This window comes from Larimichthys crocea, chromosome XIII (assembly GCF_000972845.2).
Source record: "Larimichthys crocea isolate SSNF chromosome XIII, L_crocea_2.0, whole genome shotgun sequence".
Lineage (NCBI taxonomy): Eukaryota > Metazoa > Chordata > Actinopteri > Sciaenidae > Larimichthys > Larimichthys crocea.
In genome coordinates this window covers 47,563,069-47,835,511 of record NC_040023.1, presented here as the reverse complement: position 1 = coordinate 47,835,511, position 272,443 = coordinate 47,563,069, and the positions used below count along the sequence as shown (strand labels likewise).

At 41.1% G+C, this 272,443-nt stretch overlaps 9 protein-coding genes across 37 annotated transcripts; 5 read left to right on the top strand and 4 right to left on the bottom strand.

The window, feature by feature from the left end:
- The first annotated feature begins 29,665 nt into the window (after positions 1–29,665).
- col1a2 (collagen, type I, alpha 2) lies at positions 29,666–47,680 on the top strand. Of its 2 annotated transcripts, XM_019262659.2 has the most exons (51): positions 29,666–29,878; positions 31,623–31,624; positions 32,643–32,654; positions 33,020–33,055; positions 33,422–33,505; positions 34,176–34,232; positions 34,432–34,476; positions 34,574–34,627; positions 34,788–34,841; positions 34,957–35,010; positions 35,124–35,177; positions 35,623–35,676; positions 35,901–35,945; positions 36,052–36,150; positions 36,396–36,449; positions 36,793–36,891; positions 37,278–37,322; positions 37,644–37,742; positions 37,888–37,941; positions 38,059–38,166; positions 38,270–38,323; positions 38,497–38,595; positions 38,863–38,916; positions 39,064–39,162; positions 39,272–39,325; positions 39,450–39,503; positions 39,639–39,692; positions 39,947–40,000; positions 40,088–40,132; positions 40,352–40,450; positions 40,579–40,686; positions 40,805–40,858; positions 40,962–41,015; positions 41,697–41,750; positions 41,915–41,968; positions 42,094–42,201; positions 42,427–42,480; positions 42,947–43,000; positions 43,122–43,283; positions 43,433–43,540; positions 43,726–43,833; positions 44,049–44,102; positions 44,202–44,309; positions 44,449–44,502; positions 44,633–44,740; positions 44,919–44,972; positions 45,302–45,409; positions 45,558–45,801; positions 45,928–46,112; positions 46,225–46,467; positions 46,618–47,680. In XM_019262659.2, exons 1-51 carry the CDS (start codon positions 29,809–29,811, stop codon positions 46,762–46,764), a joined length of 4,068 nt encoding a protein of 1,355 aa, XP_019118204.1. In that variant the 5' UTR covers positions 29,666–29,808; the 3' UTR covers positions 46,765–47,680. The 2 variants fall into 2 exon arrangements, with proteins under 2 accessions (XP_019118204.1, XP_027142672.1); XM_027286871.1 differs by lacking the exon at positions 32,643–32,654 and having other exon boundaries at positions 46,618–46,764.
- A 6,799-nt stretch (positions 47,681–54,479) lies between these two features.
- casd1 (CAS1 domain containing 1) lies at positions 54,480–66,897 on the top strand. Of its 2 annotated transcripts, XR_003463475.1 has the most exons (19): positions 54,480–54,720; positions 55,785–55,881; positions 56,161–56,281; positions 56,853–56,897; positions 57,002–57,064; positions 57,193–57,237; positions 57,340–57,463; positions 57,783–57,997; positions 58,134–58,553; positions 59,793–59,882; positions 59,979–60,098; positions 60,300–60,456; positions 60,580–60,659; positions 61,086–61,187; positions 61,329–61,469; positions 61,928–62,005; positions 62,590–62,682; positions 63,048–63,384; positions 66,672–66,897. XR_003463475.1 is itself a non-coding variant. In XM_019262651.2 (18 exons), exons 1-18 carry the CDS (start codon positions 54,588–54,590, stop codon positions 63,315–63,317), a joined length of 2,394 nt encoding a protein of 797 aa, XP_019118196.1. In that variant the 5' UTR covers positions 54,480–54,587; the 3' UTR covers positions 63,318–64,935. The 2 variants fall into 2 exon arrangements, 1 of the variants encoding a protein (XP_019118196.1); XM_019262651.2 differs by lacking the exon at positions 66,672–66,897 and having other exon boundaries at positions 63,048–64,935.
- On the bottom strand, positions 64,934–76,244 carry sgce (sarcoglycan, epsilon). Of its 4 annotated transcripts, XM_019262652.2 has the most exons (13): positions 76,067–76,244; positions 74,710–74,817; positions 71,484–71,606; positions 71,050–71,207; positions 70,442–70,514; positions 69,543–69,741; positions 68,862–69,024; positions 68,503–68,717; positions 67,996–68,022; positions 67,343–67,531; positions 66,910–66,953; positions 66,396–66,433; positions 64,934–66,248 (listed from the first exon to the last, which is right to left on the bottom strand). In XM_019262652.2, the coding sequence occupies exons 1-13, from the start codon at positions 76,113–76,115 to the stop codon at positions 66,198–66,200; spliced, it is 1,437 nt and encodes a 478-aa protein (XP_019118197.2). In that variant the 5' UTR covers positions 76,116–76,244; the 3' UTR covers positions 64,934–66,197. The 4 variants fall into 4 exon arrangements, with proteins under 4 accessions (XP_019118197.2, XP_019118199.2, XP_019118198.2 ...); XM_019262654.2 differs by lacking the exon at positions 66,396–66,433; XM_019262653.2 differs by lacking the exon at positions 67,996–68,022.
- Positions 71,613–122,706, top strand: ppp1r9a (protein phosphatase 1, regulatory subunit 9A). Of its 4 annotated transcripts, none has more exons than XM_010735819.3 (20): positions 71,613–74,396; positions 80,581–82,102; positions 94,911–95,043; positions 95,853–95,973; positions 99,913–100,017; positions 103,615–103,750; positions 107,705–107,857; positions 110,906–110,959; positions 111,713–111,942; positions 113,161–113,257; positions 114,068–114,203; positions 115,567–115,655; positions 116,384–116,546; positions 116,679–116,712; positions 117,051–117,098; positions 117,229–117,277; positions 118,806–118,925; positions 119,373–119,396; positions 119,666–119,848; positions 120,048–122,706. In XM_010735819.3, exons 2-20 carry the CDS (start codon positions 80,723–80,725, stop codon positions 120,228–120,230), a joined length of 3,438 nt encoding a protein of 1,145 aa, XP_010734121.3. In that variant the 5' UTR covers positions 71,613–74,396; positions 80,581–80,722; the 3' UTR covers positions 120,231–122,706. The 4 variants fall into 4 exon arrangements, with proteins under 4 accessions (XP_010734121.3, XP_019118195.2, XP_019118192.2 ...); XM_019262647.2 differs by lacking the exon at positions 71,613–74,396 and adding an exon at positions 78,654–79,205; XM_019262648.2 differs by lacking the exons at positions 71,613–74,396; positions 119,373–119,396 and adding an exon at positions 78,655–79,205.
- Positions 122,707–123,173: 467 nt separating this feature from the next.
- Positions 123,174–128,253, top strand: asb4 (ankyrin repeat and SOCS box containing 4). The gene is made up of 6 exons (XM_010735817.3): positions 123,174–123,587; positions 124,451–124,750; positions 124,841–125,083; positions 125,170–125,417; positions 125,523–125,636; positions 125,713–128,253. The coding sequence occupies exons 1-6, from the start codon at positions 123,278–123,280 to the stop codon at positions 125,899–125,901; spliced, it is 1,404 nt and encodes a 467-aa protein (XP_010734119.2). The 5' UTR covers positions 123,174–123,277; the 3' UTR covers positions 125,902–128,253.
- A 459-nt stretch (positions 128,254–128,712) lies between these two features.
- Positions 128,713–137,031, bottom strand: pdk4 (pyruvate dehydrogenase kinase, isozyme 4). Of its 2 annotated transcripts, XM_010735778.3 has the most exons (11): positions 136,638–137,027; positions 135,641–135,782; positions 133,942–134,013; positions 133,195–133,379; positions 132,801–132,890; positions 132,369–132,446; positions 131,725–131,801; positions 131,534–131,632; positions 131,237–131,350; positions 130,782–130,895; positions 128,713–130,415 (listed from the first exon to the last, which is right to left on the bottom strand). In XM_010735778.3, exons 1-11 carry the CDS (start codon positions 136,753–136,755, stop codon positions 130,272–130,274), a joined length of 1,233 nt encoding a protein of 410 aa, XP_010734080.2. In that variant the 5' UTR covers positions 136,756–137,027; the 3' UTR covers positions 128,713–130,271. The 2 variants fall into 2 exon arrangements, 1 of the variants encoding a protein (XP_010734080.2); XR_003463619.1 differs by lacking the exons at positions 128,713–130,415; positions 130,782–130,895; positions 131,237–131,350; positions 131,534–131,632; positions 131,725–131,801 and having other exon boundaries at positions 132,428–132,446; positions 133,169–133,379; positions 136,638–137,031.
- A 3,286-nt stretch (positions 137,032–140,317) lies between these two features.
- dync1i1a (dynein cytoplasmic 1 intermediate chain 1a) lies at positions 140,318–190,133 on the top strand. 20 transcript variants are annotated; one of them, XM_019262665.2, is made up of 19 exons: positions 140,318–140,617; positions 142,022–142,144; positions 142,410–142,524; positions 143,463–143,601; positions 143,934–143,939; positions 144,812–144,853; positions 146,456–146,515; positions 146,761–146,876; positions 162,343–162,438; positions 163,870–164,041; positions 165,426–165,525; positions 165,731–165,856; positions 177,437–177,583; positions 178,856–178,969; positions 179,203–179,336; positions 179,696–179,840; positions 183,960–184,100; positions 187,147–187,272; positions 189,355–190,133. In XM_019262665.2, the coding sequence occupies exons 2-19, from the start codon at positions 142,037–142,039 to the stop codon at positions 189,463–189,465; spliced, it is 1,998 nt and encodes a 665-aa protein (XP_019118210.1). In that variant the 5' UTR covers positions 140,318–140,617; positions 142,022–142,036; the 3' UTR covers positions 189,466–190,133. The 20 variants fall into 20 exon arrangements, with proteins under 20 accessions (XP_019118210.1, XP_019118208.1, XP_019118207.1 ...); XM_019262663.2 differs by having other exon boundaries at positions 142,022–142,156; positions 162,346–162,438; XM_019262662.1 differs by having other exon boundaries at positions 142,022–142,156.
- Positions 190,134–190,225: 92 nt separating this feature from the next.
- On the bottom strand, positions 190,226–237,637 carry slc25a13 (solute carrier family 25 member 13). Its single transcript, XM_019275391.2, has 18 exons — positions 236,917–237,637; positions 234,562–234,615; positions 234,265–234,407; positions 228,788–228,903; positions 225,511–225,650; positions 220,472–220,618; positions 218,302–218,440; positions 213,131–213,224; positions 211,963–212,047; positions 209,427–209,511; positions 207,389–207,547; positions 205,570–205,622; positions 205,108–205,188; positions 200,227–200,367; positions 197,054–197,192; positions 192,966–193,124; positions 192,270–192,360; positions 190,226–191,239 (listed from the first exon to the last, which is right to left on the bottom strand). The coding sequence occupies exons 1-18, from the start codon at positions 236,926–236,928 to the stop codon at positions 191,059–191,061; spliced, it is 2,019 nt and encodes a 672-aa protein (XP_019130936.1). The 5' UTR covers positions 236,929–237,637; the 3' UTR covers positions 190,226–191,058.
- Positions 237,638–251,696: 14,059 nt separating this feature from the next.
- sem1 (SEM1 26S proteasome subunit) lies at positions 251,697–255,093 on the bottom strand. Its single transcript, XM_010735776.3, has 3 exons — positions 254,936–255,093; positions 254,372–254,465; positions 251,697–251,895 (listed from the first exon to the last, which is right to left on the bottom strand). The coding sequence occupies exons 1-3, from the start codon at positions 255,009–255,011 to the stop codon at positions 251,853–251,855; spliced, it is 213 nt and encodes a 70-aa protein (XP_010734078.1). The 5' UTR covers positions 255,012–255,093; the 3' UTR covers positions 251,697–251,852.
- Between the last annotated feature and the right edge of the window lie 17,350 nt (positions 255,094–272,443).

Sequence of the window (272,443 nt, the reverse complement as noted above, 5' to 3'; positions counted from 1 at the left end):
TGTGACTACACTGACTTGCCCACCTTCAAATCACTGACAAAAACACACATTTTTAAAATTGCTTTTAATGTTTAGCTCAGTCTAATGTGTTTTTAGTGTACTACTTTATATTGTTTTGCTGATTTGATGTTCTTTTCATGTACAGTGTCTGAGTATCTAGAAGCACTTTTTTATTTTTTATTTTAATAAAAATGTATTATCCTGTACCACAACATGAAACCATCAATGGAGAAATGAGTACCATGATCAGCAGACGAGCAGAAAAGTCAGGTTTAGGCAGTCTTGATGTGGTAGTTTGGTCCACACCGTGAATGAAATAACAGTGTTTATCCCTAATTAAAAATCAATTATTCAGAATATATAGGAAAATGCGCAGAGTGTAAACACAACATGACAAAAAGCTTTAACTATATTCTGGAAAATCATTTTAACACGCGTCCTGCTTCCAAGAATTCGAACATGCACATGAACATGCATTTAAGTGAGTGTTGAATCAAACCATCGTGGTAGATATTTTCTGTTGTTTGTGTTTTTCTTTGAACAAAATAATTGCTCTCTACAGGCCAGAAGAGTACATATAAAAGGATCTTGGAAATCACATGGGTAAATACAGGGTATTATGTGATCAAATGCAGACTTGTTGTCAAAGAAATGATGTCCCATCCCTGAATTGGCTAAATTAAATCTGAGCACCACCAAGGTATCCTTGAGCAAGGCTCTTAATCCCTGGCTGCTCTGGTAGAGATGACAGTGGCCGATACTTCCAGGTGTGAATGTGGGCAATAGAGTGAGTGCAGAGCAGACTGTATTTACACTCCCCATTTACAAGAAAATGTGAAGGAAGACTATACTACAGATACAGTACAGTGGCACCCCCCAGTGGACAATAAGACAGTGCTTTCCACAGCTGTTTTTTGTAAAACAATGCCTTGAAATATATTTTAATCTTATGTTTCCTGCAAGAAATATGTATATATGTATATAAAATGACGTGAAATCCTTCCATGTTGCATTGATGGAGTGTTCAGTAGACACAGCAGAGAAGATCAAGGAGCAACGTGTTCAGAGTGTCTTGTTTATTGAGCATTTAACCAGAAGAGGATGCTGCTCTCTCACTCATGAAGAGAAAGAAGAAAAACTAGCAGTAGTCCAAGGCTGCCGTTAGCAGAGGAGATTTAAGGGGTGGTCAGAGAGTCTTCGTCTGGCAGCAACATGAAGTAGCAGACTAAAAGAAAAAGATTAAACACAGTTTGAACATTCACCGTTAACAAATATCCAGTGTTTTGATGCAATACATTACAATAAAAAAGTGAAGACACAAATCTTGGATGATTTATATAAATGTTGTCTCTTGTTTTTATCTTTATTGGTTTCTTTTTTTCTTTTTTCTCAGAGAAGCAGTTAATTTTTCCTCTTCTGTCTGTCTCTTTTTAAAAAATTTTTTTTTTTTTTGTCTGCACATGGTTGGGGCTGTCCATAGAAAGGATTGTGGGAGGTGCTTCCAAAGCTTCACGTTTCTCACATTGTTGCCAGAGGCGTTCGAGGTGAAATGCTGGTGTGATTCTCAAAAAATATGTTTAAATGTAGTAATGAGCAGGTAGAAAGAACTACAGTTTAGAAGGCTGTATCCCACTGGAGCTTTGAGGAGAGACAGCAGTCTAGACACTGGAGACTGTGATGAGCTGTAATGGTTGATTAACAGCGTGTATGTGGAGTATGTGCATTTACTGCCATGGCTGCACAGTGCCACATTTCCACCTGGTAGAACAGGAAGTGGAATAAAAAGGTTCACATCTCTGTGGGTTGCACTCTGTTTGTGTTTATTCTGCATGCTTGAGCTGCAAATAATTAATTGTGTATGCTCATCAAGATAGCAGCATATTCAGAATCCTATTATCCACTGTGCACTTGTTTAATCGTTCCACATTAAGTCTGGATTTGTCTAATTTATTTCATGAAATCATTTTCAGTTTTGGCTTCAGACACTGATCATTATAATACCTAATTTATTAAAACAAATAAAAAAAAAATGCAACATTTGAGTATTGAAAGCCAAACATAAACTACTTCATCTGTAAACAGATGTTACATACATACTTAATATATATATATTTGTGCATCTTGCCTTAAAACTGAAATTGATTCTCTACCTTTTTTCTCTATTTTAAGGACCACATTCCTGCCGATAAATCTGGAAATTGTTTGACTTTATGAGTCAAAGTGGAGAGCCCAAGTTAACCATAAGTTTTGGTCTGTATGTGACTGTATGCGGAGGAGGAGCAGCCTCAGTCTGGCCTTCAGGTCCTCTGATGGAGCCACCTTCGTAGACCCAGCCCTTGAACCAGGGCACAACTATGGACCAGGAAATGATTAATTACTTGCTGGAGCCAATCCCAGCTGGCAGCACTGTACATTCCTAGCAAAAATGTCAAGTTGATACTGTAGAATATTACTTATTATTTCACTATAAGGCCTCAGTAGTCATTAAACATAAAGGCATCCTGGTAGTTGAGTGGTTAAGACACATACCCCAACATCTGCAATGTCCCATTTTATTACAGCCAGGGACCCCTGTCGCAGGTCATCCCCCTCACTCTTCCCATGTTTCCTGTGTCCTGTCTCACTCTATCTACCAATTAAGGCCAAAATGTATGGTGGTAACGGGTTGCAAAACAAAATCTGGATCCGGAACAGTGGACTTCAATTTACAGACTTTATTACAACTGTAGTATATTATAGTAAAATACAAAAGAAAACCCATCCAGACATAGCCAGCAAAGATACAATAGATGAAAGTTTCAATGTTTATTCCCAGTCAAGTAACTATCAGAAATCACAGTCACATAATGATATTCTATAGTTGTACTGTACAAAACAATAAACTGCAGATTGTTTGCATGACTCTTTTTCCAATTCAACTGCAGAAGCTCAGTCTTAACTTTCTGCATGCATTTTATGAGTGGAGGCTGATGGGACCCAACAGTGTGTCTGTCTGAGAAGTCTTGAGTAAATGAGAGAGCACAGCTCGGTGAAAATGGCCTGTGACCGAGGTGCAGCAGCTGAACCATCACTGCGCCCTTCATGCACTGCTGTGTGGTCACCAAGCTGGCATTTAGACTGCATAGAGCACAGGAAGCAAGTAGACTGTGCTGACCCTCCCTTTATCCCTGCAGGAACCCACATTATGTGAAGGAAGGAAGGAGAGAAAGAAAGAAAGGAAGAAAGAAAGAAAGAAAGAAAGAAAGAAAGAAAGAAAGAAAGAAAGAAAGAAAGAAAGAAAGAAAGGTATCATCCGAGAAAGAAGAACAAATAAAGAAGCAGACTATGGTCAAAGAAGTAAAAAAATCACTGAGAAATGTGGAGGGAATGAGGAAGAGACAGAGAGGCTGAGAGAGAAGAAGGAAAGAGAGACAGGGAGGGGAATAAGAACAGGACAGACAACGTGGCAGGAGGTTTCGTCCGATGTAGACCTTGGATGAGATGATAGCACTTTGGGTTCATCTGAGGATGAGTGCTAGAGGAAAGCTCTGTGTAACCAGTCATAAGTCTGCTGTAACTAAACAGTAATTAACTTTCAAAACCCTTTAACTGCTGTTTGCATTTAAGCTAATGGGGCTTTTTGCATCGTGCATTTCAGTTTTCACTATTTGATGCCACACCTCGCTGCATTAAACACAGTTTAGTATACGGCATTTTCCCATAAATTAATCCATAAATTAATATAGTCTATATTTAATAGCAGTACTGCAATGTAATGCATTATTATTATATAGTATTATAGAGGTGGATTGCTTGGTTATTGTGTTTCCAAAGCACAATTCTCTCCTCTTTTTTGTATTTTCTCCTTGCAGACAGACTTTATCACAATGATCAAGTCTTTCTATTAAAGTGAAACTTTCTGTTTACCCCTAAGAGACAGCTTGGCTGTTGAATAAGTTAGATCTCTATAAGGTCACTGAAGAAGATTGTTGAATGTTTCATATCTGTGCAAAACCGTGAAAGAACTGTTGAAGCAGTTTGACCTTTCTTAGTCTTGTTGTGTCGTGTTTGAGCTCTTATTATCCCTGTGAATAGGGATTAAAACCTACAACCATGCATGCTTTGGGCTGAAGTTGGGATGGGTTGATAGCTGATGTAAAGGGCCTTTGAGGTTTCACCCTAAATCCTATGTGAAGATGTCTTATACTGAGGAAATATACAACAGAGCAGACGACAGATAATTATGGGTTTTACCTCTTCTTGGCCCACCTTTCAATTTTACACTTTATTGCCGTTGAAATTGGGGGATTCTCTCAACGTGCAATCACAGGCCACGTGCCTGTAAAGACCAGGTATGGCTGGCACGCCCACACACTTCTGTACATCGAACCAGAGGTGGGATTTACAGGTGTGTGTACAACTGCTTTCCCTTCTATGCAACGAAAGTTCTACCTATGTAACCGCTTCATATGCACTGTCCAGAAAGCTCTTATTACTGTTAGAATATTAATCATACCTAAGTAGAAATATCATATCATCTGTCGTCCCTGTTATTTTAGCATATGGTCACTAAAGTTGTTCTAACCGCTACATGTTAATAGCTTAAAGTTCAGATAGTGAAAGCTGAAGCAAAGAGATACCAGTGTTACAGCACATACCTATTTAGATGGAAGTTTGGATAACCTGTATGCAAGTCTGCATCTTACCTTATGTATGTATAATATGGTATTAATATGACTTATTTTCTTGTATACTGTATAATGTCCATCTAAAGGACTTTGTGACTTATGTCTGTGAAAATGGCTACACAAATAAAATTGACTTACATCCCTGCTAACCAACATAATGCAGAAATCCATTGGTTACACATGTATGCTTAAAGTGGATAGCGTTAATATGAGTTCTGTATTTGTATACTGCTCAAATCTGCCGACATATTTAAAGGAATAGTTCTACATTTTAGGAAATATGCCTTTATGCTTTCTTGCAGAGTTAGATGAGAGGATCAGTACAACAATCATGTTCGGTACGGTAAACCTGGAGCTACAGCCAGCAGCCGATGAGCTTAGCTTAGCTTGGTGCAAAGCCTAGAGCCTTATCCACCTTCCATCACCTGTAAAACTTGTGTTAAATCTCATTATATATCAATTTTTTGTTGTTGTTGTCATTACTATGAAGTTGTCAGGTGACCACAGGAGAAATCTGGTGGTTGATACTGTCTCCTGGATGATTTAACTGATACATATGGACGAGAGATGTATCAATCTTCTCATTTAGCTCTTGGTTAGAAAGTAATGTCAAACTATTCCTTGCTTACAGACAATTTATGAGTGCAATAACAATCAGAAAATAACATTAAACCTATTGAGATTCAGGAAATCCCTCCACCAATCACAAGGAAGCATCATCCTCCCTGAAACGTCGCAGGAATAGAAAAGAGGGTAGGAAAGCAAGGAGTGTGAGCAAGGGTGGGACAGGGAGGGGTGGGGAAGGGTGGGAATGTGGCAGGGCAGCAAAGGGAGGATGTAATGAGGGAGGAGGATGAGGAGTGTCTGCAAGCGCAGGTTTCTCCCTTTCCACTATTTTTTTGCTCCCATCAGTGAAAGTCATGCAACCCATAAGAAAAGCGATCCGCCTACTTTATCGCTTTCCCTCATTTTGGAGGTGTGTTTACCTCCCTGAGGGTGTCATTCAGTGGATCCACCCACCAACACCCTTAACAGCACCTGGGCAGGGTCCTTGTCCCACCTCCCCCTCTGACCACCAGGGGAGGAGAGAAAGACGGTGAAGATCGTCCTCAAACAGCAACCCTTTGGCTATGGAGATTCCACATAAGCTTCATTCCTTCCCTCTGTTGGGTTTTTGTTCCAGTGTTACTGACAGGCACTGCAGGCTGAGACAATCCAGCAGTGGGAGTCTGAGCTCAGGGAAAGAGAGAAAGGGAAGAGAGGAAAAAGGCATGGGGGAGGGGAGAGTTTTGGCCCTTTTAAGATGCCTGTGGAAAATGAATCATGGGGGCCTGCACAGGGGGAGATCCAAAAGAGAAACACATCTGGTTAGGAAAAAAAGAGAAAAGAATAGGATTGAGAAAAGAGCAGAAAATACATTTCCTAGTGTAATTAAAAGCAGTATAGTGTTTGTTTGAAATGTGTCTTGACTGTGAGAAAGTCAAGTCACAAGTAACTTCACGAGATGACATTATGACTATAATGAAAAAGATAGAGAGATAAAGACAAAGAGAGCAGCACATATATGTGTGTGTGTGTGAAGTGCAATCTTTGAGTTTAATGCCATGTTATTCTAAGATGGAGACATCCCTCCCTAAACACTGACTGTTCTCCACAATAGGCGGGCAGACGCAGTGAAATGCAATCCAACGCTGCCAGCTCTCGATTCACTTTGGCCACTAGGGCTTGTCATTAAGTTTTTTTTTTTTTTCCCTGTTCTCTTTTAGAAATTGGTTTGAGCCACGAGCTTAGACTGTCTCAGGAGCCTGACCCAGCCACGTCATCTACAAGTCTGTGCGAAGGGAAATGATCACTGTGCATCACATCATTTAAAAAAAAAAGTCATTATATCAAAGGTTTGGAGGAAAGAATCTGCATTCCATCGTACTGTGAGACTGTTTTAACCCCTTAGCATGAAGGTTTCTCTTAGAGTTTGCCCTTATGTAGCTTTGAGGTTGTTAAAATATTCTAATTCCTCATTGTTGCATCTATATTATGTATTGGCTTGTTCTTCTTCAATGTAGCTATATGATATTTACACTTGAAATAAAACCAAAGATTGATTTTTTTATGGCTGCAGCTCTCCGTCAAATGGAAATATTGTACATTCTTATGCATCGTTTTGCACACATTTCTCAAAGCCTCAGTTTCACTTCTTTGGTATCTTTGGAAACTTTTGAATCTGTTGTAAAAATGTTGTACGTTTGAACGTAGCATCTTTTTAAATAACTGGTTAACCTGCAAGCTCAGTGTTTGTTTTGCTTGAGAAAGGTAGGACAAAAATAATAATAATTTGCTGGTCAAATCCAATAAAATGCACAGAAAACACCTTGATTTTTTTTTTTTCAGTGCAATTATTGCCACAGAGGGAGTGGTCAACAGACGTGGAAGAGGAAAGACAGAAGGAAGAGAAGAAAAAGAAGGAGAGAAAAAAGGGAGAGAGAATTCCAGCCATGCTGGAAAAAGACCAGATCAGAGAGGCTGGAGGCTGCAGATTTAGAGCTCAGACTACATGCTGGAAAACTCTTCTCATTTCTTTCTCAGCATTTTTGACTTCCACTAAAATATTGCAGCACTTTAAAACTTTATCAAGGTCTCTGTAAACTCTGAAAAAAAAAGTGTCCCACTCATACTTTGGCATCCCCTCCCTCACCTCCTACAGTTTGTTGCATCACTTGCATGATCATATGCATCAAAAAGTTGAAATGAAGACAAAATGAGGTTTCAAATAACCCAGAATGTGTCAGATATTGAAGATTTTAAGCCATTCAAGCCATTTTAAATATCTGGGGCAGGAAAAGGCGGGAACAAAAGGTCTAAGAAAACAGGGAGAGATTCCTCTGATGGCATGAATAGATCATCTCTCTCTCTCGTATACACACACTAATAAGTATTCAAAGACACAAAACACACACACGTGTGTATACTAAAAAACAGCGTGTGAAGGAGTGTGTGAAAGAAAGAGTGTACTTGTGTTTGTGTTAAAGACCCCTGGGAGCAGTTAGAGGAAACACCCCTGATTCCTGCTCAGTGTGGTCATCCTGTCTAACACAGGCTAAGAAAATACAGCAACATGACCCCCTCACCACCAGACATGCTCACCTGAGTGTGTGTATTATTGTGTGTGTTTTCATATGTTAATAGATAACATGTAGAGAGACGTGTAGAGTCCGGTTCTCTGTGTTTAAAGGGTTGCATTTTAATCCATTATCTGTAACTGCTTATTCTCATCAGGGTCCCAGCTCCCAACCGAGAGACATGGTACACCCTGGACAAAAATTGAAATTGCCAGATTATTACAGGGCACATCGAGACAAACAACCATTCAGTCACCAATAAACCTATTAAGTGCATGTCCTTGGACTGGGGGAACCCATGCAGACACAGACAGAAAATGCAAAACCACTGACAAGACTGTTTAACATATCATATATATAATAAATTAATACAGAAAGAAGTTTCATCCTTGTCACGGATGTGTCTTGGGTCGGACATTGCTGTACTGATGACATATTTCCATACTACTCATGATACAACATGAGCGTCACCAAGAAATATCCACAGTTCAACGGTTCACATGCAAAAAACAAGGTCATAAGAGAAATTCAGTTGTCGAAAGCATAAGATTACATGTGCTATACTCATATATCTTTATTTCATATACCTTCACAGATCATATACTGTAGGTCAAGTGGTGGAAGAGGTCAGCCATTAATTGCAGCATGGCTGAATGGATAATCAAGGAAGACTTAGACTATAAACTTGTTTTTGTCTTATGTCTATATTTGTATGTACGTCGAGAGCAAAGTGTAAACCAGAGTCAAGTTCCTTGTGTGTGTACACACACCTGGCCAATAAAAGTGATTCTGATTCGGATATTGCAGCAAGATTGTGATTTCCTTTCTCATCCCTAACTACAAATTGATCTTGTAAATTTGAGGTATTGCAATGTGTTTATAATGCTCCAGATGAAGTTCAATAATTCAAAATGAAGAAATAAATAATACTAATGTGTTCACAGTGCCATCTACATTGGTGTCTTTGAATTTTAGAAACATTAATTTAACAAAAACAAGAAAAGGCATATGTATATTGATCACCTTAACGTGATTGGTTAACATGACTTGTCTCTTTTTGTGCTTCTGGCCCTGAGAGAGGACAAGGGTTTACATTTCACATAGCAAATAGCAAGTCCCAGCACATCTGTACTCTCAACTTGGTCAGGACTGAGAGGCTAAGTAGCCAAGTCTCAGACATCAACAAGAGGGAAGAAGAAATTATTATTGGACAGGTGATAGTTGGATTTAAGGAAAATATGGGCAATTTACAAAAATAAAAAAATAAAGTTTTAGTCGAAAGATTTTTATCTAGGTTGCTCGCTACATCTTAAAATGGGAAAACATTCCAGTTAGACTCTGAACACTGATGTGTTAGAGAAATTATCAGAGTTTTGCTTTTATGAAAGGAAACATACATGTGTTTAGGATCAAAGCCTACCAGTTACAGTGTTATTTTTTCCTTATTTAGATCAAGATTTAGTGCCATCCTTTTTGAAATGCAGTTTTTTTTAAAGTAGGCCAGCTTCAAAGTAATTTCCTCTGCCTTTTAATCCAATAGGAAGATGAGATGGAAATAGAGCCTTGGGCTATTTCTGATTACAGACAGGTACAAACCTTTTGATAAATAACAGCAGTTTGATTTCAAAGGCAAAACTATCTTCCTCTTTTTTCCTTCTGACAGTCATTATTTCTCAGAAGAGAGTTTCACATTAAAATGCTGCAAAGGAACTTGCTGTGAGGAAAATCACTTCTCTGCAAAGGCAAGAAACCGAGAAATTACCAATCTGTGAGTGTCAAAATAAAAGTTCAGAATAAACGTGAACTCATTATGACTAATAATGACGTAAGCCTCTGAGGTCGTGCTAAAGTATCAACCCAATTAAGTTTTCAGTTTGGGTTCATGGGATGCTTTTTTTAATGATCTAAACATGACATATAATGACAAATATCTTACATTTGCATAAAAATATGATTTTAACATCCAAGCAATGTTTTATAAATACCAGTCTTGTAAAGGGCTTTAGTTTAACTCTATCACACGACCAACAGAAGATATGAATATCACTGTATTGCTGAGGTTCAGGACTATCAAAATATCTTTACTACTTATGACCCATGAACATGATGATTGTTGTGTTTGAATGTGATAGACATGAATTAAGATAAAGTAAGAGAGGGAGTATAACAAGACATCTCTCGTCTCGCACACACACACACATACACACCAGTCAGGGCCTGTCCTCCCCCCCCAGGCGGTTCGCCTCTGCTCTCTCCTCCTCTCAGAGCCTGGGTTACTCAGGTCACATCAGCACATCAGTGTTAAAACTAGCATGTGACATACTGTCATATTAATGAACACCTGTTTAAAATAGCGGACTGAGATAAGGATTAGTTAGAGGTTAGTAGGATAAGTAAATGACAGGGAGATATAGATTTTAGTGGATTCACAAGCAAGTCCAGCTGTATGTTGGTATGTTGCTGTAGTGTGACAAGTTCAACCACTGGGCAAAGAACATGTTGCATTGTCAGGTTTTTTTTCATATATTACACATTTTATACAAGTTTCCTATTTTAATTCTTGGGCCTTGATTATTCTGCCTTCTCCGACACTGTGCATACTTCCTTTCCTCCTTTTTAAACTTAATTTCCAGCCTGTAAGACCTTTTTTATCTTCATGAAACCCCTGAACAACATTTTGTTCCATCCAAAAAGACTCTCCTAAATCCCATCAGTTATTTCTTAGCCAGCTAACCATTTTTTTATCTGCCTTCCTGCATGCTGCAAGCGTATGTGCTTGGGGGCGGTGGGTGCATTACACCCCATCTAAACAGAAATCCAGCACTGAGAATTGACAACAACTGTTAATATTTCAGAAGAGGAGAAATTAAAAAAAGAAATTGTAGGAAAACCAGACATGTTCTCTTCCTCCCCTCCTCCATCCAAATCCAGCAGTGGACACGTGGAAGGATTTTATGGTCATCATGAAGTTTTGGGTTCAGCAGGAAAAAAATAGAAAGGCAGAAAGCAGGACTAGAGAGGAGGAAAAGAAGCGTTGTTTTTTTTTTTTTTATTCAAACTCCACCCCACCATTATGACTGGCTGCAGGAGATCATCTGGTCAGCAAAGTGAACTGGGTAAAGAGTGGAAGTTTGGACACGCCCTGAAGCTATGAAGTGTGTGTGGCATGTGTGTGTTTATTTTACGGAGGAAAAGAAAGACTGACGAAGATGAAAGAAAAGAGTAAGGCAGACAGAAAGGCCATCTTAGTTTAAAAATGGAAGTTACAAATGATGAAGTGAATACATTTTCCATCCAGCCTTTTTTAAATGTCACAATACAAAAGAGGAAAAATATAGATAGACTTAGAGAAGACAACGTGTGTATGTATATGTGTGTGTGTGTGTGTGAGAGAGAGAGAGAGAGAGAGAGAGAGAGTGACAAGCTGATACTTGTCCCTCTGCCCCCTGTAAACCTGGAATGGCTGGTTAATACGAGTCGGGACCACCACAGTGTTTTAAAACGTGGTCTCATCCATTAGTCTTTACTGACGTTTTAAAAGCAGCAGTCAGCTGTTGGACCTCCTTCTTCACATATTTAGTCCCTGCAAAGTGCAAAAAGTGCAAAGTAATTAAACACATTAGCATTGGCTGTAGCTGCTCACCAACTGGAGACTGAGAGGCAAAGGTGTCTGTGCAGAAATAGTTCATTATTGTAAGTCATGGCCACCTCCAGGCTCCACACTCACATAAATTAAACACTCTGACAAAATCTATGCTAGTTTGGTCAGCTGTGTAGTGAACATAAGTTTTTCTGTGCTAACTCCAAAGCAGAATTCATGTGTCATTTTCCTGTTCTTAGGATGTTATCTCTTAAGAGAGACACGATACGAAAGCAATACTTTCCTGCTTGACAAGGTAAACTCTGGAGTGAGTCAGCTGATAGTGAAGGGGACACTTCTGTTCTTAACGTAATGATAGAAAACCAATTGGGCTTAAAGGGCTAGAGTATCTGAACAACAGCAACAAATTAAAGTCTGTGTCATGTTTTTTTTACAAAGTGTTTATGAGACAACAAATCAACATCCATTTACATGTTTAAGGAAAAGTTTGACATTAAAATGAGAGAAAGAGTCTTGACTTTCAAAGAAGATTGGTTTAAATGTCTTCTGTGAAATCTTCCTCCACCAGTTCAGGGTTTTTTTGTTGGCAGAACATGATTACATACTCTGTGGTCCCCATGTTAATATGTGTACAGATGTATGTATGTTGGGGCAAATGTAGAGAATGGTTGGTGGATCATTTCAACATATTTTGGTCACACTGGCAGCCGGTAATATGAGCAATATATAACATCTTTGGTGATGAAGTTGACTGCTCTTTCTCTGCGATCAATTTGTGCAACATTGCAGCTCATTTATTGGTGCAAGACAAACATCTTTTAAAGAAACGATCAGGCAACAAACCCTGCAACATTAAAATAGTTAGTGATCAAGCCGCCAACAAAGACTGACTGGATGTTCAAAGTAGAGAGAATTACTTTATTTGCTAAATCTACAATCTTGCAATATTGGGAAAAATGGATTGTGTTTGTGACCTCACAGGATAATTCCTCAGCCATTACTGTATGAAATGACTATGTATAACGTCTGTGTCTGACCACATAGGTGACCAACCATTGGGTTTAAACTGTTTTGTTGTATGTTTATGTTTTCTTAAATCAAATCAAGTACAGGCTTTCTTACAGAGTGTTCGATTTGATATCGCGCTCATGGTCACATGACACTTTTGCAGAAAGCCAGTTAACTTAGCTTAGCATAGCTTAGCATAAATACTGACACAATTTAAAAGCAAATTAACATGTTATGTGTTGTTGGTTTAATCCTGTTTTACTTTTTAATCCCCAGCTTCTGATCAAACAAATGACAAACAACGTGTTAATTAGTGAGCTGTTCAGACAGAGCCTTAGAGCAAATTGCATTACCTAAAATGTTAAACTATTTCAGCCTGCTTCCATCACTTTCTCTTTTTTCTCTTTTAATTAAACTGATGATTTCTACTCTCAACATCTGAACATTTCAGAAACAAAAAGGTTGGGAAGGGCAGAATAAGAGCAAAACACTTTTGGCAAATGATATCGCTCTTAGCTCCAAACAACACTGACAGATCAAGTGGGAAGATAGGTTCAGATCCTCCTGTTACTCATTCTCTCTCTCTCTCTCTCTCTGTTTGTCTTTGTGGACACAAAGAGAAAGAAAAAAAGACACCACACAGCAAGATCAATCAGGTAACAGAGAGGAGATAAGAAATGTGATGAGTGCAAAATAAGAAAAAAATGAATTTAGGAAGAGGTGAGCTTTAAATGAAAAGAAGAAGAAGAAAGAAGAAACAGTGAACTAGAGGGAGGAAAGCAGCGGCAGTAGATCTTAACCAGATGCAGAACTTTCACAGTGGACGTCAGCCAACAGGCATGTACTCATGCTTTAGCTATGTCATGGACTGCTCTACCCTTAACCCCCCCCCCTCTCTCTCTTTCTCTCTCGCTCGCTCACCTACCCCTCTTCTCTCAACCTAAACCCAGTGTTACCCCCCCCCTCTCTCTTTATCTCCCCTCCTTTCGTTCATGTCTGCCGCCTCTGACTCATTCACATATTGCATAAACAGACATCTGCCAAAAGGACGGACGTGGATGTTGTGTATGTGTATTGTTGTGATAAATACTAGTCGTGAAATTTTGTCTAGTCTTGGTAATAAGTAGGGTGGCAAATTTTAAAGGCCATGGCTTTGAAATGCAACAACTGGTTTCATGAAAACGCAGCTACTGTCTACCATTTTTTTTGTCTAAGTAAGTTTGAGCAGACGTACCATCTAGCATTTGCTACAGTATGATGGTGATTTTCCATTGAGTCCTCACGAAATGAGAGAGAGACAGAGAGAGAGAAAGACATGCAGAGAAATAGAGAGAGAGAGAGTGGGAGGGACTAGACAAAAGAAACTCAGGGAAAAAAAAATAAAACCATCTGTAATTCGCAAATGGAATTTCTTCCATCATCAGCCAAACCTCCAAATGTAACCAGCAGAGGAGGTTAACACACACAAACACACACACACTCACTAAGTCTGGTGGATCTAGTGGCCTATATACACTGTAGATCAACACATAACCCCTCCTATAGTTAAATCAGGAAGTCTTCTCAAAGCCAAAATACATGAGCTAATTATGGAGATGGTTGTATTTGATGTGCATCGGGAGCTTGGAGAAAGTCAGTCCTCCCTCACGATCTGAGATTTCTCCTTATTCACAAAGTCAAAACTGAAAAATGTTTCATTTAAACTTTATTTGACCATAACATCTATTTTTTATCTTGACCTAACCAGCCTCATTTGACGACTTTTCCAACCAGAAAGGTAGCTGATGGTATTATATTGCCAAAACAAGACAATGAGGGGTCCATCTCACCCAAGTTGTGTTGACATCATCGGGCAAGTCCAAGCGGCCAAACTGGCGGGGGGTGCCAACTTTACTAATGACTATAATGTGGGAAAGACGGCCCCTACCACTTTAAGACTTATGTGCCCGCCACATGGCTCCTTAAGGATGTAATGTGTTCCAGGTGGAGCGGAGGCTTTTTTTTTTTTTTTTTTTTTTACCATGTTTGAGACATACACACAAACATGAATTGACTCTCTCATGCACATGCATGTATACATAAACACAAACAAATAGTCTGAGCTTGAATAAATGATCTCACAAATCATTTCTGCACAATTAAAAGACTGTCAAGATGAGTTTGGTGGGCTGCAGAACCAGACAACCCTGATTTATACATACCAAACATGAGCATCAGCTTCACACGCCTCACGCCTACACACAAACACACGCACATATACTAGTGTCCATATACATATCCTATGCTCTAGGAGCTGTTTTCTTTCTCACACTGCAAACCATACAAGTATTTTCCACAGCTACGCAAAGGACATATACAGGAAACATAAAGCATCTCAAGCCGAGCTTCAAGTTCCTGTGGAGCAGTCTGTAACTGTCGGAGTATACACATAAACTCTGAGCAATTTGCTAATTAGTAAGATAAATGTGATCCTATGGAAGTCCTGCTGTTCCTGGTGCCTTCATTTCATAAAGACTTACCTGACACAGGTCTATTGTTGTCACAGAGGGAAATTAAAAATGAGCCTAATTAACTTCTTCTTTAGAGTATATATAAACCCAGTAAAGCAGGTAATTAAAGGCTTCATGTTTAATACTGTGCTGTGATGTCTGTGGTTTCCTCATGTTTACATTATCAATACAGTGCACACTTCCTTTTCGTATCAACCTGTGTGCATTTAAATGCTGTACTGCGCCAGAGAGTGACGTGTAACTGTCCTCACCTGCACAAAACCACAAGCCGCCAAAAGTGCCTGGTTGTCTGTGGGGACTGTAATAAACATACTTGGTCAGCCACTAACTTCCGAACAGAGTACCTGTGCTTGCAGTCGCTCAGCAGGAACTCACCTGGGGTTTTCCTGAAGCGAGCCACATTTTCAAGAATTAGTGTACTCCACTTTGCTAAATTAAGTCTCCAATGCTCTTTGTTATTTAAAGCAACACCATGTAACTTTCCTACCATAAAATAACAATTCAAATGGTTTTGATGCTACACTAACTTGTACTCAGATGAATGGTGATCTCCAGTGCTTTACGCCACTATAGTCGCACACTATCAACTATTTAATGATGTCCTCCAGAGTTTCCTGATGAACATAAGCTTTTCTTGCTGTTAAAGTAAGTTAGCCAGCAGGCTAGTTAGCTCAGTCAGTGATGCCCAATGTAACAGGCCCAGCGGAGGCCGAGCATGGTAGAGGCGAATTAACTGAAGAGGAGGATGTTGATGCAGGAAGTTAAGAAGAGAAAAAAGAGATTTACCAGGCAAGGAGCTGTCGGTCGAGAGTAAATTTGTGAGACCTAAAAAGGCTGAAAGACAGACGCCAAGCTGGGCTTCTTTCTGGCTGCTATGTCTTGTCTCAAGTGAAGTGGTGCCAAATCGCAAAAAAATATCAAATCTTACAATTCTTCCTGGTGTGCTTCCAAAGACAGAAGTATGGGAATACATACACTTATATCACTGCTATTATATTAGATGGACATGCTGGATGTTTGTAGTTTAATGTGAACTACATGGTTCAATAATTGTATCTTTAGATGCTACTCCTTCAGCAGTAAGCAATACAATAAGTAATATTTTGTCAGTATTTTTTCTCCTCACTGTGTGTATTTGCACAGGTTAACCTTTGTCAATACTTTCACATACATTAAAAGTGAGGGTTATTTGTGTAACGTGTTTTTGGTGGGAAGGAAGGTGAAACTTCATGCTGGCCTCCTCCCATGTAACTGAAGAGACATATTACTCCCAAATAAATGCACACGTGCAAATTTGGCTTTTTTTGTGCTTTGAAACAAAGCAGTGGGAATTCATATCAAATATAAACAGCAGGGCTTCAATCTGTGCATCTGTATCTCTTAACAGTATCACAGGAGACAGAAAACTGTTCCTTGCACCAACTTAAGTTCCTCCTTTTTTCTCCTTTTGTTTGGCTCTACACAGTGTTTTCTCTGGACAGCAAACCCTAACATTTGGACTGTGATCCAAAACCATGGATCCAGACAAGCTGTGCTACAGGCAGTGAAGAAAAGAGAACGAAAGGAAGGCTTAGGGGAGAGAGAAAGGAGGCGGAGGAGGAGGAGGAGGAGGAGGAGAAGTGATGATGTGGAGCTTGTGAAACTAGAATATAGTCAGAGTGAAGAGGATTTTTAGAAAAGGAGAGAGAGAGGGGAAAAAGGGATGAGTATGCCATTGTGTGTGTGTAAATGTGTCTGTGTTCAAGTGAGTAATAGAAAACCAGAGACATTCTTTTACTTTTTAAAATGTTTTTGGACACAAGACAGAAGAAGGAAATAATTAATTTCATTAGTTTTGTTGTCAAACACATTTGATATGAATTGAAAAGCAGCAGTTATTTGCCTTAATTGTAGCTCATTTCAGACTGAGTTCACATTAATCACATTATTCATAATTAAATTATGAACTATAATGCTTGGCTAACACAGTTTAATTTAATCGCCGTAATTACGAGTCTGTTAATTAAATTAAATATGAATAAAGCCAACTCTTGTATGATATGTACTTTCTCTGATGGCACCTATTTTTATCTTCCATTTTATTATCTCCATGAAAACTTTGTAATATACCTCTTTATCATCATCCTCTCCATCCCAGCTCCTCCTTGCAGGACAGTATGGGGGTCTAGATGTTGAGGCTCCTCCTGCTGTGTGACCAAGTGTAAGTCCCATTAAAGGTCTCAATGAAACTAATTGCTTCCTTCAATTTCAAACTCAAACTCAACCAGTCAAGGCGGACAGCCATCCACCGTGAGCTGGGTTCTGCTCAAGGTTTCTGCCTCTTGAGTTTTTCTTTGCCATTGTCACCAAGTACTTGCTCATGGTGGGAATTGTTGGGTCTGTGTAAATAATATTATAAAGTGTATGTCTGGACCTGCTCTATATGAAAAGTGTCATGAGATAACTTCTGTTATGATCTAGCACTATATAAATAACATTTAAATACATCCAGGGTAAATATTAAACCAAATATAGTAACTCAAATAGTAAATTTCTATGCTTGCTCAGTATCTACATACCCACATACATACGTACAGTGATGGCAGCTATGGTTTTCAAAATGTCATAGAGAAAGTAAATTAATGTTTTACTATTTCTCAGAATAATGTTATTACCCACCATGTCCCTTAGTTGAAAGCTTAACTTGCTGGAATGTTACTGACGTCTTGTTGTCCAGACTATACTGCACTGATCATACTAATTTAGATCTGATTCATAACTTACTATGACAAGAAAATATTGCCTTTTCACATGCACATACTCTTTGTGGCTCTAGCTTTTGCAGATTTCTAGGTTTATTTTAAAGATTTAATGACATTGTAAAAAAAAAAATTGAACAAGCTTCATTTAAAAATATCAAAGGTTGCTGAACAATGTCATTCATTGAGCTTGAAATTCACCTTTTTTTATTTTAATGGCCTTTTCAAAATAGTTTCTCAGCAAAATCCAAAGACTGTTATCTTAGCTCACCCCAGCTGGGGTTCTGGATTTAACGGCGGCTGGTTTTCCTGCTGCCGATAGGAGATGTCTTCCACCCATAGCTTTAGCTTTCTACTGCAGCGGGCCTCCTCCCTCTGGCCTAGCGGGTGGAAAAAGTGACACAGCAGCAGACGAAAATGCAAGAGGTAACGCTTCTCCCAGACAAAGTGATCAAATGGAGACAAAAGATCTCAGAACTGGACTTACTCTTCTCGGATTTGTTCAGAATGTATAAGATACTGGTGATTTAAAAAAGCAGAAGACACGTGAGAAAGTGACTTAGTTCATTGCTTAACACAAAAGTTTAGAGAGACCATTAACTACAGAGTGTGTAACAACAACATATGGAACATGTTCAACTGTGGAGTGGAGTCAGTAGATGGTATTCCCAACCCCCCACACATGCTCAGACAGTCTGTGCTGCAACAATGAGTTTGCAGTTAAGACTGTGGCTAAATAACCTAGTCTTTCCATGTCCACTAATACAGTATAGTGTAGGAAGTTGGGAATATCAACAAAGATTTATGATGGCAAAAATTAATTGTACGTCAACCTTCTGACGAATAGTAAGTTAAACTTCCTGTAAAAATAAATACCTGCAAAATATATATAGATAAGTGATAAAATATCAGAAGAAAAAATACACATAACATATTATTTCTTCACCACGTACCAAAGTGATGAGTTAAACATCTAAAATCAGACAACATAGTTTCAGCAGTAACAGTAGTTGTCTCTCTGCCCCGGGCCACATTATTTTAGCACAAGCTTGGGGAAGTTTAAAGGTTGATTGCCCTCAGCAAGCATCCACCAGGTGTTTTATGTGGCAGGTGGAGGTTTGATTGGTAGCAGGTGGCAGACAGTTCAAGCACCCATTTAAGCCCATAACCCAGTAAAGGCAGGGCATGATCCATTTCAGTGGTTGACTGAACTAACAAATCCCTGCAGAGAGCGAATGCTTCCTGGAGAAGGACATTACAATGCACTGAGCTGGTCCCAGTTCAGTTCTACTAAACTCTAAATGGATATGTGGGTTGGAACCATAAATGCAGTGTTATTGAACATTTTCAACCAACTAATTCTCAACCACACACCAAACTTTGTGATATATTTTTATTTTATTTTTGTCATGTGACAAGACAGAAACATGAAACAAAGGCATTTGTAAATATACAGAGAATGTGTACTTCAATAAAAACCTTATAATTCATTGAAACCATCAATACAATGTCAGTCACTAAGTCACCCACCTCCCATATATCTTTGTAGGGCTACTGAGAAAAGAGAAAGGAAATCATGTGTGTAAATAGGCTGGTAGATTCACACAGTTTGCACATATCAATTCAAAAGCTCACAGTATGTCGGTGTAGTGTTTACAGCTTCTTTCCTATAGTACTCTAAAGTGACCAAAGAAGTTTTTCCTTGCCACTATCGGCTAGTGTTTGCTCATGGTGGGAAATGTTGAGTCTCTGTAATTAATATTAGAGTATGGACTAGACCTGCTCTATATGGAAAGTGTCATAAGATAACTTTTGTTATGATTTGGGACAATACACACTGAGCTGAGCTGAGCTGAGTTGAGTTGAGTTGAGTTGAGTTGAGTTGAGTTGAGTTGAGTTGAACTGAACTGAACTGAACTGAACTGAACTGAACTGAACTGAATTGAATTGAATTGTGTCCAGTGTTGCAATGGAAGAACAGTGGTTAATTTATGAATTATTCCACCTTCAACAAATGAAAGAAGAGCACATGTGGTTTATAGTTTAATGTGAGTACCTTCTTAAAAACAACACTATTTCATACTCTGAAAACACAAGCCATGGTTGACTTTGTTGGCGATGTAACTGTTGCGAATGGTCTGTCCCACGCCAAATTCTTCAGTCAGTACCTAGTTGGACATTTCCATTCCAAGTGAAGGGGATCACATGATAAAGATGAAATCTAAACTCAAGACGTTTAGTCATTCAGTTTCATGACTTTTGGAACATCGGAGGTTTGTACAGCAACATGGAATAGGTAAAAACTTGTTTCCTGCATCAGAAACTTTGCCTGGTTTTACAAGGCCCAACTATTTAGAAAACCTTTTTCTTCTTTCCCATCTGTGAAATCATTCAAGTGGAGGAGGAGGAGGTCTGGAGGAGTCATTTTACTTCCTTGTTGTCACACTGCAGCCGTAAAGCCAGAGAGGCCAGGCGCTGCAGTTTTTTCCTCACAAAAAATCCCAGATTCTGTGAGCAAGCCTGAATTCAAGAGGATTATTAAATGTACACCATCCAAAATAAAACTGAATCCTTTCAGTGAAGTGATTACACAGGGATAAAAAAATAGGTACAGACTTTCAACGTTGATGTTTTATTTGAGACAATAATACCTGCACTATGTGTTGGATGGTTTGGCTTCCACTGAAATTAGGTGGACTATGAAACGTCTGTGAATTCCTTGGCATTGATGTGAGAATACTTTGAATGTTCAATGTTTTGTAACAGCTGATGGAGGAAAGAAAAGTTCACACTTGGCAGGCCTGGTGGATCAGACAAAATAATAAAATATGGTGACAGAAGTTTGGTGAAAAAAGTAGGTTTCTTCAAATGCGTTTGTTAACAAGACATGGACGGGTTGAGATCAGGCATGAAAGGGGGTGGCACATGTGGGCCTTCAAGTGATGCATGGAAGGGTTTTTTTCCCCCTCAACTTTGACCTCACCTCTATAACTCTTGTTTCACTGCAGGGACCCTACCATCTTTGTGTCTTGAAGAAAACAGATACTGGGATAGAAAGAGGGGAAATAACAAGAAAGAAAGATGATTGAAGCTTTTTCTCTGACAAAAAGTATCTGAAGAGACAGAGTTGAAGTCATGGAAGCAATATTATTGTGGTATGTGGACCTGAGACTAAAGGGAAACAACAGTTTCCACACTGGAAAAAAAGAACCGTAAGAATCCTCCCTCCTAAGAGCTCGACCATTCCATCATACCAAAATAAAACTCCAGAGCAATTTCAACGGGGCGGAGTTATTGAGGGGAAGTGACGGGAGGAGTGAGAGAAGCTCCAATCTCAGATTTCCATTTGTGTTAATATTAATGCCACAGTTTGTCCTGTTCACACATTTCAAAGGGTGCTGTTGTCTTTTCTTTGAGGTTATAAGGCTGTCTCCATAACAACTCTCACTATCTTAAAGACTCAAAATGGATACAAAGTGTTAGCTCTGTGGCGTATCATTATTAGAGATTATATTTACATCTGAATACTCGCTTTGTTTCTCTTTCAAAATCTCTGTTGTTTACCACAGAGGTTGGTTATACATGGAGCGCATTGTCTCTCTTTTCTCTGGTGTGTCATCCGGGGCTCTGAGTGCATTTTCCCAGATGTGTAATGATATACTGCTGTGTTGAACTTGCCCCTAACCAACCAGAGAGAGAGAGAGGGAGAGAGAGAAAGAGAGAGAGGGACAGAGAGAGAGAGAGACTCCAGACAGCTGAACTCACTTAAATGTGTTCCTCATGTGTGCTGTAATATGGAAAAGATTTCAGCGCTCGCCCCTCCACTCACCATAACTGAGCTCAGTTTAACCCTTCAACAGCCAAAGCACTGTTAGTGACTTCACTAAACAGGATTAGGGGCTGCTTTGTGAAGTTTGCTGGTCCTGTGTGCTCCATCCTAGCTGTGATAACTGTCCCTTAAACATTTGCTTACACAGACACTACAGTCAGATTGCAAACTTCAATTCAGCCGTTAAAAAACAACAACGTGTAATTGTAACTGTAAAAATCTGAATTTCTAAGCACAATGCCATCTCAGACGACCATTTAGTATCATTTTCTTGTAGAGTTTTCTAAGTAAAACTCACAACACCTATTCTTTATGACTGCTGCAGAGAAAGCAAAAGTTTAATGACATACAAACATGAAGGTATTTGTTGTTAACAAAGTATAGATGATGGTCTTCTATGCTTATCAGGATGAGTGTGATTGTAATAAATTAAGCAATCTTACTGAAAATTCATTGTATTCATTGTTGGCCTGCATACATGTAGTTTTAACAAGACTGACTACAGCCACGCTAGCAGCTCTATGATTGGCACAGCACTGACAGAGCTAAATGTTAATATCAGCATTTAACCTTCTCACAATGACAATGCAAACATTCCAATGTATAGCAGGTACAGTATTCATGCTGACATTTGTTAATAAGCACTGAACATATAGTAATCTACGGCTATGGCTGATGGGATCGCCATTAGTTTCGGTCATAGAGTATTGGACAAATTGAACTTTTGACCTGATTATGGCTGGGAGTCCAAAGCTGTTAATTCATCCCCACAGGCACAGAATGTTTTGTACCAAATTTCATGGCAATCCATGGTCCTGCCAACAGGCTGGTAGCACTAGTGGAACAGTCAGAAGAGTCATTAGGATTCATCCTCTGGGCACCAAGAATTATGCACTTAAATAAATCCATCCAGTAAATGTTGAGATATTTTAGCCTGGAACAAAGGACTGACCGACAGACTGACATGGCCCTGCGTGGCAAGTGTGGCTAACAAGTGACTCTGAGTGATGTTAATTGTACACTACTGAAGCCGTTCCAACCATGTCAGAAAAGTTAAGTTTTAACCCTAAAAACACTTTGACTTTTAGCAGCCTATAAAGTAGAAGGAAATAAACACATTGAAATATGGATATGAATATGATGTGAATATGCTGTAAAAGTGATTTTCTTTGCTTTATTTAAAAGGAAAATAATTTATTGGTTTAGTGACATTTAGTTGCAGATTTACACTTAAGCAGGAAAGTTTTAGAAATGTTTCAGTTCTTAAGTAATGTACTATAAAGTCACCAATGAAGAGATACTGACAAATAAAACTGTACGTTTGTGGTTTGTTCCTCACATGTTTCTCCATAACTACATATGATTGTGTGTAACTTGTTGAAAAGTGACTTAATGTTGAACCAGTGTGACCAGAGAAATACAGATTTTAAAACTATGAAATGCTTTGAAAATGAACATAAACTCATCACGCAAACATAAACATGGTGGGTGCATTAAACATGCACTGAACAAATCCGCAAATGTAACTGTGAATGTTATCTAAAATGGATGACATTCTGAGAGTAACTGTCAGATTAAATTTATGATTTTGTAAAATTTTCCTCACCGTGAGAACAATTACTTTTATCTCTGGAGATTACGGCCAACAGAACCTCGACTGAACTCAGTCAAAAGATGAACTCTTTTGCATATGTATGCAGCCTTTTAAAAGAAAAGAAAAAATGTTAAAAGAAAAAAGAAATACATATATGGACAGTCTTTTGCTCTACACTATATGAGCTGGACGTTTTTTTTCCTCTCTCAAACCACGGCCCAGCTCTATCTAGCAATTAACTGCCTGCCGTGGACTCTGGTGACATTGTGTGGGGATATTTCTGTCACGTTTATTATGCGTTTGCTGACCAGACTGTGAGTCATGTGGACACACAGGCAAATCTAACCATGTGTTAGCTCCAGCCAAGGGAGGTTCCCTACTTTGATTTTCTCCATTTTGCCTTCTACTTTTTTGCTATTCTCACGTTCTTTCTTGTCACTTTAGCTCTTTCATTGACAGAAAGGCTTTTTGGGGAATTGTCTTTGTTTAAGGTTTGATACATCATCTGAAGTACAAGTCATTCTAACTAGAGAAAACCCTGTTTTTCACTTTATTGTTAAGTGGAAGAACTATCCCCTCTGACTCAACTTCTCCGCCATGCTCGCTTGTGTTTCTTGACACATATTTATACTCTCCCTCACCCCTACCCCTCATTCCCTCCCTGCACCCATCCCCAAACCTACATTAGACCAACTCTTCAATAATCCCGCCCTTCTGCAGCTAGAGTTCAGAAAATATATTCCAGCGGAAAACAGCCTGCAGATGTGGTGACCTGAGGGAAAGAAAAGAGACGTGGAGGAAAAGAGACAGAGGCGAAGAGCTGGTGGTGAAGGCAGAGGGGGGAGACACTGAAATGATATGAGAAACAAGGGGTAGGAGGGAAAGCAGGGAAGGCAAGAGAAGGAAGGGGATGACTGAGAATAGGCGTCACATATACATAGACACATCACAAACTTGGCCCGGGTGTTGTATAATTTGAAGCACTTAAAGTAAATGAGTGCTCCTTAAAAAGCATGGCCTGTCTTTTACTAGCTCCCTCCCCCCCAGTCCCTTCCTTCCTGGGTGCTACAGAGTCAGTCAGCAGCAGAGTGAATAATGCCAGTGGCCTCAGCATGCTGATATGCGCTCAGGCCTGTCGAGCCAACAGGGGAGCTGAATTCTTAGACTCAGCCAACCTTTTTGATCGTGCTTCACGCAAGTGCCAGCAGCTTCCAGATTCTCCTCTCCTATAAAGTGCAAAGAAGAAAGTTGCTGCAGAAGTTTAATTATTGCCTGACTATTTTACTTTTTGTTACCTGTTGCTGTCCTGATTGACGGGCTGAAGAAGCAGACATTCACTGCTTATCACCTGGATAAAACAGTCATGACAAACTCATGTTGTGCATCCAGATGTTACTCACACCCAGAGAACATTATATTAAATTTTAAAAGACTTCCCAAAGTTTACAAAGATGCTGAAAATGTTGAGCTAGAGTTGGGTATCTACAATATTTCTGTTTCTCATTGATTTGGGTTTAAATGAGGCAATGAAACTTGAAAGAACTGACCCAATCCAAATGACCAATTTTTCTGCTGCAGCCTGTTGCCAAGACTGCAATTCTCCAAACAGCCACTTGAGGAACCAGTCAATCTCCATAAGCCCCCATGTTAAAATGTCCAACTTCACAGCAGAAATAAACATGTTTACAGCCTGGTACAAAAAACAGTTTTGGTCTCTGTAGCTAATTTCCATTCATGACAACTGTACTGCATCTGAATTTCAATTTATCACCCGTTCAAAACAGTTTAAAGTTATGCATAATTGCGGTGCATGCTCCATTTGGCTTGTTTGGCCAACCAGGCATCATTCAGCTCCACCCATGACCCACATCTTTGCCTATTTTTTGATTAGTCGGGAGGCAGCAGAGATGGGACTGCCATGATGGTGGCGGCCAGAGTCCCAACGCTTTGAACTTCACCATGGCTCATCACCTAATGGTGATCTTTATACTGTCTATGTATGTTACCTACATTACCAGGTCAGTTTGCTGAATTTATGACTTTGCCACACACACAGAATTTGGGAAAATGAAAGAAAATTAAATTCAATCTGCTTTTTCTTTTTTTTAAATCTACCTTGTGACCACAAAGGCCACTCCACACTATACATTTGTCATTTCGTTGTAACAAATCAATGCAGAATATTATATAGTACATATAACAGCCTAGAGTTAGACAGTAAAATTATTAGAATAGTTTGACATTTATTCGCTTTATTCAGAGAGTTCAGACTTTAGAAAAATCTATGCCGCTCTCATGTCTGTTCCATAAATATAAGCTTAGCTTAGTTTGGAGCAAAGACTGGAAACAGCTGGCCTAGTTAATCAAACAAGATGATGTGTTACTTTACTGAGCTCATTTTGCTCCCAATCTTTGTGCTAAGCTAACCAGCTGTTATGTCATTTCATAGTCAAGATAGTCAGAGTCAGAAAACGCTGCTGTGCAATTTGGTGCCAGAATGTAAAAAATCTGCAATGACTGCCGATTCCTATTGTACCACCCCAAACACCACAGAGCATAAAAATGATGCTTCATTATTTATCAAAAACATTTTCATCATAGACACGTTGAGTTTCATAGTTTCTAGATTTTTTATTTTTTTTTCCCCGGGAGTATTCCCGTGTGGAAAGTTCGCTGCAAGTCTTCAGAGAGGAGAAAAAGAGAGAAACTGCCTGGAATATAGGCTGTAATTTGAAAACCTCAACCGCCCCTGCATGTCTGCTGATGTGTGTATGTGTGTGTGAGTGCATGCAGTGCCCTGTTTAATTAGTGCTTCTGTGTGTGTGTGTGTGTGTGTGTGTGTGTGTGTGTGTGTGTGAGTGTCGCAGAGGGCAGTGCGTCTGAACCCTTTTTATCCGTCGCTCTCTGCTTCCTCCAACCGTCAACTACTTTTTGAACTTTTCTCATCTCGCTCTTGTCTATCTTTGCTTCAGTCGATCAAAGGATTATAGGTGTGTGTGGGTGTATGTATGTGTGTATGTGTGTGTGTTGTCTCCTCCTCTTTAATCACTAACTCTCTCTTTCTCTCTGCTACATCACTAAATATCCTCCACAGACAGCTGCCGGTGTCTGAGTGTGTGGGCCACATACTCATAGCAGTCACTTTATTATACAGCATATGTTGGAAATCCAGAGGAACACAAACATCATCACTCAGAATCAGGGTGTCCATGAACATCGCATGATTTATAACAAATAATATAAAGTTAAAGAAAATTTCATACTGTTAACCTTCTCCGACCATTTTTATATTCAGAGTTGTGGTATGATTTGTGTATGTTTCATGATTTGTGACCTTGGGGCCTTCTGTTGACAAATATTATGAATATTGATGCAAGATATAGTTAAAATTTCACTATGACACATTTCATTTTCTAGATTATATGACATCTGTATGCTGTACATTCATATGTTTTATTATGTTTCTTGCGTCATCTTTTCTGTGCTTCATCACCACAATATGACACGATAACATCAGGTATAATCTTGTATTTTGTTAACAAGGATGCAACAGTTATACATTTCCATCCAAGCATACAGCAGATTATTAAATCTCTCTTCCTAATCTCGCTGGTTGTGTGTGCTTTTTTCCTTACCAGCTGGCTGACAGGTGGACAGCCACCCCTGACATTAGAGGATCCGCTCCACCCATAATCCTCAGCGCTTTCTTCTGCATCAGTAGGGAAATATGAGACTCTGTGATTGAGGCCAGTGAGGAAACAACTTAAACAACCAATCGGAGCGCAGCACATCTGGAGGAATCTGTCTGCAGGCCCAGCTGGCAGTACTATGGGAGACAGCAGAGAAGAGGAGCGAGATGTTAGATTCAAAATGGCTGCAGGATTCAGCTCAAGGGATGAATAAATATAATCTGGTTATGTTTCACATTGTTTGCCTATTTCTTGTTTTGAATTATGGACAAATAACTTTAAAGGCAAGGATTTCTTTGGTCACTACATTTGACTTTAAGAATTGAACTGTGATCTGATCGGACACGTTGCCACATCCATTTACAATTGTTTCCTTTAGTGTAATATGTCTGACTTAAAGGACTTAAAGTTTTAGGACTTAAATCCATCAACATTCACACTGCAGTAAGTTATAGCAGCAGCAATATTCACTGCTGACCTTAAATTGAGAAGCAGATCTACGTCTGGAGTTAACTTAAACTAGCTGTCAGCTCGCCCGTCAAACTTCTTGACCCACAGCACACGCTCACATTCTTGAGGAAAGAAAAGGCCTGGTGGACTGAAAATGTTAATTCATTTGTAGATAGTTACTGGAAAATAAAAATTTTAAAAAACGCTGGGGCTTTATTTTAAACTCGAGTTAAATTGGTGTCATCATTTTATTTAAAATAAACAGTTTCAATGATTTGCATCTGTTGCCCTGTTCATGTCCCTTTACTTTTAGAGTTGAATTGTATATTTTTTCCACTTTATTCTTTATAATCTTTCAAGAATCATGTTTTTGAATGTCTACGACGAGCAATCATTCACTTGGATATAATATAATTTACTGTTTCATGTGGAATGTGGTTGAAATCAAGAGAAAAAAGTCTGATGATGTGGAGCTTTGCAGCCATCTTTGATTTCCTACGCCGCCTGTCTGGTCTCTCCAGCTACTTCAAGGCTTCAGCTCTTCAACAAACATGAGAATGTAACCCTGCAAGTGAGTGGGAGCTCTGCCATCTTTAAAACACATTTCATCTCACTCGCCCCTCCTCTTTTCTTTTCTTTTTCCTTTTTTTTTTCTTCCTCTGTCTTTCTATCTTTCTGGTTTGACTCAGAGAAGAGTTGAGGTGAAGTTGTCGGGAGTGTCCAACAATTACTGTTTTTTTTTCTGGCACAGAGGGGGAGGAAAGGGAACAGGACTGTCCGTGGGCAAGAAGGCAAAGGAGAGTTGTGCAGTTATTTGAGATAAATCAGTAAGCTGTAATAGAACAAGGATGTAACCTCCTGTATTGTCTCTACATTCTTTTAGAGTGTCTTAAATAGTTAGTACTGCTACATGTTCTTGTACTGGGTTGCAAAGCAGATCTTTAGAAGACATGATCTCCATCACATATAAAAGTCCAGCAAAGTGTCCATCTACACTCACAAAATGGAGATCCTTTTCCTTTCCGCTTCTTTACATATTTAGAGTTTATTGAGGTAAACCTATGTTCATAAAAAAACACAAAACAGAGAAGGTAACAAGCATGTCACCAACATTTTTCTTATTAGATACAGGGTGCAGCAAATCTCCTTTATGAAGTACAGAATAAGATTGTGGATTCACACATCACAGGATAAATTTGACCAAAGCTTGAACTTATTCCATGATCAGCAACGTTCTCCCTTGTGAAGGAGAGGTTCACAGTATTTGAAGTTTGCCCTAAAGCAATAGTCAGGTTCCCATAAGGAATCATCTCTCCTGCCACCAATGACTTTCACTAGTTTTAATGGTCAATAGATGCTGTCTGTCTGTTTCAACACTGCATTAGCCTGAACTTGGGGATATGTTTAAACTGTGTTCTTTGCTTGCTGGAATGGACAGTGGGTGTGTAATGCAGACAGTATGAGGGCCACGCTGAGTGTTATTGGAGTGGTATAGAGTAGATGACATGTCTGGTCATGTGGGCAGGTAAGAGCTGCTCAGAGAGAGAGAGAGAGAGAGAGAGAGAAAGAGAGAGAGGCTGAAACTAGATCTCCCCTTCACACCTGTCTTTTGTCAGTCTAAAGCTGAAGTGAAGTGAAGTAGTTGCATGTGAATCACCACATTCCACTGATTTTGCTGAAAAGAGTGCTTTTGATTGTAATAAAGAGAGTCCAACGAGTTTGGAAGTGTTTCAGAAAGCTTGAGTTGTAGAAACAGAAATATGATTTTATTTGAACACAGTGATTTGATTAGGAAATGCTTGGTGCATGTGGATATATTAAAAATCTGACACAAAATGTGTGTGGCTGCATGGGGGATACAGTTGGTAGACACAGACTATACAAAACAACAAAGTTCCGAAGCAGTAGAAGAATAAGGCTGAGAAGTTTCCGTGCGTAAAAACGGAACAAGACTAGGAGTTAACTCCAGTTAAATTCCAACAGTTCAACACCGATTCAATCCTACACTTCCTCTAAAAGCTAATTTTCCATTAAATCCAAAAAAATGGAAAAGACTGCCAAATGATGCCCAACAATGCCCACAAAAACGGGCACATTTTACGCACAAACCTAAGCTGCGCGCAAGGTTGAATGCTCCGGCGCCTGTATCTCAGTACTGACACTCCGGATTCACTGCAACCCGTAAAAGAGAGAAAAAACGTAGGCCTTCTTCTCCCTTTTAAACCTCGACGCTGTCCACGTCCTCAAAAAGAATGGATCTAATTAAAACGTTGCACTCGTCATCATCGCCAAAGCTTTGCCAAACGGTTTCTGGTGGAGAGGAGGCTGGGAGATGGAGCACCACATGACTGAGTCTGAGCTGGAGAGGGATGGGAGTCAGATAGGGTTTCTCTTCTCTCATTGGCCAGTGGGCTGACTTTTGACACGCAGACCAGGGACCCTCCTGCCGTATAAATAGGCCTGATAGAACTTTATTATTCTAGCATCACGGCAGCAGGTTTCTGCTAAGTTTGGAGTTACTCTTGTCACCACAACTGTATGCCTGCCTGAAGGTGGTTTAAAAACAAGGGCTCAGCAGCACAAGGAGTCTGCATGTCTGTTTAGACATGCTCAGCTTTGTGGATACCCGGATTCTGTTGCTGCTTGCAGTAACTTCATACCTAGCATCATGTCAATGTAAGTTTGAATATCTGCTCTTTTTTCTGTGATGGATATTTTTTTTTCGGGTCCCAACTGCTTGAGGATCTTGCGCTTGGCTTTTGTTTGGGACTTACATCAAGGTCAACCTGAAGACAGCGTAAAGCACTGCTGAATAAAACTCAACGGATTGAGCTCATGCAGAGGATTCTTCACTTTTTCTTTCGAAGGATACAAATTATAATGATTTGATTAGTTTCCGAGAGGGAGAAGTTGCACTCCTGACAAAAAGAAAAAAGAAAAAAAAAAAGTTTTCTCGCTTTGAAAGAGACTTCTAAATTAGTCGCCTTAATGTCTTTTCAAAACTTTTAATGCATGTGAAGTTATTAAAATAGACTAAAAGTGAATTTTCCTTTAGACAGAGGATGAAAAACGTAGTGGGGCGTTGTACATATTGTTCCATCCAGATGTCCAGGGGATGAAGTTTTATCATAGGAAACTGCAATGTCTCCCCCTGGTGGCCATGGATGCAAACATCTTCTTGGCACTAATTAGATTTCCTCCACTATGAAGAGGGCTAAATCTATTTAACAGAGCTCAAGTACAAGTGAGATTAAATGTGTACATATTTCAGTAGTTTTGTTAAACTAGCCTTGTTCATAACTTTCTGTACAGTTTCAGTTGCCTGATTCATCATGATCTATGTCACAAACAGATTTAAAGATTCAATTACAAGATATGCATTGAGGTCCAAGCTTCGTGGCAACTTTTTTCAGCATTATAGTCGTTTAAATGGAGAGCTAAATAGTCTTACGTCACTTTGGATGTCCAACTGCGCCACCCTGTGGTCTAGATTTGACATGAGGTCTTGGGGTTCATGGGGAGGTCCCAGCTGTGCCCCAGCCTAGCCACGACCAGCTGGTCTAGATTCAGAAAGGACATCTGATGTCCACCTGCAACAAAGTGTGGATGAGAGATAGAAAGATCAGCCATGAACGAAGAATAAAGTTGTCACATCATCCAAATCTAAACTGTTTTAACAATTTTGGGTAGTAAAATTAAATCTAATTTTGTTAACATTTCACCATTTTTAAGACCAAAAATAAGAAACAGAATCTTTTAAAAATATTGCAGGAGATGACAGATTTACATTTCCAAACAGAAATGCTGGAGTTCCTATCTTGTTTGCAGTAGCAGGCCAACTATTCCTGTCCTAAGGGTATGAACTACCTGTTCAGGCCTGTTAGCAGCCGGGGCCTTATCATATGGAATGCTATTGAACACTGATTCGTTAGACAGTTTGCAGACATTTACCAGGCAGAGATAGCCCACAGCCACATGTTTAGACATAAGCTTAGACTTATACTACAGCAAGCGGATAGTTAGTGAATAAACAATTCAGGAAGGATAATTCAATTAGGCTTGACAGATACAAGTCATCAGTGTACTAATGTTCTGACAGTCCCCAACTCTGATACTTTGTTTGTGCCCTAGATGATGTTTGGGCCCCATTTTGTCTTTCACACTCAGCCACAGTTTTCTTTGACTATTATTAGATTTTAACATGGTTAATGTTCACTGTAATTCCCCACTTGATTCAGTTTTACCTCGTCCTATGTGTGCATTTTTTTTTTCAGTGACCTACAGACAGAAGTGGATACAATTAGAAATTTTTGACTGTTTTGTTCTAAAGTTGCTCATCATGTTCTAACGGAGTATTCCCTCTTCTCTCCCCACCCTCTTCTTCTCCATCTTCCTCCTCCTCATCTCTCCAACCCCACAGCGGTTAGTACACATGCATGAAATTATAAAAGCTACATTTCTTAAAGATAGCTTTACCTTTTCCCTTTGCCTTTTTTCCCCCCTTCCAAACGCTGTGAAATATTCCATGAAGGGAGACCTCTCAGTCGGTCTCCACCATTTGAGCAATCTCAGTGATGGCAGAGCATTTAGGAATTTCTACCTCTGAACTAAGTTATTTCTTGCAGTTTTCTCCCTTCCTGTCCCATGAATAGGTGAGGGTCCTATTGGCTAAAGTGTGTGTCAGTGAAAGCTAAAACCACATCTCTGAGGCACCCATGGGGCCTGGTACAAAGGATCCTTTCTCAGGACAGCGAGAAAGGGGCAGAGGGAGGTTTGCCCCTAACAGCTGGCTTTGGGTCAGTTTGGTGTCTTCCTCTGCTCCTTGATTTAGGAAAAAATTTACAAAGGCTGATCTCAGACCAGTTAAATGGTTGAGATCTCCAACATGAAAAAGAAGATGAAAATGACTTAATTATCAATCACTGTAATACTAAGGCCCCTATACTGCAAAGACAGTAACCAAACAAAACCTGATGACGATTCTGCTCATAACTGAGATTGCCATGAAATTACACACCTGTTGGCATGGTGTTTGCAGCATCAGCAGCCACATTTTAATGTTTTAAAAGGTGCATATGCACTGTCTGGTTCTGGTAACTATATTTGTTCCGTGGACTAACATGCTCTTACTGCTAAGAGATTGTTGAGTCTGTTTTGGGACGCTTCTCTGTGCACATGTTGATCATTTAAATCACATGCACATTGCTCTGCTGTTATTTTATTCCTTTATCTGCATGAGCATGTTTTATCTATACTTGTGACAGTGTCACGTAATATGTTGCATGCTCAGCTGGTATTTACAATAGCCACTCACCATTGTGCTTATGCAAAAGATTAGGAAGCTGATTGTTCGATATTGCCTACACGCTTTATGACTTGAGAAACCCTGAAAAGACTGGATGAATAAATTTTACATTTATTTATCTTCTTTTCTATTTAGGTGAGAGTCAAGGTGAGCACATAATGTTGTTCTTATGTGTCATTTAGCACCTACAGTGTGGCATATCAGACAGATACAGCATCATTTAGATAGGAAAAGGTCAGAGGGCATCTTTATGATGTCTATTTACTGAAATGTGTTTTTACCTCTCTTGTCCTCTCATTGCAAGGTCAAGGTGTTTACATGCACATTTTATTACACCAGATCATTTGAATTCAATTCAAATCTGGGTTTTAATTTGCTTTTCGTCACACTTAGCCTAGTTTAGATTAGTGGCAGTGGCATGCCTTGCTAGAGGAATAATTTGGAGCTGTCATGTTGCAAAACGAGCCATTTGTTCTGTGTTTTGGTCTAACTGAGTGATTTTTCTGCTGCAGGGTCCCAGAGGAGACAAAGGACCTCGAGGTGACAGGGTAAGCTGATGTGAAACTCTGCTGCCTTTGATGAAACAAATGTTACCAAAGATGTAATTTAGGCATTTTAAAGCTATATTTTGGATGCATCTTTGGCATTGTGTTTGTCGACGTCACTTGACCTTCTAACCTCAATTAGGCCACACCCCTTTGTTTACATCACCCATAGGCCTAGTGTTTACAGACAGTAGTAAGGTGAATGGATGTTAAGTACTAATATTGACATCTTATAGCAATGCAGTTTGCTATTTTATCTGTGTTTTAATGTTTATGTTAATTTATGGACTAGAATCCGAAACCAACAAGAAATCAGCAGCTGTTTATTCAGTAACAGTATTTACTCACTATATCATCTGTGTTTTACAGGGTCCTCAAGGACCTAATGGAAAGGATGGCAAACCCGGACTCCCTGGCCCCCCTGGCCCCCCTGGTCCCCCTGGACTCGGAGGAGTGAGTCACTGTTTATATTCGCAGAATAAAGCTTCCTGGCTTCACAATGTTTATCTCAAAAGTGGTCCATAATTAAGCACTAGTTATTATTTGACTTCCAGTATTGGATGCAAACAGTTCAGAAAATGCATTAAAACATGTTTGATTTATGAATTTGACCCACATACCCATACCCATTTGGGGTTGCAGGCCATGTTTGTATGCATGATCCTAATGGCCTTTTCTGCTGTGTCACACTTAAAAAAAATGTTTTGATTTGTATGAGCCCACCAAATTGAATTCTTGTCAATGGTGTCGAAACGCCAAGAATTTTTTTTATCTTATTAATGATGTCTTAACCCCATGAACTTTGACCTTTTGTCTTTGACACTGTGGCCAGCACATGGATGATTTGTTTTGATTGGTATTAGTTAAATTTCAAACCCTAAAAAATATAAAATAATATCACATTTGCAAATCAGTCTATAGGTACAAACAAGTCCATAATTTATATTACAAAAATGTTTTTTTCATGGCTGATTACTGTGTTATGCCAATAATATAGGTTTAAACTGTGAACACTGCCGATTATCTGAACTGGATCAGTGCTCTGTTTGTCCAATAGTCTTGTTATATTGTTAAAAGTTTGTCATCATGATTAATTAACCTCTATTTTTGTTCTGTTTAATAGAACTTTGCTGCTCAGTACGATGGTTCAAAAGCTCCTGATCCCGGCCCTGGACCCATGGTGAGGGCTGCTTTCTTTCTGTCACACGCACAACCAGACATACATATAAATACACTATAAAGTCATTGCACAGCTAAGCTGTCAGTTGCTACACATACATTACTACAACATATGGTAGGATAGTTATATCTTGCACATTTGAATTATAATTCCATTCCTGATACAGTTGCATTCACACTAATTTATTTCTCTTTTTCAGGGTATGATGGGAGCTAGAGGCCCCCCTGGACCTCCTGGACCTCCTGTAAGTTCCCACACTTGACCAAAAACTCAACCTGAAACTGCATTTTGTTGTTGCTTTGTAGTCCACATGAAAACTAATAGCTTTTATCATTCAACAGGGATCTCAGGGACACACCGGACACCCTGGTGAGCCCGGAGAGCCTGGACAGCCTGTAAGATTATCCTCCAGAATATTTACAATTATTCAAATTATCATGTGATAATACAACTGCTTTGGAGTCATTTCCTTGTTAGACTCACTAATGAAGTGCCATCATCTTAAAAGCATTTATGACCTTTGAGATTTTAAATGTTTTGGTGTTCTTTCCTAAGGGCCCCGTTGGTGCTCGTGGCCCCCCTGGACCCGCTGGCAAAGCTGGAGAGGACGTACGTATACATTTGTTTTCTACTGCTTTTGTCTAAACGTTTTGTAAAGACTCTGTTTTGTTTTCTTGTAATATACTAATATACTTATACTAATGTCAATTTTGCTGACTCCCAGGGTAACAATGGCAGACCTGGTAAGCCCGGAGATAGAGGTGCCCCCGGCCCTCAGGTAAGAGATGTTCTACAATGCAAGGAGCATGAAACATTAATGGATACAAGCAGCCATCTGGACTGTAAATATGGATTTTGTCTTAGTAATATTTTCTTTGTACTGAATTGCAGGGTGCTCGTGGATTCCCCGGAACCCCTGGACTTCCAGGAATGAAGGGACACAGAGTGAGTGTTGATCTTTTGACCTGAACTTTTCCTGCGTGGTACTTACCTGAATCCCACTCTCTATGCCAGCAAAGCTCCAAAACAGAAAAAAATGAAGGAAGATCCACCTTTGCTGTGTAAAAATAAATGATTTGACACATCAGAACTAGCACAACTGGGATTAATGACTTTTTCTGTCTCCTGGGGTGCAAACTAGAAACTCACTTTAAGGCGATTAGGTATTGGAAAGTATCTTCCATATAAACTAGGATCCTAAACCGCCTGTGAAACCACCTTTAAAGATAGAAAAACTAGCTTGGAGGTCAAACAAGCATTAATCTTGTTTATCCAGTTTATCTAACAAGGATCCCTATCTCCTAACTTTACCCCACATCTCTTCTTTTTTTCATTTAAGAACCAATAGTATGCAATTACATTTTTCATCACTTTCTTTCTATGTTTTCAGGGTTACACTGGTCTGGATGGACGCAAGGGAGAGCCCGGTGCCGCTGGCCCCAAGGTAAGAAGGGCACCTTCCTCATGACCGCAGCAACAAATGTTCCTACTGAGTCCTTTATTCCATGTAGGAGCCCAAATAATTTTAGTCCTGATGTCATGTTGATGTCAGCTTACTGATATGATGGCTATACAGTTGATTTTGGCTCTTAGATTTTACATTTCTCTATTTAAACTTGAGTCACTTTACTTCGTATACCTAATCACCTTCTCCTGTCTCTCCTATAGGGTGAGCCTGGTGCCCACGGAGCTGCTGGAACCCCTGGTCTGGCTGTAAGTTCTAATTAAAGTTTCATTTGCCATAATTTATCATATGCAATTACACAATTGCAGTTGGACACTTTTTCTCATAATTTCTTTTTGTATATCTTCCTGTCAGGGAGCTCGTGGTCTGGCTGGTGAGAGAGGACGTGCTGGCCCTGCTGGCCCTGCTGGTGCTCGTGGTGCTGACGGCAATGTTGGACCTGCTGGCCCTGCTGTGAGTACTGGCCCTTTAAACCACTTATATTGCACTCTAGAGACAGGAATCATAATAATACCTATCCAGAATGCACTTTGTGATTTTGTATGTGTAAGTAATCCATTAAAAAATAATAAAATAATAATGTGTAATATAATACCCAGTATTATGTTATTAAATTGTACCCACAAATATTTTTAAACTTGACCTAAATATAAATTTACATTGGATGTATCCTGATTTCATGCTGTTCTTCTACCCAGGGTCCTCTTGGTGCTGCTGGTCCTCCAGGTTTCCCCGGTGGTCCCGGACCCAAGGTAAGCGCAATGTCACTTTGTGTGGCATTCCCAGAGAGAATAATGTTCATAGTCACACAATTCTCATTAACATATAGTACAAGCAATTTCTTGTATACTATCTCCAGGGGAATAGTTCATACACGAAACAGCTTCAGTAACTGTAGACTATTTTTTATATACTGAAAAAAACATTTCAAACACATTTAACTGAATACACTTGAATACATAACAAGTCCTTCTTTATGCAATACGAGTATTTTGTTTAACTTGCAGAGTAATATTACCAGCCTGCAGGTATTAATGTAGTGCTTTTTGATTTCATTCCATTATTTGATTGTGGATATATTTTTGCCTTTGACAGGGAGAGCTTGGTGCCGCTGGTGCTGTTGGCCCAAGTGGACCTCAGGGAGCAAGAGGAGAGCCCGGTCCCAATGGTGCTGTTGGCCCCGTTGGTCCCCCTGTAAGTACACAAAGATGTTTCTGGTGGTTTAGACTTCCAGGTCACCTTTACCTCACTTTTGACCTGTCCTGGAAATATCATAACCAAAAACATGCTTTATATTTGGTTTTAAGTCTTAATGGTTGTATTGTTAGAAAAGAGATCAATCAATCAATTCCACAACTCTGTTAAATAAGAATGTTGACATTTATATTAAATTAAAAATAATTAATTCAATGATTTGCATGTCTTTGGAAGCAATTGCATTGCTATCCATGGACTTATGCACTAAAAATAAATAATCCTTTACAGAGAAGAATTGCATTATTATTGTATATTCCATTTTTATTTTACTAAGTTTATTTGACAGGAAACCTAATCATAATTTTCTTTTTCTTTCCTTTTAGGGTAACCCTGGTAACAATGGCCTGAATGGAGCTAAGGGAGCTTCTGTAAGTATTTAAGCTGTAGTATTAGAGCATTCATAGGTCAAAGGTCAGTGGGGGTCACACAGAGGTTATAGCAATTAGACATATGCCATGCTGTCCACACAACGCCTAAAATATAGAACATGGTGTAATTTTACTGATAGCAGGATGCAGTTTTACTTAGATTCTTTATTGCAATTGATCAGCATATAGTCTCTTCTATCAAGTGTACTATACAGTATATATATATTTTAGAACACCTGGACATGGGGAAGAGATCAAATAAAGTTAATGTTTCAAGTTAGACTTAAGTGATGCTCACCGGCCTGTCATGGTCCTATTTAGGGTACCCCCGGTGTTGCTGGAGCTCCTGGCTTCCCCGGACCAAGAGGTGGACCTGGACCCCAGGGACCCCAGGGTGCTGCTGGACAAAGAGGCCTTGCTGTAAGTACACAACGAGCACATACACACAGACATACACAAACACACACATCCACTTGGAAGCATACAGATATACATACATATACCCTCATGCAGATGCAGATGGAGCTTTTCATTAATTGCATCTGTGTATCTGTATCTGTTTTAGGGAGATCCTGGTGTTCAGGGTGTCAAGGGAGATGCCGGTCCCAAAGGAGAGCCTGTAAGTTCAAGATCTGATCATATTCTTTAGTTCGAAATTTGACAAAATTGAATCTAAAGACTTCGGTGTGCACGTTTTTTGGCCATTTGCCTTCAACTTCTTTGTTACCTTCCTCAGGGTAACTCTGGAGCTCAAGGACCCCCCGGACCTCAGGGTGAGGAGGGCAAGAGAGGACCCACTGGTGAGCTCGGTGCTACTGGAGTCGCTGGCAACCGTGGAGCTAGAGTGAGTACCAGACCACTGTCTCTAAAGTGCTTGTGGTGCACCCAAAACAGATCCAGCAGTTATGTTACTTACTCTCCTGCTAATGTCTGTTTGTCCCCTTTAGGGTGCTCCTGGCGGTCGTGGTCTGCCTGGCGCTGAGGGAAGAACTGGCCCAGTTGTAAGTTGTCTATCAGGAATTCTCACTCCACCCAAATGCACTTTAAAAGCACACATCTATATTTAATTATCCGGATAACAAGTTTTCTTCTACTTTAAAATAGAGGCAACATTTAGTCATAAGATGAAACTTCCTCCTCATTTCTCTTCAACCTCTTTTTTTCCCTCTCGTAGGGTATGCCCGGTGCCCGTGGATCCACTGGTGCAGCTGGACCTCGTGGACCCCCTGGAGATGCTGGTCGTGCTGGTGAGCCTGGCGCTGCTGGTCTCAGGGTGAGTCTTTTGCTAAGTTCTAGTTTTGAACAGTACAAGAGGGATCTAAATTCTCTGAATCTACTAGATCACAGAAACACCTCAAGGGGAGAACAGGCCTGTGGCTTGTATTCGAATGGATGAGTTAGAATAGATTGGAGCAATAGTGCTGTAATGGTTTTTGTTAAGGCTGCTGATATTGTAGACAAGAACTTGATGAAAGGAGCAGCTCTAACATTAATGATAATACATAGATCTTAATGCCTGACTTGTGTTTATTTTCCACAGGGTCTCCCAGGAAGCCCCGGAAGCTCTGGACCCACAGGAAAGGAGGGACCTGCTGTGAGTAAATCAGAATTTTGCTAATTTTAAGGACATAGACAATCCCATTGGTCTCTGTACTGTTATTTTTTATTTATTTACTGATTATATTCGCTCAAATAAAAGCAGTAACTCACTTCCTGCTATACTTCCTTTTTCCTTCTCCAGGGTCCTGCTGGACAAGATGGCCGCACTGGACCTCCCGGCCCAACTGGACCCAGAGGCCAGCCCGGAAACATTGGTTTCCCCGGACCCAAGGGACCATCTGTAAGTAGAAATAAAGCAAAGACTGGAAAATGGGCATTTGGAATTTTTTTTTTTTCTGTTTTTCTAGTCTATCATAACCTGTGGTTAACCTACTTTTTACCTCCTTCAGGGTGAGCCTGGCAAGCCCGGAGAGAAGGGAGCCACTGGCCCCGCTGGACTGAGAGTAAGTTAAAAAAAATACCCACTAAGTGTGTACTACATATTCCAGTGTAGCTCACTAATAAAACATTTTAAACATTTAAACCATATGTCAGAATATGTTATCATGTTCCTATCATTGTGTTTAGGGAGCCCCTGGACCTGATGGCAACAATGGAGCAACCGGACCCGGTGGAGTTGTTGTAAGTATCCTTAAATACAGCATTCATATCACATCCCATTAATGGTAAATGCCCCTTTTTCTGAAAAATGTAGACAACATTTATTATATGATTTTGTTACTTTAACCATCAGTGTGCCTTTCTTTCTCCCTACAGGGTAATGCTGGTGAGAAGGGAGAACAGGGACCTGCTGGAGCTCCTGGTTTCCAGGTATGGATCTATCATTTGACTCTCTAGAGACAATTTAGAGCAAATTTACAGAGGGTAACTTCACCTTCCAGGTTTGCTTTCAGTAATTCAGAAATTCAGCGCATTGTTTTACTGTCAATGGCAATGTTGTGATTTCTTGTTGATTAACACCAAGAAACATTGATATTACCTTTATCTTAGGTGTCCTTTTATATAGTAGTGTCTGTATAAATGGCCGTGTTGATTGTTACATTGGTCGCTTTGTAATCTTGTAGGGACTGCCTGGCCCCGCTGGACCTGCTGGAGAGGCTGGCAAGCCCGGAGACAGAGTAAGTAATGGACCATGTTATACTGTCAAACCATAGAAATTGTAGAATAAGTAGCATATGTTTAACTCACTATTTGTGTCACCATAGGGTATCCCAGGAGACCAGGGACTTGCTGGAGCTGCTGGTGGCAAGGTAGGTTCACCTGTTTATGCCTTTGTTCAGGGTCTATATGCATCAACAGATTTTTCAGTTCTACTAAGACGCCAAAACATTCAAATTGTTAGAATTCTGCCAAACATAAACTTTCACATTGTGGCAGGGTTACCCTTCCATGTATATAATAAAAAATACATATACACACACTAAACCAGAGCAGCCAAAAACACTGACGCTCGCTGTGTGTTACCCCAGGGAGAGCGTGGAAACCCTGGTGCTGCTGGAGCTAGTGGACCTCAGGGACCAATGGGATCCCGTGGACCCGCTGGAGCCCCTGGATCTGATGGTGGCAAGGTAAGATGATGAAAATCCTTCAGAATTAGAATATTTCATTGTCACACTAATATATGAGATCATGCATTTATGGAAGCATGTGTGTTTTAGGCAAAAAATATACCATAGTTTGTCATGTCTCTTTCCAGGGAGAGCCCGGTTCTGCTGGAGCTGCTGGTGCCGCTGGACACCAGGGACCTGGTGGTATGCCCGGTGAGCGTGGAGCTGCTGGTCCCCCTGGAGGCAAGGGAGAGAAGGTAAGCTCCAAAATAAATCAGGATTTTTGTCCCTCAAAATAAATAATTTGTCAGTGGGAATACATTGCTACTCTATCATGCATCATCATCCACCCCTTCCCCTCTCTGTCTCTTATAGGGAGAGCCTGGACACAGAGGACCTGACGGTAATTCTGGCAGAGATGGTGCCCGTGTAAGTTAAACTTCCTGAATTCATCTTAGAATACTTGATATGAAAATCATATACTCAGTTTCAGAACCTTGGTCATAATGTTGTCTCCTCTTCTTATTTCTAGGGTATGCCCGGACCTGCTGGACCTCCTGGACCCACTGGAGCCAATGGTGATAAGGTAAGTAGGATATTATTTAGCACAGAACAAATACACAAAGCAAAATGACACAAACCGTTAGAAAAAAAGGTGTTTAGGATGTACACTGTAACACAGATTCATTCTGCTTTTTTTTTTTTTTTTTTTTTTTTTACAAGCTTACAAAAATGGCCGCCTCCTACATGATTCAAAATGGCTGACACACTTTCGTACCAATGACCTACAATAAAAAAACGTCAAAGACATGTTGAGATCAAATCACAGGCAGAAACTTTCTTGGCGGACCAATCGACTCCATATCTTTGGATATTTTATTTGTGTGTAGGAGAAGACTACAGCCCACAGTAGCATTGTATCTGAAGCAAGAACCTCAACACTGCCCCCTGATGGCTGTGTTATAAAATTACAACAATGACTCCACTGTAACATAATCTAGGATGGAATTGGAATAATTCTAAATATTGTTTTTTGGGTTTTTTGTTTGTTTGTTTTTTGCATATTCAGATGCAAAATAATGACACTGCATTTCATGTAGCATGATGAATGCCAAGAAAAAATAATGGATTATGTTTTGTAGTGTAGCATTCACATCAACTGATCTGGTCTTGTTGACCAAAAATTGAGACTTTAACCAACCACTTGAATTTATGGATGGATGGAACAATGCACAACTAATGAAGCACTCAATGTTCTCTTCTCCAGGGTGAGAGCGGTGCCTTCGGACCTGCTGGACCCTCTGGACCTCGTGGAGCCCCTGTAAGTAGCTGTGGCTGACTTCCTTCATTATAATAAATATCACCCATTTAACCATATTCACCCTGTAAATCAACCACTAACATAAATATCAGATAAAGTCTTTAAGACATAGTGTTTGTGCACAGTATAAACAGTCTTTCTGACTGACTACTTGTTGTCCACAGGGTGAGCGTGGAGAGGTTGGACCTGCTGGAGCTGCCGGATTCGCTGGACCCCCTGTAAGCCAGCAGTCAATCACCTTGCAATACAACATACACAAAGCCTGTCCAAGTAGCAGGATATGATTATCATACATACACAAACTCAGATTTTGACCCATCCTTTTTACTTTTCCTCCCTGCAGGGCGCTGACGGTCAGACCGGAGCAAGAGGAGAGCGTGGACCTTCTGGTGGAAAGGGAGAAGTTGGCTCCGCTGGCCCTGCTGGACCCGCTGGACAGTCTGGACCTGCTGTTAGTACCATTTACACACACAGTTGCATTACTACTTGGCAAATCAAATCTGACCAGGATAGATTAGATATACCAGGAGCAGCAGAAGGTTACTCAGATATCAGACAAATATCAGGTTGTTCTAGCTTTGCATTCAGATTATATTAAACCTCTCTGGGCTAAAATGACAAGATGAGATATGAACAAATATATAATGGTGTGTGAATTCCTTGTCTGTTCGTCTAGGGCCCTACCGGTGCTGCTGGACCTACTGGTGCCCGTGGAGAAACTGGCCCCGCTGTGAGTATTAATATATGAAAAATAATTCCACCAAATTCCACTTATTGCATCCATAATCATGTAAGGACAATAAAAACACCACAGTATACATGAACACATATTTATTCAGTATTGCATAAACATTTACCTGCCACACTCACACACCTACTCACTTCAAAGCCCTCCACATCAAGTAAAAGCTAATAGATGATGTAGTGACTGGAAACTAAAATAAAAATTCGAATCGAATTAGCCAATTTCTTTGACTCTATTATTGAGAATAAATCAGATTTAGCTAAATATACCATACAATTGTAGCAGTACCACTTACTACAAACTCATCTTTTCAATTTTTCACCTGTGCTTCTTGGCCAAAAAATACCCTCATCCTGTCTCCGATGTCCAGTGATGCAGACATAGACGTACACAGACAACACTACACATTCCTGATGGTCACTGCAAACTCACTGTGTGTTTTCAATGTCAGGGTTTGACTGGTTTCCCTGGTGCTGCTGGCAGAGTTGGTGCTGCTGGTCCCGCTGTGAGTATTGATTTGCAATCAATAGTAAACACACCCACATACAAACCCATACTGAATATGCTGAATTACATACGTCACTTACACATACACCGTTATTCACATACTCTTCCTCTTTTCTTAGGGTATTGTTGGACCTCCTGGTGCTGTTGGTCCCGCTGGTAAGGATGGTCCTCGTGGACTCCGTGGTGATTCTGGTCCCGCTGGTCCTTCTGGAGAGCAGGGCATGGTTGGACCACCTGGTCCAGCTGGAGAGAAGGGACCCAGTGGAGAGTCTGGACCCCCTGTAAGTTTTCAGTCAAAATTATGACACTATAGAACACTGAAATTTTAAAAATAAAAGTAGTTACACCTGAGCTTTTATCGGTATTACTGTCATACAGGTCCAAAGATCTCCATCCTCAATGCATTGATCTGTGGTTTGTCTCTGTTTAGGGTGCTCCTGGTGTCCCTGGTTCCGGTGGACCTCTTGGTCTTCAGGGATTCGTTGGTCTGCCTGGTGCTAGAGGAGATCGTGGTTCACCTGGTGGTGCTGGTGCTCTGGTAAGTACAAATTTATACTGAGTACTAGTACTTCCCAAAGATTCACTCAGAACTGTTTTCCAATTTATTTAAACCTATAAAAGCCTTCACCACCCACATGATGCCCAAACATGTCCCAAACATGCATTGTATCACATTCTCTGTATGAAGCCTGACCCATAAATTTTCTCTGCATCCTATGACAGGGAGAGGCTGGTAGAGTTGGACCTGCTGGTTCCCCTGGAGCCCGTGGTCCTCCTGGAAACATTGGCCTGCCTGGTATGACTGGACCTCAGGGAGAGGCTGGACGTGAGGTAAATATTGAGCATCCCAATTACACGCACTGCAATAATCTGTTATCCGTTATAAGTGCAGAGAGAGTATCAAAATATCCTGAGTAGAAGTATTGTTGCTGAACTGTAACTATAAGTTTAATCTGGTTGACTCAGTAGAGTAAATGTACAAAAACAATTCACAATTCCATAGCCTGATATCTGGATGTAACAGAACATTGTATTTAAATCTATAGGGTAACCCTGGTAACGATGGACCTCCTGGCCGTCCTGGTATTCCTGGATTCAAGGTAATGCCCTTTCATACACATTAAATCATGTTTGCATACAGAATACACACACATAAACTGTGCTCTGACCCGCATCTGCCATTTTTCACCATTTTTCAGGGAGACCGTGGTGAGCCTGGATCACCTGGTGCCATGGGACTTGCTGGTCTCCCCGGACCTGCTGGACCCACTGGAGCTGTTGGCAGAGCTGGAGGCCGTGGAGAGGCTGTAAGTACAGCTACTACTGCATTTTTTTATTATTATTATTGTCCTCACTGAATTATCATTTCCAAGTAGCAACCATCTGCAGGGTACAATCATCAGCTTGCTTCACTCACCCTTTATTCTTGCCTTTCCTTGTCTCTAGGGCCCAGGAGGTCCCGCTGGACCTGTTGGCGCCGCTGGAGCTAGAGGTGCCCCTGTAAGTATAATAAATCCATATACTCATAGAAACAGCACATAGTACACCAGTGTGCCACATCCATATAAACTGTGTCCTATTCTAACGCGATGTTTCTGGCCGTGTGTTCATTTGTGTGTGCATGTTATAGGGACCCGCTGGACCCCGTGGTGAGAAGGGAGTTGCTGGAGAAAGAGGAGAGAGAGGCATGAAGGGTCTGCGTGGACATGCTGGTCTCCAGGGAATGCCCGGACCTTCTGTGAGTAATAGCCCACAGTCATATTGCACACAAAATATGTAAACGTACAGCTACATGCACTGATATTTACCTGATACATATAGATTCCAATACATTGCAGAGCTGGCATTTGTAAGTACACCATAATGTAAACATTACATCCAGAGAAATATCCATGATGCACTTTGTCTCCCCACAGGGACCTTCTGGTGATACTGGAGTTGCTGGACCTCACGGACCTGCTGGACCCAGAGTGAGTTGAATCCTAATAATCCACAATACACCAGTAGTTTCCTTGTTCCAACAGTATTTAAAGGGGCGCTATGTCCCAAATTCTTACACACAAGCTAGTAGTTAGTAGAAATTGAGATACGATGGCAGAGAAGGTATCTAGGACTGTTCCGACGAAGCACATTCGGAGTTCTTGTAACATTTCTAAAGGTGACAGAACATTTTTAACTTTCTTTTTCTGATCCCGAAAGCACCTAACGCAGGAGATACTGTAATTTATAGTCATATGTGATGCAGGATTTCCAATAAAAGACAATGTGTAACTGTGTCATTTGATGATCTCCTCTTCAGGGACCTGCTGGACCCCACGGACCCGCTGGTAAGGACGGCAGAGCTGGCGGCCATGGTGGTATGGGTGCTCCTGGTGCTCGTGGACCTCCTGGATACGTTGGACCTTCTGTAAGAACATATTTTATCTTCATCTGCTCTAATACAGAATTTGTCATTTTTTTTACAGTTTAGCTAAAGTTTACATCAAAGGATCCTATGCAAAGGATCCAGCTGCAACTATAATATATGGATAATTTCACTCTCTTATTCATATTAGGGTCCCCCTGGATCTCCTGGTCTGCCCGGACCTCCCGGCCCCGCTGGTGGTGGATATGATGTGTCCGGATACGATGAGTACAGAGCTGATCAGCCTGCTCTGAGAGCCAAGGACTACGAGGTCGATGCCACCATCAAGTCCCTCAACACTCAGATCGAGAACCTGCTCACCCCTGAGGGATCCAGGAAGAACCCTGCCCGCACCTGCCGTGACATCAGACTCAGCCACCCCGAGTGGACCAGTGGTAAGCTCAAATTAATATGATAAAAACAATGGGGCAAATATACCCCTACATTTAGTATGGTTTAGATGTCTTTTGGAGCCCATATATAGTAGAGCAAAAGAACAACCGTTTGACCTTTTTTTGTAGGATTCTACTGGATTGACCCCAACCAGGGTTGCACCAATGACGCCATCAAGGTCTTCTGCGACTTCACCACCCGCGAGACCTGCATCTATGCCCACCCTGAGAGCATTGCACAGAAGAACTGGTTCAGAAGCACCGAGGCCAAGAAGCACGTCTGGTTCGGAGAGACCATCAATGGCGGTACTGAGGTGAGCATCTACAGAGAGGAGATATATTTTACTCTATGAGCACATAATGACAAATGTACACAGATGTTATATTTTCTATATTTTAAACATTGTCTGTCCTCCTTTCCTTCAGTTTACCTACAACGATGAGACCATCAGCCCCCAGAGCATGGCCACCCAGCTCGCCTTCATGCGCCTGCTGTCCAACCAGGCTAGCCAGAACATCACCTACCACTGCAAGAACAGCGTTGCCTACATGGATGGTGAGAGCGGAAGCCTGAAGAAGGCTGTGGTGCTCCAGGGCTCCAACGATGTGGAGCTGAGAGCCGAGGGCAACAGCCGCTTCACCTTCTCCGTGCTGGAGGATGGCTGCACTGTGAGTAGCTTCTTCAGTTTCTTTCTTTGGTTGTTCCTGTTGCCTTCATTGCTTGAGTTTCATTCTTTCTCACAATACAAAGAGGTGATTTGTGTTTTTTTTTGCCACGATTCTAAAATGAGGTTTCCTTTTCTTTCATCACACCTGCAGAGACACACTGGTGAGTGGAGCAAGACAGTGATTGAGTACAGAACAAATAAACCATCTCGCCTGCCCATCCTCGACATTGCACCTTTGGACATTGGTGGAGCTGAACAGGAGTTTGGTTTGGACATTGGCCCAGTCTGTTTCAAATAAATAGACTCATGATAAATTAACACCAAAAAAGAGAGAAAGAACGAAAAAACAAAATCTCTGCCCTTCTTTCTGTGTTGTTTTTTTTATACTGAATGCTGATTTCTCTCTGCGCATCCACTTGCTTAAGATGGGCAACTATCTGAGAGGACTGAACGGACTGAACGGAGCGTTTGTGCAATGCAAATTAATACAGCAACCCAAAGGGACGCGGGAAAACACCTTGTTGTGGGACATCATGTCATCCTTTTGTAAAAAATAAAAGAAGTGTAATAAAAACGCTGAAAGTATGCATCACTTTGTGGTCTTTGTATATCTTCCAAAGAGGAGGTTTAAAACCACAATTTCCATGAAAAAAAGGTTTAAACTACCTCATGCCTGTACCTAAAGAAAATACTATTGACAAAACCTGGGTCCACAACAGAGATGTTAAGACTTCTAATGCTTCAAGCTTTGTCTCGTATCGGAAGGTGCTCATTTACTTGAAGCAGAGATCTATGGTGCTATTATGCAGCTGTGGAGCAAACCACTTTTTTACTGTATTACTTTGTATTGACCTTTGAGGAGTCTTGAATTCGTCCCCTGATGCTCCCCCACTTTAAGCAGGTGGAATGTTTCTAAACCTGATGTCTGGTTTTTGTTTTGTTTCATTTCGTTTTGTTCTTTTTTTGTTTTGTCTAGAAGGTTTTTTTTTTTTGTTTTGGTTTTTTGTTCAGGCTTTTTTTACTCTTCAAACCCCACACAGAGTGTTCATACTGACAGCACATATTTCACCCAATTCTGAATGGTTTTTAGGCGGCCTCTCTCTCTCTCAAAAAATGACACCACAAAGTCTATTGTACCTATTTTGTATATGTGAGATGTTTAAATAAATTGTGAAAAGTTCTGAAATAAAGCATGTCCAATGTTCCAAAACACACTACTCAGTGACTTAAGTGCTTTCATGTTTTGATGACACCATTGAAGGTGTGTCACTGTATTTTGGTTCCAGTTTGGTTGATGATTTACATATCATCACTGACTTAAACATCTTCCTGTTATGGAAGCACAGCCATATCTTTATTTACCATCCCCCCTTTTCTTGCTTTTCAACGGTACATCCAATTTTAATGTACAGTAACTTTCTGTTGACACTGTCCATGCCAATGTGTGATTACTAACGTGCATTGTTTCTTGTAAATATGCATCCTCTGATGTTGCTTTTCCTTGCATAATACAGCTTTTGCATCCAAATAAATTTCTGTGATTTGGATCAAGACTTGGATTGCAGTGATGCATGCACACCAATATGAATTAGATTCAATATGGCAACATGGCATTACTGAAGAAACCACTTGTTTTGTCACTTTGTCAGAGGCTGAGAATCAGTGCGAGTTCAGTGTGTTGAGGAAACTGGGATATGCAACTTTCTGAAAATTGTGATTTAATTATATCTCCAGAAGCCGCTGGAGTTAGAGGCATCAAAGGTCACTTGCGTCACTATCTATAACCACTAGAGGGCACTATGGTACGTTTTATTAGCATCCCTAATTTAGCCTGAGAGGCAGTCAAATGGACACTGTGGATTTTTGACCACTGAGCAGCAAAGACCTGGATGCCTTGGATGCATCTAAAGGTCTACATTATCTTATATATAAAACCAACTATATTCAACCTTCAGATTGGACCTTCAATGCTACAGACATCAGGATACAAACACACATAGTATTTTCTGTTGATGGTGGTGGAGTACATTTACTCAAGTACTGTACTACAAGTTCAATTTTGAAATATTTTTGCTTTTCATTTCATGCTCCTTCTTCTAACTTCACCACATTTCAGATGACAATATTTTACCCTTTTTTCTGTTCGCACTATATTTGTCTAGGAACTAGACTTACTAGTTGCTTTGCCAGTTGCATGCATAATTGTAACCTGAAATGCACAATATTATGGCTGGACTAACATGTTCGTTGGCCCTTGGAGCAAGAATTTTCTGTTGGGATCTTTTCCTCCTTCATTCTATGCCCCAAACCTAGTGATTAACCAGTCCCCTTTTGCTTTTACTACTGTTACCAGGGTTGCTGTACTGTATCAAACGCATCTTTATTCAGGGATAGGCACCATGTGAGTACAGTACAGGCTAACTAAACTAACAAAAGTTTAGACCTAAAATTTGACTTTATCACAGGACCACAAGGATATGGTACAATGCAGGACCCACTTAAGTTGATAGTGTACGTCAGGGGACTAAATCTGCAATTAATGAAACCGCATACAACATACAAGTAGCACAGTGAAGGTTTTCACGTGATACCAGGTTGGGATCTGCAGGCTTGCGGGTGTCCTGTAGCAGAAACTGTAGCAGATGTCCTCTTTGTAACCTAGCCTTGCCCAAAGGTATAGAAGTAAAGAAGCATAATAGGTAGTTTTACTGTACTTTAAGCACATTTTGTAAAAAAAAAAATAGTAAAACATTTGAATGTAGGATATTTAATTGTAACAGGATATTTTTACACTACAGCTTCTTTTTACTTCTTTTTAGGATCAGAGTACAGCTTTTACTTTTCTGACTCAATACAAACTTATTTTAAATAGGTGCACTTCAAAATAATAGCTGTGAGAAAAGGAGGCCTTTATTTGTCCCTTGCAGTACAAGTAAAGTGGCTAGTATGTAAAGAATGTGACAGCAGAGTGCAGTGAAGTGAGAGACTACACTGACTGCAACAGAAAACAAAGTGCAAGCATCTCAGTGGACAAACATAGTTCAATAGATTACACGTAGGTTATATGACTTTTAGCGGCCTCTATCTGTGGCCAGTGGGAACTGCATGTACTGTACAACATTCATTCCCAATAAGGGTTAATTAAATTAATATTAATAATAATAACAATAATAACGATAACAACAACAACAACAACAATAATAATAATAATAATAATAATAAATAAGTTAAATAACTACTGCAATTTACAAATCCGAAGTGGAGTTTCACATTACCTAAAAAACAGGAAACAGCTTTGGGATTCAATAATTCTTCAGCAAAAGCAACAATTTTCTTTTGAATGTTTTTTTTGGTTTAAAATTTTTTAATTACATTCTACAACATAGTCTTTAACAAAACTTTGACCAGTGGTATTTTCCCTGCAGTCTCTTTTAGAAAATGCTTACTGTAAGATTGAATGGAAAGCCACATCTAAAAGACTAATAACAATACATTCTTTCTTTGATGGACATTCATTCCAGCTGCCTGAAGACTTATCAATAGTTTTGTATTCTCAAACATCAACACAATGAAGAGAGAGTGGTGCAAGATTAGCCACTCCCTGTTTCTAGGCATCTGTGCATGTTTGTGGTCGTATGAGCATTGAATGAGCAAGCACCCACCATTTCTATCTGGCTATGATGGAGAGAAGTCACAGAAAGTTTACATGTCAGGTATACTGAGTGTCAGATGAATCATTTAGTTAAAGATTAGCCTGATCTGCCCACTCAGTTAGCGTACATTATGTTTGTGACATACACTGACTCTTCATTTTACATGGACAGAAGTCTCATGTGAAAGTCCTGCGTTTGATCCACCCATCCACTCCAATGACCTCCCTGTGTGAATTTTCTCACCTCATATAACATTTGCACATTAAATCACATGCTTCCTCTGCACAGTGTAAAAGTCAGTAGAGAATAATTGGTGTGAAATGACACATGGAAAGCAAAAAAAAAAAGGTGTGTTATTCAGACACTATTTTGTCAGCATTATCATGCCAAGAACCTACAAGAGAAGAACAAACTGGGGCTTAATATTCCTTGAAGAGATGGAGAGAGAAAGCATTAATATTATCTATATAACAAGGGTGAAAATGCATCTGATCTGTGGCAAAAGAACAATAATAACAGGTACATAAACAGAAAGGAGGTAAAGGAAATAAAAAAGGATGCTGAATAGTGTTTTTTGTGGCTTTAGTGGCTGACTTTGGGCAACATGGAGGGTACACAAGTCGCCAGTTTATCACAGGGCACATTCACACCATTCACACTCACCAATTAAGATTATGTCTTCGGACTATGGGAGGAAGCCAGAGTACCCCGAGAGCTCCACAACACCACAGAGAAGCCTTTCTGTGTAGATTTGAACCAGGAACCTTCTTACTGCTAGGCCACAGTGCAAAGAACTGCCCAGGTTGTTAAAGGGCTATCTTTAAAAGGAAAATGCATTATTAAATTAGGCAAAAAAATAAATAAATAAAGTTGGGCTTTTAGAAACGAGGTAAGTGATTTTTCTGCTCATGTTGGGGTATTTTTGTTTCACTGATTTTTATTGTTATTTTTGCATATACAAACAAAACAAAGAAGAATCTTCATGTTTAAATCTAATCTATTTTTCCCACTTCTTCTTTCAATCTTAAAGAAAAAAGTCACTTTTTCCATCATGAATATTTCCTGTACTAACTACTGACTCTGTCTGGGTGGGTCCATATCAAGCCATTTTAATCTGCTCATGTTTAAGTTTAAAAGTCAAATGGTCAACTTACCTCAAGATCAATTTGCCCCTAAGTTGGGACAAGCTTAGGGCACTATTTTCTGAATTTCTGAAGTCATATTTGACGACATACATTCTTAATGAATGAACTGATAGGAGACGTCCTGAAATAAGGGTATATGGTTTAATTGTCTTTAAGGTTTAATTCTTTTTTTCTTTTGCTAAAGGACAGCATAAATACAAATTACCCCATTGTGCCCTACCAGTACCCCACACGGGTGCCGCCAGGAATTTTGGGCCCCATGACAAAGAAATCAAATTGCGCCCCCTCTGTGCAACTGTTGTCCCCACATCTCTAGGACCTAACTTTCCCATTTCCCATCTCTAGGACCTAACTGCCCGGTAGATGATGCAGCCAGAGACGCGCCACCGCTAGACTGCACAGGTGCTTGTTGTCATGGAGGAGCAAAGATGGCGGTCCTGGCTTATAGCCTGGGCATGTGACAATAGGAGCACATGTGAACAGTGTCAAAAGAGACATCCAACATGTCTACACAACGACAATTTCAAAGAACATCAAAGGTCAGCACCCCCTAGAAGAGACTATAACTTAAGGGACAAAGTGGAAACCAAAGAAATAGCTGCAAAAGCAACCACCAAACGAGTCATGCAAAGGGGCCCAGGCACACACACCTCCTCAACTGTACCAGTTTTAATCTCACCCACTGAACAGCCAGATCAGGAAGTTCTTGTCTACGCACTCCTAGACACACAGAGTGACACAACATTCGCTCTGGACCAAGTGGCTCAAGACCTTGACACAAACAAAGAGAAGATCAGCCTGCAGTTATCTACAATGTCCGCAAGGTCAACAATAATACCCTGCCAGAAACTAACAAATCTACAAGTGAGAGGATACAACCTGGAGAAAAGAATTCCATTGCCACCACTGTTCACACCTGAGTTCATTCCAACTTCCAAAACTGCTCTGAAATGGCCTCATCTGGTACAACTGGCAAATAAGATCCCTCCACCTTTGGACTGCGAGGTTGGTCTTCTGATCGGCTATGATTGCCAACAAGCCCTTCTCCCAAAAGAGATTCTGCCTGGAGAAGAGAATCAGCCATACGCAGCCATACGCACAGCACCGATCTTGGCTGGAGCCTTATCGGCTGCTCAAATCCAGTGAGCAACTATGGTGATGCAAAAGGAATCAGTCACAGAATCCTAGTACGAGAAGTGACACCTGCTGTGCCGGCATCTGCTGACTGTGCCTTAAGGGGAACGCCTGCAATACAGCTGAAAGAGTCTAGCTGGTTGAAAGGACCCAGCTTCCTTTGGCAGCAAAATCTGTCATGTGAAGATGAAATGGTGGGAGAAGTCGAGGCAACCAACCCTGAGCTTCGCAAAGCCTATTCCCATGTGGTCAAGACAAAGAAAATGATTCCGATGGCACATCGTTTCACCAAATTTTCTGACTGGTGTCCAGGGTCATGAAAGCAGTGGTCATGCTTAAAAGATTTGCCAGAGAATTTAAGAGACTTGCCAGAGTCATGAAGCTCACCGAAGTACAGATGGCATGAAAGCTGAAGCTTCTCATCACTGAAAAAACACTTACCAGACTAGTTCATCTTGAAAGGCCTATTCACAAGGTTGTCACCTTACTTGAAGATAAGTTAAGTAGCACACATAAAGTCACAGACATTTAAACCTGAAACATTTTGTTGTATTCTCAGTGTTGTTTAAAGAGAAAATCCCACATTCAAGGTTTAATGAGTGATTTTGGTGGGAGTTTAAGTGCCATATAAAATTTAAGTTCATTATGCATAAATAAGTCATAAGTTAAACGATAATTTTAAGTTAAATAAATAATCTGATGCAAATGTAAAATTGAGGTGTTTAAAACGTCATGGGACAGATAAAAATGTTATTAGTCATTGTAATCAGTGAGTATTTTATGGCTGGAACTTATGTTTCCCAGGTGTGTTATCACGACAGAGATTTGTGGAGACTGTATACAACAGATGTTACGCATGTCATCAGGCTCTGTTATCTTCGTTCATTTGTTATGCTAAAGTCTGAAGTTAAAAGAAGACAACAAAAGATTCTAAAAGGGCTTTAACAGGACTTTAACCTCTTTTCAGCTTCAAGACTTTTAACTGGTTCAAAAACTTACACTGGCTGCCAGTGAAATTTAGAATCAATTTGAAGATTTTATTATTTGTTTACAAAGCCCTAAATGGTTTAGCTCCGCAATATATTTCTAATCTCTTGGTTCCATACTCTGCCCCCAGATCTCTCAGGTCATCATCACATCGGCTCCTCTCAGTCCCCCATTTGTGCCTAAAAACTTTAACAATATACCCTATACAATATCCTATTTTAAACAATATATACACAATATATACACATGTATAAAAAACAGTTAAATAGAGCCAGTAACAGTAAAATAAAAACAGTAACAGTGGGATATGCATGATGTGAATCTAAACTTTATGAAGAATTTAGTCTTTGAAATAAATAAACAGTTAAATAGAACTAGTAACAGTAGACTGAAAAACAAGAAGCATTGAACTGTGCACTATGTATATCAGAACTTTTTAGAGAAAAGTCCTGCCCAACTATTGACAATTTCAAATCCAGTTTAAAATCCTACTTTTATGATCTTGCTTTTAGCTTAGTCTGAGGCTGCACTATTAATGATTTTGTCTACTTTGTTATTCATTTTATCTTGTTTTGTTGTTTCTTATAACATTATTGTTTTTATCCTTGCCATCTAAAGCACTTTGGGTCAACTTCTGTTGTTTTTTTAAATGTGCTATATAAATAAAATTGACTTGACTTTTTCACGGCAAGCGGCCAGCGAGGTATTTGTTGAAGTTTGTATTTCTTTGTTTTATATACGCACCTCATTTGCATTTAATTTTACATGCTGTTTGTTCATGTGAATACAGTTTATCACGGCGTGAGCAAGACGTGCAGGGATGAGAAGCAAGTTATGTCTGCAGCAAAAACCTGTGTCTGCCCTGTTTCTATTTATTGTATATACTTTTTCTTAAATTAAAATTTGCCTTTACTTTTTATATTGATATTGGGCTGCTCCAGGACCAGGGGAAACCAATTTTCGTTTCATCCCATGTTTACATGTGTTGTAATGACAAATAAAACTCCTCGAATCCTTGAATCCTTGAAGAGAGCTACATTATCTATCTTATTATTATCTGCACCTCCTTCGACACAGCGGTGACGATGGAGGAGGAGAAGCAGGAGGGGGCGGTGGCGCAGGGAGCAGACCGGGCAGATGGCGCAGCCGAAGACGCGCCGCCGCTAGACTGCACAGGTGCTTGTTGTCATGGAGGAGCAAAGATGGCGGTCCTGGCCTATAGCCTGGGCAAACGGGAAATAAATCAACATTTCACCATAAAAAATGCCAAATTGATATCAACAGCGGTCGTCGTTTTGCTCCTCTTGTTCCACACGGCTTCGCGGTATTATGGAGGTGAGTGGTCTCCCGTTTTTTTTTAATTTCACAAACTACTCTCGCTGCGAGCCCCCAAACACGAGCTAATGCTAACGTAGCTGTTCGTGTGTGTGTGTGTGTGTGAGCACTCCTCTGCATGCTTTCAAAGGGTGAGACGTGCAGTTTGCAAACACCACACAGCTGGGTGCGTGTGTTGCTGGACTAAATTCACAAATGTTAACTCAGCTGCACTTTAACTTAAATCGGCTTAGCTTAGCTGAATGAAGCTAACGCTGCATTGAGCTGTGTTTACATGCTCCTGTCAGGACACGCTTGATTACTGCCTGTGTGTGTGTGTGTGTGTGTGTGTGTGTGTGAGAGATGTAACTAACAATCGACAGAAGAGGTTTTTAGTGCTGTGTGCCTTTTAAATCATCATCGCTACCTATTATAAACAGATAAACGAGTGTTAGAAATGTGGCTACTGTAATAAACTGCAGCTTTAGCGCTTTAGCGCATCTGTTTCTGCGCACACCTGAGCATTTTTTTTTGTCCTACAAAACCAAAAGACTTGACAATGACAGCGATGGCACACATCCCAGAGTTGGGACTATAAAGAAATATTAGCATGGCATACATCCACCTCGCAGCTGGGTCGCATAGAGTTTAGACTTTATCCATGAAAGGTGGGGATAGGAACCAGAGACCTCTGTGTACACACACTGAGAGCAGCTGCTTTGGCTGGCGATGACACTACATGCCCACGTCTCTCGCCAGACCCTTCATGTTAGTCCATTTCTATGCAATGATTCAGTTGCAGATGGCTCCTTTCAATTTGCACACAAATGAATAGCAGGAGAGATTTATGGCTGAGCTAAATTGCTGATGGCTTCATTTTGTACCACCATGGCCCCAAGCAGAGCCCTGTATTGTATACTAGTCTTTTGACAGCGCTGAATGGAAATCCAGGGTACTATTGAGACAGCAGGTTTCAGTCACAGTCACAGAAAAGCTGTGAGTGAAAGCCCGAGCAGAGTTTTTTTTGTTGTTGTTTGTTTTGTTTGTGTGGTCTTACTGGTAGTTTCTGTGTGTCTTGCCTCCAGGCGGAGACTCATGTGAGTGGCTGCTGTCCAGAGGACGTTACTTGGGGGAGAACGTATGGCAGCCGTATGGCTGCATGATGCACAAATACAAAAGCATGTGAGTCACCTTAACTATGCAAGGTTACAATGTGTACAGTGTGTTTGAGACAAAGATTCAAGTGTGTACTGTAGCTGTGATAGATGATAGGTGTGTCTTTGTGTAAGGGTGGTCATTTGTGAGCCAAATAACTAGTTGAGGAGATCACAGGGTCAGTAGATGTGTAATAAAATCTGCATTTGATTAGGTTATAAAATGAACCGCACCCTGCACATGGACATTTTCTCACTGCAGTTCTTGTATGTACCGTTTTCTTCAGTCTTTTTTTCTATCTTACAGTGAAGCCAAAACATGCCTTGCTGAAAAGCGGGTGGCCTTTGTTGGTGATTCACGAATCAGACAGTTGTTTTACTCCTTCATCAAAATCATTGACCCCGAGCGAAGAGAAAATGGGAACAAGGTAATTATGAGAAACGGCACAAAAACAAAAGTGCCGAAATCGTCATGCATTCCTCATCCTCTGCTAACGTCTTCAACAGTCTATAAATGAAAAGTATCTGATGGAAATGCATAGACTTGTCTTTTGGGTTTTGGAATCAGTGTTATCTCATCATATATATAGTCAGCCACTGGTCCATTCAAGATTCCATCAAAAGATATGTTTGGAAGAGGCAGAGCAGCTATGCTTCAGGCATGATTGATTTTGAGGCAGGGCTGCTTGTGTCTTCCTGGAAGAAGTTTTCTTTACTCAAACATTTCCCCCTGTTGAAATTGGCCAATTGAGGATTTTGCCTCAAACATTTCTCTTGCTCCTTGGCATTTCAAAACTCAACTATTGCAACAAACAATTAAGTTAATATCAAGTGGTTTTGCACACAAATTCCTGAAGAAAAAATGCAGCAGTGGAATGCATGGCAATTATGCAGAAGTCGTGACTATTTTTGGTAGGATCTCAAGCAGGGAAAAGAGAGGAGCACTATCCGTCTAACAGGCTTTCTCTCTGTCTGTCCCCATGTCTGTAACGTCTGAAGCACGAGGACATTTCCTTTGAAGATGAGAGTTCCTCTGTTAATGTGGTAAGCTATTTCTGGATGTGTTTTTTTATCTTCTGTTCGCAGTCTAGAAAAACATACTCTGATTTCGGGAATAAAAATAAAAATCTACATCCTCTTTGTGTTAGGACTTCCTGTGGTATCCAGAGGCAAATAATTCAATGAAGGAGCGCTTGATATCATGGACCCGGGTGAGTATAGATATTAAATTCTGTTGTTGACCAGAGGGGAGTGTTAATCCAAGGAAGTTTCGTAAAGCTTGAATAAGCACATGGCTTGGGCTTGGATTGGTAATTGTAACTTCTCTCATGTGTTATAGGAAGCCTCAGCAAAGCCAGATGTTGTCATCCTCGGAGTTGCCACAGTAAGCTTGTAACTGAAATTTGCACGTTTCATGATAGACAAAAACAAGGTGGTGGCTGAGTTGTGTCAGTCTAAATCTCATCCAGTAATCCGTTCACCACAGTGGTCCATCAAGTTGCACAGTGGCAGCAGCGAGACTCTGCAGCAGTACAGAGTCAACCTGACAGCCATGGCTGTGTACCTGGACAGGCTGGCTGACCATGGAGAGGTTTACTGGGTTCTTCAAGGTAAGCATCACTACCTGTTCCCTTCCCTACAGGGCTTCAGCCATCATGGGATTACAGTTAGAACGACTCAATGGTTCCCACGTTCAATTAATGTTCATCACCAAGCACCACAGATTGATTTTATGTATGTTTTTGGTCACTCAAGATTATAGCACTTTTATATATTATGTTTTTCACAACAAAACGGTCAAATGAAAACAAAAAATGTAAATGATGTGTGTTTTTTACGGGTTATTTGGTGCTACAGTTTTAATGCTAAAGCCCAATTTTGTATGTAGGTAACATCTTTTCCTGTTCATTTCACACCTTTGTCCTCTAGACCCGGTAAATGAGGATGTGTTGAGTGACAACAGGAGAATGATCACCAACCAGCAGCTTGAGCTGTACAATGAAGCAGCAGTGGATGTGCTCAACAGCAGCAAGCGTAACAGCAGGGCCCGGGTCAAGCTGTTGGCCGCTTCGCGCCAGGCTGCAATAGAAACTATCACCCAGTCAGGCGATGGCTTGCACCTGCCCGAGAGCACTATGAATGTGGTACGCAGGTTTACGGTTGATTAAAGATGTTTTGTTGGCGTTAGATCGTTCTGTTCGGTGGTTAAAGTTCAGTTTTTGTTGCCTTTTATCTTGGAGTGTTACTCTTATTCACCACCCTGTGTGATCTTCCTGTCAGGGAGCCATGGTCCTCATGAACTCTGTGTGCAATAAGCTGCTGAGGCCCATTGACGGTTCCTGCTGCCAAACATTACCACCCCCAAACCTCCTCCAGAAACTGTCAGCGTGTTTCTTCCTGGGCTCGGCCCTGATCTTCCTGGTCCTCCACGTCCTTGGCAACAACCGTCACCGCCGACCCGTGCCCCCAGACGTAGAGAACCTAGAGGAGAAGAAGCCAGCGACTGCAGCTGTCCCTCTCGGTCCAAAGGCACCTTTCCAGGCTCTCTGCAGGATGGGCATCATCATGGGTTATTTTTATCTTTGTGACAGAGCAGATGTATTCATGAAAGAGCAGAAGTTCTACACACACTCCACTTTCTTCATCCCTCTCATCTATATATTTGTCCTGGGAGTGTTCTACAGTGAAAACAGCAAGGAGGTGAGCTGGCACTGTTATTTACAATATGTTTTATTATGTTAGTATACTTACAGCTTGAAAGTCCATAGTTATTTCAACACAAAATCAAGTCCAGTACATCCAAAGTTGGTGTTAAAAAGACTTTTTTGTATACCTACCGAGAGATGGGAATTGATAAGATTTTAATTGATACCAATGCTCATCAGTCTTTATTGATTCCTGTCCAGTTTATTTTGTGTGGTTGTATGTGGGGAAAAAAAATTAGGCCTACACAAGTTTACAGCTTCAACACAACTGTTTTATTATCTCGAAGCGTGAACACAGAGAATGTCCGCCGAATAAAAAGTTAAGCTGGCTGTAGCATGGGAACTAGCTGAAGCACTTTTCATTTTCATTTCTCTGCCTCCGTGGAACTAATGTAGGATATTTACATTTGGAAGGACGTGCCACTGCTTGATTATGATTGTGAAGCAGTGGCACTTGTGCGTAGCGTGTCGAGTACATAGCATTCCTGGAATTTGAGCCCATGTTACACACCCTTACCGGAAGACGTTACAACAAACACTGTACTCCTTTTTCTTCGTGAAATAAAGTTAGCTTTCTTTGCCGCTTCTTTCTCACGGGTATAACTGTGTGCACAGATGCAAGAGATTGATATCATAGTTATGCAATGCGCATATGCAACCATCAGAACAGTAAGGTAAAGCATCAATAAAAGGTCAGCTCTGAGGCACATGATTCCAATGGGTTGGACAATTTGGTGTTCTGGTTATCGATTTCCATTCCTACTTACTGAACAAATTAATTGATGTGTGAAGTTTGAAATGATTTTGTGGGCGGTCCTAAAGGGTGGCTCGATGACACGCTGAGGCCACCCTGAGCATACCCCTGCACCCCCAGCAGAGAAATAGAGATGAATTCATCTCGCTCAGTGTGTTTCAAAGTTAGTCATGTCATTTTCTGAACTCATCTGACACGTTTCAGTCGCTTCAAAATTGCTGCTTACTGCTCCCATGAGTGGACGTGGCTTTAGAGCTTTCAGTGGACACACCCTCACAGTCCTGGAGCTGAGTTGCTCATATTTACCTGATTTTGACACCTTATTTCATAAGGTCGATATTTTTACTCATTCAAATTTGGCTGGGTGATTAATGACACTTTCTTCTTTGGTCTGACAAACTCAATAACAACAACAATGTACCAAGTTTTAAATTAAAGTTTGTTACAATTCAAGATTTTTAAACCTCCTTTTCCTCACAGACCAAATTACTAAACCGAGAACAAACAGATGAGTGGAAAGGCTGGATGCAGTTGGTCATCCTCATCTATCACATATCCGGAGCCAGTGCTGTGAGTCCTAAATATGTCTTATACACATCCATTTGGGATTAACATGCTGTGAGACGGTGTACACCGATATTAATTTTTTTTTTTTTTGTCCTTCAGTTCATTCCAGTGTACATGCATGTGCGGGTACTGGTGGCAGCGTACCTTTTTCAGACCGGCTATGGGCATTTTTCATTTTTCTGGCTCAAAGGAGACTTTGGACTGTATAGAGTGTGCCAGGTGAGAGTATGAGTCAGTTATGCTTTAACTAAAATTTTGTAATGACTCTTTATTATGACTACAGTTACCAATATAACTAAGGCTTTTGTACTTGAGCATAAATACCATCAGATTATTGATGGATTGGATTGGACTTTTCTAGTGTGTTATCATTGTGATGCTATAATTTGATAATGTGTTTTTATTTTCTTTCCACACCAGGTACTTTTCCGTCTAAACTTCCTGGTCTTGGTGCTGTGTGTGGTAATGGACAGGCCTTACCAGTTCTATTACTTTGTCCCGTTGGTCACCTTCTGGTTTGTCATCATCTACGGCACGCTGGCCATGTGGCCTCAGATCCTTCAGAAAAAGGCTAACAGTAGGTTTTTCATTTGTTTAATTCACTTGTGTCAAACTTGTGTGGAAAAAGTCCGAACCTCATAGCAGCTGGGTTGCATTCAGAAAAACTCTTTCACTAATGGCTGTCTCCTTCTCTGAACAGGTAGTGGCATGTGGCACCTTGGGGTCTTGGCAAAGTTACTGGGCCTCCTGATGTTCATCTGCTTCTTTGCCTTTTCACAGGTGGGTGAATTCAAAACATTTTAATCCCACCAGTCACTTTTGGAGTTTGTCAAATTTTAGATTGAAAATTGGATTCGATTTATATTACAGTTTTTATATTGATTCCATATGAACAAAAATGGGCACGTCAGTAGCTATGTATAGTATATTTGCACAGTACAGTACATTTGAACAAAAATGTAACTTTGTACTTTTGAATACAAGAATGTGCTGTGTTTTTGTTTGTTTTTTTTTTTTTACCCAAAATGAATGAATATGTATTAAAGTTGTGAATGTGTAGTCAATCAAAGCAAAACTATTTGTCCCTATTTTGAGAACTGTGACACTGTCGTCATCATCATTGTTCATATCATGCTCAAATGTATGTGTCGTCCTCTTATGAAGCCCTCCTTATGTAATAATTATATTTTGGCATTGTGACTTCAGGGTTTCTTTGAGAGCATCTTCTCTGTGTGGCCAATCTCCAAGCTCTTTGAGTTGAACGGAAGCATCCATGAGTGGTGGTTCAGATGGAAACTGGACCGATTTGTAAGTCAAATGTGTTTCCTTCCTTTGCACCCCACTTTAGTAGTCAGTGTAATAGACGGCAGAGTAGATCAGACGCTTGTTTCATTACACAAATTTTCTAAACTTTGTGAAATAATTTGATGTGGTTATGTCCTTTTGCAGGCGGTGATACACGGTATGCTATTCGCCTTCATCTATCTGGTGCTTCAGAAGCGTCAGGGGCTCTCGGAGGGTAAAGGAGAGGCTCTCTTCTCTGCCAAGATTTCCAACCTGCTCCTCTTCCTCTCTGTCGTCTCCTTCATAGTAAGACTCTTCACATTGGCCTTCTCGGACATGTTTTGCTCATATCAATCAATCAAGCATTGTTTGACAACCGCAGTTTAGGAGACAGTGGTTACACAGGGGAGGGGTGGGTATTTACTGTGCACGCCACACCTTGTAGCTGCATTGGCAGCCACAATCTTCTAATCTTAATGCTTCTGTGTATGTCTTGAGAAAGCTCTTGTTTGTATTGGAAAATGTCTGCGGAGTGTAACGTGAACTCAGCAAAGCGACAGTTTATTCCTCTCACATGTCTACCAGGTGATAAATGTACATTCTGTAAAAACTAAGGCAGCTCTCTGTTCTTTATAGACTCCCCCAAAGCAGTTGGGGATTACAGTAGCTATTTGATCAAGGTCTAGTCGAACCAAGTCAACCACCTCCTCGTCTTTGTTGCTGCTCAGGATTAAAACCTGTTACCTAACTTCCCCTCCTTCTAGACTTACTCAATATGGGCCAGCAGCTGCAAAACCAAAACAGAGTGCAACGAGATGCATCCTTACATCTCTGTGGTCCAGGTACATTTTTCAAAATATCCTCTTTATTTTTTATTTCTTTTCTTCTGCTTTCATTCTCATGGTGTATTTCAGCAGACGTGTCTTCTCAGAATCAGGTTAATCCCTCTGCTTTGGCTTTTGTGATTAATTGCACAACTGTAATTCCTTTTCTGATTTGGCCTGAAATGTCATTATCCTAGTTACATGACACTTTTAACTGTTTTAGTCCTATTCTCTGTGTGTGAGTTTAAAATGTACATTATTTTTGTTGTTGAGCCTCGCCAAAAGGTAACTTTCTGTTACTAAGCGACCGACAGTAAAGTTTACTTATCTTAATTAGCCGGGAAATTGAGTGTTATAACATGGGAGTGGTTTTCCTTCGTGGCTAGAGATAGTGCTGGTTTCATGTCGAACAAATTCCCACTGAGAAACAGTTGGAAGTAGTTGAATAAATAAGATCTCTAACAACATGGTAAGCCATTTCCTTCCATCCCTAAATTGACTGACTGACTTTATGTCACGCAAAGTCGTTTTGACGTCTTCGCCTGAGAATCTCTGTGTTTGCTTTTCAAAAGAAATGTCTTCATTCTTCTGTTTGTCCACAGATATTGGCCTTCATTCTCATCAGGAACATTCCTGGCTACGCCCGCTCTATATATAGCTCATTCTTTGCATGGTTCGGAAAGATCTCTTTGGAGGTAAGATAAACCTGACCTGCAGTAGAGTTACACTATTATAATAAGAACTTTAGTTTGCTCATCTTTAGTTATATAGCCCTCCAATAAAAATCTGCAATCAAAATGTGCTTTGAAAAGGGCACCATAAAACAGGAGAAAGGAGTAGTCGTTAAAACGTGACGTGAGGTAACTAATAAAACGTGGAAGCAGCACTGATAAAATACCAGGAATAAGAATATGACTACAAATAATGATCAAATGCTGCTGATAACCCATATCTGCTCTGTGTGTGATGTTCTACAGCTCTCTAGAGGCAACCAAGTTAACAGGGAATTGCCACACATTATCTTATGTCATAATGATCATGCATCGTTTGTCTCCCCCAGCTGTTCATATGCCAGTACCACATCTGGCTGGCGGCTGACACTAAAGGAATTTTGGTCCTGATCCCAGGAAACCCTTCACTTAACATCATGATCAGCACCTTCATCTTTGTCTGCGTGGCTCACGAGATTTCCCTCATCACCAATGACCTGGCCCAGGTGGTCATCCCCAAAGACAGCGTGGCCCTGCTGAAGAGACTGGGGGCCATGGGGCTCTTCAGTCTGGTTGTCTTGCTGCTAGCCAGAGGCAGCCAGCCCACACCCGGCGCCTGAAGGACGCCTCTCGATCGGGGAAGGGGTCAAAGCAGACTCGCCAAGCCCCTGCTGAATTTGTAATGAGGTAATGGATCCAAACCAGGAGCAGGGCCGTTGTTTTAGCCTGCTGTTGGTCACAGGAGACGACCTCAGTTGTGTTGAGTGCCAACACCAGGAGGCGTGGGATACAGTGTCTCTCTGCGGGACATGTGTGAGCAGAGTCTGTACTTTTTTGACTGCTGTGAAAGTCGCACACTGAAGAAAAGAAAAACGCCCAAAAAAGGGGTTGGGTCTGGGGTTGCTCCTTTAAGGGCAAAGTGCAAATTTCAAGAAAGACGGGGAAAAACTAAACGCTCAAAACGTTTACATCGTGTGGATTTGTTAGAAGAACAGAGAAGAAATGTGGAGATGTGGAATCTTATTTTAAACAAAAAAAAAAAAAAGAGGTCCTCTCATTTCACCTCATGCTTGCTGTGTGAATTTTTGCAGCGTCGCTTCTACTTAGCCAAACACACTAATAAGAAGTTTATTTTGTCACGTACGGTACTTCGTGTTATTGCTTCACTTTGGAAGGGTTCACCAGGCACACACACACTCCGTCCACATGGCAGTAGCAGCTGAAGATGTTTTCACTCAGGTGGATCCATAACCTTCATATTCAGATATCTACAGCAAATGTTCAATCGTGCTGCATTTTATTATCAACATTACTTTGTACAGTATTTCTGGTGACTTTAAAAATAGTGTCGGATATCTAAATATGCAAAATATGGACCAACAATGACTTGGGTGCTGAAAAAAAAACCAAACAAAAAAAACGGTCAAGATTCAAGTAAAAATTTGGAGCGCAGTTGTTAAAACGTTGGACTATCCCTCGACATATTTTTGCAAATGTTTTTGTATGTAATTTTAGAAATGTTTGCCTTGTGCTCAAAGGTACCGTGGTCACCTGCTGTAGCTCTAAAAATTCTGTGTGATATGTACAGTATTTAATGATTTAAATTAAGCCTATATTTTATGTTTTTGTTTTTTTGGCTTTGTTTTGTATGTGACGCTCATGACTGCTGTTTGTGAAGGAAGTATTACAGACATAGTTTTGTACCCATCCCAGCATCTCATTGATAATAACCTGCCTCAGAGACACATTGCAGAGGTTGAGCCTTTACAGTCTGACACCCATCTGTCCTCTTAACTCACTTCATAGTGTGTGTAAATTAATAGAGTGTGAGACTTTATTTTATACAGCAATGCTTCAGCAGTGTTTTTACTCCTTTATCCTTCCATTGCCGTTAAAAAAAAACATGCCTCATAGCTCTGGTGGAAAATGCACTGGCTTGCACATATTATTGTAGAATAGGACTAACAGCTAAATACACATCCTCCCTTTGCCGTAACAGGCAGTGAACCTTTTGGTTAGCGAATGACTGAGTGAATTGTGAAGTGATTTCTCAAGACTGAATGCCTTTGAACATACAGCTTTTTCTCAGTGGCTTATACATACTGTACATCTTCCCCGATGTAGCCTGGGATCACAATCTTCCATCTGCCACTTTGCATCAGAGCCACATCAACATTCAAGTACAACTACTAGGTAATGCACTGACTGACCTGAGAAGACATATTACTGTTGCTTAAAAAAAAAAAAAAAAAAAAAATTGTATATTTTGTCAGTTGACAAATGAGTGATGTGTCTTTGCCTATATATCCTCAAACATTTAAGAGAGATTAGCACTTTTTAATCTGCATTTTTTTCCATCTTTGCAGTGAAATGCAATGTTAAACATAAGTTTAACATGGTACCAGCGCAGATACTTTCTGTACTTTAGCACATTTTTATTGGGCAAATGTTTTGTCATTTTGCAGATATAAAAAAAAAAAAGTATAATGTAATACTGTAATGCATTCATTTTGAGTTGCATATTTCATCTACAGTGGGGTAGTAAAAGATTGCGGTGTCAATCGTTTCTACACGTTTATGTAGCTGCTTTTTAAAAAAAAAACGTGGGTCCACGAAGAATTCATTTTTCTTCACGGTGGAACAATTTGTCTACGTCTTTCGAGGCTTCTCTCGTCATTTTTCTGATGATGTGGAGTTCGGGTTGTGTTCTCAAACTGAACAAGAGCCAAGTAAATTTGTAATTTCTATAGCCAGTCATCACCTCATTGTATAGATGAGATATCCATGTTACAATTTCAATTAATGGATGAAGTTTATTGCTCCGTTTTCTCGTCTATTACTGATCAACAGCTATAAATTTGGTAATTGTTTCAGGCCTTAATAGATCTTTTCGGTCGTGTAAAAGCAACAACTATTTATACCCCTGTGCAGGGCCTCTTTGAAATATGTTACATGTACAAAAAAAAAAAAAAAAAAAAAAAAAAAATTGTGATGTCTTAAAATGTGAAATGTATCCATTTTATTTATAAATGCCTTTATTCTGTTGTACATTGTTAATAATACCTTCATAAAATGTGCTGGTTTGGCTTCTTTTTTGGACAAAAACATACCTTCCATGTAATTCAGACATTATTAGAGGTACTTACAGTCAATGCAAATTACTTGGAAAGAATTTATCATGTGACACTGTTACATACATGACACGACAACTTGCAATGACAAGCGTTTCCTTGTAAAATTCCCTTTTCCTCTAAGAGGTCTGTTGTGAAAAGCAAGTAAAAACACATTTACACAAATATTTCAAAATACTGTAATGTATCTTTATAATTAGCTAAGCTCTTTTGTTCTCTTCCACACTCTCACTCCTTAAGGTGTTAAGTGCATATGGACAATAAATCTTTTTAAAGACACTTCTGGGGCATGCAGATTGGCACAAATTTTTAGAAAACAAACAAACAAAAAAGATAGATATGAGGTCAGCTCCGAACACTGGAGTCTGGTCACAAGTTCAGTGCTTCGGCCACCTTTCTCTCCTCAGGAATACCATTTACCTGGAATAAATACAGAAAGAACATAAAACTTTATTGCCAAGTATTGGCATTGACATTTTGATACGCTATTAGCCCTTTTAAGCAGAAGAGATGAGCTGAAATAACCTCAGCATTAACATGAACTCATTCACAGACTGCAGCACCTACCTCCAGCCTTCGAAATGTCGACATGACATAATTCTCTCCTTTGTTAGCAGTGAACAGAGAGAGCAGCGGGTTAGTGTGAGGGAACTGTTATGCAGCTGCACATCATGCACACAGGAGGGCGCTCACACGCCAACAGCAGAAACGTAGGCGTTGAGGCGCCACTAGACGGGAAGTGAAGCTCTCATGCCCCATTTGCTTGTGGAGCCGTATCGAAATGATTTGCTCTCAATAATTTGTGTCCAATTGAATAACATCTGGATGCTTGTGTTTTTACAGTGACGCAGAAGGGCGATCGTGCAAGGACAAACCGAGGTTGTGAGCAGCAGAGAAAAAGAATTGTGACTCCAAAGCAGAAAGGTGTAAGAACATCCCCCACAAGTCAAATCTGAGCTGTCGCTCTGATGCCTACTCCTGTAACTAAACCTTTATTTATTTATTAAATAAAATGGTCACATCACATATTGCACATGCAGATGGAGTAAGCCAGACTACAAAGTTAAAAGAAATAACTAACCTGATGGCCGTTGCTGTGGTATCGTAATCTGGTTTTGCAGGTTCCTGGAATTATAAACAATGACATTATGTAAACACACATTCACATCTTTAGTCTTTAGTATCATGTGAAAGCACGTTATATTAGCAAATTATTCTGACGTTCAAGCCCATTAGGAAAAACGATCATGGGATAGCTTGAACCTCTTAAGCTGTAGACGTATTTTCCAAAAGGCCTGACTCGCTCGCTGCAGCTTTAACTGTAAGCACGGCATTTTAGAAGCACTGAAAACAAGATTAAACAATAATGGTATTGTAACGGCTTATGTTTCCCCATAACCATGCCTATAAGCCATACATCTGCGTGCCTGCTAATGAGCATGTGTGCATTTCATGTGTGTGCGCACACACGTGCCGTGTTTACCGCCTTCGCAGAGACCAAATACTCGACTCACGTCTGTGTCTGCATGAGGGGCATGCTGGTGGTCTCGTAGTTGTCCGGGTGGATGGGTGGCACCACCTCGCCGCTGACTGGGTTGAAGACCGGCAGGGTGGAGAGGGGCCACGAGATCTCCCGGTTCTTAGACATGCTCCGCAGCTCCTTGCTGGACTTCTGGATGGAGCTGTGGTGAACCAGCTGGATGCTGGAGAGACGAGAGGCAGTGGCGTTAACGCGATGAGCTCGTGGTGTTTGTCGTGGTTGGCGGTGTTAATTTGACTCATCCCGTGTGCGATGCTCTACTTACAGAAACACATTTAAAAATATTCGAATATGCAGTCGCTTTGTGCTATCTGCTATGGTGAGCTCTGCACTCGATTCATGCAATGCTTACAAAAATATAACATCCACCTTTACCTATTGCTGTGATTTTTGTCTGATTTCTGTACTTTTTTTAATACAGCATTAATTATCTACATCTGGCCATTGAGTTTTTGAGCAGCCCATTGGATGAATGGATGTAAACACACAGATGAGTATATGAATGATTATGAGAAAGCCACCAATGACAAACATAGATGACAAAACTGCGAAGCAAAGAGAGAGAAGGGGGAGGGGACAGAAACAGACCCAAAATAAAGAAAAACACAGGAGAGGTAAAACACTTACTCTGGTGTTTGCATGTTTCTTTTTTCCCTAGAAACAAAACAAAATGGATGAATTAAATACTAATATTAATAGTTAAAACAGACATCTAGACACAAGTGAATGGATTGTATGGTAAAGACAGAGTGGAAATGGCGATGGAACACTGAGTGAACGAGGGGGCACATCTCTCCCAGCCTGTAAATGATAGAGAATGATGAATGGCTATCAATGTCACGGCTATGATTCCAAACATCCAAGATGCACGTGACGAAATTAACAAAAAGCTGTGACAGATATTCATGGAGGACTGTAATGTAAATGGGCCGTACAACTGGATGGCAATGACAAGCTGCAATTCCAGTCCAGATTATTTCTAAAATATCCTGCACTGTCCATCCATCACATCTATTGTTTCTCCCCATTTTGGTTCTCCTATACTTAAGTAACACTTCCTGCGCTTTCCTCAAATGTTTGTTGGGGTGTCCGGTGCAATATTTTATGTAAAAATATAAGACCAAGCACACTTACACCCCTTCCCGTCTGCAGCACATAGTGTAGCCGAGGATGAAGAAGAGGACTAGTGCCACAGCGGAGGGAACGGCCAGTGTGATAAGGAAGTCTGAAAAGTAGTCCCGAGTCTTCAGAGACTCGGAGGGGGGTTTGTATTCCCCAAATTCAGGCAGGATCCCGGTGCCGGGGTTGGGGCGGGTAATGTATACCGGGACCACTTTGTTGATGTCGACCTAAAGAAATAAGTAGGAGTTAATTCAGCATATGTGAACAATACGTGGGTTGCATAAACTTAAAAAGATGATTCAGTTGCTTAGTTCCTCTCTCGCCCCAGCGCTCTATTCAATTCAAGGTAATCCGTACAAGACAATCCTCACCAGAGAGATCTTGCACCAATCGATGTGAAACTGAGCTCTGAACTTCTTGTCACAGCTGATCACAGGCTCCATCTCCTGACTGCAGCGCAGCTGGTTATGTGGGCTCTCCACCTCCCGCAGGCACGACGAGAAGGGAACGTCAGCGCCAACCATCACGTACACTCTGGAGAGGAGGAGGAGACGGTGAAATACAAAGCATTAGAGAAGTGAAGGGAAGAGAAAAGAAGAGAAGAGAAGAGAAGAGAAGAGAAGAGAAGAGAAGAGAAGATGGAGCCTCGTTTATTCTGTGCCCTGTTACATCCAAAGCTTTTCTCCTCCACTGAGTTTTCTCGTCGATGCTTTCATCTTCCAAAACGTCAGCATGAATCTTTGATGCACAACTTATGGCAGTTCATGTGGGCTATTCCCCCGTGAAACAGACAAACTGACAGTGTTTGTCAGTGCTGACAGCCAAGTGTACTCCTAATTCGCAGCGATGCCGAGGTCCCAATTATGTCAGCATAATGTGAGTGGGCTGAAAATATATGCAGTTCGTTTGATTGAGACAGAGAGGTGAAGAGGTCACTCGTGGAGGAAATACAAAAATCAATGTCAAGTTCTATAAGAAGAAAATAAAACCATATTTTAGCTGGAACTGGATCATTTTCGCTTCAACAGTTGTGAAACTTTCAACATGCTCACCCTTCCTTGAGGTTGTTGATGGGCAGGGGCACGCGGCCGCCACGGTCCAGCGCCGAGGTGATGTTGATGGCGTTGAGACGCTCAGGCTGCCATACGTTCTTCACCGCTCCTAGGAAGTCCCCAAGCACCTCGCTGGCCAGCATCTCCTCCACATTCATGTTTCTGATGTAAAATTCTGCCTGGTAGGGCAGAGGGAACTCTGTTCACAAAGGGATGAAGGAGAGAGTGTGAATGGCAGTAAGACTACGGGAAAGAGGGAGGACAGCTACAGTGTTGCTGCGCTGACTAAGACATCATTAATATTTCATTCTTGCTGCATAGATGACGCTGATTTCACCAGTCTGTCCAGCAGACTGCTGGTTACGTGTTATGACTTGGCCTCCTTATGGGGCCAGATGGCGGATGACATCACAGCCAGGGAGCGAGTGATGTCATGATAGCGCCGCAAACATCTGCTGAGCGTTCAAACAGCTCGGCTCTTATTGTACTGCATGTACCGTGACTGGTCGACAAGCCACTGAGCAAGCATACAGATGCACAGATGTGAGGCGTGGTCACAAAGAGGAAAAGGAACGTCTGCCTTCTATAGATACACCGGAATAATTTATAACCGTGACACATGACTGTGTGTCTACAGCCGCCACAATCTATCATAGCCGATAGCAGCAGATATGGTTTGCTAGAGTTTGGAAATTGTCTAGAATTAAATTTCTTTACATTAAATCAAACAAGAAGAAATGCAATGTACCAGGTAAAGTAGTGAGTCAGTAGTGACAATGTGTTGTTCTTATTTAGAAATCACTGATTTTCAAATAATGAATGTACACTCCGGATTTAATCAGGGACGCCGCGCAGTCTGATCTCTGTTTGCTCTAAGCTCACATACTGGCACCTCTTACCTTCTGTGCCCATGATGTTTATGACCAAGTTGTGCCGTGCCGTCTCGAAAGTGCGTCTGTTATAGGCTGTAATCTGCAACACACAGGGGTGAAAGTTTAAGCCCAGATCAGTGCAGCTTATATGGCTGCAGCCCTCTTGGACAAGGCTGAGCTAAATACACTACGCTACAGGCAGGCTCTGTACCCAAGTGAGACGCCGTATAGAGGCACATGTGCGCCGCCGGGAACGTTAAGCCTTTTGGGAAAAGAATTTCTACAGTAGCTTATGGGGGGACAAAGAAAGCATAAAAAAACATAATGGAATTTAAATCTGAGGACTCAGAGCGTAACATTACTAAATGCAGACAGATCTGCTGTGCTCAGTTAAATCAATTCAAATCTGTAACTACTCGATTATCTTTATGTGTGCCTTGGCAAAGACCACCAAGTATCTGATACTGTCCTCTCTTTAAGTGACTGGAAATGTCTGCTGCTTTTAATTTCATGCTTTATTTTAAAACACTTTTGCCACGACAGCAGAATTTCCCCCACCCTCGACATATTAAACAGAAGTACGAATGCCTTCATGTTCTCTCTCTCTGCGCTTTGAAAGTCGTCCAACCACCCACCTCTATGACGGTGGCCTTGCCAACATGCTCTGCAGTGGGGGAGCCATAGAGCACTCCGTCGCTGTGAGGAGTCCTCTGGATGTAGCGCAGCCAGCCCGGCCTGTCGGGGTAGCCCATCAGGTTGGTGTTGAAAGTGATTGGGTCATTGCTGGCATCACCTGTTGGCAGAGCTGCTTAATGAGAGGTGACCCATTGATCCGTTACGGGTCAGCATCAATTCAATAATGTACACTTAGAGCCATTAGCTGAATTGTGGACGTGTTGCCAGCAGCGGCTAAGCATTTTCTACTTGTGAAATATGATGAATGGACGACGCACTGCTCCATTTATACGGCGACTCTTTCCAACAGGCAAATGTTTGAGGGATTAGATAATGAAATATTTCAACCCTATGAAACAAAGTGCAGAAAATGTGAACGTGATGGTGTTATTACCTGATTTGGGGTAGGGAGGAAACTCTCCTTTGAAGTACTCTCTCTCCAGAACGTGGACGAACAGCACCCCGGCGGACGGGTAGACGTTGCGGTCTGCGTGCGATCTTGACAAGATGGTCACCACTGAAGGACAGATTTCAAACAAAAGGGAAATAAGCTCCTGAAAACAAAACATTTGCTTTTTTTTCATTCATTAATGACCTGCTAGAAGCACTAATTTAAAAAAAGGAGGGAAGGCGTTAATAGAGGTGAAAACGTTATGGCTGACTAGTACCTGCTCACCTACTTTACACTTTGAAAATCAATACTGCTCGCAGTGATAAATGTGTCTGCGTCTCTTGCCTGGCTCCTGCATTCTCATGGAGGTAAATGCAATCGCTTCAGGCAAGGATGTAGTGCAGGAAGAGCCAAGTGTTGACGGTGAAATTATTATCTGCCCGAAAGACTGTGATGATTCTGTATATAGGAAGAGCAAAGCTAAACCACAACAATGGCTTATAGGGGCGAGCAACTGAGGTGCTGTGAGTAAAAGCAGCAGTCATGAGAGTCATTCAGACTGTACAGAGACTGCTTTCATGTCCTCCTCCCACTCTGTCTCCATTATGCTCTCTGTTTAGCCCCACTCCATTTCAAACACAAACATTTTGTCTTTATTTGTGAAGGGCATCGCGAGGAAAATGGCAACCCATTAACAGTCACACAATGTAAGACTGGAGGTGATTTGCCCAGCTCTCTCCGCATCTTTTCTCCTTCGCCATTTCCTCTTCTCGTGCTCGTTTGTCGTCTTCCAACAACGTCTCTGCTATGTTTTCTTCGTCTCACTTTTTCCTCCCTCAGTGGGTGGGCACTCCATTTTTAATCACCATGGGAGACTGTGAGCGTACGAGGAAGAAAAAAAGAAAGGAGGAGGGTGGAGAGAAAACTGGAGATCTGTGCTATGAAGTGCCAGAGAAGGAGAGTTTGAACGGTTCCCGCCTGCAGACACATAACTCCGGACACATTAAGCAGCCACAAGAGGACACGGGAAAGCTGTGCACCTTCCCCGCAAAAACTGTACGCCTTTTTCTACCACTGATTTTCTTCATTGTTTATCTCAATCGTAACCCACTGTAACATGAAGTGGGATCTGCAAAGAGAGTCTCGGCTGAAGACGGCAACAGAGCAGGATTTTAATCCGTGCCCATGAAAGAGGAAGTCAGTATGTGATCTTTGGTTGTTAAGCGTTATCTATTACCAGCGGGCACAAAGGGTTTATTGCGAGATTAGGTGACACAGTAAGCTGCAGATTATGAAGGAAGTCCAGTCCACATCTACAAGGCCAAACTGTAATCTAAGTATAAAGTTATAGAACGGCCCTGTGTGTGTGTCTGCGTGTGTGTGTGTGTGTGTGTGTGTTAAACTGGGCTACATCTGTGGACACAAACAGAGACGCAGAACCGGCCATATGTCCGATGTCCCCAAGGGCTCAGTCGCAGCTAGATACAATCAATAACATTTACTGGTCACTAAATGTGGGGTTGCTTATAGAACGGTTGGAAGGTTATATCCACCTCATCTCTTTCAAAGGACAGATTAAAGGAAACCACCTGAGCGCGACTAATGCATGCGATAGCTCTTCTTGCTGCTACTGCTGCACCCATGACAGTAAGATCTAGGTTATTCAGAGACCTAGTATAAAACCTCATTCAGTCTCAGTGCCGCCCTCGCTGATGACTTGAGTCGATCTGCAAATCCCACTATGAATGCACGCGCTCGGATTCTATTACCCCGACCCGTTGGGCCTCATCAATTCTTCACCACACAAAAAAAGACCACGGTCACACACTCAAGGTCAAGCACCGGCTATTCTTTTCTGCTTAGAGAGACCGACCGGACGTGGTGTAAACATTTGCCACAGATGAGACAGGCAGGACATAGAAGCGAGCCCAGATGGCCTGGTCTGAGGAATTGCAAATTACCTGTGGGATTTGAAATAGCCTCTCGAGATTCAAGCTTTGATTCATCAACGAACATTTAGGTCTAACGCACACACACTCCTGGCAGCCTGTCCGGCTCATGGACTAACATTGGACCGTGTTTCACCCTCTCTCCTCCCAGTCTCTTCCATCGAAGAACAGCCAGAGTAACTAAAGATCATTGGCTAAGCTACAGTAAGGCTCTGCTAATAGCATTAGGTCTGCTTATTTGTGGTAGGCTAACTTCATGCCAGGCCTTCTCGAGATGATGGACTGCAGCAGTCCTACTGTACGTAATACATCACCAATTAAAGGTTAATGCTAAACTGTCCGCTGAAGACCAAACATGTCTGCGGCGCCTGCTGCAGGACAAATGTTATGATGAACGAGTCCATGCTAACACACACAACAAACTACATTTCCCTGGTGATTGTGCTCACAAACACACACTAGCACAGCAAGCAGGTATTCTGTACACGCTGCACATAATCAGAATAAACCTCCACACATGCATATAAATGGTGGATCACTAACAGGCCTTGGGGGGGTTATGGAAATGGCTAACCAGATTTTCTGCTTCTCTGGGCTGACCTTGGACTGGCTGAAGTCTCAGGGGTGATGCCTGCGTTAAACTACCCTCGTCCCCCCTCTGATGGCTCCAGCCTACTGAGGCCTTTCACACAGAGACAAGGAAGGGATGTCCTCTAGTTCTGTTGAATCAGCTTCATATGTGCATGTCGCTCGGATCAGGAGGAACGCATGTGCTTCTTTGGTGTTTAGAGGGGAAGCACAGACAACAAGGATTGCTACTGTTTTTGATCGCAGCTTTGGTATTCTGCCTGTGAAGCATTTGAGCCTCGTTGGTCTTTGCACAGACCTGGAAGTGAAAGTAGTCGGTGTCACAACGGACAAGAATGCACAGGAAACAGGCAGTTCACTTTTTTTGCGCTCTATAAAGGTAAGTGAATCACTGATTTGTCTAGAACGATTATCAAGGAGTTGTGTGTTATTCGGCGTTGAAACGGTGCAAGTATTGTGTTAAAATAGAGCTCTAGAGATTTAGAATCAACTCTACTTCTAGCCAGACTTAGTCAAAATCTTAATTCAGTCAACTGTTACAGCAAAAGTAAGCAGGCAGCCGACGACTGAAAACAATAATGCCAGTATTAATGGGGAACTAGTTGAGCGTGTCACTGTGTTATGACTGTGGAAGGGGGAGGGGGACAGCGGGTCAACACATGAAGTGCACCACTGCACACACACCCACTCACCATCTTTGTACACGGCTGTTCTGTGCTTCAGTCCCATGGATCTCTCCATGTGGACATTTCCTTCATGTAAAGCGGTGTCTTTGGCATCAAAGGCATGCACAATGTAAACTATTGGATCAATGAATAAAAGCATGAATGGAAGTTTTGTCGTACAAAAGCTATCTGAACTACATGCTTGGCTTGTTGGCCAGTTTATTAGGTACACCTGACTAAACAAACACAACGACATAATATCAGAGTGCAGTAAATGCTTCTTCATGAAGGTTATAAAGTTCATTTTTCTCTGATTTAGAGATGTAGATTTATACTTATCCAAGCTCAGAACATTATATTTATGACATTTTGATAGACCAAACAAATGATTAACCAAGAAAATAATCAACGGATTAAAGGTCCGGTATGTAGGATTTTGCAGCATCTTGCAGTGAAGTTGCAAAGTGCAACCAACTGAATACCACTCGCCTCTTTCACTCTCCTCTTTCAAGTATAAACTATGGTGGCACTAAAACATGTAAAAAAAAAAAAAAAGTGTTTTGTTTGCCGTTTTTGGGCTACTGTATGTACATATCGACTGTAAACATGACGGTTTTCAGATATTTATACACTACTTATGAATATTATATACAATTTCTACCTTATTCTGCCAGTAAATAACCCTAAATTTTTACAAACTTTACCTTTAACCGATAATCAGAAGTAATTATTAGTTGTATTCCTAGATTATTATTTTTTAAAGTGACAGTAGGCTGATTTTATATCATTTGGACAAAAACTGAACATTATAACCTTCATTAACAATTCATTAATTAGTCTATTTATGTGTAAAACATCATTTTAGCTATAAGCACCTAATAAGATGGCATATATTTGGCCTTTAATTGTGAGCACCAGTGATAAAACAGCTGTAAGAAATAGGATGCTCGGTTTTATTTCACATTATAAAAACCCCACATGTAATAAATCATAACTTGAGATGCTTAAATAGCATTAGCTACTTAATTGGGCATTCATATGACACCTGCTGTACATACATAAACACAGGCCTGCACCAGGGGACTGTTTTCCCAAAGGTAATTAAAGCTCAATGAATGACAAGAAACTAGCAGGACAAAACATAACCTCGCTGCAGTTGTGAGTACAAAACACGCTTCATAGGTTGCATGTTTAAGCCGTACAGCGGTGTAGCTGTCTATTGTTAGCCGCTTTTCCATGCCTCCTCCTCGGCCTCTTGGAAAAAATGAGCCGAGCAGCTAACTAGCCTGCATGCTACCTAGCACGGACACCGCATCAAAAAGAAAAACAAAACAAAAAAAGCGCAGAAAAAATGCGGATATTTACAAATGTAATCGATACATACCCGTACCGAGCCATACCGCGACGGCTGCAGCGGACATGGTGCATATCATCCTCGTAAATCTTACATGAAAAAGGATGTTTTATCTAACATAATCGCCGCTGGCTTTGACAGCCATAATAATAAGCACACTGCAGCATTCCTTCCTCCGCCTCCTCCTCCTCCTCCTCCTTCACTGGAAACAGCACGACTCCTCATCATGCCTCTCATTGGCTGAACATCTGGATGGAAAAAGATGGTAGTCACGTAAAAAAAAAAAAAGTGCCAAAACACGATGTTGGGAAGTTTAATGCATGTTAAACACAGGGAGTGGCTGCTGTATGCTGCTTTCTTATGGAGCTGTCTCCTTGTTATTTAGGACATCATGTGGATCGTGTCACTATTAAAGCATCCTTCAGTTGTTTTCCTAACTATTTAATATCTAATTAATCTGATATCTTCCATATCTTAGGATCTGTGAAGACAGATACACCCTCATACCCACATGCATGCATAAACACACACACACCATCACCTCATCAGGGCTTGACCTCCTAAGCTCAGCTGTAAGAGGCATGTTTGAGATGTCCAATCTGTCCAGAACCCCTGCAGAGACAGTCCTAGCAGACAGATGGTCATGTTTTGGCCCCTTGGCTCCAAGTCAGTGTTGCTTAAGGGCTGTAGGACCCTTAATTCACCCCTCATGCCCCCTTGGTGTCAGCCACCGTTAAGAGAGCACTTTGATCTCACAGAAAAGCATCCCTTATTCTGGCTTAACGCGCTGACAGTTGCTCACTGCATGGTTCTTGTTTGATAAATTTGAAACTAGTCTTCTTCTGTGGTGTTAAGACAAGACGCCATCCATCCTCTGTGCTCTGCAGTGTGAGGCTGTTTCCTTCTCTCTCAAGAATATTTATAGGTTGCTTAGCAACATCTTCGCATAGCCGGTGTTTAGACCAAGTATGAATGTATCACAACAATCACTATAGGTCTATGCATGCGCTGCAATGCACAGTGATGTAGACTGGGAAAACACAGCATTTCTCACCTGGCAGGAGGCTCAGATATCGGCCAAATGAGTCTAATTTAATATTGATTTGGATTTATTTGTGTCGAGTTCTGTTCCAGCAAAGTCAGCAGTAAGTTTCAGTTCACACTGTAATTGTCCTGAATTTGCTTGTTTTGAGGCGAGATGCAACAATCACACTCTGCTCAGCAGTTAGTAATCAAAGAACAAACTGTAGCTGTGTTTTTTGTAGCACAGCCGACCCAATAGACCTTAAAAAATAAGTGTATATGAAATATAATACAGGTAATATGTAAAAATGATACAACAGTAGCCTAAAAAAAGAATGTGCAAAGCACCTTAGCTTGTAAAATGTTTACATAATAATGTAAATCACATATTTTGGCAGATTGTTTGACTGCACACATTTCTAAATACATTATAGGACCGGAGATTTGTTCAAATTTATGCAGTATATGCACGTTTAATCTGCCAAATTCCACTTGAATAAATTATAATTCAGCTTTGATTTAAACTTTCATCTATAACTTTGTGCCTTACGAAATATGCGTTGAAAACAACACTTCTGTGTATTGTAACACACCAAAATCAAGGATATAACTCAGTGCTGTTTGTTTAAATATTCACAAATCTGCACATTAACAAAGCTTCCTTTCTTGTGCTTTATCACATGAATCCAGTCCGGTGTTTTAGTCGCTTTCTGTTGACTCCTGCGTGATCCAGCTAACTACAACTTTAACACTCTGATCTTCTTGAATACAAGACTGTGAGAATATTAAAGCCCACAGATTAATTGGTGCAAAATTAAGAAGAAGCCATAGCATTTATCAGATATGCATTTAGCATACGGTTTTCTGTGTTCAGCAGCCAACTTTGATATTCAGAGGTTTTATTTGGTCATATTTGGCTAAATTACTGTAAATCTGGTTAAAATATACAGACTAAACAATGCACATTAATGCACCTGCTGATGCAATGGACTGATAAGATGAAGGAAGAAGCAAATGTTGCAATTAATTATCCTGATAGTATATAGAGTGATTTTTAACAGAGAAATCACACTCTTTTTTTTAATCCAAATCTCTTTATTGAGTTTTTGCAGTCAATACAAAAAGAAATACAATAGTTTCACATGATCGACCAAGGTGACTGTTTGAGTGAAATACAAAAAAAAGAAAGAAAAGATTAGACAAAAAGAAAACCCCTACCCGAATCCCCCTGTCCCTCCCAACAACCCATATCAGAAGTAGTCACAATAGGTGGTTAAGTTACACAACATATCACATCAACACACAAAAAACATATAGTACAGTAGGATTTAAGAAAGAAAAAAGAAAGGAGGATAGAATAGATAGATGGAGAAAAAAAGGGGGGGTACTCTCTCTTCCAAATTGTTAAGAGGCACCCTCAGCATCATCAGGAGTGACATTGAGACTGTTAGAGAAATCACACTTAAACCTCACCTTTCTGTCTCTACCCTCATATAAACTCATTTAAGTCCTCTGGTGGTCCTTACACAACATGTCCCAAAAAAAGCCTAATGTGAACACCCCATCACATAGCTTGAGTGATCCTTGACCCCTAAACTACCCCACCCAAAGCCCCACTGCTGAACAATAAGCAGCCAGTGAAGTTACAGTTGCTGTGTGCTGGTATTTATGCCAGACTGCAGCTCACTGAAACCCCCTCCGCGCAGCAGATTATCGGACCAAACCATTGCCGCAGTTCAGGTTTTAGCACCTGTCACATGAGGCTTTTACATGTGCAAAAACACCGGCTATCATTCCAGCTAAGTGTGTTTCCTTCACCATATCGTGCAGACGTATATCGGACGCTGGCTGATCCTGTGAATACAGCCACAGTGCAGCTCTCAGTGAGATGAGCTGCCAAACTGCACCGACACCCCTATAGTGCGACTGGCAGCATCATCCACTGCCTGCAATGGCGTTGTAGCGTCTCCAGTGTGTCCAAGCTGTTTCTGTAGTGGCGAATCTGTCCCGGACTACACGAGCGTGGGATAGAAATGTATTTTTTCGAAAGGTTTTGTAACGAGAGCATCCATATATCGTGCGTGTTTGGCCCTCTGGATTACATCTTATTCATATCACGCGTCAAAACCAAGCCGGAGCCATGAATGTAAGTCTGACTCTTTTGTTTTTGTAACATTGGAGCAACATCGCCGTGGTTTGTGGTCAACTTACTGTTTTTTGATGATCATAGAGAAAGGTCGGTGGGTTATATTTTGAAAGCCCGTGTGAATGTGCACATTGTGAATTTGTGAATAAGTGAATGTTTTAACAGTGTCAGAAGGGGAGAAACCTGAGCTGTCATGTTGTGTGCGGTGTGGCTGATGTGCGGCTCTGCCTGTTTGTCTGATCCCACTGACACAATGTTGAAGCCTCAATTTCATCTTTCATCTTTCACCTCCTAACTTTATTTTCCTCCAAAAGCGACACGGGGGGTGTTCCTCAAGTTTAAACCAGTGGATTTTTGTTTTGTTTTATTTTTATGTTTTGCACAAGGATTATGGTCGACCAGCAAGAGTCCAGCATGGTGAATAATAAATATTGAACCAGGACATGTAGGTTCTAGCCGCTGCTGCTGATGCATCCAGACCATCCAGGTTGTGTGTTTCAGCACAACTTAGATTAATGGATCCTCTGTGTCCTAGATGAATGTTTTGTATTGTTTTTTTTTTTTTTTTTATCTCAGCCTTATTGTGTCATTTTATCTTTCCAAACAGGATTAAACATTAATGGCTGTAGGTATGGAATATTTAACTCCTAGTCTGTTACACTGCTCTAACCCACTGTTATTTGTAAAGATGGGGGCAAAGGCATAATTTCAACATTCAAACTGCAACCCTTTCAGTCATGAAACGCTTTCTATTTTTGGCCCTCGGATGGTATCAACACATTTTTGGTGCATTCAACAGCATCCTCTCTGTGCAGTAAAGGTTATAACTACCATGCAATGCTTTGTTTGTGGGCTAACATACAGTATAGTGATGGTGTAGAGAGATCTGGGATATGGCAGTGTACAAGGGTCACGGCTTACTATAGGAAACAGATGGAGTGGGAGAGAGAAGAAGAAAATAAGAAGCAAAACAGCAATATTTTCTACAGCATAGCAGCAGTTCAAACATGAAGAGATATTTTACACTGATGTCTACAGTATTGATTTGAGAAGGTAAAACAGTGCAGCAATGCTGAAAAGACAATATTGTCAGAGTGCTTTTAGAGTCAAATAGGCTTTTAGAACTAGTTCTCTTGTACAAAGAGCATTAAAGTCATACATCAGCATCTGTAATTCATATGGCCCTTGTGTTTCTGAATAGAGATACTGATGGAAGATGAAAATAATCTCTTTTAAAGCTTTGTAATCATGGGTTTTTATGAGAAAGTGCCACTTTCAGTTTATGTGATGTTATTGTCTCTCTCTTGAACTCATGTAATCACACAGTGTTACAAAATGTTTCTATCTTTACAACGTCTCTTTTTTACATCTGCAGGTGTGAATGGGTCTAAAGGAACTATAAGATCAGCTGGATCAGATTATTCAGCGCTGCAGTAGGTCAAACAATACTCCTCACTTTCACTTTCTAATGAGGCCACGGCGATGCTGACATCCCCTCTGAATCCAAAGACATCATCATGCTGAAGACGGAGGCTTCGGGGGAGAGGACCAGCCTCCGGAGTGCCTCCCCCCACCGTAATGCCTACCGGGCTGAGTTTCAAGCCCTCAAGAAGGCCTTTGACCAGCCTCGGATCGATGGAGACTCTAAACCCAAAGACCTCGAACGGGTGAAACAACCGAGGGGCCGCCAATATGGCAGCCATGTCAGCCGCATTAAGGACATGTTCATGCAGATGGGCTCAGAAAATTCCACAGCTAAGGCCAAGGGTTGTGATGACTCCTCACCTCAAAAGCTGGTCAAGCCCACCAACTTCATCAACAAGGCTGATGGATCAGTGATAAAACTTCAGCATTCCTCATCAACTGACAGGGTTGGAGGTGCTGGAGCAAAGTTCTCTGAAACCAGGAAACTGTTTGAGCAACAGTCACGTGACCAGTCCCAATCACCAGTTTTTCCATACGGACGTGATAAAAGAGGTTCCCATGAGCACCTTGATGACTGGCGAGGTGCAAGGTCTAATCGAGGCAGCACAGACTCCTTGGACTCGCTTTGCTCCAGAACAGAGGCGTCCTCGCCAACTGTTAGTCAACTCAGTGCTGTTTTTGAAAATGCAGACCACCATAACCAAGGTGCACCCTACAGAGGAGTCAGCAGAAGGGTCCTCTACTCACCAGATGGATTCCAACGTCATGGTGGTGACATCAGTGAGGATGATTCACGACAATCTCCAGTTCATGGAAGCTATCGAAACAAGATAGGGGGAAAGGTTCCCACATCCTCGTCTTCTGAGGACCTTCTGAGCCCCAGTCCTGGGACAGAGACTTCAGAGTTGAAATCAGCCACCCAAGAGGAAGAAGTCAAAGTCAAAGTAGACAAGGTTGAGACAACGGGCGGAGATCGCCCTCGTCTCTCTGAGGTCACCACCACTGGAAGCCAGGTCAATGGTTCCTGTGAAGAAGAGGAGAAACCTTCAGAAACAAGAAAACATATTGAGGATCTAGGGGTGTCCAAAGCCTCAAAACCTACAGATGACAAAACTTTGGAAGATGTAACCCCTGAGCCATTGCTGATCCCAACTACACCAGCTGGGGAAAGCCAAGAGGATGGGGATGGTTCAAGAGAAGACAAGTCCTCTGAATCTCCCAAGGACCAGGTGGTAGAACATGATGAGGATTACACTGGGAATGAGCGGGTGATTTTTAACGCAGATGGTGATGCCTGTTACCAGGGTTGGGGGGAAAGCTGCACAGATCCTGAGGATGACCTCTACGGAGACGATGAAGATATTGTCTACGACCCAGGCTCTGACCTGACAGAGATTCCTGGTCTGGCAGAAGAAAACAAAGAGGACATCCCTCCAAAGAGGAAGATTCGCTTCAGCACTTCTCCCATTACAGTAAGTTGGGTTGCCGAACAAAACTGTTGTGGAAGCCTTAATTGTGTAAACACCCTGTACACAATCCAACGTAAAAGCCCTTGTGTAACTCTTATCAAAAGTAGGTTAGACCAACAGATAGCTTGTATTCAGAGCTTCCCGTTTATGGGCTTGTATTTATAGTTATGGCTTAACTACTCATTGTGGTTATCTTTGGTGTTTTCACATCTGTTTTTATGAGGTCATATGATCATAATTAAAAGGTCTCACTTTAGCTAACATTACCCTTATAAGACTGTTTATAGTCTTCTTTCATTTCACATTTTCCTCCTTTAGTTTGGCTATAGGTTAGATAAAATATCATATGTATAACAATAGCTGTTGATCCCTGATAGCGGGGCTTGTAGCTACTTTGTGATGCAGAGTTTGAGGGTCAAAGCATTGCCCTCTGGGAAATTGACGTGTTCATGAACAGAACATCTGTGCATGTGTTAGTCATGCTGGTTCTGCACCCACACTATTTTCACACAAGGTGCTGTGTTTGTTTTTCTCGAGCTGTCCCATAGCCATCTTTTAAATGAGGAAGCCTTTTATTGAGCTTTCAGGGGCAGAGTCTACACAAGTCTGTCAAATATACTCTATATACAGACTATAGTGCACCTAGAAAGTGTGTGTGTGAGAGAGAGAGAGAAAGTAGTATGTAACCTTATTGTGTCCGTTATTCTCAATGCTATCAGTAGACTTATGGCTCGAGATTACATACATTTTATCTTCCATCCCAAAGGGATTTCAGAGGCTGCTGAGGTGGTAATTTCCACAATAATGTTTGCTTATGATAAAAGTTCATTGTTTCTGATGGAAATGTAGAAAAGTACACAAAGCTTTATGGTCATTACTTGTTTTTTTTAATAATTAATGTTAAATGTTTTACCATTGTATATATGTTGCGTCATCAGTTGGACACAATACAGTGTTGTTGATGGATTTGGAAGATTACGGAAAATATTTTTCAGTCTTTATCCTCAACCATTTAGAACCAATAAGCTTAACTTGTGTAGTAGTAAACAACATGTTTTATGTTTTAGGGTTGCCCTTTACATTTTTATCCTTTTCATTTCAGTCAGTGAAATCTATTTTTCATTTATTTTAATTTTAAGATTTCAGCCTGTTGGCACACATGCTTGTGTTTGTGGTGTGTCTATATAACATCTGATTGAGAGAAAGAGAGCTTTACGTAAGATGAAAGATTTAGAGCCAACACAAACATTCCACAGGTTGAAGATCAATCCTATTAACATGCTGTAACGGACCAGAACAATTAGCCCAGTTATTCTTAGGAGAAAACGTGATGTTGGATCACTAATTACCCTGCACTGTCTCTGGAATGTGTGTCCTTTTGCTTCTTTTGTCTTTTCATCCCTCTCAGGACTCACTACACGTGCATGAAAACACAACTTACATTATCCAGTTTAAACATAGCAGATATAAATGTTCAAGTATATTTTTGATCATGTATTTAGCAAATACCATTTTATATTTCAGTTGATATCTACAAAATCTGTTTTTGATCATTAAAAAAAGGCTTTTCTTTAGATCAGTTTAACAAATTTTACATAGTAGCATGAAAATGAGCACTGCAAAGCTTGTCCCATTTAGGTCAAACGGGAGGCAAATATGCTCGTCTGTTGTTGTCTGTCATTTCAGGGCTCCTCTCTTTATGAAAAGGGCCAACGCTCGTTCATCATATGGAATATTCAATGACCCCCCGCCCCCTTTGCACAGATGCACAAGCTCAATTAGACATGCACCCCTCCCACTTCTCCATCATACACGCCCCTCCTCTCGGCACACGAGGAACAAGCAGGGTTCTGTCTTTTGTTCATCTATATAGTGAAAGAGACAAAGCTATTTTCTCAGCCCTCAGCCCCACACGAGTCCAGCTTGACCCCTGTGGGAGGAGAAAAAACTGCTGTCTTATAATCTAATGCTTAATGCTCTCTCCCTTTCATGTAACATTTCTTAGTCTTGCCCTGTAAAGCGGATAAATCATTTCAACATCCCAGCTTTGAAAGCTTAATTAATTTTGAAATCATCATGGCAGCCACAGGGAGTAGATGACACACAACCAGCTTTTGGCAACATTTTTTAAACATGCACCCTGACTTCTGTTTGAGAAAATGAAACATTTTGGTTCCAGATGCTATACTATAAAAAACGCTATAATTGTGTTGACTTTACTGGTGTTGAGTTTGTCTAGTTTTTAGCCATGCTAGTGGAATGAATCTGTGGATGGCAGTGTTTGTTGATCTGACAGTCAAGCACTTTCATCCAGAGTGAAATATCTCACTATTGGACAGGCTCATTGTACAATCACATTTGTACATTCGTAGTCCCCAGAAGATGAATCTTACTGACTAGTGAGCACCTGACTTTTCATCTTGCGCCACCTTGACATTGACATTTTTGACTTTTAGTGAAATGTCTTGACAACCTTGGATGGAGGGGATTAATTATAATCACTTTGGCTGACCTGACCTTTCCTCTTATTCACATATTGAGAAAAAATATCTCAACAAGTATTGTATAGATTGCCATTAAATACACGGTTTAGATATTCATGCCCTCTTCAGGATAAACTGTAATAACTGTATAACTTTTAATCAAGCACACTCATCAGGTAAAAATTTGGTTTGTGGCCAAATACCTGCTAAACTAATAACAGTCCCATTAGCCTTTATTCTTTGTGTTTATTGCTAATTAGCAAATATTAGTATGCCAACACAGTAACTGAAATGGTGAATATAGTAAATGTTATTTGCCAAATATTAGCATTTTTTTTATTTTATTTTGAGCATGTTAGCATGCTGATGTATCATGAAGCTCAAAGTACAGCTTTACAGAGTCTCTACTGTGGCTTTAAACTTAGTGTCACTAATACACACAAGTTTTTTTTTTATTTTTTTTTATTAATGATTACTTCCACATCCTTTCACTTAGCTGTAACATCCTGACTGACCCAGTGAGAAGTGACTGCTTTGAGCTACCCGAGGCAAAGACAGCCTGCCTTCCCGGAGGCACTGACCTACAGAAGAGAATCAAATCTCATATTCATTCAGGCAACTGGTTTTATCATTGACATTAGTAACTCCAGTTTGGTTGCTTGGTCGAGGCATATAAATTGATGTAGTACAGCTGATATGACACTGAGAATACTATTTTTGGTCTTCAGTTCCCCTTTTTATGGGTTTCACATCAGCCTTGATCGCAAACAAATCCCACCTCACACTTGTTGCAGTATTTCCACGTGGTTTGTTTTCTTTCTCTTTTTGTTGAACCGCACCCCAGGAGTTTGACAGAAGAAGCCTTCTCGCTCTTCACGCAGTCTGCTGTGTCAGTCTCCTCTTGTTCTCCTCTCTGCCTCTCTACGTGAATGGCGTTTATATCAGCTTTTTAATGATACTTTTTGTGCCTGTAAAGCAACCGCATTTTCATCAGTCGAGACACCATGATATCTTAATGGAGTTAAGCAGATGTGATGAGTAGAGTACCGGTTAAATGGCCGCTGAAGTGGCTCCGTAATCAGCCCCTCGACTCTGCATGATGTCTGTTGCTGGATCAAAGAGACTGGCGTGTTGTCCATTAGAGTGTGCTGCAGTGGAATACTGAGCAGCATGGATCTGTGCTCCGAGTCATGATCAATATGATAGATGTGTGTCACTCTTCGCTGTCACAGTGGTTTTGTAGCTGCAAGATTTTCTACATTTTTTTTAAAGGGATGGTTGTGCTCATTTGAGTATTGTATTTTACTTATTTTAAAGTATGAGATTAGTATGAATATGAAGTCACTTATGTGACTTATGTGCCCCAGACCAGGGATGGGGTCAGTGCAGTGCCAAGAGGTGCCACAGGCACCAAGAATCTGTCTGGCCATCATGAGTGTCCCGAAGGTGATAGGTAATTGGCTTATTAGTATCATGGATAGGTTACTGAACAGGCCAACTTGGTGCAGATCCCAGGCCCCTGGGCCAGAGCCTTGGTGCTGTGCTGTAGGCTATTTGGAGTTACCATCCATTTCCTGTAACCGCTTAGCTTTATTAGGGTCATGGGGGGCTGGAGCCTATCCCAGCTGGCATTGGGCGAGAGTCAGGGTACACCCTGGACAAGTTGCCAGCTCATCACAGGGTTTGAGTTACCATCAGCAACTATTTATTCACATTATTTCAAAATAAACATTTTTACGTTTTTTGTTTTTTTTTTGAGAATGAATTTACTACGCTGTATAAACAATCTGTTAAATCTAAGTCTGTATTATTGCTAAGAACCATGGCTTTAAATCTGGGTTTGACTGTTCCTGCCTCAGACTGATACCTTCAAGCTTGCAGATTAGATACCACAACAAACACACACATTTGTCTTGTACCTCTGCCATATAAAGCGTTTGCAGTGCATCAAACCGTTTCAGAGACTCATCTTGTACTTTAGCTGAGCATAAAAGAACATAAAGAGAAAGTCGATGACGCTTAGAAACAGAAAATGCCATGTAGCACCCTCTCAGTGCCAGTCCACAGGCTTGCCAGGCACACAGTTATTTCCTTTGAATATTTGAGAGCTTTTTTTGACTGCCTGTAATACAGTACAACAGAGCTTTTTGTCAGGGAGTAACTTCTGCCCTCTCCTCCCTCAGATCCTACAATTTTGTTACATACAGGCATCAGCAGTAAACATCTGTATGATTCTAATGTCCTTCTTATCTGTAGCAAAACCTAATACTGTCCTGTGCTCCACAAGCTCAAATGAGATGGCCTTCAGCCAGGAACTTTGCTTTCTGACCATGTTTTCAGATGGAAAAGGATTGCTCTACTTTAGGGCTGCCTGTCTTTCTGGCTGATGGTGCTGTATATGTGTAACAGCATTGCTCAAAATTTAGAACCAATACTAACATGGACTTTGGTAGTAGTATTTAGGACTGTGCAGCATTGCTACAGCTTAGCCTCCTTCAATATAGTCTAATGATGCCCTCTCAGCTATTTTGCAGACAAGTTCTTTCTGTTCCAATCATTTTCAGTGATTGAGTCGAGGTCTACTGTACAAAAACACGGAGCACAGGAAACTGCTGCTAAATGGTAGTTTGCTATATTATTTGTGCAATAGAGCTTTCTATATATCTCTTCTATTCTTTACCATCCAGTTTAACTCTCCTATTCTCTCAATTCCCTCTGCAAGCTGAGCGAAGCTGGCTGTCAGCTTCCTAATTATGCAGTCTGTAGCTGGGCATAATGGGAGAGAACAGGGTTTTGATGGGAAAGAGTTCCAACACTTGTTACAGCAGCTACGACAGCTGACATTTTGGTTAGACCAGCAAAAACATCGGCTGAGCTCAGGCATAACGACAGTCCGTTTTTTTGGTTAAGCCTCTTTCGGGGAGGCTAAATTAATAATCTTGGCCAACAGTTAGACTCCTTTACAACTCATCCTAAAAGGATAGAAACTTGCGTGATTGCTCTATACATATTCATGCAGATATGTGAGCTAAAATGTTGGTATAAACAATCCGGCAGTGTTAAACTTCAGTTAAAAGTATCATATCAAATAGTGTTTTTGTGTAGTAGTCAAGGTAGGAAAGGAAAAGCACATCCTCATGACTCCAAGGATTCTTGCTTCCTGTCTTATCTCTGACAGGTACAACTTCAAACCCGGGTGTTGGGCACTAGATGTGTGTATTTTGTGCGTGCGTGTAGCTTAGTCACTCCATTATTAATGCAGTGGTGTTTTTGTTTGCTTGTTTCTGTGCCACCCGATCCTCCCTGGGGGATGCATTTTTAATGATCCAGGAAATGTGAGACTTGCGCCCTGCGTTTTTTTTATTTTTTTTATGAGGCTGGTCAGTTGCCACGCAGTAGACTGTGTTATGAATCATCATCCAATCCCCACTTAATCAATCTGGTCCCCTGCTAATGATGTCATCAGTGCAATGCCAGCTTTTTTATTGCGGTAAAAAAAAAAAAAACTGCTCAGAGCAAAGTGTCTCACTGACACAATGTTCTCAGTGTTTGCTAAGTCAGTGCCGAGGAAGATTCAGACTACTGCACTGTCACCATGTCCTTGTTTATAGTGAGTCAGGAATATGATTAAGGTGAACTGTCTGAATTTAAACTGCTTTTACTTTCACGGATTCTGGAGATCAGTACCCCTAAGCAGAATTGTTCCCGATCACACAGTGTAGCTATTATGCTGTATAGAAATATGAATACTGAGTGTGGTCCCAAACTCTACCAAGTCATTGTTGCAGCATAATTACATAGCATAGCAAGTGGGCATTAGAGCATCAGTACTGTAACAAGCAACATGCTGTTTTTGTGTTACTTTTGATCCCAGCCTCCCACTCACTGTATATAACCAAGACAAGAAATAAAGCAGAGCATTGTCTGCGGCCATTCAGTTGCAGTTGTTTACTATGCTCTGCCCTCTGTTTAAAGCTGCCCCCTTTCTCTCACTCCCTCACTCTCTGTGTCTCTCGTCCTATAGTTGTCCAGTGGCTTTGTTTGTTGGTGGGAGTCATGGCACCCATTGGTATTGTATGGACTGAAGTTCATTCTTGAGGGCGGGAAAAAACCCCCAACAAAAACAAGCAGACAGAAAAAATTTGCAATGAAACTGAAACTGAACTGAACAACTGAAAACACAACTCTATAATTAAATCTTAAATACAACTGCAAAGGGGTGGAAAATGTCCAGTAAATTTCTAAAAACCATCCATGGGAAGTTAAGTCAGGGAATTTTACAAATATTCCAAATTAGAGACTTTCCATGGATATTAATTGGAATTTATGGGAATTAACTTCATGATAAGTCAGCTTCATAAATGGTCAATGAAATTATGCTAGTTATAGCTGCTACCTATCTACTGTATGAATACATTCTCATGTGCTATTTACAAGTTACCATCCATCAGATATATTTACCCCATAATATCATCAAAGCTTACTTCACTTCACAAGACTATTGAAGCCACACATTTGAGCTTGTGGACTACATAATATTGTTCAATAAAATAATTAAAACTTGATAAAGTTCTACTTTCAGATACATTTGTTGAAATGTCTGCTTATGACAAAACAACAACAACAATTTAGTAAATTCCCAGTTTATTCCCAAATATTCCCCATAATTCCCATGGAAAGTTTCCAACTTTTCAAAAAATTCGAAGGAATTTTGGTAAAGAGTACATCTCAGGAGTGTAATTCTATCAACAATCTCTATTTGTATGCAGAAGCTCCATGTAAAGTTAAAAAAAAAGAAATGCTGACTTGGCATTCCCCGACGTGTCAAAAGTCAGTGTCGCTTCCTCTCACGATGAGGGGTCACAAAGGTTGGTTTTGAATTGACGTTCCTGCACGTTATCCTTACATAGAGCTGAACACTTCTGTTTGTTTCTCTCTTTTCTCACTCTCACTTCATCTCATCTCCCTCTCTCTCTATATCTGTCAGTCTCAGTCTGCTCTTGCACAACATGAATTTATTTCGATCATCAGCAACTGTCTCGTCCCCTTAACATCCAGACATTTTCAGCTCTCCACCACGGTGTTTTGTGAGTGAGTGGGTGGGTGGCCACAGGTAGAAGTAATGGAATGTAAATGTGCTGAGCTGTCGCAGCAAAGCAGACTGTGCGTGTCTATGTGTGTGCGCCAGGCTGTAGTTAATCCACTGCAGGGTTTACTGGGCTCCTGCCACAGCAGTAGGAACATTTCTCTTGGGCTTTCCAGCCTGTTATTGCCCTGGGCAGCGTCCACTGTCTGGAAGGCACAAGGGCGGGCGACGACACTGGCATCCACACACTGAAAGCCCGGTTTAATACCATCAGAGGCGGTTGGCCAGGCATGGGCGCCATGCCGTGACGTCTTGGGCAGGGACTCAAACAACCCTGGAGCAAATTACCCCTTAGACTTGCCCACTCCTTTGCTTTTCTTCTTTTTTTTCATTTTCTTTTCTTTATTTCTCTTTTACTGCCAGTTTCACTCCTCAATAGCCTCAGTGTCTGCTGCTGCTGTAACCCATGAATCATGAGTCACTCTATTTCACTCTGTCCGTGGATATTGCCTTCCATCCTCTGTAAACTCGACTCTTCCTCTTCATTCCTTACATTTTCTCATCATCTTAAAACTACCTGCATCTCTACTTGTGTCCCCTTGTTGCCCTCTTTTTTGGTCCCAGTTCACCATCCCATCTCCCCTTCCACTCCTCACTATTCAAATGTTATCTCCTACCCCCATTTTCTCTTCTCTCTTTCTCTCTCTCCCCCCCTGTGGATTGGTGGATCCTTTGTTATCCACGTCCCTCTGTCCCAGAGGGGAACCATCTGGGACAGAGGGACTATCCAGACAGACATTATGTGGCTCAGAGGTTGTCATCTAGCAACAGTGAGATGAATCTTGATTCAGGACCCCAGCTTGGCATGTGCATGTATCCATGCTTGTGCAGACATGTACCCACAATGAAATTTTAACTGGCTGCACACACATGCAAACAAAGCCTGCCCACATACTGGTATCTTCTAAATACCTGATGTGAATTTCGGCATTACATGCTCAAGCACCCATATACAAATACAAGGAGAGTGAGTGGCTCTCATGCTGTTTGAGAGGGCTCAGCTTTAATCAAGTCAGTGGCTGAGGGCGTCTGCAAGCATCTGCAGAGTCACAGCTGCTGCAGCAGCATCCATGAACAACAGTGAAACCGCATTTCATTTCAACAGTCAAACAAAACTCCGTCCTCCTGCGAGTCCCAGAGTTCAGATAACAAGAATGCCAATCTGTGGATGGCCAAGCAGAACTGCTGTCCACACTGAAGTGCCAGTAACTACGTTGTAAGGGGTCTGATTACTGACAAAACACAACAGTGTGTGTGTGTGTGTGTGTGTGTGTTTGGTGTCTGGGATATCGATTAGTGTGTTGTTTGGATGAAAGATGAGGACAAGCGGAGAAGGAGGAGAGATATTGGTTGATACAGGGAGGAATGACGAAATGAGTGCAAGGAGAGGCAGTCATTATCCGAGTTTACAATGTATATACTGTATGAGTGTGTGGGTGGATCAGAAGTATTATTACACTGAATGAGTTGCTGTAAGATGAGCGTATTTACCAGTTCCCAGCTTAAGAGGGTGTTATGAACCCTACATCGTATAGAAGTTTTTTGCATTCAAATCAGGTAGAAAGATTTATTCAGTAAACAACATTACCGCATTAGAGTTAATAAAAAACTAAAACTTACATCCTATTTTATGATTTTAAATATATGCAGTCAGCCTCCTGAAAATAAAGCACTTTTATATTGATCCTAAAAATCTGACTTTCTGTTGGCACAAGCTTTTTTTTTTTCATCCAAAGTGGTGAGTTAAGCTTGGAAGAAAGTGCAGGCAGTGTGGAGGAATATATTTACATGTAAATGGTTGTGTGTTGTGTTTAATCCACCAAAGGACTATTCCAATTTAATTCCAGAGGGGTGCCACATGGGGAGACGGACCATTATACTCAACCACAGTTAGCTGTGCCTTGTGCCTTCTGCCTCTTCAATAAAAATGGAATTACAGTTAGTTTAAATGACCTGCCTCAGCGCACACCAAATGCACTTGAAAGTGGGAATTTGTAGCTGTTTGTAATCTTGACGTGAAGAGGGTATAGATTTCACACAGTTATTAAAGCAGATAAGGGTGAAATGCTCCGACATTGCCTGTTTCCAAGGGATCAGTTGATTGGATTACGTGGGTCAGCATATTAATATGCATCATACTAGGTTTGATGGAGCTGTCAAGATTTATTTTATCTCTTGAGTCATTCTCTACATACAGACAATGTTTGGTTATCATGTTTGGACCATGTTTGTTTACCTCAAACAATCTCAGAGCAACCTGACTTTAAATGACTAAGAGTCATATCTTTTGTATTTGGTCATAAACTTGGACAAACTGGGACTTCTATGTGATAATGGTATTAGAGGAATGGTCAGAACCAGCAATGGCTGTACCAAATTTCATGTTTCAATAACATAACAACAAAAATGGAAAAGGCAGTGGATGTCAGCAATAGTCAGTGTTAGCAATCAATTGCAAAGTTGTACAGATGAACCAGAACCAAAAATGTCGACCGCCTTCCCCAGAGCCATGCGGCCAGCCGTCTGCCGTGAAGGGCAGACACTTATATATACACAGAGGTAATAGGTAATGATGTTGTTTGAATATAGCAATTATATATTATATGTGTGCTTAGCTGCAGCACGGTCTGCTCCACAGCTGTCAGACTTTTGGTTGCCAGCTGCAGGCCCGGGCCTGTACTCTGCCATTTTTCAGCTCCCTATAGCAAAAACAAGCAGCAGGCAGCAGTGTCCTACCATACAGCCAAGGTTAAACACAAGTGCACACATCACTGTAACATCTCACAATCTCACTATGCCTGTTTTTTTTTTCTTATCTCTGTTCTGTTACTTCAACTTGAAACTTTTTTTCTTGGCAGAACAAAATCTAATTATTGTCAGAGAAGATGATGTGTCCGATCTGAGGAGAGAAATGTGAAGATTTTGTTAGAGATATAGCACTGGTTCACATTTCAGTAAGCTTTTCTATCTCTTTGTTTTGAGGAAGGGTCATTTGTGTGCTTAATATTTACCAAATTGGAACATGGCCTTTCCTTGCTGGGAAATCAGGCGGTGTTTGGACAATTTGGAGATACACCAGTAGTTTCCGTTTAGAGCCAGATAACCGTCAGGTTTCTTTATCTTGTAGGTAAATGCTTTCCATCCAATAGTGCAGTGTGTCTCTCTGTTTCTCTTTAACTCTCTTTCTGCCTACCTATTCTTATTTCCCCTGTGCAAACTCTTTCATTTATCTTGTCACTCGCTCTCTCGGTCACCGTTGTCCATCCTTTTGCCTCCGTTTTTTTGGAATTACCCCTCACCCTGCCCTTTTCTTATCTGTCTCAATCACTGCGCCTCCTGCGCCTATTCTTCATCCTCATAACCTCCCTCCCTCTCTTCGACTGGCCACATGCTAATGTGTTTGTAGACACAGAGACAGAGAGAGGCCATTAGAGAGTGTACTGACTGCCAATGGTAGCATCGTGTCCAGGACATCCAGGACGGTGCAAGTGCTGGTTTTAGCATTCGTCAGCAGTGTGTCTTTGTGCATTGGTATTTATTATGTGTGTGGACGGAGAGGTGTTTGTGTGCCTATATGTTTGCTTCTGTATCTTTTTTTTAATGCTATGCATGACATTATGTACATGTATGTGGATGAATGATGTGTGTGTGTGGGTGCAAGCATTAATAATGCAGGGCTGTTGATCACACTGAATGATTGATGACAGCGAGGTCATGGATAGAGCTCACGCAGGCTCACACAGAGGAAAGAATAAAAATCCGCCCTGGCAGCATCACGCTACATCAATGTGCGCCAAGCTGTGTGTACAACCAGCACTGTGTCCCTTCAGCGGAGAGCCATTCATTTATTTATTTACTGTTGTTTGTCACATCTTTATCATGTGGTAAGATATCAGTCAAATCCACGCTACATCCGCTACAGTGTGAAAAATGTGTAACTAAAAGCACAAATCTTGACTTGACATTTTTCATGCATTTTTTCATGTGTTGTACTCGTTTGCCCCTTTTTTTGTGTTTGTCCTGAAAGAGCTGAGATCTTGTTCCATTTCTGCACACATTCACGTCAAGTGGCAAACATAAATCTGCCGTTAGGCTTTAATCAATATATGTGATGGGACATGATGCCTCATTGATTTCTCCTGAGAATACATTTCCTCCTACACCCAGTTCAAAGAGGTCAGGGCACAATGATAGGAAGTGACCGACTTGCTCAGTGAAACGCTGCGTGGTGAAATGAGATTTGCACCATCAGTTTATTTCCTTTTATCTCTGATTCATGTGATCACAGATGAGTAGCATCCAGCATAGTAAATAACTTTGATACTGACGTCACTGTGCTAAATGTGTGACATCCTTCCTCCGAACTCCTTGTTTTTGGGACACGGCACCATGTGGTTGAAACTGCTAGTTCTCAGATTTTAATAATAGCAGCTGGGAGCTGTAATTGTCTGCCTGACTGTGAGACACACAGACACTTCATATCGTCATACCGAATGTTCACGTATACACGTAAACACTTCCCTTATTCAGCAGCCAGCAGCCAGCATTCTGCAGAACGCCGCACTACTGACGTGACAACAGCATGCAAGTTCGAGCCTGGTCATGCACTGCTTCCTCACCTCCTCCCCTTCCTTCTTCAGTGCAGGGAGCAGTGGGAGTGCTTGGCCGGGATAAGATGTGAAGTGATGGCTGACTCTTGCTGGGGAGGAGAGATTCCTATGAGGATGATACTGCTTAGAGGAGGAGAAAGGCCTCCCTATCTCTCATCACCACAATATGTTATTCTACAATAGTTTCCTGTTGGGTAATGGCCTGATTTGTGGTTGTAGTTGTGGCTTTGTTATTTACCACAGTGTTGTTAGCTTTGTTGTGTGGATAATGCATCGGTTGGGAACACAAAAGCTCTTATTTACCTCCATCCATATTCATGACCTTCAAACAGTATTACTCCACCTACAGAGCAACCAGTGTTATCAAAGAATAAAGGTGTCTTGTCATATTTGAACGGGTTGATCAGTGTAGCCTTGTAAACTTTAAAGCCTCTTTTATTTAAATGATCATGTACAATATCTTTTTATAAGAAAACATCCAGAATCATTCTGCTGAGGTGTTTATATCTCTATAACCAGAACCAACTGCTAAATTTGATATCTTCCGTTAACTGCTTGTGCTCCCTCTCCAGGTGTTCAACACCTACTCCAACGAGGACTACGACCGCCGTAATGAAGAGGTGGATCCTGTGGCCTCCTCCGCAGAGTACGAGCTGGAGAAGAGGGTGGAGAAACTGGAACTGTTCCCGGTGGAGCTGGAGAAAGGTGGGAAACAACATTTAAGGAGTCATAAGGAGGAGGTGGATCCTGTCAGTTATATATGATACCCAGTAGACAGAATCACCCACATATGAGATGTCATCATTTTTTTTAATGAAAGGTGTGATATTTCTGTTTTCCGTCTTTCTATTCAGAGTCTTCATTTTGTTATTTCAGTATTTCTTTGTCCCTGTTCCCCTATTAGGACTTAAGGTTTTCAATTTCCTGCCCAACCATCAACAGTAAGGCTAAAAAAGCATATTTTAATGCTTTCACCACCTTATTTCAATGCAGCAGTTCACTACAAATCTGCTTAGATCAAATTAAAAGACATTGTAGTATTTTTTTTTTTCCTAATCCCCCAGCATGAGCTACAAAGAGATGATATTTCATCTCCGTCACTTTTCCTGTTGAGGTTTTCCTGTGTTGAAATCCACTATTGTCAAGGGCCTAAAATAGAATGACCTCACATTGTAGGGTTTCACCATCCACTCCCTGTTATGTAACCCCGTCCAGTCGTGAATAATTAATGCAGGATGGAGATGGACGGTCACTACACTGAAAGGGAATTTCCTATCTAGCACATTTCCTTGTTTACGTGGAGGCCACCTTGCCTACATTAAATATCTTTCCTCTCCTTCATTAATAAATCAGTTGTTTTCCCGTTTGAGTGTATTCATCCATTCATTTTTCCATGTATCCCTCAGCCCACCTGACAGTTTACTAGGAGCCATTTTGCTTTCCAAGATTAATGGAAGGTTAGGAAATGGAGGCCACAAACACACACCTTATCTATGTGGTCTCTATGTTTCCAGATGACGACGGCCTGGGGATCAGTATCATTGGGATGGGTGTTGGCGCAGACGCAGGCCTGGAGAAACTAGGCATCTTTGTCAAGACCGTAATCGAGGGCGGAGCTGCCGAGAGAGACGGCAGGTGAGAGCTGCTTTTCATATTGGATATCCTACAGAGTCTGGAGACACATTAAAGCAGATGAGAGCGCCTGAAAGCTCAGCATGTGCAGCACCAAAGACGCACCTATTACTTATTGTACAAAAACACAGACAGCAATTAATCAGCTATTTTGTTTCTGTTTACCCACCTCCAACTTCACTCCCTGTTACGTACACACAAACACACACACACACACATACACATACACAGAGTCACACTCTGTCCCTGTCTGATTTAGCAGCAGGGGTACGGATTAGATGCACTGGGAGAAGCGCAGTCTGGGACATGAAGTCTCGGTCAGGACTATACAGTCTGTGAGTGTGTGTGTGTGAGAGAGAGAGAGACAGAGACAATGCACTAGAGTGTAATGTGTCTCAGTTTGCAAAAGTTAGTCTGTAGAAAATGAGAGACTTTTTTATAGTCTTCCAGATTCACAGTGTCTCTACCTTTGTCCCTGGATGATGCGTATGTGCAGTGTGTGTTGTTGCAAGGGAGAAACTGTGTTTGCGTTGTGTGTCGTTGTGCATTACCAAGTGTGAACAGTGCAGAGTAAGCACTCAGCCAGGAGTAGAGGAGGAGATGACATCTTCCCAGCAGGCGAACTGTGGTTACTCTGCCTCCAAACCACCAGCTTTTACCTATTAGTGCGTCTCTGTGGTTCAGGTTCCCCATAAACAGATTAAAAACCAGATAGGCACTTCCATTCGACGCTGTATGAGAGCAGTAAGTACTGTAAGCTCCTCACACACACTGTGTGCACTGGGGTTGTTTGTGGTAGCTGTGTTTCCTCTGGGTATTAATTTTTTCCTTTTATGTAGCAGCCAGGGCTGGCATTTTCAGGAACACATGAGAGTGAGATTAGTTGGAAACAGAGAAACAGGGGAGGGGAGTCGCCGTTAAAGGAAAGAAACAGCTTGTTCACAAGTGACAAAAGTTGATCCTGTTCTAAGATGACAGTCGCTTTGACTCCAAAAAGTCAAATTGAGTTGGAGAAAGAAATATGAAAGGTTGAAATTAATGAATGCATGACACCTAACCATGTCATTTTGATGGCTACACTGAAAATAATAATAATAATGAAATAATAATATTAATAATAACTCAACTATGTCTAAAACTGGAAAAAAAAAATGCACTGACTTTTAGGCTTTGATCCATTCATTCACCACAAACTCCTCCATACATCTATTTTGTCATGTTTGACTTCCTAGATGACTTGTCATACATACAACATACAAAATAAAATGTTTGTCTTGGTTTTCTCCTCGTGTAACGATAGATGTGTTTCAAACTTGGTGAGATAAGAATATTTTGAAGTGGCTTCCAGTATGTTTGCAGAGTAATGGACACAGGAGTCCACAAATAAAGGGTTTTCATTTAGGCTTAGTGTGTATAAGCTGATTTAGGCACAACACCTCTGGTTTCTTTGTTTTACTGTTTTTTCTTTCTTCACCCAATATAAACATAACTATTAAAATATGGTTAGATATTAGGCAGATATTATTAGAATAAACTTTTGCATATGAGCATAATCTGTTCTTTAAACCTAGTCATCCAGTGATACTACAAGTTAAAAACAGTTGGACTGAAGTGTATTCACAACACTAACAAATTTCCAAAGTGTGTGAAATACTGCAGTTGGGGTGGGGTGGGGTGACTGCACAGCCTTGTTGTTGCTCTGGTGTTTCTCTCAGTGATTTTCACTTTTCAGACTTACTAAGAAAGCACTACATTTATAGTTCAGTCAGTTTCAACTTTGATCCTATTTGCCGCTGACAGAGCAGAGGAGAAATACTTCTCCTTAACATCCTTTGAACTGTTATTGAACGCATATTTCAGTATAATGCAGAACAACATTATACTGCATGATTAGTGCCTCTGCCACTGTAGATGATGGAAATAGAATAATCTTTTTTATGTGAACTTGCCTGTGACTGCATGATGGATTTCACAATAAACCACATTCACAGTGTGAGATAAATTAACTGAAGACTTGAGATATCAATAATAGATACTGGGTAACTTGTGCACATTCATTCAACCTCTAAGCACTCACACAGACACAGACACACACAGACACACTAGGCAGAGTATAATTTTCTTCCACCGGGCTTTCTCTCTCTTGCTGAGTCGGATGTAATGGTCTGACGCACACACTCACAGGCAGACAGAAAGATGGCCTTGGCTGTTGCTCACTGTATTGTCTGGTGCAGATGACCCTAGGTTTGTGTGTGTGTGTGTGTGTATGTCCTGAGGTGAGATGATGGTGTTTTAGTTTATTTGTATTAATCTCCCTTTGTTGTCAGTTTTTCTTTCCCGCTGCCTTTGCTCAGCAGCTGTATGTCAAGCAGCCTTCGGTCGCACAAAGCCAAATTGAGATGTTAGATGCCACGAAGGTCAGAAAGGCGTCTGAGCTGCTGAGTGACAGACAAGCAGCTTGCTCTCTGTTCACCTCTCAGACTCTATACTTCCATGTGACAGCTCTGGTTGATGTGTTGGTTGTCACGGTCATATTAAATCCTGCTTTGCAGCTGCTTTATGTTGTGACAGGCTGAGACTGGAGCTGAAAGGACGTTGGATACTGCAGTTGCAGATGCAGCCTTCAGAGATCATTGCTTGATTTTAATCTTGACTTTTTGTTCAAAACTTTAAATGCAGTCTACAGTGGTTTTTCAGTTTTAGAATTAGACGTGTCTCTCAGGATATCTCAGCCTCTCCTGCACTGACTTTGACCACTTGATGTCAAGTTAATGGAAGCCTAATTCTTAACCACCTGGGTGCTCTTTTAATAGTAAATGTAACCTAAAAAAGCCTGATGTTTTAATTATATTTTACACTTCAATTGAAGTTCCATCATGCAAATCAAGAAAAATTGAGTTAACAGGCTTGCAGCATTCATAAACATTTGCATCAAATACTGTGGAGTCAGCTTGCAGTTTGAATGTATTCCATTATATTTAGAAATTGCGCTTAAGGCAGACATAGTTTGTTTAAAGGTTCAGGATAAATGGAAGCTGTAGTGGTGCATGTTAAGTAGAACTGGACAAGACTCTTATGAAACAGTGACTCATTATCCTCTCAATTCTCCCGAGGACCATTGCTCTCCAAACTCTAGAGTAGTTGGGCTGGTTTGGAGCTTTTTTTTATCATAAAAATGTGATAATTGGACACGATTAAAGTGTAATTGAATTTTCTGTGTTCATAGATATCGAGGTCCCACATTTCTGCAGGCTCGTTGCACATTGCTATTACTTGGACACTTGGACCGAGTAGAAGCAGGAGCTTTGCAGCAGAGTTCAAAGTTGTTTGTTGTAAAGAAAATGATGCCTTCAAGCAGTGAAGTATTAGAACAATACGCTGTTTTGATGAAAACTAATAAGACCTAGTTTTTTGTTTTATTCATATGTCAAAGAAAATTAAAAATTAAAAACACAGAATCCTTCCTAGTCTGGTTTTTATGCAGATTTTCAAGCAGATTTAAATTAGATATGTAGCAATGGTGTCTCTTTTAAGTCATGATGTGATGAATAGTAGATCATCAGTTTTCAGAGTTACAGGTCAGGTCAAGAACTTAGCTGACCTCTCATCGTGTCCTGGGCAGATCGGAAATGCCGGCTGTGTTGTGGCCCTGGGAATGGCCTCTCTGGCCTCCGTGTCCTCGTTAGCCCTCCCAGTTTGTTTTGAGCCTCATCTCTTCTGTCTCATTGTAAAGCAATGGTCTGGGGTTATTGCAGTGGAAATTTGTGACCTCAAGAAAGTCCTGGTACTGTTTGGAAAATAATGTGAATATGCATGAAAGGTTAGTTTGTTTGTCCCTAGTTTTGCTACAGAAATCTTAAAACTGAAGCAGAGACAGTAATACATGTACAAAGGGCTGTTGGACAAAGTGTTAAATGATGCTTTCACTTGTTTGTGCATCAGGATCAAGGTGAATGACCAGATCGTGGAGGTGGACGGGACCAGTCTGGTTGGTGTCACCCAGAGCTTTGCTGCCTCTGTGCTCAGGAACACATCAGGAGTTGTCAGGTAAGAGAAAGTTTGAATCTCCTTTACTATTAAAAGAATAAAATTGAATTCAAGAATATAATGAGAACAGAGCGAATTACATGGACACAAGTAAAAGTATGGTACTCCCACCATCAGACGAAGCTTAAACATTCATAAGAAGTTAAGATTTGGTGTTTGATTAAATGTAGCTTCTTATGTTGCATACATTAGATCTAAATGTTTTCGCCCACTGATGAAGATTACCGAAAGATTATGGAAACCAAAGTGTGTCAAGCTTCTATCAGCCCCAAGAACCAGACTACCACAGTACAGTACCAGACATAAGTACTAACAAACAAACAAAGCCTCTAAAATGTCCTTTAAGTTCAGCCATGATCAGTGACGTCTGCGCAGAAGAAAACGAGGGCAGTCTTCACATCTCACTACCACTGCATGCTATAACTCCGAATGCTGTTCGTCCTGCTGTCATGGTGTAAAAAAAACAAAAAAAAAACACAGGCGCTTAAACTGCCATGCCCGAAGAGATTTTGTTTGGCCGGTGTCATTACCATATCTGAAATGGGTGACAACGGCGGAACACAGTATGTGACAATAGTCTTGTGTTTTTGACAGTCAAGCAGTTTTTGGCAGGGGTCTGCACAGAATGTGGAGCTGGCAGCACACACACACACACACACACACACACACACACACACACACACACACACACACACACACACACACACACACACAGCATGGCAGGAAGGCTATGATTTGGAAACCTAGTGCTATCCTTGGCACTGCTGTGAGCCTGTCATCTTGTCTTTCCATTTTCTTGATATGGTTTACTGTAGTGTTTCTCTCTGCTATTGCGCACTGACAGTCCTACTACTCACTTTTTTCGTCTTCCTCCATCTCATGTGCTGCTTTCACGCCTCTTTACACCCTTGTATCCTTCGATTTATGCTTCTATTTGTCTTAATTCATTGTTCCTTCCAATCTAGAGACACACCACACACAGTGAGACAGCTGTTATAATGCTGTTAAATAATCCAAGGCCTCAGTGTGGTTTTCAACTTCCATCCTATTCTGGTCGACTCATTCTCTGTGGGACTCAGCCGTGGAAAGATAGATGTGTGTGTGAGACGAGTATAGTGCCTGGGGAAAAGCTGGTGGCTGAACTAAGACATGTACAACAGTATCAGAACAGACTGTTGGCTGGACAGATGCTGTTTGCTGAACTAATATTGACAATGGGGGTTTTCCACATACCAGGATGTGGCACTTACAGGTGAGGCAGCCTTGAAAAGGCTCCATCTATCACCTGTACATCTATGCAGCAAACATACAAAGATTAGTATAAGCAGTGCAGGAAACTTGATAGTCTAAACTGTCTAATAAAGATCTAAAATTACACTGAAATACATATCAGGTATGGTTATGATATGATAGAGTACTGTGACAATCTTATGGCAAGTTGTAATAGAATCACCAGACCTATTTTCACTCTGCTCTCCCTCTGCTCTCTCACTATTTTCAGTCTTCCTCCCATCATGTCTCACCCACACACTCCTCCTCCTCGGTAAATCCTTTCCTCTCTCCGTCTGATCACCAGAGATTTTATGGCCAACTGTCCTAGATTTGCCATTTTAGCTATATTTAACCCCGACTTCCAGCAGCAAATTATCCAGGTTTTCGTCAGAAGCATCTCTGTCCCCCTGACAATATAAAACACAGTGTAGTAAAGGCTATAACAAATACAACTCGTAACCTCGTCTCACTTTTGGAAGATGGTTGTTGATTTGTACCTTTATTGGCTATAAAGGTACAAATCATGTGAGTTGCACTCCATTTATTGTCCTCTTTTAAAATGATAAGGTTGCTGATATTCTCTATATGATTTATTGTCAATAAATCCCATGAAAGTTGACAAAAACAACAAAGAATTGATCCCTCTGATGAAGAATTTGCTCCTTTGCTCTTTGCCATAGGTTTTCTTTGTGTTGTTCCAAAAATGATTAAAACACACCATTGACATACGGTGAAATATTCCTTTATTATGAAGGGCACCATAGTTTATTTAGTGTCATCCGTATGTGGCATCATGCTCCTGTAAATACTCATTAGGGCACGTAATGTGTATTAGTCCGCAGCTGAAATAGTCCCCAGCAACTCTTCCTTGCATTTCATTAAATAAAAAGATGGCTTGTTACACAGAACAATCTGGAAAGTCATCACCGTCAATCTGTGCTGACATCCTCAAACACTTGTCAACCCCCTAATGGAGGAGACAAGTGAGTGTCCTGGCGCACTTCTCCTCCAGCATCGCTTTGAGCTTTCTTTTTCACTCGTCATGCAAAAATGAGAAATGTTGTCCCTTCAAGGTCCTGTACAGTACTGTCTGTTTATCTTTAAGAGCCATGTCAGTCTAAATTGGAGTAAATTAGATCAGAAGTGAATGTTTTCTGAGGCAGCGCTGTGTGTGGTAGCCCGAGAACAGTAGGAGACAGACTCCCCATGCGTGTGGAGAAAGGTTGTTTCCAGGTCAGCTGCTCCTCAGACCTCCCTGTTTTCCAAAGGCTTCTTACAGTACAGTACTTAGCTGAGCCGGAGCCTTCTCTCTTTTTTTTTTTTTTTTTTTTTACTTTCTATCTCTGTTGTGCCCTTCATGTTCCTTCACGTGTAGATCAAATACGCCTCTCTGCTGGAGCGTAAGGCCTTTTCCACATCGCCTTTAGAAATATATGAAAGAGCTCTCTGGAACTGAATTCACTTGATTAGGCCCTCTCTCGAATCCACTCTCTCTCTCTTTCTCTCTCTCTCTTTCTGTCTGTCTCCCTGTCTCACTCTTAGCACACTTACTTGCACACATACAGTAGATGCGCGCACACACACACAGTTATGGAGCCCCTGCTGGGTTGGAGATTGCCTGAAATAGGTCTGAATAAACTGGCGATGATGTTATACACTTTCTTTTAAGTAGCAGTATTATTATATATTATTCTTAGCAGTGAAGTTACCATGAAAGACCTCTTATGATTTATGATAATGTAAATTGTTATTTTTTCATACCCTAACGTGAAGACACAGCAGCACAGAGCAGGTTATATTTGGGAGCAAAATGATTTTTTATTTCCTTGTGCTCTTTCTCCTTGCCTACATTTAAATGTGAAATGTATTGTCAGTAGGTCCCATGTGTGACACTACAGCAGTCAGTAGTCAGAAGCTGTAGTCAGGCACAGCCTGTGGCTTTCTCCATTTAGCTCCATGCCAGGCTAATAACAGGCTGCATGGTTGAGTTGACTGCCTTTTCACATTATTATGTGTATCCCGTCTCCAAGCCCGGCCCTGATACGTCAGCAGATATCGCTGTCATTGCTATGTGGCTGTGGGCCCTGGCTGCTGTGGTCGTTTCGCTGCACAAGTACACACATGTTACTAAAGGGAAAGGCAAGAAACTTTAGCTTTATAATGCACAAACAAATAACTGTCACGTCAGGTTTGATGTCTGTGTCACATGTATTTAAAGATGTGTCTCTTTTCTTTCAAATTATATGACAGGGTAAAGTGAAAAGTTGCCATCAGGCGTAGACAATTAGATTGGTAGACTGTTCATAACAGGGTGTGTCGTTGCAGGTTTGTGATTGGCCGAGAGCGTCCGGGCCAGCAGAGTGAGGTGGCCACGCTCATCCAACAAACCCTGGAGCAAGAGAGGAGACAGAGAGAGCTGCTGGAGCAGCAGTACGCCCAGTATGACGCTGATGATGATGAGGTAATGACCAGACACGACCCTGACCACCATACAGTGAAAGTATTATGTTTCCAGCGTCTGGATAAGAAAAGCATCACCTTATATTGATAAATCTCATTATATCTGCATTTATCTGATCTACTATCAGTGTACACACTTCATACACATGACACTGTATCAGAGAAATGAGGCTTCTAGCTGTCACATAAATGTAAATCAGCTCCCTTCTCATGACAGTTGACTTGAAGTTTTAGCTTATTAACTCCATAAAACTGACTGACAGTAGGCTTTGATGCTGGCACACAAAACACACTCACTGACTCACAGACACACACACAGTAAGAGGATGCCATGTGAGCCTCAGTCCTAGAAAGCATCACTCAGCGCTTCCCCCAATGATTCTGCTGCTTACTCACAGCACATTTAATCCACCAGACACTGAGCTCATGGCCCTGCAACTCATGCTATTCGCAGGCGCGTGCGTGTGACCTGGAGACACACTTGCATGTACAGTATATACACATGAAATCACCCACTGTAGTAATCTAAATCAATACAAACTGTACCCCCACTTGCACACATAGGACCAGATGCACTCATGCAGAGATTTTACATGCCAATACACACACACATACACACACTCAGGCATCCTCATCAGTTTTTCATTTTCTGGTGGATGGTGGATTGAGAGGCCTTCAAGCATAAGAAACTCCTCACCAGGGTATAGAAGCTGATCTCAGCACTCCCGTAATCACAGCCCCACACACATGTAACACTGTCAGCTCTTATTAAAGTTCCTGTAGTGAATTGAAACTCAATTTCAGACGAGAAACCTCCCTCCTTCTGCTTTCTTCCCTGCTGTCTGTCATCATTTCATATTTTATATAATGAAAGTCTAAATAAAATTAGAGAAACAACTTGAGATCTTTTACATTTACTTTTATATTGAATGAACACACTGTGCAATAGATCCAACACACACGGAAACATAAGAAGAGTGATCGTGTTCAAATTGTTAATCCATACATAGATCACAAACCGCTGTAAAAACACACTTCAAATCTGCCACATTCAAGCACCAAACCATCCATAACTACCTACGTAACTGCCGATAGGGTAAACAGTTACAAAACCATTAAAAAAGATCTATGGGGCAGTAAAAGGAGCTCATCAATATTAATATCTCTATAAATATTAGAACGACTTCTCACTGGGTGGGCGGGAGGGAGGTTATTTCTCACTCTGAGTACTGCCAGGGTACACGTGACAGACAGCTCTTTATCAGAGCTGGAGCTCCTGTCCCAAGAGGAAGGGACGCTCCATTAGTTAGCAATAGCCATCTCTCACACACACACACACACACACACACACACACACACACACACACACACACACACACACACACCTGTCCATTAGGACGTTTGATTATATGTAATCTAACACATGCGTGCCCATCTGTCAGTTGTTAAATGTGAACACATGCATGGGAAAAACATGCTGGCACAAACATGCTACAAAATATGTCTAAGTCTAAATATATTGATTAGTTTTATGTGATTTTAAAGTAAATTAGCTTTTTAATTTGTGCAAAATGTGATGATAATTTTCTTTTTCGTGATATTTTATAGCATAGCAAATAAATGCGTAAATTAAGATTAATGGAAATAATCTGTAGTTGCAGATTAGATTAAGATTCAGTTTAATTTTTGTAAATGAGAATATGCAGAATAGAAGACAGATGGTTCCACTAAAATCAACAAAAAGCAACACAGATTTTTCAGTACGATACTGACACATGTATTCTCTTATGTCAGCGTTTATTGACTTTAATTTAAAAATACAACAACGAGTATTCAAATGAAAACATATGCACATATAACAATGACTACACGTGCACACACACTAAGTTAAAGCTGCGCACAGCGGTCAGTCTCTTCCTCAACGGTCATTATGCCAACATCACACTCGACAACAAGATTTCTCCTCAAATCGTCCCCTCCTCTCCTTCATGCATGTGGTCGAAGGTGATGCATTTATCATATGCAAATTGGTGTTTGACTGCCCTCCCATGTGTTCAGTGGTTAACTCCACCTTCAGCAAATGGGGCCGCAATGTAGGATGCTGGTAGCATGGCAACAAGCAAGCCTATTATGGAAATGTAACTCTGTGTCGGTCATGCATGCAAACAAATCAGGCCTGAGTGCCGTTGTCTGGGAGGGAGATAGATGAAGGGAAGTGCAGGGAAATAGATGAAGAGAAGATATAGGCCAAGATGATGAGAGAGGAGATGAGAGTGTGTGTGTGTGTGTGTGTGTGTGTGTGCGTGTGTGTGCATGTGTACTACATGTGTATGACAGATCAGGACTGAAAGACAAGTAGACCAGTCATGATAGACAGAAAGACAAAGTCATTGCACTAGTGACAAAAATCATATAATTTTGAATATTTTGAATTAGCATTGAATAAATGTTGGCTTATGAATATTAACATGTAGATGGTAAAATTTATGGCTGGAAAACAATCAAGTTGGACCAACTGTCAGGAAGAGAGAACAATAGAGAGGACATGGTAGTTGTGTGATGTTTTCAGAGTAGCTCCGCTGGAAATATCCGGTTCTGTTGGTCATCAGCCAAAGAATGAATCAGCCGATCCATTTAGAGCCGGCGCCTAATGGCCAATGCCAACATTCATTATACAGTATTTTGAGAATCAGAAAAGCAAAACTGCCTGGAATACATGCAGCACGAAGGATTGTATTAATGTCAAGTGACAAAGTGTTCATCTCAATCCTGTTAAATGTTTAAAGCTATAATAATGACTTGTTTCTAGTGACTTTTATTAGTCAAGGATTGCTAATATGTAGAATAAGCTCCATTAGACACAATTAAAGGCTCGAAGCTTGCTAGATTTGACCTCTAACCCCCTTACACTTGGGGCAAGATGGTGACTAATGTTTAAAAATAATAAAAAGGGACTTTCTTTCTAGAAATGACACTCATGGCTGACCAGGCTGTCAAAGCAATTTATTTATTTTATTTTTTTTACAAAGTTTTAGCCACCTAGGTTGGTTAACCTAAATTTTATATAACTGGTGGCATTAAAATAGCATTACTTACGCAAAGGAGAATATAGGGGGGAAAAAAAGGATGGCATGAGGAAAATGTACAGGACTATGTGACGGTGCATGACAAGCAGTGTGCAGCAGGTGGTGCAGACGGAGAGATTGGAGATATACAGATGAGAGAAGATAGATGACACACGGATGTTGTAGTTGGACGGCTGAAAGCAGGCTATCATTTCTGGTTGGCAACTAATAATTTTGCCGGCTCAAATGACAGCGGCTGTTTATCAGCTGTTACTTAATGCAGTTAATTAAGCCAACATTAGCAAACTTAATTGGCTATCTTTTGCTTGCGATGCTGTGATATGCAATTGATGCTTTGTGCATAATATTGTGACGAATGATGGAAGGGAAGGTTTGTTTGTTTCCTTACATTTGAGTCACAGTAAACATCTGATAACCCCAAAAATACTGTGCAATCTTTGAAAAACCTAGAAGGTTTTGTAATATTATCATCATTATCATTTTGTTTTTTGTTTGTTTTGTATTTCCAGAATCAAAGACTCTTAAAACCATCTGGATGAGTAAATATTCCTTCTGTTGATGTTACTCCACTTATTCCTAATCCAAACAAAGATGGTAGCCTGGAAACCATATCTACATATCAAATTTGTACAACATGAAGCAAAAGAAGAAAAAAAATGTATTACCAGTTATACTGGTATATAATGATGTTTCTTTCATGCAAAATAATGTTAATATTTTGCTTGTGTTTTATAAAAAGGATGGATTAGGGGGAAAAAAATAGTTGCGGATGAAGGGTGAAGGAGAAAGTAGACCTCGCTCATATTTGTACAGTATGCTGTTTGTACGAATTGTGGACCACATGACTGACTTTGCATTTCCTCTTACAGCAGACAGGAGAGTACGCCACAGACGAGGAGGAGGCGGAGACAACAGTGGCAGGCGGAGAGAAGAGCATCGAGGTGTTTGACTTGCCGGAGACGGAGGACATCTTGTCTCCCTCAGAGTTAGACGCCAATAAACTCTACCAGAAGTTCAGAGAGGTAAACGCCGTTCACTGTCGTTAAATTCTTCTCTTTAATATCCCCATGTGAAGTGATGGGAGTTTGATCTGTCAGCGTTTTGAAGAATAAAAGTAAAACAGTAAATATATACCCACTAGAAAAAAGAGTAATTCAATCAAAACAACAAAAGATACCAACACAATGGAGTCTCACTATCTAAGATCTGCTTATGATCCCTTTTTCCTGATCTGGATGATTAGAGGCATGAAGACAAACATCTGTGCTTATTCCATTTCTAATTACTCATGTTGAAACAAGATTGGAAGAAAGAGCTAAGACTTAAAACCTGTGTTTGAATCAACATGTATCCTGATCTTGGCACCTCCAGCCTTTAAGAACTGTTGAACTTCTGCTACCACCACTAAAAATGAACTCACCTTAAGAACTACAGCTTTAAAATGGAAAATGAAATCACTGGCTGTTAACTCGTTTATGCTTTTTAGGCTGCTGAGAAGCTGATAGTATCGATTGAACACTCCAGCTCTGTTTTTGGCACCATAAGACTCGAGTCTTTTGTGGACTGGCACACTGGCTGTATGACATATTTAATAAATGGCTTCAGCTGCACTGCAGGCACCATTGGGGATATTGGGTGAAACTATAATGTAATCCCTGGTCACAGGATGTATACATTTGTTCCATTTTCTCTGGATCTTGACCTCTCTCTCACATAGTGTAGCTTTTACCTTTTTCGTTTAACAGGCTCTCCGTTGCCATTTCTTCCTCATCTGTCTTTTCTGCCTTTTACACACCCAGAGAAAGAAGAAGCCAGGCAGCTGGGAAATAAGCCTTTTAATAAAACGACAGGAAGAAGATGTGATAGGAAAAATGTTCTTGTAGTTTGACAGCGAACACGTATCTCTTAAACCGTTTTATCTTCTTAATGGCCTTTTAAAAAAATATTATTCCTCCCCTGCTGTTCAAGTCCATTTACTTTTTTGATGATGTTTTGAATTTTTCTTTTTGAGCCAAGTGTAATTATGAAGGCTTTAGTCAACACAGTACACTTTTCTAAATGCACCCGACACACTTCCCATTAGAAACTGTTGAATGCTCCAGAAAACATGAATTTAGTGTGTTTTGTGTTTTCTGTGAGGAATTTCAAACTTTTTAATTAATTTTATGAGCTAAACAGAAGATATGTTTTGGGCTTTTTAAGCTTTATCGGACAGAGACAGCTGAAGAGTGACAGGAAAGTGGGGAGATAGAGAGGGGGGATTAACATGCAGCAAAGGGCCACAGGTCAGATTCGAATCCTGGGCTGCTGCGGCAAGGACTGAAGGACATGACCAAATATGACCTGCTGAGCTATGAGGAAATGTGTTATAATGTTATTATAATGTTGTAGCCAGAAGAAACATGGAGTTCAATTACAGTAAAAGCATCATAAAGCTTCAGTGAAGTGTTGGACCAAGCAGATACATACTGTGTTACTTTGCCATACTGCCATACTACAGTGATGAAAATTCTCTTCTTCAAGTCTTAAAAGCATGCCCACATGCCCACTTTGACTGAAACTGTTTTTTCTTGCTGGACTCACTCCTCCTGTTCACACTGTTTATTAAAGATGTCCTTGTATGCTGCATCTAATGAGAGTAACAAAATAGTCCTTGTTATGTGCAACATTACTTCACAAAGTTTATGTGACTCAGCAGTCTGGAAAATACTGTACCCATTTTATAAAATTACAGTCTTTTTTTGGTTGTTTAATTTGAATGATTATGAGTTTATCTTTGTTTCTAAAGCTTGGTAAAACAGTCAGGATGGTTTAATTTATTTAATTGTTTGGTATTACTTGTAATTTATGTTGCTGCTCTGGTTTCTGGTCTCTTTTTCTAAGACTGTCCTAACCCTCACCCCTAATGTTAGAAGCTACCAACTTGATTTGTCTCACTCACAAGTTTATTATAAGTTTGTAATTTATTTTTGCAAAGGTAAAGACTGATTTGATCCCCTCTTTTATTGGAGAGCATCAGAACAGGAGAAATAATAACAACACTGTTCATATTGTATACAGTGAACCCTCGTTTATCGCAGGGGATACGTTCTAAAAATAACCCGCAATAAACGAAATCCGCGAAGTGAGTTTTACAATTATTATACGTGTTTTAAGGCCATAAAACCCCTAACCACACACTTTTATACACCTTTTTACACACATTTTGTACAGTACTCCCTTAAACAGGACGCAGAACTCATGTGCGGTTCTCCCTTAGCCAATCAGGACGCAGAACACAATGCGCGTTCATACTGTACAGTACACTGTAAAAAAAAAAAAGCATGCAAAATGACACTGAAAAAAATCCGCGAAACAGCGAGTCCGCGAAAAGTGAACCGCGATATAGCGAGGGATCACTGTATATTGTTTTAGGACAGACTTGGAAAAACTGTGAACTTTTCCTTTAATCTGAAGAAAAGAAATATGTTCGTTGTTACACTTGAAATTCCCCCGCTCAGAATGTCACTCCTTCCTTTTTTCTCTATTTCTGCCTCACTTACCAGAGCCCTCATTTGCTCCCATTTCCACATCTCTTGTTCCATATCCAGTCCTTTCTCTCCATCTCCATTTTTATGTCTGCTCTGTCATTATCTCTCACCCTGTCTGCCTCTTAATGATTCCTCATCTCAACTTCCATCCATAACTCTTTTGTCGCTCTCTCTCCATTTCCAAATCTATCCATCTGACATGTTACACTTCAGAAAATATACAAGCCTTTAACTCATAAGATCTTAAAAGTTTTAAGCAGTTTTAGACATTACATTGGAGAAAGTGAACTTTTTGTTCATTTAATGCTATGTTCGAATATTTTTTTATCTATATATCTATCTCTTGCCTTACTTTGCCTCTCCTCCGAGAGCGTGTCAGGGCTGGAGCTGGGATGCTGTCAGGGGAGGACAGGGTTGGCTGCCTCTGTCCGTCACACTGTATCGACAGCGGAGAGAGCCTGCGCAGCCATGCATTTGATTATCTGACCGCCCTCTCTTTTCTCTCCTGTCTTCTCTCTCCTCTCCTCCTGCTTCCTACAGCTCCAGATCAAACACACCGTGACTGAGGCCGAGATCCAGAAGCTCAAAAACAAGGTAAGAGATTAAAACTGTCAGCGCGCGGAACTGGTTGCGGGTGCAAATGACTGAAGTTTGCTGGAGTTCAAACAATTTGTAAGTGGATGTAGGACTAGTGTCAGGACAACGGGGGGGCAGCTGTTCATGTTCTGTGGGAAAGCTTTACGAATAGATTTTGTTCTTAAAGACAAGCACCTACAAATCAGAGATATATTTCAAAACAATCAAGCTTCTTGCAAGATGCTGCAAAAGTTTCCTTTGCAGTTGCACATATATAAAAAGTCTGTAATATTTCTGTATGTCCTGCAAAATGTTCTCATCCTCAGTCACAAATGTCTGTAAACCAAATAAGAAAGTGAGAGCACAAACGGACTTTCTATTTATTTCTTTTTCTGATATCTAAAAGCTCTGTGTATGTGCATATGTGTGCATGCTTACCTATATACACATCTGAAGTGTATAATTTATACACTCAGTCAAATGCTAACTGCCTCATTTGTTTAATTCCTGTGTTTTGTGTGCTGTGATATAATGAAGTGGTTTCTAAAAAGCTTATTTTAAAATCTTTTGGTCTAAAACAGTTGAAAATTTTTTGGGATGTTTGCGAGGAAGCTGCAGACAGCAGAAATACGACTTCTAATGCTTTGGTGTGAGGGGACGAACTATGTTATCTGCTTTTTTAAAATTTGGATTCATACTCAGTAATGGTAAATGTATTATCTTATTAAAAAGTTCAGTGTTGTATCTAAAGTTGTTTTTGTCGTCTTCCAGTTGGCGTCGGTGGAGAGGGAGAAGCAGCGCTGGGAGAAGGAGAAGAGTCAGTTGAAGGCCAGCATCGAGGAGAACAAGGAGAGGATGCTGAAGCTGGAGAGCTACTGGATCGAAGCGCAGACCCTCTGCCACACAGTCAACGAGCACCTGAAGGAGGCCCAGGCACAGTACCAAACTCTGGAGAAGAAGTACAACAAAGCCAAGAAACTCATCAAAGACTTCCAGCAGAAGTGAGTGAACCTGGGTTAAACTGTTTGTCCTCATCTGTGATCGGGAAATGAGGATTTTATGTGATTATGCAGGGATGGATCAGTTTTTTCCAGAGCTTTCTATCACATCTCAAGTTTGGATGTAGTTTGTTTGTGGAGATCAGTTGTTTTTCCAGTGATAACAGGTCTCTGATCTGATGTGAACAGCCTCCTTCATCTCCACTTTAACTACTTTGCCCTGAACCGATGGTTGTTCCGGTTCAGACCAGACCAGGATGTTTCTTTTGTTGTCATTGTTTAACTGTTTACTGAGAGAGGCTTTGACAACTTGAAATTACACATACTACATTATATGTGGCACCCCAGTAGAGCAGCAGGTTTGATCCTTTGCTGCATGTTATTCTGTCTCTCTCCACCTTTCTTGTCTATCTTCAGCCTTTCTATCGAATAAAGGGAAAAAAAAACTCATTTATAAGTCTAGTATGACTCATACAATTGAACCACTTCTTAAATTAAGTCATTCCATCAATCCTGCCACTAAATGTGCGCCTTAATAAATAATCTTAGATAAATTCCATCATTATTCTTTTTTACAGCCTCACTTGCTTCAATGAGCAGAAAAGAGAATTACTTCTGCATTTCCATCTCTGAGGCAGAGCGGCTCTTTTTAAAGCCTTATCCCAACTCACCAGTCAGAGCTGAGTCTCCATGCTAATGCAGCACAGCCCTTCTGCTTTTCAGTGCCTTGATCTCTTTGGTCAGTCCCATCACAGCCTCTCCTGCACAGCTCCAGCCTGACTGCCTCTAATTGGCTCTGGGCCCTGCAGGCCAAATGGATTCTAGCTGATGAAACAAACTCTCCATGCTGTTCTGTGGCCTGAGCTGTAGAAGAGAGACAATGGGCTAAGCAGGCATGAGGAAAGTACTGAATTTAGTACATTTAAATTTAGGGATGTATATTTACGTGTTTTGTTTTTAGGTCTAGATATATGTGTGTGTGGGGAAGTGTGTGTTCACTATGAGTCAGGATGAAATGTGTCACAGCCTTATTGCCACAGCTGAGCGAGGGGCAGGCACCGTCACACATGGTGAAACATGCGCGCACACACACACACGCACACACACACACACACACACACACACACACACACACACACACAGCAAGTGTATCTTGTTTTCCTGTGTTAACACACACCTACTCAGCACATTACACTCTTCCCCTCCCCCTCGTCTCTCCAGAGAGGTGGAGTTCATCCAGAAGGAGGATGCGGAGAGGAGGCGGCTGGAGGAGGCTGAAAAAACTCACCTGGCTGAGATCCAGGGACTGCAAGTCAGGGTAAACCAGATCTTTTTAAGTTCACTGTGTCTGTCTCTCACCTCCATTCCCCTGTGCTTGCCTCTCTGTGATTTAGTTGCTCTGTCTGTGTCTGGTAAGATTCAGCATAGTGGCCTCTAAAGAAAACAGCAAGCTCTGATGTAAAAAAAACAAAAAAGCACTGTGTTCTTCTATGCTTGTTCAGAGCGTACCCCACCTCTTGCCCAATGTCAAACATGATCATTAATCTTAAATATCTGTTCCACAGAGAAAGATTCCTCCTCTTTGGACAGTAATGGCACTTTTACACTTTGACACTCTGTGTCCAGCAGCCTGTGGTCGGCTCTATTGTGAAACCCTGTATTGATTTTCTGCTTTCCTAGTCTTAAAACATGACAGTTGTGGTGTTTTCTACTCAAGTCTCAGTTGAATGGGTAATCAACCCGCCTGTCCCCTACTATTATTCTGCACGCTGAGCAGTCATTCTCCCGCTGCGCTGCGTTGCAAAGGGTGAATGGTGAAGTGTGGCATGAGAAAGAGCGGTGGAAAAATGGTATAATCGGGTATTTAAGTCAACCGCAAGACAGGAGGGTTGTGCTTTAACTGAACTGACATATTGGATCAAATGTCAAGTACTCTACGTCCAAATACTTCAGTTTTTCATGTGCGCTTGGCCGACTTCTATAATTTAAGTATTTCCAAAATGGAATTGAAAGATGAACTATGCGCTCCTCATCATGTAGCCCATTTATTTCAGTTCTTTAAAGCAGCTGTTTTGACAGGTAATTGCCTACCGCTGATTAACATCGATCGGTTCCTGTCCCTCTACAGATTGCAACATTGGAGTCCGAGCTAATGCAGCTGATGAAGCAGAACGGCATCCAGGTCAACAACAACAACAGCAACAGTGCCGAGAGGCTGAGCGCTCAGCAGCACAGCCCTAAAAGGGCTGCAGCTCAAGCCAGAGGTGTGTGTTTGTGAGGGGGACTGGTCTCTGTCAGGATCATTGTTATGATTATTTAAATGAATAGTTCTGCATTCACCTTCTTGCTGAGAGTTAGATGTGAAGTTTGATAGTTGAAGCCAGCAGCTGGCAGACTTAGCTCAGCTTAAAAGGTGAAAACAGAGGTACAGAGGCTTAAAGTTTAAAAACAAGTTGTAGTTATATCGCTGATATCCTGGAGTTCTTACACTTTATAATATATAACATGAGTAATGTCCAGTCTTTGTCCTAACAGTGTGATGGCTCTAGCTTCATATTGAACAGACAGACATGAGAGTACTATTGATTTGTCCTTCTAATGCTCAACAAGAAAGCAAATAAGTGTATTTTCTAAAATGTCATTCATTTAATGAATACTGTGAGAGTTCAAATGAGAGAATCTCGTCATATTTATGTCTGATATATGGTCTCAAATAAACTTTCCTATTAATAATAAGCTTCCTATTACATTTCTTGTTTAAATAAAGTATCTAAAGTACCAAGTTTTTCTTTTTGTCCTTAAGTTGACCCATGATGCAACTTACAAACACCCCTGCAGTTTATTGACCCTCCCTTCCCTGTAAAGGACATCAAAAAGATTTTAATAAAAGTTAAACTCTCATAAGCCATATGCACTTATACACACACACACACGCAATGAGGCTTACACACACATCCTCCTCTCCTCCATTGTCTTAAGCCTCACACACACTCTCCCTCTGACTGGAACCTCACTTTGGACCTCTGCAAACAAAAAAAACAAACATATAATCCCCTTTTCAGCACATCTGTCTGGCTTTGTTCTCCCCGAGTATTTTTAAGCCTCCGCTGGCTTTATTTCAGTGGCTGCATCTGTCAGAACGGAGTGTGCACAGCGAAGGGCCATATCTGATACTGTGCAGACGGGATAACAGAGTGATTGGCTCTGCACTCATCCGAATAACGCAGCACATTATGTAATATAAAAAAAAAAAAAAAAAAAAGAGGGGCTGAGGGAGACGGCTGGATATAGAGGAGTGAGAGAGATAATGTGGGAGGAGAGGACAAAATCTTTTTCATTTTTTTGTCTCATCTGACAGCGTCTCTTGTGCACTCAGAAAAATCATAATTGCCTGTCTAATTAACCTATTAGTTACTTTCGGAAGATTGAGTTGATATAATTTTAATAGACTTATTTAATGGGCGTGTCAACACTGGGGTCAGGCTAACTTAATAAGATAAGAAACGAAAGAAACATCACAATTAGTGAACAAATACTTTTTATGAATAATTATAAAGGACATTTATTTAGCTTGTGAAGCTAAATAATTGTGTGTGTGTGTGTGTGTGTGTGTGTGTGTGACTCTAGACTTTAGGGAGGGCTCTCCCCATTCACCCAGCAAAAAGAAGAGCTACAGAGAAGTCGCCCGAGACAGCATCAGCTCCACCGAGGGAGAGGTTTGTTTTCAAAAGACATGCACACACCCCTGCATATTTATCTTTTTTTCATCGACCAACATGTGTCTCCTATTTCACAACATCTGTTAGAGTATCGACCATATGCGACGTGGACAGATGTGATTTTCTAATAAAACAAGCTCCGTCACTCTCATTAGACTCCTCTCATGTTTAATATGTCTTTAATTTCACTGCAGGGTGTTTGATTAGTGTGTGTACGTGCCTGCCTGTTCGTGTGTCTTTAACCCCTGTCCATCCCACTTTATTCCTTTAATGGATTAATTGCTGTGCGCTTCTCTGCGACACTAATTGAGACTGTCACAACTTATTGTCTCACCCAGTGTGATAATAACAGCCACAGTCTTTTTCTGGATGAAAGGCTCTCGTCTGGCTAATGCTGTCACTTAACTCGGCTAGAACAGGAATGAGTTCAGATTGGATAAACAACTTGAGAAAGTGTTTCATCAGAATTGGAACACAGAAACCAGGCAGAGTGAGGCTTCCAGAGGAAAGAGATGGCAAGGAATTAGAAATGGTGAAAGTGTGTCAAGTGACTTCTTTCAGATTAGTCTGCAGCACTGGCTCTTCAAATTAGTTTTTCTTTGATTGCACTTATTCCCTTTTTCCATGACCACTTCTGAGCCTTTGCTTTCCTGTCTTTCAAATTGTCCTTCTTGCTTCTCCTCTATTCTCTTCTTCTCTTTTTGTATCTTCACATTTGTCTTCAGGTCTCAGAGGGACACGGCAGTCCAGCACACAGTCGTTCTGGTTCAATTCGTAGCGTGGCCTCCTGTGATGCAGGAGCCGCGGCGCTCAGGACCCCTGGCAGTGCAGAAAGCTCTCCCAGACGAACACCGCACCCCCCGTCCACCACAGGAGCCCTCCAGGACGGTTAGTACACCTACACCCCCTCTACATCCACCACTAAATTTCTCTCACTATTTTTTTCTGTTTTGTTTTGTAAGCTCATGAGTTGAAGTAGGAGTAATCTGAGTGGGGCGTTTTTTGATCACTTTCCATCAGGTCTTGAGGAACACAGACAAGCTCTGGACCCTGGGTAAGTCGACAAAGAGTGGAATGACATCTTTTCAATCTCAGTTGTAGACATACCAACATTACAATGTAACGCAGATGGTGGAATGTGGGAGGAAAAAGCTGATTAATGCAGGTTTTTGAAATTATTTGGGAAGAAATTTGCCCTTCAACCTTAGTGTTTTCTTCACATATTTGTTTGTAAAGATATATCATGGTTGGGAATGTAATATTTTGAACTATAAACAATAAAGATGACACATTTACATTCACAATGTATTTAGAAGAACAATACTGAATAATTGTCCCTCTTTGTAAAGAGATTGTGGAGAATTGTCTCACTCGACCTTTTGTTCTGTTCAGGTCCTCCCTCAGGAAAACCAAAGACCCCAGAGCCTCACCTGGAAACAGGTAAATGATCACTGCATCAGCATTTTCTTTTTTTTTTCAATGAGTTTGTGTCAAGAAACTGTTTATGATGGTGTGCTACAGTACTCGTCACCACTGACCTCTGTTTAATTTCAACCCCCTTCTCTCTCAGCTCCACAGAGCCGTCAGCAGAGGACAGTCCAGAGAAACTCAAAGCCAAGGTACATGACACTTGGTGACTGTGCTTCAGGCAAATAATGATTCACTTCACAGTGAGGACATTAAAGGACACTTTGTTTTGCCCTCTATAATTTAATTAACCAGCCTTTTGCCAGACCTACAGTATGTACTTGCACTTCCATTCAGTAAGTCTAATGACAGGTTTTCTTATGTTATTATATATTGTGTTATTTCTGTTGAACAGACGTACCTTACATGGCCCCACTTCTTCTCCTATTCATATTACTTGGTATTGTATTTTTCTGTGTTTTGTTCAATTATACCTCAATCCACTGAAATGAAAATGAGTTGGTACTCTTAAGAGGTAAACAGGGTTTGGTAACAAAGAGAGTTATTGTATTGTAATCATATAAATGCACAATTGCACAAGAAAATCAATGGGTAGGCATACATAATCTTAAATATTTCTTATAATCTTAATTATGTCTTTAGCAACACTGTAAAAAATGTCCATTTTAGCAATCATATGATCTCTCTTTAAGTATTAAATTCCAAATTTGTGGTAAGATCTGTTCCCAAGCATGCAAATCGGTTTGTTTCACAGCGCATCTTGAATCAGATAAATGTCATATTAAAACAATAAGATTAAAGATGTTAACATGGGCATTTGTTGCAGTGTAGGAACTTGCATAAAAAAAACTGCTTCTAATCCTCTCTAATATCATATTGGACTTAACAGAGATTATTTTTGATTCTGCACCACTCCATTTTTCTCTCTCTAAGGACATGCTCTCAGCTTAAGATGAGTGCACATCACTAGATAAATCACTGTAAGCACATTAATAGTTATGTGGAGCTTTAAAGTAAGGATTCAGCCCAGAAAGCTGAACATCTGAAACTGCAAGATAAGTCTAGTTTTTACCTCCGACAGCACTGAGATTCAAAGGACTCCCTCCAGCTACAGTATATATCTACATGTAAAACAAAGCTCTGCACTTTTAACTAAAACTCTTATATAAAATGTCATCTTAACACTCAATGAACATCTTGTACTCAGAAGAGCAATGGAAATACTGAGAAAACAAGGTAACATGCTCTGTTAAAAGATGATGTTTTGACTTTGATCTGATACTTCTCAGCAGCAGCTTGTCTCTGGATGTTTGAGCACAGTCTTGAACCTTAATACAGTAATTCCATAAAAACACACTCACAAGGAAACACACAGAGAGAGTTTTTTGGAGTTGGTTAGCATCCAGCTAAAATTTCTAACCACTAATGACTTTCACAGTTCGTGCTATAATCTGTGTGTGATATGCACTATCCTGCCTTCTTCCAATCAATCAAACATAAAGACATGTAGTCTAATGTCTGTCAAATATTAAGAAGAAGCACATAAATCTTTCTGGTACATGTTCCGAGGAAATGTCATAGTTTTTTGATTAATGCACTCCTCAAAGCCTCTCCCTTCAATAAATAAAAATAGGGAAGCTATCTAATCAACTAAATTCAGCATTCAGAGAGAGTTGGCTCTCACCACAAGTCTTATGAGTTGTGTTGTTGATGTCTCAGGGACCCGCTTTGAACGATGATCTGAGTGCCAGCAGCAGCAGCTCAGTGGAGATCAGCGGGCTGCTGAGTGAAGCCAAGATGTCGGGACGCTCGCAGACCCTGGTGCTCTCCTCTGATGAGGTACACATGCAAACATGTCTTTCTTGTAATGGAAGTTTACTTATGGTAGGTGCTGCAAGATGAAATGCAGTATCACAAAGCTTAAACAAATACATGAGATTGATTTAATTAAAGGTACAACCCCCCCTTAATACAAGCTTTTTTTGACATCTTTGTCAAGATGTAGGCATCTGTCAGGTCATTTGTATAAGTATAGATTTAAATACAAACAATAACTGAAACACAAAAATAACCTTTTTATTCTATTTTCCATTTGTGTCATAGCTCTCATTTATTATGGATATTATTATGGATATCTCTGCAGCTTCTCTCACATTTTTTTTGGCAGAAAACAACAAGCTAAAAAATCACGCTGCTTGAGGCTCCTGCAAAGGAAGCCATGTTGTTTTCTTCTCTGTTAACAAGGCAGTCATCTTCTTTTTTTGTTTTCAATGCTGACACATTCAGAGTCTGGATATGATAGATGATGAGGTGAGACTGAGGCTGCAAACCTCCAGAAGCCTGTGCTTTGCTGAATGCATGTCTTTGTGTCTGTTGAGCCATTTTGTCTATGTTTCATCCCCATTCATCCTTCATTGTGATTTATTTTTTCTATGCATGTCTCACAGAGTTGTCACTATAACTCATAAAGTGTTCAGTAAGCATCAGCAATCATTCAGTGTTCTGTAGAAGATACACCTTTGGTGCATGGTTATTTATATATATGTAATAAAAAATAATCTGCTGTTGTGTATATCCAGATCCTAGATGAGGGACAGTTTTCAAAGCCATATCAGTGGCAGAACCGCAGCATCACAGAGTGGACCCCCCAGCAAGTGGCCCGCTGGCTTATGGGCCTCAACTTAGAACACCATATCCCAGAATTCACTGCCCAAAACATAGATGGAGAACAGCTGCTACAGCTCGAGAGCCCTGAGCTCAAAGTGAGTTAAAACTTCAGGTTTTTCCAACAAGTCAGTGACTGAGGTGTATTTGTTTAAACAGTTCCTTTCAAAATGTTTATGTTGTGTGTTTAATTAAAAGAAACAAATATATTTTAGCATATATAAATAAATATATTTCAGCATATATAAACACAACCAACATTTCAAAGTCTCAAATATCGATATCTGTTTGTTTCAGGCTCTTGGAGTTACTTCTTCACAGGAGCGCGCTCTGATCAAGAAAAAGATCAAAGACCTTAAAGTCCTGATGGAGAAAGCCAAGAGGAACCGAGAGAAAGTAGAGAAACAGCGTGAGAAGCTACGGAAGAGAGAGTTGGAGCAGCAGCAGAAAGAGGCGCGCAAAGAAAGCGCGGCAGAGTGAAGAGAATTGTTAGATCACCTCCCGCTTTACTGTAGCACCACACCAAGTAGCATCTTGAGGAACAGATCGTCAGTAGTCCCTACAAACGAACCCTGGGGGACGCCTACTCAGTGGTTCAGTAGTTCTCAGTGGTGGAGCTATACACCCAACTGTCTTGGAGATTGTTGAGTGACTTTTTCACCAAGCAAATTAAACCAAAACGAGCAGTTGGATAACAGGATGCTGCCCAGTTCATTTGCCTCCTTTTAACACCCACCCTGTGTTTTTAGCCATTTAAGAATTTGCTCAAGTCTATTTATTTTGCTGTTTATTGCTGTAAATCTGGTTTATTTATTCATATCCAGAGTAAGTCTGTGAAAAGTGCACCTCATCCCATATCATCTCCAGAGCCGTCTGTGTTATCCATCACAGCACCTTTTTCGAAATGACGACCATGTACATGTACAGTGATGAATACAAATATGTCTGACGTGCCATTTTGATAGACTTGTGTATAATCTGTTCAGATACATAGATCAGTGAAATCGTTCTATTGCTTTTTGACGGAGCACGTACAGGTCAGGCCTGTGTGGTGGAATATATGAGGCAGTATTCATCTCCCACCACCGGGTGTCCTCATGCTGCTTACTTTGACTACTGAAGAAGGCAACACTGGAAATGAAGTGGGAGAAACAAACTTTCTCAGTATCTGCAAGAACACTGGAAGTGCAAACACTGTAAATTGAACCTCTGTACTGGCTTGTCTAATGCTCCTTAGAGTATACATGTACCATAGTAAATCATTCTGAATGACGACAAGGACATACTGTACTCACTGGACTGGTTCGAATGGAGACTTCAGGTACGATATAATCACAAAATTTGTAACTTACCAAACCTGTACCACAAAAACAAAAAAGAAAGTTCCCCGCTTATATGCATAATGTTGCTTTGACTCCGCTTGTAACCTGCTTTGACCTCTTTTTATATTCTCTCTCAATAACAAAGTAATACCCCGCCGCTGCCTTTAGAAATTCTAGAGTAGTAGAATTTTTCTGAACAATACCCGCTTCTGTGTGAGTGTGGAAACACATACAGTAGACTAAACACATTTCTAATCGTTTTCTTTTTTGTTCCATAAAGACTACAAGTCAAGGTTCACCATGCAAATGACTTTAGGAATGCTGCCATATAAAAGGACAGATGCAGTGAGAAGTCCAGAAATTGTCTTAAAGATTATCGTTACACTGGAAATTGCGATAAATGCAATGTAATTTTAATTTTCTTACGAAACTGGTTCAGTAAGACTTAAAAACATTTTTGATTTACTTGTTAGATTTAAAACAAATATATACCTTTAAAAATTATTTTGACATATGTATTTTATGCAATCCTTCAGGATTATAAAGCTCACCAAGAGACATGTTCCCTGTGTTACTTCTTTATCATTCCCGAGAATCATTCCGTAGGTTTACATTAAATATAGAGACGCCAGTGTCACCGTGATAGAAATGAAGGCAGCTTTGGTTATGATTCCCTTTCGTCTTAAGGGCCGGCCCTGCCTGGTGCACTGTTAAGAACCAGGAGAATAATAGGACTTACAGATACCTCCAAGCAATGCCACAGTAATACAGGTATCACTGATCTGTTAAATGTTATTATTTATTTATTTCTGTATTTAATGAAGCAACTGACTACTGTTTATGATAACTTATACAAAATAAGAGTATTATTAACACCTAATAATGATTTATCCAGAATTGTATGATTTCTTCCTATTGCCAAAACATAATTAAAACTGTTCATTAAAAGTGATTTAGATTGAAATGGTTGTTAAATGAAGGATTTGAAGAAAACGCAGTAATACTCTCCATTGTGCTTGTGGTTTTCCTCTACTACAACCATAGTGCTGCTCCAGTGCTACTCCAATAAACTGCTCATGATGTGTTCTTATGAAATATTTTGTAACACTTGAACCTTTCTGTGAATACCCCCACCTGCCTCCCCCTGTCAAGTCAGTCAGCCGACTGCACTCTTTTGACTCTTTTGTATGTATAGTAAAACACTGAGAGCAATACGCTGTTAAGAATCCTAAAGAAGCCTTGTTTTCTATTGTGTCAGTGTGTGTGCACAGTTTGTCTGAGGGCTGAGGAGGCTAAAAAGGTCAGACCTGAGGTCAGATCTTTTTTTTTTTTCTATGTGCTTGACTGAGCTTGCCTGGCATGATGAAACCAACGTATGGATGATGAGACCCTGGTGCTCCTGGCAGGCCAAAAACACAAATGTTTAAGTCATGTCTGGAAGGGTTTGTCTTTCGTGTACATAAAGAGCAAAAGATAATCACCACAAACTGCTAGCCATGCTTTCACTCTTTTAAAAAGCTGTGCTTATTCTCCTCCTCCTCCTCCCCCTTTTTGTCATTACCTTGCTCTCTTTTTTCGCATTCTGAAAAGTTTGAAAGGGCAGCTACCTGTCACACTGAATAAAATGTGCAGTCACTGTCCATCGTTTGCTTTTGTTTCTTCTTTTTTCACCACTTGTCTGATTTCCTCTACATAGTTTTAGTGGTCATTTGTGAACCAGAGACAGATATCTGTGTCCCATGTGTGTTAAACTTATGACTGTTTTTGACTGTTCATTCTCTCGGTGGAAATTCTCATAGTAAGAATAATAGTTAACTAATAATAGTTTACTCTTAATCTTAATATGACTGAATCAAATCAATATAAATTTGATTTAATAGAAGTATAGAATAGAAGAGAGTAAACAACTTTGCTATTCCCATACTATGTCCACAAGGCCTGTTTTTACCATGTGACCATCCACTGCATAATACCTTTCTTTCAGTGGACACCAGAGCAGACTGGCTGGCCTAGAGTCAGCCACAGTCCGCTCCCCCTTTCCTTTCTATTTATATCCAGCCTAATGTCACTCCACGGCTACTTTTTCACCCTCTGACAACTCTACTGTCACGTGTTGCTCCTCTTCTTCTACTTCATTTCCGTCTTCCTTCCTCATACACCTCCTATATCTGATGGCTGGGCTTATGGAGGCCTTCCACTGTGGGTATGGTTGACACCTTTATTACTGCCATTTGTTCATTTATCTATAATCTCCTCCATGCTGTTTGGAGAATATTAGTGTCTGAGCTGCCTGGTTTGGCAGTGCCATACAGAGACCGGGGCCTTTATTTTAGGGAGGTCATGGAGTTGAGCCCCGGACAACTGGCTGTCAAACAGCTGAAGCAGCAATTCCTGGAGGCCTTGCAGGCCAACAATGCTCAAGAGGTCCTGCAGATTCTGCACACCGGGAAACTAGACATTGACACCGTGCTGGAGGTGGAAGACCCCAGCATGGTACTGGCCTCATACAAACAAGGTAAAGAGGAAGAGATTAACATTTTATCAGCAGCAATAAACTGAACGGTGTCATACTGTATGTTTGTCATACTGTATACTGTAAGCGTTTATGCCATAAAGGTTGAGTTATATAATATAATAAATATAAATATAATAAATATAATGTAAACACCTCCTGAAGAATTTAGGGATTAGCTCTGTAGTTTATCCACTAGATGGTGCTAGATCCTCATGAATCCTGACAGACAGAAAGACAGACAACTTTATTAATCCCTGAAGGAAAATTCGGTTGTCATAGCAGTCCAGTATATTACTTAGTGTGTAATCTATATCATATATATATATTTATATATATATATATTATATATATATATATATATATATATATATATATATTATAATATATATATATATATATATATATATATAATGATGATGAATATGATGCAATCAGAGTTAAAGTTTATAAAAAGAAAACATCCTTACTGGGATTGACTACTTTTATTTCTAACTGGGTTCCAACCATTTTCAAACCAGTAAGTAAAGATGAAACGGTACAAACAGAAATCTGTCACATGAGAGAAAAAGAAATAGCATTTCCATGCAATGTTTTTTTCCCATCCATTCAAAGATGCTCTTCATGGTTACTTCTATGAATCATCACTGACTAAATATCTATTAAACAAGCTTAGTAATGGCATTAGATTCTGATTCTGATCTACTTCTTTTTGGCATTTTGATTCATTTTGTAAAAACACTGTAAAAAGAGGAGTTGAATGAAAACACTAAAGTATGGTTTACATTTTGTACCATCTTGTTGTGTTAACTGTGAAAGAAAATGTTTGCATGGCCTTTAAACTCCTTTGGTCATTTTTGCTATAGGTTATTGGCTCCCAGGATACAAACTGGAGAGGTCTTGGGCGATGGGTATCCATGTATGCGTGATGTACAATGCTCTGGAAACAGCACTGGTGCTCCTTCAGGAAGGTGCAGCCGTCAACCGGATGCCCAATGGGAAGACGCCGCTGCATGTGGCCTGCACGGTCTCCAACAGCGACTGTGTTGCCTTGCTTTTGGCTCACAGAGCAAAGGTCAACAGCCTGTCACTGAGCGGACACACACCACTGCACCACTGTATCAGCGGGGAGTCTGTGGACTGTGCCAAGCAGCTCATCCTTAAAGGTCAGGGGGGGAGAAGGGTGCATGGATATATGGATTAAAGGCAAATACAGACAAAATAACAAAATAAACATCGTTTTTTTCCTCATGAAGGGGCAAACGTCAATATGCCCAGCCACAGCAATGATGGGGAAACACCTTTACACACTGTAGCCAGATTGGGTGTGCCAGAGCTGTTGGCTCTCTACTTGGCCCATGGAGCGACCGTGGATGCAGTCAACTCTCTCCAGGAGACTCCCCTGATGACTGCAGCATTCTGGGCTTTTGACGCTAAAGAGCAAATCTTCAGCCAAAACCATCGTTTTGTCTGTCGCCTCTTGTTGGACCATCAGGCAGGTGAGTTTTTAGACCAATGACTTTCTTTTTTTGTGGCTGTCATTGTTCCCATTATGTCTACTTTGTGTCTACTTCCCCTCCTCCAGACCCGAACCGCCAAGAACTAGACTATAAAACAGCTCTTCACAAGGCAGCCTGGAACTGCGATCATGTCTTGATGCAAATGCTTCTCGAGGCCGGAGCAGATACACGAGCCATGGACATCAATGGCTGTGCCCCCATTCAATATCTCCTCAAAGTGACTGAGGTCAGGCCCATGGCCATACCTGAACTCTGCTATCAGCTGCTGCTCAACTATAACGCAGCACGGATCTACCCACCCCAATTCCACAAGGTGCAGAGATGTCGACTTTTACCCATCAACTACAGGATCTATGGCAAAGTCTATGTCAATAGCTAAAAGTCTTTGCGTTGTATAATGTAATGTTGTTTTGTGCAGGTGTTGCAGTCCTGTTACGATTACCCGAGAGCAGTAGAAGTCCTGGTCAACTCTTATGAACGATTAAAGCCCACAAAGAAGTGGAGAACTTCCATTCCTGATGACTGCTACGAGGTAGTAAGATGATTTACACCACCTTCCAAAAAATTAATGTAAAGTACAATGTTTCTGTTTCTCTTTGCTTCCTCAGCGACATAAAGACTTCTACGACTCCATGTTTGCTGTTTGCAGCAACACACCTCGCAGCCTGCTCCACCTGACCAGATGTACCATCAGATCCAGCCTGGGTGGGTTTTGTCAGAGAGGTGTAGCACAGCTGCCTCTGCCATCTCCCATGAAGAAATATATATTACTGGAACCTGAGGGGATACTGTACTGATGAAGAGCTGCTTCTAACAGGTTTTGTGTTTGACAGTACAGAAGAAACGACATGCAAGTTGTCTTTGGTCACTATAAAACTGATTTACAGATGAAGGTGAGGTGGGACATGACTAAGGAAGCCATCCAACTAATTGCATAGTATGAATCTATTGACTCTTCAACCATAAAAATGCAGAGGATTGAGGGACAAGTGAGAAAATGGCCCTTTGCTGAGAATTTATTGAGGATCTTGGTCTCCTGGGCCATATGAAACTACCATCCTCCACCCACAACCTCTCTTTCTGTAATCCTTGTGTTATTTATATCTTTCACCTTCTACTGAAGCCCCTTTTATATCTGTGAAAATGACATTACTTTCAACCAACTGCCTGATACTTGAGAGGATCCAAATCTACCTGGCAACCAGCCTTAATGTAACTCTCAAGCGCATGCTCTTGTGATACTTTCCTCTACTCTATTTGCAGAACAAACCCTTGGCAAAGCCCTCCATAACAAGTGCTTATTTTTCCAGTGGAGTACACAATCAGTGGTGGAGGAAGTATTCAGATCTAATACTAATACTATAAACACACTGCAAAAATACTCTATATAAGAGTAGTAAAGTTAAGTAAAAGTCCTGTATGAACAATGTTACTTAATAAAGGTATGTACAGTATAATAAACATAATAAGTACAAATCAAATTAGTCAGAAGTACCTCAAATTTGCCGGTACAATACTTGAGTAAATGTATTATTCCACCACTGTAAACAACACAGCACAAGGAAGCACAAATAATATTTGAAAGTTTTTCTCTCAACCCCTCAAAGCAGAGGTCCCTCTGCAACTTAATATCAGAACCAGATGTTACATTTAAACCGTTTCCACCCTGACTTCTACTTACAAAAATATTTCCAGCAGTAAACACAGTAGACTGTCACCCAAAGGAAGACCACTAAACCACTATGAGAAGTCTCAAGGGGAGCACTGGTTCTCTATGGTGGTCCCAACCCCCCCAATAGAAGTTTCACAGGGGGCCTTCTTGATTTTAATGGGTGTAATATATAACGTCTTAAAAAATATGTACAGTAGGACTTTGTCTCAGCATATCATTCATTTGTTTATTTGTGAAGATAACTAGTTTAAATACTTGCATATGAACAAATCTCACAAGTGAAGACCTGAACACAAGCTATATTCACAAAGCCTTCACTACTGAATTTGTCATAAAATAAGCCCATCAAGTATGTATGATTGTTACAAATGAAAAGAAAATATTGACAGAGCATTGTATAAAAAGTTCCTAATACTGAATGTAATATAAAATATGGCTTAGTCAGGGGTAGTCACTTTACACAATGATCGAAAAGAGGTCTCTAAAGGAAAAAGGTAGGGAACCAGTAATGTAGAAGACATATATGGAATGTGACACCAGCACAAGAGCATGCTGTAATGGTGCGAGCATCTCGGGCTATTTTATCCCGGCATTAAGTCTAACTTAACATGTAGAGATAATGCCAGCGTACTATAGAGGGAAGCACTCGGAGACTGTTGGCTACCACCCCCAGAGAGAGGGAGAGGTGCTGCGGAGCTATTAGCGTCTTTGTTGAAGAGAACTGGCAGCTTCAGGAAACATGAAGAAAAAAAAAGCTGAATTAGGACGGGAGAAAGGAAACAGCATAGATACAGACAGCAAACATGAACGTTAAAGCACAATGTATGACGAAGACGTTTTTTCCGGCAAACATTTCAAATTCTTTTTTAAAATTTTAAATTTACAGTCTTTGTACGATATTTTCAAGTGCATGCATTAAGACATTATTCATTTGGGGTGACTGTGATGCCCACCGCTCCAGTGAATCTGGCATCTGTCAATTTGAGTGTGTGACCCTGTGCATGTGCATGTGCATGTGCGTGTTCCAACAGATGCCAGCCTGGATGGGTTAAATGCGGAGAAGTAATTTCACGTTCAACGTGATTAATAAAGTTTCTAAAATTAAAATTTGAAAGAACTCATGCTGCAGCTTTTAATCCAAACATGTCCTCAGTCAAATTAATAAATCTACATTGTCAGTAGTCATCATGACTTTGCTATCTGCTTTTTATGTGTGTGTAGCTGTACTGTATGTACTAAACATACATGAACTAATCTATTCCAGATGCTGCATCACAGCACATTTGTATATGTATGAATGCTAGGAGATGATCGGATTCAATGCTGGAAGATTTTTAAAACTGTTTGCTGTACCTTTAAACGGTTTATTTCACATTTTAATGAAATAAAATATCCACATGAAATCTCTGTTGTGGCTCTGTAGATCTGCATGTGTATCAAACATCTTCTGTAGAGGGAACACTGTCCGCTGTAGAGATTCTGACATCTTACTTTGACTTGTTGTTCTCTCATCTTTGAGAATGAGCTTGCATAGCGCTGTATTCTCACTGCTGCCACGTCATTAACGCTTCACCAAACTGGGAAAACAGAACTGAGAGACAAACAGAAAAGTACCACAACTAGAACAGAGCGTGACATGTGGGCACACTAATGAAGGGGCAAAACAGAGCAGGACAGCCTGTTCTCAGCCCCGATTGGCAGCAAGCCATGAAAAGCCACTGGACTGTATCTGCGACGGTGACAGACAAACAGAGCAAAGTTTCCTAAAACAAGCTGTGGAGTGAGAGGAGAGGGTGAGGGGGTCAATGAGGGAACTAATAATCAGAACTTGCAGATCTTTGCGGTCTTAACTTCTGTGAAGAAATGTTAGGAAATGAATTTCTCACAAAATACCAGTCAACACTCTTGAGGGTTACCATAACAAATGACATACTGTGACGTTACATAAGATTTTTATTTTCTACATTCACTGGTCCTTTTAGGGGTGAACCACAACTTCAGTGCAGTGATATTTACACAGTGTAAAATGTTCACAAATCATTTTTTTTTAAAGTCTAAAATGCATGAATTCATATTTCAATCAACAAGTCCTCATGGCCATTTTAAACTCTCCAAACCTGGCGAAGGCTAAACTGAGTATTACAGCATATGAAAGTAAGCCTGGTACATTATGAGAATATGCAATATGTAATATTGTCAAGATACAGATGAGGGAATATCTTGCACTGTCTGAGCACCAGTCTGTGGTTTGCATTGGTGTCTGCTACACTTAACTCGGTGTGTGGACCCTCCTCACATGCTACACTAATCCGAGCATGATGGCTTACAGGAAGTCAGAAAGCTAAAGAAAAAGGCACACAGCCCTTCACATCCTCTGAACTTAAAATTCCAAAACACTTCGAGTGAAATGATCAAACTCTTAACAACACTGAACGCTAACACGTGTGTATTTTACATTGTCCTGTGATTAACTTCACACAAGTTTTAAGAGAAAATGATTGTGAAGGTTGAGCTTAACTTGGGAGGTATTGCATTTAAAATACTTTTTTACTTTTTCTAATACTAATATTACAAGCCCACATATGAAAATCAAATATGCTGTAATACTATGTTTTAACAATTCCACTTCTCTGGAATACAATAATACAACTTTTAAAAAATAATTTCAGCTTACATGTGTTGAAGGCTAAAAGGTACAAGGTAGATAGACAAGCAGAATCCTCCAGTAAAACAGATCGTGTTTTGTTGGCTTCCCGACTTAAAAAGGCTAAAATGACTTAAAAAAATAATTTAATTCTACACCTCGCCTCACCAAGCAAATTCTTCATCTAGTGTTTGAAAAACGGTAGTTGTGTAAGGACTGAAAGAAATGCAGAAGTTGTGTGCATGAAATTAGGAAACTTTACTGAACATGTTCCCATTCTCTTAAGAGTTTTTCAAGGCATGTATGCTAGACTCACCTAATACAAAACACAATGTTTCCCAGTAATTGAATTAACCAAAGAGCAGCAGTCTTTAAATTGTGGGATTACATACTTTGAAAGAAAAAAACTGACATGAACACAAACAGCTAGCATGTATTTTTCAGTGTAACCATGTTATTATAACTTAAGTGAAATGTGAATGTAATGAACGGGGCAAATGGAGATCAATACTTGTTTCATTACTATTAGCAGCCTGAAATCGTTGTATAATGAATTTAAATGTGGTGAGCATTTGTTGGCTTAAACTGCCTGGAGGCTGGCAGTATTGGTTCAGCTGTCTTTATCTGATTCTTGATGCCAACAATGCAATGTGAGTGTTTTTTTTCCATCTAGGTTTCTCTCTCTTGTGAGAAAGAAATCCACATGAGTCCAGGTCCAGCAACATGCTGAAAACACTTAGTCCCTTCTCGGACTTACAGCATAAGTTGATCCATTTCTTCCAACATGAAGACTCTTTTTTTCTATTCAAGCTATTTCAGAGAGTCCTTCACTTCCTTCCATTGGACCACCATCACTGAGTCCTCTCATACTTGCCCAGTTTCTTTGGATCCTTGCTGGGCATGCACCAGTCGTCGGCCTCTGTGCTTGCCCGGTAATGCCGTAAGGCTGACTTGTTGAAAACAGGAAGTCTCTCCACTGACTCTGAGGACAAGGCCTGCAATAAACAACAGAAAGGAACTTACTAGTCAGTATCCTTATCACACAACCATACAGCATATGCATGACTGAGAATCAGATCCAGGTCATTTCTCACTGCCAATGAGAAAACCTCTGCACTTCATTAAAACTTTTCTGTCTCTACTCTGTAAGTAGAGACAGAAAAGACCTCTCTGTTTTCATAACACGGAACATGTGGCAAGTTATAACTTACAACATGACAGAGATCAGTTGTTTGTTTTACATAATAACTTTGTACCTCTGCCACCACTCAGTCAAACCAGTGCCTGTGGTTGACAGTACACGTGTATGTGAACTCTACACTGACTTTTTCGTCCGTGTATGGCGGCTAGGCTGTTCTCACCTTCAAGTAAATGACAGCTGAGGTGCCGTAGCCCTCCATGGAGTAGAGCTGCAGGTCTCCCTGGAAGTACTTGGCATAGAGACGAGAGATGGGAAGGCCGTAGCCAAAACCAGCCTGAAAAACAGGAATAACAGAGTTACAAATTATTCTTTTTGGGCCAGATGCTAAAACATTACAAGAATAATAGATACTGTAGAGGGTTTGCTTTCTAGCAGCTCTTCATGTGTTTCTCATGTGGTTGCAGTTTAATCCAGTGAAATGTTGCTGACTGCATTCCTCTTTGTAATAAGCTAATTTGCAACCATGCTCAGTTGTGCAAGTCTCTGTTTAGCGCGGGGAGTTACAGTTTAGTTTTTCTTTAACTAAAATGTAAAGAGCTTGTAGTCTTTTACCACACTGTGTACTGGCTGAGACACTCATCAACACCAAAGAGAGCGCCAAAGGTTCAGTCTCACCAGAGGTGCATTGCGAGAGTTGTCTACGTGGACCGGGCTTGGAGCCGTGGAGTACATGTAGCTGAAGAGACGCTCGATCTTCCTCAGAGGAACTCCACCTCCTCTGTCAGACATCTAAAAATAAAGGGAAGGCATGTTAGATATTCAAGGGTCCTCTCATTGTTCTGGCTGCAGGCTCATGTTCAGTGAGCTCATCACAACAGCACAGCGCAATATTTTCTCCATGACGCTCTGTGCACAGTATGACCTTAAGTACAAACGTGGTGGCCTATCTTAACTCTCTGTGTCCTCGTTTACCTTGATAGTGAGGTCCTCGCTTCCCAGTGAGACTCGCACTTTGATCGGAGGCAGCGTTGGACTCATCTCATGGGTCTCTACTGTAGCTCTCATGGCATTCTGACAAAGAACATACACAGTGGATTAAGTACGTGGTGGAGATTAACATACGTCTGTTTTTTTGTTTTTTTTGGTTTTGTTGGGTACTGTACCTTGAAAAGCTCAAACAGCATATGGTAGAGGTGTGATGGCACATAAACAATGTGGAGGGGCTGGTCAGGGTTTTTGGCTGTAAAAAAAAAGACTTGATATTAATTACAAGGAAAAACACACAACCCTGTTACCCTGACTGAAAGTACACCAGCTGAAAATGTTGACCTCTGGGACAAAACTGCACATTAGCCTGAGACAAGACAAATGTTTTCAACATCAGCTGAAAAGATGTTGTATCTGCCAAGAACATGCTGGCCACGTATGTACAATTCACATATAAAGTCATAGCACATGTTCTGAGTGATATACTGCAAAAGGAATTAGGTATATGGATTTGATTAAAGAACATATTGTAGTAATAACCACCACATTTTCCTACTAAACTACATCTTTAGGCTGTGTAATCATACTAACCACCGTTTTTAGTGCTACTCAACCCTATACATATGACCAATATGCATGAATAGCTTTTTTCTGGTCTATTCTAGCTACATTACATGGTTCAAATTGGTGTCTACTGTAAAAAAAATACCCAGATGAAACAAGAACAGTGCAGTATAGGCGGGAGTAACTTCAAAAATGAGGACAAACTGATTAAAAATATCAGCAAATAAAAACACTGTGGTTGTTCCGCATGACTTACAATTGACTTGTGTGATCTCCATATCAGGGGAGGTCAGGTAATACTGCTCACAGAGCATTTTTGAAGTCTCATAGGCATCTGCAAAGCGAAACAAAAAAGAAACAACATCCGTTGTTGTTACATTTCACCGTGAGAAATTCAAACCACAAAGGAAGACGACTCATGCTGAAATAGAGAACAACACTAGAAGTTAGTTTTTGTATTTTAGTTAAACAGTTCAACACAAAAGGTGGGTGTATTACAGCAATGAACATCATGATAACATGTCTCCACTTCCCACTCACTGTTTACTCTAAAAATATGAGATAGTGAAAGGTCAAACGTTCATGTCTGTCTGTAAAGACAGATAACACATCCTGTGTGCGTGAGTGTGTGTGCGTGTGTGTGTGTTTATAGATGGCAATATTGAAGCTGAGGAAGATCATTCATTACCTTTTACTACCTCTGCAACATCACAGCTGGGGTCAATGCTGCCAATGTGTTTGGGATGGGCTGGGTTCACACTGCCTTTGAAGATTAATGCTATAGGGCACAGTGCAACAAATGTGTGTGAGTCAGAAATCTACACATACAGTTCACCATAGGGGTTGTACATTTTGAATATTTTATCATAAAAAAAAATTAAAATTAAATATATATACATTTATGGTGTTCTTTATAGTTGGAAACACATTTTGCCACACACATACACACTCATGTCCTCAATGCTTTTAAAGTCTACCTCTCAAGCATCAACAGCACTGTAAGCTTAATTTAATGAAACAAGCTTCGAGTGTGAGGAACTGTGTTGGTTAACTCACAGTCAATCACAGAGTGCTATACTGACTGTGCTGGTTCATGAGCATTCTTGTGGAGATGCGGCTCATGTAGAAGCGGTCCAGGAAGTACTGAACGTTCTGGTTGGTCACGGGGTCCACGCCAAAGGCCTCTTTGTACTCCACCACACCCTGAGCCATGGTTGGCACCACGTTGTTGTGCCGATTACGGACGTTCTCCACAGCCTGTATAAATCTGTGGGGAAAGACAAGATGGACATGAAGTTACCCAGGTTCCCACATGTTCTTAATCAAAATCAAGGAGACTTTTTTTGAGGCCCCAACACAGCAAAGATATCCATCTAGAGACAGATATAAATCCGAGCTGACAGTAACTTCCTTTATTTTCCCACCTCTGATTAATGTAGTCTAAGTGATGATCGTCCTCCTCTTACTAGAGCTACTTCAAACAGGTACTGTTTGCAGAGCTAATGTGCCCACTGGTGCCTGCAGCAGTGCTTATTATAACAGTACTTATTCAATCATCATTCAAAAAAGCCTTCAAAGCCATAACACGAGGTCTAGAGGTGGGACTTTATAAAAGGTCTACACCCAAGTAGCAAATGTGCTAAATAAACAAAATGAATTACTCTAAATCTATAGAATTATTGTTGATGCTAAACTGCCTGAACGCCTTCTCTTTGTGGTGGCACACTGAACGCCTGTTTCCACAACAGGTTTTCAGGTGTCTGTACTACTGAGTGTGATCACATTACACAGAGACAAGGTCCTTACAAACAGTACTGTACAGGACTCACCTGATCAGCACCTCCTTGTTATCTGGATCTTTTTCTAAAAATTCTACAAGCTCCAACAAACTCTGTGAGTACCTGGTAGACACAAAAGGGTAGATTTGAAATTAAAACAAAGAAACACAATCAACTTATGTTAGCTTAATTTATCTGAGTGACAAAGAAGCTCAACATAATGAAAAATCTCAAGATTACATTAATGTGGAACCGTGTCTTGGGCATTTAGATAATAGTGGCTTGTTTTATCGCACACTTCCTCTCTAGAGCAGCGTGTGAAGAAGAAGTGCTGAGCTCATTGTGTCACACTGTCTGAGAGATCTCACACTATAGAAAAACTGGGTGAAAGGTGAACAGCAGCGTGATTTCTATGTGCTCCGTTTGTCCCTCAAATGACCTTCAAGCACTCCCACCGTGCAAACAGACTATCTTAATATAGATCATTATGCAGCGTGCATTTGCACAAGCTTGCCAGGAAATATCAAGGCGTCACTTCTCTCCCCTCTGGTCAAAAACATTAACGAGTTATAGATCAACTATTTTGCTGGCAATCAAGAGCAGAGTTCTGCAGTAGTGGGAAGAGAAAGCAACAGTGCAGGAGGTGCATGGCCAAATATAGACACTACTGGAGCTCTTGTGAAAAGAGTGGGGGTGGGGTAGTGACCTTGTTAGTATGTTTTAACGTGACCTATACACAAACAACATTTAATATTTATTGTAATGTAGTGATGAGATGGCCCAGAGACAGTAGCTTTAGTAAAGCCTGACTCATGAGTATTTTACCGATTCACCCAATTTCTATATTAAATAATAAACGGAATATTTAACTTAAATATTAACATTGCCATTAATTTAACATGTTAAATCATAACAGCTGATTTGAATTGTAGTTCACGCTACTAAATAAACACAGCAGTAACATATTACCACGTGCATGTTTTTCCGCATCATATACTGGAGGAAAAATCTTTTCTCACATCAGTGCACATTGGATTACACCAATATATCTGTGACAGGCCAATATTGTCCGACTGATCCGTCTGCCGAAATCTAATCTTCAGCACTTATTCTTTGTCATATAAAAACTGGTAAAAGACAGGAGAATGTGTTTGAATGCAACGTTCACCAGCGTCGTCAACATCAACTATGTCATAAATCAGATGCAATAATCAAAAAAAAAAAAAAAAAAAAAAAAAAAAGAGACTGTGACACTGGTGTGAAGTAGCTTTCTTCCATAATTCAAAATCTGTGCTGCAGCTTTATGGTACAATGTGAAACGTGCGCATATGCATAATGTATTGGGTATTACATAAGAATAACATGTCAAGATGACAGCAGGGACTGTAAGGTCGGCCAGGACACCGGCCTATCTAATTCAAACAAAGATCATAAAGCAAGCCCCAGATCAATGAGTTCACAGAGGATAGCTGGGTGAGACCTGAGCGCACAGCTGACTAGCTGAATTAACTGAAACTCAAGGCAGTAAGTTGCATTCAGAATGGATCCATTTTATATTTGAGGCTAAATATCAAAAGGTTTGGAACACAAGAGGAGTGTGCTTTGAGAGATAATAAGGAGAGGGCGTAAATGACCCAGACACTCCTGTTTAACAACGATTCCTTGCTGAAATGAGAACCAGTCTCTGGAACCAGAACCAGTTTTGGTACAACCAATCATAAAGACATGTAGTACAGTATCGGGATCGTACCAGCTGGTGAGTAGCTTAAGGGATGGAGTGCCGAGAAGCTTGTCAGGGAGGAAATCTATTTCTTTCATGATGTTGGCCAGTCTGACAGGAAGCTCCTGCCTCAGGAACACAAAAGAGGTCTTCTCACATGCATTGGCCGAGCCTGCAGTCACATGAGGGAAAGAGATAGGAGGGGGAACAAAAAGGCTGAGCAAGCATTCAACTTTGACCTTGTCTGTCAAAATGTCTTTTTAAAAAGAAACCTTTCCTAAACATTAACATTTGGAGTGAATCTGTCCAGGATTTTTGAGGACAGGGTCTTGCAGTTTATTGCATTTTTTTTTTACATCAGATGTTTTATTTGAATGTTGTTTTTTTGATTGTGTGCCATTTTATTTAGCTTTTGTTATGACACTGTTGTCTATAAAGTTACAATCATTTTGTTTTCAGACACATTCCTCTTTTCATTCCTATTTACACACATCAGGTTAATTGTGGTTTAATGTCCACTGTGATATGTTTGGAAGAGATTGATGTATAAAGTTTTCAAGTTATCAAGAATAAATCACATTGTCACAATCATTTCATGAGAACAGGCAAAAATATTCCAAGTTTATGGGCAGCAGTGTATTAGAACTTGTTGATGTTTTTGAGAGCTACTTTTATTTTTATTTTTTGCTGATGTAGCAGAAACATGGGAAGTTGCATATATCAGCTTTTGTTGTGTTTCTCCTGTTGGACACTGTAGTATCCAGTTGTGTGCAGATCTATCTCTCTCTCTCTATATATATATATATATCACAATAAAACACCAGAAGCTGCAACAACATCTGGATCTGGATCTGCATTATTACTGCAGCTGTCCGGAAAATGACCGTGTACACACACTGCAAAGTCAGCTGTCACCACACACAAAGAGCAAAATGTGCGTTATGCAACAGCCACGAGAGGGTGGGAAAGACTCAAGTAAACGTGCAATGTTTCAAGAAAATCAACACCTCTCTGCAGAGACACTTACCAAAGTCAATGAACTGCTTCATGGACAGGGGAGAGGGGGAAAACTTAGAAAACCTCTCCACTTGTTTGGGTATCCCAGCAACGGAGCCATTTTTCAGTAAAAACTGAGCGAACTTCATTTTTCCTAAGTGTCACTGCAGCAGTCTCCTTTCTCTCCAGTTTAGGGCTAACGTTAGCGGGGCTAACACAAGCCAAGGCTCGGCGTCATGCAGGAAAGAAATAATAAAAAAAAAGGATGCTGGTTACGAGTACCCCATCACTGTTTTTCACGAGCAGTTTCCTTCCATCCCGGACAAGTTGTTGAATGCCCTTCAAGTGCAACTTCCAGCCCCAGAGCCCGAGCGACGTGTTGGGTTGTTGTTGTTGTTGGGAGGCGTGACTGACGTAGAAACCAACCAATGAGAGACGAGACTCTGCTGGAACTCTGTGTGCCTGCAGAGAAATGTGGAAACTTCATCAAGAACATCAAAATATTCAGCTCATTTAGGACGTTATTGCTTTTGTTTAGATCTTTTTTTTGATAACTTTAATACTAAAGAAACATTTAAAGGTTTTTCTCATTTTAAATTATGGACATAATTGGCACATTTTCACAGATTTTCATGAATTTTCAGCTCTTAAAGGTCCAATGTGTAAGATGTCCAAGAATAAGATGGAGGAGTTTCAGGCTGAAGACCAATTTCCAGCCCATGATGGTGGAAATTCAATAAATGAAGCAACAGTTCAGCTCTTACTATCACATAGTTTTTATTTTTGGGGTTCAACAAATTGAAATAATAATAAGTCACTTAAGCTCTCAACATCTGACTCACCTGTATTGCAGGTATCAGGTGTGTCAGACAGTAGGCAGTAGGCTGGATTTGTTGGGAATGAGACCTCATGGGGGCTGTCATTTTCTTGATCGTTTTCATTTTTCTGCATGGGTATCATATTGTTGTTTGGTGATCCTTTACTACACCCACTTCTGAGCAAACAAGGCATAGAGGTTGATCATGTACTGACAGCAAGATTGAAATGTAGCAATCACGCCACTAGATGCAACTAAATCCTGCACACTGGACCTTTAATCGACTCGTTTATACTTTTAGATTGAAGCTCAATGTGCAAACTTTCAAATGCTCCACATCTAAAAATCATTGAAACTTTATAAATATTCAGCTTTCTTTGAAGGTTATGGATGGAAGGCAATTACAAATTAAATTTTCAAATCCACTCAATGAATGAGTGGCACAAGTCTACCTTTATCTACTCATTCACATAGAAACTCCATCCAAACTTTAAAATGTTAACAGCACTTTCTCACATTGATTACTTTTTTTCTGTATCATTGATCATTTTTATACAATAGCACTTTCAGAAATGTTCAGGACTTCTGAGGAAATTTATTTTTTTGAGCTTGAGTAGAAAGGAGCTCTTTAATATTTTCTAGAAAAAAAATCTCTTTGACTTTCATTCTCATTAGTGAAGCCATGCAGTTTATGCAGCTCTGGGTAATTCTGATGGCATTTCTCACTGTTTTCTGAATTTTTACAAACTAAACAATTAAATCATTAATGGAGCAAATAATCAGCAAAGTAATCCGTAGTCCTACAAAACGTAAAAAATCACACCTTTACATTAATACATGAGTAATCTGATATAATAATATAATTCAATAACAGTCACAGGGGACATTTTTCTGCATTTAGTGCTTTTGATGCCCTAATTTTTCTGTACTATGTTTTACTTAACATAACGTAACATTTCAATGCATGACTTTTACTTGTAACAAAGTATATTTACAATGTTAAAGAAAAGAAAATGTTTCAAAGCAGTGTCAGGACTGTGTGGTGTGGGGAATTCAGCACACATAACAAACTGTGAGGGAGTGAGACACTAATGCTCATAGAAGATATGTTAGATGCAAGGAATGAAAGATAGATGTTAATACTGGAAAGGAGTCCTTGATTGATGTACATTGGTTTCAAATAATATTCCTACTAATATGTGACTAGAAGACGCAAAGTGACCATTATCTAGTCTTATGTAAAATAAACATTCATGCGACTGAAATGGGTGGAGATGGGAGATAGAGAGTGACGGATATCTAAATCAGATTAGTAAAGGTTATATAACTATGGGTTCTTTCATTATGAATAGGTGCAGTAAAAACGTTATCCGTGTATGTTGGACAAGTTGAGGCAGGAGAAATTCCACTAAGTAGAAAATAGCTCCTAGTCACATAGTAAAATAATTTAACAAAAACAAAAGTGCTATGGGCCTGATGGGAAAGGGAGATAACATCAAAAATATGTATTGGCTGGACAGGAGGTGAAGCAGCAAGAGACTGAGTATATGAAAAGGAGTTTTGTCTTGCCTTTATTGACCTATAACTCTGTGTGTAATGGTTACTAGAAAGGGTAGATTTGGAAATATTTCAAGTTAAATCAAGAAATAAGAGTGCAGATTTGCTGAGTTTTATAGTGAATGTACATATACAGAGTATGTGCAGGTATGTACCAATGACCTAATAATAGATAGGGTTATAAAAGAAGATAAAGTAAGGGCAAAGGACATCATTTAGAATAAAATAGAAAATGGCAGCAACACTTGGATCAGGAGATGGCGGTAATGCAACAGCATGGATGCACACTGCTGTTAAAAGTGTCAAAGTGGCCTTAGGCAAAGGCAAAGGCAATAACAGGGAAAGGAAAAAACTCATCTGACTCAGTATCAACACCGTCGAGTATTAAAAAATTATCAGCCAGAGTACACCAAGAAATATGGTACGAAAACCTTTTCAAAAACTCAAGGTTAGTGCATCAGGGGAAAGAGATAGTATTCATGTGAGTGCCAGCACATTTTGTAATTGAAGGGAACGAAAAAGCGCATAAGACTGCAAAAGAGGTAGTTAGAAAAGATGATGTGGAAATGAATATTAAACTGTCAAAATCAGAGGAGAAAAGCAGAGTGTGGAGGGAAATAAATAAACAGTGGCGACGATGTTGGGAGAATAAGTCAAAAGGTCGACATTTACATAAAGTACAAAGTGAAGTAGGAGAGGTAAGATGGAGGAATAGAGGTAACAGAGAGGAAGAAGTAATCATGAGCAGATTAAGCAATCTGAATAGCACACTTCTAGCACATGTAACTAGTTAATGTAATCACTGAGGGGAGAAGGAAACAGAGCGTGTGCTCATTTCATCAGGAGGTATGATGACAGAGAGTGGAGAAGGGCATGAGGTTGGGATGAAGATGAAGAAGTCCAGATTGTGGAGAAGATGGCTTTATTGATTTTTGATTACAACTGGATTAATTAAAAGAATAATAGTCATAATGCTCTTGGAAATATGTAGTGAAGACCAGAAGGTGGCAGTAAATACAAAAATAGGATGCTAACTGAAGAAGAAGAAGAAGTAAAACAACATGGTCCTTTACTACAGCATCCCCTACCGACGATTTATCCCAAATACATCGATTATTTAACATGTTTTAAATGCTTAAACGATAGTTTTGAAGACATTGAACCGGCTGTTTTGAGAGATTACTCAGTTGACCATATGTGCTTCAAGTATTAATTAAAACTCACTCGGAGTTAAAGCGTTTTTAATTGTCTAAAAAATAATAACACACATATTAATACACATAACGTCCACAAGGTGGCGGCGTTGCAGCAGCCATCAGGCGATGACGCTGCGCGTAAGAGGAGGAGGAGGAGGTGGGATTGCCTCTCCTCCTTCAGCATCATCCAACTCCTCCTAGGGATGTATCGGCGTGCGGTGCACCTGTTTTCCGTATTATTTAGGTCAGCGACCGCTGAAATGCTCTACTTTAACCTGTGTCATCAGTAGCCACACGGAAAAAAAAAAGGTTTAAAAACGACCTGTTCGGTGAGAGCCTCGCTTCACAGAGGATGTGCTGATCTCCTTCTCGCGGGGTGCAGCAGTGAGACAGCATCTTTGCCGGCCGGGTGACACATCATTATCAGTGCGAGTGGACGAGGTATGAGTATAACAATAACAGTACATCATACGGTTGTTTTGCGGTAAAATAATCCCCCTTTTTTTTTTGTTGGTTATTTGTTCACCATAAATTCACCATAGTGTTTGTGGCCAAGGCCTTAAACGCATTGACGTAAGTAGAAATGCTGTCAAATGTGTGATTAGCTTGCTGCTAATGTATTTATGCCCTGGTAACACCAGTTAATTAGTATGCACTATATTTATCTATGTGACTTGTGTTTTCTGTGATGGTAATACTGTGCATGTGTTTTTCCTTTTTATTTCTGCATACATACCTTTTTATTATTATTTATTTGCCCATTTATTGCTCCAAATAGCTTTGGCAGACCTTAAGTTTCCTCTATTCAATTGCAATGTGTGAGGGGTGTGACACTGGCCTAATACCCAGGAAATCACTGGTCAGGGTGCAGACGACTATAAATAGATAGCCCACTTTCTGTAATAACTCAGAGCATTGTCATTGAACCTGATGAAATATTACTGAGGCTAAATTTTACTTACTTTTCATGGGCTGGTGAAGTTAAGTTTTATTTGCAAATATCATACAGTTACAATCATAGTTAAATAAATTCCTGCCTTAAAATAGTGAGAGAAAAAAAATTATTGTAATAAACATAGAAAATGTAATAAATAACAATTGCTGTTATGGAAGTAATGTTATTAATTGAAAAAAGTAGTAGTAGTAAAAAGTAATCTTAATAGTCATGGAAATAAATAAGTAATAATACTAAAAAGTAAGATAATTATTCTTAAGGGTGTAGTCTTAGGCAGTGTCCTCATTTAGGGCCTGAGCCTAGAAGCTCTTCCTGTATCTGAAACCTTCTTTGTGCTCACAGCAGGGAGGAAAGGTAGTTTTCCAGATGGTTGGTGTCCTTAATGATTCCCCTACCCTTATTTCTGCAGCATCTGTTAAAGATGTCTTCTAGGCAGGGTAGAGCACCACCTATTGTACATCCAGCCAAAAGAACCACTGTTTGATGCTGTTTCTGTACCACATTACCCTTGCCTTTCTCGACCAGGTCAGACCCTTTTGTGTTGTGGACACCAAGGTACTTGAAGCTGTCCAACTCTCTCCACCGAGGGGCCCGTTGATGATGGAAGGGGTAGTTTGTCCTCTACCTCTTCCCATAGCCTATATACACTGGACTAGTTCTGCAGGAACAATCCCTCTTGGCTCAGTATGGCCCAGTATTGACAAATGTTTTGCCAATATTAAGTCCTTGTAACTGCCACACCCAGTGGGTTTTTAAAAGAATCACTGAAGGCTCACCAGATTAATCTATACTCCTCTATACTACAGTATATCATGTAACAATGAAACCAGAGCTTTTGAGACACTGCCTTACATAGCTCATTCCTGTTCAATCCTCTTCCCTCCTTGAAGCCCTGTTAGGACACAATGTCGGACAAAAGTGACCTAAAAGCAGAGCTGGAGCGCAAGAAGCAGCGCCTGGCCCAAATCAGGGAGGAAAAGAAGAGAAAGGAGGAGGAGAGGAAGAAGAAAGAGGTAAGGAAAAAAGTGAGTACATTCGCACAACTCGCACTCATACTGTATCACACTCTAGTGTGTATTGTCTGTGTGTTCGATTGCTCTTTGTCAGGCCGTGACACATAAAAGGCTGAGGTTGTGTGTGTCCATACGTGCATACAAACATCTATGTGTGTGCAGAAGGTTGGTGGTGGAATTTTTGATTCAAAATGTGCATGGACGTGCATGTTTTAACTTTAGCTCGCGTTGGGTACGCTGACATTTCTCTATGTATCCTGAGCAGTCAGAGAGCCAGCAGAAGAGAGAGATGACCCCGGAGGATTCAGACTTAGACCGTAAACGGAGGGAGACTGAAGCCCTACTACAGAGCATTGGCATCTCACCGGAGCCTCCTCTAGGTACGTAATACTTTTATACCTTGAATAAAATGAATCCCCAAATGTTCTTTTACTGCTATATTGTGATTGTGCTGCAAAAGGTTTGGTAAGTTGTTAAAACACCAACATTAAAACACACCTAGAAGGTTCTATAATAACACCAAACTTGATGAATCACAGCCCGAAAACATCTGAGAAAGTCTTTAACCGATAAGTCCAATCCTGCCTAACTCATAATAGATAATAGATCAGATAGATATAGTAGTTGACTCTGCATGATATAGTAGTTTTGTTTGGTTTTTATTTTTGTTTTTTTTTCTTACAAAAATAGTGACACATTATTTCATTAAGTTTCATCAGATAACATTGTCTTCTTATCCTAAGTTGATTCCATTATTTGTTATGCACGTTGTGGTTGAACTGTGCTAAACATTTTTGTAATTATTTTGATGTGTCAATTCCCTTTTATCATCTTCTTCTGTTCCTCTGTGTACCTTGAGTGAGTGTAGCATATCTTGACAGGGTATTTGAACATAAATACTCTTTCTAGTTGGAAATAATTGATTAGAAATAATCAAATTATTTCTAATTAGGCCACATGAATTTAGAAAAGTGTGGTGCTCAAATATCTTTGCTTGTGCACAAATGTGATGGATTCCTGTAGGTTGAATCACCAGCTTGTCTGTCACTTCCAGCAAGATTTTGGAAGCACTGTTCTCTAGTGGTCTAAAAATGTAACAACAACCTCAACACCCCAAAATTGGGTCACTGCTATGTCTGTTATTAGCCCAAGTTATTTATAATGCATCCACAAATGAAGCTGAGTACAAATAAATAACAAATACAAAATCTACAATGCATTTGATGCCCTGCCTTCCCTCTCCTTTCTTTTAATCATTTATTTTATTTGTCCATCACTCATTTTACTACTTGCTTTTCATCCCAATTCTTTTGAGCAGTCCATTCTTTGCAGCCTTTAATGTTAGATTCATGTTATTTTCATTATTTAGTCCCGACCCCTGTGTCCCCCTCCAAATCAGTGAGCACGCCCAGTGAGACGGGGAGCCAGGATTCAGCTGATGGTGGAGCAGCAAGCAGGTGGGTCACAGTCACACACTTCATACAAAAGTTCAGTGTCAGAAGGCTTTCTTGATTCATGAGTCTTATCCACTTCTCTCTTTTTTTTCACTGTTTCTCGGCTTGGGTAAAGAAATTTCCTGTTTTTTTAAAACTCAATAGAAATAAATCAATAAATGTTCACATTTTCAACTAGAAGGTTTTGCTCACTTGTACCAAGCATGCCTCTTTGAGAGGTTACCAGTAGTGTGTGTATGCCCAAGTCTTAAACTGGTCTGAAAATGTAGAGTTGCTTTGGGCTGTGGATACTTTTGACATATATTCTGTCTCTTTTCTTGTCAATGGCACAACAGGTTTAGGTAAGGATGAGTGTCACTAATGGTGAGGTCGTGGTGCCTTATTAGGTTTTAAATGTGGTATCTGTCACTTGTCATGGCAACTGGTGTTTTGATGACCACTGTATAACTTGTTGCTTCTCATAACTAGTCCTTAGAAGCTATGTTTTATCTCAAGGTAAGTTTGTTAGCTTGAGAATACTGAGAGATATAGATGTCCAGATATAATCTATTATTTGAAAAACCTTCAGAAAGAAACCTAAGCCAGTTAATGGAATATGTTTTGAGTATGACACCTAATAGGCATCAACTTTAAATGTGATGTAAAGGCAAGCACAGGTGACAAAATCATAGCTTTTCCCCTTTTCACTGTCATTGCTCTGTAGAGCTTACTAGCTCATGTGTCATATATGCACCTGTCACTGCAGCATTTATTTATAAGCTCATATAACCATAACTCACCAGACCAGTGGAGCAATTATTTACCTATAAGTTGTGCACACACATAGCTGCTCTGGTGAATTAAACCTGCATTTGAGAAGAGAGTGGTCATCAAGCGCTTTCCATTTGCTTTTTAATGGCGGCTGACAGTAGAGGTCAATGTGTGAGTGATGCCCTCAGGGGTCATTAGTGATGTGTTGTTCTGGTGTGGCCAGGGGTGGAATTGGGGATGAAAAATGTGTGAGGGAACTCGATAAGGTTCCTAGCAGAAATAAACTCTCCTATACTGTATAAGACTCTTTGTTTCTTTTTAGCTTTTACCAATTGGATTTTACAAATTGGTGAGTTAGTGCCTGGGATGAAAGATTTTGTTCCCCCCCAAATCCACCCTGGATGATGGCATGCCATTTTGAGCTTTTCCATTTGTGGCTGTGTATGTGTGTGTCCCCTCATAGGTCAGGTTTCTCTAAAAACAAGTCCCAAGCACAGAGCTCAAGGTAAGCATTTTCACGTCAAACCCAGGACCCCCTCCCCTTCCCTCCCCTCTTTTCTTTAGTTGAGTTTACCCCCCATGTGAACGCAGAGAGGCACCCACAGTGTTGTCAGTGGTCTTAGTTTTGTGTTCTCATCATGATTTACAATATCAAAACTGTGCAGTGCCCCTCTGAACTGCGTTCTTCTGCTCTCCTCTGGTGACTTTCTGTCTGAAGCCCTACTGTCTCCCTAAATAACAGCTCGAAAGATTTCCGCTCGCATGAGTTGAGCCACAGAAGTCATTTCAGCCCTCACAGAGTTGACAATCTGCTGCTTAAAGTGTCATCGCTGTTACCGTAAAAACAGCCGGTCTGTCAGGCTAAAGAAATGCCTTGCCACTCTCACCTGGTGCTGTGTTGCACAAGCTGAAGGTCTAATGGGCGTGCTCAGTGGCCCTAAAAGGTATCATCAAGTGTAGTGATGTTGGAAGCATTATCCTTTCACAGCTGGAAGATTTCAACCAAGTTGCCATAAAAGTCCCCAGGTTTCAGTCGCTGTTTGACTTCCCTGCAAGCAAGCTATTCTTAACCCCTCAGTATAAAGCAAGGTATATCTGCTCAAGAACTATGCAAATGCCCTGAATGAGCTCAGCAAGTTTCCTCATCGGTTTGTCAAACTCATTGATCATGCATGGCAAGTACCTTGTCATGTATGTTGAGCAAGCTAAGAAATGCATTTTAATTTGATTTTCATATGTTAAATGTTATCGTGTGAATATGTACATGCTGTAGTTGTGAGGTGGTACGGAGTCCCAGAGTGCCCATAGAGTGAAAACAAAGCCATTTTTTTACTGAGTGCTCAAAACGCTATCGCAAATTGTATCTTGTGCCCACAAATTACTCAGATAGTGGGAATTAATTGTATTTCGTGCACACACAACAGCGTTCCGAAAGCTTGATGTATTAACATGTACATGTATGTGTGTGTGTGTATATATATATATATATATATCTATATATAATTATATATATATATATATATTATATTACTCTCTCTCTATCTATGGCCACTTTGGGGCTCTTTAAGGTGGAAATCACCATGCTGGATACATTGTTTATGGCTTTTTTTAATATCATTTGGCACAAATTTGTAGAAGAAACATCAAGACACAGAATGTGACACAAAAAAGATTAATAAAAAAAAAAAGAAGTTTTCGTGCATTTAACAGTAAATTTGTCATCTTGTTTTACCGCTGTTCACACACACACATTTTCGTCTGTAAATGTAGCTGCATTTTCAACTTGAGGATTGGCAGCAGACCAAGAAATCTATTACAAGAGATGAGCAGACATCTTTGAATAAGCAGAGTACATTTAAGTAAATGAAATATAATGTCTCCCTAATGTATAGCCATCCCACGCCAACTGAACATTTTGACGTTAACAGTGCCTGCATGAAATTTGATGGGAGTTCCCGTGTTAAGCTGTTCTCTAGATACGTGGTCTGTGGGAGTGTGTGTGTGTGTGTGTGTGTGTATACGGTGTATGTGTGTTTGTTGTAATGTGTCTGTTTGTAAACATGTATGTCCTCTCTCGCCCTCCCTCCCCCCCTGTTGGTGACATTAGGACGCTGCAGTGGGACACAGACCCCTCTGTGCTGCAGCTGCAGGCTGATTCTGAGCTCGGGTACATCTTCCTTCTCCACTCTTGGTCACTTTCTGACACAAGAAATGATACAGCAATACACCTAATTTGGGATTGCATGGCACTCATTAAAAGTCTAATTTAATAGTCCATTTAAAGGGTCAGTCACTCTATTGACCCGAATATTAAGCTACAGACACGAGTCTTTAAAGGAAATAGACATATGTTGAACTGTATGTAGGACAATATAACTATGCTAATAGGAATGTCTTGTCTCTGTTACCTAGGCGCAGGATGCTGAGGCTGGGGGCTTCTAAGATCACACAGGTAGACTTCCTTCCCAAAGAGGTGGTCTCTTACAGCAAGGAGACACAGACACCAATCACCGCCCACCTGTCTGAAGGTGAGTATTTCTGTCTGTGTGTGTGCATGAGTGGCCGCTCTTGGTATTCCATATCATCCATAGTCTTAGTTTCAAGCGGTTTTTAGGGTCCACAGGGCTCCAGAGGTCACAGGAAGCAACAAAAGGTTTCATGTTGCAACGATTGTCGTCGTTGTGTGGTTGAATTTGATACTCCTTCTGTTAGCCAGTTCACAGCCCGTAAACCTGGAGTGATTTAAAAACTGACAGATGAAAGTTAGCCGAGATGATTCCTCATGGATGTTAGAGCATGGCTGTGTGTGTGTGTGTGTTGTACTCACACAAGGATGTACATTTGTGTATGGTTGCTTACATATTCTTTAATAACAATCAAATTTTCAACTTTCAATTGCATATTTTGGTTACCAAACAGTGGAGAATCTCTCAATAGGAAGAGTCATTATCCATCGTGTTTTGGCGTGGGAAGAAATGGTACATGTGTTTGCATGTGAGGTTATGTATGCATACATGTGTCTCTGCAAGTGGGCATGCACATGTGTACTGAGCTGCAGTTACTAAACACATCCATATGGTGAAAGTTGAGGTTAGTGCTGCGCTGGATTTAGCATAACGTCGGTGGTTGTAAATTTAAGGCATATACATTTGAGTGTTTTTATTTTTACTGGTTAAAAAAAGACAATGGAGACTTGGATGGATGACAGTTAGTAGTTCCACTAAATTGAACTTCAAGCCTTTGTTCTGATTGCAAATGCAGATATGTCATTTGGAAATGACATTTTCACGTGTAAGAATATATATGTGTGTGTATATATATATATATATATATGTGTGTGTGTGTGTGTGTGTGTGTGTGTGTGTGTGTGTGTGTATAACCACACACACATACACGCTCCCTATCATCTTCTCTATCTTCCGTCTTTTCGTTGCCAAGACAGCTGGCAGCCATGTGACTGTGAAGGGGTTGTACTTCCTGCTTCCTGTCATTATAATAGATGGTCTGGTGTGGATTCCACTGCCCCCCCTCCACCAGCAACCACCACGCACATACACACACACACGTCTGTCCTGATCAGCATCCAAATCGGCCCGCCTAAACTCCCCCCATTTCCTTGACAGAACCAGGAATAGATCATTTATTCAACAAGTGCACAGGCACTGACTCACACATGTGTGCTGGGGGAGACATACACATGCATGTACACACACACACACACACACACACACACACACACACACACATTCACGCCAGATTCAGAATCATTTTTTTCTGCTCGTACATATAAGGACTGATGTAGTCGGTGTACCTACATGGAGCACCAAAACAACACACGCACGCAAACAAAGACACAATGCAGTTGCTGTAAACTATACAGGCTAATTAGTTTAAGAGATACAAACTAACAATTAAACATCCACACAAATAAACATGAAGTAGTAACTATATACAGGTCAAGTAGTCTGTGTATACATACAAACAAATACACACTGGCTGGTTATCGCCTGTAGCGATTCTATATGTCGGTCCATTTAAGTTTGTTTGTGTTCAGCTCCCAACAGCATTTTCTGGAGGTCCCTGTGGAGGTGTTTGTGTGTGTGTGTGTGTGTGTGTGTGTGTGTGTGTGTGTGTGTGTGTGTGTGTGTGTGTGTGTGTGTGAGAGAGAGAGAGAGAGAGAGAGAACATCTGGGAGCCAGAGCAGTGCTGTGTGGTGGTCTACAGGGAGGTGACCCTGGCCTTAGGAGACCCTTCCTTTGCAGACTACCACAAAGCTTGTGTGTCTGGAGAAAGAGGCTGATGGTAGCACCTGCCTGCACTTCTGGCTGTGTGTTTGTTCAGGCCAGTTCCTTTTGTTGATTACCGAACATAACATGCACACATACACATAAACACATATCTCATTTTTTTTTTTTAGGTTGCAGCTACAGGTTGTGCGCATAATTATTTAGGCCACGGACAGCCCAATCAGGTTTCTAGTGAAATATGGACTCTTTGTTGTGTTTCCAAAGGCTCTACTTAAACGTCTGTATGAGGTTTGACTTGACATGGTTTGCCTCCTCTTTTCTTTCTGTCTTCTGTCAACCACTTTCCCTCTTAACCTTCAGGGTCAGACCTAGACCAAACTGTTATCTCTGTGTTATCTTTAGACATATTATATATATAAAGAAATAAGACAGTGTGGGATTTAGTGGAGGAGAAACGCAGCTGGCCGCTCTGGGGGAATGAACAGAAGAATAAATCTGTTGTCTTAATGATGGTGGTGTGTCTCAGGGCTGTTTTAAAGCTCTGTGGAGTGACCTCTAGTTGTTTGAAATTCTGTATCTGTTTTTAAACCTCTGTGTATGTGTGTGTTAAATAGGGTTATTGTGTTTAAGGATAATTTCAACAGTGGTTTAGTATCTATTATTAAAATTTTCTTTTGCGTCACATGTGGCCAGCTGATGCTTTTTATAATCCAGACATGATCTCTATGACTAGATTCTTTGTTATCTCTTAATGTAACACAATAAAACTGTAGTATTAACATCAAGTGTGTCTGTGTGTGTGAAAGTATAATGATAAGTGTAGTCTCATCGTAATTACTTTAAATCATTGGCGGATGACTCAGGGATTCTCATGGCTTTTTCTCCTCATGAACGTCTGACCTTACCAGTTCCCATATCTGCCCTCATGCCCAGGGGTGGCTGGCTGCATGTGTGTGACGCAAGTATGCTGCGTAGGAGTGTGTGTGTGTGGGTGTGTTGGAGACAGCTTTATCAAATTGTATTGAGTGGAGTTTGTGTTTTAAGGCTCCCATGGATTTGTGTGTGTGTGACTCTCATTTAAACCAGTTAATGATATGGCTTTTCATTTCCGTACCCAATTGCCTTCCTCCAACCGTGATGTGTAGCTGGTCTATGTATCCTGCTTCTCCCATTGGCTTCTCACTGATCTGTCTGTCCTGAGTGTCCATTGTGTCAGGCAATCGGATTAGCCCCAGTCACGGTTGGCTCCAGCTATTTACTGCCATCCTAATGGCTATGAATGGACACGCTTGTCGTGAGGGATGGATGCTTTTGTCTAACGACATAGCAGGGAAATAAAGTAAGGTCTAATGTGGTGTGTGATAGTAACCTAACCTACCGAGGTCAAACAAAGTGTGTGTTGGATAGTTGCTGTTTCATGCCTTTATCTTGTGCCTAACAATGTTGAGAAAGAAAAGTGGCTTGTACTTGACGACGTGCTTTTCACCCAAAACAGAATCTAATATAAATAAAACACTGACTGTTTTGTTGGTTGGAACTCTCGGCCTTATTCTGCAAAGAAAGATGCTTTTCAGATCGCCTGTGGCTTAATTATGGCTACACATTCTCACATTTGAAGCACAATATTTTTATATTACCAATGGATCAGATGACCGTGTGTGTGAAAGAGTCACTCATGGTGATGAAACTACAGAGTTAGGATTAGTTATTATCTATTTGTTATTATCACTGAACTCTGCAGCTCCTCTCAGCTCTATGAAGCATTTTAGTGACTTTCAGCTCATTTTTTTGGTGCAAAGTCCAAAACATGATAAACTTTGATAAACTGTACACTAGGGATGCAACGGTTATATTTTGATGGTACAATTATAGTCAAAGGAAAAATCACAGTTTCAAAATTATGATGCATTCATTTGTCTCACAAAACTATGGCTGTATAAAATTTACAAGTATATTTTGTTCATTTGTTTTGCAGTTTTAGTAAAAATGGGAGAAGAACATCTCTTATGAATGCGTTATGCCTTTGGGATTTCCTTTACAGTTACAAAAATGTGGAGAATTAAATTGCATTCAATAAAGAAATCAACCAATTTGCTGCATACATATTGTACACTACCTGACCTGCACCAAATGATTGACAAAGTTAGCAGCCAGCTGATAAACATTGTCTCGCATTTAGCAGCTACATAGTATTTCCCTATGCAGTTGGAGACCAAAACAAAGCTAAAAGGTAGTTTGAAGCAACATTCGCTAAAACAACTTCGTAAGGTGTTTTTTTGCTTTTTGTGTTGCCCCCAAGTGACCAAAACAAATCAATGTATCCACGTTTAAAAAGCTGTATGGATTAAATATTAAAGCAATTATTTATTATAGACATTAAAAATCAAATATGATTCCGTTAAGGAGCTGCAAACTTTACACAATCAAAAAGCCAGTTCTCAGTAGTAAAAACCCTTTTTGTTTTTATTTAGCATTTTTTAAAGTTGGGTTGGGCCTAAGTTTTTCTGGCTTGGCCTAAAGTTTACTAATGACAGTCATAAATGTGTTACAGGAAAATATTTCCCTTTGCTGAATGCAAACTGTGCTATATTCTGTCCTCACATTCTAAAATGTAATTACTGCTCAACCCTGTCTCGTGACTACTATTTATCCACAGCAGTTAAAATATTCCACCTCCGTTTTCCTCAGGTCTGACAATATTTTGTAGAGCCAAGTTTTAAACACTCTACACATGGGAGGAGTGGATGTGATTTCACATCGTTCCAGTAAAATGTGGGCAACTGTTCTATCTCACTCTTTGTTTCTCCCGCCATCCCTCCTCTGGACTGGCCAATCCCAACTGCATGAATGTCAGTACCACTCTTTTGACCCACTCTTTTACTTTACTGATCCCAATCTGAAGATAACTATCTGTGTGTGTGTGTGTGTGTGTGTGTGTGTGTGTGTGTGTGTGCTTACTTGAGTTGTTGGCAAGAGCATGAAAGGTCAATTGGGTGTGCAGGTTGGCATGGGTGGAGTGTGAGGTTGACCCAGTTTGTAGTAAATTGGTTTTGCTCAATGGAGCCTTAAAAGATCCATAATAGGCCCCAGTGGAAAGATAGCCAAAGAAATCAGGAGCAAATGGAGGGAACGGAGAAAGAGAGAATGTAAAATGCGAAAGAGAAATCTTTGGACATTAGTGAAAAAACAGAGTAATGGAGGAAAAATAACAAGAGTAGTACAAATGGAGGAGAAGCAGTGGAGGCCACCGGGGAATGCTGCAGCAGTTACGATATTACAGCAGGAATTGTTTGCAGTGAACCACAAGTAGGCCTTTAGAAATAGTATAAATATAAATAGTGTGTGTGTGTGTGTGTGTGTGTGTGTGTGTGTGTGTGTGTGTGTGTGTGTGTGTGTGATTTGATGTTGCAACTTTGGAAAACCCAAGTTTTAGGGTTAAAAGTTCACAGGGTTAAGAGTGTGTGTGTTAATGTTTGTGCATCTGTATGCAAAATTATGTGTGTGTGCATGCCCCCTCCCCCCCCATGTATTTTCTGGCCCATTAGTTTTCAGGGTCTGTACAGCTTGAGTGTATAGTTGGTCAGTAATTTACTCCTTAAGTATATTTACTGCAATAAGAGTCTTTCTTTTGACGTGTGGTAGACTGGTAATGGCCTCTAATTACAAGAGAAAACCCATTTCCAAACACTAATCTGAAGACACACTCAATATTTTTGTGAATGTACTCACACACATGCACATAAGCATACAGATTCATAAATGTAAACCCACGTGCGCAAACTAACATACGTGCACACCCACCAGCGGAAATGTACACAGAAGCGCACATGTGCACACGGCCACACATGCACATAATGTCACCTGAGCTCCTCATAATTCCATAATGGAGCAATTAAGAAGCCAAACTGCAAATTGATGAAATGATCTAGACTATTGGCAGCACACTGGTCCAATTAGAGTGTTTACTTTTGTATATTTTTCCACAAACTAAATATATTAAATATGGTGCAACAGGTCCTGAACTGGTAGGTATTTATGAACAGTCATACAAAAAATGTCCTGCAGGATTTAATCCAATATGCTGGATTTCATATTGGCAAAAAAAAGTATTGGAATCTGCATCTGAAACTAATTACCACACGAGTTTCATCAGTGCAGTTCATTCAGTTTAAAGTGAGACGTTATTGAAGTTTTTGTATCACATATGTGATGAGTTTGTCTGAAGTGCTGCATAACAGAGGAACACGGTTCACTGGACTGAGATCCATTTATTTTTTAAATCTGATTTTGCACGGATATATACAGAATATCAATACTGGAAATTTTCATATTAACATTGTGATATTGATTTCAACTATATTGCCAGTTCTAGTTACACTAAACAGACCCTGAAATCTTTTTATTACATTCTTTGGAACCTGATCAAACTTGTAGATTTGTTGCAAAATTGCAGTTCACACTGGTGCGTTGTTGCCATCTTAACAGTCAAAATATAATAACGACACTGAAGAAAGTATGTTTTACAGGCTTTTAGATATGTAGCACAGTAACATTAGAGCTGACTATGGAACCTAAATACTTTTTGTTTTTGTCTGTAGTACCAACTGAAAGTTCAAATGACTGGTCAGATTCATAGTTTTGTTTAATGTTTCTTTAACCCGACATTTACTGTTTTTAAATAATATAATGTTATAATAATTTCAAATAATTTTTTCCAAAATTTAGACTATTTTATTTGAGCAAAATGTGTGATACAGATTCTCGCATTTAAGCAGCATTTAACATTCTAGATGTTTGTGGCTTCTTTCATTATTTATTGGTAACTCAGGTATTGCATTAACACTAGTTGCAAAAATATTCAAAAGATATCCAGCACTAAGTCACATATGTGGACTTCAGCCTTAATAATCAGAGCATATTTTGTAAGCTATCAAAAAATGTGTATTGGCAGAGTGCTCAAGTCAATAATGCAGTAAATATAGTAACCACAGATTAAAGGTTACATAAACAGCTTAGTGACACTTTTCTTTCTGATTGTGATCATGTGAAGTAGCTGTAGTTTCTCCTATAGGACATCATCAGGAGGGACAATCCAGCCAAGCACCGATGCATTAAAAAAAAAAAAACGTGAATGTAACACACTCCCAGCCTATACGAAGCTGACATGACTGAGGGGTTTGTGGGCAGTCTTCAAGGTCCTGAAGGGAGGAATGTGGTTGCATGAGTGTGTGTCTTGCATGGTTAGGTACTTATATGTTTCTGTATGTGTCTGCATATGTGCGTATAGATGTGTATGCAGCCACATATGGAAGTGCTTGTCTCATACATTGTTGTTGTTCCAGCCAGGCGGCTACAACAGACTGAACAGACCAGAGGATGTGTGTGTGTGTGTGTGTGTGTGTGTGTGTGTGTGTGTGTGTGTGTGTGTGTGCGTGTGTGCGTGTGTGCGCATGTGTGTGCATTTTCTAAAGGCAAAATTCAAGGCAAATAAAGAATAACCACACTGAGTGTACCCAGAGGAGTCTGAACAAAATGTACTCAGTTGTTTAACTGTGAATTTTTTGTACCTAAAGTGTATTTTAAAATAGTCTTTTTACGTTGGGTGACTTCTGGACATTGCCTTGAGGTAGTGGCTTCAAGCGTGCGTGTCCCATTCGTGCGTGTTCACACATAAACTCTTACTTCAGATCAGACTTGCGTTTTGCCATTATGATCTCCCCTGTCTTTTCCCTGCAGACACACATAATCGGCCAATGCTTCTCACTTTCTCTCTTCATAAAGCAACTCTGAGTTTGGCTTTCATCATCATCGCCCTCGAAAGGGCGCAGCCTTCACTCCTGTTTCACTCCCAAAATTGATGCATGGTCCCGAGCGGTTTCTGTCAAAATGGCCACACCAGTTAAAACCCCGAAAAAAAACTCTTGATATTAGAGAAAAATAATGTCTTTCACAGTGCGTAAGGTATTCCAAGTGAGTCACAGATGATTGCAATTTTCCCCTATGACCACCGTATAATAAGGTACATGAGCCCCTTCTTCATCTCCCTCCGGCTTTCTCTCTCTCTTTGGCAAAATGGCCATCATCCAAAATAATATTTGCCATCTGATGAGTGCTTGAGATGAGTACAGTTTCATGTGTCCCGTATTTCTCTTTTCAACTGTTTTCTTTTTTTTCCCTTCACATTTTGTTCACATTTTCTTGAACTTGACTTTTTGACATGTGCCCCACCCTTCCCCCTCCTTGTTACATTTTTTTTTTTTATACGTGTGTAAAACAACAGTGGGTCTTGAACGTTTGCTTGGGTGGTCTCCCTTGTACTCTGAGATCGCTTCGACTCTCCAGGGATTTTCATTTGAGAGGGTAGCGGTTCACTGCCACAGCTAGCCTGCAGCTCATAGCCCTGCTTCACTTTAGCAGTTTGTTGTATTTTTAACCCTTTGTTTGTCATGTTTGTGCCTTCGAACTGTTGTATACAGTCAGTTTAAAGATTTTCAACACAGTCAATTAAACATACAAAAACTCCAAACATTATTTGTCAGGGTAGGTTAAAACTGCATTTGTAGTTTTGTTTTCAATTGTTCTTCAGTCAACCGTGGTAATCAAATTCGGCAGGCTTTAGAATCAGCTTAGTTATTTTCGTGTTGCAACCAATTCAAACCTTAAATTTCCAGATCATTATCACAGTTTATAGCTTGTCAGTTGATTGAAGTGAAATTTGAGAACCGTGCTGGTTTTTCTGTTTGGCTGCAGTGTAGCATGCTTTTCTTCATAACTCCAGCAGGGAGCACTCTTGGCACACATACTCGAGGGCCTCCTCAAAGGCTCGCCAACCAAAAGTGTCAGAGATTTTTATTAGAAATGGGAATGAGATGAAATTAAATTATGGTATTATAAAATAACGGTTTTACGATTAATCCCAGACATGTGTTGGCATTTAAAGTCTTAATTAGTTTGACAAAATCCCACTAGCTTGAAGGGCAGTGCTTTCCCTGACTCACATGCTGTAGGTATTGAGCCAAATATGGGTTTGTATATTTATTTGACAATGTAACTGAGGTGCAGTGAATCATTTTGTCTATTTTAGTGCAATGCAGAAGGATTCAACCCCAAGCATCAACCTTTAGCAGGCCTATAAAAACTGTTTGTCCCATCTGTCCATCCGTCCCTCATTAAAACAAAATGAAACACCAGCGTCATCCAAGTGGCAACACAATGTCCAATCACCATCTGAGCCCCACACAGACACACACACACACACACACAGGTTTCTGAGTGACACAAATCCCAGCTCAGATGACGTGTTGAAAAGTGAGTCGATGCCACAGCGGTGATTTTATGTAAGACTTTTTCTTTCTGTTGGTCTGTCCTGCGCACTCTCTCTCTCTCTCTCTGACTGGGTTTTTGACAGTTTGGAAAGTTTGAAGTCATGGATTTTAATCAGGGCCTTGCGGCCAGGCTCAGAGCATGGCGTGGCGTGGCATGATGGCTCAGTTTAAAGACGTGGGTCTGGGTCGGGGCCAAGCCTGGGTGGCACTGCTAGAAAGAGAGAGACAGAGGAGGGGGTTGAAAGAAAGAAAGAGATGGGGTGAAAATCTACTTAGACTGCACCCACAGCACACAGCAGAGTTGGCCACAGACCCCCAAAGGCCTGAATGGGCTGCATTAATGAAAGCTGATTATGTGTGGGCATGCACGTGTGCATACGGTGTATACTTGGGGAACATAGACTTGAACGCACACACACACACACACACACACACACATGCACGTTCTGATGTTTGATCAGTGTGGGGAAGTGTGGTGAAGAGATGAATTAATCTAAGTCATCTTGCGGGTTTTAGCCTCACCAGTTTTACATCAAATCCTGCTGCTAATGTGTGTGTATGTGTAAAATACTCTTAACCCAATGTGCTAATGTTGACTTGATGAATCATGATGAATTTTAATTATTATTTTCTGTTGAAACAACAACAACAACAACAACAAAAGAATTCAGAATAAAATGGACAAACTGAAGTTAAAGAGTCCAGAGGATGATCATTACTCTGGGGGGAAAAGTATTTTACAAGCAACTGCTCAACATTTGACTTTGTAGGAATACAATTTACTTGAAAGAAGTTGCAACAGCGATCTCCCACTTTTGCACTTTTCCCTACAGTTTCTATCCTGTCGGTCTTGACCATCTCCAGATCACTGAGATTCTTCTGCAGGATTGGACCGCCCTCTCACCTCCCAGCAAAAGATCTGTTCGACTTTACTGCGTGGCTGGCTCTAACCTATCAATTTGCTGTCCAACCTGACTAACAGAGGTCCCTAAAATGTTAGCTGTGTTTTTCTGTTTGCAGAAAGAGATGGTTAGAGAGGATTTCGTGTCCGGCTCAGTATTAAAAAAACCTAGTGATCTGCCTTAGTTACTCTGCGAGTGGGTAAAAGGCTCGCAAAGAGCACGACTGGTGTAACTGTCAAAAGCGTGAAAAAATAAGGGTGAGCAGTGTTTATTTTACTACACTTATGTGAGCCATGAACTTGTTCCATATGGCTGAAACGGTGATGTTTCTCCTCTAAAGCAAGCAAAGAGAAAGACTGAAGTTGTTTAGCTAAATGGTGTGAGAACCTGTTAGTATGAGCCAAAGAACTGTATTCTTACTTTGCGTATTTCAAGTATCTTGTTTTCTTGATTTGTGCAACATCATCCTATAGGTGCATATCTTTTTTTTTTTTTTAAATGTTCCTGGTTGGTTCCATGAATAACATCTTGTGTGGCAAGACACATTTAATGTAGACCTGTCATATCACATTTAATTTATCTTCGAATTGCGTCATTTTATTTGCGACCTCTCTCGTCATTTCAGTGGTATAAAATCATTGTGGTTATATAAATCCTTTCTTGATACTCTGGATAACAAGGATTATATTACTGGAGATGGGACGAATAAAAGTAAGAAGAATTCCCCTGATGCCTCAGGTCATTTGTAATATATGCAGAGGTGAAGTGGATGCAGTGTGGGTATGTGTGTGTCGAGTCTTCCTCCAACAATACGAGTTGTTCTCAGTGAAGTTAATGCATATGAGTGTGTGTGAGTGTATGTCGTGCCAGGGCCACATTAGAGGGGCCTTTCAAGTCATGTCAGCCTCCTCCTACTCCTCTACATAGTGCTTGTGTTGTGGTCTGCTCAACAGCCAACCTCTCAGAACCCCTGCGAACTCTGGTTGTGTGTCTTGTGTGCGCCATTACGAATGTGTGTGTATATAATGTTGTAGGGTTATTCCCAATGCGTGGGATCCCCCAAAATCCTGCTGGATTTGTCTTGTGTTTCCGCCGCCTCTTCTCTCTCATATCAGTATCTCTCTTTCTTTTGTGATTAATACAAAAGAGATCCATAAAAATTATGAGTACTGTCAACTTCGATTGTGTGTGACTCAGTTTAGTAGTCACCTCCATACTGTTATGATAAGTCTGTAGTCCTGCCCCCACAGTGTAGTCGATGACAAACTTGGGGCCCGGTCTCATCCTCCCCTCTACACACACACACACACACACACACACACATACCCACAGTTCTCTTTGATAACTATGCCAATCGCTTCAAGCATGCGCTAACACATTTCAGCACACTAGCACTTACTGTGGATTGGGTTCAGAATAAAAGGTTAGCTCACACTTTGATCCTACCCAAACAGAACACATGCTTGCACATTATTGCCATGACACACCATGCCATTGTGCTTTATGTGCAAGCCAAAGGGGGAGCAGAAGACAGTGTGTACATCTTTTATGTGCTGTCAGTATCTTTTAAAACTCTTCTCTCCACATGCCCGATAGTAGCTGCCTACTGTGAAATAATACAAGATGTTTAGGCTAATGAAAGTCTCAGCGGTGTATCAGCCTTCATTAGGACGATGTTTTCTTGATTCCACAAACAGATCAGCCCATTACTCTCACCTGAACTATTTCACTCTTCTGTAAGTCCATAAAAGGAATAATGATGCTCATACTGGTTAACAAGAGCCTCATACACAGACAACATGTTAATAAAGTGTTAAGTAGCCTCAATACAGTTGTTAGTTGGAGTGTAATTACTAGCTAACTAGCTGACTAAGAGGGTAATGAGTAATCTTTGGAGGAGAGAAAAATCCTGTCCAAGTATAAGAACATATAAGATATATATATGTAACAATTTTTTAAATATTTTGAACAACAACCAACAAAAGAGAATAGTAATTTATTCTATATGATATTTGCGATGCAAAAAAGACATAAGGCCAAAGAAGGTTTTAGGTTTTTTATAGATGATGGACAGAAAATCAACATCTATTTAAAAATTGCTTCATTGTTTAAATAACTTTTTTTAAAAAAAAGATTAACTTGATTTAGCTTCTGTAGTGTGAATATTTTCTGTTTTCCTTCTATGATAGTAAGAGGAATATTTTTGACTGTTCTGCACGTTGGTTGCGCAAAACAAAAAGAACAATTTAAAGATGTCAGCATTGAGTCAACGAAATTATTAAAAATATCTGTTGATTTGCAGCAACATAGTTAACGCACGAAACAGAAAAACCTCAATTAATCACTTTGTTATCATAGAGTGCATGCTAATGACGAGTATAAATATGATACCTTCCCCAAATTTAAAATCTGTAAATCTCGTGGAGGAGAATGTTATGGAATCATTTTAAGTTGTTGTTAAGTAAGATGCAAACTGAGCAGTGCTGTCAACTGAACGTAACACTGTTTTAATGCAGAAACATTATGGACGATATCGTAGTATTTGCACTGGTATGGATCAATGCATCCTAGATATATACGATAAAACTGAATTATTGTCCCAGACCTAACTGACACCATGTTGGTCAGCATAATACTTATGAAGAGTCCGTCCGAGCATACAGTATGAAGGTTATGTTGGTTTCCATTCTTGTTTGCGTGTAAAGTGTTTGAGTGTCTTCCAAACAATTTCACAGATTAAGACGTGTGTACAGGCCTCTCTTTGTGCGTTTGTGTGTGTGTGCGTGTGCATATGCATTTACAAACACCCTTACACATTTGTGTGTACTTGTGTTTGTATCTCTGTGTGTCTGCATACCTGCTGGGCTCTACTGAATTGACTGGGCCCGGTCAGCATGAGTAAGCAGCCAGGGGAAGATTGAGGCAGCCAGATGCGGCGACCCCAGGCTACCGAGGATATCATTACCCCGGGTGTGTAGACGGCCAAAATGGGAGCCCCCAAGCGGAGTTTCATCAAGGTGGACCCCTGTCTGAGGCGAGTGGGTGGATACCAGTTAACCCGTTGTCCTGCAGTGAGAAGCGGTATTAAGCGGCAGGTGGAAGGAGAAAGCATCCCGTGACTAGAATGAGGTGGAAACAAGAAAGTGCGCGGATACTTACAGGGTAGCAGTCAGGCACTCAAACTGTGGAAGATTGTCTCTTTTGATTTCCCTTCCCTGCTTCCTTTGCAACTCAACAGGAAACCCTGTAGCGCCCCTGTGTGTGTTTGCATGTACATTTTACATAAAGTTGTATATTATCATGTCAAATCTGTACTTTCCAGTGTCATTCACCGCAGTATAGCTTTTGCTCTACTTTGAATGCACGCAGAAATGTATCTCTGAAAATTTCCATTCAAAGGAAATATCCGGGATATTTTTGGTGCACGACTTTGACAGAACAACTTGATGCATGGCTGCTGGCAACAACATCAGCAGTATCTTCATGCGGGAATTGGACCGATTCCCCTCAGTGAGGTAACCCATAGGCCATGAATCACGCTGCCTTGCTCCAGAGTCCTGTGGTCCCGGGGGTTGACAGTTTGACCGCTCCTCAATGTGGTCTCTCTCCTCCACTCATGCTCCTCCCATCCCCATCGCCACACATTCCAACCACCGGACCGGTCACATAAGGTCAAGAAAATAAAATAGAGTAGAATAGAACAAGATAGAGTAGAAGTATCTTTTCCAGTACTGGTTAACACGACCCTCTCCCCCCCCATTTGCTGATTCACGTCCTGTAGCATTTGCAGATTAATGGCCGCAGTTTGTAGAGGGGATGAGCGACTGATGGATAACAAAAAAAAAAACAACTTCAGAAAGAAATAAAGCACAAAGGGAGAGACAAAAGGGCCTGAAAGAAGGGTATTCCTGTGCGTTTCTGTTTGCAGCTTGTCTGTTTTGGCAACTCAGACATGGAGCTAGTCTGGCAGTCTGCCTGTCTGGTCCTCTCTGGTCTCTCCTCCATACTGGTGGGTCACTGGTGTTTGGATCACTACAGCTGGCTGTTAACCACCGACTTGGACTGAGCCTCACTCACCGCCATGTGTTTGATTCAGCTGAGTCATTTATTATATACACACAGTGAATTAAAGCCATATATCAGAAACTTTAACTTGTAAAAAAAAAAAAAAACACAAAGACGGGGTGAGAGAAAGATGCACCAGAAAACCAGAAATGATTGTAATAACAATAATAAAATCACTCAAGTGTTGCACCAGTTATAATCGCATTTGTACCTTTTTTAAACAGCAGCAGTGAGTTCATCAAAAGCTTAGGCGAGTCCAAGTGATAAATGGACAGTTCATCCGGTGCAAGAGCAGCCCTTGAGCAAGTGGTTTTAAAAGTGCCCCAGGCCATACTCCAGCTGAGTAAAACACACCCCGACGTGTGTGTGTGTGTGTGAGTGAGAGAGAGACATGACACGTCTAAGGGTGTGATGTAGTCATTTCCTCCCACCGGACTATGCGACTGTTGTCAGCTTGACCCTGCGCCAGTTAACCCCTCGCCACCCCTGGCACCGCGGGCGAGGGCCCCGGGTGTGTGTGTTAGAGAAAGAGAGAAAAGACGGATTGTATGTGTGTGCATAGCGTGTGTGTTGGCAGACCACAGGTGTCTGGTCACGGTGTCAGGGTGTTAAGAGGTCTTCTGAGAGGGCCCCTCACCCCCACAACTCTCAGCATCTGTTTTCAGAGGGAGGGAGCAGCAGAAAAGAGGAGGAGAGGTTGGTGAAGGTTACCAACACATACCCTGAGGGGTGTGAGGGACTCGTTGGGGGGGGGGGAGGGGTGCAGTAGCTGACAAGCAGGTGCCTATGTCGACAGTAACCCTTCATACTTACCCACCTCCTCCCAAACACACACACACACACACACACACACACAGCCTGATTAGAGGGAATCCCCTTTTACACACACATCACTGGATCTTTTGGCTTGGGGTCAAAGGTGAGAGAAAGAGAGAAGAGCGCACACAACTCTGACATTTCCTGCTGTCTGTGTGTGTAGGTGTGTGTGTGTGTGTGTGTGTGTGTGTGTGTGTGTGTGTGTGTGTAACTTGCGTGCACAGTGACCAGTATGTCCACATATGCGGACCATGTGAGGATGGGAATGGGCACGGGCTTGTTTCCTGTTTATATTTCTTTTCCCAGTACACTTAATATACATGTGCAGCAGTATGATATAGTTTCTGCAGCATGTATGCTTCACATCTTTGTGTTTTCAAAAAAAAAAAAAAAAGGAAATACGAGTGCGTGTGTTTGTAAATGAAGCCCATTTGGACCAAATGTTAGTTAGTCAGGTGTACCGGTGCATGTCTGGGAATGATTATTTTGGTAAGGGGGAGAAGGCAGTACACAGCGGGAGGTTGAAGAAAATTGGAACAGCTGTTGATTAACATGAGTGCTCTCTCTCTCTCTCTCTCTCTCTCTCTTTCTCTCTTTCTCTCGCTCTTTTCTTCTTTTTTTTTTTTTACTGTCTCTCAGTAGAGGAGGAAGATGAAGATGAGGAAATGCTGGAGCCAAAGCCGGGCCCCGAGTCGGAGCAGCAAGATGAAGATGACAACAGGGAAACCAAAGAAGGTACAAAGACGGGTGTATGATGGAAGAGTAAAAACAAACTTTTATTAAAGTCTTAAAGTCGGTCGATTTCCTTTTCCATTTCTCCATAAATAAGCTTAGCTCATATTGCAGTTGTACCCCTTCATTCTTTATCCTTCGATCTCCTTCATCCCTCGACTTTTCACACGTTGTTGGTCAAACTGTCACGAAACGCGGTCACTTGTGTGTGACACCCACATCCAGTCAGTGGGTGTATCAGATGGAAGGGTGGGGGTGAGGTTAAGGCAGATCCAAGCATATCAGCTCCATGGCATGTGGGGGTCAGCACTGATTAAAAACCTGTCACTTGACCCCCTGACCATACTTCAAAGTGAAGAGGAATGGAGAAGTGTGCGAGAGACTTTGTGTGTGTGTGTGTGTGTGTGTGTGTGTGTGTGTGTGTGTGTGTGTGTGTGTATGTGGAGACTTCATTATTTTGCACAGAAGGTCTGGAGTGGGTAAAAAAACACATGATAGACGCACAGATAGACATATTCATATTCACTTGCATGCACGATCCCGGCTGCACCAAGTGTGAGTCAAACACACACATAGACAGATGTATGCACACACGCACTCATAAACACACAGTCATCCGTCTCCTCTTCATCCTGGCCTATTAGAAGGTCTATCCTTTGATCTCTGCCACTCGATTCGCTGGGTCTTTTCTGACAACTCGTAAGAAATACAAAAGGATGGGGGGGGGATCAAAGTCAAGAGGCAGGGTAAAGGTCGATATATGTCTGTGTGTCTGTGCGTGCTTGTGTGTGTAGTATAGCATGTGTGCTTGGGGACAGTGACTTCAAAAACCGGACGCCGTGCTGTGCAGCCATTACGTTCAAAGGGAGGCGGGTCGCTCAGAGGGCTTTGTTTTTGTCTTGTTTATGAAGTTCTTACTGTTGGGTTTTATTAGAAACGATGCATTAGGAACTGTTTGTAGTTTATTATGTCCTGGATGTGATTTTATAGAGATGAAGTGAATGTTAATCTGACATCCGAAGCATGTCATGTAATCTTTATATTTTTTTGCAGAAGCAGACATGACGTGTACTGTGTACAGATACAGTAAGACATCTGTACTGTTGTCGGGAATTAAAAGTAGAATGTCACAATGTCTGTTAAACTTAAACTTGTGTCAATTATTGTTTCTGCTATTATTGATTATAAGTAACCACTTGTTGTTTTTCTTTGTTTAATAATTATATAATTATAATAAATGTAACATCTTTGGCATTTGGATAATAGAAGACATTTTAAGATGTCACTTTAGGAGAGTGTGGCGGGCATTATTCACAACAAGTTCTCTGACATTTTATACAACAAACAATAGTTGAGAAGATATAGTACAAGATATAAAATATCTAAATATTCTGTGGGTGCACTGTGTTTTTATCTTTACGTTCTTTCCACCAGGCTCATTTCCAGTGCTTCGGGAGCTGACAGAGGAAGAGAGGCAGCAGATCCTGCACTCCTCTGAGTTTCAAAGCTTCTTTGACTGCAGCATCCGGGTGATGGAGAGAGCTCTAGCCGAAGACGGTGACATCTTCTTCGACTACAGCGGCCGGGACGTGGAGGACAAAGAGGGGTGAGCAGGGAAGAGGCAATCGGAGACAAGAGAAGGGAGGGAGGGAGAGAGGAAGGAAAGGATACCGTGTTTGGATGTGAGAGCACATGTGAGTGTTTACTTGCATGCCTCAAACTAAGAAATGTGCTAAGACTGACTCATGCCCACTGTGTCACTCTTGGGGCCTGGAAGCTGCTTTGTTCTTCAAAATACATGTCTTCCTGCTGATGTCACACTCCAAGGGGGTTAACAACTCCTGTGAACCGAGAACCACCATGTCTTAAAAAGCATTGTCTTGCCATCTGAACCTTGCCTCCAAATGGAGGTTATCAAAGTGTTAGCTGAAGTTAAAAAGTCATAAGTGCAAAGCTGTTTTAGTATCCTGCTCTGCTATTATAGAAGAATGTTGCTTTTACCAGCTCACTTCAACTTTGACCACTGTAGCCTCGGAGGAGCATCAAGCCTGTGGTCAAATAGAGATTATGTCTAAAACAGGCCATGGCCCAGTGCTTAACATCGTCCTCTTTTTTTTAATTTATGAAGTTGTAACAACATAACCTTCATTTCACTACCTTGTTTCATTCCAAGTGGATCATTTTTACTCATTAGTGTAGAGTATCTGTTGTAATTAACACTAAAATAGGAGTCTACCTACAGCTGTAGTTCTGGAAACTGTAGTGATGCAATTTTCTGAAGCAGTCAATGACACAACAATCTGCGTTGGATCTAGTTTGACCGCACGATGGCTGAAATCACTGACTCAGTCGGGTGAACAGCCAGTCAGACAGAACTCTCGCCAAATTCCACCGATGTCAAGTCAATATGCTGAATCAGCTGGTGGCCACTGAGCAGAGCTGGTGATGCCAAACACATCTCAGAAACTTTAGGAAACATCGACTGCCAACTGTCGACATGGCGACCCTTAGAGATCTCTTGTATATTAGATGACATTTTATTTCCATCACTGAGTTTCATTCATGCTTTATTTCTTAGACAGAAACCTAAAGACTACTTTTGACTTAATCTCACTATAGTTATGGATTTTCAATAAGTCTGTAAGTCATGATATTTGTCATGATATAGTATATAATTCCACTTTAAGCAATCACTAAAGTGTAGTGCAGCTCTGTCACTGAATCTGTGATTAGTGTCACTGTTAAAAGCCAAATGTTTTAAGGTTTAAAAAGCTTTTCCACTTTCTCTGTACTTAGTAAGGGGAGTACACTTTGTGAATATCCAGATTGAAGGTACCACAGCAGTGATCATAATTGACCCCCGCAGACAAAAGGTATTTTTTCTTGGCAGGTACCCATTTTACGGCTGTTGTGCGACTGGAACAAAACCATCGTCTTCAGGTTTGATCGCAAAGTAACCTCTGACCGTTATCTCTCCTGTCTTTTCTCAGAGACTTGGGTAGCGGCTCCAGCCTGTCTCTCAGCAGACTCTTCTACGACGAACACTGGTCAAAACATCGTGTAATCACCTGCCTTGACTGGTCCCCTCAGGTCAGGCCTGCAGCCTTGTTTATGTCACTTTAAATTCAGCAGTGCATGAAGGAAAAAAATATGTCTGAGCACCAGTTATGCAGCTGTTAAATGTCACTGTTATAAGATGCTTTTCAAAAATTGAAACGAGTGTTTGGGATCAGTTGTTTCTCTTCATTGTTTTGACATCTGACATCCCTCCCCCCCTCCTCTCTCTCTTCCTCAGTATCCCGAGTTGCTGGTTGCCTCCTATAACAATAATGAAGATGCTCCTCATGAACCGGATGGTGTTGCCCTAGTGTGGAACATCAAATTTAAGAAGGCCACGCCAGAGTACATCTTTCACTGTCAGGTACTTGAGACTTACCAAACCTCACACGTATTTCCAAACATCATAAAATATGATGAGTCATGATTACAGGTTACCTCGTTTTGTGTTTTCGTGTTTCATGGCACTTCAAGTTTATACTTGGTTAGTTGCAAATGAACTTGAAAACATCTGAAAAAAAAAAAAGTCGAACATCTTCCTCTTATCATTTTTTTTGCCTCTAAGAATTTACTGCTCAAAAGCATAATTCTTCTGCTTCATTTGTCTGACCACATTTGTTATCTTGCAGCCCATCCTGTAATCTACAGTTTTTTCCTCTTTTCTGCATTATAATGACTTTGCGTCTTTGTGACTGCAAAATAAAGACTGAAGCAAAGGGAAATGAAAGGCAGCTCTACATGCCTTCATTTGACCCTCTTGATTGGATTATAGCTGAACGCTGCCACCAGAGGCCAGTTTTAATACAAGAAACTTGGGTTTTGGTGGGAAAGAAACCCACTGATGGGTGTGACGCTAATCGCAAATGACACTGAGAAAAACGGTAGAAGGAGGGAGGGAGGAGTGAAGGGATGGAAGGATTGGGTGTGAGGGCTTCACGGCTCCCATGAGACAGGCGAGGCCATATAGAGACGTCTTGGTAGTAATATGATGTGGCCTACCACTTCCTAATCCAACGCTGCCACATGTGTGTGTTAGCCCACCCACATTGTTGCTGCATCTAATGTCAGCAGCACTGCGTCTCCCAATAATTTACACGTCTTCCTCGTGCACATGCAGAAATACACCTGTAGCAGTATTAATATCACAGGTTATTACCTTGCCTGTTAGCAATAACGTTAGAAATGCTCACACTTAATCTCACATTCAAGCTTCATTCAAACAAGGGAAGTAGATTTTCTCTCTTTTTGCTGAAACATACAGAGAACCACATATTCCTGCAGACCGCACACTGCGTGCAAATATTTCGATATGTAGCTTGCCATACAAGACCAGCTCCATAATGGATTTTTAAAGCACTCCATTCTTTCACTGCACCATAATTTAAACCACTGCTGAAATCCATGTGGTCTTACGGATAGATTACAGCTATGCATCTTGTAGCTGTAAGATTCAGTAGTTTTTCCATGTGGCTCTCTGAGGAAATATGTACAGTACATCTGACTTTAACAATGCGGTTTTGTGAGCATGCTGATCTATGAATTGTCAGTGTTTTGAATATTAGACGTTTGGGATGAACAAGCAGCTGATAAAATGCTCAGTTTATCAGGAGGGGACGATCAGCTGCTGAATGTGTACAGCAGGGGTGAACAGTATTCGTAAGTTTAAGTGGAGAGGCGATCGCTGGAAGAGAGAAATTGTTATCTGTAAATAACACAAAGCATTGCCGTTCGTTTGGATTCTGCCACGTGTACAGAGCACTTCTACGAACACAGCCTTATTAACATGTGTGACATTTGCTTTAAGTGAGTGTTTACTGGAAAGATGTGCATTAGATGACGTGATATCAGACAGAGAAAAGACAGAAGAAAAACTGAGAAAGAACAGAAACTCCCAAGTGCCCCACTTTTCCTATCCTACCCCTCACCACCACCACCACCACCACCGAGCTAGTCAGTGACTTAGTGCGGCCTGGGGCTGTGCCATGGTCTTTTCATGAGGGAAGAAAGAAAAGTGAAGGACAAAAAAACATGAAACATGAAAAAAAAAAAAACTGAGCGTGACTTACAAATGGAGTGTCCATATAAACAGTAGAGGGTAAAATGGAGTGGAAGGAGAAAGAAAGAAGAGGCTGCGAGTCATTTGAAATCAGCCGTGACTTTTTTCTGTCACTGCTGGATTTGGATGAAAGGAGCACAGGAGCGGTTAGACGAGATGGGGAGTTTAGAGGACTTTTTTCTTGCTTTCTTTTTTTCTTTTCTTTTCTTTCTTTCTTTCTGCAGGGCCTTTTGCAAACACAGTCGCGACTCTCTAGTTAGCCACGGATCAGGTGGCTCTTAATGTGCGAGGGTCAGTATTGGAGGGTTGGGGTTTGCGGTTGAGGTCTGGTTCAGCAGGAGCTTTATTGTATAAGGCTATGGCTTATAGAAGGCTTCATGTTTCAGATGGGGTTTTGGTGAGGTCAGGCTTCTATATTTCCTGCCTGGCTGTGTGCATTTTAGTGAATGGGCTTAGCAATGCAAAACTGTCCTTTTTTAACAACATTCAACCACGTATTCAGGGTTTAAACGTTTTTGCCTTAACAAGGGAAAATTTTCAGTTTGGGGTTAGGTAATCTCAGTTGTTCCCAGTTTTTGGAGCCGTATTTTAATATCATCCACTTTTATAAAGATCTTGTGTGTTTGCATTGGACTCTACATTATGATATCTTGAAGAACAATTAGCTATTTATTCACTTTGCAGCAGGGTTGTAGGAGTTTGTGTCCTTGACGTGCTGGTGTGCTGTGAAGTGAAAAATGTAAAAGATGTTTGTCTGACTTCAGGCAAGTGCAATCTGGGGGTTGTGCACCAACATTTTTGGCAATATGCAGCTGTGTTGTAATATTGCATTCTACTGTATTGCAATAGTCAGATAGACAGGTCCTGGTTTGACAAATGTTGTTCCCCTCATGGACAAATCTGACAGTTATGCCTTCAGCATTCCTTTTTCTCGTCTTTATAATACGATTATAGTAATAAATTGTCTTTAGCTCGGTAGAGTTCAAAACAGTTTTCATGAACTGCTCTATACAAATGAGATATATCATACCTATCTAACTCTTAACGCTTAATTCTGAATGTCTGAAATTAAACAGTACCTTAGTATTGGTCCTCTTAATGACCCATGGCTGTTTCATGACCCCACTTCAGGAGCCATTGATCTGTAATAAAGTGTATGCTTCATCAGTGTGTGCTCCATCTGTGTGTGGGTTGGGTTTGTATTTAGTAAACGGGCTGCCGCGTACTAGTTGAGCATGCCTCACCTCATCACGGCCGTCCCAGCAGTTGGACCCATCATCGCCCCGTCCCAGTTGGGTCCAATCGTGTAACACCACACCAGCTTCTCAAGTGGGCGAAGTCACACCACATTAAAGAGCCCGTTTGACTTAAAACCTCTGCTGAACCCCCCAAACCACACGCCTCCCTGTAGCAACCCCCGCCGCTACTGTCATATCCCATTGGAGTCAGTCATATTTTTATTAATATTCCGCTGCCGTGCGTCAGTCCCTAGGCCTTTGGTACTTCCAGAAAGGTTGAGTAAGAGAAGCAGAGCAGGAGGAGAGGAGAGTGGGAGGGAGGCCGATGGTAGAGAGAGGTAGAGAGAGAGAGGACCATGCAACACTTGTCTAAGTTGGAACCCATATGAAACCGTGAAACCGAGTTAAGACTGTAACTATATTTGATTCATAGAACAGTTCATCTTTTTGTGGTAAATAGGATTATTTTGTACAACTCTGACTGATAAGAGGTTGTTTTATTGGTATTATATAGATACACTTTTAAGTGTCTCTTTCTCATTGTATGAAAAGAACTTGGTATCACCAAAAGTTCTTTAACTTCTGATCTAAATCTGAATTTTTACATTAGACTGTATTTAATTTAGGCAGTTTTGCTATTTTTTAAGCACATATAGAGTAAAAGGAAGAGTTTAATGTTTTTGGCAATATGCTACTTTAAAGCTAATGAGAAGATTGACAGCCAGCAGATGGCTTAGCTTAGCATTAGATCTGAAAATGTAGAAATGGCTACCTAAAATCCACATACCACCATTCCTCTAAAGCTCACCGATGAACACGTTGTACGTCATTGTGTTATGGCAGATTACTGCATGTGCTGGACTATTTCTTATAGGTATCTTCTAGTGTCGTCACTGTAAGGTTGCTAGGTGGAGCAAATACTCACGTTTTCCAAAATAATAAACCATTCCTTTAAAAACACTCTCCAATCCAGGGTATCAAAAGAAGTCTTGTTTTTGTTGCCATATCGGCTACATTTTATGGTATTTTATGTTTATTGATATAAATTTCTTTAGAAAACAGACCTGGGGAAGAACTCATATTCTAAGTTTCAATATCAGAATAGAACAGAATACATTATATCTACGACAGGAATCCAACATTAAAGCCACAAACCAGCAAAAGTGAAAATATGAGCCAAGCAAACAAACAAAGATATGGAAAATAAAGCGAAAGAAGTGTAGGAGGCAGAGAAAGGCCTGTTTGTGTCCCCAGAGCCTCCTCCTCGTGCTCTTGCTCCGTCAAACCCTCATTCTTTGCCTGGTGAAATCGAGACTCGGCTTGGTATTTCTCTCTCCTTGCCAGAAACCACAGAGTGACAAAATCCGTGGGGTGTCATAAACGAGCGAAGCCAGGGGGAGAAAGGGAGGAGAAAGGTGGTTGGGAGGAGGGGGGAAGGTTGAGAAGCGGGGATGCAAGGGAAGACAGTCTGATCCATCTGGTCCTGATAAGGCAGAGTGGAAAACAGATGAGTGCGGTGAGCAAGGAGGGGAGGAGGGGGATGGAGAGTGGATCTACTTGGGAGGATATACTGTCTGGCATGCCCTATCAGCCCCCCACCCCCCGTTTTCTTCTCACCATAGCACTCTCACTCCGTTTTTGCCTTCCCAAGCTGACTTAAGCAACAGTTTGTTGCCCGAGGAAAGAACGAAAGAGAGGAGGAGGCAACAAAGGAGGGAGTGTTCGCCTCTCTCTAGCTTTCTTTCTCTCGCTGTCATTCCTTCGAACCCCCCTAATCCCTTGCTTGGTGCCATCTTTCATCACGGCCTACCATGTGTGTATTATCCTCTACAGAACACTTCCCATTAATATAATAAGGGCTGCCAGAAGCACTTAGCCTTGTGAGCCTTGTGTGAGATATGGTAGACGATACTTGTGTGTGTGTGTGTGAGTTTCTCCCTCATGCACACACAACAGACCTTGCCCGAGGAAAGAAATGAAACCCACTGTTCTGACTGCGAGTGTGTCTCCCTGTAAAACTTCCACAATTTATCTCAGGCCCAATATACCGAAGTGACTCTCTCCACTGCTTTTTCTTCCGGAGCTGTCACTCCCCACATCCTCTCCGTCTGGGCTGGCAGGAGATGACTTGGCAGGTGTCTGACCCGCACTGCATGCGAGATGAGAACCATCCATGGAGCCACTCAACGTTTGAAAATGAAATGTCAGGGTCGGTATCCAGTCAGGCCCGATATAAATTGCAATCATAGCAGGAGTATTGCCGACACGAGACTTGTTGAGGTGTTATTTAGACAGATGTAGCGCTCGTATGACTGGTATGTCCAGACTTATGAATGTGGAATGAAGAGGAGCTGCAGGGGATGGGAGGAATGTGGCTGCATTTGATTTAAAGGAAAAGTTGGACATATTGGAGAAATATGCTTAACTTTTTGCCCAAAAGTTAGATGAGAAGATTGATACCACTCACAAGCCTGTATGCAAAGTATTAAACTACAGCCAGCAACGGGCTAACGTATCTTAGCACAAAGATTGGAAACAGGTGAAAATCTGTCTTGTTTAGTTAAAGGTCCAGTGTGTAAGATCTGTATTTCTTTGCAGAAATGTAATATAATATCCATTAGTCCATTATTATTTTCTCATTTGAGTATAATAACCTGAATATAAGAATCGTTTTTGGTGTATTAAAATGAGCTCTTTATATCTACAGTAAGAGCGGGTCCTCCTACATGGAGTCCACCATTTTGGACCGCCATTTTTGTACAGTAGCTCAGAACAGACAAACTACAACTGATCTAGATATGACCTTTATGAATTGATATGAATTTCACAGCCAGAGTTTTTCCTACATGCTTGGAAGGAGAGGGCGAGACGCGGGAGAGTATTAGTTTGGTTGCAATCTGTAACTTTACTGCTATGCCACTAAATCCTCCACACTGGACCTTCAGTACATAAAAAAGGTGTTCAAATATCAATAAAATGTCAAAATATCAATATAATATCTATAACGCTGCAACTTTCTCTGTCTCTGCTGGTTGTCTAAAAAACTGGTCTTTTTTCCTCCTCTAGCATTAGCTTCATATTTACTGTGCAGACATGAGTGATATCAATATTCTAATTTAACTCTCAGCCAGACAGTGAACACATGACAAACTTCTTCTTCAGAATAATAGCTGTGCACATAAAATATTTCATGCAGTCATGTTAACACACTGTGAAATAAATTTCCTCTAATAGAAGCACAAGCTGTATTTTAGTAACTGATGGCAAAGGCTCACGAACAAATAAAAAGTAGACAGAAAGACTACAGAAATCCAGCCGAAACATAATCAAGCTCCCCATAATTCAGCTTTAAACTCAGTCATTAATTTCCTACATGACATGCAAATTGAGAATTCGCTTTAGAGTGTCAAGCAATTCCCCTCGAGCTTAAATCATAAACTTCCTTATAGCACGGGACAAATTGATCTTATTTCAGCACTAAATGACATACGGTGAATTTAAAAGGCATATAACTCCAAAACATATGTGCTGATGTGACATTTGATTACAAGCATTTAGGGAGAATGTCTTTAATGTTAAGTCCAAGTCGCTGCTGGCAGGCGCCTCAAAGTGCACCATCGGAACAAAGTCAGGCTAATTTTCAGTAGCTCTTTCACTAAGCCTGACAGTACATGAGGGGAATGATGGCATAACCTGTGGTTTCTCAAAGAGGGGATTCAGAGTTTAGTCAGGATTTTTCCTCTTAAGATGGGGACACTGATAGGGCTTAGGAGTTAAACTAACATATGGAGCAAATAGAGGGCTCTTGATTTGATTTGGCTTCTCTTTGTCATTACTCATGTGGGGTAGAGATGTTTACTTAGGGTGATAACTGGTGGAAGAACGACAAGAAAGAGTAGAGAGCAGGGATGTTTTCAATTTGCTTGTGGATTTGCGTGTTTATTTTTCATTTTTGATGGTGTCAATAGTAAAAGTAGGGTCATATTAGTCTTTACTGGAAAGACCAAAGACATGCAAGTTTCTGCAGTGAGTTTGTAGATAACAATATTAATATATTTGAGGTAGTAAACACCATGTGCACTCCAGATTGTTCCAATTTAACAAAGATACTGAAAATCCAAATGAGCAATGACACTGTTATAGCAGTCTTTTAGTAGTTCTTAAGTTGTTTTTTAGACATAAAGTGTCTAAAAAGAGTTAAAGAAAGAGTTTGAAACTGTTGCTTGTATGATGAGATCAATACCACTCTATATATTCGTATATCTGTAGGATAAATAAGCTATAGCCAGCAGCAGATTAGTTAAGCTTAGCATAATAACTGAGAACAGGGAAAAAAGGCTAACCTGGGTTTTTTTCACTAAACAAGACATAACGTGTTTTAGATATTGTTGGAGGTGAATTTTGTTGCCTGACGTCATGCATGTGCCCTCCATTCTTTATACTGACTGTATAAAGAATGGAGGGCACGTGCATGACCTCACCCATAGGTTTGCAAAGAGTCGGAGCCAGAGCTCAAAATCTCTGGCTCTGTCTGACCAAATGACGCCTGGGTGCTGAAAAAAGGCATTTGTAACAACACCCACCTGTCAATCAAAGCAGCCTTAATATAATTTAAACGGGTGAGTAAAAAAAAAAAAAAACAGTTGTCATGAACGGAGCTACTGTATAGAGACCAAAACCATTTTTTGTACCAGACATGGTACAAAAACACGTTTATTTCTTAGACATTGGACATTTTAATATTGGGGCTTATGGAGACTGACCTAATCATTTTTCTAGCCAGCCTCAAGTGGCCATTTGAGGAATTGCAGTTTTTGGATTACACATTGGCTTCACTTCACAACCACAGAGGTTGCTGCTTCCTTCGGACACAGTCAGGTTAGCTGTTTTCCCCTGTTTTTCCATTCTTTATGCTAAGCTCAGCTGTTACCAGTAGTCTTTTATTTAAAAACACATGTGAGAGTGGTATCGACCTTTTCATCTAACTCTAAGAAAGAAAGCAAAGATGCATATTTACCAAAATGTCAAACCATTCTCCATATAGAAGCTTTTATAGCCATTATATATTGTTTATGCTTCCTTCACTCCGCTTTGTCTCTCCCAGAGGCTTTGCATCGTTTAGGCTTTCCCTACTTTTTGAAGACTGATGAATGGTTGTGGTGGTGGAACCATATGCATGTGTGTGTGTGTGTGTGTGTGTGTGTGTGTGTGTGTATAACTCTTTGGTGGATGTGTGCGTTTGTGTACAGAGATGACAGAGAGGGCAGGACGTGGGTTCATTAGCCAACTGATGGAGTCTGATGGAAGGAGTAACAGACCTCAGACAGCAGCCTGTCAGACAACCACAGAGTGTAAAGGTCATCCCAAAACTCGAGGTTATTGTGTTGCCTCAAAGGCATTTCTAGTGTTCATTGTAATGAGTGCTTTAAGATAAGTCATTCATACGTGTTGTAGTTAAATAATAAGAGCAAAAGGGTTAAAAAAGTTTATTAAGAAGATTTTATTTTGACAGTCGCGTCACCGCTGACATCACTTCCTGACAGGTCAAGTGTGTTGGTTGATTTCCTGTTTATTTCCTTTCTCCTTGCACTGAGAGTGAGGCAGACATGTTCTGAAGCTATCCTAACCATCCGCTGAGAAATATTGTACAGGCAACGCCGTAAGTGCATACATTTCATGTGTAAGATGTTAAAAACGATAAATAGAGATAGCTGCTAGAATATATATATTTATTTGTTGGTAAAAGAGGACATTTGTCCATGTTATTTACACATTTAAAAACGTTCTGCTGATGATGAATACAATAATTCATTGTGCCTGTAACTATGCTAATGCACGTTTTATGTTATTTAAAGTGCAATATTTGTTGTATTTACAGTTTTCACTGAATGTCATTGAAGACTGCTGAGTAAACGGTCAACTCCACCACGGCTCATGTTTTCATTGGACTCGGTTTAACTTGGTGTTGAAACAGAGTTGCTACACTCTGAGTGAGAACACTACAGTTATTAAAAGTGATCTAGTTGAAGGCACACTCATTCATGTGTGTTTGAGGATGAGAGCTGTCGTTTTACTGTTAAAAAGTCCTTATTATCCAAATACGTTTAGAAAAAAGGATGCCTTGCCTTTAGACAGTTACATATGCAATTGTACATTTAATGTGCATATTCCATATACTGTAGCATAAAGCTTGCACATTTTAACATGAAGAGCAGCCTACAGTCATGAAATCTAAGTTGCTAATACATGCTAATAAACCTCAATTCCCTTTTTTTTTTCTGACTGTGGATAAACTTTCACAGAGTGCCTCCGTGCTGGCTGACGAGCCACTTTATTTTTACCACCAAAGTTCCGTTTATTTTAAGTCCTGACATCTGAAGCGACTCCCGAGCCGTTCGTCTGAAGGCCGTGACTCCTCAGAAGAAACAAAAAAAAAAAAAAAGAGAGAGAAGAGAGAGAGGGAAAGAGCGTGCAGTGTTTTCTTTCTCTCTGGTTTGTTTTCCAGTCTTCTTTCAAAATGAACTGGGGTTTGGAGTTGGCTGCTTCACACATGGTGTGGCGGCGGGGACAGAGAGAGAGACAGAGAGGGAGAGAGGGATGTGAGGGAAAGAAATGAAAAACAAGATAAATTTTATATTATTGAATATTTACTGAGCTCAGTAGGGTCTCTTTATTGGGCTACTGTAAGCAAGAACAAATGGTTGTGACTGTGTGTGAACTTTTTGTTTGAGGCTACCGTAGCAGAGTTTGGGTTCAGTGGATTTATGTCAGTAATATCTCTTTAATAACATGGAATAACTTGAAACCAGTAAAAGAAAGGTCACGAAGGCTGGTAGAAATCAGTCAGTCTGACCTTTATGGTATTAAAGCACAACTATGTAAGTTCTGAAATTAGATCAAGACAATAATCTTTAGGGCTTTTGTTACTACAGCTTTACTTGGTCTGGTATGACCAGTAGTGAACGGTGGCAAACTTCATCTAGAATCTAGCTAAATCTATATTGCCATGTAACTGAGATTACTAAGTGAGTTTGCTGACTTTATGACTGTATTTGCACTAGTTTTACAGTATGATTTAGCATTTCGCATTATCCATTATCCCATAATTGCTACTTATGGTCACAGTGGCCACTGTAGCAGCAGCAGTCTCACTTTAAACTAATGCAGCCAATCTTTCGGAGCATTATCTCTGTCTTACTGGTGTGCACCATTAAAATTACAATTTAAAAGGCTGTTAGAGTTTGTCTATTTAGCTTTATTGGCATCATGGGGTGTTTTTTCCTAAACACAGACTCCCATTGATAGATTCACTCTCTAATGGCTGCTGGCCATGACTGCCAGCAGTGCTTTGTGTCTCAGTTCTCAGCAGTTTATTTATATGCCATAATTGTTCACCAATATTCTGTATAAATTGAACAAGGTGTTTTTAAAGAGGTCATTCCTATGGGGGGATTCATGTAAGTCATAATTGTTTTATAGATGGACTGTTTTAATAGTCATGAATTCATTTTGAATTTCCTTAAAATCATATTTATTGTAGTGTTAATGTCCATTAAAACACCAATACAAAGCAGCGGTATCATCAGGCTTCATGCCAGCAAGCATTTACAACATTTGTAATGCATATACTGTAAATGTATTCTCATAAATCTTACAATCATTGTCGTGTTAATACAGCGATTCAGTTAGGAGGATTCTGATTATTAATGACGAGCTTCGTCGCAGAGCTGTTGTTCCAAAAACAAAACATCTGACGTACTGTTTTCAGGAACACTAAAACTGTCAACAACGCTTCTTCCAACAAAATCTACGAGCGCATTAGGCAACAATGCTTTTTTGCGAAATGCACCCCGCATGTTTTTCTAGTTTGACTGTTTTTAATTGTGCTGTGAGCTTCTTGTTTAACGCTTTCTTGGCTCCGTCTTGCCTGTAAATTATGGTTTCTCTCAACAAGATCATGCTGCTTTACTAGATGGATGGATGGAGGGATGAATTTGTCAATGCGTAACACCACTTACCCTCCTGTAGCACTACGATGCTGAAACATTTTCTCATAACTTCGCAGCACAGATGCTTCATTGGCTCTGGGTCAGGAGAGGCTAGCTGCTGCACGCAAAAAGCCCATATGGGACAAGCACTGAAGAGGAACCAAAACTCAATAAACACGGCATTGGGCAGGGAGGGAGTTCAAGGGTGCGCTTGTCATGATGGAGGCTACAGTGAGCGCTCCAGTGGCTGCTGGGGTTTTGATGCTGTAATGTGAAACGGCTGGGGGAAAGAGGACTACAATTCGCCTCTTTGTCTGGTCTCCGCCCCGGCCCCTCTCTCCTCTCTTCAGCAGACCCTCATCATAGCCAAGCTCATCATCATCCCTCTCCGTCTATCTCCCCACGTCTGCCACCCATCACGCTGCCTTGATCACTCGTTCTCACTCACGCTCTGTCTAGCGTTACCGTTTTCGCTTCATATCGTTCTTTGTTTTTGCCCTTTTCTCACTGTCTGCTGTTTTATCTCCACATTTCATCCGACCAGACCATTTCGATTCTCACCACGTTCATGTCAGTTCACGATAGTGTGTCTTTTCCCATAAATATGCATTGGGATTCTGCTGTCTCATCCTCTCCCCTTCTCCGTCTTTCTCTCCCCTCAGTCTCCTGTAGTATCTGTGGGCTTTGCCAGGTTTCATCCCAACCTGGTGGTTGGGGGGACTTACTCTGGACAGATTGTCCTGTGGGACAACCGCAGTCACCGTCGGACCCCCGTCCAGAGGACTCCTCTGTCTGCTGCTGCGCACACTGTAAGGCTGACATGCAGGCTAAGTCCAGTGCAACAAAACAAAACAGTCAGCACGCAGCTGATCTTTTTAGTTTTGACACATTTAGAAAACATACACACAACACTGTCACAATAATTTTTTTATAAGCTGTGTTGGTTTTACTACTGAAGATATGCCAAATCAATAACATTTTTATATTTTTTTGTTTTTATTGAATCATTTATCAAGCAAGCTCTAACTCATAAAACAGGAAATATATCCTATCCATATTATTTTGAATTATTGATAAGATGATCTTAAGGCATCACAAGAGGCTCTGAGAAATCATGATGGACATTTTTCACAGCTTTCTGACCTTTTATAGTCTGAACAATGAAATTGATTTATAGAAAAAGACAATTCAAATGTTTAATCAATAATGAAAACAATTGTTAGTTAAAATGAAATAAAATAATTCGGGAGGAGTTCAGGAGAGAGTTTATAATGTCATATAAACACGCTGATGTACACACAGCATTATATTTTCACATGATCCTGGCATGACCCTGCAACTTTGAGACTGATTATTTTTTCCACAATAGAAACACACACGCACTCTAGTCATGACTGAAAGGACAGCTCAGACTCTCCAGTGAACTCACTGACCCTCGACGAATTACTCAATATACACTAGTAATATCTTAAGACCCGGGGCCGCTTATAATCACAGCTACAGACACACACACGCGCACACACACGCACACACTGCCATCCGTGCTGTAAGTTTAAACCCCAATAATAAGGCAGTGGCTCTCGCTCTCTCCAGTCAGCAAGTCCAGCCAGCTAAGCATGGTGCTGATTGCTGAATGGATCCTTTGTGCAGCGCGGTACACAAATCAATTACTGCCCAGTAATGACATAATGCTTTCACACACTGCTGTGGATTTGCGCAGCATGTAAGGAAACGAAACATAAGGAGCGGCTACACACTGGCATGTGAGCTGTCTGCTGCATCCGTCGGTCTAATGATGTCAAATGACATTATCATTTCAGGGCCATGACTAAAATCTAATATTACCAATATTAGCGTGTCAAATCATTCAAATATGAATGTGTTACTGACAGGACACTATAAGTAAAATATTTAATATACAGCATGCCACATGTGTAGTGATTTTGAAGCATACTACAGTTGAGGAAAGTTATAAAGTATTGTGCATGCGTGTATCTCCACCCGTCTCATCCATTTTGCCTGTCTGTGTGTCTTTATCTCTCTGTGTGTGTGTGTGTGTGTGTGTGTGTGTGTGTGTGTAGCACCCAGTGTACTGCGTGAACGTGGTTGGCACCCAGAATGCCAACAACCTGATTACTGTGTCTACAGACGGCAGGATGTGCTCCTGGAGTCTGGACATGCTCTCCCAGCCGCAGGTACACGGCACACTTAACACACTGTCCACACGAGCTGCTGACAGCTCAGAGAAAGACTCAGTGAGTCAAGCGTCGAGTCTTTAAAGATGAAGAATATTTTATGACTCAATGTTGGACCAGATAGAGAGTTTTAGTGTTCATACATTTGGGATTCAACATGTATTTATCACTGTGTATAGGCTCACATTAATGTTTTGCTCTGTGTGTGTGTGTGTGTGTGTGTGTGTATGTAGGAGACCATGGAACTGGTGTACAATAAATCCAAACCTGTAGCAGTGACAGGTATGGCTTTTCCCACGGGAGACGTTAACAACTATGTGGTTGGGAGTGAGGAGGGCACTGTGTACACTGCATCCAGACATGGCAGGTTTGTGGACAGGCGCACACACACACACACACACACACACGCTCCATCATCAGTTCACATTTGTTTTTCTAAATGCGGTACATTTGAGTGTTTTTGCCTTGTTGCCTTGGATAATGAAACAAGTAGAATTAGAATTGTTTTCTAAAAGCGATTATTTGGATGCTGGATGGATTATTTTCTCTCAATTTACGGAGTTAATTATTTCACTTTTAATCAAAGCTCCCTGACTGTGCTACAGATTTAATTCAAGCACAAGCTTCCTCAGTAAAGCACGAACCACTTCACTGCTTTACATTTAAACGAGTCGAAAGACCGCTGAAACACAGCAGAGCTGAACCTCCTGTGTCTTCCCTCCTCAGTAAGGCTGGAATCTGTGAGATGTTCGAGGGCCACCAGGGGCCCGTGACGGGCATCAGCTGCCACAGCGCAGTGGGCACCGTCGACTTTTCCCACCTCTTTATCACATCCTCCTTTGACTGGACCGTTAAACTCTGGAGCACCAAGGTATGGTGTGTGTGTGTGTGAGAGAGAGAGGGTGTGTGGGGGGTTGATTGTGGACTGAGAAAATGTGTGTGTGTGTGGGAGAGAGAATGAACTAGTTAGTGAGGAGGAAAGCTGTGTCCTGTAGGGGAGCAACTTCTTGGAAAATCAGTCTTTCTCTTACTACTTGTGTGTCTGCCTGTGTGTGTGTGTCGTAATAAGTCAGGTAAGCTCTGTTACAGGGTGCGTGGATGTAAGTATTCAATAGTAGAGCGACACAGTTCGGGTCTTTGACAAGCCGCACTGATTGCTCAGGTTGCCCACAGAAGTACAGCAGGACAACACCAGAGAACGGTTTACCTGTGATTCAAGACTAAGAATAATCACTGACACTGATGACTGATATTTCATTTACTAAAATCTATTTGTATGATTTAAAAAAATGCACTCATGTAGCACCTTGTAGCACACCATGCACAGAGGCTGAGTCCTCGATGCAGCGACCCAGGGTTCGATTCCAACCTGTGGCCCTTTGCTGCATGTCACCCCCCCTTTTCTCTCCTGGTCCCCACTTTCCTGTCATTCTTCAACTGCCACAAATAATTCAAAGCTCAAAAAAATTTAATTTTTGAGAAATTCAGTGTTTTCTCCCTGTCATAGTTGAATCTGATCACTTTCTGATATCCGTTGGTCTTCATCAGATCTTAAGCATTGTGAGTTAGACTCACTGAGGTGCATTCAGTCTACCTCAAACACACTCTGAAGCACTCCTGCTGTCAACAGTTTTTCCGAGTGACCCTTGTCCACTCGCCGCATTTGTTCTCTTTTCAAAGCGACGTGGCGAATTCCAATTGTAGCGGCGGCAAAAAGCAAAACTGTCACCGTCAGAGTGCTGGAGAAAGGAGAAGTTACCTAATACATTCAGAGACACGATTGCGGGGGTTGGCGGTGAGACACAGGAGAGTGTGGCGAGAAATAGCCGGTGCAGGTGATGCAGACTGCACGCAGGAGAAAAGGAAGGGAAGAAAACCGGGGAGAGGAGTCAGCAGGAGGAGAGTGAGAGGAGAAGACAGACCAATTTCATGTTTAATGGCGGAGGTGATGCTAACGCTGGAGGACAGAGAGATCAACATGAGCAGGGCGTCACACAGCAAGCGCAGCCAGAAATCAAAGAGACCTATTCAATATGAGGAAAATACATAATGCATATTGCATAATACCTTCAGCTTTATGCGAGATCCAGTTACGGCTCTCATACTTGGCTGTGACAGGCAGTAAAGCACTCTGATGAATTTTTGCTCATGTTTGCATGCAGCCAGTCCATAAGTCTTATTCGAAGGGTCCCGTGACACATATTAAAACATTTCTGCGGATTTTCATCAGAAGAGTGTGTTATTTTTCAGGATTTGGGAATTCCCTTTCCTTTGAGGGGCACCGCAGGAATGCGCGTCTGTCTCTTATCCCACATAACCCATATTTGTGTGTGGGCAGGCAGAATACCTGTGTGTGTGTGTGTGTGTGTGTGTGTGTGTGCAAATATAGACACACCACACATGCCTCACGTGCACCTTAAGCAAGCTGCCTTTGCTTACCTAAAATCCCCTCGAGGTTTGCCTTCAACCCAACTGTTGTAAAACACGCACACACACATATATTTGCAGTGAATTCTCTTTGCATTCACACACACACACACAAACACACGTTTGCCCTCGCAGTTCAAAAAGGCCGTCGCACAGAAGTCTGCTGATGTTTTCACACTCAGCGGTGCAAATATTGTGGTTAGTGAAAACATTTAGAGTCGGCCAGAGTGCGAAGACGTCGCGACAGCTGGGAGTGGGTTCATGATTGTGCATAACTTGAACCGTTCTTGCTCTCTTGACCCCAAAACCAGCATCTACTAAGTGATTGGATGAAGCATAATCATTCCACTTTTGCTCTTTTAAGAAGTTAATTAAAGGCCTACATCTCTGTCAGTTCAGGTGATTGATACTGAGTGTCTGTGTTCTGAAAATTAAGATCTTGATCTTCAGTGAAGGATTTTGTCGTGTTTTTTTTTTCAGTTTCTAGCGCTAAATATTTTCTAATTTGTGGACAACATCTGAGTTGCGGTTATTAAATCTGGTGTGAATCTATCAAGCCAGTTTGTGATGCAGATGCAGCCACGATGGAACCAGTGAAATTACACGACTGATGCAGAGACAAGATGATTTGGATCCCTCTGAAAGTCCAAGTCACGAGAGGTTTTCTTTAAGACTGCATGACAGTCTGGACTTTTGAGATAGCACACGCAAAAATGAGAGTGATTGTCGCACTGAAAAGTCGCACTGAAAAGCGTCCATGCATTCATTCGTTTTGTGAACTTTTTCATGTCAGTGAAGTGGCATCTCACCCTGATGATAACTATCAGTATCAGTGATGCTGTTCCAGTTGAAACGTGCAAGAAGCTCCACAGCTTCTCGGCGCAGGAACGATAATGACAAGCAGTTGTTTCACATGCGGCGCCACCAGGATTAAGCTTCATTTAAAGATTAGTTTTAAGGCTTGTTGCTCCAAATCACCTTACTTAAGACAGGTAGATTATGGACAGACTGCAGTAAAATAGTAGTTTACATTTTAAATTGTCTGTAGACACAAGGAGGACTTTATCCATCTCATCTCTAATGTGATGTGTAAACTCGAAGCGTATGGCCAAGTACAGCGAGAGCTTCGAAAAAGATAGCTTTAAATTCAAGCAAGGCAGATGAAGTTACAAAGCAACTAAAACAAGAAGAGGATAAGAGCGAGAGAGAACATAAACAGAACTCTCTCAGCTGATCGAACGCTCAACTGTGAGATGGAGTAAAATGACCTCTGCTGTCACCCCGCCGGCTGGAAAACAGGTTCAATCGAGGCTTGAAATTGTCTCGGCTCTGTTTGTTTGTGTTTGTGTGTTTAAATTTGTGTGTGCGTGTGTGTGTGTAGCTGGTGTCACAACCTTTCAGAACAACTGTGGAGTGAGAGAGAGTAAAGGTGGCGAAGAAAGATAGAAAGAATGAGAGCAGGAGGAGGAGGAGGAGGAGGAGGAGGAGAAAGAGGGACTACATTCTTTCATTTGCTCGTCCAGCCAACCTGTCTCCTCTCCTTCACCCCTCCCACTCTACCTGTCAGGAATGCAGTTTGTAAGCCTCTGGAATCCTAACAGCCGGTCCGAGAGACGGACACACACACACGCACACACACACGGACACACACACACGGACACCCGTATGAAGCCATATTCCCACACTCATTTAATTCATCCTCTGTCTTTAATTGCAGCCGAAGCAGTAGCCTTCAGCCAAGTCAGCGCAGTTCAACCATCACCAAGAAAAAAAAGAACACACCACATTCACAATTAAGGAGCTCTTGCGTGCAAAAAAAAAAATTCTACCAGCATGAGCACATGATTTCTGACTACATGTGTTCCCTAACCTCTCAGTCGTTAAATATTTTAACTTTACTTTAAAATATTTTATCGTACTGCTCTTTTATTTAAAGTAGAACTACAGAAAAACAGCGCAAGCACATATTCAAATATTATCGTTTGATTCTAGCTTATCACAGATATATGGATGTTGGTGTATATCTTCTGACATAAAGAAAGGTTCCACACAATGTAGACACAGTGTCACCATTAAATAGTCCACCAGAGAGCACTGACAGGTTTATACGTTTCTATTTTAAATATAAATGTACACACACACACACTCATCCTATTTCCATCTCCCCTTCCTCTCCGTCCTTCGTCCACCCCTCCCCTTCTTCCTCCCATTTCCACCTCTTCCCATCTCTCTCTCCCTCAGACAGCTGTTGTGTTGAGGTTACAGTACACCTTGTGGAGGGGCCCTCCCTTTCATCTCTCCCAGCGGTTTTATGGTGCTGTGTGAATGTGCGAGGCTTTTTAATTAGACTCTGCACCCAGACAGGCCCCAAGGCTGAGGCAGCGCCACTCTGTCTGAAGCCCGCTCACTCCCTCTCTCCGCTCCTTCTCGCTCTCTTGTCTTTCTTTTCTTTCTATCTCTAGTGTGCCATCTACTGTAATCCATAACTGTCTCTCCGCTGCGCTTTTTCACACCATCCCAGTCGCGCACTCTTACATAGATATCCTCTTTTCCTCTCTTCCAGCACAACAAGCCTCTGTACTCGTTTGAGGACAATGCCGACTATGTGTATGACGTCATGTGGTCGCCCGTGCACCCCGCGATCTTCGCCGCCGTGGATGGCATGGGCCGCTTAGACCTGTGGAACCTCAACAACGACACTGAGGTGTGTGTATACAGTGCGTGTGAGAGAATATAGGTCACTACGGGCGTGTTTTCTGTGTCATCTCTTTGTGTGTTGATGTGCGTGTGTGTGTTTGGTGTCCTCAGGGCCTGTTGCTGGGCCTCAGCCCGAACCACACAACCAAACACCCAAGCTTTTTCCCCTCCCATCAACCCCCGCCCCCTTCCCCACCGCCATCGCCAATCCCTCCACATCCCTCCCTACACACACATACACACACACACACACACACACACACACACTCACACACATGAATTCAAGATTCCCCCGTGGGCGTTTCCCACAGCCCTCGCTTTAAATCAGACTTTAGTGACATCTCCTCATCCCGGCTCCCACCCAGACGTCCCGCTAACATTCCTGCAACTTCTGTCCAACGTTCAGGCAACCTCAGGACCCCACCGCCTTTTCTCATCTGCCTCCCACCATGTGTCGCATCAGTGAAGCACACAGATGTGCATGTGAGACCACGAGCGGAGAGAGCCCCAGCCCTCAGTCCGCAGTCTTATGCTGGAGATGAAAATAATAAAAGGAGAAAGTTCAGGCCAGGGCTTGAGTTACTCAGTACTGTGGGGCAAGATCTATATTCAGAAGAGAGCATGTGAGGTCAGTAAAGAAATATAGAAGATATAATATTAAATATAACATGAAATACAACAATTAAGTTGAGTAACTGAAATGGTTTGTAATTTATTTTATGGTCACGTGTGAATTTCTTATTGATCAAAGAAACTGATAGCACTTCCACATTGGCTTCATTTCCCAGCACCGGAGGTTGCTGCTTGGCAATAACTAATGAACTTGTGCTAACTTCAGACAGAGACAGGGTATCTGCTTACACTGTCTCCAGTCTTTATGCTAAGCTAAGCTAAGCTAAGCCTCTCCACACTGTAGCTTCAAATTCATTCGTCTCTATCTCTGAACTCTTCTTTTAAAGGACCAGTATGTAGGATTCATTGGCACCTCGTGGTGTAGTTACTGATTGCAACCATGTCGCCTCACCCTCTGCTCCAAGAAACTACAGCGACTGCAAGATACTGCTTTTAGTTAGTCTGCTCTGGCCTTCTGTACAAACATTGCAACACAGGTGATTACACACTAATGAAAACATAGTTACGCATTTTTATATATTCCATTTTTGCCATATTCTGTAATCTGACACAATGCACGTTTGAGGAAGGAAAAGTTGCATTCTGGGTAAAAGATATGTTCAGCCATGAGTCTGCAAACTATATTTTTTTTACAGCCCTGATAGTGGATGCCAAACCTTTGATCACTCAGGTAAAAGTAGGGATAAAAGGATTCTCCATTCTCCTCCTCTCTTGGTTTCCATGGAGACAACACCCACAGTGCCTTCAACCTTAATACAAGTCTGCATCTCTACAGATGCTCTCTCATAACGCTCCCTCTCGTTCTTCTTCTTCTTCTTCTCATTTCCTCGCAGCCTATTTTTTTTTATTTACATATAAAATTGACAACTCATCTCCAAGGATTTTATGTCACATCTCAGTTCTCACGTCTCGTCTTTTAAACCTCCAGCACTCACTGATCGCCCGTCACCGGCGTCCTCCCTCTGCAGCACAGATGACAAGTTTCCCATGGTTCCCCCCCCAACAGCAGCCTTTTCACCGACAGAGGAAGAGTTCATTATCGAAGGCCTAACTCGGCTAACAATGTGCTTTATGAGAAACATTTGCTCAGACACACACACACACACACACACACACAAACGGATGTACCAAACACATGCACAGTCAGTCTAATAGAAACAGACTTCCATTGTTGCCATCATATTAAAAACACACAGTCATAACGACACTAACGGAGCAGTGCGGCGCGCCTGGTTCTCATTTCCAGCTTACACACACATACATGCACACACACACACACATGCACACACACACACACACACATGCACACACACACACACAGACATATACAGCCAATTTAAAGCGCTCAGTTCAGATCCACTCGGGCGGAGCGGTGGAAGCTAGTAGGCTAATGGCAGTCAGTCTGTGGTTAGTGCTGCTTTAAATACGCAGAAGCTCGGTGTGTGAGGCGACATGATGCCAAGGCCTCTGTCTCCACTGGTGACATGTGTCAGACTCGCCTGCCACATGTCAGGAACAGTTTATGGAAACACTGCAGATGGTTTTAGGTTTTTAAAGGTGCAACATGAGTACGGCTGTTTACCAAAAAAAAAAAAAAAAGCATCAGCTCACCCACAACAGCAAACATGGATGCTGTTATTATACAGTAAATACCCTTGTGTGTGTGTGTGTGTGTGTGTGTGTGTGTGTGTGTGTGTGTCCACATTTGAGGCTTTGTAAATTTGACAGTGATGTGTTTTCTAACCTCGTGAGCATTTTTTGGGATAAAGCCTTTTTAATGTAGTAGACTTGTTTTGTGAATGAGACTATAATTGCATAATGCTCCTATTTTCCAATAAACATTAAGAAGAATAGCTTAAACAGAAGTTGGGGTCATTAAATAAAAATAAATAAAGACTTAAAAAGACATGGCGTGGGTGTGAATCAGGCCTGATTTGGTTAGAAATGGACTAATTTAATATCCGGGAAACTGGTGACATGCTATTTTGGACGGAACTGATTTGTAACTAATTTACAAACTCGCTCACATTCAGCGGGTTATATTTATCGGTGAGAAAAATATAAAATGTCAAATGAACTCAGACACAACGAGCTGTAACAAAAAAAATGTTCTAGTGGCCTGCAGGCGGCAGGCTGGAGGTGTTGTTGTTTTTATGGACATATTAGAGGGTTTTATGAAGGTTTATGTGCCTCGTTAGAGCCCACATAGGATTTTAACTTCTTTAACACAATGTGCTGTAGGTCCTCTGTTGGAGTTTTGATAGGTCTCGCCAGTTCCTTGTCTCAATGTGTTGTTTATTAAACAGTTCACACATACACGCCTGAGTTGCATTCATGTAATCTGATCTATACGTGTAAGTTGAGCAATTAAACGTTTGGATTAAACCCTAAATGGTCTGTTTTAATTCTTTGTTTACCAGGTACCGACCGCCAGCGTGACCATTGAAGGCGCCTCGGCTCTCAACAGGGTCCGCTGGTCATCAGGAGGGAAGGAAGTGGCTGTGGGCGACTCAGAAGGCCGAGTCTGGATCTATGATGCTGGAGAGGTACGGATCACAGTAGATCACATCATTAAAGTGAAGCAGAACATTCTGTTCAGAGTGATGTGTGTCCTAAAATAATAACTGTGACATATTAAATAGTGTTGTACTGAGGTGTTTTTAATATAATGTTAATATTTTGGCAGCCCGCTCTGGTTAAAAGAAAAAAAAATGGGTGGAGTACATTGTTGTTGGATTCACTTTAAGCGCCGTGATGCATGCAGCCGGTGGTTCTCGCGGGTTTAGTTTTCAGACAATCAAGATTTAATTACACCCTAGGTGCCGAAAGCATGACTGAACTACAATGACCAAAATTTATTGCACCGTTGCAATTAAGTTGTACTACAAGCAGATAGAGAGATTTTGGTGCCTGGGAGATGAGTTACCGGCATCGTGAAATGAAACATCAGTTACAGCTCATCAGTGATACCTCCCTCTCGACGGCGTCTACCAAAATAAACTGTCATGTGGTGAAATTATGGATGCAACTTTTACAGATTTTACAAATATATACAAACGGTCCTCTTGTTGTGTTTCATGTATATTTGGTCCACTGACTTTGGTGAAAGGCATGTCCTATAAGAGCACAACTAAGTGCTTTTTTTTTTTTTTTACAGTGAAACCTCCACATGCACCACAGCCGACCATTTTAAGTCTTTTAACCCTGTATGTTTACCCAACTGTCAGTATTGCATTTTTTTTTCCTTCCTCTTCCCCTTCCCTCTTTCGTGTCCCCCTCGTTAAAATGGCCTCCACATGACTTTGCCATCACCACAAAGCGGCCAACCACCCTGCCTGAGCCTGTATGATCTCTCATGTTAGCAGGGCTCTGGTTAGGATCCCCATGTGAGGCCGCGTTAGCCTAGCCGCTCGGGTTAATTTTAGCGTCTTTTTGTTGTGCGGTGAGTTTAGAGGGAGAGACTCGGGCTGACTCCACGCTGGGTTGATGGTAACGAAGAGTCATCAATAAAAGTGAGCGGGGTTGAAAGGTTTTTACGACTCCAAAGAGGAGTGTGTATGTGGGTGTATGTGGTGGTGGTGATGGGGGTATTTACTTCACTCAAAAACTACCCCCACACAGCTAAAACTAGGAACAGCATGAGAAAAAAAGACATGCCAGGAGTTCCACAAGACCAACAGAGACCTTTGAGACGCTTCCAGGAAAACAACATACCAAATACTTATATTTCAGTCTTATTTTACTCGGTACAAATTAGTTTTGTGTAATTTATCAGCAGGGATTAGGACTGTTTTGATTAGTCCTCCGCTGGTGTTGCACTGGATGGAAAGTCCAACTCATGAAACAAAAGTCCCTCGAATGGCTGCCATGAGACAAAACTTGAGCAGATCAAGGTTAGTGGCTTAACGCTGCTCCGTGACATGAAAATGTTTTTTTGGCCCCGCTGCTTTTAAAAGCCTGACAATACAAAAAAATCCAACCGTGTTTCTTTGACACTAAAATGCCAAAGTCACTCAGGCACCATATACATGATGTTCTGGCAGAGACCCCATGCTGAGGCCAGCCCAGCTCTGTGGGGGGTTTGATGGGGGCGGGTGGGGTGGGGGGTTCAAAATGGCTGCCTCCCTCCTCCTGGTTCCTGTTTAATTACAGCCTGGCCATGCAAAGCGGTTGCAGACAGCTTGGGTGGCGGCCGCGGCTTCTGTCCCACTCATTCCGACTCCCACAGTGCACGACTGCAGCTACACACTTAAAGAGGAACAGTTTGACATCCTGTATTGGCCTCATGGTCAGTGCAGTTCCTATGAGGTATTAGTCATGACTCTCAGAATGACCACTTTGATTCAGACTGAAATATCTATGCAGCTATTTCATGGATCGTTTTGTAGTTTTGTGTATTCATTATCCTCAGAGGATGAACCCTGGTGATGGTAGTGACCCCCTGACTTTTCATCTCACGTCACCAGACAACTTTGGTACACACATTCATGTCCTCCGCAAGATATGTTGTAATAACTCTGGTGACCAAGAAAGAACAAAACAAACGTCAGCTTGGTGCCTACATACTGTGTAGATGTGTCCACCCAGCTCTTAATGCCACCCCGTGTTTGTCCGATGTCTCCTCTCAGCTGTCGGCGACTCACACTGATGACTGGGGACGCTTCGCTCGTACCCTGATGGAGATCCGTGCTAACCGTGCGGACGGCGAGGAGGAGGGGCCTATGGAGCTGGCTTCATAGAGCAGGACTCCAAACCAAAGCAGAAGAAGAATCAAAAGACCTGGTGTGCTTTTATTGGTGTCACTGTAGCATGTGCACTCTGTTTTTTTGGGTCTGTTTTTTTCGTTTGTTCACCTTCATGTACAGCTCCTGTCTGGTTCAAACTGTTAATGGGTAAACCTCTACTGATTTGTCCGCCCCTATTTATTTGTTTCTTTAAGGTGTGTTGCTTGCAACTCATAAGCCTTCAGTATATACAAAGTGGCAGTCTTATAGCCTTATGAAGTTATGTGTACTGTAACGATGCTTTGCACTACCGTAAAATATAAAGCAGGGTCCATAGACTGATTATGTATTGTTTACAAAATGTCATGTTCACTTTTATGTTGTGCTTCTTTTCTCTGTATTATGCCTGCATGCGACACATTCCTGAAATATTCCAGATGCATAAACATGGGCGTTATTATGGTGACGTTTTCACACGTGGGGCTTCGTGGCTGCTTTATGTCAGTGTTTCAGAGTGTCAGAAACTGAATCAAGTGTGGTATCGGCACTTTGTCTATTGTTCTTGACGAGAGCAACAACTGTATAGTCTTTAACGAACCAGAGCAATTATCAAGAGGTATATTGTACTGCAGAGTGCTCGCTGTTAAACCCGCCATGTTTACTATTAAAGCGTAGCTGATGAACGTGTTGTGTTTGCTTTTTCCGTGAATGAAAATTTTAAAAAAACTCCAGCACACATTCGGTTTACTAATATAAGTTTCTCTTTACTATCAGTACACACGTTACAGCCATACATACAGTAAGGCACGATTATTACACACCATATGTAACTCCTACATTCTCTGTACGTACAAATTTAAATACTCAGTCGTGACACGCTGCAGACGTGCAGTCGGTGCCAGCTGTCTCTCAGATATTTACACATCTGCTTACATTTAGACCTGAAACCAAACATCTTACAACAGTAAACATTGTGTACACTCGCTGTGTTACACCGTGTCTTTACATTCAAGTACTTTTTGCTCGTATTCTTGTGGATACATTCGATCAAATCGGCACACTACTGAACGAGCAACTCAGGACCAAAATAGCTGTAAAGATATGAAAATATGTCTCTGGATTTCTCATATATACAGAAGTGCCACACGTATGAGTGATCTTTTTTTTTGTCAGCTATATGATCAATATCAAGAGTGTGCTTTTTATTAGAAAGCAGCATAAGGAAGACACTGGAATAAGCTGACTGTATGTAGTTTGACAGTATTTTCCAAAAAAAGCAAGCAGTTAAGGTGTGTTTGAACGCCTGCCAGCCCTCCTACTGCCTGTGTGCATATACTGTACCAGCTGAACTGTATGAAAAACAAAACCACGATATAATACAACTCTATACAATGTCAATCAAAGTCAAATAAATACTGCACGAGTCCTACAAAGAGTGTTCTTGAGTACTCATGCTAATTGGCTCACTAATCCATATGGTTGCATATGAACTACCATATATATGATTATAAGAAGAAAAATTATAAATAAATAACTTAAAACACTACAAACTTGATGGAAAACATTCAACCCTTCTCTTTCACTTACTCCCCCACCCGTGGAGGAGGTTCAGGGGCTGCTCGCGCTGGAGGCGGCTGCCGCCACCGTGTAGCGTGGGAGATGGAGTCCAAACTTGCTCTCAATGCCAGCGAACGTGGCCACGGCCAACCTGAAGCCTCCAATGTGGTCGGGGTTGGGCGCCGGCAGGCTGATCCGAGACTTGGGGGTGGGCTCTGAGCCAGCTGGCTTTCTGTGGTGTGTGGAGAGAGAGAGAGAGAGAGGGAGAGAGAGAAGGGGGAAAGAAAGAGGAGGGAGGAAGCCAGAGGCATAAAGAAGGGGGGAGAGAGAGAAAGGTGAGGAGTGGTGGAGTAAGAGTGTTAAACAACATAAACACAGTGCAAGATGTTTTAACCGAAAAAGTGGAGAAAGGGAGCTCGCACACAGAGTTTTATTATTATCTTTCATTAATATTATTTGTTCACTGCTGTTCACCACAGAAATAAACATCTTAATAATAAAATCTAAGTGGGATGTTAGATCTTAGAGCAGAACTAAATCAAATCCCACGCTGATTTCACGCCGAGCTTTGCCAACAGGGACAGCAAAGGAGCACAGATGAACTCACTCAAAAGCCACGATACATCTTCATGGGATCTGCTGTTGATTTTTTTTAAGAGAGAGGCAGCTACATGTAAAAGTCATGAGCCATCCAGCGAATACATGCATGTGCAACACAGCTGTCCATTAAAAACAGCTCCATTTTTCGGAGCCGTTTTTCAAGAGGTTCACCATCTCTCTTTCCCTGCTGGACTTTTTTTTTTTTTTTTAACCAGAAAAAAGGAGTGAATTATTCCTGAGAGGGAACTATTTTGAGAAGGGAAATGAGCCTGTTCCAATCTCTGAAGTGAAATGTGCAAGTACACATGAAAGTACACGTACAAGTCAAATGGGTGCTGCCTGGCCTGATCACTGTGCGGTGGTAAAACTCTTGAGTTTGGAGAAAATTGTCACATCAAGAGCTTTGAGTGAGGGCTTCAGTCTGTCAGCTAATGTGCACAGAAATTATTTTTGGTCTTGTGGCATTTCTTTCTCTCATGCAGAGGAGCGAGGACACACACCAGGAGCAGCTTTCAACTCGTTCGTTGAAATTAACACTATTGTTCTGGAAGGAGACGTCTTTGATAACGAGATGAACTAGCTGTAGTATTCTGTCTTGTCGAAGTATTCTGTGTTCTGAAACTCAGTTTGTTGGAATGTTAGTACGACCGAGTGAGACTCACTGTCCTCCAAAGTCGACGTACAACCAGCGCTGCAGGAGCTCGTAGGTCACCAGGGTCACTCCAAACTGAGGCGAGGATCTGAAGACACGAGCTGGAGGAAGGAGAACAAATGTGTTTATTACGTTTATATGATATACTGATATTGACAATAACCATGATATTCAAAAAATGAAATGATACGTCAATAAAACATGATGATAATCGTGTAAATAATCCAACGACTCTTTAATCATTTCCATCTGTTTCCGTTCTTGCTTTGTGGTTCACAGTCAGCGTGTTCTTTTGTACGGTTTGATTTTCTATAGAAATTGTGATAACATCAATATCGTGCATTCTTTGTGCCACTAGTACAGTACAGTGAAAATCTGATATCATAACAGCTCTAATATACACATTAATCTACGCAACAAGGTTCAATGTCAGAAGTGAGAGGGATATAAAGTCAAAGGCTCTTCTGTTCCTCTATATTTCTATCAAACAATATTGATGGTGATACAACATGAATACTATATACTTTTGTTTTCATGTCATGCCAAACATTTTTTAGAGATATACAGAAAACATGCAGAGGTACTTCTTACAGGCCTTTTCGGTTTCTACAGTCTCTGCTCAGGCTCCATACGACCCAACAACATCCACCAGACAGGGTACAAAGACAGGGCAACACGATCAGATGCTGGCCTTAGTGAACATTACCTCCAGCTCCTTTCCAGAAAGCCCGGGGTCCCTCTTCTCTGAGAATCTTCCAGAAACAGTCTACCAGGCCGCTGTAGGTGGTCTGACCGGCACGTGCCGCCACCTGTAGCCTGGTCTTGATCACGTCAGCCGGGGTCACCAGAGAGGCCGCTGGCATGCCTGCGGAGAAAGAAAGCAGAGAGCTGTTTAGTTGTGTGACACTTTTTTTTTTAAACAGTTGTATATGTTTGATTCTAAATAGCACAAATTTTAAAATCTGCCCCAAACAAATGAAATGATTTGTCGAAGGCAGCCATCAGCGAGCAAATGAAATCTTGCATATCATCGTAACTGCATCTGATAGAGTGGTTTTAGCGTTCTTTGTTCCCCCCTTTTTTTAAAACACGTCATCTTGGATCTTGACCATCTTGCAGCCAGTCTGCTGCATACGAACACTATACACAAGTAGGGGCCAGTTCCTATCAATTCACCATCAACCAATCCATACCACCAACGAGGCCATTATTTAATCTCTACCTTTTTTCTCCCTTTCCTCTCTCTCCCACTTTCTTACAACCGTTTGAAAGGGGCCGAACAATGGACGGTAATGAGAGCAATGCACACTGTGCCCCGTGTGCCGGGCGAAAGTGACTGGCTGACTAAAGGGAGTGACTGCAAAACCCTCTCTCCAGCCACTTCAGCCATGAATGGACTCAATCATTGATGGCTCGGTCATTACCATCAACTGCCCTCTTGACGATTTACTCTGACTTCTTGGTTTTTGTAACGGCCAAACGAGCTATTCAGCAAGCCTAATCAACTCAGCATTAGGTAGCAGACTGGCACCCGGTGGAGACTGACCACCTGCGCTGAACTGAGGGGAGAGGAGAGCAAGAATATGAGGAAGCGTCCTGTGGATTTTTTTGAGGAAATGCGGTGAAGAGTAGTTGAAAAGAGAAAGTTGAGGAACAAGGGAAATAATAATAAGTAGAGCTTATTATCCTGTTCATATAATACCAATTATGCAGTCTTTATAACATGGCGAAGAGTATTTTTAACATTTATTTAACGCCTTCGAGGTGTTGTGGGAGAGTCCTGAGATGAATATATACATCTATAGGGCAGAAACTATTTTTATTATATATTTTCATGACAGATTAATTATCTTCTCTTCTTAATCAGCAGATTGTTTTGTGATTACCGTGTTAATTTGAAACTAAATAGCCCAATATCACAAGGGGATTCAAAATTAGTACATGTAACGGCTTCAGAGCATCAACTTGGACGAATCCTTTAACCGTAGAAAAAAAATTCAGAAGCATCATTAGGAGGACCAAAATTTAGAAAAATGTGTATCATAATTTTCTTGTGTGAGCAACAGACAAGCTTTAAGATTTTCAATAAAAGTTGCCCTGTGCAGGTCTAACAAATGTGTTGAGTGCATTTCCTTCCTCACGAAACATTTGCAAAGCTAATATTTTAATTATTTCAAATCATGTATCGTTGTCATGTTCGCTCACTGGCGGTCTTCTTCGTCATTTCCTTTAATGGTGCATTGCGGCGCTCCTTGACGTGTTACTGTCACCAGTTGCTGCACAGTGCAAAAGCTTGAGAGCAGAAGAAGTAGGATGTGAATCTGGTCATCTGTGCGCTCCTTTGTTCACAACCCATTCGTAAAACCATTGCTCCATTGTGAGACCAGTGGATAAAACCTCTACAGGGTACCTTTAACCCTGATATAAAATGGATAAATACTCGCAAATACTCACATTGTTAAATCAACTAGCTGTTTAAGCTATACGTGACTAAAATTAAAACATTAGTGTACCCTGTCAGGGACAAAAAATGTTTGACCTGACCGCTGTGCTATGCTTAAGCTAAAGGGGTTCACCAAAAATATTCAAATCATTCTCTGGAGATTAATATTCATGCCAAATGTCATGGTGATGTGACCAGTGTTGGGATATTGATGAACAGTCGGCCTGAACGTGGATATTCCTTACACCCCACAGTGAATCAGGCCAAAAACTCCCTCCATAACTCTTTCTCACATACAGAGTTAATGCGAGTTAGAGATGGCCAACACCATGTTCTTCACAGACCAGAGTAATGCCTAGCTAAATAATGCTGTGCAAACTGAGCGTGTAATTCAATTTCCTGTGCTGACTGTAAAACACTAATTGCCAGAATGCTGTAACCGCTGATAAATATATGTGAAAGAGGGATGATAAATGTGTCGCAGTAACGAAAAAAATAAAGAAATCATGAGGCTCGTTTCGGCTCGGAGTCTGTGGGCCGTGGCTGCCAGTCTTGTGGTGAGAAACCAGAGTAAAAATGGTGGAGGGAGGCAGGATTTATGATTTTTCCGTGTTGTGCTGTGCCTCTGCGTCAAAAAGAAAGAGCTGCTGACACATCTCTGAGGATTGAAAACAAATATTAAGTCTTTTATGCAAATGTTCTAAAGCCTTTTAACTTGGCAGGGGAGTGCTGGTCTGTTATTACTGTTTTCTTTAGGGATGAATCCAATATTAAAACTCTGCTTTGGGTAGATCATATTTTCATGCGGAGGATAAAGTTGTTAAGTCATCAGTGGATGTTGGTCCTCTTTGCCTCACTGTTATGACTAACCTACAGACAGGACTGTATGCATTCTTTCAGGGTGAACACACATAAAGTATGCGCAGGCATGTTTGCCTTCATGTGTGTTTGTGCATGTACAATATTATTAGGATTGGAAAGCCTCGCCGGTCTGCTTGGCAGGCATCTGAGGCGCTTCCCTGCTGCAGAGCTCCAAAACCCCAGTCCCCAATCACTGAGCAGCGCTCTAATTAGCAGCTACCGCCATGGAGCCTGCGGTCGGAGGCTGCCTGGCTTCCAAACTCTGAGCTCTGCTACTGTTACTGCAGGTCTGCAGAGGTCTGAGGCGAGAGCAGAGTGAGACCTGCTCTCACACTTTGGTCCAAAGGGTTTCATTTCATAAACTTCATGTCTACAGGTTGCCTCGGGGACAGGAAGATTTTGGCTTTTTGGCTCTCTTTGAAAGGTCAAATGTTTTACAAGACAAAACACTGTTTTTGGAGTCATGGACACACTAAAATAGGACTGTAGAGTCCAAACAAGGCATCACGAGATCCACTCATACTAACAGTGATGACAGGTAAATTGGAACAGACCTGATTACAGTGAATGACTTTTTCTGTTTGTTTTCTGTAAAAGATCTCGGACAAAGTTTCACCAGAGGTGAACCCAAAATTCTATTCCTTTTTAAGGCTGCTGTAAGCAATATTTTTATAAATGGATCACATGACTACTCCCATGTCAAAGGGGTCGCTCATAGCGATGAACCCGCAGAGGATTGTTACCGCACTCTGCTGTTTATCTAGGAGTTTTAATGCCTTTCAGGCTTGTGTCGCCTGGTTTATGGCCAGTTACTTTATTGTCTGGGTTCACTCTCATTCTCTCATCAGTGTAGTTTTCCTCTAAAAATTCACTTCACATTACCTGTCCGCCAGCAAACAGCAGACAGGCACAGTTAACTCCTTCAGGAGTTGGTGGAGACCAAAAACAGAGCTATAATGAGAGTCAATTTTGGAGGTATATTTGATTAGAAATGAATGATAATGGATAATGCTGCTGGATTACAAAATCAACTTTATAAACAATAAATTGTCAGTGTTGCCTTTACAGCTTCTCTCTGTGCTCAAAAGTAGCCAGAAAGTCTTCACAGGGATATAGTTGTCTTAACCTGTAGCCCATTGCATGGCAATTACGTTAATGGCATATGCAGGCTACACTCAGTCTCAATAGTACCAGATGAGGTGTGCTACTTATTCAGAAAAAAAAATATTAATACTAATTTTACCATTTACTAGGAGGCAAATTACAATGTCCCTGCACTCACTTCTTTTATGAGCATGCACAGTATGTTGCCGGCTTTAAAAACACCTTCCCAGAAAGCGCCCATAGTTGCTTTTGATTTTTAATAAATAACCCTGCAGGTAAAATTCTCAGTTTTGTTAATGTTAAAAGTAACTTTTTCCACTAATCTTCATACTAGTTCTTTAGTTATTTATTCCCTTTTTAAGGCTGGCAGGATAGAAGTATTTTACCTGCCAGCGCTCCAGCAAACAGCATCTTGACTGGCCCTATCCGTCCATCCTCCTCAGTGAGATAAGCCTTGAAGTGGGCGTAGCAGGGGAAGTAGATGGCTGAGAAGGGAATGTCCCGCAGGAAACACGCCTTGGAACCCTGGAGAACGACAGTCAGAGTGAAAAAGAGATGTTTTAGGTTATAATAATGGGTTAAACTATTTTAAAGACAAGGACAAACAGAAAAGAGAGCGTGAGTGTGATGGGGCTCTGGGGATTTAAGCCTTGACTTCTGACTTTGGTCTCTAAAGATGGATAATTGTTTTCTGTCTGTTCACAAACCAGCTATTCAAGCATCAACTGATGTTACCGCCAAAAGCTACTTCCAAAAAACTTCTCATGGCAGAGTGAAATATCGGCCGCAACATGACAGACAAATCATGTGTCTCCATATGCAAACGATCTGTGTCCTTAGCAGCAGGTGAAGGAGGCAGCTGAAGAAAAAAAAAAGAAAAAAGAAAAGAGTGGGAAACGCAGAGAAAGACAGACTGGCTGACGAAGATGACTCCTTGTCTGCCACTGTAAACAACACTATATCATCAAGCCTATTGAGTTTCCTGCTGAAGTTCAAGCCTGTTGGCCCGCTGCCACCTTCTCAATACAACAACTACAGTCAACAGAAAGCATTTAAAGAGCTGGGCAGGGTCTCCCTGTTTTGGACAGGCTTCATTAACTCCTTTGGGATAATCCTTTGGTTCCTACACACACACACACACACACACACACAAACAGACAGAGGATTGGCAGATACCTGGGCTATCTTTTTCACTCTCTTTCCTCTGGCACTTCTTGTCTGCCTGTCCGTCTTACTAGCTGGCTGGGGCCCGAGCGGCTGCTGAAAGCTGGGAGATTCTATCGAGGCAGGACAGACAAGCAGCGTCACAGGGACTGGGACAAGGAGTCTTATAACTGGCTGAGCAGTCTCTGAGAGAGAGAAAGTGTGTGTGTGTGTGAATGTAGAAAACTTGAACACCAAGATGCAATGTGATTAAATAACTTAGTTTAATAGAAAAATGTCTCCGATGTACCCTGACTGCGAGAAAAAAACACAATGAATGTAAACATCATGTGGGTTGATATTTCTACACTGACATCTTTCCCCCAGTGTTGAATGGTGGCGCTAGTGTGTTAGCCACCCTACCAACCGGTAGCTCCACCAGCAGAGGGTGAACGTCAGGATAATTACCCTGACAAAGGCAGCTCTGTGCCTGGGTGCAGCCCCTCCGGAGCCAGCCCGTCTGGGGCTTGCAGGCTGGAGCTCGTCTCCTCCCCACCTCCTCTCCAACACCACCACTGCCGCCAACGCTGCTACTGCTTTCTCAATGCACTTTGTCTCTTCTCTATGCGTGGACCAGGACACGAACACAATGAATACCGCGCACGCGCATGCACACATATGGGAGATGCAGCATTGAACAGCATTCTCACAGACAATTGAAAGAGTCTCCATAGTAGCTACAGGGACATACTGACAGAGTCATAAATCTGGGCAGGTAGACAGAGACAAGAGGAGGCTCCACAGTCTATTACAGACTTACTAACAGAACCAAAACATGGGAAGCTGCCTGTGCTGACAGGTGGTCACATCAGCAGATGCAAAGAAAACAAACCTGGGAACGTGCAGTAAAAACATTAGCAAAAGTTAAATCCGGTCTGAAGAAGGCCAGATATCATTGAAAAATAGTTTACAACTTGGAGTAAGTGCCATCATCTTACTTGCAAATTAATACAACCACAGGTATGAGATTGACATTTTCACAGTTGATTGTGTTTACAGTCGGAGCAGAATCTCCCCTGCTAAGCTCCATTAGGACCTATTTATGTAATTTAATTAGACATGCTCTGTTTCACCCTGAGGGCTAATGTCCTCATCCAGCCAGTTAAGCTGTTAACGTTAGCCGCAGCTCATTCATTGATTCCTATTCGGTCGAACTTGTAGTATCCAAAGAACACTTACAGAGGAACGAACAGACTGTCACAGAAAGTCACAATATTTATAAGAACAATGATTATTAAACTACAGAAAATATTCTTCAAAACACACCAACGCAACCATTTTTATATTAGCCTCCTCTGACACTATAATCTTTCACGCTTGCTTTACAATGTGTTGGGCGCATAATATCATACAACTCTAATATGTTCAAACAGTGCACTGTAATTTTTAGCCCGGTGCCATTGAAAAATACCAATTATGGCAATTAAGGTTAAATACAGCTTTTAGCATAAATTGTGCCTTTTCTTGTTCTTGAACAGAAGACCACATGGAATTGTTGATTTATATGATAGCCGATGTGGGGTAAGGTAATATGTATAGTTGTACAATAGTTAATAGGGAACTCATATGTGATTTAGTCATAACAGGAACAAGAAATAATGGACTGTAGTCTGACAGTGATTAGCAATTTAATCCAGTGGCAACAAATCCACCTTGAATTTAGTGTTACATAAAATATGGCTTTGGGCTTCCTCCACAATGTTATTTTTTTATTTAAAGATAAATGTGAGTGGAAATCACTTCGGTTTCATAATCAAAGTCCAACATCCTCTTACTGATGTGTTGTAGTGGACTGAGTTCATTTCTCAAGCTTAGTGGAGAATGAGAGACCAAGAGGTTTTCACAGGTTCTCATCAACAAATTAAACTCCGACCCAAATACGCTGAACAACACGATAACATTTCCAAAAGGGTTTTGGCATCGATGGTAGGCGAAGTTTAGAACTTTCCAAAAGTTATGTAACTCTCCTGACTGATCCTACTGGGACTTGAGCAAAAAAGGCAGAAAATATTAGAGATGACTGAGAATACTGTATTTATTTACAGCACACTTAAATGCAGCATTTAAATTTGCAGCTTTGATTAATGCAGCTCTTTATTTTGTGCAGTACTATATTTGGTAAGATACGAGTGGTAAATTTAAAATCTGTTCATCGAACAGTTCAAGCCTGCCACCAAGACACATCAGAAGAACTAAAATTAACCACTGAATCTCTAAAGATATTGTACTTTAAGAAGATAAGCTGTATAATGTTGGAGAAATCCATCTGAATCAGTTACATATGAGCCTTTAGTGTCCAGTTGCATTGTGTGTATTCATCTATGCATGAACCTCTGACCCCAAAGATGTTTCTCACCTTGTAAAGCCCAAAGAAGCCGAGGTCCCTGATGACGGAGAGGGCGCTGACCCTCGGCCCCGTGGTGATCTCTCCGGCCACCTGTAGACGGATCTTTACAATCTCCAGAGGGTTGGTGAAGATCACCTGAGAGCCACCAGCCTGCAGGAACAGAAAGACAAAAAGAAAAAAACAATAAAAAGGGAGGTCAAGAAGGGAAAAAGTTAAACATGATAACTGACTTCAATATATTGGCTTCAACATTAGTTCATTTTAATATTAAGATTCTTTAAGAGTGTCTGAGTTCCACTAAAACTAAAGTATTTATTTCAACAGAACACACTGATTGAATTAAGAAAAACATTATGATACATTCAAGATTGAACTATTATTTTTCTTGGGACCGATTGCAGAAAGTGATGCAACCCAACAAGAGTGCTGCCTCAGCAACCAGCTGCAAAACAAACATGCAGAGAGGAGGAGAGTGCAGGAGAGTACCGGGAAATCCAGCTGATGCATTCGAGTCTGTCAGCTGTTTGTCTTCATCACACAGACCCTGCGGCTACTGACTTCTCCTTTTCTTGCTAACCTCTCACTTCACGCCATTCTCCAAACCTGTACTTGTGAGGGGAGGGCAACAATACCGCCGCATGTCCAGACTGGTCTCTGTGCCTTTCAGGTCGGCCGGGCTTTTAAGTATAAGAGGTGGTGTTGCTGTGGCAAGACAAATGGTTAACTTTGTCTCAGTCAGGGAACATGACAGCATTTCCAGACTCCTTCTTGCATTTCTCTCACTCCCCTTTCTAATATTGTCTCTCCCTTTCTCGCTCTGACCTCCTCTCAAACAATCTCTCTCATCTTCTCTAATATTGTCTCACTCTTGCTACGGTTGCCAGTGGTTACTGTAGCCACACGCAAAAGGGCGGCACATCGCAATTAGATAGCAATCGGTTGCCATGGTGCCGTTTCGGTCTTAAATAGGCCTGGTCTGTTTGTTGTTGTTTCTCTCCTTGTCTCCCCCTCCATCATGCGCTTCGTTATGAATGATGAATTGTTGCCTTACGGGAAAGCATCAAACTTCAATCTGCAACATGGGAATTTTTATTTTTATATTTTTCACTAAATGTCCCTCAGTTTTAAGTGTTACCATATATTGCCTAAGAGAGGAGAAGGAGGAGGGAGAGACAGAGATCATAATAGTCTCATTGAAGGTGTGTGCAGATCTTATAGTGGACTACAGCTTCCCGTCCAAACCCAACGAGAGGCTGTGAATAGCAGGAGGGCTCAAGCTGCTAAATCGCACAGCTTACTCTTTATGACTTGTTTTATGGAAATAATCTAGTTGATTACATGCTGGCTAATAGCGTGAGCACTAAGAGGCTATTGGCTCCAGCCCCTCGAAGTGTTGGCTGCTTCAATTGGATACTAATGAGACTGGAGATGGAAGAGATGAGAGATGTTGTTTACTCAAGGAGAGTAAACAACAACATTGTTCAGACGAGACGAGCTGACAATTAGACCTGACAACATGAGATAAAAGGAGTGACAGTGCGGAGATTTTTTTTTGTGTGTGTGTGCTCTGCCGTCCCACATTCCTACTTAACGGTGGAAAATAACTTGAAAACTTTGAACATCCCGGACAGAGGACAAGGAGGAGGAGGAAGAGGAGGAGTGGGGGGGTCGAAAAAAAAGAGAATGGGACAAATAAACAGAGCGAGCTAATGAGAGAGAGAATGATGGTCAGACAGAAACAGAAAGAGGAGTAGTCAAAACAAGAGAAGTGAGGGAAGGTCGAGGCTGAGGCGGAGAGGTTGAGGGTTGTGATTATGGAGTGACAGCGTCGGCGGCTCTCTCATGATTCCCAGGTAATTACAAGGCAAGGTGATCCTTAGAAACCTGGGACGTCAGCACCTTATGCACGCATCACAGCTCCTGGCGATGTGTGTGTGTGTGTGTGTGTGTTGCAGAAAGCGCTTAGTAAAGTTTGAGGCCCCTCCCGCCCTCCCCGTCTGCAACACCAGTACACATGCCAACCACTCACTTACGGCAATACAACAGATTAGCACCCACTGAAAACATTTGCCACCGTCCATAAATAACAATCACATTTTCATTTGTGCTTAACACCTTTCATGCTACATGTGCATGTATGTGTGTGTGTGTGTATGTGTGTGTGTGTGGATTAGATTCTCTGATAATGTTTTCATAATTCACATCAGGCCTGAATAAGAAACTCATTACAAAGACTTAAACCAGCCATGCAAACTGTGATACATTCACAGTGAACGCGAACAAAGTATTACTGTTTTCTGACTCTCGGTCTTACCCCGCTCCTCCTCTCAGCAATGACCCAGTAAGTATTTTGTGTAACTTAAGTCCTAAAATGCAGGCCAGTAACTGCCAGATAAGCATCCAGCCAGCTCAGTCAACGGAGCATGCCATTCTTACCAAATAATCATTAGAAACTGGCAACCTACGCTGGAGCCTAATGGTGCTGAGCCACAGGGTTTAGAGGGAAGGGGGAGGGAGGAGGCGAGGAGAGGTGAGAAGAGGAGAGGAGAGGTGCAGAGAAAAGGATGAGGTAAAAAAGCACATTAGAGGAGATAAAGAAGTTGCTTTAGATAAGTTTAGGAACATATAACACAGTCTGTTCCCTTCATCTTTCTGTCTTTCTGTCTTTTGTTTTATAGACTGTGGACCTGAGGCTGACACTGTGGTCCAAACCAACACTTTCACAGCTACCAAATGATATAAACAGATTTCATGTGCTGTGGCTGGAGCCTCACTAAAACAGGGTTCAGGAGAGTTTTCTGTGTGTGTATGCGTGCGTGAGTGTGTACGAGTGTGTAAGATAAAGTGGCAGGCAGAGTGCAGTGCCAGCACTAACACTGGGGCCTCAGCCAGGATGAAAGGAGCTGTCACGATGGCTCATGGAGGAAAAGAGGAAAAATCCATCCGTCCACGCTCCTCTCCCCTACATTTATCCTCTTCACTCCTGATGCATCTGTTTTGGTTCTGCTTCTCGATCCATATGGCTCACATAAAATGAAAAAAAAAAAGGCGCCTGCTACTCTTCACACCCAGCACAGTGCCTAACATTTCTTCAGTACATTTGCTTTTGCCACTTTTTTAATTTTTTCTCAAAATCACTATTCAAAAATGAAACGCTACATTTAAGTTGTAGCAAATGTGCCGTGCTAAAACATTTCTTAAACATATTCTATTCAGAGAACTAATAAGGTCAATTGAATGTGCCTGAGTGGAGCTAAACCCATAATAACTTGTGTATCCTGAAATACTTTGCTTTAGTGATCGGCATCAAAAGAGGGCTGAGTGAAAGACTTTCTTTCATTTTCTCTGGCTAAAGCTGCCGGCCTTGGTGGACTCGCAGTGTGTGTGTGTGTGTGTGTGTGTGTGTGTGTGTGTGTGTGTGCATACACGCGTTGGGGGTAGACTGTGACAGCTCAGTGATCAAAACCTATGATGGGAGGGGAGCAGGTAACAGACTGGCGGTGGTGGTGGGGTTTCAGGTAGCAGCCGCTGTCAATCTTCGTCTCCTATCTGTGTGTGTGTGTGCGCGCGTGTGTGTGCGTGCACCTGTATGCTCCTCTGTTTGTCATACATCCACACACTCCTGCAAGCATGTACAGTATTCGCGTTTGCTCTTTCATGTACGATCTTTACACGTTCCGTCAACAGACGGAGACTTCTGGCCTCCAAACAGGTCCATGTCTGTCTGCTCAACTGTCAGAGGGGCGGCACTCAGAAAACAGGTAAACATAGTTAAGAGATGTGTGCTGCCTTAGTTACTGTATACACTGTCTGTGTAGTGCACACTATCATTTAAGCACAGTGCACTGTGAAGAGCCAGGATGATGAAGAGGCTCCATGTTTGGGCTTTTATGGAATAAATAGTGAAGACCGAAATATGTAATGTTGACTGTGTTTGAGCAGAGCACTTGCAGACAGGCTGAATATCTGTGGCCGTATTCACACTGACAACACTCTCACAGAACTCGTAGGAGAGATTCGGGTTCTCAGAGTGACTGTGAGCTGAGGGGAACCTTTGACTTAGTGAAGAGGTGTGACTGTTCAGCATGATTAGACACTCTCACCTGATCAAGAAAAATTCTCCTCACTTCTGTTTTAGCCATCCAGAATTCACATATAGAACCGGACGCTATAATTACATACATAGTCTATGTCAAGTATGGTTAACTTTTTAAATCTTAAATGAATGCTGAGAGCAAACTAACACGTCTGAGTGATTTAAAACATCTTGGCTTTGCAAGATCTTATTTTCCACTTCACTACTATACATCTATATATTACTCTCTCCACTTCTGCTTTTACCTCTCATCCCCACGCTGCATAAAATTGCAATAATGTAAAGCTATAATATTAAAAAAAACTGTGTGGAAAGAAGTGCCTCTCAATAAAGAGTGTAAAGGCCTTACCTAAACATTTCCTCCGCACGTTACACACCACAAGGCACAAATGCTTGAGATGGAAAATGAAGTTTGCTGCATTGTCTATTTGCAACAATTTCTTTTACCTATAGTTCTAATATTACTGTGCTTTGTTGTAGATCTTACATTTTATAACCAACACACATTTTCTTTCACACACAACAATCTGCCAGTATTTTTATGAACAATATGATGCAAGGTGCATTCAAAACTAAAGCTCCGCTGGTAAAATAGTAAGGATAACTCACTCTGAGATGACGGTCCACTTAAATATTAACAGTTTAAACTGATTTGTCTTTTTAAAAGTTCCTGTATGTATCACTCAATGGCCTTAAATTTAGCCCAGTTTTACCACTGACTTTGCACCATGCTTCACTTGTAAAGAAGTGAGTAAGTTTTCCTCACGAAATATGACTATTGACGTGAGACTTACGCATCCACCTGCCAAGATCTCAGCTGCCAGTGGGACTGTGCCATCTTTCTGTCTGGTCTTTCCTCGCACAAAGTCATTCACCTGGAAACACAAAATCAGGCAATGGCTGGCATCATGGAACATGGTCAATAAACAGTGTACAGTGTGTTATAAAAACCTTGAAATGTAATAATTAGGAGAATAAATATAATTTTTTTTAACTGCAGTTTACATCTGTGGTATTGACAGATTGGCAGACCTTTGCTGCTGTTGGTACCGCAAATATGAACTGTTTAGATGTCGTTTATTAAGATGCTTTACATAGTTTACAAATGCAGCAGTACAGGAAGGTTACGCAGGTTATGTGCATGTGTGGTATGGGTGTAGTATCACATATAAACTCCATCCAAAAGATGGAAGGGATGGAATAAGCTCATGAAACTCTGCCTGTGTGTCTATGCGCTTTCTAACGCAGTGACTTACTGTGAGCTTTATGGCTTTCTCGGGCGCCACACCCAGTAGCTGTGGTACAAGACCTATCATTAGAAAACGACGAGATGATTAAAAAAAAAAAAAAAAAAAAAAGAGTGCTGTGGTACCCCTACTCACTCGCACACACACATACACATACATGCATATACATATACCACTTCCACACTCCACATGATGTGTGGCTTCCCGCCGCATGCGTCCAACCCTGCAAGATCCCCCAGACGCTAATGAAATCTATTGATGTGGAGTGTGGGGACATCAGAGTAGCAACAAGAGAGAGAGAGAGAGAGAGAGAGAGAGAGGGGAAGAAAGGGGTAAAGAGAGGATCAAGAGAGAGAAAACTGCTTCCCAGAATAGGAAAAAAGGGCAGAGTATAAAACAAACCAACCAAAAGTTTATGCAGACCTCAATTACAACCCAGAGCAGGATAAAAATAAACAAAATAATCACAACAGAGCACAATGAAACTTGGCCCCCTACCCAGCCTCGAGGCAAGAGGCGCACACACATACACACAAATGCACATTTGGTTAGTAGTAGTAACAAACACAGTAAATAATCTACAGTAGTTTGTGTGTGAGGAGACCACACACACACACACACACACACACACACATAATCACATACTCAATTTGGAACTTGGACCTCATAAAAAAAATTCTTGAAATATTTTTTTCTTCAACACACAATGCTTGTACATACAGACACAAAAGGACATGGGAAAATACACCTAATTTATTTTTGGTAAACTCACCCCTGTGGAAAAAAAAAAAAAAAAAAACCTGGAAAGATGCTCCTGTTTCTCTTGTTTTGTTTAAGAGATTCCCGGCTTCATACTACATTAGTAATTGTGCCAGTTTTGCGCTGCTGATTCTACATTCTTCCCTCGACAGATTTTTTTTTTTTTTTTTTTGAGGTTTTCAGTGAAGGCACTTTCAACTTATATTACATAACTACAGTTTGGCTGTCAGGATACCTGTCTAGCGATCTATCTGGAGCCAGACCTGTCTGTCTTTGTGTCTGTGAAGCTATTCCACTCTTTCTGTCCTTTTGTGTTTCCCACAGAAATCCAAGCATTCAAGTTTCCTCTCTGGAGCCCAGTGCTGTCAATCAAAATCATGGGATTTTAAAAAGGCCCCCGCCACCGTTCAAGTGGACTTTTTTTTTTTTCATTCCGACCCCAACAATACCGACACAGACACCGTAACCTCTGTTTCTGAAGACAGGGCAGGTAGTCATTAAGGATGTCATGCCCTGGTATGTGTGTACCTGCATGCCCAAGAAGTCGCCTTCATGTCGGTGTGTGCATGCCTACATACTTGTGGGTCTGCTCAGTGTCTGTGCATGTGTTTGTATGAGTGTGTAAGTCCAGACGTGCGACATCGCCGCAACGTGACACAGGCCTAAAGGTATGTGGCCTCGCGTGTGACGTTCATTGTCCTGCTTTGAAAGTCCCCAGCCAGCCGGTAATCACTTCAAAGGAGACAGGTCAACATTGAGGTGAACTCACACCGCCCTCCGTCCGCCCTACACTTTTCTTCTCCTCTCGTCTCCTCTCTTTATTGTCTCTACTCCTTGCTTCTTCTTTCTTCTCTCTCATCAGAACCCGTTTTGGGTCTTTGACTGCCTGTGAGTTGTTTTTTAGCTGTTTGAGGATGGATGTGAGGATGAATGATGAATGGCCTTTTCTTTTTAGTTTTGACTTAATCATATGTGTAAGTATGTTAAACCCTTCAACAGTACTTCACATTTTGATATTTGACATCACACATTAAAGCAGTTTTAAAAATGTGTGCTCGTGTATGCTGACCTCGGTAAAGGCCGAAGACACCCTCGTAGCGCACCACCTTCTTGAAGCAGTCGATGCTGTTCTTGTACATGAGCTCTCCCACCAGGGAGCCACTGCTCCTCTGGTTTTGCATACGTGTCTTCACCAGATCGATGGGGTACACTGCTGTGGCACCGACAGCTACAGAGAAAAAAAACAAAAACTTGATACTGGTCACATGTCCTAAGCGCAACGGTTTGTTTATTTCGATACGCATATTCAGTTATGTGGTTTACTGTTATGACTGCCCCACCAATGTCCTCCCCTTGACCTTAACCAGCATCCCATCCTCTGCCTACAGTACATCTTTTGCAAGTGAAAACAACAGCAATAAAAAAAATGTTGCAAAATGCTACAGACACAGAAGAGTAAGACTAAAGAGAAAATAGTGCTGTTAGGGTCACGTGATATGACAGATAACCAATGAGCGATTTGATTATCTGGACATGTATATTAAATGGTGGGTCCAGCAATACAAGACGTAGTTCTTGAGCAGAAAGAACTGCAAAAACTGAACAGAGACAATCTCGTACACACAGACTTCTTAGAATGATTTAAGAGCATTTGTCATATTCATCTATTTTCTTGTGTTTGGACTTTACGAGTGGTCCAGGCCTTAACACTAGCTTGTCTTAAGGATTGCAATGCCTTAATCTTTATGAAAGATATGATGGCAAAGAACTAAAGTAAACTAAACATTCATAACCAGATTTTTTGAAGTGGCAACTTAGACAGTTAAGCTGTTGTTAGAAAAATTCTCTCACTCCAAACGCAAAATCCTCTAAAAACCTGACAGCTACATCACCTGCCATTTGTTGTTCCCTCCATCCTCGTGACTTCATCTAAAATCATTCTTCATTCTTCTTACTATTCTTTATTTCTGTCACAGCTCTGTTCTGATATGACGTCATTGGCGGCTGTACTAATATTTCCTAATTGTTTGAGGTCTCCTAATAGACTACTGACACTGCTAAAATCGTTCTGTTTTAGTCTTCTGGTTTCCGACAGCAGAACTTGAAGCTCTGCGGTGTGAAAGTGTTCTTTATACTCTTTTGGTAGCCTTTATGTGAATGAAACAAATCTCATGAACACACACCCACTTGTGAACAGGTGGCATTCATCCGGTTAAACTAGCAATTTATGACAAGTTTCTGAAGTTAAGAAAGTTTAGTAATGAAAATTGGAGCTCTGGTACAAGGAAATCTCAAAGAAGTCATCAAGGTTTAGAATACGGAAAGGGATAAGCACTGCAAATTCACCTCCATTATAATATATATATACATATATTCTGTATATAACTACCTGCTTTGCTAAATGCTACTGATGATAGGTGAGAAAATATGTCTTGTTATTTGGGTGAAGTGACCCCTTAAGAGGAAGAGGAAAAAGGGCGGAGGAGGAAGGGGAAGTCTGTGGGGGTGACGTGAAAGACGTTGAAGTGTTTTGAGTCCCAGTGTCTTCGGCCCGTCAGACGGACACAAACAAAAAGAACCGACCCAAGGCGACAGACTTAATTAGAGAGAGACCGAGAGAGAAGAAGGGATGGCAGACCCATACCTCCTTATTAAGTTGTCTCCCTTGGGATAGAAGGAGGTGGAGAAGGGAGGAATGAAGGAAGGGAGCAGGAGGAGGAGTGGAAAAACAGTGGGGAGTCTGAAGACAAACACAAGGCACAGGCACCGCCCTTCACCCCCACCCGCATCCACTTCTGATCACTCACACAGGTACAAAAGAATCCTCACAGGAGGGTTTTCCCATGGCACGACAGGACAGAGGGATGGTAAAGAGCAGGGCAGAGATAGAGAGAGAGAGATTGAGCGAGAACAAGAAAGAGAGGGAGCACTTCTCCTTAAGCAGGGGAGCAACCGTTGCTCTTGTAAGCAAGGGAGAGGGCAATAGAGGGGCCATTGTCCTCTCTCTCTCACCCTGTTCTTATGAGGACAGCGGGAGGGGGTAGGTGAGTGGGTGGTGGGGCAGTGGGGTGAAGGTATGCAGGGAGCCAATGGGACGTGACTCTTACCCCCTGCCACTGAGCCAAGGGTGAACCTGTAGGCCGACTCTGCCACCTGGATGAGGATGGGGCGGGAGCCATCACTGCCCAACTGCTGCTCACACAATGGGAAAGAGACAAAAAAAGAAATTAGAGCACAAGTGTAACGCGACAAATTAAAACTATTCGACGAAGCAGCTAGCTGGAGAGAAACATTACTCTAGACAAGCCACCGTTTCAGACATTGATACTTAAGTACTGCTTCTCATAAAACACTGCATGCCACACATCTAATTCCACCACCCTGCAAGCTCAATTACACGCTATTGTGTCAATCATTTTTCACACCTGCTGTATCGTGTTTGGCAGCAAGTCCTGATTTCACGATGGACATTGGTATACAGAGTAACGGTCATTTAATTAACATTCATGCTGGCAAGAAAGTGGGAGTGGGAAGATACCTGAACATAAGAGTAAAAAATATCTTCATACGTAGTCAAGACATTCAGTATTTGATTATGATAAACCAGTATTATAATATGAATATAAAATCAGGGTAGATGAAATAACAGGTGAAAGCAACACAAAGCCCTGCACAAGGTGGTAGATTAGTAGCTGAAATAGTCAGAGTTAGTGGATCTACTCATCTACTGCAAGTGATGGTGTGATGTAACTTGAGTTAGAAGTGCAAAAGATATTAAATTTTTTTTATGTTTTGAAATTACCAACAGACTGCTGCATGAAACATTGTTAAACTATGAACTACTTGTTCATATCTACTGCTGTTTGATAAAGTAATCTGTTGTGTGTATGTCTCATTGCTATAAGTCATTATTTGACATTTTAATTGTATAATATATAATTATATGTCCCAAAGTTCATTTCGGGTGTAAATACTCAACATAATTTAATTTATAATCAATTCTTTCAAATACATATCAACCTAAACTAAAGCTGCTTGTTGGCAAATTTGATAATCTTAATTTTTCACTGTTACAACTTTTCTTTGCTCATTTAGATTGACATTAGTCTCAGAAAATTCATCATGTAAGAGTGTTGGTCAACTAAATCTGTAATCAAAGTGATCTTAATACACCCATGTGACCATCACCACGCGATGCAAGGAGCAGAAGAGTGTTAGTAGCCAACATTAACTACACAGTAACATTAGCCACACTCCCCCCTCTGATTGAGGTACCTGTTGCCTTGTCTGGTCTGCCCAGCCCTGGCCTCACGACCCTGGGGAAAAGGGGGGTGGAGGGTTGTAAGCATGTATATGTGTGTGTGTGTGTGTGTGTGTGTGTGTGTGTGTGTGTCCATGACTGAGTGTTTGAGGGGGATGGGAGTCTCTAGAACAGGTCCACCTGTCAGAGTGAACTCCCACCTCACCCCACCTCCTTCTACAATTCAGAGGTTTCTTCCTGCACAAATGTCTTCTTTAAACACAACCTCCTACACTTCTACCATCCTCCTCAGCTCTGTCAGCCTGAAGACTGGTGAAACTTGGCAATACTAGCTGCCAGGATGTTTGAGGGAAAAAGAGGGAACAAGTTAACAGGATATAAAGAGACAAAAAGACAAACCCGACAAACATGTAGAGAAATAAGAGAGAGGGAGTGAGAGAGACGTAGATCAAAAAAGGAAATGGAGAGAACTAGTGAAGGATGAGAGAAAGCTCCAGCTAGCTGGCGGCCAGCCTCCGAGGCCAAACCACAAGGGCCTAAAGTGGCTCATTGTGGTGGGACTGGCGTCTGTGTAGTGCTGGGCCCCTTTGCTTTCTCCCCTTTGGCCCCCGCCTGCTCCAATATGGCCTGGCCAAGCCTTCACTGTAGCGCTGGAACCCACCAGGCAACACAACTCTGACCAAACAGCTCGGGAAGGAAAACAGTCATCTGCTCATCTGTCTGGCCGTCCATACGTCTTTCTTCCTCTTCTTCATTACAAATTGCTCTTGTTTGCTGCTGCAAAGTCTTCACATCCATTACTTGCAACATGAAACATGTTTGAGGCTCATTAAACTTTGAGGATTGCTCTGCTCTGGATGTCTCTGGATTTGGAGTTTTGTATGTTTTTTTAAGACATCAACCGCATGTCAGGGAGAGGTCTGGTGGTGTTTTCTCTCATGAAAGTTTCTTTAGGTTTGTGATGGGAAGTTACTTGGACACACAACTTGGTCTGAACCTTAGTATGAACTTTTGAAAATGAACAGGGCTGGCGATTACTGGACGACTGGCATTCTAGGGGTAAACGTTCCACTTTATATCTGACAGAACTTGTTTGGATCTGTGTCTCCAGTCTTATGTTTTTCTTTCATTTACACGTAAGTCTAAAAAAAACGACTCAATGAATTAATTGTGTAATTCATGCCAAAGTGCCAAATCACACAGATGCTTTGTTTTGAGGGATTAATTACCTGTGAAAAGGAGATATCATTATACTTAATTATATTATAAATCTTAGTAATGTGCATGGTGACATCTAGCCCTGGAGAATGTGCTGAGGCAAAAAGGAGCTGCCAGTGTGGAAGAGGAAACCAAATGCATCAACAAGTCTTCATATTCTGTACCTGTCTCTGGACCTCAGCCAAGTTGTAGGGCAGGGCGCCTTCCTCCAGTGGAGCGATGTTCTCAATGTCCACTAAACCAACACGTCTGATGAAGAGAGAGAGAGAGGTTTCAAGTAACTTTCAACTGTTGTAAAAACTCTCAGAGGATTATAATATTTCATCAATGAATCACTGAGTCCATGACCTTTGGAAGCACCATCTGTCCGTCTGATGTTACTCAGAGTTTACGGATACTTTGCCATCTTTCCATGTGAAAATATTGTGGCATTCAAAAATCCAGACCTGTGCTTGGCATGATTGAGTAAGACAACCGATCTATAGGAACTGACAACTCCCACTCCTTTATCCTGTCATCCAAGTATAACAAAGATATTTAACCTTTGGATGTGAAACGACTGCCTTTCCATTGCATCTCTATGACGGTCGCAGATTTCCCAGGCTGAGGGAACGGGGAACGCCAAATCCCCCACCGCCCCCTCCTCTGAATATTGGGGCTATTATCTCCCGCATCTCCAATCAAGGGGAGTGGAGAGGGCTATTAAAGTATCCCATTGCCTAGAAATAATAATCAGGTGGTGTCTCAGGCCGGGGTTAGAAATTATGAGCGAGCTGGTCAGGCCGCAAGGCAGACGCAAAGGAAGTGGGGGAATGTGAGACGCATACAGTTGTTGTGTGCAGTAGATCCTAGGGACTTGAGTTGATCTTTTTTTTTTTTTACGATAAATGGGAGTTTGAATTGGTTTTGGACTGAAAGAGGATTCTCTGGCACTGATGTAGTCATGTCTGATTCTTTTGATCCCTTGCAGAGAAGTTTGAGTGGGAAGAAAGCGCTCGTCTCTCTGAGGTATAGACCCTGGGGCTAAAGGTGCACTTTGTGGGGCAAATGTGGGATAAACTTACTCTGTACAACTCCCTGACGAACTGATGCTATGCCTCTATTACTGCCTATTTGCCTGTCCTTAGTGAAACATGCAATGAATGCCTTCATGGCCATGATATCCATTTTTCTAATGATTGTTTCCTCAGAGATCATATTATACATCCCTTAGACTCCCCTTTATACCCAAAACACTGTCACATTACCAGAATTAAGGTATTAAATCAAAGCTAACATGATTTTTGTGTGTGCATTTTCTCTTGTTTGAAGCATTTTTGCCAGTGTGCTTACCCACGGGGCTCTGACAGGTCAGCCAGCTGAAAGAGGATGTCGACCTCCATTGGTGTCACCTGTCCAAACCTCTGAGCTGCTACAATGAACTCCTCTACAAAGAGAGACAGAGTTTTAATTAGTTTTTACTAAATCGATAAGCCCAACACCTTTAAATGCAAACCAACATTTACAGATATGCACACAGAAAAACAAACTAAGGAAACACAATGACATATAAACACTGACAGAGAACGCAACTCAACAGATGTTCCAAGTGGCTCGACCTGGGGGATCCTGAGGTATCCCCAGGCCAGATGGGGATATATATAATCCCTCCAGTGTGCTCTGGGTCTTGGGATCTCCACAGCGAGGTACACAGGGAGCATTATTAAATGCTTGAACATCCTAAAACATCCTTTCAATGCGAAGAAGCTGTAATGTCAGAGCTCCTTCTAAATGTCTGGGCTCTCAGATACCAACTAAAACTTCATGACCACTGGGATGTAGATCAACAGGTAACTTAAGATACTTGTGTTCAGGCTCAGTTTCCATGTCACCATGAGAGTACAAGGGTAGCACATCTAAAAAATGTGGACAGGGCACCAACCTGTCTGTTGATCCCATACTTCTTTATACATACCCCTTGCAACTAAACTCAAGGCAGCAACTCTATCGTAACTAAAGTGGGCGATTGGTCTTTTTCCAGCCTAAAATTTGGAGGTGCTGACAATGATTTTCCTCAGTGAATGCTGGAGGTCAGGCCCTGATGGAGCCAACAGAACTACATCATCAGCAAAGAGGAACGCTATTGAGATGTCAGCAAACTGAATCCTCTCTACTCCTTGGCTGCACTTTGAGATTCTGTCTGTGAAAATTGCAACCAGAATAGGTGACGAGGAGCAGCCTCGGTGGATCCCCAAACCCACTGAGAACATGTTTGACCTACTGAGGAGAATGCAGACACAGTTCTCAGTGCAGTTATACAAGAACTGGCACTATATTGTGGCAGCAGTTCCCATGCAAGAGTAAATAGCCGGTCCACTGTTTCACAACCAGGACGGAACATGTCTTGCTTCACCTAAATCCAAGACTCAATAAACAGCCCTTCAATATTTTTTTAATTTAAACTCCAGGGATTGCTATATGTTAAAAGTATTTTATTTATTTTTTCCATAGCAGAGGAACATGACAACATATTCATCCATTTTAGTTGGTTTGTCATGGCTTTGGTTTGGCTTTGGAAGCAGCAAAGCAAATCTGGCCTGGAATAAACAAAAAATGTATCAATGCTATTATTTCAGTCTATAAACTACAAGTGGCTTGCTAGAAAAGTGCCACACATTGCTTTTAATGCATATTTGTGCTTGGTACGCTCATTAGGTCATGATATATTTTTATTACTGTGTGATATTTTGATATATTACAGTGTTATTGCAACATAAAAATTAGTCAAAATATGAAGTACAGAGCTGAATGAATCACCTACAGCCACAATGTGTTATCACAAACAAGAGCTGTTTCCTGTGACTGACAACTATGACTGACATCTCTTTTATTAAGCGTTCATGATACTGCATCACAGAATCAGTATCGTCAATAGATATTATGTCACATACAATGCGGCAACATAATAAAGTGTTCATTTGCTCATTTACTGCTATTATGATGCGCAGTAAAGTAACTAAAATGTACAGTTATATACATTATTTGTGCTTGTCAGCAAGTTATTTGTGATTCTGCTGTGTCTTTAATTCAATCATTTTCATTTTTTACATTTCACATTACCTGCCTCTGTCTACATCAGTCAGGGATTTCCTGTGTTTTCTGATACAACTTTTGACACAAGAAGAGGCTTGCTATTTTCAGTCTATAATGGGCATTTTCCATCGACATACAGAAAGATGGCACCGGATAATGCCCTTTGGTGAACTGTTGCATTTCCTTTTTGCTCCTGTCAAAGTAGAGGAATACATACAGAAAGGAATGTGACAATTAAATAGTCCCAGCATGTAGGATCTAATGCTAGTACCTGTTTTAAATGTCACACTATTTTATGATGATTTCCCCTGAAGCTCTGTCACTCACACCAGCTACTGTCTGTGACTTGGTTGTAACTTACAAGTGAGCACTGTCAAAGCAAGTTGAATTCATCATAAGAAAATAGAGGAGAATATGAATATGGCCAAGGTGAGTTATGGACCTCAAGAGTTCTTCTGAGGCAGCTTTAGTACGGCGTAACTTAAGACCTGGTCTATTGTTGGTGGAATAAAGAAGAGGTTGACTGTAGGCTGGCTTACAGTGGAGGAGTCAGCATTGTTTGACCTGCTTTATTCAAAGAGCAGCAGGCTGGGGTTGTGACAAAGTCGTCCTACACTGGAGCCATTCACCCCGCCAAGGCTCAGCTTACCCCTGAGGCATGCTCTCTTTCTTTTTCTCTCTCTCACACACACACACACACACACACACATACACATCTATGGGTACATGCAAGCAATGCTCACAAGCATGCGATAGAGCATACTTACACAAGAATAAAGTCACACACACACACAGGCATAGACAGAGTTCTGTCAGGGGAGATCACAGATCACAATGCTGATAACCTGTCTACCTGTAGTCACTGTTACACACATGCTTATACACACACACCTGACCTCTATGCACATTTTATAATTACCTGCCTCATAGAGTGCCCATAGAGTATTAACACAATAAGCGTAGCTGGACATAGCTGCTGACATTTTCGGGCTGACACAAGCAATGACACAACTTTGATTAAGAGCATTTAAACAGCTAAATATTACAGAGCTCTTTTAATTAAACTCTTCCTGCCATCCTTTGTTAAGGCAATTTGTTCTCTGTTGTTAATGAGTGCCTAATGGAGGTCTGTTCAAAATATTATAATAATAATTGTTATTAATACAGTACTTTTGAAAAACAATTACAAAGCGTTTTACAAGTGGATTAAAAAAAAAAGAAATAAAAGAAAAAAAAAACAACACTTTAATAGCAGTCCACAGCCGTGTTAGCAAATCTGAGACGCTTTAAACTCAGCGCTAATGTCAAGGTGAAATAAAGGCTCTTTTATAAAAGTATGTTTTAAAAGCGATTTCAAAGTTGATCAGTGACAACAATGACAATGCACACATGCTGTATGTTAGTAGATACACAATATTAATCATATAGCAACAGATGCAAAGTATAGCTGTGGCTGAATTGAATGTGATAAGTTCTGCAGGTATTTTGTATATAAGCCAAAATACTGGACAAATTATAAGTTTAGCCTGATGTTAAAATGTCAGATCAAGTTGTTAAGGAGGAAACAATTTAACAGCCATCCATCCAGTAGTTGTTCAGACATTTGCCTCAAAACCACAAATGTCATGGGGGCGCTAGACAAAAAGTCAGGGAATCATCGTCAGGGGACGTTGATCTTAAGGTTCTCGGCAATCTAGCCAATATTTACTGAGATATTTGAGTCTGGACCAAAGTTGTGAACTGACAGACTCACATTACCATCCCCAGAGCCATGTCACTTAAAATGATTGATGAAAAACAACCTGTGATTGAGACGTGGTTAAGAAACTACTGGCAAACACCTGATCACTGTAATTTACATGTCAGAACAATCATTTGTGCCGTTCCCAGGTGCCTTCAGAAGTGAATTGGCTGATATAATCAATACTGGTGCTATACAGTAAAGATGTACGTACAGTATGATGTGTTAACATATACCTCATCAACACACATCTGATATTAACCTGTTCACAAACATGCACAATCATGATTTTTCTTGTGGTGTACACTGTAGGCTCAATACAAGGTGTGTTTGTTAAAGGTCTTCTATGCACATACGCACACAAACACTCACACACGTGTGCACTCCCTTTTGTGTAGGCGTTAAGCACTGTAATGGCGTCCCCAAGGCAAAACAGTGGCCTTGTTGCACATACGGAATCAATCAGGATTATTACGCATGTGTGCATGCTTGGCTGTGTTAATGTATCTGAATACCGTGTTACAAAATACGCACACACTTGATCCATGCGGGTCTGTGTACAGTATGTGTTTGTCGGCCAGCCAGTTATACATGGACTTGCAGTCCCCAAGGAGGCCTTAATGACTCAGGGAGTGGAGGGTGGATGGGTGGTGGCTGTGGAGGTCTGGCTGGCTATGGGCCACCACGGGTCGAGCCAAGCCCAGCCTCAGTGTACCCGATGGTGGGAACAGCCTGGGGAGCGTATGGGTTCTTGGTCTGGGTCGGCTATGGTCCACACCCCTGATAAGGCTTCAGATAGCATCATAAGGCTACACTAGTGGCCCTCGGCCATGTAGAGAGAGGTCAGAATGGTTTCTTAAAGATGAACACAGCAAGAAAGCGGGAGTCAGAAAGAAAGACACAGAGAAAGGTAGGAAGAAAGAGAAAGCTAAGTAGGCTTCCTGCCAAGTACTGAGGAAAGGAATGAGAGACAGCAAGTAGGGCAAGCGAGTGAGACTGATAAGGATTGAAAGAAACTAACCATGGGAGACAGGGACATAAAGAAAGGGCTGTTGGATCAATAGATAAAAATACCTCATTTTCATCACATTGCTTTACAGTTATTTAGATTATTTAAGAGTTAAGAAAAAGTTGGTTTAGGTTGGTTTAAAATATCTAACATGCACTTAATCTACAGGGTGAGACGACAAGCCTCATCCTCAAAAAATGAGCCCATGACATTGACAAAGCAAGCATTCTACATTTTTGTCTTCTTTTTTTTCCCCCAAGAATTACAAATCTCATTATCAACCAAAAAAACACCCCAGGACAAATAAAGCGGTCCTCAGTGCCAGGATGTCTAATAGACAAGACAGGCTCCATCAGGGATTGTGGGCATGCAGTACGTGTGCTGGGTGGGATCCAGTGTGCCCATTTAAATGCCACCGGGAAGGAAGAAAACCAAACAAAAACAAGTTTCCACCCTTCTACGTAAATACATTATCTGGAAAACACATTTATTACTGCCTGTAGTGCTGGATTGTATCAGTGTGTGCTTGCATTTGTTTACTGAGTGTGTGTCCTGTATGATGTTGTTCTTCTACTATCTATCTATCACATATATGTAGAGAACATTACATAAATGTGCATCTGTGTTTTGGCTGCTTGTGTCAACCAAAAAGTCTGTGCAGGAATTTTTGTGGGCTTTCACCTTTGGTGACTTCCACATCTCGGCGGTGGCCAGCCAGGGTGCTGTAGATCTTCCTGATCAGCTCCATGTTGTTGAGGAGCGAGTTGAAGCCGTTGAAGTATGAAAAGCTGACCTGGTGAGACGTGCTGCCACCCGCCACCTGGGCAGTGATGGAGACATATACGTAAAACACAAACACACACACTCCAAACTGAATAAATGCTTAAGGGATGCATGTGGATCTAATGATTATGTGCAAGTACATGCTGAAGCAACATGTTAAAACATCACACGACAAGAGGAAATCTTGACAAACACCAGTGGTTAATAATCAGCGTTCCTCTTTACCATCGCTCCACAGGGAGAAGTAAACCTGCTTCAACCGCTACTTTTTCCATCGCAAAAACAAACACACTCAGGGAGTTTAATTAACTTTCTTTATGAGGTGGAGGAAGTGGTAAAAGAACAGAAAATAGAAAAAAGGTAATGGATTAAAAATAGTCTTGAGCTCTTGAGGACATTCCAGACTGCATACAAACCCTTTTATGTGAACCAGCATCCCATCTTTATCCAACCAGGCTCTCAAAACTCTTCAAGGAAGCAACTCTGACTGCTGTCTGTTTAGAAATGTGTGTTTGAGTACCTTTCATAAATGCCGTTGCCTGTTTTGGATAGCTTAGACCAAAGTATCAGATTAGCCTTGAGGCTTTACAGCTCTTTACAGTGCTGAGGGTTGAGGCAATAAAAAAAAAACAAAAATATGGAGCTTCCTTTCACTAGATGGCACTGTTTGCTTTACAGACACATTCAGGAAGGTTGCATGCAGCTCACAGTGTTTGCAACAAGGGGTGGAAGCTCAGGCTTGGATGAAACTGCCCTAACAGAGAGACACTTTTGTATTTGTCCATATCTATGAGCCTATAGACATGGATCTTCCCACCATATGTAACAGAAGGGGAGAGGAGAATTTTTGGGTGAAAGGAGTGTGCTGCTGGTCATTTACCATGTTTGGTGAGTGAATTAAAGGTTATTGTTTCACTGCTTGTGTCCTGGCATAATACCGCCTTTAATGTGTCTGCGGTGTTTATGGGGTTTTTGATATGTGTGTGTGTGTGCGAGAGAGAGAAAGAGAGTTTACTAACAGCACACCAAGATGTCTGGTTGGTGAGGTAAACACAGCGGAGAAAATGACAGAGTCTACAAGGTGTTTATGAAATGGGGCAAGACACAGACACAGACACAAGGCGCGCACACACGCAACAAAAACACTGACACACAAAAAGGAAAGACAAGACACAGAAAAAAAGGCAAACATCTCGGAGTTCAAAACAAATAGAGCACACGCGCACAGCTGCTCACACACAAACACACACGGCCAAGCGATGATGGACTGTAAAGCTCCAGTCGCCATCTATCTCTGTCTCTATCTTTCCCATTCAGCTGGCCTGCTTGGCTTTGACACTGCCAGAGAGGTTAGACTTAATGACATGTTGGGAGAGAGACAGAGACACGGGGGAGGGAGGGAGGGAGGGAGGGAGGGGGGTGGCTGAAAGAGAGAGAAGAGGGAGAGAAAAAATGAAGGGAGGGAAGAAGAGAGAGGTGACAGAAAAAGTAAAGAGGAAGAAGAAGGAACCAGAGATGGACAGCTGTAGGGAAAGAGAAAGCCACGGTGTTCGGTTGTGGGGGTGTGAGAGAAAGAAGCGAACACAGGGAGGAGAAAGGACAAAAAAGAAGCGGTGAGGTGGAAGAAAACAGTCTTGTCTTTAACTCTTTTATGGAGAATAGAGTAATGTTAGGTTGCTAACCTTCCTGGCTGGCATTAGAAACTGAATCGGTAGCAAACATTGCTTACAAAGTGTACATGTAGGGCCACTCCTCCTATATTCGATCAGAAATATACATACGAACATGATGAACATAGATGTATCATTAAAAAAAATTGCAGCCAAGATGTGAAATTAAATCTCGCGATGACAAATGATTAAGGTGCTAGTGAATAAATAACACCCAATTTGCATCATTCTCTTAACCTACTATGGCCAAATCACCATAACTCCCAGCTGTACAGCAGTGATCGATCTCGACATTTTTTCTTTTTTCTTTTTTTTTAAAAACCAGCCTGATTTTGGCTCCTGTAGATGAAAGTAAAACAAATGGAGGAGAGAACCGCAGAGCCAAACAAAAAACCCACCGCCACGAGGCATTCCTCCACGAAGGGTGTGAGCATGTGCGGCCGGATGGTGACCATGATGTCCCTGAAGTCCAGGGCTGACACAGAGCCGCTGTGGGCTTGGTCCCGTTGGATGAAAGCCTGCCGCGCATGTTCCAGCTGCATCTCCTGTGAAGACGAGAAAGGAGGCAAGTTTAGGTGTTAGAGCATACAGTAAATGCGTATTATAGTACACGTATGTGGGTCATACACCTCTTTAAGTTGCCGTAAATTTAAATCCACATAAACTCACTCATATAAACACGTATGTGTAAAAACACAGCTTTTGCGTTGATGGGCCCCCTGATGCCGTCTCCCCCACTCAGTTACGGGGGGGGGGGGAAGCCAACGTTTGTCCAGGCTTTACTCTCGACAGCGGCTTGCCTACTGTGAGGCGTCGCTTGGGCTTTTCACACTCTGCCCAAATACACATTAAACCCACTTGAGGGAGAAACATACAAACACACGCACACACACACAGACGTGCACACCCAGGCAAGACAGCTAATCACCCAACTGCTCACTTTGTCTCTCTTTTTGTGCGCACATACACACAAAGGTCCACAGGGACAACAGCAGGCTGTGGTGGGGATAGATCCCACAAGGCCTTTGAAATTAGCAACCATTATCGGTACCTGTAACCACAAGTCTATAGAGAGAGGCTGTAAACAAACCGCTGCCACCGGTGCTTCCTCTGTCTTACAACAAGAAAGTCGGTTACAGCCCAAGACAGGGATATCAGAACAATAATAATCCACAAAGAGTCTTTGTGAAATATAACCATGAGCTTGAGGACAGCAAGCTTGGTTTGCAGTGTATCATTGGCCTTCATGTATTTTTATTCATGAGGTTTTTCACATATGGTGACACAATACCAACAGCCTCAATGACAAATTCAAACACATATCAATGTGTTTACTCAACGGAAACATCAACAACAACAACAACCAAGACTTTTTGATAGCTTTTTCAGAATTCTCTTTTTCAAATTTTCCACAGACATGAAGAGATGAAACAATTAATTAATTAAGTGATCGACAGGAAAATGTGCAACAATTAAAACAAATTTAATAATCTTGAAAAAAAGGTGTTGAAACTGTTTCCAGCTTCCAAAAAGTGAAGATTTGTTGCTTTTCTTTGGTTCTGTGATAGAAAGCTGAATATCTTGGATAAAACAAGTTATTTTAATATGTTAATTAGCATTAGGAGAAATCATAATGTCACTGTTTCACATATTTTATAGACCAAAAGATTAATTGATTGTGGAAAATATTCAGCAGATTAACTGATAATATAAATATATAATAATAATATAAATAATAAAAAATAATAATATATAATAAAAATAATTGGTAGTTGCACACACAAGAGGCATCAATCAATTTAAATATTAAGTTAATTTATTACACACACAATCCAATGAATATCAAATACTGTGAAGAATGAATATATGTCAAGATTTTGCATGAATGCAGAATCACATCAGGGAAGATGTTTTTAAATTATTTTTATTTTTTTGAGTGAGGACATGCTAGTAGTTTCAGCACAATAAGCAAGTGAGTAATTCAGTTCAAAATAAATGATTATCAATTTGTCCAAGAAGAATGGACATTCTTTTTGAAGCCACACACGTCGGACAAAGTCGAGATTAAATCTCGAACATGCATGGCATTATTCAATTGATTGATTCAGATGTTATTGTTATAAATGCAACTCAAAAAAGTGTTATTACCACAACACAAAACCCTATGAGGCTATGACTTATTGTTGTGTTGAATTTGAGTGATATTTCACTGACAGCATAACTGATCGAACTGTAAATTTGCAGCGCCCAAGAGAAATGACTGGGGAAGAGTGACATTTACACAAAGCTGAGTGGAGACCGGAGGGGAGTAAGAATAGACATTGCAACAAAAGAGCCAGATTTGCAAAAACAGCAAATGTAGCAGCCATGTGTCAGTATCACCTATGAGCACAGCAGGGGCTCCAGAGAGTGTATAAGTGAAAGGAAGGCAAGGAAACGAAAAGAGATTGATACACGTAAACACTCCCAAAGTAAATAAGGTGAGATATTTTGGTGTCAGCATCCTGAGTGTCGTGACTCACTTCTCCGGTTGGTTGTGAGTAGGTCAAAACACTTTGCTGTGAAATAAACTGAGAAGAGGACCGGGAGTAGGGTATTTAAAGTCGAAACAAAAAAGGAAAGTGATGAAGAAGATCATGTTTTGTATGCGTGACTGTGTGCGTGTGCAAAAATAAATGTGAGCCGCATTTATCTGTGTGTTTGTGTCCATCTGTAAATGAAGGAAAAGAAGATTAGATCCTGTTTCTCTGGACAAGTCAAGCGTCTGAAAAGCCACACACACCAACCACGCAGAGCAACAAAACAACTGTGGTCCAGGGGATGGAGCAGTTTATAGTCTCAGCTTCTTAAAACCTTAACTTGTTGCAACCGTATGAGTGTTGCAGGGACATGGTTTTTATTTGGGAGGGGAGTGAGGGAGGCAGGAGACATAAAGCTGGGGGCTTAAGACAGCCAACAACCGCTGAGGCATTTGCAGTGCCTTTAATTGCCCTTGGACGAGAATAAAAACACACGACAAGCCACCTCTGTTTGTTTTCAACGGCTGTGACCCCCCCACCTCTCTCTCTCTTCAAAACTTAAACAATAGATAAGAGTGGAATAGGATTGTTTCGCTCTTTTTTCTGCTTCTCATCAGCACAGGGCTAAAGCTATAACAAGGAGAAGCTTAAGCACAACTGCTATTTACATGTGTGCCAGTGAGCCCTCCACACGGTGACATTAAGGGCTGCCCACTGATTCTTGGGAGAGTCAAACATATAATTGGGACTTTTAAAATCCACGCAATGCCAACAATTCAATTTTTTTTTTTGAGCACTTGGGAAAGAAGTGGGACATGTGGTGTCCCCTCCATGTAATTCAAGCCCTTTACTTGCCAAGATTTATAATATGGGCTACTATGTGCCACTATGTGCCACTTCTCTGGACATCAGTAATACCATTGCCAGAGTGAACACCATACTGACAGTGCGAGCTGAGCCTTGGCCGGCGTCCACGCGTGAGACGGGAAAAATGCATGTAATTGGTGAGAATCTCTGGCTTCCATCAAGACAGTAATTGGCCAGAGAGAGCCCTTGTGAGAAATATGCGGTGCAAACGTTTTCCCCGATAATCCCATCTTGTGAGCATCTGGCAGTGGCGTGGTTACAATGGCAGAAAAACACAATAAACACATGCATGTAGGCAGGAAGAGGGGGGAAATAAAGGATGGGAACATTCTTGGGGGGGAAAGCTGGGTGGTAGGAAATTATAAAAATAACTGAAAAATATTTAGCATTGGTTTTCACAACTCTCTGAGAACTTTCATATCTGGGGAGCATACTTTCTTCTTCTTTTTTTTTTCTAGCTGACATTCACAAACACTTGTCTCTTAATAAAAGTATCATAACAGCCGTGGGTAGTAGTGCAATCACAAAGTGTGTAGTAATTGCACAGGTTGAAATTCTGATTCAGGAAATGTTGTTGTGCCTATCCTAATTGCCCTGTCATCAATCACTGGAGCAGCTGACTGCCAATACCTGAATTTTACTACCGTAATTGCAGTGACTAACACACCATCAAAGTGATATTGATTGTGACACACTTTTACCCATGATAGCATTAGACCTTAAGTTAAAATATTTAGAGGATTCTTTACAATATTTTTATTTTATTACCCTCAGGAGATCAGTGAAGCAAGTGCTAAAAGATGAAATGAAGGACAACACTTTAAATAAATTCTCTGTTAAACATCCCTCACCCTTACCTACCCAGAGAGGCATCCTACATCAACGAGAAATTCACTTTCTTCTGTCATTTATTGAAAGCATGAATCAAATGCTGTAAGAAATGATCAAATGCAGAGAGAGTAAGCAGGAAATGTGCATTTCATATTGAGCAATGAGTGCGGCTGGCTGCTGGCCTGCTGCTGTGAGGAGCTGGAAACCACTGAGTGACTGACTGGGAGAGAACCGGGCACGTTGTCAATGCAAAAGTACAGCGTCCACTGCCCACAACGCCACAGACTCGCGCACGCGCGTGCACACACACTCACACACGGACAAAAACAAGCACAAACGCAGACATAAACACAGAAGCACAAAGCTTGCATGCCACTGCTCACACATACAGTAAAGCAGATAAGTAAGACACACACTCACGTACAAAGAATGACACGCAGACCCACATGCTGTGTGTTCAGACTCATGCACACACGTACACATAACAATGTCCCAATATCCGTGCACTGCTGCCCACTGTGTGTAAGCCATCTGGTCTAAGTTAAGCGTAATATAAAAAGCTCATTCAGATACATGGTGAGTGTGGATGCAAACTTGGCACAGCTCAGGCTCTCTCTCCCACCTCTCCCTGCTTAGACCTGATTTAAGTCTAGACATCATATTGGAAAATGGCTCACACGCCACAAATACACTAGAAATATTCCAGCTAGCTACTATTTATGGAGGTAAAACTACGTCTCTACCTGCTTCAAAGTAGGTGGAGCGGAGAAATGCTAGGTGTACGTCAGTTAATGGAAAACAAATGCAGAAAACGTCCCAAATATATATAACCGCAGTGTTTCATTAATGACTAATCTGGTCAATATGGAGGGCTGTGTTTGAGAGTGGAAGGAACCCATATGTGTCTCTATGCGCACACATTAGCCTGGCCAAGTTTAGATAAGTATCTGGCAAAACGGTTACATGACAGGATTGTGTGAACAATATATGAGGATAAAGCAGCGTGTACAAGCACATAAATCGGTTGATAAAGATTTATTGACATATCATTGATGGTCACTGGTTGATGAAAACAAGAGAGAGTTACTTTGACAGCATGACAAAAAAAGGGCTAGAGACAGAAATGCAGGAAGACAAAGCGGGAAAACAAAGAGAGCGAGGGGGGAAAAAAAAACGGCACGTGAGAGACGAGGAGAGCAGGTGATCTACATGAAACCTACCAGCAGAAACTGGGTGAACTCTCCATAGCTGAGCTTCTTGTCCCTCTGTGTGCCAAAGTGCAGCCGTATGAACTCGCAGTCCCAGTTGAAAGGGATGTGCTGGTGGATGGTGGTCTGGTTGAAGACCTGCTTCACATCCTCTGCAACGGAGACAAAAAACAGACAAGCTGCTTTAATTATGACTGAATGATGACAAGTTGTTTTTGACAGCCTAATAACAAGATGCAACGACTCAATATGGAAGTGTACCGACACCGCTTTGCAGTGGTGGAGGAAGTATTTTACTTAGTAAAAGTACACAACACATTACAAGTAAAAGTCCTGCATTAAATACACTTTAAGTACCAAAGGTAAACGTAGTAAATATGATGGGATAATTATATACTAAATTAATAGATTATTCTTACTTATACATCAATGTGTACGTAGCATTTTACTGTTGTAGCCGGTCAAGCTGGAGCTAATTCGAACCACATTATATACTCTTAGTTTCCTCTTGAAATACACTGTAGTGGAAGTATAAATTAACAGGACTCAAGTTAAAATTGTACTTAATTACTTCAGTGACTGGACATTGTTATATTCCACCACTGATTTCCTTGTTGACGTATGTAAAATATACACAATTTAAACAAAAATCAGTAAGCAATGAGGCTAAAACAAAACAGTTTATCTTCAAAGCCATTATAATAATAGAATAACAGTTGTGTTTAGGTTGTACAGATTACACTTTGCTTTTAAGGCTAATGACCATACATTAAGCATGTACAAGGCCTTCACCACCATTACAATCCTCTCCATGTTCTCCTTTCTGTATGTTTCATAACAAACAATTATCAAATACTTCTTCGGTCTTAAGTTTTTAGTTTGCTCTAATAAAGACCTAAAAATCTGTTGCTACAAAGTCTTGTGAGTCAGCTCTTAACAAATAACATGTGTTTTCTATCATGTGGTTAACATTAGTAATTATTTGATTTTGGAGGGGGGGAGAAAAAAAAAAAAAGTCTGCGACTGTTTGTGACAAAATGTCAACGTCAATCTCCAGAACACAATTCTGCTCTGATTGAGACTCAAGTTCCTCAACTCTAAATCAGTCTTGAATGACACATGGCAAAACTTGTTTGAGCTGTGTAGGCTCTGTATTCAGAAGGAAAGCCTTTTCTTCTCACTCATGTTCCTCTGCCTGAACCCTCTAAGCCTCTACAGCCAGTGGAGTGGAGAGACACTGAACATGAGTCCTAAATTACAGCCTTACTAAAGAAACAAAAACAAACCAATAGAGCGACCTGTTTCTTATTACCAAACAAGCTGTGCCGAATGAGTGGAGAAAGGAAAGGAGGAAAGAAACAATCTTTCTTTTTTTTTTATAAGGACAGAAACTGAGGGAAAAAGAGAGAGAGAGAGAGAAAGGTGATATTTACTTCAGCTCAGCCTTACCTTGTGAAGGAAGACAGCTTGTGCATTGTTTTTTTACACTTTAATGAGGCAATAAATATACAGCCTTTAACTCTTTAAAGGAGAGGCCGCCTCAGAGCCCGCCGTTTATATTATCAGCTTTTATAGACCTGTCAACACTCAGTCCTCTTTAGTTCTTTCTTTTTTTTTTTTTTTTGTCTTTTCTGGCTGAGGCACGACTGAATTTCATACGCCGTGTTACGTTGCAATTTTTATGAACTCGACATTCCACCAAATTACACATTTATTTTTCAAGTGCTAAAAATTCTGAACACTCTGCCGCCTCTACTTAACAGAAATTACTGAGGTTATTATCAAATAAAAATGGCTTTATAGAAAAATGAAATAAAAAGAAATCAGAGTACAGACGTTTATTACGATGGAAAACAAACGGGCCTTTAATGCAATGTAAGCTGCAGCCATTAATGTTTTTAATAGGTAATAAAGAAAGGAGTCCTTTATTTTGTGCCCCGTTTAAGCCCTTTAATCTAATGAACGGCAAAGAGAAGAGAGAGCAAGCCAGAAAAAGGGAGAATTCTGTAATGTATCACAATAAAGCAACTTTGACAAGTCTATAATCTGAGTCACAAGTTATTTGCTTTTGGTGAAATGTTAGCCCGATGCAAGTGGCAGACAGTGTAGTCAGTGTTTGTGCACGGCGTGATGTGTGTTATGTTTTTCATGCAATTTTCCACTTGTGTATGAGTCTCATAACTCACAGGCATTGGGATATTCATTAACCTTTTGGAGACGCAGAAAAACAGCAGACCTTTTAATTGCCACCAAGACAACGTCACTCTAATTGATCCTTTTAAATATGAAAATTTACATATGTGCATATATAATCACCCGCAATGATCTTGCACCCTGTCGACAGCAACAATTAAAATGAAATTCACTTACTCTTCCCTGTTTGCGAGCGGGATGTGTGCACTGCATTTCAAATCAAGCCTAATGTGCTAACGCCTCGCACACCTACAGAAGGCTGGCATTAGACTTGTTTAAATCAATTAGGCAAATGTGAAATAAGCAACGAGTACAAATGTCTTCCCTTTTCACCTCGGAGCTTCCAGGCATCAGAGTAATGGTGCCAATCATTCACACACATACATACACACACACACACACACAACACGGAGAGCTACCCACCCCCTCTTCTATCTTCATCTCTATCCTTTCGTTGCCACCAGCCCTCTCCACCTCCAAACCTAACCTTATCTTCTTTACAGAAAAGATGCAGCACCACGAACTGTATTTTTGTTTGTGGATGGAACCATAACAGAGAATAGATGAGCGGAGGTCAAACCCTCACATACATAAAAGAGGAGTTTGTATGAAAACTTCCTTAGTGGTGCATTTAAGAGGAACAGGATCTCTGTCAGGATTGGCTCTTTGTTAAATGTCAAACGCAAAGTGTTTCAACTTTATTATCAACATTACTGATATTAATTAATTACTTGACTCACAACTTCCCTTTTAAAGTAAGAATATGCATATCTCTATGATCGAGTTATCTTTATTTTTTAAAAGAAAAAAAGAGACAGGCCTACAGTATGTAAGGGTAAAAGTAAGGACAAACATTAGAAATACTGTGACACTAATATTTTATAGATTTTTGTTTTTAACACAAAATTGGTCACGAGTTTCTGGGGTTTGAATTTTTCAGAGGTCCGTCTATAATTCCAGGTCTCATGTAAAGCTTCATTGCAGCACCCACCATATACCTGCTAATGTTCAGTAAGACACCAAGTACATCTGTGCAAAACTTGACTACAGTATTATTTTATATAAGCCCTGTAAATCAGGTGGCAGAGTTACTTACCGAAAGTGGTCACTCCATTGCCTGCTTTGTCAAACAGCAGGAAGGCAACCATGAAGAGGGAGTCTGGGGAACACAGCACCGACTCGAATGCTACAAACTCCTGAAAGGAAATCAACCTGAGAGAGAAGAGAAGGGTAGAAACACTGAGGATAGGTTGGACTGTAAAAGGCTGCTGAATGCTATCATTTGAGTTAATTTATTAACTTTGTATTCATGTTACAAGCTCCCTGTAAAAATAATCAGCTACACATGTGAGAGACTTTGATATTCATTCGGTCATATAATACATAATAAAGACTAACCCTTAGTTATCAGACTAATAAAATAGAATAGTAAATTAAAAACAAGCTATTTTAACACTGCATTAAACTAAAAACTTCATTTTAATTACTGCCACACAGTGGCAAACCAGCACACTTAGACAACCTATCAATCTGCACTACGCGTAATTCAAGCAGCCCTTTATCCAGTAGTCTGTTATTCCATATGTAATGTCATAAACTCATCGAGTGTGACAGTAAGAAAATAAAACATTTTAAAAAGCTCAGTGTGTGTTCCCAGTCTGAGCTGGCAGCTAGTATAGAGAGGGCCAACTTTATAAAAAAAAATGAAATATGGAGTTTTATATTTTAGTGTGCCATTTTAAACAAGTAGACAGGCAAGGCAGGAGTAAGGAGCCAGTTAAGGAAATATAATTCCACTCAATATAAACGTACTACAATATGCGGTCTAGAGCGAAAGTCAAGAGAAGCCATGGTGGAAAAAAATTAAACTGATGAAAATTGATTTGTCTGCATCAACGCTGGAACGGATTAGTCTCCCCCTTCATATCATTTCCTCTTTTTTGCCCGTTCACAAAGATAAACACAAGTTTATCTCGTCTCTTTGCATAGTAACACAGATGCATCACGTGCATCATCAACAAGACATAAAAAAACAAACAAACAAACATACACATCGCTATTGTGTGAACCCACTGAGAGCCCCCATGGGAGAATCCTGCTGTGGGGAACTGGACCACGCAGTCTAGCCTTTTTTTAGGCCCCTGGTTCACAGTTGCCACAAGTCCATTACGGATCTCACAAATGGCTCCGATAATTACAGGAGGGGTCAGTGCTAATGAGCCGTCCCCGAGCATCCATCTATTAAACCTATTTCAATTTCCAGTGGGGGAGGATGGGGAGGGGAGAGGATGTGTGTGTGTGTGTGTGTGCGGGGGATTGCTGTAATTAATTATGGTACTGATGAAATTTAGAGGTGTTTGTTTGGATCTGAAGTGTTTCATGTTTGCATGTGGGTGCTTATGTGCATCCTTATGTGTACTTATATGCAGAAAAAAATGTGTATAGATGCAACAGACAGGGAAGGAGAAAAGGTGTGCAAGGACAAAAGTGCTAGGTATCCAAATGATAACAAGGAAAAGGGAAATATTCTTTAAATTGACGAGTATCAGAGATACCCGATAAAGGTTGAAAAGCATGAATAGATCACTGGCTGTAAAGTCTTTTGAATGTAGCTGGTGGAAATGTTAGTCTTCACTTCAACTGTCCATGAAGTAAAAAAGAAAAACAAGAGGCCAAAACAGTCAGATTAAATCTTGGTTGTCGGAAAAACATATGGGTATGATGGCATGTATTGGAGAGAGAGCTACAGAGGAGCTATGAGAAATATGGAGGCAATAAATGTGAGCATACGGCTCTTTTCGGTGGCAAATTGAATCAGCTGTCATTGTTTCAAAGGCGAGACAAATTGTTTTATTAACTAAGCAGGTAGTTCTTAAGAGCAGCGCCCTGCTGATAGCAAGTAGGTGGAAGGGGGCACAAAAGCACACTGCTGCGACCGTGGATCCACTGTTAAAAACAAAGCCAATACTATCGTAGCAGACGCTGTTGGAATATTATCAAACTCTCCAACAATGATCATTCTTTTGTGACAGACGTATAGTACACTCTGAAATTATACCTCGCAGAGGTTAATAGAGGAGTTTAAGCATGCATGGGGCTACAGTGCAAAAATTCAGAGAACACTAGTGTTTCCCAGACTGAAGCGAGAGGAAAAAAAGTCAGATCTCTTCTTTTTCACACGCATTGGTTTACATGCAAGCGGGTCGTCCTGTCTGTGTTTTCCCAGACGTGCATAATCAGCATATTAGTGTAACCGAGAGGGCTGTTGATCATGAAGGGATTGGACCATGGTTTAGACCAGGGAGTCCAGACAAGATCCAGGGGGCATCTCCATAACACAGGCATACACACAAGAAACATTCCACGAACTCGTAAGCATTTACACACAGCTCTGTAGCCGGGGATGAAGCTTATGATGGTTGATTAGCAGCGCCATGACGGCTGCAAAATGATTACCATGAGAGGGGGAAGCCATCGTTTCTTGCTATGCAGACTCGACCCCAACGAGACACCCAATAATCAAATCAACCGACAGCATCTCCCAACCATCAACTGCTATGGCATGTGTCCAGGGCTGCCCGATCCGTGTATGCAGCCCAGGATGAACTTCGGAGACAGGGCTAATGTGATACTGGAGTATGGCATCCTTTCAGTGTACTCGGTGCTTACTTTACTCTGCAGGATTTTGTTAAATCTTTAAACATGGGCAGACATATCCGTGACATGTATCAGACAAGAAATGTCACACACGAGACATAACAAAGACTTGATTCCAGCACAGGCTTCTAGATGACAGCTGAATGATGTTTTTGTTAGGGTGCCGATAAAATGCAATTTAAACTGTCTGAGATACATCTGTCCGACATAAAAATTCCACCCTATATTCCATATATTTTTGTTTGTTTTTTATCTCATCTTCATCACCTGGCTTTTATCTCTGTCGGCTCTCAGCGGGCATCTAAATACACTCCTCTGAACCGAAAACCAAGCTTGGAAACATTGTTTACAAGTAACATAAATGCATGGTGTTGGTTAGGCCGGGCTGATAGAAAGACAGCTCTCCTTCGGTGATAGTAGTAGGAAAGAGGGGCCTAGAGGGGCTTCAATAATCTCTTGTCCCTGGCATCTTGGCATTGTTACTGACAGCCTTCCACCCACCTAGAGTGTGCTTCCAGACGCACATACATACCCCCCAAAAACACACACACACACACACACACACAGGTTAGTGCTAGCTGCCAGTATCTGTTCGGTTTCTGAGAGTGGACACCCACCAGTCCAGGTCTAAAATGTCCACAGCAGCTGGCAGACTGCTATTTTCTCAGCACGTTCCCTTAACAAAGTTTTTTTCTTTTTTTTCTTTTTAAAACCTCCAAGAGTCTATGAGGGAAATGGGTTTTTTTCACACTTGAACAGATGCTTCTATCAAAATATCAGAAGGAAGAAGGAACAGAGAGGCAGAAAGGTAGAAAGAGCCAAGAAAACGAAATGGAGGTAGCTCAGAGTGCATTATGGTATATGAGAGAGGTGATGAGAGGGGAGGATTGCAAAAGAAAGTCAGAGAGGACATAAATAAGTCGAGTGAAAGAGGCAAATCTTCAAACCATCTTGTAGTTCTGTATGCCAGTGCACACATACACAAAACATTTGATTCCTGGAAATTGAGATATCTCCACCCTCCAAAGCCCCGTCTCATTTTCTCTCTCTCTCTTTATCTATCCATCTGTCTCTCTGTCTCTATGTGGGAGCAGCAAGAATAAGAGGGAGAAAAGTGATTTCCACATAACAGATTGTTACGACTGTCACTATATCCCCTGATTTACACAGTCGCAGAGGGGGAGGCAGACAAATGCATTTTCACTGTTTACATCCCCACATACACACTCGCACACCGGCATCTAAGTAAAATTTCTCTATCACAGACGCACTCCAACAGAAAAGTAAGCGAACATGCTGCCTGCCATCCGACCCCCTGCTAAATCTATTACCCCTGACTCATCTTGTTGAAATGGAGTCCTACCTGGCAAAAACAGCAGCAGACTCACTAGCTTCAAATATACTACACTCATACAGCAAACCAAACTTATTGTTCACAAGCATATTTGCATGAGATCGAGCAAAGCCGGCTGAAAATACAACCACTAAAGTGGTCTGTTTTGTCTTGCGCTCGTTCTTTTCATAAGGCCTGCATGGATGAGCGCTTGAAAAACAATGCATTTGTGTTCCCAGCTAGGGCCGACGTTGCTGATGCTGCTGCATCTTTACTTTTTTTGTATCCATCTGTTTTGTGTTCGGCGGAATAATCATCTAGACTCTGTCTCATCAAATCATTTATCTATCAAAGTTCAGGAGGAAAATAACACATCACAAAGTATGAGCATCATAAGGCCTTTACAATGTCAACTGTAAAAAAGCGAATCACATCTAAACAGACTTTTTTTTTTACCCCCTGTTTTGCCCCCATATCATTTCCATTCCCCTCCACAAAACCAAAATGAGGTTTAGATACAAAGCCTGGGCCATGGGTTCCTAATAGATTTACCCTGATGCCACGGCCACCATTTATCCTGCTCCAAAGCCGCACAATGCAACGGAGTGCTCCTGAATAGCATGGGCAATTACAGTGCGTGTGTGTGTTTTTTATGACTGTGTGTGTGTGTGTGTGTGTGTGTGTGTGCGTGTGTGTGTGTGTGGCTGCCTTGCTCTCTCTCTTTTTCCAATTCCAAAACCCCCACCACTCCACACACACACACACACACACACACACACACACACACCTTAAAGCAGATGTAATAACATGAAACTACGCAGCCATGTGCACTTTGCTCTTTGTAGAAGCCCAGGTGGTTACCATGGCAACATGTATTTTTTTTTTGTATCTTTTTTGACTTACCCTAACATTTTATTACCCATCATTATGTATCATTAAATACATACATATTAATGTAAAAAACAGGGGTGATGGAAATGGGGGGGAGGGGTAAGTGTGAAATTGGGGGTATATCTACAAAGAAGGAAACACCTGAAAGGGTCCTTTGGTGGTTTGATGTCTCTTTGCTATATAATTCAAGTATGAACATCCCTCTGTGAATTTTTTACACCAAAAGGATTCAGTCATAGGATTGTTTATAAAATGCAAAATAACACTAGAAAGGTAGTCACACGAGATCAAAGGGATACATAATGTGCGTACTGATAGCTTTGATAAGAGTCTTTCATAAGCTTACTGCTTAGCAGTTGGCTTGATATTAATGAGAGGAGATAAATTTGTGGCTTCGAGAGAGACGTAGCAAAGCAATTTCACAGTCAGATCAGCAGCTTCAGATATTTTCGAACAGCGATGATGTCAATCCTCATGAGACACTGTTGTTGATCATCATTTTGTAAGAAATCTATAGCAATATTTGCTTTCTATCTATCACATTATGTGCAGACACATCCTTTCACCGACAGTAGAAGTTATCCCAAAAAGGTGCAACAATTATCAGTGATTTCAGTTTCAGAGAATGCAGAATACATAAATTCATCTGCAACATCACAGAGTATTAAAAGACAAACATCACCAACACCAACCCATCTTTCCTCTGATCCACCACACCAGCCAGCAGCTTTGTGGCCTCGTCCGACAGCCGGATGTCTGTGTGGGCATGGAGGAAACGGCTCACAAAGTCCTGCGGCGACATGAAGCACTCTTCATTCTTCCTGACGCTGGCATACTGTAAAGAGAAAAAAAGACACAAGATACAAGGACACACGCTGAGCTTTAGAATTTGATTGAAAAGAAAGAAACATAAATCGAATGATGAATGAAAAGTTTCTTTTATGAGAGGCAAACACAAAAGAAAAAAAAATACATAGGTAAAATCCTACCTTTTCAAAAATGGCTTTCAACTCAGCAGGGTCGGCCCTCTTAGGCAGAACTGCCTGCAAGACAATAAGTGAATATCTTTTGAATATAACTTTCATACACGCCAAGTGAACACAATGGCCTGCTTTGCATCGTATATTGTTTGTGTGACGCAGTAAAGCAGTGGTTACAATTGTTTTGTAATTGTAAACATATTCAGCAATTCATAAGTGACGAGAAAGACTACAAGAAAACTCAAACAAAACAAAAAAATCAAACATAATTTTGAGCTTGAAGATCCATTTTTGCCTTTGGGAAATCATCTCAGATTAAACATTCAAAACTCAGCTTCAGTTACTAGTTTTTTTAATGGAGCTTTTGACTGTATCCCTTTGTTCAGGTTCAGGTAAAGTTCTGCATTAAAGTGATGTGGTAACAAAAAAAAGTATAGATCACTCAGGATCCTCCAGCTGCTAAAGAAAATGTGGCCTCCTGGAAGCAAACTATGATCACATATCCTTGGCTTGTCCAAATAAAATAAAGGCTTTCTGGCATGAGATCTACACAGATCATCAGTGGCGATATTTGGGACGGACTTGCTTTCATTTAGGATAAATTGCTCTTTGGGTTTCGACATTCAACATCCAGAGATATATTAGCGCAAAATAGCTTAAGAGGGACAGTGAGTGTGTAGAGGAATGGTATGATACTATTTATGAATCTTTTCCTTGTAATGGAGTAATGGATAACCACCGTTCTTCTGTTTAACGTTTTGCAATCTCTTCTTAACTTGTCTTATTATTTGTGTTAAATGAAACACCCCATGTTCTGCTTATATTTGTCTTTCATATAAAATTTGTAAAGATGAATCACTGTCTAATATTATGAAATAATGATATCTGTGTTAAAGGTTCAGTGTCACTTAACGTTCCTAGTGTAAAGGAGAAACTTGAAAGGCTCTGTCTAGAGTCAGTATTTAGTTTGTCTGTTCTGGGCTACTGTAGAAACACAGTATTTCAACATGGCAGCCTTCATGGAAGAGGACCCGCTCCCACTGTTGATATAAAAGGCTTATTTTAAAGTAACCAAAACAAAAAAGATTCCCTTTTTCTGGTGATTATACATGCATGCAATTCTAGTTATGAATATTATATTCCATGTCTGCCTTATTTTGAAAAAAATACACACGATCGTACATAGTGGTCCTTTAAGTTCCAGATAAAAGAAAAAAAAAAAGGCAACAGATTTAGAAAGCTTCAGAAAAAGTGTGCAAGTGTGAGTTGCTTGCAAACTTTGTGTATCAGAAGCTCATGTCCTCTCACGACCCTACAGATTTATATTGTGACCACTTAATAGGCCCCAGACCACAGGCTGGGAACCACAGTTGCTGGTGTGATATTATATAACAAATAAATGTTTAATTATCTGAATTGTATAAGCTGTGTCATGTGCAGGGGCGCTGTATAGGGGGGAAAAGTTAGGACAATTCCAAGGGCCCACGACTGACAGGGGCCCCCAAAAATAGGCAAACACCAATATAAAATTATTAAACCATCATCATTGAGTATATATATTTCAAATATAATAATGAAATTAATTATCTCTTTGTTCTTATGTGTTCTGGGCAGTAAAAGTTAAATAAAAAATGGCCTTTAGCACATTTTTATGGTGGCTTTTAATCTTGCATCAAATAGTGAACCTGCATGCATGTACAAATCACCAGCAGTAAATATTGTACTAGTATTGAACTACAAGACGCAAAACAGTTGCAAGCCTTTAATTAGAGTTATGTAAAGCTTTTGATGGGATAGTTAGGTCCTAGAGATGTGGGGACAACAGCTGCGCAGAGGGGGCCCAATTTGATTTTTTTTGTCATGGGGCCCAAAATTCCTGGCTGCGCCCCTGAACACACTGCTTGTATACAAACAGTGCAGCCATGTTTAAAGGTCTCCTCACGCCCTGTGGAAACTTCTGGCACCTGTGTGACTTCATAACAGGGTTTCCACCACATTTAACGGGATGCTAATCAAGTTTAACGGTGAATACAACCGAGACACACCGGTAAACCGGAGCCTGGGCCTGAAAGGAGCAGGATGGATTAAAAAGCAGTGACAGTATCGTTGATGTTTGATCACAGCCAGGTCAGTTTGAGTTAGAAACCGTACATTAAGTTAACGAGGTAACCGGCTTCGGTAAAGCTTCAATGTCATTGCCCGGTGTTAACCTCTACAGCACATCCTCTTAGCAGGCTAACCGAGCCCTCCGTGCCCGAGCAGGAGGAGACACCGGGACCGGACACGCCGCTGACAAAGCGACAGCTCCCTCCGCATAAAGAGGAGAGAGAAACTGAAGTGTCAAAGTCACCCACCGCAGCTTACCTTTGCTGCCATGCTAAGCAAGCTCACTGTCACACGGTCCCGTTCACTTCCTCCTGCGTGACGACGTTCCCATGGAGATCACGCGCCGGTGCAGTGAAAAGGAGGATGAAAGAGGATCAACTGTGCACGTGGTGCACAGGCACGAGAGGTCAACCGACTGGTCAGTGGCTTGTGCATGGCAGATATATACATGTATGTTGTGTGTGAGTAGGGGTCTTGTGTTAAACTTAATGCCATATAATCTATCCCACTGTGGGACAGCTCCCGTCCCATCCATGGATATGTGCTCATTATGGATGAGCCTACCAGACACAGGCCCAGGGGTGCAACATGTCTTAGGATCCCTAAGCAAGATCTGAAAATGACTATATATATAACCAAAACTAAGGGCCCTAACTTCCAGGGTGATGCGGTGGAGGTGGTGAAGGACTACAGGTACAACAGACTGGACTGGAGGTGCAACACTGAGACTGTCTACAGGAAGGGACAGAGCAGACTGTACTTCTTGAGAAAGCTCATGTTCTTCGGTAATGTGTGCAGCAGGTTGGTGCAGATGTTTTACCAGTTGGTGGTTGCATGTGCAATCTTCTTTGCAGCCATCTGGAGCAGCAGCATCAGAGACAGCGACACTAAAGAAACTACAGCTGTAACACAAGAATTTCACTTTGGGGATCAATAAAGTATTCTATCTATCTATCTATCTATCTATCTATCTATCTATCTATCTATCTATCTATCTATCTATCTGTAGTATTCCTGATTCTCCAGTATTGAGCTGATACTGAGCCTCATTTAGTATCCTAGTATTATAATTCCCTAATACAGATGTACAGTTGTTACTTTAAAATTAGTAAAGCAATTTAAATGACCCTGCTTGAAGAAATCTGCATCACAGGTTTCCGCTGATGGTTTCTTCTGACCCTGATTCCCAAAAAAAAAAGGCCAAACATTGAGGAAAATGTAAATAAAAACAGAATCCATCAGATTGAATATCGAGAAGTTTATTAGTTTGCCTGTTTTCAATTGAATTTAGGTCCAAAAAGGATTTGCAATTATTTGCAATCGCTCATGTTTTATTTAAGGTCCCAGCTTTTTTTGAATCAGGTTTGTAAAATATTCAGTATGTTAGAGTATTTTATATCGGTGAAGTTGAGTGTCGAAGCGGCAGTAAAATGTTAGGAGTTAAGATTAACGTGCCTAAAATACTATGAAAAACAGGCAAAGCGACTGCTAACAATGTGGGAGGTTGCTCTGGTATTAAGAGATGGGGCCTTTTACATGTCTGTGCCCAGGGGCCATCCACAGTGATCACGTAAACAACTTGGCCACTTCCTCCCTCTTGAAAAACTCAGTATCATACTCAACAGTGCTTGTGTTATGGCACTTAATTATACTTCCTGTGGTATCACTGTGATATGATTATTTTGGCTTCCAGTAGCAACATTTACAAGTTACTTCTGCAAAATTCACTCCAAGCTGTATTATATATTATAACATGACACCAGAGAAATAACTGTGGCTTTATTCTTATGCACACTGAGTCTCCACCATACTAAGAAACAGAGGTCTGTAGACGTCAAAATAAAAGCTTAAATTCCTTCCTCACACCTATTCTTTCCTCGCGGTAAATGGTTCCTATACTTTATTTCCAGTTTTTCCAGCCCATCTGTGCTTTGTGCCAGGAGGGAAAAAGGTGCAGAGAGAATTTCATGACTACAAAAGCAAAGGTTAACATTACTCACAGCATAAAAACAATTTAAAAGGGAGCAAAAGGGCTCTAATGGTCCGACAGTCTTCAAAGAAAATGTATTTTGCGCTCAAAATAATTCATAGCTTTTTGCCGGTGGCTTTTCAGCTTCCCGGAGACCCAGCATGAACCACTGTATTTTTCCCAGCAGGCTCTCTGCTCCTCGCAAAATGGCCTTCGCTAGGGCATACCTCGCATCCCCTCCAAATATTGACAGCACTGAGTCCATTGCTTATTGGAAAAATGGCTGTAAGTAATGTTTTATCAGCCGATGCAATCTCCACACCTGTATTTTCCCCTGTCATATGACAATATTTGACAAGATTAATGATTTGATCCTATGACATTTTATTTCCCATCATCATGTCAATCTGCCCGCAAACAACTCACTTACTTGTGGCATTTTGGTGTAGGAAGCATGTAGCAGCATTTGTTTTGCTCGTGTATTATTCATGAACTGCAAAATTTACTTGAGACATGTAAACTACAGTGTCTAGCAGCTTTCACAGGAAACTCTTGACTGTTTATGTGAAAGAATTCTTTAAAAATTACCCTCCGTGAAATGATTTTGCTTTTTTAGAACAGCATTTCAGCTTCTATTTTTGGCAATCAAACCAACAATGACTCTGTCAAGCGCCACAGAGTAAGTGGGTAATAATGATAAACATTGCAACCTTTGAACCTCAGTGGCTTGAGGGGTCTCCTGCCCACATCCCCAAGGGCCCACGTGTCCTGACAGCTTGAGTGATGAGTGGCGGACGCCTGTCTCAATTTGCCTCCTCCTATTTTTAACCCACACTAAACACAGGGCTTCCAAAATAGGCCCGAACTCTAAACAAATGATTAATAGGGCACTTAGGGTCTCCCCACTGACCAGCGTGTCCCTATTAACAGCCAATAACGGAGGCCCTCTGAGGTCAAAAGGTTTAAAGACTTTCTAATAAAAGTAACAGAGACATGGGGATGTGTTTTGGAGGAGAAAAAGTTGTGTCTCAGTTTGAAATGCTGACAAGTTAATAATCCCTTCTCAAATGGCCCTACCGCAGTAAAATGGCCAGTTTGTTCTTACTTTTATTGCTATCATCTGTCAGTCACTCACATCTTTCCCCTTTTTTTCTGCTTCATCTTAAGTGGACTGAAAGAGCTAAAACAGCTTTACAGTAATGTTCTCGCTGGGGCTTTATTCTCATTCCCCACTCTTTCTTTTCTTTTTTCTTTTTTTTTTTAGCTTGAATGTGAATTCTCATTGTAGTTTTAGGCAGGAAATGCCTAATGGATTCCCAAAGACGTATTCATGACATGGTAATGAGATTCAAATTTGTAAGACATTTCTGACCCGAAAAAAAGAGGCCGCTTGTGGCTTTGTCCTGTTTTCCACAACTCAAGAATCCTGTTTCTTAGTCACTCTCGCTATTCCTAATGTCATTTTAACATGTAAGGGACGGAGACACAAAGCCAATAAATTAAAGTTAGAATGTGCAATTAATTGAGGAATATATTGATTTGTCACTTACAAAATAGGGTCTCTTAGAGTTGATGTAGAACTTGGGTCAATGGCAAGAGGCATTGTGTTACATATATTGTTGTACTGTATTATCCTGCAGCAAATGTGTTGTGTTTAAGGTGCAGTTTCATCTACTTTCATTTGCCAAATGTGTATTTATCCACTGCTGCAAGTAGTCCCAAACAAATTCATTGTTTACTGCTATATGTGCAACATTTGCCAAGAACTACATTGCCCATCTGTTTGGGGTGGTCATGACATAGCCCACATCTGAATTCTTCCAAGAACCGCTTTTTTTTGTTTTGTACAATTTCAGCTGATGTTCTTAATCAGATCTGTCGTTTGGGAGACGTTAAATGTCTTGCTCAAGGAAACATCAGCAGGACGCATGGCTGCTGATGGACACAGTGGCTACAGACCTGCAACCACTTGATTATAACCACGTTACTTACCCCTCTAATTAAGTATGTTTCATGTAAGACCCAAGATTGATGCCAGAGCCGCTCCAGTTGTGCTCAGCATTTGAAAAACGCAAAATCAGAGATGAAAACAGCCATTGTGCAACGACAAACCATTGCAAACTTCACACTTGCCAAAGTGGGAATTTTTATATAACTCAGAAGTGTCACCAAAACCACACAGTAGACAGCCTGCCCAGATAGTGTAGGACGACTCAGACAAATCTGTTTTGCATAAAGGACAAGAAGGTGTCGAGAAGAGAAACTATGAGAGAAAACAGCATGGTGGGGCCACTCTTATGAAACCAGCCTTCTAATTCATCTAATATGCTGTACGTGCAAGACAAAAAAGTACTTCTTAAATATATTTTGACATTGTTCATGCTTCTTTATGGTGGACTACCTCCTCCATGAGAAAAAACACTATTTGTGCTAATACATAAAAGCTATTATGGCCTTTCTTTATCAGTCCTATAGGGAGCCTATTAGCAGTTCACTCTGTTTGCATAGTCTCTGCTGTCTGTTGAACAAAACAGTGCCTCTTATCTACTTTCATTTCGGTTGTCACACACTATCCTTAATCATCATACATAAGATGCAGTGCATTAAAGTGGCATTCTTGTAAACACCATATCTGTAATAGCGTTTGACAAGCCGCCTTTGTTTACACCATAATAACTGGGTGTTTGAATAACTTCTCAATGACTTTAAGTAACCAGCCAGACTCACTCTGCTTCCATTCAGCTGTGCAGCCTGATAACCCGGACTGACGTTTGGCATGGAGTGGACTGTGGATTATACCAAACAGAAGGGCTGAATGGACCTCTCAGTCATTTCACCTGCGGTCTTGAGACATGGGAATGCATTTCCTGCACACACATTTCGGATGTAGTGTACATCCGCTTGTCTCATTATGCAAATGTTGACGTGTGCATTCATAAATATGTGAGACACCTAAAGTTAAAATCAGCCCCCCCCCCACACACACACACATTTATTTGAAGCACCAGCTTCCTCTGTGGACTCTGCCTCTTTTCCATCTGCCATGAAACTCTCCTAAACCTCAAGTTGGGCTGTCTTCGCTGTAGCTTCTGGATGAATCTGTTTAGCATCTTTCAGTTCAGATGAAGCGCTACACTAACCATGCTTCAGGGCATCTGGGATGGGCCGGGGGCCTGGCGAAACAGGGGAAGGGGTGGATGGGAGCTTTGAGATGGTCCAGACAGGCTAGCGGGCTCCTCAAGCTCCTCTCTTCCACAACAACAAGGACCCACACTGAAGCACGCTCAGACCCTGCAACCCGAGAGGGCACAGGGGTCCTCAAGCCTGCCTGGGTTGGGATAAATGAACCCAGATGCTTCCCGCAAATGCACAGCGAACAGGCTGAGGAATTGAAAACGGGGGGGGAGTAGGTTGTAGAGACAGAAAAAGAGGAGGTTTTACCTCTTTTTTTTTTTCTTCTTCTGCCCCTGGTTGAGGGAATCTGTCAGATTCCTGCGCTTTCTCATAACCACTGATCACAGAGGCCTCCGTGCAAGGAGCATTGTGGGAAATTATCAGAGGGGCATTTGTCTTTGAAGGAGAATGAGAGCAGCAGCAAATCTTTAAGTCCTTTCCTGTTCCTCTTCCTGTCAAGCTGCCACCTGGACTGTGAGAGAATGATGGTCGCATTTGTCCAAATGACTTAATTGAAGTTCAAGTTGGTGCAGGAAGTTTTAGACTGTAACATGAAGAGTGTGATTAAATGTTTCTAAAGAATTAGTTTTATAGATGTGGGTTAGCTGTTCATCTTTACAGCACACTTGGCCCAAGATGTCATCCTGCTGGTGGTTGCCATCTGTAGAGCAATACCAGCCTAAGGAATAGTTTGTTTCTTGCAGAAGGTTTGATGTGAAGATTGAAACGAGGAAACAAGTAGCCTGGCTTTGTGCAAATTTAAGAATATCCAGTTATTCCTTGAATGGGTACAAGCGTCTGCACACAAGGATATAGTCCAGCACATACCCCCCATAAAAACACAGCATGTTGTTTTTTTTGTTTTCTGTTTTTAATATTGATTAAACAAACAACATAACCTGTGAATTAGTGAGCTTTAGAGGTGCTGGTAGGCAAATTTTTACCTGAATCTGGCTAGTTATTTCCCCGTTTCCAGTCTTTATGCTATGACAACCAGGTGCTGGTTACACTACAAAGATGAAAGTGATATTGATATATCTCATCTCTTGTGTGGTACCACGTGTTTTCTCAAAGTGCAGAGCCTTCTGTCAACAGCACTGAAACGTACATAAAACATAAATCTTGGGGATTTTCACTCAGTGATTGGGGCATGGACTTCACTGCGTAGCTACACATGTCTTGGCTCTCTTTTCTTGACTTGATTTTCATTTGTTTGTCATTTGTGAACTAACTCTCACCAGTGGTCCACCTGCAAAGTGCAACTCTATCTTCAACCAGAGGTGGGTGGTGTTATAAAAAAAAACTTGCTGGATGAAAACATTGGAATGCAGATGCGTTCTTCAGTGGCGCTTCAAAGCTCCCTTTCCACTGCAGACTGCAGCGATGTGTTTCTCACCAGGGACCTCAGGAGTAACCTGTGTCACTACCAATCTGCCAAGCTCTCCTGATGCCATCCAGATGCCCCATCCTGAAACACACACCGGCCTCTTTGTTTGCTCCACTTGAGGTTTAGGGCCCTTTTTTTTTTTTTTTTTTTTCTGGCAAGTTGAACATGCACTAACACATATACAGATGCACGTGCGCTTACACCAATTCATGAGTGCAGATACACACTTGATCTTGGGTTATGGACTCAAACACACATGTGCACACACCCACACTAACACACAAACCACCCCCTGTTTGAGGTAGATGCAGCAATGAGGAATAAACGACAAATTTCCTATTTCATTTCACTAAGTCTCGCCTGTTTTAGCTCACTCCTAACCCGCCTTGCCACGTCGGAAGACCAAGAGTTAAATTAGAGAGGACTAAATTTCCTGAAATGAAATGACTGTCAACTCAACTTTGCTCCATCATTTCGGAAGATTGCAAGAAAAATGCCCCAGTACTTCCATTCTGTTTGGGTAATGAACAGCAAACATAGTTTGAAATATCAAAGGCAACTGTGATAAAAAGGCATCACTCTCAAACTATGAAAGAAAGTTGAGTTGTTTTAGTCTGTCTTTGATCTCAGAGATTTGTAGTGAGCCAGCAACATGCAGCTCCTGTATATGTCATCATGACCATTAGAAAGTGCTGACATCTATATGATTAGGATGACAAAACAGCAAGCACCTGTGTGTGTATGTGTGTCCATGCATTGCCAAATGTCATCCACATCTGCTGCTTCTGAAAATGTACATGTGCTTGCATTAATGTTCTTTTTTGTGCACGTGTGCATTCTTGTACATTTGAGTGTATTTGGAAGTGTATGCATTTTTGTTGTTTCCACATCTGTGTGTGTGTGTGTGTGTGTGTAAGAGAGAGAGGATGAGAGAGTGCATGCCTGCGTGGTGTGCTGGCTGGATGTCCTGCCTTGAGGGGAGATAAATGGCTGAGTGTTGTTGTTGTCCAGAGAGCAGACACTCAGACAGCCGCTCACACATGATTAATTGTTTCCTTGTTGGGACTGGGACCAGTTGACTGTGGCTGGGCCAAGGCCTCCCACCCAGTCTTACCAGACGTGTGTGTGTGTGTGCAAGAGAGAGAGAAAGAGGGTGATGAAAGGCAAAGACAGCAAAAGAAAGAGAGAGAGAATGTTATGTCCTATTTTATGAGTTAGTCTGTCATTGAACTCCCTTTTTAAACATATGCTATTGTTTTGAACCCGGCCACACAGCGAAGTGGTGAGGTTTTTGGTTGGATGTGGTGAAATGATCGATGTGAATTGAGGGGACGATTTGTCCTGCAACCTTTTTATGTTGACTTGAATTGGATTGTGAAATGTTAAAGGTCTATAATGGACTTTTTCCTGCAATTGTTTCCCATCCGTTGTGCAGTTGCGATACAGATACTGTGACATGTAATTAAGCATGCACTAATTACTTGATCCAACGGAAAGACGCTCTAGCTATTGCCTTGAATCGTGGCTGCACATTGATTTCTCATAGGTCAACACTGCTCAGGTTGATCTACAGTGATGCTGGGTTTCACGAGAGTGCATGAGTGAGTCTGATGATTGATTAATTACAATTATCAGAGGCCTGATAATTCACCAGACATGATAATAACATCAAGTGTGCTTTATTGCTCTGGCGGAAAAAACCTCCGGTGTCTAAATTGTCCCCCCTGTTAATTTCTCTTCCTTCACTGTCCAATGCTTTTAAGTGCAGCAGGACAGGTGGATAGCTGATCCGGTGTGCTCAAATATTGGAGGTTTGGGAGGGGATGGGGGTAAAAACCAGGAGCAAAAATAGAAAACAAACTCCCTAATTACCAGGTATCATGGGCGTACGGGAAGGAAACACAGCAGGGGGTGTTGTTGCCACAGACGTCACAGTTAAAAACACGCTGCCATCCTCGCAGGGCCATTTGGCTCGGTTGCACATTGTGGTTTAATGATGGCATGAGGATGACTCACATGCAACACTGATTCACTTTACATTAAACGCTTAATCACAGCAGCTATTATCCCCCCTTTGTGTTGATAAAAGTACTGGACTCCACTAAGACTTGCGTTAAATAGATGCAAAACATTTACTCAGTGAGATTTTCTACTTCAGTGATGTGTGTTATTTCACAGCGTACTAGCAGCCTGGGAATAAACAGGATTGTTTTTTGGGCGGGTATTACCAAAATCCATATTGTGTCATTTTTTTTTTTTTTTACAAATGCTGATCACATAACTCACATTTACAGCCTTACAAAAGCAGGCAGCAGTAGTAACTACAGGACCAGTGAAGCTGAGAAAAATGTTTAGAATCTTGAAGGCTGTAACAGATATATATGCTGCAAAACTTGAATTGTATGCCTTTTAGACTGATTATTAATCAGTGCCACAAACATAACACCTAAAAATTAAAACAAAAGAACATTTTGAAATTGCACTGCTTTGGACAATCTAAAGGGTGCACCTGCAGAAAATACAAGTTCTGTTTTTTTCCTCAACTAGGTAACAATTAATTAATCTATAATTAAATACATTTCACATATATTTAAAGATTTAAAGGTAACTTAACCACCTCAATCACACCTCACAAATTGTACTGTAGTCTGGAGGCTGCGGCCTGTGGCAGTTACTGCTATCCTTCTAAGCTAGGCCATTAAACTTTGGCTACTGCTGTATCTATTCATGCGTAACAGAATTACTAAGATGTCGGAGCGTCAGAATTTATGATCAATTACAGGAAATAAAAACAAAGCTAACTTTAGTCATAACTAGCTGGATCACTGCAGTTTGGTATGTTTCCTTTTGTTGTTGTAAATGTGTATTCTGTTTTTTTCCCACAAATATTACACATTTCTATGGCATAATCATGTTATCATGTTCAGGTAATCTCCTGGTCTTTATGCAATTTTGACCAAACATGTTGTTTTTGGTTTGTTCTCTGTCTTTATGAAAATATACATTCTCCTGCCAAAGACCCGTGAGATGGATCATGTCATACACAGCATGGCTGAAACAGGGCACTCATAATCCGTCCTGACATCAAACCAGAGTCTTGTGTTTTCATAATGACTCAACCACCAGGAATAGCGTTAAACTGAAACATACCCATCTGTTTCTTTCTGTGTGCCAACACGTCAGATCGGGTTAAAATCCGGACGGGTTTAAGTGACAATGATGCAGTGGCGTGATCCCGTACTGTCTCAACTATCCAGTGTCATGTTCACATGCTCGATTGAGTTTATCCTCATTTTCAGTTGAGCTGTGATGACTCAGGTTTGGGAGCAAAGCATGAAATATAACCCAGATATTGTTAGTTGTGTGTGTAACTAGGTGGGGTAAAATATTTTGATTTGCGATATTTATATTCCCCATAACCACAAGTATGAAATTTGGGGTCACAGCACGGTGCTCGATGCTCACTGCAGTGTCAAAGTGAAGATCAAAGTAATGGTAGTGTCAGCATATTTTTTAGATTAAAAAGCAATTCTACTTTTGTGGCTCAAGTTTGGAATGATGTGTGCTGAATATGCAGTGACAGAGCAGGATTTCTGAATTGAGAATATTCTGGGAAGTACGGTTCTTTGCAGAAGATTGATAAAACCACTCCTATACCTTCACTAACTCAGGGCCAAGAAAACGTCTGACACTGTTGTTTCAATTCATGAGCTTTTGGACAGAACCAGCAGGCTAGGATGCAGGAGTTCAACTGACTGGGTGACATGATCACACTAAGAAAAACAACATGATTATTTCTAATCAATAAATCAATAAAACTGTATACATTATTGCATTTTACATCCACAATCTCGTGCCTTCAGGCAGACTCATCCATATATTCTCACCTTATTTGTCGTCTAGATTTAATACATCTATCTTAAGACGTTATCTGTGATCACAATAGACAGAGAACCCTTTGCCGTTATGCATCATTGTTTACTTGCACACGTACACGCAGTATATGCTGTCTTCCTATTTCTGAATTTTACTTGGTACTATCGGTGCTGTTTGTTAGATACATATTCTTAATTCCTTCTGATCCCATAGAAATGGAGAAAATTATTCAAGACAACACAGGATCATTTTGATGAGAATGAATAGAGCTACAAAAGTAGCCTGTGGTCAATCCATACTAGTTAATTGAGGCAGTTAGGGTAGAAGCAACTTAAAAGCCCCAATCCTCCTTGACACTGATGGCTGTCCTATAAGGGATCCACAGTAGGGCCCTCAGGTCTTTTGATAGGGCATTCGCCAGCGTCCTTTGGGGCTGCTTCACCCCCCACAATAAACAGGCAGCCCTTTGTCACTGGGAGTAGGGGGGTCTGAAGGGTTGCTCCTCGTTATTATTTTCTAAAGTAATTATACCTTATTATCTGTGTTTACTTTAGCGGGGGTGCGAGCGTGCAGGTGTGGGCCATTCGCCATTCGGAGAGTGGGTTGGCAGTCTCACTGGTGAACGCACCCCGAGTGTCTTTTTTTTTTTTTTAACTCTCTCCCCACCATCTTTACTTGGAGGTTGTGGGGGTTTTAGTAGTAGTATTGTAGCCCCGCCGCTAATTTCAGCGCAACAAAAGAAACATGCAATTAGGGCTATTATAGTAGCAGCTGCATGCTTCCTAGCTGTGCAGCAACAGCTTCGTCTTCTCTCTGGCTCGGTGGTGAGGGGATTGGAGAGGGGAGAAGAGCAGGGCCTGCAGTGGTGGGGCGAGAGCTGGAATGGTCACAGTAGCCTCCAGAGTGTTCAGAAAAGAGAGGAAAATATAGCTTGGGAGGCTGGTGTGTTTCCTTAGTGTAGACACAGCAGGGACTCTCGCCCACAGGCTTGTTGGCCTTGAGAACAATGGATCTGCCATCTCCCAACATGAAGTGTTATGAAATAGTCCTAGCCACAGTTCCATTGGCTGCTCTCTTGCATGAAGTCATGTGGTCTCAGAACTGTGTGGGCCGAGGGAAAGCGATTTACAAATAAGAAAACGCTTTTTGAAGAATCTAGGCTTTAAGAATCAGTTTACAGGATTTGCAGCATCCACTAGTTCCCATAGACCGATCCAGAATGTAATCTGGTGAAAGTATTTCACATGGCTTGGATTGCTGCATAAAGACCGAACTTTGCAACGACTAAATCAAAAATCGAGAGCTGCCCTCTTAAAAAAATAATTCAAAAAAATTAACATGCAGCCAAAATGTTCCCCCAGCAGATTGTTATTCATGTCAAGTCAATATCAGCCACAGTGAACCGTCTTGCACATGTCAAGGTGAATCATTTGGGTCATAAAGGAACAACAAAAATGCTTGCACAAATTAAAGTCAGGATTTAATGGGATCAAAGAAGAACTAGCGCATAGACACTAAAAAAGCCGACGATCTGTGTGAGGTTGAATATTGAGGGCCCATCGAGGCCCTCATGGCGTCAAACACAAGGGACCAATCTCATGCTCTCAGCACAAACAAAATGGTCACAAGTCCTCCTCTGTTGCTCTCACTTACCGATTCTCTCACTTCACTGACTTCCCAACCCTTAGAATAATCATCAGGCCCAGGGCCCTTGGTTTCAAGGGCATAAACAGATTGGAGTATCAGGTATGGATGAGCTATATCAGAGATCTTGGAGTTCACTTCATGAACATGTGACCCTTCTTTATTTCCTGCTGTACTTGCCAACAAAATATTTATTTTCTTTATTGACACGAATATCAGTAGCAGCTGGAGCATTGTATTTCAAGGACAATATGGGCTGCGCACTCAGGAGGGCCATGATATGCAGCTGATTGGGATAATAACTGGTAGTAAACAAGGATTTTGTATTTTCCCAGAAGAGAACGAGAGACTGTCAGATGCTTGTCAGCATGCGTTCACTTGCCAACAGTTAAACGCTTGACCTGAGCTAACAGATTTCCACTTCCACCTTTTCCAGACTTTAGTGCCAAAATCTGAGTCTGACGCTTTGAAGTGCAGATTTACTCTTTCCAAATATAAACAGCAAATAGTGCCCGTAAATCAGATCCACAAGAGGAAACTAACAAAAGCTAGTAAAGAATGGCCACCCACAGACAGAAGGCAGTGGTGGAAAGAATATTCTAAATGTGGCAGAAATGATCATTATCATAAAGGAACAATACTTACATAAAAGGCTGGCTGCATCGTCACTTTCAGTGTTACACTTTTGTTGCACGAACATTTTATAAGATTTGTAATCATCGCTCATCATTTGTCATGTTATACCCTTTAGAAGCAAGTACACAGTTTTCAAAACAAGGAAGGATGTCTTAACAATCACTGCAAACTGAGCAAATCTGTAATGTTTATTCTGTTAATCGTTTCTTTTTTCCTTTTAATATTTTTTCAGGTAATTTGCTTAATTTGAATTATTCATGATTCTAGTTCAGTGACCTGTCATGATTTTTTCCAATTTTCAAAATACAGATGCAGATGATTTTGGGGATAATCGAGCAGTTTGTGATATTGGAAACAGGTTTAAGGTACTCTCTGTATAGCTTTATTTTTTGACTTGCTTATGGAGAATAAAAAGATTTTTAGGTCTTGACTAATGGCAGAAACTACTTGATAAAATGGGTATTTTTAGCTGAGTATGAAGCGCATGTGAAGCCAAGATTTCTGTCACACAATGCATGCAGCTCCATAAATCCGATATAGCGGATTAAAAACCATGTTTTCATCTTAAATTAGCACAAGTTGCACACATTTGGAATACAGAAATAATAGGTAAATACAGTACGAGTAAATGTTTTGAAGGTTGCTTTTCACTTCTAGAGGCAGAGGATGGATGTTGTTTTCAGGATGAAAGCTGCTCTTGCAGCTTTGGTCTTACTGGCATCCATTTCACCTCATTAGGACCCTGGGACTGAGAGTCGACAAAATACTGAGAGAAATCATTTTGCCGGGGGAGTGTGGCGGGGATAAATTGGCCTCTGGTTCAGTACGGGAGTTCCCGCTGTGCCAAGCGGAAGAGAAGGGCCTGGCTGGCAGTAGGGGCAGGCCCAGGCAAGGCAGGCTGGGAGGCCCCATGCTGAGACCCCCTCCCTGCCTCTGACAAACACGGCAGTGGATAATCTCTCCTTCAGGGACTCGGCCCAGCGCTGTGGGGCTGAGTAGGAAGGGGGCTGTTATACAGCACAGTGCCTCTGTATGTGTGTAGCATGCATCACAAACACACTTACACACACTTGTTTGCATTGTGTGTACTTCCACTGTGCACCGCTTCTGCACATCTCCATTTCCCCCTCTGTACACCTTTTCTTCTCCTCCTCCTCTCATCACTTTGACAGTTTCAATAAACAGAGCCTTACATAAAAGTGCGGCTGCTACAAAATGATCACAGATCTCTCACTTGGACTTGAGTAAAATTCATCTAAGCCCAAAAATAAATTCACAATGTGTCAGAGGGCAATAACAAGCCATTACAGGTAGATTTGGTTGACTTGGCAGGTGTGACTCGGAGATCAACAGCTCTTACAAAGGCTATAATTTGGACATATTTTAGCCAGCCCTGAGTCATGTTGAATAGAAAAATGTATAACTTCAAAAACAGATTTAGTTTATGTGGGGAAATAATAACAGCACTCAAAGTATGAAGTGAAACAGGACGCAGGCTAGATTTCTGGTAATAACCATTCGAGTTATCAGTTACATTTAGCCACTGGTTACGCTGCCTGAGTTGGATACATGATGGAAACTGATGCCGCATTCATTTACCAAAACAACTTGTTCTTGTTCAGTTAAAGAAATGTTCCTGTGATTATTCAGAGCAACTCTGTTTAACTGTTCTACCATAAAATAACAGATTTCAAATCATATCATAACCTTATCAGGTAAATGGTGAACTCTTCAGTCCGTACGCCTGTTTTTGTAACTTTGGGCTTTGTGTGTGATGACAAATACCGTAACGCTTTCGGACACTGATTTTGGTGAAAGATCAGTTTATGGAGAAAATATTTCTCTCTGATGTCCTCTGGCTGCTCCACACAACTGTGATTTACACAGTTTCCTGATCGAGAGTAATATGCTGTGAGTTATAGCTGCTGTTAGCTTAGTTTGTTAGCTGGGCTGCTCTCAGACTGTGAGCTCAGAGCAGGAGCAGGAGGAGAGCTAGTTTGTACCACAGATGTTTTGGACCACTGGGAAGAAAAGGTTTTCTGGCCCAGAGTGCAGCTAATACTAACAGGGAGTGACACTAAACTAAGAAAAGATAGTTTTGAAATCATAAGACAACAAATACACATCTACAACTGGTAATATTTATGTCTGGGCAAGCTAAAACATTTTTTTTACTAATTTCTGTGTAATTGTGTTACTATAAAAAAATGCAAACTAGTTTCTTCCTGTTGATGATGAGGAACAGTACGTAGATCAGATTAAATATTACAAAGTTGAACAACACCCAAAAATGTTAAATTTAAATATTCATCTTAACATTTGCAGTATAGTCAGTCAGTAAAAACACTCGACTTGTTTTCTCCAAACACTTTACTTCATCAATATTTCTTACAAAAAAACAAAACAAATTAACATCCTCAAATCTCCTCCGATGTTGCAGTGTAAGCCAGTAATATTCAAATATAAATGTCCATATGTCATCAAACACTGAAAGGTCTTTGTCAGCCGTTATGACGTCTCCATCTTGTAGCCATGTTTTTCCAGCTCAGCTCTGCAGGGAGGAAAAGGAAAATAGAAAGATCAAGTCAGTAGAGATGATTACAGGTGGGTGGCTGAGGCATAAGTACCCTCTGCTATTGATTGTGAGAACCATTAAGAGATGGGAGTGAAAAAAATATATAGAAATATTGCAGAATGCGTGCAGCTATGGATTTGATGATTACATACATGCTATATATGGCAGCTGTGGCCTTTAACAATAATGATATATTTAAGAAACAACCTAATAGCATGGCTATCATAATTGGCCTAAATAAAACAATGGCATATTACTGTCTAAAGTGTACTCAAATAAAAACAGACCAGCCACTTATCTACCAACAGTTATTGATTATTCAATGAGAGCGTGAGCCGAAAGCATTACTGATCTTATGGTAACTTAAAAGAGTAACACTGTCAAACTCAAGGTAATTACGGTAGTTGTTTGTCTTCCTTGTGTTTGTGTTTATGGCACAATTTCAGATAAAAATGCAAACATGCATAAGCTGGAAATAGTAGTAGTCTGTAAAGCTTCAGAGCAATGAGGGGGTGACACCGGGACAAGACTACAGAGTAAAAAAACAAAACAAATATTCATCAAAGAGCAACCTGAAATAAGTAGCTTACTAAAAGGCTGTTTGGTGTTGCAAGTTCTGGACTTAATATAATATAATTCAAGCTGTATATTGATTTTTTTATTTAGAGAGCACTTCAGAACTTCTAAAAGGAAATTATATTTAAAACCCACTTTGCAATCACTGTTTTAGAAAGATTATCATGGCTATAAATCATAAATGTGGCAGTGATGTTGAGTGATAAATCTATATTAACAGATAGCGATAAATACAATTATTTTAGTGTGCCTATAACTCCTATTCATGTAAAATTAATGAGGCCTGTTGCTGTAAAACAAACAGCACATGCCTCACAGCACAAAAATGACTTACAGCTGGTCCTGCCAGAATATTTAATTCGATTTAAAATAGGGATGCATGATATTTATCGGGCCGATAAAATATCGACCAATATGGGGAGAAAAGCGATAACCAAAAGTTACCGCGCCTTACTGGCAGGACCCAAACCTGGCCCCGTCTCTGCCAGACTAATAATGAACATGTCTTCACCAGTGTGGCAGAAGATAACAACAGCATTGCTGTTTGCAAAAGTTGTTCAGCGAGGATGAGAGAAGGAAAGAAGACTTTGAGTTTTAATATGACGCAACGTTTGAAACAAGCGGTATTAAAAGAATATGAAGCAGCAGGTAGCAGCTAGCGGTGCTGCTAAGACTAAAACAACACAGAGTGTTTGATGATTGACACCTGTCACCTATCACCTGTCGACCAATCAGTGTCTGGAGAATCGAATAGTACCGCCCACATTCACCTTTGACCAATGACGATCCAGAATGAAGTAAACCTAAGGTAGTATATCTCAGCAAGAGGTCACACTTCAGTGTCAAAGCCTCTTTGTCTTTATGGAAACAACCAGGAGCTTCGTGTTTGATTCAAACTAAAGCAGAGACAGAGCAGCGTTTTTTCTTTTGACCACAAAACAGCAAAGATCAGACATACTGTATCGTTTTGTGGATTTTTTTTTTTGGCTACTCTTTGGGGGCTAGCTCGCAGAGTTTTCATCGCACAGTGAAGAGACACATATCTTTGTAATTAGCTGAGTCTCTGCTTTCATGCAACGTTTGTGTGCTTTGGTTGAAGTGGCGAAATTAGCAGAAGCACTAAAGTGGACATGCGGTGTTTTCGTGTTTTTGTTACATGCCCAGATAATTGCTTAGGGACTGAACTATGTTTCGTTTGGGTAGCAATGCTTGGTAGAGCTGAGTTTCTCCGTCATTTTGGTACGCTACATGTCAGGATTGATGCTTCCTAGCAGACGCTGATCGTCTGTATTGTGCATGCATCTCACGCTGTCCCCCATAGGGGAGTCTTTCGGGTTGAAATATGAATGTGATTATCGGTTATTGGTATCGGTCATGAGAAGCGGGAAATTATCGGTGGAAATTTTTCATATCGTGCATCACTAATTTAAAAACAACCTAATCAGTAGAATTAGTTTCAACCTAATGCATGTGAGCATATTTTGATTATTGACTTATTTAAGCAATAAGCAGCAATACAACAACAGTAATGGCTTTACAGTCGACACCTGCATAGCTAATCCATAGTGAAAGCTGGAAATCTTTCAAGGATTAGTATCTTGACATTTGATTGATGTAGTGGAAATTATTGGAGGACATGTCAGTGTCATTAAAAGGATGAAGTTATCTGTGTTTATTGGTCGGTCCATGGTCAGTGTGTGTCAAGTGATTAAATAAATAGAGTGCATGTAAGATTGGAGTATATAAGATATACACACAAAAGACTGGTGACAATAACTTTAACATCCTGTTAAAAGTCATGAAAATAAACCCACTCCAGCCCGACAGTCTATAACAGGGCGTAGTTAAACACCGTGAATTGTAATTGAATGTTGACCTGAGCTGATTTGAGAAATCATCCTCTACGTTGTCATCGTCCCAGTTGTCTTCCCAAACATGAGCATCTTCGTCCTCATCCAGCCCCGTCCAGTCTATGAAACAAACAGAAAGGGTGTCACCAACAACACGATACAAAAGCAAGACAAGTGAAGACAGCTTGGTCTGTCAGAGGAAGAGGACACAGTGTAAACATCTTAAAGGAGATGTTTACCTGACGGCTAACGCGTTAGCTTAGCTTAGCTCGCATTGGCGTTAGCAAAGGGGGCTAAGTTATAAAGGCTAGCGTGCTGACGGAGAAGTTATTGTGAGATAACAAAACTACAATGACTGTTTCATGAAAAAAGACACGCAGCTTCATCAGTAAACTCGCTGCTTTAGCTCGTATTAATGAGCTGGTTGTGGCGTGTTAGCGGTTAGCTGCTAACATGACTCGGCTAGCTGAGTCACTGCTGCTGCTGCAGGGCCCGGCGCAGAAAAAAAGAGTCATGATGTTCAATAAAACAAATAAATAAATAAAAATAATAAGAGCAGCACGGACTGAAATGATGTCTGTGTTATTTACCCTCGGCTGGGAATTCTTCAAACTCATCATCCTCCTCCAGTAGACCCAGGTCCACGGTCTGTTTCTTGTCTGACATGTTAGCTCGTGTCGCTGCTGCTGCTGCTGCTGCTGTGACGATGAATGAATGGAGGACGGAGATGTTCAGGCGGCACACACTGCGCAGGAGAGCGCAGGAGAGCGCAGGAGAGCGCAGGAGAGCGCAGGAGAGCGCAGGAGAGCGCAGGAGAGCGCAGGCTGCAAGACAAGGTACGATTACTGCTCAGAGTCAATAACACACATGCAGTAACTCATCATAAGCTTGATTAGATAGATAGATAGATAGATAGATAGATAGATAGATAGATAGATTTACTTGTTACAGCAGCAGAGGAAAGTGTAGCATACACTACAGAATTAGAAAAAAAGTAGAAAAGGCAAAAAACCCACAATAAACAGACAGACAATATGTATAACCTACACAATAAACACGAAAAACAATCAACCTTTAAAAATAGACAAGTACTGAGGATAAAAGTGGCATGATATATAAAAAGAGTATTGTAATGTAAGGTGACCATAGTGTAAGAAGAAGATAGATAGATAGATAGATAGATAGATAGATAGATAGATAGATAGATAGATAGATAGATAGATAGATAGATAGATAGATTTGCACTGCACAGGCATACAGTATGCACCAAAACACATGAGTACATAAAATAATAATATACAAAGAAAAATATGCATATACAGTAACTTTTGCAGTCTTGGTCTTAATGTCCATATCCAAATATCAGCTGACATAGAGCAAGTCTCCTCTCTCTGCACAGAGAGGAGTCATTATAAAAGTGTGCATGAACCATTTTATCATATAAATCCTCTAAACCAGTGTTTATCAAACTATGGTATGAGTACTGCTGTTGATACGTGGCCTCTCTGTAGTGGTACTCGGAGGAATCTTTTTTAATTGAAATAAATTCATTAAAAACACATATTAAACTATCAAAATTCTACAGAATAGCTAATGTAAATAAAGTATGGGATGACTGGAATGTCATTTTCTGAAACATTTGGTTTCAATATCAGCCTGCTATAGTCACGTTCTTGCCCGTAACTCGTGTACATGAGCTCAAATGTGACAAAAAGATAGTGAGCTCAGTGCAGTCCAGATCAGCAGTACAACAAGGTAGCTCTGGTTCTATTAAGGATTCAACAGTCAACAATAAATAATCTTAATATTAGTGATAAATCTGCCTCCTATGTACAAGGCCGGCCTTGTACGCCTTCCACATGCTCTCACGCCACTTGTCCGTCAGTTATCAAATTGTTTTTGACTGTCTCAAGTTTTGTGAGAGCACGTCTGACAAAACGGCTTCATTCTGTGGCTCTTCTGGCAGCAGCACAGCGTCTCCACCTCCCCTCTGGCACTGTGAGTTACTATGGTTACGGGAACGCCCTGAAACTTTATAACGACTCTCAATAAAAATCATGAATGATTGTTCCTCAAGCTGAAATCTTGTATTATAACATAAGTGTACATGAGAAATCTGAAGCCAAATAAAAAGGAAGCCTCAAAGCCTCAAACACAAAAAAAGAGATCTGATGTTAAATCATTTGTCCATCTCTGTTGTGTGGGTGTTGATTCAGTTATGAGCAGTGTGTGCAATTTGTTGACCGCACTAGGAATTTTTTGGGGCCACAAACGAAATCTTGCTTAGGGCCACTAATTGCCTAGGGCCGGCCCTGCCTATGTACACTGCAACTGAACAGAATCAGCATACACTTTTTTAATCTCAGTCATAATGGTAGTACTTTGAGACCCTAATATTTTCTGAGTTGGTACGTGGAGAAAAAAAGTTTAAGAAACACTGCTCTTAAACTTTAATATATTTTTTAAATTGTCAACAAAGCTACCCTGTATGTTACTGACCTTTAAGGCCTGAAGTGTGAATATAGCTGTCATTTTCTGTAACTGCAAAACAAATATGGCATCCAGTAGCTAATCCGATTTCATCATAAGAGTTTAGTGTAGATAGTTTAGTGTGTTTGTGGTGTCATGGACATTTTGGCATGTTGTATGCTGTCCTTCAGATAACTTAGTTTAGTTCACACATTAGTTTTATCAGTAGCAAAGTGAGTGCTAATGTGCAGATTGATGTAGCTGATGTGATGTTGAGTCTTGGTTTATTGTGTGGAAATGTTATTTCTTACAGAATTAAGTTGCTCATCATTATAAATTCAACATGCATAAATCTTAATGGACTGACTCTAGTTTATTTATAATTTTATTGTCAAACTCCAACAGCAAAGATGAATGCATGAATTTGATTTGATGTGAACGTTACAATGAACTTAAATTCTGTGTTTTTAAATGACTGTTGTTGTACCTCTTGGATAAAAACATGCAGACCTTCATTGCAGATAGGGCTACTGTAAAGCATCTGTTTTCTGTGTTTTCAGCGTGGATGGTTTTCAATAACAGTGGTTTGACATCGAGAGGGTGGAGCAAAGCTTAGAAAATACTTGCAAATATTTGGGAAAACAGAAAAGTCTTTCTTTCTGTCCCTCTGAATTTCTCCCTGTATGTTTCTCTCTCTCTCTCTCTCTCTCCTAGACACACTCCCTCTCCCACACCACCACAAAAGCTTCGTGCAGTCCTCTTTCCTCAAAACATATGCACTCAAGTCAGTCAAATTTCAGCAAAGATTTTTCATTTAGGAACAAATGCACATTGTAACCCATGTGGCCTGCTCAAATAATGAAGCGGCAGCCACAGCTTAGGATGTATTTTAGATAAATGAGAGCGCACATTTACCACAAAACCACCCGTGCCACAATGAAAATTGCTTTGCAGCTGTCATATGTTGACAGATGGAGCAAACCTCAACTTAAGCTCAACACACTTATTCTATTTTCAAATTATTTTGTAATCATCCTAAGCCTTTACACATGACAATGCCACAACATTTGGAGGAAAGAGGAACAAGACATGCAGAGAAAGTGCAGGAAGTAAATACCACTGTGTTTAAATAGCCTCATTCCAGTTAGATGTATGCTTAAAACTACAGTGTTTAGTTACATTCAAATTAAAAATGAAAACAAGTACTGTTTGAAATAATGAAAGAAGGAATGCCTACTGATACTTTTAAAGACTGAGAGACAGTTTCATCCACCAGGCTGTCAGGATGCTGAATTCCCTTCCAGCACTGCCCCACAAACTCTGGACACTAACCCCTGTTAATACTGCTCCTATTTACCATATTTATACTGTCCATTCTGTTTATACTGATATATCGTGAAAGCATACTGTTTATGTCTTAGATTGCCATATTTTTCCTAGATCTTTTTAACTTGTATATATTTTTTATATTTTATATTTCATATTTTATAATTAATGTTTTTTCTGTTTGCACCAGGGATTGGGATAAACGCTATTTCAATTCTGTGTATGTCCTGTACATATAGCAGCAATTGACAATAAAGTTTGACTCAGTACACCTAATGATTATATTTGTCACCAAAAATCAAAAGATAATTTTCTCGATTAATTGGTGATTTATAAAATGTCTAAATATATTGAAAAACTTCTGAAACCCAAGGTGACAAATTAAATGTTTAAGTGGATTATCAAAATCCCAATTTACTGTCACACAAGACAAAAGAAAAGCAGCAAATCTCCACAGCTGAGAAGCTCGGTTGAACATTTTTGCTTGAAAAATGATGAATCAATTATCAAAATAGCTGCAATACACATGATAGCTCTTTAGTTATTAGCTGCTCTCCAACAATATTTCTGACAACAGAATAAGTTTGTGTCACTGTGTCCATTTTTTTAAAGAGACAACAGGATCAAAATGATGGCCGCAATCACATTTAATTAGGCTGTAAGCTATAAAATGACAACCAAAGAGGCACTTTCATTCACATCTTCAGTGGGAGTATTTGATTTATGAATGATAGTCTGTCTTTCTTTGAGCTGTCCTCCCTGAAGTATCACTGATCCTGGTGCCCGTGTCATTCTGTCTCATGTGCAGGTGAAGCCCTGGGAAGTGGCTGCAACGTCCGCCCAGCATACCTGAGACTGCAGTTACACCGCGCCTGGCGCCTGGAGTCTCTCCGCTCAGGTAAAATAGGAGGAGAAGGAGGAGGAGGTGGAGGTGGTGGGGGAGTGTCATAGAAGGGAGATACAACATGGCCACCGCAGACAGACTCCACCATAACTTGTGTCTGAGTAGCAGCATCACATTTCTGTCCTTTCACAAAGCCCTCTGGGAAAGGACAAGTCGGCAGCCGCTATAAGTACACTGAAAGAGACAGACAGAGGAAGACTCCAGCTGAAGCCTGCCCGGCCAGTCTGACGGTCTACCAGCCCCCACACCCACCCCCCCTGCCACTACTGCCTGGCTCTTTTTCACAGGCCCCTGCTCACGATATGGCCGAGAGGCAGTGCACAGTGAGAGGTGGATGGATGGAAATGGGTGGAGATTTGAAAGAGAAGAGAGAAGTTTGTGTGTCACCCCCACCCTGCCCCCCTTTTTGAAAGATAACAGACAAGACCTCCACATGTCAGAGAAAGTGACAATGCATAGAAAGGCTGCCGGCTGTCTGCTGTGTCGTCCAGCCGTATACTTGCTGTACCTGTGGACACATTGTCTAGACACCCCCTCCCAACAATTATACTTTGCATTGTCATTTTCTCAGCCTCAAAATGGAGGCTTCCTACGGTGCCACTCAAAACTGAGCGCGTGCATGCCTCTGAAAGTTTCGTTGTTTTCGAGCTTCATTTTGTTGTCAAAGCTGTGAAGTATTAAGACGACAAAAGTAACGGGATATGTGAGCTTAAAGAAACACGCTAAGACATACAAGAAAGTGATCATCGTGGATTAAGGGGACTTAACTAGCCAATTAATGAGGCAAATCCATGAAAAAAAAAAAACATGTAAGCTTTGCTCCTAGGAAATCTGCAGAGAGAGCGATACGCTTCCAGGATATGTCTGTCAAGATCCTGTATTAAATTTAATCCCAGCCAGTCAGTAAGTCTACTCCATTGTGTGTTGTGTGGAAACCAAGTCTTTCATTTCGTAGAAATATTTGCATCCAGTGGAGAACAGTGGATACTGATTAATTCATGCAAAAAAAGCCCACAATCAGATAAATTCCCATAGGTGTCAAATGAAGAGAAAAATGACAAAAGAAAGCATCTTTTCATTGTTGTTTTGCTTTACAAAGTCATTTTTCTGGGAGTTTCATTCATTGAGATGTCTGTCATGACGAATTTAAGTTTCATATTTTCCTCCCTGTCTGTCTTGAAAAGGCCTGTCATCTTGGGCTTGAGGTACAGTTTGCCAAGAGGCTAATGGCCCTTTATGACAGTACAATCTGATGCCTGTCCCGGCTAGCCTCCAGGTAATCCTGTCCACCTCGGCGGCTTAGTCCTGCTCAGGCTTAAGTTGCATATTTTGTTTTTATCAGGACACCGCTGATAAATGCTATCAGCGAGGGAGAAATGAAATATGGGGGGTCTAGCTCCATTTTGCCTGAGACCCTAGTTGAAATCTTGAGTTGAGGAACAATGACACCTCTATTGGTGGAGCTCGACTGTGACTATAGGGTTGGGGATAAACAGTATATAACTTCAAATACTCATATAGTTCTTTGACAACGTTGTTTAGTATCATTACCAACACGGACGTGATACAAAATCCATGCAAACCACATTTTTGCATAAATGCATGCTGCTCAAAACACTTACAATCACGGTTACAGCTGCTGTACTTTTAGACCTCCAAAATATCATTTAATAAAATCATAGAATTACATGCTAATTTATTTCCAGTAATGTGCGCTAATAGTGTTCTACCTCTGTCCATGGTCCAATGCCATGGACCTATGCTGTATGTGAAAAGCACTTACACACTCTTACCATAGGTGATAACCCCCTCTGTGAAAAGCACTCTTATTGGAAGTACCCATTATCTGCAAAGTCTATCCTCATACTGACACTAAGTCATTAGCTTAAGCTGTTCGCTGTGTAAAATCATTGTTAATTTCTTTGGCAATAGCACATGGTGAATTGACACATATTTTCATTGACTGCTGCAAATAAATTACGGATAAATGAAGGAGTGGAACCCACAGATATTAAAAAAAAATAAAAATAAAATTACACCGTATATTCATATTACCGAGCTCTGATGTGATGTTTCATAATTCCACTTGAAAAAAATGTTTTTGTTAAATCAAATAATTTATAATTTAACAGCAAGATTGTAATAATTTTCTTCATTTAGGCCAAGAGGGTAAAATGATACATGTTCACTCTCCTTCATGCTTATTGAGCCTTTGGTAATTTAGGCCTGAAGTGCATCTATTGTGCTGTGACGTGTCCCAAGATCAGTGCCACAAAAGGGCTTTGTGAGAGATGACACATGTCGCATGTCCATGGAGAAATGCTGGCTACCTGGATTTCTAACCATTTTGCTTTAAAACATCTTTCGCTCTCTCCTCCCACATACAGACTTTATATACTCCTTCAGTGTTTTGTCTGCCTGATATTTTAAGAGCATCATTACATATTGTTTGTTGCATCCATATCTATCATCACCCGTGTATCTCCTCTTCTCCCATTTTTCTCCATTTTCCTCTGACCAGTCATTTTCTAGTTCTCCATCTATCACACACAGAAACAGACACACCTCCCTCTCTCCCGAGTTATAGTCATGGTATATCAAAGCATGCTTGTCCCACACAGCGGGATAGGGGGGGAGGTTGGCGAATGAATGACAAGACCTGCTCTGCTCCTCTCTGACACCTGTCAGAGCCTCATCTGTCATCTTTGTGCAGAGATGGAAATGAGCAGGAGTGACACAACATGCCAGAGGTGACGGTGATGGCTCATCTCTCTCCGTCGGCTTCTAAATCAGTTGCACGGCTCGCAGCTTGTGCGGTGGCTGGGTAACAATAATTATCTACTCCGAGCCTTCAGATGAACCTTATTTGTAATGCAATGATGTCATACCACTTTGTAAGAGTCGCGATGCTGTGGACGTGTTGTGAAAAACGTGCACGATGTATGTCCATCTGCATGTTTGATCATCTTAAGCTGTAATTGACTTTGGAATGTATGCTGTCACATATATAGAAATGTACAGATGCTTTAAGCTGGCGTAAATCTGAATAACATTCTACCTATTACAAATAAAAATCTGTCTTTATGAGCAACAAAATGCACCAGTACACTCAGGGGGTTTTGCTGTTACAGCCTTACTTGCTCTGGTAAGCAAAACTTTAATACAAATATTGCTGTATAAGGTCAGTTATTTGACTTTATGACTCCTCTTTATACTCATTTATGTTGCAATTACAATAGCTATAGCTCCTATATTGTCCTTTGTTGCTGCAGTGGCCGCTGTTTAGCAAAAATGACATAGTTTCACTTTAAAGTGTCTTGAGTTAACATTGAGACATGATACCTACAGCGCATCAATCCAGCTGCAACTGTGTAATCCAGCTCTTTTCATTGTTGATTTGCTATAATCTCTAACTGACTAACTCTCAACAATTTGGTTGTACTGAATTCCATGTGCCTAATCCCCAACATGTGGCCGTCCCTAGCCCCGGAAAAGTCTGTGATTGGTCTGATTGATAAATGAAGCCCTCCTCATGCTTTTGGGCGTCCGTTCGAAGGGGGCCTCTGTGGGTCTGGACTATGTCCAGGAAACCTGGGACAGCCACTTATTAAGTAGTTAGACCCTCAAGACGAGGCTGCAGACAGGGACCGCTGGTGGTCACCTGGGCTTGGACTTAGCTTTGGCATCCCTCAGCCATCAGTCAGGTCTGGACGTCTGACTGTGGTTTCATGTCGTGAATGGGACACAATCCTCTCTTCTGCACTGAGGTCAAAGGTTGTGTGTTTGTTCAGGCAGGTCAGGTAAAAAGATGTAATTATTAGCACTTTATCAAAACAACCAGAAAACCATCCTGTGTTTTTTAAAATTTGTATGACACCACTTTGTCCACGAAATAAAACAATATGAAGTCTAAATTTTTAATCAAGCATTATTATGCTGTTATTTGTATCAGGGGGAAAGTTAATGATAAAACAGAGAGAAAGGTATGCAAGAGTAAGCACTGAACTCCCCCCTTTGGTTAAGTCATTACTGTTTCTTAATTGTTCCTTCTCCTTCATTGAATTTTTAAACTGCTCATTGTCAGTCTTGGAAGTTTCAGGGAAAAAAGAGAAAATGAACATCCTAAATTAGGCAGAGGAAAAACTACAATATGCTACACATACATGAAGTAATTGTAATGACTACTTAGTTTGGATTCATTCACATATTCCAAATTCAGAGACTTATACAGAGACATTAATAACACAGAGTCAAACCTTGCACCACAACAAAATACCACAGTTCCCACATACTCTGCCAGTCTGCATTTTCAAATTGCGGTAACAGCCAGTGGTAGCAGTAAAAGTCAGTTTAGCAGAGAAGTCCAGGCAGGCATAAAACCAAAAATGTTTGCTTGAGAAAATGGCCATGGGCGAGGCTTAAGCGGCTCAGCCAATAATGTGGCGCTTAGGATTGGAGCGGAGCACCCTGGGTAGAGCCCAGATGAAACACAAGGAGGTGAAAGAGAAAGTGGTGATTTGTCATTAAGACTTTTCAAAGAAAGGCCAATGCCACGGGTCCAATTTATGTTTGTTATAATTTCACCCCTATCGCTTCCTCGTGCGCCTAAACACATTCTTCTTCTTCCAGATAGCCAAAACACGCCACACAAGTCGCAACTGGAAGTATGGTTAAATGCAAAACTATCACATTGCTCAGAATAAAAAAAAAAAAAAGAAGTTTTTATAATGTTTCAATAAACAGCCTGCTTGGATTCTTCATTAATCACATTGACAGAAATATTTTTAAACATTAATTGTTACAATCAGCCTCTGTTTAATGTGATGGAATCCAGTTCAGCATGTTTTCAGCAGTATTCGCGTCGATGTTTGTCATGCGGTGTTTTTTGCAACTGCCTCACGCTGTATGTAATCTATTTTGGCTTTGAATCCGAGCCGTTTCTGGGCTCATTAATACCGAGAGAAGGTGAGGAAAGCCTCTCTCAGTGTGACTGCCAGGTACAGTTTCTTTTGGCTCTTGTAGCATTTGTAAAACATGCTCTCATAAAAAGTGAAATCAAACGCTCCAATTCTTGAATGGGATGTCGGAAAATTATTTACAGGCAAATAAAAGTTGCGTGCGACCATGTAAAAAGCCGCCCAGTTTTGGGGTATGGTTCTGTTTAGCAGAAATCATTTTCACTCCAGAATTTGGAAGCGTCGACTGTGTTTTGCTGCAGACTCTTGTTAATCCCCTGCACACACTTGAAAGTTGATCATCTAATTTAACACAGCTCTCGCCTTCTGCAGACGGCAACATGATTTTTTATGCGTATGAGTGCATACAGTTGCTAGTTTGTGTGTAAAAGCGTGCAGCGCGTAGTGGGAAATATATTACCGTTTTATTCAAGGAATTTAGAGGAGGCATGCTGCTCGATACCTTCCAGAGCACACATACAGACACACAGATGTGTATCATCACTGGTTGATTGTTGGTGACCTTGGCTGATTGAACTGGCAAAGGGCAGCAAGTTGTGCAGCTGGGGCTGGCTGTCTGGCCCTGGCCACGGCAGCGGGGAGCTAAGGGGAGAAATGGTAGCGTGACTGTGAGGGCCTGCTGAGCAGCTTATCATGACCCCAGCAGACACACTCCCAAGTCTGCGCACTGTGCTGCACTTGTTTCCCTGGCAGAGACGAAAGAGCAAGGAACTTCCCCAGACCTTCATTTGGGGTGTTTGGACAACTCTAAGGCCCCCACAGTGCCCCAAGGGGACTCTCAGCTGGCTCGGAGAGTGAGAGCAACGGAGAAATAAGGCAAAGCAGTGAACACTGAGCAATTAAGAGGGGAAGTGTATGTGTGTCTGCAAGTGTGTGTGTGTGTGTGTGTGTGTGTGTGTGTGTGTGTGTTATGAGCTATGGGGCGATGAGGAATCTATGACATCATTGTTACAGGGAATTTATAAAAGCCATTTGTCATGTATAACTGCAGTAATTCAGATTTCTAATTAGAATTTACCAAATAGAGAGCAGTAATTGAACTGACAAAACTGCCGCGTGTTTTTTGCATATTAAGTGATGACATGAATTCAGAAGATAAAGCTTGTTTCTGTTTTGTTAGTTTGGGAAAAGCCTTCCTTTTTATCGACCGTGTCTACGACTTTTATGGACACATAAAGTCTGTTCTACTCTATTATTATCGCTAAAGTATACAGGAAGCGTGCATAAAAATCAAATATTTGTTTCGTTTATGTGAGCAGGATAGCCATATCCTATGTTTTATAGAACTATGACTCATGGTTTCTCCACTGCATGTTTATTTGTTTATTTATTTGTTGGCTATATATTTTGGTGGATAATGACCCACCTCAGCGAAACACATAAAGCAAAAAAGGGGGGAAACATTTGTAATGGCCAATGCACAGCTTATTTTTCCAGCAAAAAGTAAGGGCCAAAACAGTGAATAAAACAGGCTGCTACAGAAACAAAGCCATCAGTCAAGAGAAACCTAAGTGAGCCTTCTCCCGTGGATGTCTATAAGTGTTTATAATTATCCTCATATGGAGAGGCAGAAAGAAAACAATTGTGAAGCTTTTGGAAAAGAGACTGTTGTGAGTCGAGATGTTGAGGCTTCAAGGAAGTAGTTGGAAGTGCGAGTCAAAAAGTCATCAAAAGAGGTTTTTAGTAAGGGGGAGAGACAGAGAGGAGAAAGGTTTGGGTGTAGTTACATGAACGCAACTTGGCCTCGTCGGATGACAAATTGTCCTGCAGTGGGACAGGACGGTTCAGCCAGCTGGTTGGCCCCATCGGCGGGTTGATTGATGGTGTTGATGTTCTAAATCGGCCGCCAACACACCGAGTACAGGAATCGTAATAGCGCAGCTTTAGATTGGCCCTGGAGATAGCAGGAAGTGGATGGGGGGATGGAAGGAGGGGGGCACGGCAGGGGAAAAAGGACAAGTTCCCATGCATGCATACTGGAATATAAGATGTGAACTGCAGCTGCTGGTTTAAAGAGTCCTACAGCGCACGGAAGTGAACACACTGTGTGTGAACAGCATGGGTTAGAGTTAGTGAAACTCTGTCATCTCTCTAACTGTTTAACCATCCCGTTACTAGCCGCACAAATGGTGTGTTGTATGTCATATCACCCAAGCATCTGCCCCAGATCTTGCTTAGTCATGTCCCAACAAAATACACGCAGGGTCATCACTTAGACAAAAAAGCCTGGGGTCAAGACGCAATCATTACTGTCAAACAGAGGTCAGAGCCGATGCTCTCATGTCCACAATCAGCCCAACCAACGCATCTACAAGACGAGAATGGGGCAGGCGCAGTGGTGAAAAACATACAACTTCCCACTAATTGTAACAGGAGTCCCTTTATCATAGTTTCAGGCTCTCTGAATAACACACTGTACCTTTGATCAAGGGCAAAGCAGTCTGGGATTGTGTGGGAGGTTTCTCAGATCTCGACACACGCAAAGGGGAAACACAGGGCAGTTCAGGGCTGCACTGGATCCTTTCCACCATCATTGTAGATGATGGTATATAATGAGATTTTCCTAAAAGTTCAAATTGTTCTGAAGTAATTTTAGAGTAAGATTATGGTTCATTATTAGCAAAGAAGTTAATGGGACCTACCCACCTGCCTAGAAAAGATGGTTGGAGAGGATAACTTGGTCTTTTGATCCAGAATGAGTCAATTAATCAACATCAACTTGTTTGTTCTGCAGCGAAATCATGTCAGGAAAAAAAAGGATTTGTAGCCACGTTGCTCAAAGAATGCCATATAAGCTGAGATGACTGAAAAAACATTTCTTCTGTAAGGCTGCAGGATCAGCTTTCCCACCAAACACAATCATGTGCATGCAGGTGTTTCACAGTAGTTTCCCAAAAAAAAAAAAATCCTCTCATGTAATAAAGTGCACACTTTTTAAATGCTTTTAACGGTGAAGAGATGTTAAAGAGTTTAAAATGGTGTAACTTTGAGTTGACCTGTTCAGTGAAACACCTCTTCTCTTCCATTATGTGAACATCCACAGCTTAGAATAATAATTATATTTAAAAAAAACACATACCTGGTAATATCACTATAACGCTGTACGCTGTACAGAGCAGCAGTGTGAAGAGGTTAGCCTCTAGCTTTAATGAAATAAAAATCCAGCTGATTCTGGATAGTTATAAAATCACGACATTAAAAACTACAGCAACCTCAATCATGTTTAATTATGTGATTCCAAAGGGTATAAAACATCACAGAGCTTTACATCGAGAAACTTTGCACGTTTATCTGTTAAAAAATCGACCATATTTCTTTGAGTGGGCCAGGAAAGTGCATTACTTTAAACGTGCGCTATCGTCTGCAGAGAGTGGTTTATCGCATCAAGTAGGTAGGCTGTCATTTTCAAACTATGAGCCTGATGATATCTTTGTGATCATCCTCAAGTTTTGCTACTGGGTCTATTCATTAGCCTTTGTAAAAGGCCAGTGAACACAGAGAAGTTCTGGCTGGCTGGTTGGGGGAAGATAATGGGCGAGAAGCCAAGAGTCGTCTGTATGAGCTGTTGTTGAGCCAACGTCCTTCTGGCCTTGGGCCGCTTGCAGTGGCGTCTCTGAACCGGTCCCATTGTTTCCAGCCTTGCATGTGCAGACATAGGCCTACACACACACATACACTCTCAGACATAATGGCCAGTCACGTGTGCATGCACATACAGCAAGTGAATGTCTGGCACGAAATCTACGCACAGATTTAATTAAATCCTTAATTAAATGTACACAAGCAAGTTACTAGTAAATCGAATGGATCTATTCGACCTCTTTAAAAAGTAAATACAAATGACTCAACTGAAAGAGTAACTGGAAAGTTGCTTTCTGTTCCTCTTAATAGCTCCATCGGAGATATCTTTAAAAAACTCCATCTCCACACCCACACACCACATCTTCTGCAATAATATGTGACATTTATTTACAAGGAGCCGTCTTGCAGTTTGAAGATATTTGCTGACCATTAACAGCTAGCTCAAGCTGCAGCTTCACACACCCAACGACTCAGTTTATGAATTCATGTTATGTAGTTTTACCAGTGGCCAGCTGAGAGTAGAGATGTCACACAACTATACGAGGTGGCACATGTCTTCTCTTTAAGTTGAGGGTACCACCTCCAGCCTCAACGCCAAGCTCACGTGTCCTCGACCAGTATCTTCACTGAACACACAGAGACTAAATTAAAGATGCCGTGTGCAGTATTTTTGTACAACAAAGAAGATCTTGCATTGTTTATATTTCTGGTTGCTTGCAGTCTTCTTGTTGGTGCATTGCTGCATATTTAGCACTTTACCTACACCTGCATTCACAGTATCCACTTTGAGTAACTAAAGAATGAAGTAGTTTATGATCAGTCTCTTGTATTAGGCCGAAATCTGAGGCATCGTGTTGACAAACACACAAATGAATAATGTGACGCTGTCTGATCCCACACACACACACACACACACACAAACACACACACACACACACACACACACGCACCTACACACTGTCCTCCCTTTTTCAGAAGGCTTTGCAACCACCCGGAGTATGATCCACTCTCTGGACATGTGTGCAGAGGTATAATTTTCACCCTTCCCTGCTGAATTAGGACACCCCCTACCACAGACACACACACACACACACACACACACGCACGCACGCACGCACACACACACACACACACACACACACACACACACACACACACCATTCACCCTGGATTCTTGGATAATTTTGGTCACTTTTCACCCTTGGCAGACTAGTGCTGTACAAATGACAGAGGCAGAGCAGGCCTTGCAGCTGTGTTTCAGAGACCTCACCCACCCCCTAAGAGGTACACGTTCACACACTCACACACACACACACATTCACACACAGACATCCACACTTGTTCACACGTACCACCTACTGGCACAGCAGTAGAAAAAAGAGAGCTGTGGTTTACCTCACTATTATGTTCTGTGACTATTGTGTGTGTGTGTGTGTGTGTGCACGTGTGTGCTCATGTATGTGTGTGTTTGATTGTCTCTTTCTCCTTTATCTCGTTCTCCCCATGTCTCTCTCTCTCTCTCTCTCTCTCTCTCTGCCCCCTCCCTCTCCCTCTCTTGTCCTCCTCCTCTCAGATCCTTCTTCCTCGCCATGATTTCACAGACCTCCACTTACTCCATTGTGCCGAGAAACAAAAAATAAAAGAAACACAATCGCCTTGTCCTCTTTCTCATCTTAATAAGCAGCTCCAAGTTTGATAATTACACGTTCAGCCCGCCGCATGAGTTTCTATGCAGTGTTCACATCAGGGAGAAAGCCATTGACTCCGCTGTTGAGGGGAGCAACTATTAGGAATGACTGACAACTGTCCCCCTCCCCCTTTGGTCGTGGAGGCTGTAAAAGTGAGAACAGCGCCGATCAATTCTGTCTCCTCGTTAGGGAGTGTGTCCCTGAACACCACCATGTAACCATCGGAGCAGCCAGTGGACCACATACGTTGCAAGGCCCATAATCCATTCCATAACCTATCGCCATGTGCTGCCGATTAATGGGGTTTCTGCGGAACAAGCGCCGAGGAGACGGCCAGACTGAGGGTTTTCTTCTGTGGCGGAAGCCAATCTGTTTAGGATTAAGGGAATAACTGGTGTGGCTGACACCGAGGCATCCAACATACAGGGCTGAGAGGAGAAGAGAAAGGAAGAGGAGAGAGAAAAGGAAGGAAGGAGTGCAGCGAATGTGTTGACAGGGAGTTGATTGTGTTTTGGCATGGGTCTGATCATTGGTGATGGTTTGAATATATAACTGATGATTGTCTTGGGAGTCCATGGGAGAGCCATCTGTGGTTGTTTAGTCCACTGAACCATATTTAAAGAAAGCATCTTCATTCCTGCAAAAAATTATGTTATGTTCATTTCCATTTTGGCTGATTGTTGCGACCTTCAAGAGTTTGTACATGGAGTATCATCTTATCCGAGATCATCAAAATAAAGGAAACCCTGTTCCCCTCTCTTCTGTTTCCAGACTGTTTGAAGCAGACACCTTATCTGACTTCTGCACATAGAGAGGCCTTCTTTTGTGAACCAGTGGCCCACTCAGCCATTATGATGGCAATCTTGATGATTAAAGACCCGTGGAACAAACTGGGCTACCTGTTGCCATGATGTCATGTCTAGTCTAGAGCAACTGCAATGATTAAGATTTAAGGCCACTAGAGAACTTTACTGGATGCTGTTTGTGGAAAAATATCAATTAGCTCTTGGCTCTCAAAAAAGCAGTTTATGTTTTGGATCTGAAGTTCTGGCTCCTAGTGAACATTTAGGGGCATATAGGTGCAAATATTGGGGTAAGTGATGTATAAGAAACAGCTGTTTCTTGAAACTGCACTTTTGTATCCAGACTTGACGCAGCCCATTATCACTCTTGGATTAAAAGGATCTGCTCTTCAGCTCTTGGCTCTTGGGTTAGTGGTAGATGTCTGGGTTTGGATTCAATACCTCAGTGCCATATTAATCTAACAGCGCACAGTTACAATTAGTTTGAGAAATTGGGTGCATTTGAACTTATGAAGTCTATATTTCAACCATTTTCCAATAAGGTTTTCTGTCATTACTGTCAAATTGATTGAAAACAGTAGTTGCATAAAACAAATTTCATGAAAAACATGCAAGCAGCTCTGAAACAGCTTCTGTTGAAGCTGCACTAATGTGTATTTAATGTATTATCAATGGAAGAACAAATGGAGAAATTTCTTTTTCAGCTCCCCTCAGCTCTACACAACAAACTTTTCAGTGACAGTGGACGTCGTATTCATAAGATCACCCACAGGTTTCTGTCAAAGTTAGTGACTACTTAGTGAACATAATGAGAAAGAGCCAGATATTTCATTCAGGAGTTGGTGGAGACCAAAACAGAGCTAAAAGGAAAATATTGGACAACATTTACCAGTTGTACTGACATCTAAATGAGCTCTAAATCACTGCTCTGTGACTGCTGGATGGGTAAACGGTTTGGTAATGCATTCATCACATCAACTCAGTAGGGTTAAAATATATCAGTGTTGTGTTTACAGCTTGTTGTTTTGCTCCAGTGGCCAAGTATCATTTATCATAATCTTTATGTTTAAAAGAAAAGATACATGTAGAAATATGTTAATAGGCAATTAATCACGTTTCTGTTTGTATTATACAATTTTTTAACCATGAAGGTTTAACAATGCTTACCTAGAGCTCAGAAATGCTCACACTGGTGATATTAACTCTATGTATGTTTAATTTTCACTGTAGTATGTGTGTTTTGCCTCAAACATACACTATATTAACCACTATTGAATATTGAGGATAAGATAGACTTGATGATGATTTTACAATAGGGAAATTCACTTACATTACAACTTTCATGTGTGTTTTTCTGCCTTTATTTGTTTTGGAAATATACATGGGTGCACAATGTTAAAAACTGAGTGTGAGTCAAGCAGGCTAACATTTGTTAAATAAGAAAACTGAGGTGACTGAATGTGGAAAATAGAGCGAGGAGGTTGAAGAGATGATGCAGAGCAAACAACCAAAGGTTCTTACAGGTGTGTAGAGAGACACACACAGCGCTCTTTATGTGCAGGAACCCCAGTGATAACTTATTGCTTGTTTCCTCACATCGCTGCACAGTCATATGGGTTCACAGGACCTGCTCAGCCCTCCTCGGCCATCTGTGATCACAGTTTGTTACCTCGACCTCTGCAAACCACAGCGGCAGACACCCACATGTATGAGTGAACTGACAAATGAATTGTTTTTCTTTTCTAGTCTGTCTTTATTTTATTTATCTTCCATTCACCACCTCTTTTTTTCCCTGCCTCCCTCCCTCCCTCCACCTCAACCTTCTCACAGGTGGCTGAGCCCCAGCCTCGCTCACATGGAAGCAGGCTCTTCTCATCGCCCGGGGGCCTCGGCCTCTGAAGCGCTCCTCTGGGAGATTCCACCAGAGACCCAGGCTTGCACTCTTAATGCAAATGTGCAGCCACACTTGAATTGAAAATCTGAGAGACTGTGACCCTTGGAACATTTTTTTCACACAAGAGACACACACACAGTATGTAACGCAGATACCTACGCATGCAACTTAGACACCCAACAAAGCACTCGCCTTCTCCTTCTTGGTCCTCCATCCTCCCGCAGGGCGGTGTTATTTTTGGCTTGGGCTGGGACATATGTCACTGGGGAGCATGTGTAGTGCCTGGTTAATTAGGGCTAGCTCAAAGCAGGCATAAAAACGGAGGCGATATTTATTAGGCAGCGTTTTAGCTGCTTGTCAGGAGTGCGTGTCAGTGCTGTAAAACAAAGTTTGAATGAGTGAGTCAGAAAATGTTCTAACTAACCATCGCTACCCGGCTGCTCATGGAGAGATTGA

What these genes read in the sequence shown, in the direction of transcription:
- ppp1r9a (XM_010735819.3), top strand. Translation starts at nt 80,723, where the DNA reads ATGCTGAAGACGGAGGCTTCGGGGGAGAGGACCAGCCTCCGGAGTGCC. An exon ending in TCAGCACTTCTCCCATTACA is followed by an intron (nt 82,103 to 94,910) that starts GTAAGTTGGGTT and finishes CTCCCTCTCCAG; the next exon opens with GTGTTCAACACCTACTCCAA. An exon ending in GCTGCCGAGAGAGACGGCAG is followed by an intron (nt 95,974 to 99,912) that starts GTGAGAGCTGCT and finishes TTTGTGCATCAG; the next exon opens with GATCAAGGTGAATGACCAGA.
- slc25a13 (XM_019275391.2), bottom strand. An exon ending in TGTCTTCGGCCTTTACCGAG is followed by an intron (nt 205,623 to 207,388) that starts GTCAGCATACAC and finishes TTCTAATGATAG; the next exon opens with GTCTTGTACCACAGCTACTG. An exon ending in GTTTGCTGGAGCGCTGGCAG is followed by an intron (nt 193,125 to 197,053) that starts GTAAAATACTTC and finishes CTTTCTCCGCAG; the next exon opens with GCATGCCAGCGGCCTCTCTG.
- sem1 (XM_010735776.3), bottom strand. Translation starts at nt 255,011, where the DNA reads ATGTCAGACAAGAAACAGACCGTGGACCTGGGTCTACTGGAGGAGGAT. An exon ending in TGAAGAATTCCCAGCCGAGG is followed by an intron (nt 254,466 to 254,935) that starts GTAAATAACACA and finishes TTTGTTTCATAG; the next exon opens with ACTGGACGGGGCTGGATGAG. An exon ending in GATTTCTCAAATCAGCTCAG is followed by an intron (nt 251,896 to 254,371) that starts GTCAACATTCAA and finishes TCCTCCCTGCAG; the next exon opens with AGCTGAGCTGGAAAAACATG.
- dync1i1a (XM_019262662.1), top strand. Translation starts at nt 142,037, where the DNA reads ATGTCGGACAAAAGTGACCTAAAAGCAGAGCTGGAGCGCAAGAAGCAG. An exon ending in CAGGCTGATTCTGAGCTCGG is followed by an intron (nt 146,516 to 146,760) that starts GTACATCTTCCT and finishes TCTGTTACCTAG; the next exon opens with GCGCAGGATGCTGAGGCTGG. An exon ending in ACATGCTCTCCCAGCCGCAG is followed by an intron (nt 178,970 to 179,202) that starts GTACACGGCACA and finishes GTGTGTATGTAG; the next exon opens with GAGACCATGGAACTGGTGTA.
- pdk4 (XM_010735778.3), bottom strand. Translation starts at nt 136,755, where the DNA reads ATGAAGTTCGCTCAGTTTTTACTGAAAAATGGCTCCGTTGCTGGGATA. An exon ending in GAAGCAGTTCATTGACTTTG is followed by an intron (nt 135,783 to 136,637) that starts GTAAGTGTCTCT and finishes ATGTGACTGCAG; the next exon opens with GCTCGGCCAATGCATGTGAG. An exon ending in AACAAGGAGGTGCTGATCAG is followed by an intron (nt 133,380 to 133,941) that starts GTGAGTCCTGTA and finishes CTTTCCCCACAG; the next exon opens with ATTTATACAGGCTGTGGAGA.
- casd1 (XM_019262651.2), top strand. Translation starts at nt 54,588, where the DNA reads ATGGCGGTCCTGGCCTATAGCCTGGGCAAACGGGAAATAAATCAACAT. An exon ending in GGCTTCGCGGTATTATGGAG is followed by an intron (nt 54,721 to 55,784) that starts GTGAGTGGTCTC and finishes TCTTGCCTCCAG; the next exon opens with GCGGAGACTCATGTGAGTGG. An exon ending in GCTTCTTTGCCTTTTCACAG is followed by an intron (nt 60,660 to 61,085) that starts GTGGGTGAATTC and finishes TTGTGACTTCAG; the next exon opens with GGTTTCTTTGAGAGCATCTT.
- col1a2 (XM_019262659.2), top strand. Translation starts at nt 29,809, where the DNA reads ATGCTCAGCTTTGTGGATACCCGGATTCTGTTGCTGCTTGCAGTAACT. An exon ending in CAGGAAAGGAGGGACCTGCT is followed by an intron (nt 38,917 to 39,063) that starts GTGAGTAAATCA and finishes TTCCTTCTCCAG; the next exon opens with GGTCCTGCTGGACAAGATGG. An exon ending in CTGGACAGTCTGGACCTGCT is followed by an intron (nt 42,202 to 42,426) that starts GTTAGTACCATT and finishes CTGTTCGTCTAG; the next exon opens with GGCCCTACCGGTGCTGCTGG.
- sgce (XM_019262652.2), bottom strand. Translation starts at nt 76,115, where the DNA reads ATGATATGCACCATGTCCGCTGCAGCCGTCGCGGTATGGCTCGGTACG. An exon ending in AACAGCCGTGTACAAAGATG is followed by an intron (nt 71,607 to 74,709) that starts GTGAGTGGGTGT and finishes TCTGTCCTTCAG; the next exon opens with TGGTGACCATCTTGTCAAGA. An exon ending in CCCCTCATGCAGACACAGAC is followed by an intron (nt 66,954 to 67,342) that starts GTGAGTCGAGTA and finishes TTATAATTCCAG; the next exon opens with GAACCTGCAAAACCAGATTA.
- asb4 (XM_010735817.3), top strand. Translation starts at nt 123,278, where the DNA reads ATGGTTGACACCTTTATTACTGCCATTTGTTCATTTATCTATAATCTC. An exon ending in ACTGGCCTCATACAAACAAG is followed by an intron (nt 123,588 to 124,450) that starts GTAAAGAGGAAG and finishes TTTTTGCTATAG; the next exon opens with GTTATTGGCTCCCAGGATAC. An exon ending in CTTGTTGGACCATCAGGCAG is followed by an intron (nt 125,084 to 125,169) that starts GTGAGTTTTTAG and finishes CCCCTCCTCCAG; the next exon opens with ACCCGAACCGCCAAGAACTA.